The 279,787-nt window shown below is 40.9% G+C and overlaps 6 protein-coding genes across 12 annotated transcripts; 1 reads left to right on the top strand and 5 right to left on the bottom strand.

Annotated features, from left to right (window-relative positions):
• The first annotated feature begins 44,339 nt into the window (after positions 1–44,339).
• On the top strand, positions 44,340–51,249 carry cilp (cartilage intermediate layer protein, nucleotide pyrophosphohydrolase). Its single transcript, XM_080030460.1, has 9 exons — positions 44,340–44,401; positions 45,188–45,349; positions 46,228–46,281; positions 47,036–47,302; positions 47,436–47,618; positions 47,736–48,041; positions 48,207–48,315; positions 48,446–48,594; positions 48,763–51,249. Exons 2-9 carry the CDS (start codon positions 45,286–45,288, stop codon positions 51,108–51,110), a joined length of 3,480 nt encoding a protein of 1,159 aa, XP_079886586.1. The 5' UTR covers positions 44,340–44,401; positions 45,188–45,285; the 3' UTR covers positions 51,111–51,249.
• A 209-nt stretch (positions 51,250–51,458) lies between these two features.
• On the bottom strand, positions 51,459–56,215 carry eif3jb (eukaryotic translation initiation factor 3, subunit Jb). The gene is made up of 8 exons (XM_080030473.1): positions 56,171–56,215; positions 55,907–56,010; positions 54,222–54,273; positions 53,999–54,099; positions 53,787–53,883; positions 53,199–53,369; positions 53,017–53,090; positions 51,459–52,673 (listed from the first exon to the last, which is right to left on the bottom strand). The coding sequence occupies exons 1-8, from the start codon at positions 56,181–56,183 to the stop codon at positions 52,542–52,544; spliced, it is 744 nt and encodes a 247-aa protein (XP_079886599.1). The 5' UTR covers positions 56,184–56,215; the 3' UTR covers positions 51,459–52,541.
• A 23,633-nt stretch (positions 56,216–79,848) lies between these two features.
• Positions 79,849–91,642, bottom strand: ctdspl2b (CTD (carboxy-terminal domain, RNA polymerase II, polypeptide A) small phosphatase like 2b). The gene is made up of 13 exons (XM_080027916.1): positions 91,481–91,642; positions 88,537–88,730; positions 87,439–87,568; positions 87,201–87,350; positions 86,796–87,047; positions 86,578–86,674; positions 85,906–86,017; positions 85,698–85,784; positions 84,693–84,755; positions 84,501–84,580; positions 84,170–84,296; positions 83,417–83,512; positions 79,849–82,880 (listed from the first exon to the last, which is right to left on the bottom strand). The coding sequence occupies exons 2-13, from the start codon at positions 88,705–88,707 to the stop codon at positions 82,815–82,817; spliced, it is 1,431 nt and encodes a 476-aa protein (XP_079884042.1). The 5' UTR covers positions 88,708–88,730; positions 91,481–91,642; the 3' UTR covers positions 79,849–82,814.
• A 986-nt stretch (positions 91,643–92,628) lies between these two features.
• Positions 92,629–105,310, bottom strand: golm2 (golgi membrane protein 2). Of its 2 annotated transcripts, XM_080026473.1 has the most exons (10): positions 104,230–105,310; positions 101,253–101,307; positions 100,989–101,091; positions 98,897–98,987; positions 98,547–98,670; positions 98,220–98,303; positions 97,359–97,643; positions 96,618–96,755; positions 94,863–95,030; positions 92,629–93,714 (listed from the first exon to the last, which is right to left on the bottom strand). In XM_080026473.1, exons 1-10 carry the CDS (start codon positions 104,554–104,556, stop codon positions 93,638–93,640), a joined length of 1,452 nt encoding a protein of 483 aa, XP_079882599.1. In that variant the 5' UTR covers positions 104,557–105,310; the 3' UTR covers positions 92,629–93,637. The 2 variants fall into 2 exon arrangements, with proteins under 2 accessions (XP_079882599.1, XP_079882600.1); XM_080026474.1 differs by lacking the exon at positions 94,863–95,030.
• Positions 105,311–106,875: 1,565 nt separating this feature from the next.
• Positions 106,876–185,347, bottom strand: fam189a1 (family with sequence similarity 189 member A1; the record flags this gene model as incomplete). The annotated part of the gene is made up of 12 exons (XM_080033743.1): positions 106,876–107,076; positions 107,790–108,112; positions 108,467–108,538; positions 108,966–109,745; positions 110,145–110,223; positions 111,533–111,668; positions 113,102–113,262; positions 114,959–115,066; positions 123,901–124,032; positions 126,950–127,060; positions 153,947–154,003; positions 185,099–185,347. 12 exons carry the CDS (start codon positions 185,345–185,347, stop codon positions 106,876–106,878), a joined length of 2,409 nt encoding a protein of 802 aa, XP_079889869.1.
• Positions 185,348–189,370: 4,023 nt separating this feature from the next.
• tjp1a (tight junction protein 1a) lies at positions 189,371–256,970 on the bottom strand. 6 transcript variants are annotated; one of them, XM_080025680.1, is made up of 30 exons: positions 256,540–256,970; positions 231,056–231,112; positions 229,884–230,008; positions 229,556–229,658; positions 228,868–229,201; positions 227,884–227,990; positions 227,030–227,198; positions 226,205–226,340; positions 222,078–222,220; positions 221,362–221,467; positions 221,067–221,217; positions 219,479–219,587; positions 219,134–219,353; positions 217,290–217,474; positions 216,826–216,921; positions 215,935–215,961; positions 214,001–214,083; positions 213,458–213,668; positions 212,371–212,471; positions 211,520–211,873; positions 210,272–210,526; positions 208,183–209,040; positions 207,677–207,759; positions 207,297–207,476; positions 205,731–205,837; positions 205,298–205,557; positions 195,747–195,901; positions 195,423–195,643; positions 194,204–194,308; positions 189,371–191,139 (listed from the first exon to the last, which is right to left on the bottom strand). In XM_080025680.1, the coding sequence occupies exons 1-30, from the start codon at positions 256,561–256,563 to the stop codon at positions 191,045–191,047; spliced, it is 5,160 nt and encodes a 1,719-aa protein (XP_079881806.1). In that variant the 5' UTR covers positions 256,564–256,970; the 3' UTR covers positions 189,371–191,044. The 6 variants fall into 6 exon arrangements, with proteins under 6 accessions (XP_079881806.1, XP_079881808.1, XP_079881807.1 ...); XM_080025682.1 differs by having other exon boundaries at positions 194,225–194,308; XM_080025681.1 differs by having other exon boundaries at positions 227,884–227,987.
• Positions 256,971–279,787: the final 22,817 nt, after the last annotated feature.

Genomic DNA, 279,787 nt, shown 5'->3' with positions numbered 1-279,787 from the left:
GACTCCTGCTGCCTGCTTCTCACCTACCAATGATTCCACCTTCTTGCTCAAAGAAGACCTCAGCCTTCGTCCAGGGATTCGAAATGATTCTGTCTCAGGACTTTGTTTCAGTGATATCAACATTTTTTTTTATTAATTTTCTCTGGCCTTCATACAGGCACTAGACTTGGCTGTGTGAACCTTCCGATTCAACAAAAACCTACCTCAGCCGGAATGAATGTGTTACGGGAAGCTTTTAGGGACTTTACCTTCCCCTGTTGCTCACAATTACTTTACATGCGGAAGAACTGATTAGTTGGAAAAAAATTCAAGATCAGGTGCCGCACTACCTCAGATGTCAAGTATTGTCTCTTTCGCTCGCTTGTCGAGGCAAAAAGGGAGAAGAAAATAAAAAATTAGTATCCAACATAAAGCACTTCCAAATGCTGAAGTTAATGTTCTACCTCAAGATAACAATGTTAATGTTGTCGCTGTTGTTGTTGTTTGTCTGTGTATTGCATAATGAAAAACCCTCTTCCCCCCCTCTGTGAAATCCTTGCTTCCCTCTGGTGATGAATATGGTGTTTGTAGATACAATGTCAGTACCTCATGCAAGTTGACAGACTGATAACACTGTTATGTATGGAGTATGTATGAATTATTCGGTTGCATTATAAGCTTATTTTTTGCTTCTTATTTTTTGCTTTTATTTCAGTCAAAATATCATAATGATATGATAATTTGTTCTGTTAGTTCCCTCAGTAGAATGAATGAATTAGAGATGCACTGCAGCGCTGACATTACATTTGCAGGAACATTTATTGCTGAACAAGATGTGAAACATAATGTTTGATTGGACAAGATGTAAACTAATTCTAAAATTAGCACCCCGATTGAATTGTGTATGTGTGTGTGTGTGTGTGTACGTGCGTGTGTGCGTGCGTGCGTGTGTACACATGTTTATTTGATTGGAAGAAATCTTTTTAAAATGTCCCAAAAAAATTGTTGGTGAAATTGAAGGAATAGTTTGACATTTGGGAAATAAGCTTTGTTGTAGATGATGAATACATAGCCTAGCTTAACATGTACAATGCAGCACAATAACTGCTAAATTACGATTGCTTAGCTTGGCATAAAAACTTGAAACATATGGTAACAGTAAGCACTTCAAAAGCAGAATAATGAACACATATTTTGTGTTTCAACCATACAAAAAGTGGTTTGTAAAAATGACATATATTTAAAAGACAGATATCAATCCAAGCGAAGAAGGGTATTTCTCCAAATGTTTAACTGTTCCTTTGGTTCAGATTTTAGAAGCAGTGCATTTCTAACCTCATTCTGGGTATTTCATGCTGCAGTGCTTTTTTGTGATTTTATATCCATGTCACATTTATCTGCCTCCCCTTTTTGAACTAAGCAGTATAGGCCTTCCCTTTTAGATTCTCTCTCTCTCTTCCTAAAACCACAACTTGCTGCTCAGCCCTCTGCCTCCTGTAAACACCATAGATAGTATATAAAAGGTGAACACTGACTATAGATAGCATACCTTAACAAAGCTGGCTGCTGACGACCACAGACTGCTGGTAGAGAGAGATAGACGGTCGTTGGGCGGCTGTGCGATCACAGAGCTTCTCTCTCTGCCTCTCTGCTCTGTGGCATCACACACACACTGTACAGGACAAACTCTGATGCATTATGGTTACCTACCTCAACCCTGTTTTTGGCCTTTCACTCGCAGAGTACGAACAATGGAGTGCAGGAAAACACACAATTATAAATGTATACAGAATATATTGGAATGGTCGACCCATGCTGGACACAAACACACAAACTGAGGGAGAACTTATTTAATTGTATCTTGTGCACTTAGTATTAAAACGGTTCAAGCTTAGTTTTTAGTGGATGTGAATGTGTAACTTTGGTTATCTTAAGATTATTATTATTATTATTTTGTTTTTCACATCACTTAACTTTATATTTTTCTCACTGGAATGTCACATAGTGTCCTCTGTGAAACGTTTATCCGTGAATGTGTGAAGTAAACTGAGAAAGTAAAAGTCAGTGGTTAAAACTCCAACCCGCAGAAGTCAACATTGTTTGATTTATTTGCCCTATACATGAGTGCTACTAACTTGTGACCTACTACTTTAACTATACTGCATTCACGTGAAATCGCTCTGATAGTTTGTATGAGCGGGAAAAGGCATTGATGTCCGACTCCTACTACTCGTGAAGACTTTGTTCCATTTGTTTGCCATGCTTCCACTGCCTCACTTGATTGACCAGCTCACGGTACAGTCCGCAAAAACCTTTCTGATCTTTATCCATGTTATTTACATCTATGATGTTAAATCCATAAGGCTTCCACACAATATCTCTCAGATTGCTGGGTATAGACCGTTCAGCATGCTAGCTTTCTCCATTGTGTGTTAGCAAATAGTATAACATCCGTCTAGTTTACTGACAGGCAACATGGCAAACAATTGCTCCAATGGAGAGGGAATTTTGATTACAATTGATCCAACACATTTTTGATTGTAGGTATCAGCTTTTAGACAACAAAATGAGCTAATTTAGGCTTTTTAAATAATATGACTGAAAGGCTGGCATTGGGGCTAACATCTTGGGCTCATGCTCACACAAGTACAGTGTTTCAGTTTTTCACAATTTGCTGATGTGTGAAATCACCATTAGTTTCAAAGAAATTGGAAAATAGTCTTCAAAATGCATTTTTATTATCAAATATTTTGATCATCCACAACATTCCAACGGCGAGTTGTATGCGACCAGACAGCAGCGCGTCACCTCCCATGTTTGTTTGTTATGCAAATCCTCAGTATCTGATTTAAATGATCATCTTAGGTACTGTCATTTTATGCCTTTTTTTCAATGTATTTGTTTATGCTTATTTGCTGTATTTAATTGTACACTCTGGTCTTAGTATCATGTTACAAGTGTTGGAAAAACAAATAATGCGACTTGTCACACAATTGCAGAAGAAATTGTCCAACCTAAATGTCTCCTGGTTGTATATTTATTAACTACCAATTGGAGGGAAGCAAGTGGTATCCTTTTCTTACTTCCTTTCTCCTTCCATCCTTCCTTCCTTTGTCCCTCAGTGTAAATTAGGGTTAATCTCCTGCAGGAAATTGCCCACATCTCACCCGCTGATGTGACAGGTTTTAGTGCCATACTGTTCAACCTGATTCACAGGGAATGTGGAGCAGTAACGATCAGGTTTACGTGATAAGACTTTGATAGGGCAGGTTGTCGTATTGCTGTATAATATTAGAACTTATGTGATTTAAAGCTGTTCTCACTGACTGACTGCTGCTTTGGCTCCATCAGCAGCAGGGATCAGATGATTCCTTCACTGACACAGTTAGTGAAAGACGGGCATTTTGTCTTGTATATTTTACAGCCTTGGGAAGTGCTATATCACCAAACTCTGCTCCTGTCAGTTATCCAGTCTCCTTTTTTTATTTCATTCAAGAATCCTGACCTTTGGACAGGGAGAGTGTGTGCTCAGGGACTCTCTGATCCTCTTGTTATATGTGTGCCAGCGGGTCAAACTTGGCCTTCCGGACAAATTTCTCTCTTTGAAATTCTGCATCTTGCCCAGTTCGAACAGAATCTTTGTTGGTCATTAATTAATGTAAATAAGAGCAAGTGTTGGCCAGATAATGAACGTTTATCCGTGTCATTTGTCATCTTTTGGCCACTCTATTTGGATAGAAATACCACAGGAACATTTCTCAGAAAATAGTAAATCTGCCCAAGGGTCATGAAAACAAGAATGTGCTTTGGGAAGTCACATTGAGTTTTGATTTGTTAGACTCTTAAAAAGAGACAACTGATTACAATTAGTCAATCTATGTAATAATAGATTAATCACTTTAGTTGCTTTTCAAGCAAAATTGCCAAAAATGTACTGATTCAATATTGTAAATTGTGAGAATTTGCTGCTTTATCATATTTGATTATAAGCTGAATAGTGTTAGCCCGTGGGTTGGACTGACTAAAAAAGCTTATTAAAGAAGTTAGCTTGAGCTTTAGGAAATTATGTCAATTTAAAGTTTGGGGTTTATAGATCAAACGATGTATCGATAAACTGAGAAAATACAGTAATAGGCTGTATACATTGGTAGCATCTGTAATTCACTCAGGTATCCTACAAAGACAGCATCTCGAACTGGGCATGTGCAGGATTTTTTTCACGGTTATGGTGCCAGTATACGACTCTAAATGCTATGAGTCTACATCAGTCCGTGCAGGTTGCTCTTTTATTAAAGATCAAGTCAGAGGCTCAAGTTGGGCCTCGACTGGTTAGATTGACTGACCGTATAATGTCTGTTATGTAACAACATTGATGTAAGTCGGTGGTTGACGATGTTTGGGTAACCTGAAATGTTCTGACTGGTTTCTCCAAAAGTCCAAAATCCGATGCAACTAGCCTCCAACTGAATTAGCATTTACATGATGTCATATTGAACGTTGAGGCACCAAACCACCATCCGATATGATTGTGAATTGATTACCTTTCTGAAGCATTTACCTATGTGGTGTTCTGTTCTGAGACCCCTATGACTGTACATGTCAAATGATACTGAGTTAAGTCAAATGGTGATTTAATGTAATTGTACTTTTAATGTTTGAGATCAGTATTATATTTCATATACCTCTGTCAAGAAAGCAGATTGAATCCAATGTGTTTAAAGGCAGTAGGTGGAGAATAAAACCCCTACAGTAGATCTGCATGAGAAAATATACAAGTGTTAGTTAATCATTATTGGACTTGTGATGTTAGCACTGTGATATTTAGCCGAATAATGGCAAAATAATGTTGTGATCTCAATATGGTGCTATATCACATTGTCGGTCAATCTGTTTTGATGGCGTGCATTAGTGAAAATAGGTTGAGCGACCTTTTGCGTTGTCAAATCGAAACTATGTCTCACCCTCACTGATGCCTCATCCTCATCCTGTTCCCACCTGTCATCCTCACATGAGTGACTCGGGGTGAGGTCCTGTCAGTCCCGTTACACGTAGCCGCCATTTTCCTTCACAAACCATCTTTGCCTGAGGAGGAGATAGTCTGTTCTGTATTGATGATGTCAACACGATCTAAAAAAACGTTCGGTCAATCCCTAATTTGGCCACTGAAATCAGGAAAGCGCTCCTGAGGGGAATCTACTCTGCAGGTGATTGATCTCCGCACCTGTCCTATGAACTTAGCATTAAATGAAAGTCAATTATAGGATTCTCAGTTTTAAAAAGAAGGCCATTGTTGCTGCTTGCAGAGAACTGCATTGTAAAAACCTTCCTAGGGAGAGCACCACATACATACCAGCTTTGCTTTGCATTTATGTTTATCATTCAGGATTAGCTTCTGTCCTGCAGCACTTCGTCAACAGGTGAAAATGATTATGCCAATATTTGTTGCCATATACACCACCTAGGCGTCTGAATATCTGACCCGTTCTTGCCCCAAGTTGCTGGTTTGCATCAAGGATTTTAATCATTTGCACAATATACAAGATAAATGTGAGATTAGTTTTAATCGAACTATGTCGCCATCTCCACCAGTTAAGAGGTGAAATTGAAAATGTTCGATTTTGCACAAGGCTGTGTAGACATGTTTGTCTTGGAGTATAACTTTAATCTCCTTTACTGGATTTAAAGCCCCAGGAAACTGGGTTTCATAGTATTTCTGTATAACAATGAATATTTGAAACAATTAAAGTTAAAGTTTAACAATCCAAAACTTCAACCATCGTCAACCAGGCTCCACCATGGAAAATCATGCTGCTCCTATGTTGACTATACAGATCTATATATAAACGATGTACGGTATATCACACTGTACAGTCATCTTATCATCTTGAGCACAACAACAGGGTCCTGATGTGTTTCAATCAACATCAAACTATCTATAATACACTTCTATGGCTTTAGTCTTTCATTTTCCAGAGAAACATTTACTTCCTTTGACACTAAAAGAACGTATGTCTTCTTTTGCATTTCATGGTGCAAAGCTTGATAGAATATCCCACCGCAACAAAGGGCAGGGGACGGGAAAGTTTTTAACTGGTACAGTTAATTAAACAGGGTACCAATCTATTTATTCTATGCAGTTTTATTTATTTGTTCTACGTCCTGCAGGGTTCAAATGTGGTGCCAACCTGAAACCAAAAACCATATGCATTACCACACAAAACAAGCTTCATTTGTAGTTTTGCCGATTGTGACCATTTGGACAAAGAGAGCACACATATGTTAAGTCAGCCCATGATAACACATCTGTCTGTCAGCGTGTCTGTCCATCTTGTTGTATGTCTCACTGCCTCTGTCTGTTTTTACACTTAAATTCAGGTCAATATGAGATGTTTTGATAAAAGTTATCAGAGCATTGTCAGGGATCACTCACTACTGTATGTTTCCACAAAATTATGTTTCTACAACTCACTGTCGAGAAAGGTGTCACATTAATAAATCTGTAAACATATCCGCATATACAGTATGTACTATATGTGTGTGTGTGTGTGTGTGTGTGTGTGTGTGTGTGTGTGTACAAAGGCGAAATAGACCATTTTAGTGGTTTGTATTGTTTTAGGGTGCATTTTGCAAAACTGAAGAAAAAACAATAACAGTCATAATAAACTAGCTCTAGTAACAATAAATCCTGTAACTGTCTTTATTGTGTGTGTGTGTGTGTGTGTGTGTGTGTGTGTGTGTGACTTGTGCTTGATGGATAAAACAAGGCGTAATTTACAGCACAAATGTGTGTTTGCTTGCTTGCTTACTTCCTGTGGTCCACTGATATGCAGCAGATCAATCAGATGCAGGCTGCCTCTCCTCTCCCTCCCCACGTTAGCATCCTGTTCAACTGTTCAGCACATTAATTCAGGGCTCGCTGGCCAGACAAAGAAGTATTGAGCATGAGGCCCAGAGCTCCTGGTCGATGAGGGTTGGTGCCTGACTTCTAATCACTGTAAAACCCAATGCATGATTGAACTTGAAGACAAAGGGTGAAACCAATATGGATTAACCTCCTCCTCCTTCTTCGTCCCTCTCTGTCTCTCTTCCTATAAGGCATCGAAGAATTACCCCTAGTTTATTTAATGTAGTTTTAATTTAAGATTTTATGTTGCAGCATCACTTTTAAGTCCATCCGAGCAAGACACATGAGCAGTCAGATCATAAGCTAAACGTATTAAGAAGAGGACAAAAAGTAAGGGACAGATCAGAAATAAATGGACGAAGACGTGGAGGCCTGAACCTCTGCAAAGTCCATTCATTCCTGATAATGGACACCTTGGAGGGCATTATGCCCATTATACCATGGTCACCTACTAAAAAAAATAATAATTTAACCATTAATTTATATTTTCATGCGTTTTGCGGTCAAAATAGAACGTTCTAAACTAGCAACAACTCAGTTCCATTAGCAACACCCGAGAGCTTGACTACTAAGTGGAATAATCCTCCAATCATAATGGTAATTTGACGAATCCATCTCAACACAAGGTCAATTTAGACTCTGTTGTGGAGATGTGGATGATGTCACAGTATTCTTCAGAAAAGGATTTTGCCCAGTTGTCATTGAGGAAAATCATCATTTCCTGACTAGTTTTATTGGTTCATCTTTGAACTATCGTACATCCAGTTGATCAGCTTTCATGTGCAATGAATATCTGCCAACACTTAAGTTGTGATCCCTTTACATTTTACTTCCTGAAGCAGTTTACATAAGCCAATAGTCAAACTTAACCATTGGCTCTTGACAACCAGTCTGCTTGTTTTTAGCCTGGGATTCCTTTGTGAAGTGCTGCATTCACACATTACGGATCACATATGAATATATAAATCAATAGAAACTGTGGCCAAGCCAAAGCCAAGTTGTCAATTCCTTTGCAACTCTGCAATTCTGAAGAAGACATCCACATTTCAAATGTTGATCATAAGGATGAGTAAAGCATGTGTGCAGGACTTAAATGAATGCTTGGTTGTTGATCTCATCAAGCAGCTCCTTTATGGATATGCAGCAACGGTAATCGTTGACTTTCAGTATCTGTTCAGGACTGTGTTTCTGTTTAAGTTTGATGACGGTAGAAGGTTGTCTCTTGCCAATTTTGGTGTGAACATCAGATAAAAAGTGAGTTGTCTGTAATATGTCCCTTGGTTAACTGTTCTGCATATTTAGTTTTCTCTCCTTCGTTTGCAGAAACTATAACAGCAAGCAGCTTACTGTACACTGTGTGCATGGCTGCTGTCTGCACATACTATGATGTGTCATTATGTGTATTTGCATGGGAGAAGAGGTGTGTGTGCTGTGTGGAAGATTGGAGTGGCAGAGAGGGCAGCAAGCTTCTTCTTTATTTGCTGTTTTAATGGAGCGACAACAGCAGAGTAGTTTTCCATCAGCAGCTCCACTTTTCTTTTCCCCCTCGAGGACACACACACACACACACACACTCACCAGTGTCCAGACTGGCCGTGTAAAGCAGTGAAACTTTATACCCGGCTGGACCACCTCAACTGGGCCCCGGCTCCTTCTGACCTCACAGTATTTAAAGTGAGTTGGGGAAAGGGGACCTCAGTTTCCCAGGGAGAGCCCAGAGGAGGAGAAAGGGAGGTGTGGGGGGGGGGGGGGTACAGCTGTCTCCTTGCTTCTCACACCGCACGCCTTTTAGCGGCTCAAAGGGAGCAGCCGAGAAAGAGAGGGAGGCCAGAGGTCAACACCAGCCAACCTTCATACCGAGCCTACCTCTGATGTTCCCTGTTTTTCCCCCTTGTTTTTCCCTCTTTTTTTCCCTTTTTTTTTTACTGTTTCCAGATTTCCCAGCCGTAACACACTTCCCAGGTGACATCCCTCTTCTCACGTCGCAAATTATGAAACGGCTCCTGCTTTCCTTTGTTGTCCTCCCTGACACGCACTTCAACTAAGCGGGAGCAAAGTTGCTGAGGGTGTGTGTGTGTGTGTGTGTGTGTGTGTGTGTGTGTGTGTGTGTGTGTGTGTGTGTGTGTGTGTGTGTGCATGCGTGTGTTAGTTGCAAGTCTCAGTGGATACGGATTATTGCTATGCACAGTCAAAGATAAACTACTCACTCACAAGGAAAAGTTTAATGATGAAATCTAAGTTAAAGTAGCTTGAAATTGTAATCCTTTTCATTGTATCAAACCCATTTACAGTAGCAATTACTGTTTGTATTTGCATTTTGTTCTTGCATGACTGTAGTTTTTCCAGCATCACTAGCGGAGTCTACTTTCCCATCAGGATTCAGCTGTGTACCCACACTCAAGATATTCAAAGGGAACAATGCCTGTGCATACTGGAGGTAAAGAGTTAAACAAAAGGCGCCGCATGCCTGCATTTCATTTCATGTTGAAGACAAAATGCAATTAGTATACCTGCGTTCTTCTACATAATTGATGGTCTTTATGTAGTTTTATATAACAACATGATGGGCCATAAAGAAGTATAATAGGTGCTCTTCAGTTTGCTGACAAAGTAGCAAGGTGTTTTTACCACCCCAAGTGGCACTTGACTTTACCACCATTAAAAACACAGGTGGTTTACCAGTTCTAAAGTCCTAAAGATTATAACGAAGCAAAGTGTTGCTTATTTACACATCCAGCAGTTTTGGAGCAACATTTATTAATTTAAAGTCATGTTTCTGGACACCTGGTGAATGCATGGAGTAAATTCCCACTCTTTTTAGGTTTGCTTTGGTGCCCACCAACTCCTGTGATCAGCTGAAACACACTAAAACACTCCATAGAACTGCCATGAGTGGTGATCATTAGGGCGCTCGTGGTGTAGTGGTGTAGTGGTTAAAGCACAGCGAATCATGCCCAATTTCACCTCTGTCTCTCCAAAGCTGTATAATAAAGCATCAAAATGCCCCAAACAAATCTTTATTAAAAAATGTAAAAAAGAACAAGAAACTAGACCCCAAATGGTTTGACCACACCTTCCTTAGTAGCTTGCCATCGTTGGTGTAAATGAGAGGCACGCTGTTTGGTACCCTTCAGAAATGTTCAGTCTACATTTTGTAACATGTTTTGTATGACATGTGTATAAGTTACGAATATCTGGTGACCAAGCTGAACACTTGCCTGTTGTATAACATGTTGAGTGTTTGTGTGGGTGTGCTTGTGAGAAGACCAGCACAGTGGGAAAACACAATATCATTTCCGCCACTTCTCCGTTCCTTGTGTCTGTGGTTCCTGTTTAAGATGGAGTGTCATGTGGTGGAGGGTGACTGATGGAGAATGTGGGCATTAACATGCTGAGGCCACAGGAGACGTGGCACTGAAAGCATTAATGGAGTGACTGTTTCTGAGAAAAAAGGAGGGCTGATGTGATTGCGATGTGTGCCGAGGGAATAATTCTACAGGAGCCGTCCATTGCAGGCTGTGTAGCTGCCCTTAGAACACATTTATATGTATTTGAAAGATGAATTGGGTAGCCTTTGCAATGGCAGTGAGTGCAATGCTCACATACAGAGACATGCAGTCATCATCTATGACATAAGGCCCTCATGTCCCTCAAGTTTCTCCTCATTTATCACTCAAGCACACATGCATGCGCAGACCCAGTGTTTGAGCGAGCGCTTAACACGCACAACGCACCCAAGCGCCCTCAAGAAAGAAAAGGTGGGGAGAAGGAGTGTAGAGTCTGGGGGAGGGGGAATGGCAGAGAGATCACATCCCCTGTGTGCGCAACGGCAGTGATGTGAGGAGCAGGACAAAGAAAGGGTGGAGGATGGGACAAAGGGAGCAAGGGATAGAGAGGTGTCTTGGCTTTTGAGGAAAGAGCAGCTCAAAGGACGCTGCAGGTACAGCACCAAATAGTAGTAGGTGTGAGGATTTGAGACCACAAAGGGAGTCAAAGGTGGTGTGTGATTTGAAGTTTGAATTACAAAAAGGAATATATATATATATATACAATCTCACCTCTCCTAGTATCTACAGTATGTGTGCAGATATATGCATGGTTTTGAGATATTATGCCAAGATTTCTGCTGAGGGTGAGTGGACTTTTGATTGTGGTGCTCGCAAGACCGAACAAATTATTTGGATTTCCCTCGCCGTCATTTTTAACGAATTATTTCAGGACATTCCCTCAAGAAAGCCTACTTAATTTCATAGTCAAGGAAGGTGAGTGAAGATGGCTCAAAAGGGCCCCAGGAGAGCCTCCAAGCAATTGCGGATTTCACAGTGGGAGTGAGCACTCTCACTCTCAGAGTTTAAAGACAATACAATTTCCTTCTAAAAAGCAGTCCCTGTGAAAACTCTTCACACTGAGGTCTGTGGTTTATCCAGAGTAACAGCAACACTCTTTCTGGAGAGACACATTGCTGCTTCGTTTGCGGCATCGCTCCAATGATGGAAATCGTTTTTTTAGTGAAACATCTTGAAAACTGATGGATGGATTGCCATGGAATTTTGATTAGACCCTCGTTCCCTAAAGAGGTCCATCTCTCTTACTTCGGAGATATCCTGACTTTTCATCAAACTCAACCGTTGGGGAAAAAATTTGATTAATCAAAATACCACTCATTTAAGCGTCAACTCATTATTGTGTTTATTAGCAAATATTATAATTTAAACATCCTAAACTAACAGTGAAGACAGTAAATATTATACCTGCTTTACATTAGCATAAACAAAGATGCTAGCACGGCCTCAGTCTGTTTGTCTTGTTAAAATGTTACTTTTCAATGCTTCAAGCACCACAAACTAAATCTAAACGTAGGCTACCTCTATCATACTGGGGTGAATGCAGAAATCTCATAAAGACAGACCTAACAAGTCAAATATAAGCATAACTTCATGTTTAATTAGACACCACTTCAATATTTCCATAAAAAAGAAAGTGAACTGAGCAGAAATAGAAAGGAGAGGATAAAGTGAAGATATCTGGTTATCAAACCCACACTTTTGGTCATTTCCACATCTGCTCCCTCATTCATTCTGTATTCTTCTTTGCCTTTTTATTCCTCTCGCCCGAGGCCTGTCCCTCTCCATTAACCCCAGCCCTCACCTATCTCTAATACATCCCAGGAACAAACCCACTCAGGGACTTTGGTCTGCAAACAGGGTTTTGTTCCAACAAGAGGGTCAGGGCTTTGTTCCAACACTTGTATCTGGCCTTGAGGAAACGTTGTTTCATAACGAACGACATGAGAAAAGATGGTATTCATTGTCTTTTTGATTGACTCAAACATTTCTCGTATTGATTTTTCACGGTGTAATCACGCTGCTTTGTGCGAAGGTCGGCTTCCTGTTTCACTGCCCTGAACAGAGTGCAGTTGTAGCAGGCAGCGGGAAACAGCTAGTGCAGCAAAATATTCTTATCCATCAATGAAGGAAACATGGAAGAGTGGACCTCTCCGGCACCCCCTCCTCTCTCCTTTCTCTCCCCTCCTCTCTCTATCTGTTTAATCACACAGAGCCATATGGATGCACAGTGTGTTGTATTAATTAAACCCCAGGGCGTGGCCACACTCTGGGGACTGGAGTGACTCTAGCAGTTGCTATGCCGCAAGCAGAAATTTACCTCCCAGCATACACTGGGAGGATGGAGATACAGTAGGTGAGATGAGGAGATGGGTCACATGTATTTTCTGGTTGTAATGTTGCTACAAAGATCAAGACCTGTGTTTTTCACAAAGGCTCCAGCTCTGGCCCCAGGCCAGCTGAGCTGGCATGCACAGTGTTACTGGCTGTTGGCGGGGCATCGGAGCAGAAAGTCCAAAGTCTCACAAGACAGGAATTGAGCTCATGTTGACATGTCATGAGGAATGTCAATAGATGTGCATCTAATTCAAGTCAAAATTATCAAAGAGTCAATTTGTTTTTGAAGGATAATTATATCAACTTCACCTAATCAGATCATTCTCCCTGCAAGACGTGTATGGTTTTGTGTTTATACTTTTCTTGCTGTTTTCAGCAAAGATTGGACCATTTTATTGATTGCGAGATCACATTGTTCTGTATTTTTTGTTATTGCATTGAATCAAAACTAAGCTGCTGTTATCGCTATTTGAAATAATTAAATAATCTGTAACACTATTTTACGGCTCCAAAAGGTTCTAATAACTTCCTAAAGAGTGTATATGATAATGTTATCTCCAAGAAAGATTGTGATAAAAGAAGTTTAGGATTTATTTTTAATTTTTTTGTATGTGTACTTTACTTTACTTGATTTGAAAAATACACAAATATTTTAATTGAATGGTCCGTTCTCCCCAGTCTTCTTCTGAAACATCAGCATATTTTTGAATGGTCTACTAACTATGTCATTTTACATTTTACCATATGTACTACTAGTACTACTCATAATGTATCAGTATTTTGTCTTCAACAGTGAAAATGTAACAGATGATCTGCCTTGAAGTATTTGATTGACAGTGGTGTGTTATTGAAATGTAACATTGGGATTGTGTTTATCATTATCATTCACAATTACAAAATTTGACACCAAGTACATTTTCTGTCAACAAAACCAGAGCACTGTGAGATTTTGCAGCATTACACAAGGATAGGGGTGTTCAGTCACATTACATTAACCTGATCTCTAATTACTTGAATGCATGCTCTACCATGTACATCAAGTAATTAATAATAATGCCGCAAGAGAAGACTCTTAGCTCCTGAAGTGAAGAGGTTTGTGTTGAAATCTTTTTTTACCCTATGGATTATACAGAACTGGCTGCCTGAGCCAAACACTGGGGTATCAAGCAGACGAGAGTTGATATTGTGCGTGTGTGTGTGTGTGTGTGTGTGTGTGTGTGTGTGTGTGTGTGTGTGTGTGTGTGTGTGTGTGTGTGTGTGTGTGTATACATACTACATTTAAAGCCAACAGAGAGAGAGAGAGCTGTAGAAATGCAAACATATATACTGTACCAGAAACAAAAGGATGCCTAGTCTGTAGGTTGTTAAGCCTCATTCATCCATCCATCCCTCATAGGGCCCACTGCAGAGAACAGCACTAACAAGAAATCAAGGGAATAAAAGATTATCCAGCTATATGTGCATGTATAGGAAGAAAAGAAAGAGGGCTGGCAGCAGTGTCTGATTTGCTGAGCCGAGTCGAAAGACACAGCCCCTTGCTTCTTGTGTGGTGTTATTTGCCCAAACTCTTAAGTGTTGTGAATTCCTGTGAGTCTCACACGTCAATCCCCGCTGAGGGACTGCAGACCTGGGTGGGCATCAGGTCCAGTTGCTCTGCTTGGCGAGGTTGGGCCCGCTTGAGCTAAAGGGGCCAACATAGGGAGCAGGGGGGCCTAAATGGGGAGCTGGTGGGTGTGAGGTCGGCTTGAGGGGTCATGGGGAAAGGGGGACGATACGGGTCAGTGTTTGCCCAGCTGTCTCCCGGGCAGTCAAAAAGGAAGTTGCTGGATAAAGATGGTTGGCTTGTAAGAGAAAGGGCGTGACACCCTTTTCAGGAATTGTGTATATTGGGGGGCAAGGATGGCTGAACACAGTCAGGGTGGGAGTGATTTTAGTCTGCTGTTTTATAGTTTAACGACTGGGCACTTGGTGGCAGTGGAAACAAGCTGTAAACAAAACAAGAACAATACATTTAGTGGAATGAGTTGATCTCACTGGTGCAACATCCATCAGACATAAAAAATAATATTAATAAATACCATATTGTTTCAATTGGAGCCATGGCCACCTGAATGTCCAATATATACAGTAGTCTACACACTATGTTCAGCACAGTTCTGTCCCCATCGAAGTCTGACTCTTATAGCTGCTAATGATCCACAATGTTCACCAGCTCACTACTACCGTCTATCTGTGCTGGTTTCTCGGAAGCTTTTGAAAAGCGATGTTTTAGTGCAGAAACAATGATATGAGAGCATAGTGAGTGACACCAAACAGTAAAGTATAGGGCCATAAAACCAAAACAATGCCTTGAAAGATGCTATAAAGGTCAGCAGCCCTAAGGGAAATGTTGATTTTGGTTTTAATTATATGTTAATTAGCTAATGATTTGTCATTTTTGATTTATTTTACATTTATTTCATTTAATGTCGCATAATACTAATATTCTTTAAAGTATGGTAACCAACGTCAAAGATCCACTAACTTACTTAATCATTAACCTGTTCTCTAATTACTTGAATGCATGCTCTACCATGTACATCAAGTAATTAATAATAATGCCGCAAGAGAAGACTCTTAGCTCCTGAAGTGAAGAGGTTTGTGTTGAAATCTTTTTTTACCCTATGGATTATACAGAACTGGCTGCCACTAACTTACTTACTCACGTTTGGTTGCTGCTCTGTCTGAGGTGCCTAAAATGTGCTTGAAAAAGCAAACCATTGTGCTTAGATTATTTACATATAGTTCAAATGTGAGTCCCAACTCGAGCAGCAACAACATGGGGGCTACGCGATCAAGCTTATAATATCTGTTTATGTAGATGTCAACAGTTGTGCTGTCCCAAAGTGGGCAAAAAGAATTGTTTGAAGTGCTTTTCGTCCGAATCCAGTCTTCTCCGGTTCACCCTGAAGCTGCAGTTTCATGCACTGCAGCATGATACATTTTCTGGATGCCGTTTCAACTATTTATGGAGGTTGTAACCTGTGGTAATAAAATCTGAAGAAGCTGGTGGTTTGTTATTTTCTGGTCTCTTTGCTCAATGTGGTCACCTGTGTTCACTGCTCTGATATTCTCCTTCTGTCAAACATCTGTGGCCACTATAATCCTCTCAGAGTCACCCTCCATTATTCTCTCTCTCCCGCTCCTTCTCCCAGGACAATTTATGTTCTCAGCTTTATCTCTCTGACCAAATCCTGTGGAACAAGCCGGTGACATACACATCCTTAATCATGTATCAAACACAACCACATGTATTAAGTTATTTTGTATTTAGATCTTTTTTCACATCCTTTACTTTTTTTAGGAAAGATTAGTCAAATTCCAATATTTCACATCTATTTCTAAAGCATTACCTCAGTGATTCTTGAGAAGTGGGACAAAACATGGTGCAATGTTGAAAAAATAAAAACCTATGTTAAGGCAAATTAAATGTATGTACCCAACATATACTAAGCTACAGAGCTAAGCTTTGACACAGCCTCCCAGCTTTTGTCCTTTTTATCAGAATGGGCTTTTTACCGTGCCATTCCTTACTTTGTGTCAACACCGTCAGACACCAAAAACACTCAATCATTTTCCCTCAATTTATGCTAGACCCATGAGATGTATTGTGATCACAAGTATTCACTAAGACTGACAGAGGCCACTAAAAAAAAAATTCAAAATGTATATGAATATACACTTTTTATATTTTTTATTTTCCTCTATGTTCTTTAGTTGAACTGTGTAATATACTTTGTACTTTAGAAGTGAAAGCAATCAAGATGTGTTTCAAATTTCAAAACATATTCTCATGTTAGGTGATTGGTTAGATTTTCACATATGACCAACCATTCCTTAACAACTATGAAATATCCTTATGTATTGTTATCAAAATAATATAAATCTGACGTTGAGTTGAGTTGACACATATCTGACGGAGTTGACAAGTATCATGATGGAGTTGACAAGAATATCTTATGAATTTGACATATCGGACGGTGGTGACAAAAACCCAGATAACCATCAAATATGTAGAATAATCAACAACAGTGATTTTATAACAGCATATTATTGGTTGAGCGTTAATTATAATTATATTAAATATGGAAATAAAACATTTAATATAATTATAATAACTTAAAAACCACCCAAATATGATGCCTTCACATTGAATATCAACTCCGTCATTGGCCTGTCACCACCGTCAGAAAGGAAATCTGACGGAGTTGACATCTGAAGGTGTTGACATATTTAACATTTCTTAAACGAAAAAAAAAATTATTTATCTAGTAGCCATTTGGTTTTTCTGTTGATGTTAGGTGCTAGTATGAACTACTTCAGGAAAAGAAAATTATCAAAACATTTCAAATAACATCTTCAGAAATTGTAAGTCGGTGTTGACATATCATGGTTGTGACGCAGGACTTTCAAGATTTGGAATGTAAAATATTCTAAAACTAGAACACTTATCAGAGCCTGTCTGACTCTAATGTACTTTGCAGAGGTAGAATGTGACAAGAGGTCCTTCATAGTGACAGCTGCCCCTTAATGTGCCTGATTTTATTTCATTTTAATGGATTATCTGACGGTGTTGACAAAAAGTGTCCCACCACTTTGAAACCATATAAAACAGGAATGTGTTGAAGAAAAATATTTTTATTGATATGAGAGATTATTTAGTGTTGCCTTTGATGGAAAAAACACTTTTTAATCATTAAAGTACATTTTTAATAGGTGTTATTGCATATGAAAGATTGAAACCTTCTCTGTGGACACACTGTTTTGGACGTCGTGAGAAGATAACAAGTGTCATATATTTTACATAATAATGATACAATTAAATTTAAGGGGATTATTGTGCTCCAGACATTCTGTTCTTAATTCCTAATAACATTAAATATTTTAATTTTTTAAGATAACAGCTGTTACATATGCAAGACGGCCTTTTGTCCCGCTTCTCAAGAATCACTGACCTATTAATTCCCCTCTCGCCAATACTCTGAAAAACTTGAAGCTTTGAAAGAACGACAACATACCAACGTGAAGCTGCTGAGCATGTTTTATCTGCGGCAGAAACATATAAAAAATAAGGACTGGCCTGAGGGTACCACTTTAATCCCATTGCAGCACTGCAAGATTGTATCATGTGGAATGATTGCATTGCTCTCAAATTGCATCATCACAGAGGATGAAGGATAGTCGGCCTAATGGATGAACCCACTACTCCTGAACAGAACCCATTCTAGGGCATTTCATGTGATAAAGAGTCAGGTAAAGGGTGGAGAGATGTGTGAACTGTGGGGTCATGGGTGAAGGTTAGTCACTGTGGTTGCTGCTTTGTCTTATCAAATTAGTGGGCTAGTGGGAGGCAAGGTGAAGGTCAGGCTGGCCCCCTAGCCCAACCTTCAACCCCCCCCCTTTCCACCACCACCACCACTATGTTCCTTTGGTTAATGTCCTGCTTTACCATTGACAGTTCACTCAATAACCATTACTCTCAACTGGACATGAAGTGGGTGGACCCCGTTGGGCCACTAATCGCACGATCAATAGGTGACCATAAAATACCAGTGAGCTCACCAGAGGGATCTATTAGTATGAAGAGCATAACACTACTAACCGAATCACACTGCGTAATGATATCAAGAGAGGGCAGCAGTACAAGTACAACACATCATATTATTGGCCCCAATATGCTATGTTCTTTATGATCATTTTTGTAAGCAATTAAACACCTTTTAAATTGCCTTTTTGGCTGAGAATAATTTTTTTGCTCCATCTTATTATGGATGATTGCACCTGACTGGCCTTTGTCCAATCATTGTGGCTATTACAGAGGCGCTTTACAGTTCCCCTTCCTTTGTTGTCTCAGCCTATAGGCACAATGCTATTGGTCTGCATGCTTGATAATGTATGGATGAGGCACACACACACACACACACACACACACACACACACACACACACACACACACACAATGTGAAAACACAATGCACAGGAAAGAAAAGCATTGCCACCTGATGGTCAGATGTGGTCACTGCAGCAAAATTTCACCTCAAATATACACCATGATGAGTTAACATTTAGAAAAACAACGATTTACCAACATGAACCTTAAATTATTGTTTTATTAATGTATAATATGATGTAGGATGACACATTGTATTTTTCTTTGTCTGAAAACTGACTTGGTGGCAATCAAAAGATAAATTTCTTCATGGATAGCACATATAAAAAATTGGCTAAATACAAAACACATTTCCCAATATTGGTTCTTGTCACCTTTACCAAATGTGCCAGTCCAATTTTTTTACACACAGTATAGGTTAATATTTCATACGTTTCCAATAAACTGGGATTTAAACCTATGATGTAATATTGTTTTTTGTGAAAACAACATTGGTAGATAATCTTATGTTGATTTGATGAACTGGTTAGAAAAAAGCTGCTTGTTTTTACATCCAGCAAGTATGGAACAATGTTATCATGAATGTTAGTCCAGAAACTTGTCACATTTATCAATCAATCAATCAATCAAACAACTTTATTTATCCCAGAGGGCAATTCAGTTCAGCAGTCCTACACACACTAAGCAACACATAACAGACAATATACAGCGAATAAAAAACAATAAACAGGACACAGGATATGTCAGAGAGACACAATGGCTGGGCATGAGTAGGCCTGCACAGTTAAAAGAATAAAAAACAACATACATTTCATCATAAAAAAGGTTGCTTATAGATTGATTTTGTGATATCAGTGATTCTTGAGAAGTGGGACAAAACAGGGTGCAATGTTGAAAAAATACAAACCCTATGTTTAGGCAAATTACATTTATTTTCCTCTATGTTCTTTAGTTTAATATAATTTGTACTTTAAAATTAACAGCAATCAAGATGTGTTTCAAATTTCAAAACATATTCTCATGTTAGGTGATTGGTTAGATTTTCACATATGACCAACCATTCCTTAACAACTATGAAATATCCTTATGTATTGTTATCAAAATAATATAAATCTGACGTTGAGTTGAGTTGACACATATCTGACGGAGTTGACAAGTATCATGACGGAGTTGACAAGAATATCTTATGAATTTGACATATCGGACGGTGGTGACAAAAACCCAGATAACCATCAAATATGTAGAATAATCAACAACAGTGATTTTATAACAGCATATTATTGGTTGAGCGTTAATTCAGCTTTTGTCCTTTTTATCAAAATGGGCTTTTTACCTTGCCCTTCCTTACCAAAATGGTATTTTTAGCTTGCCATTCCTTATTTTGTGTCAACAATGTCAGACACCAATAACAAAATAATTTTCCCTCAATTTCTGCTAGACCCATGAGATGTATAGTCAGTGATCACAAATATTCACCAAGACTGACAGAGGCCACACAAAATAATTTCAAAATGTATATGAATATAAAAAATGTTGACATCTGACAGTGTTGACATATTTAAAGTGTCTTACTGTAAACAGAACAAATGGAGTTTTTCTAGTAGCCATTTGGTTTTTCTGTTGATGATAGGTGCTTGTATGAACTACTTCAGGAAAATAAAATGATTGAAACATTTCAAATAACTTCTTCAGAAATTGTAAGTCGGTGTTGTTGACGTCTCATGGTTGTGACGCAGGACCTTCAAGATTTGGAATGTAAAATATTCTAAAACTACAACACTTGTCAGAGCCTGTCTGACAATTTTGCTGATTTCCTTACATTTTAATGGATTGTCTGACGGTGGTGACAAAAAGTGTCCCACTAATTTGAAACCATATAAAACATGAATGTGTTGAAGAAAAACAGTTGTTATTGATATGAGAGATTATTTAGTGTTGCTTTTGATGAAAAAAACACTTTTTAATCATTAAAGTAAATTTTTAATAGGTGTTATTGCATATGAAAGATTGAAACCCTCTCTGTGGACATACTGTTTTGGACGTTTTGAAAAGATAACAAGTGTCATATATATATATATATATATATATATATATATATATATATATATATATATATATATATATATATATATTGACATAATGATCAAATTAAATTTAAGGGGATAATTATGCTCCAGACATTCTATTCTTAATCCCAAATAACATCTACAATTTTAAATATTTTTTATTTTTAAAGATAACAGCATTTACATATGGAATACAGCCTTTTGTCCCGGTTCTCAAGAATCACTGATATATTAAATCATTTCTACAAATTAAACAGCGGGGTCTGTGTGACAACTAGGCAGTAAAGCCACGCTCAACATAATGCAAGGCCACAACAACCACAAGTCTTCATAAACTTAATGATCTCTTCCTTGATATGGCAGTTTAGAGTTGTGGATCATCCTGCCAAACATTGTGTGTGTGTGTGTGTGTGTGTGTGTGTGTGTGTGTGTGTGTGTGTGTGTGTGTGTGTGTGTGTGTGTGTGTGTGTGTGTGTGTGTATTGAACCCCAGAAGAAGGTCGGCGGGGCGGTGATTGACTGTCTTGCTGAGTTTTGCTGACGAGGGTGCAGTTTCTTTACTATGTCAATACAAACAGACCTGTATCTCAATGACTAGACAAACACACACACACACACACACACACACACACACACACACACAAACACAGGGTCCAACTGCGTCAACCATAAACCCTCGCAGGGCAATCAGTCATCCAGTGCTGCATATTGCTGTGTACAGTATCCCAAGTAGCGATAAGGCTGTCAGAGAGACACGCGCTTTCTCCTTGCAGTACATACGTCTTTGTCACAACATTTAATGCCCCCTCCAGATTCCTCTTCTGCTTGCACTGTACAGCCTCTCAGCCGGGCTTTGAGGGGATCAGTTTGGATGTATGTGTCCAGAAAGCTCCTGCATCCAATCGATATCTAGGGATTTGTCAACACTCCCTGGACCAGCTGCCCAGCATCCCCCTGCCCCCATTCTGTATCCCCCTGCCTTAACCCCCATACCTGTACCCAGCAGACGCTTCCTCAGAGCTACACCATAATAAACCAACCCTGTGTTGTTATCGATTAGGTGCTAATGTGGTTTAGAACAATAGTCTAACATTGGCCTGGTCCGCCAAGGAAGGTATTATTTATCTCCCATGGAAGAGTGGCTAAAATGTCAGCATAATGAAGAGATTTAAATTTAAGATTTATTCAACGTTATTCTGGTAATTCACTTTGATCTAAATTCAGCAGATGTGGTAGAAAGTGAGGAAAAAAGGACACAGTACATGCTTGCTATGCTCCATAATAAAAATATGTTTTTTTGTTGGTGATTATTGAACAAACTTATTTAAACATCCTTTAGAGCAGTGTTTCTTTTCCTGACGCTGATAGAAAATGGGATGGGTATGGGATATAATACATTTATTTTTCAAAATGAGTAAATCATTAAGCATTTATAAAAATGTTGGGCCTCTGCCATCTCTGCCATGGAAAATAATCTAGTCAGAGGAGTTGAAACGGTTGAAAAATCCAAACTCTTGGTAAACAAAAACAATATACAAGGAGAAAACATTATTTAATGTAAAGTTACCAATACACACTGCACATAAATCCCATTCATACTCTTCAATGGGGTTATACAGTATGTGGCTTGGACTCACAAAGAGAGAAAAAAATAAAAAAAAACATGGACATGTAAGTTAAGTAATGAACACATATTTCTCTTGAATGTTTGTCTATTGACTTGTTTACATTGAGCAATATGTGAGCCATGATACCTGCCATCACCTTATAGCCCAGAAGTATAGAAGCAGGATATAAACATGATTATCCCTGCAGTCGCTGTACTGGTGGTGGTACGTCCACTCTGGATGATCTGTTGCCTTTTCCCGCTGTCTTGTCCCTTGGAGACCCCCCCCCCCCCCCCCTTCATTCCCCTTCGTTTCTACCTGTGGATGACGTTAAGGTCAATATGAGTATCACAGTATAACAAGAAACCCTTTTACCACTTGCACATATATTCACCTCCTCTCTGTCTCTCTCTCTCTGTTACACACACACACACACACACACACACACACACACACACACACACACACACACACACACACACACACACACACACCACACACACACACACACACACACACACACACACACACACACAGAGTTTATCAACAGGATCACACAAGATACTGCCTAAGTTCATCTGGTGCACTGAAAGAGTCAGCCACTGTGAGTAATTAAATGATGGCATGTACAAACATGTGTGCACGAATGCAATTCAGAATACAGTATTCCATTACAGTGTGTGTGTCTGTGTGTGTGTGTGTGTGTGTGTGTGTGTGTGTGTGTGTGTGTGTGTGTGCGCGCATGCGTGCATGTGTGTGTGTGTGTGTGTGTGTGCGTGTGTGTGTGTGTGTGCTTGCGTGCATGCGTTTTTCAATAACGAGCGTATGAATATGTTGAGTTGTGCTACAAAGAGCAACTGTTCCTCCTCTTACATCAGATACCATCACATTGAAGATTCTCCACTTCTATTCAACAATCATAACTCATTTCCATATACACACACATCTTGTGAATAATTCATTATGCATAAGATTGGCAGCGCTTATTAAATGGAGACGAAAAAGCAGGGAAATTCAAAGCTTTCTCCGGACGATTCCATTTGTGAATTTATCTGCGTGCATAATTGCATACGCTACAGCAAACGATGGAACAAAGAGCAGCAGATCCACATTCAAATGCCCAGAGCAACTTTTATGTTCCACCGAAAATGATGAATGATTTCAGACGCTTGACCGCAAATAATGTGATAGCAAACTGTAATTATTGTCTTCTCGTTAAGCACTCGTGTGTTTTCGCAGCTGCATATTTATGGAAAAGATTAATTTATCTCTGGAGGACGTTGTGTCTGCTCCCTTTCTTCTCACACTTCTGTTTTACTTCCCTTAACCTCATCATTGTTTGTTCTCCCTTCCTCCACTTCTCTTTTTTTCTGCTGCTTCTCGTTCCTCCTTCCCTCATCTCTCCTTGTCATCAAATGCAATTATAGAAAAAGCGTTGAAAATGTGGACGAAAAAAAGGACGGTAGCATTGAGTTGAATAGAGTGTTGGTTTCGTTTAGATCACATTACTGCTCCTCGGGGCTGAGCACAGTTGGATACCTACAGTATCACACACAGTCCTCCAGCCTCCCAGACTTAATATGAGGAATATGCTGATAACCCTCCAAGTGTTTTTCAAATTTGCATTTCAATATATGATGTGCCACATGTAGTTTCTGGTGAGATAATGCCTGTCAAGCACACGGCAATAACAGTGAATGAGGGGGACCTGTCCTCTGCTGGTGTTTCCACTCAGGGTCTGAATAGAGATACTAAACTGCTAGAGAGTAGATTCCACAGCTGGAGACACTTCCAAGGATTGTCTGCTTGCCGTACAGTATGTATGAGCATTCATCATTACCAAGTTTTTAAATAGACGTTAATACTTCACGGTCTGGATGGGCCTTGATTTGAATGTGCCTGAGGAGTGTGCCGGTGTAAGTTTTTTGTTGTTGTTGGTCGAGGTCAGTAAAAGATGGTGGCTTTGGCTGAATGTTGACAGAGTACAACATGTTTCGTATGTGTCAGGTGCTTCAAGTTGAATTTATGGTTATTCAAACAAGACCACAATTTGTCTAATGTTTTCTTTAACCAAGTGCTTTAAGAGTAAGCATAACTGGGGATGACTGGGGAAACACAAATCATGTCCTAGCTGTGTGAATGGGGAATACAAAAGAAAATGTTTTTTTAATGAAAATTCTGCAAAAATGTTGAGTACTGACCTTTTCATGATTTGGTGGATACTCTTCAATACCAATACCACTCCTAGGTGTGAATGTCAAATATCAAGCTATACAGTTAGCGGCATTACTGTTTACTTCACCTAATTATGTTCAGGTGGCATTATGTTTCCCAATATTTTGCTGCTACTATTCAGTAGTATATAATTCATAGGCGCCGGAGCCAAATGGAGAAACAGTGATTTAATGTGTACTATCCCTCTCAATTGATGAAGATGTGAGGAAAGCGCAACATTAAGAGGGAGATGTGGCCGCCTGGTTGTTATTGTCTGTCGAAGGTCTGCTGAAGGTCAGAGCATGGTTGAGCAACAGATCTGTTTTTGCCTCCATCTTTTCCCTGCCCCCACATTCAAAGTAAAGCCGTTCAGTCTCACGCGTCCCTGGCTGCCCAACGGACTAGCTGTCCCCTCCTGACTTCCATCAAATGGGCTGAGCTGCTGCCTATATGAACAGGACACCGCTCGGATCAATTCACCTTATGCCCTTCATCCCAACCACTCAGACGCTAATCAAAGAGGAGGAGGAGCCTGGCCATCTAGCACTGCACATACTGTATAATCTGCTATGATTTGACGAGGCGATCAAGCCCTCCCACCCAAGGGCCATTTATCAAATAAAAGGCATTGGAGAATTTAATTTGACTTCATGGAATGTGAAACACAAATATCGCAGTCCCCTTTTAATGAGGTGTCAGGGATTTATTCTTCAATGTATGCTGCTTTGATGGCGCATCTGGGACCAATTACACTGTCACTGTCACAGCCCGTCATTCATCATCATTTTTTTCCTGTCACGTCAAGATCACTCTTAGTCTCTTGGAGGATCTTGATCAAAATGGCTATCGTTTTCAATTTACGATCTCATATTTTTAGACCGAGATTTACTGAGCAATAAAACTTTATATAAAACTGAGAAAAAACCTGTATTCTCCCATATTAAATAGTCCCTGCTGTGTGTTTATAGTGTGAACAAAAAAATCTGTATTCCTTATGGTTCCTCCCAGGCAAAGCAAAGGTCATTCTGCGCAGTCTCTAAGGGAGTAAAGGAGGATCTTACAAACTGTGGCCTCTGACAATTGGAAATCCATCATGATTAATTGATCAGTACGGTCCAGGGGAATATAACCTTGTCGTAGAATCAATTGGCCCAGACCAGAGGAGGACAGGAATTGACCAAACTAATTTTGGCCCCTTTGACTGCCGAGTTGCAAATTCCAATTCAAATCAATTCGAAAAATTAAGAGCCAACAAAACAGAAGCAAAGGGAGCGGTGACAGATTAATTATGATCTGGGTTTCCATAACTGTGAGTAACGGCAGGTCAGTCAGGATCCTCATTAAGAAATCATTGATGGCCTGACACAGGCACCTGGGATGATGGAGCGACTTGTCCATCTGCACAGCCGCCAGGAAAACTCTTCTAATGTTCTTCACTGAGAGGAGGATCCATCTCAGGATGAACAGATGGCCTGAAGAACTGGGGCAAACACATTGGTGGAGAGAAAACGTGGGAAATGAAACGGAATCAAAGGCATATGAAAGAGATTGAAAAGAGAAATGGGGAATGAAATGAAAGAACGATAAAGAAAGGATACAGAAAAGGGACCGTAAGAAAATAGAACTCTCATACACACACATTCCAAAGAAATGTCAATGAGAGGGTCCAAATGTAAATAAAGGAAATAAAAGACAATGAAAGGATGGTAAAGTAAAAACTAAGAAATGGAAAAAGAATTATATTTTGTTTAAAAGAGTGGAAAGGAGAAAGGGAAGGAAATGAAAGACAAAGAAATAAATTAGAAAAAAAGGGAATGACACCAGAAAAGGAAGGGATTAAAAGGAAGAAAGAAAGTGAAATGTGAAACAAGGCAAAGCAAGTTTATCTATCTATATGGATGTCTGGGGTGAGTTTGTATTGTGTGTTGATAGTAATGTTTGTGTTTGCATATATTTGACAAACTTGAAGAAAAACATGAAATCAACTGTGGTTACTTCAGAACTGCACCTCCACAAATGTCCAAATCTAAAGAAGGACAGCGAATCATTTGAGATGAGATGTAACGGCAAAAGGAAACTTAACTGTAAAGAGATGCGGCTGAAAATACTTAAAGCAGAGGCACAAAGTCAAAGGATTCACTGCGGCTCTTCTCACAGCTGACGACCAATTTAATGAAGAAATATTATACTGCTTGACAGTCAAAAGACCTTCCTCAGAACAAGGTGAGGTCGAGGTGGGGAATAAAAAGGAATAGAAAGTTAATTTGTGCCATTTTATTTATGGAGCACATTTCATTATGACATTGTGACTCAACGAGCTTCACACTAAAACCAATACATTGACATACAAATTTGCACAGCTTGCCCACAAGCTTATAAAATGAAGATTAAGGGTATTTTGGTATATCACCTAATGACCTAACTAGACCCACTTGGACTGTCAAAAGGTCAGAAATGTTGAAAATTGCTATAAAGACTATCTAGCCATGACAGCTTGCATGAATTATGGGCTAAACGTTCAGTTATCCCTTTCCCTGAAGTGGTATCTGTGAGATTTAGTGGTATGCCAGAAGCCGTTCCTTTTCTTAGAGTTTTTTTGGGGGAAATAAATAACGTGGCAACACAACCTGATGGTGAATTGATGAAGAATCTGAAAAACTCTGAGGCTTATCAGTTGTCCCTTAGTAATAAAGTTGGCCACATTTTAATTATTGAGAAGTAGCCTACAGTGTATTTACCTTATATATTTACGAGCTGACATAGTAGTAGCAGACAACTCAGTTTTCTTTTGGTAATGGATGGAAACCGTAGCGTTATTGATAGGAATTGTGATTCTTGTTTAAGCCATACATGTATATTAGTTTGACTGCACCACTTGTCCCTGAACTTTGCATGCTAACTTACTCAGCGTTCCAATACCCATACCTTCATGTGATACATATACATTTCTGACATTTTTTTTTATGTTTTTATAAGCCACTTAAATTCAATAAAGCAGATAAATGGAAAAACTGCTTATGGCAAAATATGAGCACAAGTTCAATGTATATAACATAACTACTAACAATAATAGGACCACTGAAAGATTCATGTTGCATTTGTCTTTGTATACCTTTATACAAACAGCCATCCTGCTTTTGTCTGGCACTGATTTGAGAACCGTTGACCTCTACTCCAAACCATTTCATCAAATAGACAAACCGGTCTCTGAAGTCGGAATCAGCTTCAGTGAAAAGAGTTTTGTACGGACAAGGCGAGTGCATTGGCAGTTCGACGACAAGAACACAGGGAATGGGGAGCTTCTATGAATGTGATTTTTTTAAATGAGAGGAGAGGAGAGAATGGAGGTCAGAGGGGTGAGAGCGAGTGAGAATAGGGGGCTGTGGTTGGCTGAAGCCAATGTCCGTGCTGCGCTCAGGTGAGACTGGTGAATGCAGGGTGTTCAATCAGTCCTTATAGCGCCTGGAATATCCACAGGCACAAGGTCAAAATGAAAAGCTTGGAAAGTAATCTCCAAGATAATAGACTTCTGCACGGTCCAGAGGTGGATCAATGCGGGGCTGGATCGGGCAGCCCGTTTCCCTGCTTTATCTGCTGCAGATGGGGGCAACTTGCAACTCACCTCGTCCATTATCGAGACAAGCGCAGAGCAGTGCAGTCCAAGAGCTTCAATCTCTGTCTGTATGATATTACTGCCAGTCTGTACTTCATCCTTTTCTCTCTGCACTGCCTCTCTCTCTCTCTCTCTCTCTCTCTCTCTCTCTGTTGACAGATGGAAAGTGCATAGAAGAGGGTCACCCCACTCCCATATGAGAGTCCATTATCTCACACACTGAGGGAGGAAAAGACTTGAAGAGGTGGTTCACTGGCGATCCCATCCAAGGCAGGGAATTTCTCCCAGCTCCTAGTGAGGGGCAGGAGGGATGCCGGTTCGCCCCCACCCCCCCAAGAAAATGCAGGTCAAGAGTGTCAGACACAAAACACAACACAGCATTCACAGCAGTTCAGACACCTCCACAATGCCAGAGAGGAAAGAGAACTGTACTCTATTGTACCAGCAACTGTTCCAATGTTATGGAAATGCACGTTTAAAAAGGTGAATTGTGAGGTTTTTGTGTCGCCACTGGTGGAGCTTTGTTGTCCTCCCTGACACGCACTTCAACTAAGCGGGAGCAAAGTTGATGAGGGTGTGTGTGTGTGTGTGTGTGTGTGTGTGTGTGTGTGTGTGTGTGTGTGTGTGTGTGTGTGTGTGTGTGTGTGCGTGTGTGCGTGTGTGCGTGTGTGCGTGTGTGCGTGTGTGTGTGGGTATGCGTGTCTGTGTGTGTGTGTGTGTGTGTGTGTGTGTGTGTGTGTGTGTGTGTGTGTGTGTGTGTGATGATTGGTACAGCAGCATGGGTATCTGCTCGGAAATTGTGTGTCAGTGAATGTGTACAGACCTCGCTGTTTGTCCCCCTATCGGTATGCTGCCAATTGTCAGACTGGAAGCTGCTCTTTCAAATCAGCAACAAAAGGGTCTTTCCCAAATGTTCGCTCTCTGCAGATACACACTGGCTTTGCCTCTTGAATGAAGCAAAGCCAGTGGCGCAAAGACAAAGCGTGAATATACGAGGGGGAAACAAAAAAGGATTTATCAACTCATGTAAGCAGAACTATCTCAAGAGGTGTGAAGAAAGAGTGCGATCCAGAGAGAGGTTGAGGTGAGGGGGGTATGGTGAAGAAAGGGCACCACTGTAAGTAGAGAGGGGAAACGTTCCCATACATATAGCCGTTGTCGTTATTTCTCCCACCCCGGACTCTTATTATGGTTTGGAGAGGAGTTCTGTCTGCGTCCCTGTGTGGTCGCTGCTACACTGTGACCTAGTCCAGATGGCCTCTCTTCTTTCTCCTCTGTGTCTGCAACTGACTACTGGGAATGTGACAGACGAACAGCATAGCTAACGGCCCATAGGGAGGATAGTAAGACAGACAGACAGACAGACAGACAGACAGACAGACAGACGTACAGACGGACGGACAGACGGACAGACCAGCAAGATGTTTCAATTGAGCAGGTAGTAGAAACTGACACATTTACAGACGAGAGTTGAATTAGAGGGAAAACATGAATAAATGAAAGAAACCTAACGTATGTTTATGTTTTCATTTAGGGCAGTATGAGTGAACAGTTTGAGTGAATGAAAATTACAGTATGTTTAATTGGATGCTGGTGGCCTTCAAAAGCACCAGATCTAAACACCTTTGGGCAGTGGTGGTCTCTCTTTTTTTAAACGTGTCTGTTCTGTAGTAGGTTTATTGGGTTGTATTGTTTATAAGGTGAATTGCTGCTGATTTGCAACAAGTATCACTTCATGATCATTTCTGTGACTTTTTGGTTGTTGTTTTTATGTAAGCTTCAAACCATAAGAAACGGCTGAATGATTCTGATAGTGAGGGGAGCTCCACTGTTAAATGCTAAAGACATTGGTCAATTAGCTGAGTCAGTTTAAGGTATTAACACTTTGACAACGGCATAACAGTGCCATACAAACATTGAGCTTTCCAGGTCTTTCAGATGAAAAGTGTGGGCATTTAAATTCTTACATACAGGGATAATAATAAGCTAGAGAGTAAATAAGGCGGGTATGTATGCCATACTGGATGCATTTTCAAAGGACGGATTTTATGAATTTTCTACGAAGTAAATCACACTCATAAATGTGGGATGGCACATACAGGCGGGTGGTAAAACCTGAACAGATGCACATACATACAGGGCCCAAGGATTTGATGAATGGATGTTTTTTTTCGTCAGGAGAAGGTGTTAATCCCTCCATCAGATCTTTACAGTCTCATGCCAGAGAGCTGTGAATCTGTTTTGGCTTAGTAGTGCAACACTTTATTTAAGATATTCCTTTACTTTGCTATCTTTATACATGGGGATTAACACCCACCGCTGCACCACCACCTACTGTATAACTGCCCCTACTGCTGTTTGAAAGAATGTCACCCAGATCTTGTCAGGCCTGAAATGATCAAACTGACACAGAGAGCTTCATCATTACAGCCCCCTGACCGAATGACCGTGAACCGCTGCCTACCAGCTGCTCCTCTCCTCACACTTCTCAACTCCCAGTCTATCTAACCCCTTAACACCTCGGCCCTCCTGCAGACTAGACCCTCCCCTTCAAGTCCCCGCTTATCTATTATCACTGACAGACAGGCACCACACTTCACCTCACAGCCGTTAACAAGCTCCTTACATGTGAGATCTCCTCCTCAGTGCCTCAAACACCTACAGTGTGGTGTCGTCACTTTTTCACAGATATATATATATATATTTCTCATTTCATGAAAGAGATGTAATTTTTGGTCTGTATTCTTCCTCAGCCATGCTTCACTGTTCCCTCTCCATTCAGACATTTCAGCTGAGAGAAGACATGGAGGTGTAATGCTTAATGCTTTCACAATGTACGCCTTTTTAACCTGTAGTATTGTACAGTGTGTAGATATCCTCTCTTAGTGTGAGTGCACCTGGATAGATTTAAGTATGGCCATGATCATCATTTAACACCCTTATCTATGTGTTGTTGTTTTTTAAACAGGAGGATGGAGGTTCCTTAACATTAACACAGTATTTATTTAAACCCAAACCTTAATATTTCCCCAAGCCTTTACCAAGTCTTTTTGTGGCCAAACCTTAAAAGGATCATTCAGTTCTGATCTGCAGACTGATGCTGCACTGCAACAGCGGGAATTGGCATAGTAATACATGGTCGATCTAGAAACTTGAGAAATGCACAAATAAACTGCTGTCTGCCAGGGCAGTGCATATCAGTCCACAAATCAGCTGAGAAAAAATCCTAAATTTAGTATTCAACTTAACAGATGATTATTTTTCAAGGTAAGCATTTGTATAAAGTATGTGGCGGAAAACGTTTTTCTGCTGAGGTCCTCTGCAACAGTACAAGGTTGACTTCTGCTACAGCGACGTCTCCCCTAAACTCCTTAAAATGACTGCGCTGACCGCCATCTCCATAAGGTAACAGACTAACTGCATAAGAACCTCATACAACCCCACTTCAAAAATACTGATCCATCCCTTTAACCATTGTCATATTAGAAAGGATTTGTTAAGGCTTGAAAAGGTTCAAACAAATTATGTTTTCCTGCTGACAGGGACATCAGATCTGAAAACACTTCCAGGGGGCGCCTCGGTGGCTAACTGGCTGAGTGCGCAGCATTAAGGCTATGTCCTTGATGCAGCAGAACTGACTCCAGCCTGGGCCTTTCACTGCATGTCTTCCCCTTCCTCCTCTAGTACATATGGGGTTTGTTGGTTGCATACAATTGGGACACATTATTTTCTTATTGGACTCTGTCTTTCTTGCTTGTATACTTGGTTGTGCGCTCTCGGCTGCTCAGTCGATTTAACATAACCTTCGCTTTGCAGATGATTGTGGGTCAAAACAGCCACAAATACACGCTGGCTTGCGCACTTCAAAAATGCAACCGAATATAGTGGGACATCCGGGTATTATTGACATACTACTTTTGACATGCATGTATTTGGAAATCTTAAATCTTCATGGTGTACTAAATAGCATGGAAGTATGGGTATCCACTGTTTGATACAGCTGGTATAGTTCTTGTCACCACCACTGTACAAAAAGTGTTACTGTAAATACATGATGGCACATTGTGCTGCCCCTTCTCTCTGTTGTCTCTGTGCTCTGTACATTGCAGGATATATCTGCTGAAGGGACCTCACACCATCAGGCAAAAGCAGAGGACAATAATGAAAAACAAATCAGCCACATCCGCTATAAGTGGGTGATTAGGAAAAGCAAGATGGGACATTAAGTGTCCCTGCTGGGAGAAGAATTGCCCATTACCCGCTGATTTTCTTAAGCATGACTATTACTTATGGTATATAAAGACTCTATGCTACAGTGACCAGTTAATTACAACCATTAGCCAGGACAGGATGGAAAGCTCACACCTGGAGAAAACACACACACACACACACACACACACACACACACACACACAGGAACATACAATCAAGTTTGTCCTCACGTGAATGCATACATACAGGAGTAAACACTCCACATGTGTCTACACTTGGAAGTCGTTTTCCCAGTTCCCCCTGACCCGCACAGAGAGAATCTCACAGGCATTTTAGAAAAGAATGGTGGATTTGATACGCTGAAATAGTGAAAACGTTTTGATGAATGTTTAGGGAAACAATGCAGCATCTGATAACGTTTCCACTTATGGGTTATGCCAGGTTTGACCTTTAAAGTCGTCCGGGGTAACCTTTAAAAGCCATCATGAATCTGGGCTCATAGCGGAGCACCTGGCCAGCGGTGTGGATTCACTCAGGGCAACCTTTTGTTCCACGCACAGTTCCAGTTGTGCTCTGCTGGGAATAATTTTTTTTTTCTTTCTGACTTTCTTTTGTTTGAGCGATGGATTTAATGTGAACTCATATTTGTAATGTAATAGCTGTCGCTGTAACAGTGGGAGAGACGTGGATGGAATTCCACTGCCAAACAGTGACACCTATTGGCGAAATGACAGTTTCATGTTCCAATTTTGAATCATTTCGACAGGACCTGCCAGCTGAAAAATCACCTTGTTTCAGAATATCCTGCTGTTTGTTGTCTTAAAGTGTTAAACAACATCCTGACATATCTCTGTCCAATTTTTTTAAATGAATCAGTGAGTATGAACCTCTGTTAAAGCTCCTGCCTACATAAAGAGCAACCAAAAAAAGTTTATTATAAACCACCTTGTAAATATTTCTAAAGAACAGTATCAGGCATCCTATTGAATAATCAAATCCTCAAATGTGTCTAATTTATTCATCTGACATTCTGCCCTTACAATACATTTAACAAGGTTCACTTTCTCCCTGACCTTTTCAAAAAAGGTCAATTTGATCATTCCTTATGTTTTCACTTGTATAATAATAATTAAAACCTGACAGTGGAAACATCTTAACAAGTTTAAGTAAAAGTGATATCCATTTTCTTGTGTGGAGATCCAAACCATGGCCTCCACCAGAGAGCAGCAGTGCCATTTGAGGTAAGCTTGAACATGGCATTATGAGTTATATGCTGACAAAATCTAAATTCAACATAATGTGTGCTGTAGGTTTACATCTTCAAAGCGAGTAATACAGCAAGAGGGAGATTTCAACAAAATGTTTTTTACTTCATGAGGCAAGTATTGTGGTTCACACTGTACAGTATACCTAGCGTTGCTGATGTGGGTGAAAGAGTCGGATATGTGTACATGTTTGTCGGAACATTTGAGCCTGATGGCTTTCCCAGCTTCAGGCTTTCCTGGTTGCTTGGAAAACTTTTACTGTTTGTCTCTACACAGAAAGGATCTTGACGTTTTGAGTGAATTATGGACTGTACAAATGATAGGTAAAGAGACATGGATGAATTGATTTATTTTGTAACTGCTCATCGGACACAGATCAATCCTCTTCGAATAATAACAATTGGATAAACATTAGTGACTAATGGCCTAAAGACACAGAATGAATTTGATGTCAAAACAAAATCAAAAATTGTTTAATTAAGGTTAAACATTACAGAAGGTTGATATGTATGTCGATTTTCAAAGTTTACAAAATGAATGAACTTCTAGATATGTTATTGGATGACAACATGTTTTTGGATCTGGGTTTTTCATTTGGCCCAGGGACTCAGACGCGGAGAATGGATGAGTTGGGAAAAAAGGAGGCAGGAATGGGGCCACATCCTCTCTTGTCAAAAGTTTTATAACATTCTCTTACATGCCAATTATACAGTACTACAAATGATAGTAGTCAACTGTTTTCCAACACAGGCAGAAGGCCCTGAAAAAGGCACTCAAAATCTGAGTTTTGTCCACACGAAAAACATGTGGAAAATCCCTTGTTAGAATTGCTATTTTTGTCTGAATTTTAAAAAAACAGACACTATTATGTCCAGTAACCAAGACTGTTGTTCGGATTGCAACCAGATGTTGATACACTTTATCTCTGGAGCCTGATGTTTCACATTTGAGAGATTAGCCCTGCACTAGTATGTGACACTTTGACAATCGTTCATGTATGCTCAGACACATTAGCATGCCAATATTACAGCCTAAAAATTTCCAGAAGACCCTAATTTAAAGCCGGTTTCACATTGTAATTACAAGCAGTAAACTGTTTGACATTTTATCAGAGAGAAATATGTCCTCACCTCCACACAAAGAGGCTGAGCACCAGACTTAACCGTTACCATTCAACAAGACTTGTGCTAGGGGGATATCAGTTTTCCACTGTGACAGGAGGCTGCTTTGATAAGTGATGAATGTGATGAAGGAAGGAAGTCGACGAGCTCCTAGACAGTGATGTCATTCATTTAAAAAAACATCCTGATGCACAATCTCTCGGTCACTGAGGAGGCAGGGAGTTGTGTGCGGTACTACTAGCAACATACTCAAAACAGCTATGGTAGAATTTCTCCATCTGACAATTAGGGTGTATTCACACATGCCGTGTTTAGTTCGGTTGAAACGAACTCAGATGCACTTCTGCCTTCGGTGCGCATCTTTCAGGCAGGTGTGAATACAGCAATCGCACTCGGGTGCGGACCAAACAAACGCTCCGAGACCCAGCTGAAGAGGTAGTCTCGATGCGTTTCCAAACGCACTCTGCTGCAGTTCGTTTGTGGTGTGAATTTGTTCGGACTCGATCCGACCCAAATGCAGGAGGCACTGTGCCTTTTCTTTCTTTTCTTTTTTAATAAATAGCCGTCAGCTTCACATTATGGGAAAGTGTTGTTGTCACCATTATTAGGAAGATTAGTTGTGGTTTGACCGGGAGCCCAGAACAATATAAATGCTGAATGTGTTCAGCGATCAGATGAAGGAGAGGGGAGCGTCTCTCGCACAGTGCCAACAGGTTCACGCTGCGCAAGAAGTGTGTGTTTTTATTTTGCTTCCCATGTACGGGACCGTCAATACTATCCCCGTGTCAGTTTGGAGCTGAACTGCGCCGACCCAGCTGATACACAGCTTAATCAACTGAGTGTCAGCTTGAGCCTATTCTTCTCGCGTGACGCGCATCCAGCACCAAAAATACAGTAAAAATGATGTTTCACATCGTAGGCTACAAGCCACATAACGTGGCATTGACATAAGGCTACACATTATGACCATATGAAACAACAATAATTTGATGTTTTTCCTCTTTATTTATAGGTTAGATGTAGGCCCTTTTATTATTTTTAGCCCCATATTATATCAATGATATATATTTCGCAGTTTAAACTTCGTGCTTCCTGTTTCTCTCCACCCCAGAATGTCTGTCCAATGAATGAATGACCTCAGATCACGTGTGGTTTTGCTTCGTAATGCTGGTTCACTTGCAAAAGGGGCAATATGAAAGTGGACCACACCAAACAAAAAAAATCAAACCTCTATTTGGTCTGGACCAAAGCAAGTGCACTAGCGGACTTTCCCAGTGTGAATACACCCTTAATGTTGTATTTCATATCATATGTCCATAAAGTCATGTTTATAAAATGTAATTTCTTCTGGATTACCTTTTGGTGACTGAGCTCTGACACTTTTAGATTGTTTTCTCTTTCTGATAGAGTATTTAACACAGGCCATTTGAAAATTGTAGCCGATACTGATTTTTTGCATATTGTGGGCCTATAGTGTTGCTGATTGTGCTTTTCTGCTCTCCAGAAAAATAAGGTTTTTATCAGTAATATAATTCATGTTTCAATAAATAGTTTCTAGTTGTAATCCAACAAGTGATCGACCCTCAAAAAGACGTATATGATGTGTGATCTGATTGCTGTTTTAACCAATAAATACAATCAGAGCATTTTGCATTGTGCTGAAACCTTCCACCCAACGTCACTCTGGTGTTTCAACTTTTTTAAAGAACATTTTGACATGGTGTGTGGATGGGAAAGTTTGCTAGATATAAATGTCTAAAGTACACTTAAGGAGCAGGGTTTGATTTCAGTAAAGATCCCAGGAAAGGTCTGGCTCAGACTGGCTTCCTGCTCTGTTGTTCTTGGCTGAAACACTAACACACTGTTTTTTTCTCTGTTTTACAACCTGCATCAGTTTTCCTCATTATGCAATGCTGCTATCCTGTAAAAACTGCAGTTTTTCCATGCCATGATTTTTTTTTATTATCTTTGTGATTTCTGTTTTCACTGATGTAGCCTATGGAAAGCATTTTGAGCATGTATTGCATACTGACATGTCAGCTGAAAAGTGTTGAAAATAAAATGTTGGAAGACACCATTGGCTTCAGTAGGTGCTTTAGTGCTATGCCTGTGATGCTGTAGTGCTAAATGCTAATCAAATGCTTAAAGAAAATGCTTTTATAACACAGGCATAGTGTTTTCCGTGTTCAACAACTTAAGCATGTTAACAGCTAAGGGGTCAAATGTGCCCTATGTTCCCACAGCCCAATGGTCCTATGACCCTATGTTCCTGAAATTAGGTTAGGTAGGCGATTAGGTTCAAGAATCACAGCTGGGTGGATAGGGTTAGGGGACAGGGAGAGGAAAGAATAGGAGTGAGACCAACACACACACACACACACACACACACACACACACACACACAGACATACTGTACTATTATATAGTTAGATTACTTAGAAATGCTAATTATTACAAAGTACATACATATGCGGCTAATGGAGATGTTTTTAGTTTGGCAGGTATTCTGTTACAAACCTGATTATTGGAATTGTGGAAAATGTGACCTGATAGTGATGAAAAAGTTTAGAGAATATTGTCTGGGAACATTGATTTATCACATTTCACAGGAAATTATCCAACAGCTGTTCTTAAAACTTCATTAAAAGCCAAAAATGGTGGGGAAAGAGAAGCATTCAGTTGAGTCGCAGCACTTTGTTTTCTATCAGTCTGTATAGAAGTGCACGACAGTCTATCCATGAGATGTTGCGATATCTAATGTATGAGTGGGAACTTTAACCTGTTGGTGATATTAGGCCTACAATGACTGACCAACATTGCCATCCTTGTATAAATAACAGCTTGAGACAGCATACAAACTTAATTTGGCCACGGTAATAGCTGTCAACAAACAAGACAGAAAAAGTAATCCCTATACTGGAAAATATTTGGTTTTCCTATCATTGTTTTTCTGTTCCTCCTCCTGTAGAGCTTGCAGCCAAAGAGGCCACGGCAGGAACAGATCTGATGTGTTTTTGGTTAGGTCAGACAAAGACACACCTGGATTGACTTGAGGCTGCAGACAGTTTTGAGTCAGATTTTTTATTATTTTTCTCACAGCTCTCATTTTGAGATTTATTCTGTCTTTCTTGCCATGGTTCTCAACAATACATTCTGCCTATGAGTGAGTCATCTGTTTGGGGAATAGTTCCTTATGCAACATCTTCCTCTCTCCTCTCCTGTTAGGCTACAGCGAAATCAAACCAGGTTTTAAACGACTTGAACCCCATGAATACTCATGATTCTTGTTCCCTTTTCTCCCAGCTGTTGAGTTTCCTGTCTTTTATCTTGGGACAGAAAGCATGAATACATGATCATCTTCACATAAATGTTCTCCTTCATGATCCCGGACAAAGTCTGTAAAACGTCCTATTGTTATTTCATAAGAACCCTATCCTGTAAAAAGAAAACAAATGCAGTCAGAGTCCTCGATTGGCATGGACGTTTGTCTTCATTCATGCCTCTCAATTAATTGACAATAACAAGAGAATAAAATATTGCAATGAATCCCATGAAAAAAACAAATCAATCTGTGACTTCCCCAGCTGGTCTGTTAGTCTGGCACCGCCCACCTACCTACTTCCGCTCAATTTTCATTTAACTTCAGTAGTCAGTCTGGGGCTGCGGTATATTCATGCGTTCCTGCTAAGCCAGATTTTCGGCGGTCCAATCAGCGAACAGAGGGAGTGGCTGAGAACGATGACGTCGAGGTCGTGCGCCAGTTTCAGTTGTAGTCAGAGGAAGACCAGGAAGACAATGGATAAGGATATGAGAGAAGCTATTTAGTCTGTTGTGGCAACGCTGCTGAATATCGATAAATGAAAGCCGGAGCAAGAACAAGCTTTTCTGAGTTTTGTTGGTTCCCGGCCGTTCCCGGCGCATGACATACGTCACGTCCAAAAGCTATGCGATTGGTTGGCAGATCCAGAGTGGCACTGAGCAGATTCAATCATTTTAAACTTCCACAGACACCCATACCTTCTGTACAAATGAAATGAAGTACAATGGTCTGAAACCAGGCTACTGGTATGTGGCTCTCGCCTATTTCTTTTTACTGAGGACACACAGATTTCAAAAACAAATACATTTACAATTTTATTATCTAAAAAACAGCTGGGCACTTCAGTTATTTTATTTACTCCGAGTCCGACAGAAGTGAGTATAGTGCATTTGTTAAGGAATATTTTCAAGTAATGGCATTGGCGACAGCTTCCTCATAATATTTCTGTATTTCTCTACCTACTTAGATTAGAATAACTTAGAATAAAAATTGCCTGTGGCTCCTCATTACCTGCCACCTGCCTCTCATTCCTCATAATCATCCATTCAGTGTTTTTATTTAGACTAACAAATTGTTTCATCACCCTGTTGCAGTCTTTAATCAAGTAGACCCCATTTTAATTCTACTGTGTTGTTGAGTCTTCCTTTCCGTTTTGAGTTCGAACAAATACCAGAAACATACAAAAAACGAGAATATATTAGCTACAGTTTTAATTTTTATATTGAGCAATGGCTGTGGGGGAAAAGTCGGATTTGTGTTGTGTTTTTTTTATAGAGGTGTTTTATAATATATGCTAAGATGAGGTTCACTGATCTCTGATTTGTTTTGGAGACAAGAAGCAGGGATGTGATTTAATTAAATTTTTTAGGGTTGGAATAATGTGAAGTTGAGAAATTTTAAGAGGGAATGTTCTTTTTAAGTCAAATATCCTTCTCTTCCAGACCTTAAGTATACTGGGGTCTCTAGAGGTCTCCAAATCACTGTGCAGTAGGAAAATGGACGACCTCTCTGAGCACAAATCATCCATCCTCCAGGTCAGCCCCCACATGTTTCTAATCTAGCTCTTAATTCTGCATGTCTTCATGCTTTACTGGGCTGGAGCCGGCGAGGAAAAACATGAAGCGGGTGCTATAACCTTCACACGTGCTTTTCATAATGTGTCAGCAGAAAATAAAACACATGTCTGCACCCTCTGCTTGTATCCAGAATTCCATACAATATATTTACAGTTGTGTAAGGAGGAAAGTTTGCCCTTTGGCCATGTTCAGTTCTTATAATGGGTTCTTCTTACAGCGTACAGGCGTTCACTCTCTCCTACTTGTCTCTTGGGGCTGAGAATCCTCAAGCTGATCAAAAGACAACTGTCAGTAGAGCAGTGTTAACTTTATGCACAAATGCAAAATCTTGTTATACTTGTAAGGCGAAAACTGATTTTCCACCCCAATAGTCATTAGTTTCCATTAGTCATTTTTGGGGCCACAAGCATAAAGCAGAGTTCATGATCTCATTGTGGTTTAATCAAAGCTGAATCAATGTGATCGCCTATGAAAGAATGGGCTTTAAGCAATGTCTTATGTCTGCTATCAGATTCCTGGTGAAGCTGTCCTAATGTTTTTACTTTAATTCACAACCTAAATAAGTTGTAATGCACTAACTAGCTAAAGGATACTTCATGTTTCTTGTAGAGGCTTGTACAGACATCTCTGGTGAATCCCTGAGGTCAACGTGTTTAGGTACAACGGTTGTTGTGCCATAACATCCATTAAATACAGTGTTTAACCAGGAACATTTTAATCATCAGATGTCAGAGAACAGTCTTTAGCCTGTTTGTATTGCACACTTCCTCTGTGGTTTCATCCTAAGACTTTAAATAAGCACTTCTCTACCAGGCACAAAGGGCCCCACCTTTAATCTCCAGAAATAATTTCTCCATCGAGACGCAGACACAACCAATTTTATTTTATTGACTCTGACTGTGAGTAATGCAGCCAGTCTAATAATAATCCGTTCAAATCACAAACAAAACCATTTGATGAACTATGTTCTAAAAGAGCACACAAGGTCAACACAATGCAACGACAGTTATAAGCCATTGCAACCTCAATGTAAAAGATAGTCTACCACTCTTTTCTTTCCATGCAAAAATGTATTCCAAATTTTTGTTGTAACAAATAAGGCTTCAGCGGTCTGAGTTAGCCAAGTCAAATGGCTATCTTTTGAGTACACAAAGAGTAGCAGAAGAGATGGATTTCACAGTATAGGCTTTGAAAGATAATCACTTTGTGTGTGTTGTTTTAAAACTGACATTAAAAATGTTGAAGTTATATCCTTTGCCCTGTAGAGGTTGTGGAGCAGATAAGCTTAGGACAAACAGTACATCAGTGTATTGCTGACTGCTGGTTAAACGGAGTATAGACTCTGAGACCAGAGATGGACCAGGACAGAGAGGAGACAGAGGTTAGGCAGAGAGCACTTGGGGGGTTTGGTGTTGGTCCCTATAATGACTCTACCAGTGAAAGTATGCAGAGCAACTTCTGCTTCTGTCATTAGGGGCCCGGCATCACACAGAGGGAGAGAGCCCACACTGCTTCCTCTAGGTCAGTTCAGGGGGGACAAAAGTCATTCAGATTCATGGAAATAACCAGGACATTTAGACATCAGGATTGGATTGGACAAAAAACCTCAAGACAAGCAACCCAACACTGACTGAGCATTGATACTGATAATCTTGAGTGCAGCAGTGGAAGACGTACTCAGATGTTTTGCTTCAATAGCAAAGTGTAGAAATACTGTTGTAAGAAATGAAATGTCCTGCAATCAGTTGAAAAAAGTACAAAATAATTGGCACCAAAATATACCCAAAATTAACCAAAGTAAAAACATTCATTATGCATAATGACCATTTAAGTTTACAGTATATGGTATTGTTGAATCATAATTATTGATGCATTTAGCTTTTGATTATTTAGTTTTAACCTAATAGCACATCATCATTTATTTGTTTTATTTATTTATGTAACAAATTGAAAAGTACAATATTTGCCTTTGATCTAAAATGGATAGAGGAATAATGCAGCCTAAATGATAATTGAAGTTATTGAGTAAATGTTAGTTTCCTCCACTGGTTGAATGACTATAAATGTGTTTGGGGTTTAAGAAAGACAATAACCATTGAGCTTGACACATCATCAACGATGTCTGATTATTGATATAAAAAAGATAAGCTTAATTTTTTTCAAGTTAAAACTAATGTTGCTTACATCACTTGTTTGATTCTACCCAATTAGTGCATTTGGTTAAAGAATTGAACAAAAACCCTAAATCATTTGCAGGGATCTTTGTTGAACTGTTCTTATCCTCAGTGGCTCCAGCAGACGTGAGTTAGTGTAATGGGAACTGGTGGTGGTTGTAGTTCAGCATTGTTTGTTCTCCTCTGAACTATACCAATGTTTCGGGCTGTACAGCCCTCTCTCCTGGGACTGACTCCAGCTTGGTGATTGATGGTTTGTCAGGTCAGGATGTTGGCTTTATGTTGCTCTTTGCTCTGAGGCTACAACAGTAGAGTGGCGTGGAGCGGACAAAAAGAATCCTACATAGGCTATTTGTTATCATGAAAGAACCCAGTCCATGTGATTAGCATGTTTAAAAAAAACTATATACGTATATGAATATGTTTTTAACATTAAAGTATTTCACAGATACTGCAGGAGCTTGAGTGACAAAGAAGCCTATTGACACACAACCTACACTTCCTGCATGACATAAATCAGCTTTTTAATGCATGCAAAAAATAAAAAGGAAACAAATAAAAATAACTTGTCTCATTTTTTTTGTAATTCCACAGACTTTGCATGACATGATTTGTCTGATCTCTGATGGCATCGAGTTATAAAGTTGGCTGTCTTCTCTTCTGTTGCCCGGCGACCAAACTTTGTGTGTTTTTTAACATATAATTCTGTTTCATAATTATGCTTGATCTGGATAAATTATGCTTGATTTGTGTGTCCCTGTTCACACTTCCCTCTCCTCACACCATCATCAATCCGCCTCGGTCATGCTTGTTTACAAAGACATACATTCGTATTCAAGACATGAAAAGTGTCATGAAGGTGTCCTCCCTTGTAAATGTAAAAATATAAATGATAATAAATAAATTGAAGTACACCGCTTCAGAAAACTTGTGTTCACATTAAAATAACCTGACATCTGGAGTTGGTGCTACTACATGCTGTTGGAAAAAGTCTGATTTATATCGATAGCATTAGAATTTAAATCTGTTTTATTTGTGCAACAGTGTTTGGCAAACACTTGCACAATTCATTTAGTCTACCAGACGCTGACCATGTTGATGAAAACATTTGTAATCGCATGCCTGTTTTGACAAGCCTGTCAAATGTATAACAAAGTGTTTTTCCACCAGTTTTTCTTCATCTGTACTAAACAAAAACGGACAAATTGAGAACGCATGTGGCTTCACTAGCAGTGATTTCCCTGGATTTGGTCCTTTGTTAACTGCCCTCCTGATTTCACCACACTGACACCAAACCAAACGCAATAGGAATCGCAGTAATTGGTGAAAGGTAAACATGATGTAAAGGTTGGGCTCGTTGAACAGAATACATTTTCTTCTGAGAAGAACCCTGTGCAACGCAGTATCCATGCACCACAAGCACAATGTACTTTATGTGTCTAGTAGTTGACCTATACTTATGACTTATTGCCGCTGACACCAGTCATGTTGTCCCTTTACCTGGCCTGGCAAGTGGAAACAGCCCGGAAAGACTGAGTTGCAGGAATAAGTAATGTACTTCCCTTGCTGGGTGTTCTTTGCCTTGTAATTGACACGATGAGGTCAACTAATGAATGTTATGTGGAAAAACAGCCGATACAGTAGACTTTATAGGCTCTCTGACAGACATGACTGACACAAGTGCATTTTTAGAAGATGCTGCTACACACCTTCTGTCTGTCTGTGGAAAATTAAAAGCATAGGCAATTTTGTTACATCACATTGGTAAAACACTTGTTATAACGTCCAACATTTCCACCAAAAAATGTTAACTTAATTGTAATTGTGACTTTGCTGAGTTTCAAATCAGCGGTAGTAAGACTGGAGGACATTTTGAGCCTCGCCTTGTGTTCCTCATCGACATTTCAGAACATTTTGTCTATAGGTTAATCATAGCTGCAGAGTCTGGCTGAAATGTTTTATACTGTTTTGTTAATCAGAAGATAGAGAGGTTGTGTAAGATTTTTCCAAAGCTTTCTTCCACAACAGACAAACCTGTAGGGCATGATTTCTTTTCTCATAATTTTCTCCCATCATTCATTTACGTTTTAAATTACTAATGGAGGCTCATGTGAGTTACCACTGAGACCCCATAGTGAAAATGTATAGCCAGACACTGCTAGTAGACATTTACATAATGAGGCTCCGTGAGGTTTTGTGCGTTTGTGCTGCAAATCGGTGTCAAATATCCTCTGTGTGACTGCAGAGATTAAGAATGGCCTGTAATTGAGCAAATGTTTCCAGTCTCTCAACATAACATACTTAATGTTTCCCAAACGTGAGATTACAGGAAGACGATTCACAAAGAATCCAATACTGGACTGCCTTTTTCTTATGGAGCTATACACTCTGTGTGCAAAGTCATTTAAAGTACACACTGACTGCAAAAGAGAGGACAAATGCCCAGTGAGGGGCGATTTACTGGCACCCCAGCCCATGACTGCCCTCATTTAACACATATTACTATCCAATAACCATTGAGTGTCATGGTTGTACAATGAAGGTGATAAATGAAAAGGATTATAGTGTAATCAAAAGACACTGTGGCACGATGCCTCAGAGAGCAGGGAGGGGTTGCTGGAGGCAGAGAGGTATAAAACAGACGTTGAAGGAGTGAGTTGAAGCAGAGTGAGTTGAAGCAGAGTGAGGAACAGAAGAGGAGAGAGCAACGGAATTTCTGTTGGGAAATCTGAAACAGGGAGGTAAGAGAGAAATAGATCATTGATGGTCATGTTTAAATATGTTTAAATATCAATCTGCGAACCAAGTATGCTGAATTATAAGGGCAGAAAAAAACAATCTAAATGCAATTTAGGTAATACGTTTTAAGATTTGTATTTACAAAAAAGACTTGATTTCGGCAAGTGAGGTTGAGTCTGTGATTTTGATATTGTTGTCCTTTGTAATTTATGATATAGGACTACAATACAAGTCTTTACTTCAGCTTACTGTTCAGTAACATATCAGACAATGGCTTTTATTAACTGCACTCATCAATCGCATGTAACCTGTCTTGCCCAATCCTTAATAATGTTCTTAAAATGCGATCAATATACTTTCTGTTCTTTCAAATTGAGAGAAACAGTGACACATTATTCTGTCATGTACAAATTGTGTGTTTTTTTTATTGTTTAACTCAGATTGCTCAAATACAGCCAAGACGTGTGTGTGGGTGTTTGGATTGTGTTGCCAGTGTTTCGTCAGTGGATGTAGAAATGTTTGAGTGTTCCAGTGAAAAATGGTGATGGCTAACACAGATGTGAAATCTGAGTGGGGGGTTCTGTCCAGCCATATCTGTTTTCCCCAAAAAACACAGAGGATAGTTTATCCTTAAAGAAACATTTTGATTCTACAGTATGTATGAACTATTAAGTATTGATAGTATTTTAAGTATAAAACGGTCCAATTGTCTCATTCCTATAGGTAGTATGAGTTACTTGAAACATGGAACATTGTTTTTTGTTTCAAATCTTTCTTTCTCCTTCCAGTGAGGTTTTGCCCCTGGTCTTCTTTGGAGTTCCTGGTGTGAAACACGCATTAGGAGAGGTGAAAGTTCAAGAGTCAGACGTCGCAGCTGTGTGTCAGAATGTCACTGAGGCTTTATTTTCTCCTGCTGGGAATCACCGCAGCTACTGTTGTTACAGCTCAAGGTGAGTCGCTCACAAAGAATCAGTCTTGTCATTGGGACATTATGTGTTGAAAATCACTGCTCGGTCCCAACCAATGCAAACACATTTTAAATAACAGTCAAATGAGTGGACCGTTTAAAACGGACACATATTGCCATACAATGTTGGAGAAATGGTAAATACTGATGGAGGAAGGCTCATAATACTTTGCACTGAAATCCCAACATTACCACTGTACAGACAATAGGAATTGTATTTAGTATAATTTGGTTGTCTTTCCCAGACAAATGGACCTGTAGCTTTCTCATTAGTAGATTTATATTCAAATTAAACTAGTTTGTATGTGGGCAGTCAGTAAGACTTTTTATCCTGTATGTAAAAAACTGAGAAAGTTTGTAAGATAGCTGCAATGGAAATAGTTTTCAGATTTGTTAAGGTATAACTGCACCCTGATTTTATTACATATCAGTAAAATAATTAAATAAACCTCGATTTCACGGTAACACTTTACAATAAGTGCACATTAATGAACTGTTATTTAATGCATAGTTAATACTATTAACTATTAGTTAACGCTTATTAAGCATTAGTTAACGGTTAATGCTTGTTAAGCATACCAGATAGTAAATGCTTAGGTAATGCTTATTAAGCATTACCTAAGCATATATTATTGGTTAATAATTGATGAGGGAATGTTTAGTATGCATTTACTAAGCATTAACTAACAGTTAATTAATTTACCCTTATTGTAAAGTGTTACGATTTCACTAATTAAAAGTTTTCACAACCAGAACTCTCAGACACTTTATATTCAGGGTTATCAATATTTCAGATTTCTAATGGTTTAATTTCCTATAAAAGTTAAATATGACTAATTTACTTTGATTTGTCTCTTGTAGGATCATGGAGAAGAGACAACAAAGAGCCAAGCCCTGCTTCATACCACTCTGATGGTAATTTTTATGTCAAAATATTTACCAATATGTACAGTATGTCATAACTCCCTTTTCAGGTAGTTTGAGTCACATTCCTAACATGTTACAGGGATAGTTCACAATTTTTGAAGTGGGGCTGTATGAGGTTCAGGCATAGTCTTACTGTAGCCTTATGGAGTTGGTGATCATCAGTGCAGTTACCTCAAGGAGTTTGGGGGAGATGTCACTGTAGCAGAAGTCGGCCCTGTACTGTGGCAGACGAGATGAAAAACTTTTTCTCTCCATATATAAATGCTTACCTAAAACATAAATATCCCTTCAATTGTACACTAAACTGAGTTTCTCCCCCACGGTTTTAGTTTGCTAGAGTCGTTTATTTTTTGTAACTTGTGTCCCTTGAATAATCCGCAGTAGCTGTGAGTCAAGCAGCTGATTGGCGGAGTGATACAAAAATAAAAGGATGTCTGGCAGCAAACTTAATTTGTGTAAAAAAATCTCAGTTTACCGTACAAGTGGACAGATATTAGCTTTTAGGTTAGCATTTATATACAGTATGTGGAGAACAAAGTTTTTCTTCTGGCCCTGTCTGCAACAGTACAAGGCTGACTTCTGCTACAGCGACGTCTCCCCCAAACTCCTTATGGTGACACAATAACTATACCTAAGTACCCCATACAAAACTTTCTTCAAAAATACTGAACTATCCCTTTAAAGACAGAGTATTTTGAGCGGTTAGTGTGAGTTTGTATTCAAGTCATATTTGTTTGTCCAGACAATGATTGGACCACATGGTTCAATGTTGATCATCCCGGAGGCCGTGGAGACTACGAGCAGCTGGACGCCATTCGCTTCTACTACCGTGCCCGAGTGTGTGAGACTCCCCGTGCAATCGAAGCCAGGACAACTGAATGGGTTCCAGCACGTGAAACTGGGGAGGTGGTCCATGCAGATCCAACTGTGGGCTTCTGGTGCCTCAATGAGGAGCAGGGTCCTGGTCGCAACTGCTCCAACTATGCAGTCCGCTTCCTATGTCCCAAAGGTTCTATCTAGTAACACTTTTAATATGCATTTAGTTACTAAAAGTTGGACTCAATGTAAAAGGAAGACCATCATTGACAATTAATCTTTTCAAGGGATTATTTGACCGTAATTTTCATTCTCTTTTACACCAGAGAACATTGTGAAAATTGAGGGTACGACCTGGGGTCCGTGGTCAGATTGGAGCGAATGCCCTGCCCTCTGTGGTCAGGTTGGGGTCCAGTTGCGCACCAGGAACTGCCAATGGGACTCTATGCCTTGCAGTGGGCCTAAAGTGGAAGGGAAAGACTGCAATGGACCCAAGTGTCCCGAAACAGGTGAGCCAGCGCTGGCTTTGAAGGAGCAATCTACTGCATTGTGTTTGTATTTAGTCTCATCAACTATGGGACACATACCATTCATAAAATGGCTAACCTTGTTCAATTCTGATTTAGATTGCTCCTTGCAGTGTGTGATGGGGAAGGTGAATGCCTGGTGTGACACGTGCATGTGTGAAGAACACATCCTGCTGGGCTCCGTTCGAAGTGCTGGGGGTCTCACTGCTGAAGGGGCTACCATTCTTCGCACTGGCAGACTCCTTACCCTTTCCGACCACAATGGGCATTTCCGTATCCCTGGTATCTGCCCTGACGGCAACACCACCCTGACATTCATCCTGCAGGGTCACGCCAACCTTAGTGTTATTGTGCCCCACAGTGCTGAACATACCTCTGTCCTCAGTGTCCAGCTCAAAAGAACAGGTAAAGTAGATTAGATGTCAGTGGACTTACAACAAAGTATCTTTTTGCAGTTGACATTATATAGGAACCAAAAAGTCAATTTTGAGCTACAAATTATTAATGAGTTTGTCAACAATCTCAAGTGGAGCTATGAGGTAATATGTTAGCTCCAATTGTGATTGTCAGAGAAGCTCCATGTGTTGAGCAACCCCGAGAGCAAGGCCAGGAGGGAGGGACAAACTACTGCCTTTTGCTGCAAAGTGGCAGGATCTCCACAACCAGACAAGTACCAATGGTAGGAATTGTAACAGTGAAATTATAATCCACTAATTATACAGTCACATAGATGCGTCTAATGAATAAAAAAAATTAAAAAAGGTTTATTCAATGATTTTGCTTCTCTTTTCGTTGATGTGAACCAACAGGTTTCATAACAACAGTGTGCTGGAGAAGCAGTCGGAGAGCATCTTGGTCCTAAGAAATCTGAGTTCCGAGCAGGCTGGAGAGTACCACTGCAGAGCAAGTGGTCCAGCAGGGGCTATTAAGACCAAACCAGCTACACTCAAAGTCTTAGGTTTGTTCTCACTCAATTGAATACACATATTTTATATACCTACATTTGCATGAACAAACTTTGTGCGCATTGAGTAATATCAATGAGGTACATACTGTTTTGTACTTGAGCAAAATGGAAGTATGATCAAACTAAATCAACATATTGATTTCTACATCTATTACACAGATAGAGATGAGCCTTCATGTAATACAAAGCCAGAATCCCACCTCATTCGTCTTCCACACGATTGCTACCAAAACAGTACAGACTCCTTCTACTATGATGTGGGAAAGTGCCCTTCAAGTGCATGTGTTGGACAGCTGGACAATGGCATCAGATGCAAAGACAAAGTGACGTACTGCTGTGGTGTTCAAAAGATGGAGGAAAGGCAGCTAACATGCCAGGGCTACCAACTGCCCACAATGGTGGTGACTGAGTGTGGCTGCCAGAAATGTGTGGACACCAAGTCCATTGTGCACGGTAGGGCCATTGCTGCAGACAATGGTGAGCCAATGAGGTTTGGCCATGTCTTTATGAATGGAGTCAGAATCAGCCGGACAGGCTACAAAGGTACATTCTCCATTCAGGTTCCACCAGACACAGAGAGACTTGTCCTGACCTTTATGGACAACATGCAGAAATTTGTCAACACCACAAAGGTACTCCCATTTAACATCAAAGGGGGGGCTGTTTATCATGAAATCAAACTATTAAGAAAAAAAGCTCCTGTGACCATCAGCTCTACAGAAATGAACACCCTGGAGCTTGGAGAAGTAGAAGATCAGGAAGCAATGGTTCAAATCCAGATTCCTCCTAATTCCTTCTATACTGAGAAAGGGGAAGTCTTCCAGGGTAACGTAAATGCTAGTGTAACATTCCTTGACCCCAGAGACATCTCCACAGCTGCTGCAGCTCAAAGTGATCTAAACTTTGTAGGAGATGAAGGAGATACACTGCCACTGAGAACCTATGGGATGTTCTCTGTTGACTTTAGGAGTGAGGAAAACAATGAGCCCCTGAACGCAGGTGAAGTAAAGGTGTTCCTGGATTCTGCACAGGTGAAGATGTCTGAGCATCTCCATATTATGAAGCTGTGGTCACTGAACCCTGACACTGGCCTGTGGGAGGAGGAGGGCAGTCTGCAGGTGGAAAAGAAAAGAAGAGGCAAAAGGGAGGAGAGAACCTTTCTGATTGGTAACATGGAGATCAGAGAGAGACGTCTTTTTAACCTGGATGTCCCAGAAAACCGCAGGTGTTATGTGAAAGTGAGGGCCTTCCGTAGTGAGCGCTTTATGCCCAGTGAGCAGGTGCAGGGAGTTGTGGTTAGCCTTATAAACATGGAGCCCACAGCTGGCTACTCCACTAACCCACGTGCCTGGGGCCGTTTTGACAGTGTCATCACCGGCCCAAATGGTGCTTGTCTTCCTGCCTTCTGTGACGCACAAAAGGCTGATGCCTACACCGCCTACGTCATGGCAAACCTCGGAGGAGAGGAGCTGGAAGCTGTGGCTTCTTCTCCCAAACTCAATCCCAACCTTGTTGGAGTGCCCCAGCCTTACCTGGGAAAGATGAACTACAGGCGGTCTGACCATGAGGACCCAAGAGTAAAGAAGACTGCATTCAGCATTAATGTTGCAAAACCAAGTCCCAACACAGCTGAGGAAGGCAATGGACCAGTCTACACATTTGAGAAATTGAAAGAATGTGAGGAGGCCCCATTCAGTGCATCACACTTCCGTTTCTCAAGGGTAGAAGGAGACCGCTATGATTACAACACAGTGCCATTCAACGAAGATGACCCAATGAGCTGGACAGAGGACTACCTGAGCTGGTGGCCCAAGCCCATGGAATACCGGGCCTGCTACGTTAAAGTAAAACTCAGTGCCCCTCATGAGATCAATGTTCGTTCTCGCAACATGGGTGGTACCCACCCGAAGACAGTAGGCCAGCTGTACGGCCTTCGTGACACTCGCAGCATCCGTGACAGGGAGCCAACTGTTTCAGCTGTGTGTGTGGAGTTCAAGTGCAGTGGGATGCTGTATGATCAGGAACGTGTAGATCGTACGTTGGTAAAAGTGATTCCACAAGGAAGCTGTAAGAGAGATCATGTAAACGCAGAGCTTCAGGAGTATCTGGTCAACCACCTGCCCCTTGCCGTCAACAATGACACAAATGAGTTCACCATGTTAGCACCTCTTGACCCTCTAGGACATAATTATGGAATATATACTGTGACAGACCAGGATCCCCGCACAGCCAAAGAGATTGCACTTGGACGATGCTTTGACGGCACTTCTGATGGTACATCCCGTGTCATGAAAAGCAATGAGGGTATAGCACTGTCGTTCACCTGTGGGGATAAGGAGGCGACACAACAGAGTGTCTTCCAGACCCAGCAAGGTCCTCAAAGTCAGAGAGTAACAAGCGGAGAAGGCAGGCAAAACCGACGCCGGCAGAGAGCCAATGGTCCCAGCAGCAGTCGTAAACGTAGCACCAGAAATCCTACAGGAAGTCGTGTGAAGGCCACAAGCTAAACAATAACACTGAAGGTTGTCAAAAGCTCAGCATGGAGCCCAAATCACACCTGCAATAGAGATGGGATTGGATAGTGTGAACCTTGTTTGATAAAACATTTTTTTATCGATTTTTAACTAATGGAATATGTAACTAAACAAAGCTAGGCCAATTGCTTGCAACTTTGTCCCAAGGAATAATTGCATCAGCATCCTTTTTGCATTTCAACTGTACTGTGGTAAATATTGACTTGAAACTGTAAATAGAATATTTATTACATATGCGTTCAAATCATTAATCAGGGATGCCATGAAATAACATTAAAGTTTTTATTCATGTTGTAAACAGAAGCACACCTTGTCTTTTTGACCAGTGATTTATTAAATTAGATGCTTATAAAACACTGCAGATGCTATATCTTCCACATTGTATGTATCCGATTGTCCATGTAACATTGAAACCGGTCAATAGCTAGAAAAGATGAGAAATACACCCTTTTCCACTATCTGTAGCCCATATGAAGACATGGTGGGGTGAAGCCCAAAATCCCCCGCTCCTCATCACACTTGATACAAGCCTGCAGAAGCAATGATTAGGAGACCAGTCGTAGCAAATTAATCCACTTGCTGATCCACTTTCTCTGCATTAGTAAAAACCAAATTAGTATATTACATTTGTCATGCACAAAAAAACCTATATGTACTCTTTTCTCCATAAGTTCAAGGGTATTCCAGAGATGTATCAAGAGAATGGCTGTGAGGTTTTAAAGTCACATTTATTATACTTGTCTATCCCTTTTACCTTACATTGAATGTCATGTGTTCTCTGTAAAATTACAACTACTTACATTTTGCATCAGTCTCAAATCACAGACAATGCAACCTATTCAGAGATAAAATATGAATTATGTTCTGAATAATTATTCTGAATTTGGCAACCAAAGTTAATGATACTATATACTTTCCTGTGAGAGAACAATCCACAGGTAAGTGAGACCTATAATATAGACATGACATTCCGGTTAAAGAATTGCATAGAACCTTGTGTTTCTATGTCACTACACTTAAAACTGCAAAAATGCATCTGCTATTTTGACAGAACAACATTTAATAAAAAATGAGCCCTGCAAAATTCAACACAACAGCAGTTACAATGTATTCTCCATCGAAGCTGTGTTTTCCAACAGATACTACATGATTATGTGTGTGTGTGTGTGTGTATGTGAGTGAGGTGAGGCTGAATGAGACAAGAGAAAAGGCAATCCATATGTATGAACATAAAGAGTTGGTGAAACTGAATGCTCCCTGGTATAGTCCGTCTGGTCATTGAAGCAAAATGAAGGGGGCAACACATAGTTCAGATTTTCCAGGATGGCACTGGACAGCATGAAAAGGTACAGCTGCATTTCTGAGGGTTGAGAGGGAGAAAGGGCAGTGGGGACGGAGCCAGTGTCACATGAAGTCCTCATAGTCTTGGGCGTAGCCGCCATCAAATGCTGCATAGTCAAGATCATCTCGCATCTGTCCTTTTAAACCGCCTCCAGGTGTGACACCTTTCTTCTTCTTCTTTCCTTTGTTGTTTTGCTATAGAATGAAAATAAAAGCCACTTTAAACAATGTACAAATTTGACTACACATTTACAGCACAAGAGATTTCTAATTAGATTTAACATTTATGTTTTACCTGTGCAAAAAAATAAATTTTACATTTATTCAGCTGGAAAACTGGCATTCTAAATATTAAAAACTTGACTCAACAAATTATACAACCATCGATTCCGATTCAGTATAGAAACCATATTAATATTTACAAACAATTGAATGGACTGGGCGTAACCTAATGATTACTATAAACAGGACCCTCTTCTGTACATTAATTACAGCTCAGAATGTATCTATGAGAAACTACTAGCATGTAGTCACTTACTTTTTCTTGTTTCTGTTTTTCACTAAGTAGGGCTGACAGGGAATTACTGATTTTCTTCAGGTCCTCTACTTCCACTGTAAGAAAATGTGTAAATGCTTAAGCTTTCTGAATTAGAAGGAATTGATATAGTGAAATAATCAATATTGTTCAGTAAAAATGGCTGTAATAAATGCTGTACTTACATGAAATACAGAGTTCTCGAAACAATGACTCCAAGAAACTTGAATAGTGCACAGATTTTTCAGACTGGGATAGCTTTTCTTTCAGCAATTTTTCAAACTCTGTGAAGTCGTCCTTGGAAGATGGACACATGGCGTCAATTCCAGCAACACTGTTTGAAGTGCTGCTGACACCTGAAAAAAAGATTTAAAGTCAACAGGTTTCTTTTTAAAACATAAACAGTCACAAATGCAGAAGACCAACTTTTAAAATCTGACCACTGGTGTTGCTTAAGTTTATACCAAACAATCCAGCTAGAAGGGTTAAAAAGCAGGGCGGAATTTTAAGGTTGCTAAGATGACAGCAGTTATTCCACAACGCAATTGTAAAAACAAAAACTTTGTATGCATCTTGTTCACAATTGAAAATCAAACAAAAACAAATTTAAGTGATCCAATAAGAGTTTGTTATTTGTATACTATCAGTATGGTTCTCAGTAATCCAGTGTAAATTGGGATGTAAACTATAACCTGTAAAATACTGGAAATAGTGTGTATGATGGAAGAAGGCTAGATGTTATGCTTTGTATCTGAAATTTGATCTTGACATACCAAAAGCATCTTTTGCTAGCTCCAAGTCTGCTTCTTCCTGTAATTTCTTCACTCTTAACTTCTCAGCGAGTTGTTCTTCGGGAGTGAGATCCTCTTCCTTTAATAACAAGATGCCACAGAGTCAAAATGTTAACATTATTAGAGATGAAAGAAGGGACAAGAGTTTTTGTGAATTATTAAGCTAACTGTTCAGAGTTAAAAAGAAAACTCACTTCTTGTGCCTTATCCAGCAGCTCCTGCTGTTTCTTCTTTAGCCGGTTTTCTTTCTCTTTGATCTTCTCCATCAACTTCTTCTTTTCAGAAACCTTTGTCGCTGAAATAATATTGTCATGATGAAACATACAATTCTGAGGAAAAGACGACAACTTTGCCACTCATAAACATACTATCTAATGTATTATGATCTTGAGAAACATGTGGCAATTAAATACATACCTAATTTTGCAGCCTCCGCTTTCTTTTCATCTTCTTCATCATCCCAATTATCCTGCAAATAAAGTTGCCATTTAATTATTCAGGATACACAGGCCCATTGCAAGTGTTGGGGTTTGATCAAAGACAACAAGCTCAAACATGAAATTCAAGGTATGCCAAGCTGTCGGTGGTGTACATGTAACTGTTCAATCAGCTAAATCATATCCTTTCCTTTAATCAATCATTATAAAGCTCTCTGCCACCCACTTTTCTTATTTTTAGCATAAAATATTGAAATTGTAAATTAAATAAACTAACTCAACTTCACAGAGATACACACATTGGTACCTAATGAGCTTTGACAAGATGACAATCTGTAAATAAAACAATATCTCCTTCCTACAGCTTAATGCAAGTTAGATTTAAATACATTCAACGGACACTCAGAATATTAGGACACATTTATTTTAGTGCAGAAAAACAACATCAATTATATTGGCTTGGGCACAATTTAGAATAAAACATGACTTTTGTTCCATTGGTCACTCAGAAGTAAGATGATGTACTTATTTTAAATGTGTTATGACATTCAAGATTGTTTCAAGACATTCAATGACAATTAAACCTTATTTTTAAATTAATGTAAAGCCTTTCAAAACGTTGAGGATATGTACTAGGAATGCTTTCAATACAATCCACATGGGATAACGAATTCATTAATTGTGGGCAATAGCTAAGTAATTGTGTTAGTCCCTGGGATGCCACAAACAGTTAACCTGGCTAAATAATACCACCTTTTAAACTATGCATGGCAATAAATCATCCGTTTTTTTTTTGTTTTGGCACCATATGTTACAGTAAAAACGGGACAATTGAAGAGGCCTCTTCGAGAACTTTCCCTGGGTCTCAGGTTACTGGACAGTTAACATGTCAACATTCAGGCAATAACCACCTGCATTGTAGTGTCAACCTAGAACTAGTTCTGTAATGATCATGCCTCTTTGTAAAGTCTGAAAGTTCTAGACTTTGGTCTTGGCTGGGTTGAGTCATCAAACCCAGATGGTGATACATCTGATTGTGGCTAAAGTTTGTTAGCAAGCTAACGCTGCCGCATGTTGAACGAAACTCAACCAGAGAGGGGGAATTCAGGACAGGACACAAATGCTAATCCTCCTAATGATTTAATTCAACCACACTTCGGGGCAGCGACGAGATAAACCGTGTACATTAACAACCCATTACCCCAGTACTTATGCTGGCGAAGCTATCGTCGACGTTACCCAAGATTAAAACAATATTTTTTTAAACGCAAGCTGATATGGGAGCTAAGTGGCCCGTCAAGAGGTTAGCTTCATGCTACGTCATACAAGTAGCCCGGCTAACAGAGAATCACATAGCTAATCTCATCTTCCAAATAATAACAAACGACATTGGCGTCCATAAATTCAGTTTACACCCAAACCGTCAACTGACACGATAACAATCACTGTGGTAACGGTACTTAAAACCAAATAGTAACCTCAAGTAAGCTAGCTAAAGTGGAGTACTACATGCTGCCACATGAGTTAGCCGCCTGCTAGCACAATGCTAACGCAGGCTGGAGGTTAGGTTTGACAGGCAATCAGAAAAACTGCGTTAAGGAACGGCTGGCTTAACGTTAAACTGACACACTTGCTAAACAGGCGGTTTGTCATTTTGATTTTTACCTTGACGTCTTCCTCTTCATCTTCGCCTTCCCATTTATCCATCACTACCGCCGCCGCCGCCGCCACATTTTTAATCGGCTCCTCTTCCTCGAAGTTGTCAGCGTCTGTAACAAAGAAAACATGGTGGAATAAGTTAGGGCCAATACACATCTAATGAGGGAGAGTTTAATACTAATGTGAGTGTAAAGCTCGTAAAAAGAGAGACTGAGAGTAGGAGTAGCGGATGGATTAGAGATAGCGCTCCTTCCCTATTAAGTTTCTCACCCCAGTCCGCCATGTTGGCTGTGTTGGTTGTGTTTGACAGGCTTGCGTGCTGCAGCCGCCCGTTGACCACGTTCAGAAGCAGCACCCACCTTCTGGACGTCACTCCGTGGGCAGTGGGCTTATATTATGTCATGACTTTAGTCTATTTGGTCATGATTCCCCCGGACTTCATCAGGGAACATGACACAGTCTGGGGGCCAAGGCTGTTTTTATATTATTAAATAGTAAACAAGAGGAGGATATAGTCTATATTCACAATTAGCCTATGAGTCAATATTTTCATATTTAATTCAAAGTTATTACATAGCCTAGTAGCTATAAATCGATATTTATATAGCCTAGACCTACTGTAGGCTAGTAGCCTATAGTGTTTTTTTTTTTACTACAGTAGAACTTGATAACTAATGATTTACATATTTATTACATATAGCCTACATATCCCATTTCAAGATGTTTTTTTTAATTTTCATTACATTTTATTAACCATTCTCTCTATCTTTCTCACACTCATGCAGGCATTAGGCTACTATTTCTGTTTATTTAGGTAAAATATTTTTTTCTTTGCCTGCTTGTGTGTTCATCTTCACACCCTTTTAATTTCTAATTTTTTATGTTGCATTGTTGATGGGAGCCTGAGATTCAAGCATTTTATTGCTAACACCTGCTCCTGTAATCCTTTATGCATATGACTATTAAACAATCTGGAATCTCGAATTGCTATTGGAAAGTAGTCCAGTATATTTTTCTGTACTTGTCATTTGTCCACATTTGTTATGATACTTAAAAAATATAGATTAAACAAAACTTTACCACAGATGACGTATAAAACAGAGATAATAATATAATAATTGATACATACAATATACATAAAATGATAAAATAAGACATTCAGAGGCAGGCTGGTTTAGTTTGATAATTTAGGACCATGTTTATTGCACCAGAAAGTGTCCACCACAACACAAAACTCACAGCAAAAATAGACTGAAGTTGACCAATTACCATACATTAGGTCTTATAAAGCAATAAGTACCTGTTATCCAATCAAGATAACTCACAATAGATATATAAATGTATCAAACATTACATCTCTTAACTTTGACAAAAATATGATATATAACTTCACAAAAATATATAACTTTGTATATGTGCATCACAACTTGGGTTTTCTCCTAATAATAACTGTATGATAACTATTATTAAATATTTTAAGTGTTTTGAGTTGCTCTCTGGGTATGGCGGCGTCACATCCCTGAGAATAATGCATTGGGACAGGAAGGGATCATGTTGAGTGTTCTATGAATAAATAAATACGTGTAAGGAAGAAAATGGTTGGTTTTTTAAACTGGTTGGATAAAATGTCACACTGAACATTTTAATGAAACTATTCCTTTAATATGCTGAATGTGTCAAAGTGCAAAAAAAATAACTGACAATCTCATCAAATACGGAACACAGAAATCTTCAAGTGCTGCTTATTTCAAATAAGTATAGTATTGCATAGATACATAGAGATCCTCCTGGTTGTGTGGATGAAGGGGTTGTCTCATGATCCAGCAGGGGTGAGTGGGGTCATGTGCCAGGGCAGAGCAGGTCAGGGCAGGCCAGGAACATCAGCAGCATCAGCAGTCCAAGTATCAGACACATGGGACTGTGGCTCAGTGCCAACGCCAGTGATTTCCCTACAGGAGAACACAGTGAAACCAATACAAATGTAAAGCAATGTAAAATATAATCCCTGTGCATTATCTGTCGCTGTATATTGTAACACAAAACACTGTCAAACAATTTTCAGGGTGTTTTATTAAGAATCTCTGGAGCTGTTCAGTAGTAATATGCCAGCAGAAGGGCAACATTTCTGTTTTAGAACTGTTATGCTTTTTTAAATAATACAATAAAAAGAAGAATACTATCATTGGACGACAAGAGTTTCAAAGATGTATGCATGCTTAACCTCTGAAGTCTACAGGCCTGTCCTCCCATGGTGTCAGCACCATATCCAGCGCTGTCCTCTGAACACTGGACATAGCATAAAGCTGGTCCTCTGTTACTGCAGCAGCCTGCTCATAGGAAAACATGCTGATCTGTCTCTGGTGAAACACCACCTTGAGGAAGTGACAGAGGATCACATGGGGAGATGAGATTGAGAGTTGTCAAGATGAATATGCCAATATGGGCACAGATAATATGTTGGACTCCTGTTAAAGAACATAACACATAGCTCCAAAATCCAAATCATATAAGGATATTGAAAAACATGGAATGAAAATTAGATTGCTGTTTGATGCAGCGACTTACGGCAAACTGTTTAGGTGGTATCATTGAGATGGCCACAGGTGTGATTCCTGCAATTTGTTCTTCCACCAAAGCTGACATAGCCATGTCTGGGAGACCAGCTGTGAAAAAAAAAAATAATAATTGTTTAAATGAGTGCAAAGGGACATCTGACACCTGAGTTGTCCAAACTGTGCTTTCAGTAAAGGGAAGTAAATGCTGGAATGTATTCCACATCTCGAACAATGCCTCAAGGCAGACCCTAATTTTGAATCACTTTAAATCTGACATGTTGTACATTGATGTTCTCCTTTATACTCATGTATGTGTACATTTGTGTAAACAAGTATACATCGTAGGTGAACAAAAGATGTGTAATTTAGCATATTTGCTCACTCCTGTATGTTTATGTCTTGTATTTTTGATACTGCTATTAATTTATATGCTCAGTTCCTATCAAATAGGTAAAAAGGTGAATAAATAGTAAACGCAATATGAGTTAACAGTTGTGATCACAAAGTGCTTATTGATTCAACATATATTAAATTAAGCAAGATTGAAATAAGTGAGAATATACACTTCTTTCTTCCCCCATTCGTTCCATGTATTTAATACATTTTACTACAACTAGCTACAGAATGAAGACAACACTGTCATATTATTAGTGAATATATGGTTGAAGTATTAGAAAATGGTAGAAGCCATAGGATGAAGATAGTGAATGCACAATACCTGCCAGAACCCCGATCTCAATGAAGACATCAGTTCCCCATGAACTAATGGGTCCAAAAGCAAGGCTGTGGCTCAGCAGCCTGACCAGAGCCAGCAGCTGCTCCTCTGAGCAGGCCAGCCTCAGCTGACCCAGCCAGAGCACTGCCTTACTGCAGCCACCAGGGGGAGACACAGCACCAGGAGGGCAGCACGGAGGGGACAATTATAATGACGGAATATCAGTAGAGTCAAACATAAGGCTCCAACAGAAGTGCCTTTAAAGTGTCTGGTTTTTAATTGCTCACCTGAACTCTACAGCATTGAAAGAAATGATCTCCGTGGGTTTAGCTCCGCACACTATGTATCCCATTGCCACCAGCATGCTGGAGTCGAGATTGCTTAGACTCAGCTTGGTGGAGTTTATTATGGTGGTAAACAGTGCAGCCAGCTGCAATGAAAACAAGAACATGCTCTCTGAACATAGGCTCAGTGTATTACTTTTGGTACAACACCTCACACATAAGTAATGCAGTCTAATGCAAAAGCCATGCAATTCTTATTGGTCTAAATATGTCGAACACAATTCAATATAATCAAATTTAAAGTATCAGTCATTCATTTAATTACGGGACTGATTTCTGTTTGAATCAAATAGGTTTGAAGTGTCCGACACCTGCATTACAGGTGTCTAGCTATCTGCAACATCTGCCCATTCATTAGGATTATATGTTCTTATTGGTCATGGCATCATGCATATTATAAACACTGTGTGTGCAGTAAAGTAGATCTATGTGATCTAACTTAACTACTGCAGCCAAACTCAGCCAAACTCAGCCAAACCTGTCTGCTGCTCCAGGTCCTGACAGCACCCACAGCAGCGACGCTCCTTCGCTCAGTCAGTCGGAGGCTTTTCAGCTCCTCTAGTGACAGTTCTGTGGATATCCCACCCAGCTGAGAGATCACAGACTGGGAGAAAGACGAGGCGGGCCCGTATATCTTCATGTGGACACGTCATTCCAGAGGGACCCAAGTAGAGACAGAGCAGAGACACAAGATTAAGACCTGGACTGAGAAGGGAAGACCTCCCTGTATTACATCTGAATAAAAATGCAACTAAGTACACTACAAATGAATTAAGCTGCTCACCTGTTTGACTCTGTTGAGCACCTGGCTGCGTTGGTAGGATGCAAGGAACGGGTCATGACCCATCAGCTCCAGACAGTTGGTGAAGGCCGATGGAGACATGCTAGTCAGACTGTTAGGGGTCCAGGCAGAGGGAGCTGTTGTGTGGAGGATCTCACAGGTAGGAACCATTGGAGTCGCTGGCAAAGGAGACAGAAACACCATATATGACAAGGAGACATGCAGCATATGACTAGAACATTGACAACCTCTGTAACAAGTGAAACAATATTTTTCTTACACTTGTGTGATAATATCATACTAACAATAATGTTGACATGGTTGCTGTATATTAAATGAATAGTTTGACATTGGACATTGAGCATCTGCTGATTGGCAACCTCACAGTGGCTCCAGGAAGTGACTGACCCAATCAGGAAATAAATGGCACATTTTTGTAACAGTTTGGACAGAGCTAGCTAGCTGTTAACTGTCTTTTGGCAAAGCTAAACTTAACGGCTGCTGTCCGTAGACTTATACTTAACAAACAAATATGAGAGTTATATTGATGCTCTCATCTAACTCTCAGCATAAGCGTTTGGTTCTTAAAAGGTCAAAGCATCTCTTTAGAGAGTACCATCAGGGTTATTTGAGACAATTTTAGGAAGTGAAAAAGGATGCTCACGTGACAGAGGATTTATTTTGAGGAAGCCCAGGAAAAACTGAAGAACAAACTGCTGCTTCTCAAACAGTTTCCTCCTCTCGTTCTCGTCCAAACAGTGGATTCCCACATTCCCGCGTTCCCACTGACGCTGGCTCATATACAGCTTCTCTATACGCCCCACAGTCATCAGCGCCTTTGGGGACACAAACAACAACAACAACGACAACAACAGAGTAGATCAGACAATGAAAAACATTGAAACTCTTTTTTTTTTGCTTGCTTGTTTTTGTGTTTTTTTTATTTTTTGTGAATGTTTTGTTTTTGGGCTTGACACCATGCGGGAATGAATATTACAATATAACAAGGTATTACTGTTATTTGTATTTGTTTGAATAATAATGTATGTATGTAAATCCTTATGTTGGAAGCTTAAAAATATTCAATAGGAAAAATTATAAAAAAATAAAAATAAAAAATGCAACAAGAAAGCACATTATGGACAAGAAGGGACAAAGAAAGACACTGGTGGTTTACAGGAAAAGCTTGACTTCACCACTGGATCCTGACACCTGATGGAGACGTGACACCCGAGGGATTTATTTACAGCCTTTGCGTGCTTTAACCTGCCGTGGGCTCAAGTAACAATCCCAACACCTCACTGACGCCGAATGAATCTGTCACAGGAACAAGGTTTTACATTGTTCCTCCAACTGAGGAGCAAACTGTCCAATCTAAGCGGTGTTTTTTGAGGTAAAGATGTAATAACAAATAAAACCTCACCAGAGAAATCTCCTGAAGTTTGCTGTCGGGCAGAAAGAAGAGAAAGCGGTCCACCTGACTTAGTGTGGTCTGGTTCCAGCTCCTGACTGGGCTGTGAGCAAACAGAAAAAAAACATGCCATCATCATTTAACAGCGTTTCCTGATGTGTGAAAGATAGTATGCAATGTCATGTAAAACCTCAATTTCATTTTGATCAATTGTGAACTTCCATCTCAATCTTGAAAACACACACACACACACACACACACACACACACACACACACACACACACACACACACACACACACACACACACACACACACACACACACACACACACACACACACACACACACACACACACACACACACACACACACACACACACACACACACACACACACACACACACACACACACACACACACACACACACACACACACACACACACACACACACACACACACTTTTAGAACCTTACTGGATAAAAGGTAAAATTTGCCAATACCTCAGTTCTCATGCTGGCAAAATATGAAGTCAAATTCACAACAAAAAAAACATCCAACTGCAAACTGCAACGATGTAAAATAATTGTTGAGGTGTATAAAACTAAAGGAATTCATGCAAAATGACTGTATTTAGCTCTTATCAATAAGGACTGTTTATTTTTTTTTATTATTAGTATCATGTGTTTTAATTAATTATTTGATTCATGTATTGAATTCTTATGTTCTTGTTTTATATCTTTAAGTCTACAATTGAATGTTTCTATTTACTAATCAAGGCATGTGTCAAGGATCTGTAATGGCCTGGTTGTACTGCCTTGTTGTTTGTAATGTATTGTTTAAGAAATCATTTTAGAAAATCGAACTTTATTGCCCTCCCAACGATAAAACCACCCTGTTTTGAGTTGATCATGTTACCCGAAGGTGGCGGGTTCCTGCAGTATACGAGCCACTAGGTCCATCTTTCTGCTGCTGTAGCAAAGCCCCCGGAGAAAATCCAGGTTTTCGATGAAGAAGCCGCGGTCTAGCTGAATGAGAACCTCGTCCACCACAAACGGCGCCATAATGCCCAGTGAATTAACCTCGTCCTCAGTGAACACGCCTGTGTACATGCCCTGCAGAGAGAGTGTGCACATTACACGGATCACACTGAAAATACAACAAACAACTTCTAATACAATCTTCCTCAAAATATTGATTTTTTTCATCTTCTTCCAGTTTCTTTGCCTTTTTACTTTACCATTATGGCAAGGCAACACAGAATTGTCTCTACTGACCATCCTCTGCACCATTTTGTCCACTAGTAGCTCCTGTTTGGTTCTGGACAGCAGGAGAAAGTGCTTAGGGTCTTGAATAATCATCTTTCTTATATCATCCATCATTTCTGTGGAGAACTTCTTAATGGTGCTCACCCTGCAAGCGCACACACACACACACACACACACACACACACACAAACACACACACACACACACACACACACACACACACACACACACACACACACACACACACACACACACACACACACACACACACACACACACACACACACACACACACACACACACACACACACACACACACACACACACACACACACACACACACACACAAATTAATATTTTTTTCATAATAAAGTTAATAGTTCCTAAAATAACTATTCATAAACAGCTGTTAAATATATGCATATTATTTCTAAATGTAGAAGTAGTATTTTGTTGAACAAAAATATACTGTGGCTCCAGGGTGAAACTCACCACTCAACAATTTCTGGGGGTTATACATCTTATTTTTCTTTGTGTTATAGTGTAAACATGATAAGTACTAAAGGGATTCCAATATATTTTGTGCCAAGAAAGTACCCATAGAAAAGACATTTCATTCGTATGCACTCATAAGCAGAAGAAGAGTGATTAATACCAATGTCTGACTTACGGCATGGACAGAGCAATCTCTGCTCCAAGATCTTTAAGCAACTCAGAGAAGAACTCAAACTTATACAGGTCCTCGATCACACACTTTTTCTGTCCAGGAGAACAAAGACACATGAAATAGGAGATATTGCATATCTCTCTCAAGTATTATAGAAAACAATTAAAAAAAAATAACAAGTCAGATATCCAGAGGCAGTAGAATGGCATCAGTCAGGCGGGTAAGTTTACCAGTGAGGTGTGAAGAGGGCTGGGCTGCTGCCTGAGAAAGACCAGGATTCTTCTCACGGCAGCGGGCGAGGAATCAGCCCCAAATCGTTGCTGCAAGACCGTGCAGCTCACACCCTGACCCAATGTTCCCAGACTCCTGTTTACATATAAAGAGGCAAGTGCCAGTAGATGCACATGCTGTTATAAATGGATAAGATGAGATAATCTGCTGCCAATAGTATTCATACATTTTGGACTCGGACAAGAAATGAGTATTGATAGGAATATAGATTATAAACTTTTGCCCCAGAAAAAAGAAGTACTTACAGGAAATGTTGCTGGATTATGTTTGGGTGAGTATCAAGCACCTTTTTGAAAATGGCTTTAGCCTGGGGGGGGATGGAAGAAATGTTATGCGTTATGTAATTGTGGTAACACGACACGTAACACACACACAGGAAACGGGGCAATCTGATATGAAGATAGTTTTTGTCTGTGTTGTTTTGTATTCACATCCAAGTCAGTGCTGTCTTGGCTTTTTGCTTCTCCACTTAATAATTCAGCAATTAATCAAGACACTGTCATACATACCCTCTCATGACAAACAGAGGAAGCACAAAGAGATCATAACACAAAGTAAAAGTCGCGGGATCAGGGTTAGATGCGTTCATGCGAGTGACTTTGGCCTTTTCAAACACGGGGCAAAGCATTTGTGTCAATCTAATTTACGGTAGTTTAATGTCTCTGTTTATCTGTAATTTCAGGCTTTTCTTACATTTCTTACATCTCCAAATTGGACCAATAATGCTACATTACTGGCCTGTTTTGTAGGAAGCCATGTTTTTTTTTAGTTTGTTGAAAACTGCTTTAGTTGACCCCATGTGAACAAGCAAGGTTGTACTGTTTAACGCCATATGTCTGCAGTGCGTGCTGGTGCAGGACGGGGCTGTGTGACACCTGTTGTGTGTTCCAGGGTTTTGTGGATGCAGTGGTGATGTTGTTGACAAGCAGAGGAGTCCTGGGCAGGACACTGAGCAGGGGTGTTGCATAGAGCAAAGGCTCCACCTCATCCAACCAGCCCACCACCTCTGGGAAGCCCTGCTCAGAAAAGAGGGAGCAGACGTTATTAACAAATGAAGAAAAGACATGAGTTAATTACAACAGTATCAAGATATTGTTTGTTTTTTAAACATTAGTCTTTTCAATCTCAATGTCTAGCCTGCAATTTATTGTACGTTTAATATTACAATTTTCTTGATTTATTTTACTTGACCAACAATTTGATTAAAGCTTAAATTAATGCAATTTTCAAATTAAGATTCTTAAGTTCAATATAAGTGTCTCCTCGCTGCTAGTGTGTGCAAGAGTATGTGTGTGTGTGTGTGTGTGTGTGTGTGTGTATGTGTGTATGTGTGTGTGTGTGTGTGTGTGTGCGTGTGTGTGTGTGTGTGTGTGTGTGTGTGTGTGTGTGTGTGTGTGTGTGTGTGTGTTTGTGTGTAAGTGTGCATGTTGTACCCAGAGTTTGGTTGAAACTGCATTGGCTTGTGGTGGGCTGAGGCCTGCCGTGTTTCGGCCCATGGCTGGTAGGGACGACAGCAGCCTGTCAGAGGTGAGGGTCAACAAGCTCTCCGTCTTCATTCCCACAATGAGGGAGCCAAGCTCCTGCAGCTGGCCTGGGGTGGGCATCTGGGCAGAGGATGGAGGATGGTGTGAGGGTCAGGGAGCAAAAATGCAGAAAAAAATCTCTGTGCTTTGTGATGTGTTCAAAAATAACTCACTGTTTGACTTGAAGACAACTTGTCTACAACTATGGAAGCCTGAAAACATAGAGAAATGTCAAGAAATTAATTTAAAAAAAATTACCCCCCCTGGTAACTTTAGCTGGTACCTGCCTGGTATGTCATATATTTTGTACATCAATCTTGTTTATACTGGGTGAAATATTTAAACCAAAGAGGCTGCCTTCATCATCAATTCACCCTCTGTACTAGAATATGAAAACAATTCCATGGTACTGTATAAAAACACTTGGCCACACAACCTTTCTGTCACAATGGACCTGCCACACTGCAGTATCTGTAGGTCTGAAGAGGGTAATCCTCCTCATGACATATAAAAAGCATGTGACAGCTGTGAGGCAGAGGTGAAAGTGAAAGGCTCCAGTTCAGTGTATAAAGTAAAGCTCAGGTATTTGCCTCAGGAGCCTGCTCACCTCAGGGGTCAGCAGCACGCTGAAGACTCACTGCCTGTCAGCTGTTCCTCAGGCACCACCAGCTGCCAGGAAACCCATCCATGTACAACACATAGGGGCTTGTGCAGTAACAGAGACTGACTAAACCCCCCCAACCCCCCCCCCCCCCCATTTAACTCTCAAGGGAATTTTATTTTTCACAAACGTATCCACTCACTTGAAAAGTTGTCTGTTTCAAATGGCAATATATAGTTATATAGGTTATGGTTCCTACAACTTCCCCCTCTATGGTACAGGTTTAGCGCGCTCCTCTCTACCTGCTCAGGGCTGAATGAAACAGAATGGAGGTAAGGGAGGGCGGCCAGCAGTTGCTGCGTTGTGAGAGCCCGCAGGAAAGGTGCACCCAGCGAGGGCAGGAGGTGGGCCATCTCGGACAGCCGGTTGGAACTGAGCGAGGAGGGGACCTTTAAGTCTGCACTGTTCAGTAACAAACTGGAAACCTGGAAAAACAGTTCACAACAAGCACAGAGAAAGTTTATATTAGAATATAGCCGTTAAATCAAAAGCGCACATAGGAAAAACAATAAATAAGATCTCTTCTGTTTCGTACCAGGTGGCTGGGCAGACTGAAGCCGTAACGTGTGCAGTTCATAACAATTTCCCGGATGACACTGAAGACCTCAGTGCCTCTGTACACAAGGAGGTCCTCTGGGTCTGCTAGGCAAGCCATATTACCCAGCCTGAAAATACAAACACTGTTTAAAAAACATAGATGTGCGTTTTGTAAAATAAAAAAGAGAAGCAGAGGTATTTCCTGAAGACTAAATAATATATCATAAATTATATGTAAGATATTCAATAAAGTTAACTAGGGGAGAACGGGGTAAGTAGGCACACTTTTTACTCTACTGAGAATTGCTCATCACCTAAACATCTTTCAATAGTCATTCCTACATTAAGTTGAAGCTTAAGGTGTTGGCTTGAAATGTGTACCCCTCACTTTTTCTATCTTATTGTAATAAAGAAGAAATGAATCGTCAAAGACACCCTTACACATTGTGACAACCAACCCCATCAAGGGGTCAGTTGTCACACACTATGGGGTTGTTTGTCACAATGTTATCTTAATGGGAATAATCTTAAAAAGAAGACAAGAAAGCAGAACAAAATTTGAACGTGTAATTGCATTGTCAAGTTGACAAATAGGCATACATAACTTACTGTAGCCTTGGCAGCTGGTCTAGTTTGGGATGCACTGGGTTGTTTTGATTTTGTTGCCCTTTTTTCTTTTGCATGCTAGCTGCCTTTTCCTGCTCTATTCTCTCCTTCTCTGGGGTGTCAGTGAGGACACAGCTTGACAATTTATTTCGTTATTGTGTTCCTTTTCTGGCTGCAGCCTTTGGATAACATGATGTGACAACCAACCCCCCAAAAAATGTGACGACCAACCCCAACTTGAATTTCTTGCTAGCATCAAGGCCAACAACCATCGGACAACTAATTAGCTTGCTAACCACAATGTAAACTATAGTTTACCCTTCACACTTTTTATGGGTAACAAGTGTTTTGTTATAAACCCATTGTGTAAAAGCCTAGAAGAAAAATACTGAGGAGCTAAATATTTTCAATTTGACATGAAAAACACAAACAGTCCTCTCACCTCAAATTCAGCAGTCTAACTCCAAGGAAGACTATGTAGGTGACCTCTGACCCCAATTGTGGATATTTACATACCAAAATTTCACAGACAGCGCCTTCTGGTTCCGAGATATAACGATTGTGACAACCAACCCGTGTGACAATTTACCCCGTTCTCCCCTACTATTACAGGAGATTACATAGGCCTACTACATTATCTTTTAGTACCGAAGCTGGTTATCCAGATTTAGAAAAATCAGTCAAACTAAAAATTCATATGTTGTGACAGGTGTTATATTAGGTTACATGCACTTAGCCTAATGAACAGTTTACATGGACAGGAAAGGTTGCTGCAGGTGCCTCCATACAGTAACTTGCCAACCTGGTGAAATCCTGAGCAGTCAGGTTCCTGTAGGTTCCCATGAGGCTTTGAGCTATGAAGTCCTGCTTAAGGGGAGTGAGAGTGTTTCTCTGCAACACATCCAGCCCGTCCAACAGCTGCAGACAAACATGATGGCAGTTATACAGTATAGTCACAAACTGTCTGTCTGTATATGTGACATTAAATCATTCTTTTAAATGTGTTTATTAAATTACTACAACAAGTTCAATTTTGTTCACCATTCATCACAAAATATGACAGAATACCTCATTGAGCTATCTTCAAACTCTACGAAATCATGAACTTATTCAAAGGATTCATTTGAAAATGTGGGAAGTATAGTATGTCAATCATACTATTTATTGCAGAATAGAGTTAAATGATTAGCTTGATAAACACTTTCATTTCTGCACATGAAATATCAAGCTACACGCAGGCACTAATTAACATTTTTAGCAGACGGACATGAGAGTGGTACATTATATAACTGGTCAAGAAAGTGAGTAAGCGTACATTTCCCAAGATGATCTTTTAAATGCATAGTTGAGCACTAAAAGGTCAGTTACCTCTTTTATCTTCCGGACATTCATAATTCAAGTCTTTACTTATTGATCATTAGCTACAAGCGTATGACACACACTGGTGAAGACAGAGAAAGAAGAAGCTTTCTGTGCTTTCTTTTGACCAGCATCCATGTGACGAGTGTCTCTTTGCTGAGCCTTGGGGCTAATCGGGCTGACAAGAGCCCTGTTGGCTTCTCTGGTTTCCCTGCCAGGTGTCAGAGCTCAGAGGGCTGTTACCTGAGCAGGTGAGAGGTGTTGGAAGTTGTGGAAGGGCAGGTAGGTGATCAGGTTTCCAGTGTCCCTGATGAGTGACTGATGACCTGTGTTGATGTCCATTGGGGCTATAACATTGCTGTACCACAAGCCAAATACCCGCCTCTGGTCCAGAGACATGTGCTCCAAGTTTCTATTAATGGTCTCCTTCCTAGAAAAAAATAAAAAATAAAGTTTTCTTTCTAAACGTGTGTGATGTTTCTTTAAACCACTTTTTACTGACTATTGCAAAATATTGTAAGCATACCTGTTTTGAAATATTGCATTTAAGCAATTAAAAAATAGAGGTTGGTTTAAAATGAAGCATTTACTACTACAGGTACATCTGATGAAGGGCATATTTGACATTGTAGGAAATGCGAATTTTTATTTGCTTTCTGTTGAGAGTTAGATCTGAAGATTGATACAACTCCCTAGTATTATCTACATCTAGGGAGCAATTAGCTGGAAACAGTGAAACAGCCAGCCAGCCAGATTCTGCTAAAGGTAAATAAATATGTCAACCAGCAACTCATTAATTCACACACTTTATATCTTTGATTTAATCCTTACAACAACAAAATATGATATGTGTATGAATATGAAACATCCAGGCTAGCTGTTTTAATTTCCAGTCTTAATGCTAATCTATTCTAATGGCCTGCTGGCTCTAGCTACATCTTTACGATACAGTTGTCATAGAGGTATTGTCTAAAAATGTACTTATCAATTTCTGATTTAAAAAAGGAAGCTGATAAATGTGTATGTAGCCTTTAAAAGGCACTGTTTTGCCGTCATAAGGGGTTTTTGCTTCATATTTAGATTCTTCATACGTATAATTAGCATGGTTTACTTGAATTGTTCTTTGTCATAAGCATACAGACCAAAACAGAACTGGGATTGGTGTGTATCTGCACAGCTTTACAGAATATCTATCTATCTATCTATCTATCTATCTATCTATCTATCTATCTATCTATCTATCTATCTATCTATCTATCTATCTATCTATCTATCTATCTATCTATCTATCCATCTATCTATCTATCTATCTATCTATCTATCTATCTATCTATCTATCTATCTATCTATCTATCTATGTCTGTCTGTCTGTCTGTCTATCTAAGCAGAAGTACAGACTTTGTAGCAGTTCAGTTAATAAATAATTGTTGTTGAATCACACAGGTTGTAAACCTTTCCTGGATTGAAATCTAGTCTTTGAACTGGTTACTTTCTGAATGTATAATGCATGTTCCTGACACCTCGGGCTGCGATGACACATCACTTCACAGAAGGCTGACACCCGGGCTGTGTTCAATTGGAAGCCTATTGTATGTAGGACAGTGGGATTGCATGATTGTGTACAATTGATATAATGGTGGCTACATACTTTTGGCAGGTGTAAACCAAAGAAAAACTCAGTTACCACATTATCTGACATTCGTTAATATTACTAAGTAGGATTTTTTCATATAGGAGATTCTTAACTTTTCAAAGAATGTGAACATGTCCATCCAGTCCCATCCCAAAGTTGACTTGTTGTGCAAGTTTGTGGATTTGAACCACAAATTTTGCCAACATTTAAATTTTTTCAATAGCAAATAAAATACGAAACAATAAATATATATAATGTTGAGAATTGGAACATTAGGAATGACTCACATGCACAATGACAGCATTACTTACACATTGATGTTGTTCTGCAGTGAGGGCAAAGCAAGGATGTCAGCAGGAGTGGCTTCAGTCAGCAGGGGAGCCAGCTCAGGGAAGAGACTTCCATCTTTTACTAGCTGGTTCTGAAACAGCACTGACGCCATGGTGGACAGGTACTTATCGGGCAACTGTCGAACGGAACCAAATACCAGTTATATCCGTGTTTTAGATGGGTAAGGTAACTGGTTCAAATGCAATAAGTTATCCCTTAAAGAGGACCTATGATGCTTTTTGACTTTTATGACCTATAAACGTTGTTATGATGATTCATAGTCATGCTTTACCATACTAAATTATCAAATAATGACTTACATGCATTTCGACATATTCCCTGCTGACCGTCTGGGGTGTCTGTGCAGAGCACTAAACACTATTCTAGCCAGTCGAGAAGTCACGTCTTCAAAGCGGTCTACCCTTTCATAATTTGTGACGTCGCATAAAACTTTGTGACGTCACCACGCGGATGTTTCCATGTATGGTAATGCTGTCACTTCCCTGTTCGCGTCTGCCTCGCGCCCTTATAGGTCCATGCTCGCGCTTCCCGCCACTGAAAGTGTTCCGGAAGGAAGGTAACTAATCACAACGGAGTGGGGTTTGCAGGAGGGGGGAGGGGAGCGGAGATTGCCGAAGCACAGGCGGAGGTAGCCGAAGCACACACACTCAAGTGTTGACAGGACGTGCTGGATCGCCAAAATAAGAGAAAGAGCTTCCCGAAAATCTACATAGTTTTTTGTGATGTGATTCGTGTCAGGTTGCTCTATGGCAGTGTAAAACAAGAAATTAAGACCAAAAAAGTAGTATAATAGGTCCTCTTTAATGTAAAAATAGTGCTCATATGATCTTCAAGCCTAAAAACATATCTCCATCAGATCATATCCAGTCTATACTAATGGCTAATAATGCACTTAAACATGTTTCCTGTGTGATGTTCATGTTATTATTGACAATAATCTCAATTGGAAAAAGCACACTTCATACAGTATGTGTCCAATAAATTAGCAAAACATTTTGGGGTTTTACGGCGAGTAAGATCAATCTTGTGGCAAAAAAAACTTATGGATTTATATTATTACATAATTTATCCTTTTATATCGTATGGACATATTATATATGGGCAAGCATATAGAACTAGTGTTTATTAAATTTTTTTTGTTTTCATTATAAAATAAATTTGCCAGAATTGTCACTCACTCCAACTGGAATGCTCGTACAGGTCCTTAATTTCAAGGTTTGCAGTTGTTTAAAATATTTGATGTTTATACACTTCAGGTCGGTACTTTTGTATTTCGGTGTCTTAACAATCTACTTCCGGATCATTTTAGCAGCATGTTTGTAACGAGGTCTCAGATCCACTGTTCTCAGACCAGATCTGCAGATCTTCTTCATAGTCAGTTTTACAGAACCAGTCTCGGCCAGTTTTCAATAAAGGAGGTCCAGTTATTTGTTTTTCTGTCTCAATCCGCAGAGCCGACACTCAACTCTTTTATCGCTTTTAAAAAAAATCTTAAACATGATCTGCTCTCAAAAGCAAACAATAGTGTTTTAAACATATTGACTGTTTGTAAATTGCCTTCTTGTTTGCAAATTATTCCCTCCTCCTTATTCCAGATTCTTTAGACAACTTTAATCTGCTTGTATAATGCTTTTGTAATGTGTTTTTTTAACATTGTGCTGTCTTATGTGGATGTGTGATGGTGTGCTTATTCACCTGCAGCGTGCCCTTGTTTCTGCTATAGTACTGGAGGACCATTCTCACTGTGGTGACATGAGCTGCACTGAGCACTGACCTCAGGTTACTCAGCGGTATATTGAAGTACTCCTGGAAACATAAACACGTACAAACACAGACAATAAAGACATACAATAAACAATGCAAAGGTGTTTACGTAAACACATCTTATAGTGAACAAGCATACATTTTCCAATTAGCACTAAACACAAAGCTGAGGCCGATGGGAAATTCCTTCATATTGAACATGTTTTGGTTTGGTCATAAACCATAGTATTAATTGGGCCATATGAGGGGTTCATGGTAAAAAGTCAATGGATCACCAAAGTTATTAAAGTTCATCCTGAATGGGACATGAATGTATATGTATCAAAATCAATATTTGCTAGCTATCCATCCAATGGTTGTTGTAAAAAGTCTTTCAATGCCAAATGTCAACAACAGGGTGGCGCTATAGGGAAAGTCAGCGGAAGGATACACCATGTGTCAAAATGGAAATGGAAATGCATCCATTCAGTCTGAACCAAGACTTGAATCACCTTAATAACAAAGAACTCGTCATGGTTCGTCACGTCTCTTGCTCTCTGCATTAAGCTGGTTAGGACTCTCTACAGAAGGGAAGCACACACAAATACACAGGGTTGTGACACCGTTAAGAGAGATATTACTGGCCCCATTTAACCTGGGAGTCTGTGTTTACAAGTTACAGTAATTATCAAATTAAGTGTGAGCCAGTAGGGATTACACCCAAAGGAAGAGATTAATCATCACATATCAATGACAGGAGCGTAACAGTACACCAGCTGTACTATGCCGGCTGTACACTGGAGATCAACAGGGAAACACTGGCGCCAATGGTAACTAATGCCGGTTAATAATAAGATGAACTATAAAGTCAATAAGAATGTTCTACCCAAAATACAGACAGAGCCTATATGATTAAAAGATGAAGGAGAATCTTTACTCCCTCTATGCTCTAACTAATCTATGTAATACATTTAAAGAAAATGCTAATAACGTATTAAACTTACATCTTTAGTAATTATTGACCAACAGATTTCTGTTAAATCATACAACAGAACAAATAGTTGGAAATAAGGCCTGCAGTGGTGGAATGTCACGGCACATGTCATATACTCATCTCTGCTGTACTAAAGAAGACATTTTAAGGAACAGAAGGAACTGATTACATTGCATAATTACAAATACATTTATTTAATGGCTATATTCCACACAATATAACATGTGTTAATCATATGCATCATGTTGTTTATGTTTTCTTGTACATAATATATACGAGAAAACCTACACAAAAACAATACTTCTGAAAATCGGAATACGTTCGCCAACACTGATCGCAAGATACCTTTCATTTTAAACTATTACCGTACTGTGCAATCAAATTATACCTACCCCAAAGCACTGCAGCAAGACCCTCTTTTTATCAAAGTTGTTCTCCCTCTCGAGATAGCGAACCACGGCTGCTAACACATTCAGCCTTATGTTCTGTGTGACATGCAGCGAGGTGTTCTGGACCTCCTCTAGGGCCAACAGGATGACCACAGTGGTGCTGACTGCCTGCTCCAACACTGTGACCACAGGTGACGTCATCAGATGCTCCAGCTTGGTATTCAGACTCTGCACCCAGCAGTGCACAATGGTGTGTAGGGCCATATTTTGACTGGCCCCTGGTCGGCAGGCAGAGGTGAGCTCAGCTGAGCAGGTCCAGTTGAACTGCCTCGCCAAAGTTCTGGCCAGGCAGACATCAGGCTCTACAGTGGTGGTGGTGATGTTGTTGTTGGTAATAGTAGTGGTGGTATAGTTGGTGTAAGTGTTACACATGCTGCCCACCCACATGAGTGACGGCTCTTGGGACAGCAAGAAGAGAAGGCCATGATTTGGGCAGATAGAGGACACAAAATTGGCCTGGTCATGCTCCCAACAGAGAGTGAGGAGTGCTGCGTCTGGGAGAGATATGATCCAGCTGGAGTACTGGCACTGCTCAGCGGGGATGAATCCAGTTGGGCCTCCTCCTCCCTCTCCCCCTCCTTCACCAGGGGAAACACCTGGGTTTGAATGGTTGGCACAGTGCTGGATTAACCAGGTGTTGTCCTGATTCGCCAACAGGTTCTGGAGGACTGTGTCATTGGCACAGACTTTGGAGGTGAAGTTAAGTGGGTCGATCTCAGCGCAGAGTGCTAGCTCAGTCATGTCCACGATGACGGGACGGGTCCACTCAGAATACTTGCACACCTAAAGTATAGAAAATTGTGAATACAATCAGCAGAATACAAATTCTGTAAAATCATATTTAACTTCGTTTTTTTTTTCTGATAGTGTTGTCCATCTAGTGATTAATACTTTAATTTTTTTATGGTCCTATGACCGAAATATTTATTTTTTCTACAAAATGAGACTTGAAATGTGTCATGCATATAAGTTTATTACAAGTTCAAATCAGCACTCAACCACCTTACAAATCTAAAGTTAATTAATCAAAATGCAGTTAAGAATGCAAGATCACACATACACCCTTCATGAAAATGTAGAGGGATTTATTGACATATGGCAGCCTGACTTGGACGTTGTGGACCCGTCTGGTCTGACCTTTGCCCTGTAATATTGGAGATTAATGCAATGTGAATATACATGTCCATATGGTGGTGTATATGTTTGTTTGTTTTGTTTTTCGCATTATTTCTTTTTTATCTTGATTTTGATGTCTTGTCCCCTGATGTTTTTGTGTTTTGTTAAAGCAAGCAAAAAAAATTTAAAATGTGATTCTGTATATATATTCAGAACTTAATGTGATTATTGCCAGAACCTTCAATAAAAAAAACTAAGAAAATGAAAAAAAAAATGCAAGATCATCCTAATTTTCTAAATCAATTGCAACACATGTGCACAATCCCAAAGTTAATCTCAGGGAAATTGAGTTAGTTATAAGCACCTGAGCATAACTCGTCTGAAAAAAAATTATTCACCATTTTGTAAATAGGGTGGAAAATATCAGGTCCCAAATCCAGCCTGAACCTTGCATTCTTTCCATCTTCCATATCAATTCGGCTTTTTTGTTTTACCCAGTTTCACCCCATTACAAGGCTTTCAGGATACAGTCTCCCATATGAGTACATCCTCTATAAATCTTTAGATATAATTCCCTCTAAGCTGCTCAAGGACAACTTCTCCACAGTAAGCCCAATTATTCTCGCAATTTTTCTTTTGAGTTTTGGACCACATCATAGCAAAGAGACAGCACTTATTATGGCCACTAATGACCTTCTGCTAAATGCAGACAAAGGAGAATGCTCCATTTGAGTTATTTTAAAGCTTTTAGTAATGTCTGATATGTGCTTTGATTTATACTGTTTGTATTAATCTGTTATTTTATGTTTGTAATTCCTCTGTGCCTCTGGATACACAGATCCATTTCATACAGATAAAATACCCACCTGTGGTGGCATTGAAGTTCCGTCCATTCCCTCTTTGTCTGTGCAGACTGATGCCAGCCATTTGTTCAGAGGGTCTTGTAACAGATTTTCAAGCATAGGCGCCCTGCAGCAGACGTTCTTCTGGAAACCAGGCTTATCATGCTGCCAACAGAGGCCGACCACTGTATCGTCCACCTGCCGTTCTCCCCAAGAACTGTAGTCGCACCAGCCCGCGATGTCGAAGGCCTCCTGGGTCGGCTCGGGAAATGGGCTGAGAGACGCCCTGCAGTGACTCTCAAGCCAGGCGTTTGCCTCATTACGCAGCAGGCTGTTGAGAAAAGTAACGTTGGTGCAAACCTCTCTGGTAAAACCAATATGATCGAGTCGGATGCACTGTGACAAAACATCAGTGGTAATTTGCATCACATCATGCCACTCGGAGTAATGGCAGGCAACAGGCGTGAATGGATCCACGTCGGGGAATGTTGGTTGAAGAGGCACACTTGTGCAGTTGGGCAAGAATTGCACATTTTCAGGGTTGGAAAATAAAAGCATGAAGAAGCCGGTGTGTTCACAGATGAGTTGGGTCAGTCTGGGCCTGTCCAAGCTCATGCAGAACTCTAGTAGGGAAGGGTCCAGCAGGCCTGGTTGGCCGATCCACTGCTCATAGACGCAGAACTGACTCACCATGTACCCAAGGTCTGCAGTGGAGTTTGCACAGTATCCATACAACCAGCTGTTCCTCTGGTCTGAGAGCAGCTTCCTCATCAACGAGCCATTGTTACACACCTGCTGCACAAACTCCTCACGTACATTATCACTGCACAGCGAGACCAGACCGGCGTCCACCGCCTCGCTTCCTAACCAGGCGTTGTAGACACAGGCCAGCTGGTTGAGGCTGGAGGCTTCTCTGGCTACTCGCTGAGGTACATGATGAGGGGATGAAGGGGTGTCTGAAGGGGAGGGCTGTATGTGCTGAAGGCTACAGTCAGCCGACCTGCCGACGAGGGGAGACACCACTGCTTGAATAACATAACACATGTTGCTCCACATGTGCTCTATCTCATCAGGGCTGAGGGGGCTGATCGCCTGGCAGAAGGTGAGCACAGATGTAGAGTACGCCACCCTTGAACCAGAGAAGATGTCAGCGCAAATTGTGTCATTGAGCCGGGCCAGATTGTCGCGATCACACTTTAGCAGGATGTTGTGGTCGTTGACAGGGTCGTCTTTTGCCTCTGAGACGCTGCGTTGGAAGGGCACACTGGGAGGATTCTGGCACTCTGGCCCTGGATAGGTGCACAGAGGCTGTTCTGGAGGCAGGAAGATCTCCAGGAGGATGTCAATGACGGAGCTGCCAAAGGACCAGCTCACGTTGTGGTTTATTCCCCTAGGATTAAATCATTTTTACAGATTATTTCAACAGCATCATAATAAATTATCCTACAATGCATACAGACTTCACAAGAAACATGGAGTGAGATGATAAGTAATGGATACCTATGGAATTTCCTGAACACACAAAAGTTATGTTTATTCACATCATGTGTATGCTTGAGGTATCATGTATGTGAGTTTCCGTCCTGCCTTACCACATAATGAGCTGCTTGAGATCCCCTGGCAAACAAGTGGGAAAACAATTTAAATCAGCATAAAGAATTAGTTATACAGCGTTTACTAGTACAGTTTTCAAAATTACTATGGCACTAAACAACTGTTTTATATTTATGGAGAACAATGCTTTACCTTGGTCGCAGGTGTCTTTTCCCTCTAAAGATGGTATTCTAATTCCAAACTGTAAAGCTATTTTGATGTAGTCCATCGGTATTTGGAGGAAAGTTGCAAAGAATGTTGAGACATATGTCACAGCTACGTCCAGAAGGCCACTCACAGCACTTAACACATTGCGAGAAAGAGGGAGACTAGACAGTACATTTATAAACGTCTGCTGAAAACCATTGGACTCTGCCGGAGATGGTTGATCAGTCCTGAGGTAGGCCCTCAGGAAGCTGCTGCTCGACCCTCCGTCAGCATTCAGTGTAGGGCATGTCTGAGACCTCATCGCCGACACAAACACCAGCAGGGGCTGTGCTAGCTCCATAGACACAGTCTTTGTTAGTTCTGCCTGCAGTCCACAGTCCTGCCTCCCAGACAGAATACAAACTAAAGTCTGGGGAAGGTCCTCCAGGAATCTATCACTCAGCAGTGGTTGTAGGACACTGAGCAAGTTGGTCACAGTAGCATAATAGGGGTTCAGTGCAAAACCCTCTGCTGCCGAAGAGAAGTCGAAGCCCCGGGCATTGTCGTTTTCATCTGACAAGGAGTGGATTTGATTAATAAGCATCTGAATGCCTTCCTCCAATTTGGTGGCCTCACCGGGAGTCTGTCCAGTCTTCCTTTTTATTAACGTGGGCTGAGAATACACTTGTTTGACATCACATATGATCCCTGGAGATACAAGGAAGAAGAAAAGAAAAGAAAACAGGCAATTATGAATTTCTTTTAGTCGACTCCAACGTAACAAGCGTGAGAAACGTTATCACCGCTTTGCTGTCACAACATATCAAAAGATTGTGGGATGCTGATTTTGATTTTGAACCTTGATTCAAGTCATTCCCATTCAGTTTGAAATTTATTTTGGAGACATTTTTGTTTTGAATTACAGGCTTCATTGCCTACTCATGTGGGAACTATAGGCTACATGAAAGAGACGCATATAAATTGTAGCCTAACTATTCCAACAAGCAAGTATTTGTCATAATCAAGACTTAAAAACACGTTATTAACAGTTTATGCTTAGGCTACTCGATATTAGCTGTGCTTATTAAATCATTATTGACATAAAGCCAAGTGGAAAAGCATATGGCCCTACCACTTAGACAAATCATGCTCTGTGGTTTTGAACTAAGCCTTAATTCCTTATTTTGTAGCCTACTTACCAAATAGGATGCTCACGATGCAGGCTGCTGGCGTCGACAGCATTGTAAAATGTCCAGATATCAAAAGCAACCAGGCAACCACTGCAGCTAATAATAAGAATACTAAATCCACTTTGTTTTATCCTGTTAAGTAGAGATATTCAGAGCCGGGCTGAGAACACGCTTCATATTGGTTCACTGTATGCAGCCGGTCAGTCAAAAGACAAACACCAAAAATTCAAGAAGCTGCCGTTCATCTGTTCTCCTCCTCGTGGTGCTGATCCTCGTTACATGCCGCTGTGCTCAACAGACTGATGGCTCCTCACCTGCTTCGCGTCCACCTGCAAGTCGACACCTAGGCTACTTAGAAATCGCGTAATTAAGGCCACCGGTGAAGGGAAAAAAACTGGGTGCGAAATGAAGGCTGTGAAACGCAGAAGGGATTTCGGCAACAAACCCGGCAGCCGCTGCTGAATTATTAACGGCGTGTGTTGATTAACGTCGTGCGTGTGAAACCCGAGTCCTGTCCATGGTCTTGAGAGGAACCAGGAGACAGCAGACTGACTGCTGGAGGATTTACACCACGTCTGCTGCAAAGACAACTTCAAACCGGCTTACTATAAACTATAGGAACCTGACGCTGCTGTAGTGCATAAAGTCATGTGTAAACCAATTAATTATAACACTATCTTGACATGGTTTATTTTAATGTGGCTTCCTTCATTGTTTAAGATGCTTCCAAGTTACATAGGTAAGGGTGGCTTTTCTATTGGCCTATGTGACAAACGTAAATGTAGGCTATTTTTTTTTTAAATTAAACCCCCTTTAAAACTCCATTGAAATAGAAAATGTTATCTAATTTGAGAAAGTTAACTAAATCATTAATAATGGCAAATTGCAATGTAAACTACGAGTTACCATAACTGGCTGGAGAATAACGAAGCCTATAGTATAGGCCTACTGAAGATCACTGCCTACAAAAAGTCATAAGTAGCGTGTCCCTATTATTTTAGTCAAAGATTAGGAAACAGATTCATTGCTACAACTATTTCCCAGTATACATGTGTGAGCATAGTAACTGCATAAGTACACTATAAAACTCAGTTTCACCCAGGAATTGTTTACCATCTTGAGCTTCATCACAGTCGAGAGAAATAAAAACAAAGGGCATGCAAGAGGTTTAACTTTAAAACTTTGTTTCAGAAATTCAATGTAACTGTATATACACTTTACAATAGCATATAGCCATGACGGCCAACAAAGATGATTTTAAACATTTTTAAATACATCTTCAGCACAAATAGCAAGTCTTGCAATGGCTTTACGGATATTGAAAAAAGAAAATCATAAAACACAATTGCTCTTTTCTGCAGAAAAAGTGCCATGATTAGAATTTAATTCAGGACTTTCCCACAAAGCAAGCTGTATTCTCTACATGCTAAGTTTAACAGTTCAGTAACATTGCGCTAAACTAAACATACAGATATTTGTAAGAAAAAAAACACTCCATTTGAAGTAAAGTTAAATCTTCATTAATACATTTAAAAAGTAGATATGACATGCCTTTTGAAATCAAGAATACAAAAGATTTTTTTCCTTACTTTAAAGGATTTTTTTTTTTTAAACATGAAAGCTGCATGTATTGTACGACACTCGGTGTACAATAAACTGGTTAATGCACATAAAAAATGAGCTGGATGACAAGTATCAAATGCCTCCCACACCGACCCTTCAGAAACAAGCCCTGACTGATAATTCTACATCGTCACGGCCCGCTGAGGAAACGAGCACGGGTGGGCTACATCACACACACTCGAGGCGAAGCTTGCACACTAAAACGCTGGCAGTCGGGATGGTGAGGTCACGATAGGGGGAGAGTAGGGGAGGGGTCTACAGTCAGTTTCCTCTCCTTTGCACACTGTTCTTGCCTCCTCTACAACAAAGCGCTTCCTCCACAACCATTTGTTCAAATTGATGAGAGAGAACACAACAATGATTTCAGGAAAGACACTTGAGACCTCGCCCCATGTACAATTTACATTCATAGTCTGGACATGTGTACTCCTGACATTGCATCTCGAGTACACACACCGTTGTGCCCTGTAACAATTTTTCTTGAATACAATACAAACTCATTCTAATTTGTGGAGCACGACCAACTTCTGGTGGAAAAAATAAAAAAGGCAAAGACAGATAAAAACACTCTGAACAGAATCTGCGTTAAGGAGGCAGCAGGGATTGTTTGGGCAAATTTACTCATCGGGGGAAAGGAGGGGTACAACTGAGTGGAATCACAGTTCACAACACATACAGCACATGGAGAGAGACAAAAAGTTACGGGAAAGGGTGGGTGTCTCCAGGTTTCAGTATCTGCAGAGCTTTGAGGTCTGATTGTCTTTTCCATCTAATCATGTGTTTTTGTCTAATAATTTTTTGGGGTGGGGGAGCACTAGAGGAGGAACTATAAGAGGATTCATATGGCACTGTACAGGCAACCCAGGCACATCCAAAGGCCCAAGTTTGCTTGAAAATGAAATGCACTTTGATTAAAACCGAACAAGAACTGAAAAAAGTTCAACAATGCATGCCAAATTGTCAATTCGAGTAAACTCTTGAGGGGTTGGCCATTGACAGAACACAGCCTTGTATGACTGATGGGCATTTGAGCTTTACGTCTTCACCTCCCGCTTTAGGCTTGTAAGGAACCTAAAATACATCTATGTTACTGCCTTCCGTTAGTCTCACTTTAAAACAACAGTGGAGCAAAAAAGTCAGTTTGGCTAAAGTGTCCAGGCGGACATTGGGCAGATACACATTCATATAGTTACCATTCTTAAACAATGTTTTAAACTGCGCTAAAAAAATAAAAATCGAAAGAACAAACCGCTAACAAGTACAAAGTATGAAACAGACAGGTAGAGGAGCAGCCGACAAGGCTGACCGTTAAAACAGTATGTTGCTGGTGCCAGATATGGCTGGTAGAGGGTCTGGCCATAGATTTTCTACCATGGGTAGAGTTCATGACACACTGGCAGAGATGTGCTACATTAGTCATAATGCTACTGACATAGCCATCAAAGTACAACTAAAAGAAACAGAGATCTGATTTAGCCAGAATACTTGATTAAGAGTTCAAAGACAATAGTGATTATAGACAAATGACAAATCAAATACTATTATTAAGGAAAGGTTAACGCTGACACACATCACTTTGAAAATGAATGCCCTCAAACCTTAATGTCAGATTTACAGGTAAGGTGATTCTTAATCCTAACATTTAATTAAAGAGCCATGTTGTGTCCACAGTGAAGCCAACGCATTGATTTAAACCTCTATTTGTTAGAATGAGAACAAACTACAAGTCCTGGATTAATTCCTCCCTCCGTCATCCACTTTCTCCTAATAGGAATAAAGGCTTACAATAAAACTTACATGACCCCTTTTAAAATACCATATCTTACAAAAAGAAGTAAAACATTTTGAAACGCTATATTTTTTCCTCTTATTTTTTTTTAAACAATGACACACCAGTTTTACCAGAAAAAAACTGCAACCAACAATAGAAACTTGACTCAGCTACAGAGGAATGCATATGATTTTAAAAAGGCTACACATTTTAGGTTTGCCAAACACAAAATCAGTGTGTGTGTGTTTGTGGCTAGGAGTAAACAAACACACACATGCACAGATTGATTTACAGGCCAGTTGTTCTTGTTGAAAAAAGGTCTGTAGTCACAGAGTGTTTGTTACTCGTCAGTGTCAACAGCGTGAGCACCACGGTCGGGATGGAGTCCCTCTTTACCGCTAAACCAGCACCAAGACTTCAGAATTTAGTGTGGAGACGATATCCGGCTCCACAGCTGGAGAGAGTCAGTCAAAAAGAGGCGTTTATCTGGGCTTTGTTCATAGTGTGTGAAATTCCATCTATACATTTTAGATATTTAGAAAATGTCACCCAGATCTTTAAAAATGTTTTTCTTTAAAGTTTTTTTTAAAAAGCAATGTGTGTTTAAAAAAAAAGAAAAAATTAAAAAAGGCTAAAATTTTAACAGTAATGGCAATGTTGTAGTTTGTAATCCAAAGAGGGGCTTTTTACACGCGTGTTGTGTTCAGTCTTTTCTTGTCGTCCCGTTCTGAGACTGCGGTTGAGTTCAATCAGGGGGCAACAGGTCATGAAGCCGGAACCTCTCCCGAACGTGCGGCCGCACATCCTCATTCTGAGAAGAGGGGAGAACCACCACAGACGGGGAGAGAGTAGAGAATGAATTTGAGCACTTTTACTTAAACAATTACATACTTGCTTTGTTTAGGTCATTCTGTACTTCTTCTTTGTAAACTGCACACCTGTGGTGCAGGTAGTGTATCGCAAATATGAAAAAACTTCAGGAGGCATTTAGTGATGCATTTTGATTTTACTTAGACATCCAAGATGGACAAGTGCAAGCATAAGCAGTAGTGCGCCCACTTCTCATTCTGTTCTTAGAAAGTTTATTAACAGTTTTGTGTCGACTTAGCCAGTCAAAGAATGGAGTCATTATGGCCCTAGCCGTACCTGCACAAAGGGACAATATATTTGTCATACTCCTGGAAGGACTGGCATAGATGTCTGTATGCACTCTAACCCTACTTGTTGTGTTTTTTGCGTATTGTCTGTGCTTTTGTGTGTATTTTATATGGGCCCGAGTCTGGTATAAAGTGTATCTATCTGTTGGAATATATCCTATGATTGCTTTTGAAGAGTAGGACATCTTACCATCTCAACCAACTTCTCCAGGAAGGGCACAAGCTTCAACAGCTCATTGTCATTCTTGTCCATGAACCAGCTCTCTATGGGAATCCCATTGGACAACTGTAGGGAGTAAGAAAATGTAATTAAATAATGCTGTCATTTGTAATCACGAGTTAAAAGTCTTTGTATTGTGCCTTTGCTATGTAAAGAGAGAACTGAAATCAAAACTCCAAATCCTATTTTGAAAAAAAATCTCAAAATAATTAACATCAGGATTTTCCCACAAAGTATAATAGCAAAGCCGACTGAAATAACAAATGGCTCAACTTGTGTCAAAATAAATTACTAAACTAACGAATTACAGTATTAAGCTTCAGGGAAAAGTGCAGGTTGCAAAGATTAATCAACCATGTCATACATTAGCTTCATGGTAATTATTCAGAGTAGCACATGGTGATGTCAGAAAAATTAAAGAAAAAAATAGTGTGTGTTTTACAAAAGGACAGACAGGCTGAAAATGTGTTTGTCTTCATCACTTGAGCACACATTTGACCTAATATAAACTGCATTCGGTTGAAATTATATTAAACTTTGTTAGTAGCTGAACTTCTATAAAAGCTCCATGTGTTTTGCTTCTGTGACTTAACAGTCGCTCTTTTTAAAATTTTCTAAAACACAATTGTTTTAGTGGACTTTGGTGACTCAATACTGACGCTTGTCGGTATACACACACACACACACGCACGCACACAATCTCCAGTGCTATATTCTGTTCACCTGATATGCAAAGGCTTGTGGTGAATTGTCGATGATGATGGTCTTTGACAGGTCTCTGCCCAAGATGTTGAGGTCCTTGATGTAGTTTCCCTGGACACAGACACAATGCTCGCGGAACAGCCTGTGTCTACAGTTACAGAAATGAAAGAAGGAGGAGAGTAAAATCAATCAGTGACAGGTCAGAGCAATCAATAATTCAGAAAAACCACAACACTGACACCTCACTGCCAACACCAGTTCTGCACACACACACACGCCTTGAAATCTTGCAGGTTGGACTCAGCTCTTTTGTGGTGCATTAATGACCGAGAAACACAAAAGCACGTCGTACCTCACTAGTTGCTTTTTAGGATCCAAGATGTTGAGCAGTTTGTCTGCATAGACCTTTTTAGAGGCTGTGAAAAGGATGATCTAACAAAAAAAAGGGAGAAAATAAAAAAAGGTCAGGAGGAGTTTTCAAATCCGATGCGATTATTATCAAACAATTATTAAACATTAACAGCAGAAGCCAGGTTATATTTACCTCATAGATTTGAGACATGCGTTCCAGAAACTCTCTAAAGAACGGCCTCAGGCGCACATATACCTGCACATGACAACAAACCACTCGTAAGCAAATGTGTAATGCTCAACACTTACATGTTGACTGGATTTCATCACAATGAGAGAGTAGAAATGCTTGACAACTAGGGCTGTCAAATTAACGCGTTAATTTCGATTAATTAATCACAGAAAAATTAACGCGATTAAAAAAAATTAACGTAGATTAATCGCACTTCTATAGTGCCCTTTGACCCGGTGCAAAAGTGGTGCGGAGCTGCACCTGTAGCTTTTATATGTCCATGTTGCCGGGCCGGGCGCGCGGGTAAAAGGGAGAAATGTAAAGAGTGAAGCAGGGGAAAGGGGCCGACTCGAGGGCTCTATGGACGGTTTATGGGATGCTTCGGCAAATAAACATGAAGGTAGGAAGACATCTTACTTAATTCTCCGCAGTGTCCGTGCATTATTGATTTAGTGGGTGCAACAATGTAGGCTAGGTTCAAAACAGTAGGTCTATCTCTCAATCTTCCTCCAATTTTGTTTGCTAGCTGTCTCGCATTTAAACGAGTGTGTGTGTGTGTCAATATTTTTGCCTATGAGTAGGCTACGAAATGGTGGCAGTGCAGCGCTGTCTGTTGTGGGAGATGGAAAGTCGTCATTTATTCAGCTTGTTTTTTTGAGAAAATTCGGCGCTAGTTCATGTATAAAGCTGGCTGAGGGGAGGAGACAGAAGTTACAAGAAACGGAGAGCGAGCGAGAGAGAGAGAGAGAAACAAACAGTAGTAGGCTATACAGCTGTTTATAAACAGGTATAAAAGTGTCATATAAGTATGCGATTAATTTAGATTAATTAATCACATAGCCTGTAATTGATTAGATTAATTTTTTTAATCGCTTGACAGCCCTATTGACAACACATTTCTTAATGCAGGTAGGACTTTACCCCCCTCTAGTGGCATAAGGAAATAAACAGGACAGCATTGCCTACCTGGTAAATAACATCTTGGAAGAGCACAGGGAAGGTAAGTGCTGCATCTTCTAGCTCATTTAAACTGCAGTGAACCAACGTTTCATCCTGATGAACAGAGAAAAAAAACAAGGAAACCTTTCTCAATCTGATGACATATTTCAAAATATATAAATAAAAAAACAAAATCAATGAAAAGAATGCAAACTAATTGTGAACTATAACTGACCAGGTCTAGGACCAGAGAGAATTCAGGTGTGCTGCGTGTCTTCAGTGGCAAGGCTGGCTTACGGGTGAGCTGCTCTTCAGTCAGTGGAGGGACGTGTTTAATGAAGAAATACCTAAAGATCAAAACATCACATATACTTTGAGTAAGTAAAAATTCATTAAAAAACAATAGTCAAAGCAATTACAAATATAGATCAGCTAGTAATAACACTGTATTCAGTACAATGATTAACCAATCAGAACATCCCGATTTGCTGTTAACACAGGAACAAGAGGCAGTTGTCAATGACAACAGCCAGAAGGACAGCTAATTATACGCAAGTGTCCAAAACCATTTTTAACCAATATTTCTTTCCTGTACCAAGATACTGATTGGTACCGTCTCTCACTAAACCTGTGGCAATGGTACATATGGTCCAACAAGCAAACCAATGTTAAATTATAATAATATTATAAGCGAATGGTTTGGGGAGTGATTGATTTGCTTCGCAGCGGAGAACACACTCACAAATATCGCACAGTCATGTAAATGACATCGTGGGAAGCCAATATCGTCATCGTGATGAAAATTCGATATATTGTGCAGCCCTACCACTTCCTTTACAAATAGTTTTATTTTGGGTTAAACTCCGTTCAGTGGGGTCTGGCTTTAGGGACTTGGCAATTTACTTACGGGTCAAAGACTTCCCAGTCTTCCTCATACGTCGCCTCTTGTGGCACTGCGGCAGGAGGAGAGTCCACATACGTCATATCTGGACTTGAACCTGGAGCTTGGACCGCAAGAAGAACAAGATGAGAAACAGAAGGCCAAAATAGGTACTTCTTACATACATTAAAAGTTCATCGTGAAGTTAACCTCTTGATAATTCACTATCAGTATGCAATATCTACCTGTGAGGGGTGGAAGGTCAGGATCAGCCTCCAGCTCTCCCTCCACCACTGTGGGAGACACCTCTGGCATGTGTGGTGGAGGTCGCAGAGGTGGCAGCTGTGATACACTAGAGTAGAAGTTAGTGGGGGCACACACTTCCTGTGTGGAGGTGGCTGTGCTGGTGGGGCTTTCCACAGCTTGCTCCATTTCCAGCTGCTTGACTATCTCTTCAGCTTCCAATGCCTGGTCTGGTGAGTCTGAACCAGAAGAGGCTTAAAAAAAACAAATTCAAAAGAAATGTTTGAGCTAAGCATCAATCCTGACAATAAAAGACACACATTACCACCATGATATAAACAAAATGCACAACACACTCTGTAATATTGTGGTGAAATCCAAAACAGGCTACTTAGGGGTCTCCTTACCATTTTTAGCAGGTGAGAAGAAGTTAAAAACGGGGGAGAAGATGGTCCCAAGAAGAGTGGTTCTGGGAGGGCTGGCGCCCACATCAACCACTGTCGTCTCCTCCAGACTTCCATTGGGTTTCTCCTTACTCCTGTCATGATTGGTGGCCTCTGCAGAGTAAAAGAAACAGGGTTTTACAGAGTTAAAAGAGAGACCAGTGGGAAATAAAGACTAGTTGTTGAGTGGAGTGCCACTCACGTCCATTGAGGGAGCCTCTCCTGCCAGCCCTGCCGACAGTTTTGCGAGGGGTGTTGGCGTTAGGGGTAGAGGTGATCAGGTTGTTGTCCCCATCACAGTGGAGGCGTGTCTTCTTGGCTGGGCTCTCCTGCTGCACGAGTTTGGAATATTTGTAATTAACAGTCAAATATATTGTGGGAAAAAAATGGAAAAAGCAAAAACTCTGATGTTGGGCTCCCTCAGATGAAACAGACAACGGTTAGAGAAATGCAAAAAAGAAAAAGTAGGAAAACTTTTTAAGTCAACCAGTGGATGATTAAAAACTTTGACTGACCAAAGAAAACAATCTGTAAGTTAGCATCACTTTGTTAGTGCGCTTTGCTGCCATGTCTACAAATCAGCCAATTGGTACATGGCAATGGAACCAAGAGTTCTGTTTTTTCCACCGATTGCATCATAGCACTGAGATTCACTAGACAATGACATACATTGCACACTATGAACTGCCCCAAAATGTATTAAACATATTACAATCACAGTTTTTATTCCCAACTTCAATGGCATGAGTGAGTGACAATGAACATGAAGATCACTTAACAGTGTTTTTAACTCAGCTTCTTAAGGAGCAGGCAAAACAAAATAAAGACATTATCTTACAGCATGTTCTCCTAAATTAAAATGTAATAAGTAAATGCAAAGAGGACAATGAAGTAACAATATAATAAAGTATATTTCCAGACAAAACGCTTCTTAACCAAAGTTGCCTTTCCACTTGTTACTACCTCCTGTCCCTGCACACCAACTCTATGAGCCAGAAGCTAAAATTAGAAGCGAGTCCGAGTTCTCAGACAAGCTGCTGCATTCCACCAGTCATTTCTTGGGAAACATGACACTCTGCATCAAGAATCACTGTATTTAACCCACCGACCTGAAGAGCACAGTCCTGAACACAGTTTTTAAAGAACAGCGAGGTGTCAAAAAAGCTAGAAACCTCTGTTGACGAAACATACTGAGGAGGAGGAGAGGAGGAGGAGGAAAACTTCAGGAACAATATTTAAACGCAGCCATAAGTGGCACCATATTCATATTTGCACTGCACTCTTTGTATAGGTAGTTTACCTTGACAGCGTTTCCTCTGATGAACTTCTTGATAGTGGAGAACAATCCCCTGGCTTCGGTAGGTGCAGTGTCCTCTTCTACTTCTGAATGCCGCCGCTTGGTACGAGACGGGCGGCTGGCCAGACTGGGGATCGGCTGCTGCTGAGACGCCTTACGCATTCTCAGCCTCATCGTTTGAGCAGTCACATGTAAGGCTGTTGTAGAAAGTCAAGACACAAGGAAAGATGACGGAAAAGAAACGCGAGAGAGGAAATCATTTACAGTCAAGGAAACACATTTGATAAGACAATGGATAAGTCTGTGGGGTGTATCTGTCTGTTGTGGGGTGATACTGGTGCGTTTTCTGCCAACATCTGGATGCATTCAAGATCCCATTTCACTTACATCACAGTGGATCGCAGCAGCCACAGCTGGCTTTACTTCCATTTGTACAGTAACAAAAAAAAAAAAAAAAACATTGCCCAAGAGTCAGGGCCTGATTTTACTCTACACAACCCTCCCTATTATTAGCCATGACCATACATGATAAATGTTTCAGTAAAGAAAAGAAAATATAACTATATAAAAAACATTTTTTAAAGGACAAAGGTTTTGGCTGAATTTCAACTGAAAGTGTACTTATCTGAAGAAAACATACTTCATATTCTCTATAAAAGTTGAATGGTCTTAATAGGTCAGTGTTGTCCTTGCGAATGCACTGGAAAAACGAATAAAAAACTATTCTCAGTGAACATGAATCGTCAGACGTACGCTTACGTAAAAGCAACTGGCTTGAAATGTGTCTGGACATATCCACACCCTAGGGACCCTAGATGTACACTGTACATCTCACATACTGTTAATGTCCTCGGCTACATCTGCTTTAAATTTACACAGGGGTGTATCCAAGAACACAGCAGAGGTATACGATACGTACATGGTAACATGAGTGCAGGCCTGACCATGAATTAACATGAAAGTGAGTTTATGCGTCATAGACTCACTGATTTAACAATGCACACACCAAAACTGTTTTGATTTCAAGTAATTGGAAACCGTTAGCTACACATGAACGTCTATGGTGAAAGATTTGACTTGCGTTGAAAACGACAAAACAATTTCTCAATATTGCAATGATGATATGAATGAATTAAATGGAGAGCGAAACTTTACCCAAAACAATTAGGAAATAAATATCCAAACATGGACACTCACTGCACTTAATAAATAAAAGGTATATATAAAGTAACTATGGTGAGATTTTACTTCTGCAGTTCAGTGCTTTTGCTGCTGATGTTTTTTGTGAATCACTTTGAGTTGCCTTTGTGTACAAAATATGCTATTTTATAAAACTGCCTGCAAATTGAAATTATTCCTGACTTTGCGTTGAGTGATTTACTTTTGTAAGTCACATATGGACATTTTTACAGATTATTACCAGGATAACACTACTACATACTGCCCATTACTTGTACATAATGCAAGCACCACAGGATGTACAACTCGGCACGTTTTTCTTGTTGCTGAATAAAAATAAATAAAAATCAGGTGCCTTTTATAATTGTTGTGTCCTCAAACCTCGCCATGGCTCGCAAGGCTGCTGAGCAAAATCACAAATGCTAAACATCCACCTTTCAAAGCAGGAGTCCACTCACCAAGGATCATGCACATAGCTAGAGACGAGCAAGTGAGCGGGAAATAAGAACATGCATACACACTAGCCATGGGAGCACAGCGGAAAAACAAACGAGGCCCTGCAGACAACCCGTCCACTCTGCAACAATCACTACGAGGCTAAGGGAAGCTAAATGGCTAATGCATATCATCATAACTGATTACATGATTGTTTTAGGCAGGTGGCTGCTTCAGCTGTTCCCAAACAACGTTTGTAAAAAGTTACACCAATTAATCACGACTATGAAGCGTTGCCGCTAATAACGCAGCTTGCTAGATTGAGCTAACGCTACATGAACGATTTAGATAAGGTCGTGTGTTACAGGTGTGTTGAACATGTCTTTGTACAAGTAGTTTCTTTTAGCGGTGTCAGACTAAAGAAGTATCACATTTAAGTTAAACGTTAGACAACGATTGTTTTTCTGTATCAGAGTTTGCAAATGGAAACGTTAGCGTTTCACTCACCGTTAGCAAAAGATTGCATGGTGGTTGAGCAAAATAGCGTTAAAAGTATGAACTAAAGTGATAAAAACTTTAGTTAGCTAGTCGCCGTTACGTTTGCTGAGGGGTTTTACTTGAGTGTCTTCTCCATTTGAGAACAAATCGTTAACGTTTACGTTGTTTTTCAGTGAAACGCGTTTGACATCGTTAATCACAACAGATAGCTGACACTGTCAGGTTATTTAAATTATCCGATTAGCCAGTCAATGTAATCTTAGACGATCAATGCAGCTGATGTGATTAACTTAATAAATTGAGGTAAACGAACAGGTATGACTAAATCGCCATTGGAAGGAAATAATATGGAAAAGACGGTGTATGCTAATGTTAGCCAATAGCCATTGTAAACCAAGCAAAGTTGTGTTGAGGAATGCCGTTAGCCTCAATGAAAGCTAGCGTTGCAAAACTTAAACTTACATCGTTTAACAATCACTAGTCATACTTTTAATAAGATAGACGAATGGACTGGGTTTGAATAGTATTCTAGCGAGTATATTATGAGTGGCTTGGTTGGAATTAGTAGAACGAAGCTAAAAGAAATGTTAGCAAATACGCCGAGTCGACCAGGAATTAGCCAGATCCGGGGGGGAAGGCCGTGTTTTGGCTATGTGACTTAGCTTAGCACAGTTAGCTCAGCGTTAACCCTACCCAGTCTTATTGGGGGGGAAACTGCTTTCAAAATCAGATTAGGAAGGAAAATATGTTTCTTGTCGGGAACCAACATAACGTAAACCGCAAGACAAATTATGACAAATGCACAGGCAATATTTGGTTTACGCTGTCGACTTACTTGACTGTGATCCGCAATATCTGGAGATAACGACTCAAGACCGATTCACCATTACGACGGAGGCAGAAGTTGTTTTCGTGATCTTCTCTTGAATTTTTCCCACTGTGAATCTTCTTAAGGGCCGTCTCTGAAATGACACATCGTTGTTTTACTAGGCGCCATTTCCCGCCTCTGCTCAGTCTCTCCAAGGCAGATACCCGTATGGGACACAGACACACCCCCTTACCTCTCAAAAACACCAGCCTCAATCTGCAGCGAAAACTAACACTTGCCCTTTTTCTTCTCTCTGCTTTGATATGATAGGGGCTGATTCCTTTTACAAGCAAGAACTACCTGCAGGGTTCTTAATAAAGGCAATGAATAATTTCATAAAATTAAGGTACTAACCCATTCATGCATGCATTTCAACAAACTGTCAGGATATTTTCCTCTTTATGTATGAAAAAAGTACTCATTTTTTAATACACATTTTCCACGGTTCACTTTTTCAACTGAAGTCATGTGTTCGACAAATAAAATGTATGAAAAATTAAATACAAATATAATTTACAATTGTAATTCCCTGTGGTGATACCATCTAAATCAATGCATATGCAACAGCTTTTTAAGTAGGGGAACACTAGTGATGACTATGCATGAAAGGGTTCAAATGTCTCAAATCAATCTTTAAAAAGTCTTTAAAATGATATGACAGGGGGGGTTATATTGTATGTATATAAAAAATCTGACATTGCAATTTAAAAAACTGAATAATTAGTTGAATGATTTTTAAATTAATTACAAATGCCTCGCACAGTTCGGCATGGAGTGATCAAATATGGTCAAGTTGAGACGTGTAAGCAAATTACATACTAAAGAAACAGAAGTTATCCCTGAACCAAATTGATGGTTTACCCTTCAGTTTTGCTTATCCTAAAATTGGTCTTTATTTTCATTTAGAATGGCAATAAAAAAGTCTCCAATCTAACTTGGCTTTAACTGTAGGAACCCTGACACAACTTTCTTGCTGTATACGCTGAACATATTTTTTAATCCTTACTGAATAGAGAAGCAGAATAGTTTTAAGGTATAAAATTCCTGAGTAACCAACAACTACTACTACAAACTATCATTCATACATCGACTCTAAAAACACAATCGATATGACATGAAGCATCACCTTTTAATAAAATAAAATTACATTCAATGTGCCTTTCCATGAGAAATCTATTTTCCTGGCTGCACAAACAGAACCGATTTCATGTTCACAGATTTCCCTTAAGATGAGGAATTAGGTTTCCTCAGTACAAATGGTAACAGAGTAACTACATTATGTACAAGGGACCTCATTAATGGAAGCATGTGTACAGTGTGTCAGTTGGTTCCATATATTCTTGGTTAAACTTTGCACACTGACACTAACATCTCTCTAAGTATTGCTGAAGCATCATTATTTTGCTCAGTTTGATTATTAATACAAATATTTAAATGCATGCAATGGCATCATTTAAAAAATAACAAAGAACAGAATGAGGAGCACATTTAAGTGTCTGTCACAAAGAAAATAAATTGATTTAATAGGCCATAAGCAAAGTCCTTGGCATTTGTACCGCATTCCCACTCCTGTAAACAAATCTTCCACGTAAGAGTCCCAAAGTTATGTTAGAAAGGCAGAATGCCGAATTAGTCTCTTTGATAAACACCTGTAATGAAGCGTTTTTTCCCCTTCAAATCAAGCAAAAACAACCTGGAAAGAAAAGTTGTAAAAACAAAAACACAGTTTAATCTTGAAGATCAGATGTGAGTCAGCAGGACTGTTATGAACTGAGGCAGTTATCAAATAACAAAAACTCATCAGTCAGTGTACAGGATATCATCTCTACTGTCATAACTTACACCTATTAGCAAATCAACAGCAGCTCAGAATGATGCCATGATCAGAACGATGCCATGATCAGAACGATGCCATGATTTTTTCTTCTTTGTTTTATGTTACATTATTCAGCATTAATTTATTAGTTGCAATATCTGTTTTTGAAAAAGAATAGTCCATGACATTGAGGATGCACCCGAAAAAAAAATCATAACCATATCGATGAACGGTTCTGTCAAGAAAGACCTTGGTTGTAGATGAAGGTCTGAATATTTTTAATGAGTTACAGCCGTACGAGTTTCCGTTCAGAGAATGTCAATGGCTTGGTGTCTTTTCCCATAATCCACGGCCCGATCTCCCTGCATGTCTCGATCCTCATCATCTGGGGGAAAAGAGAGCAACACTAGCATGAGAGATTAGGACATAACACACATAATCACTGGATAAACACGATGTTTGTGCATGAAGTTATCTCAACTATGTCCTCACTTTCAATCCTACAACATCAATAGGTTGTTTACAATTGCTTTCGATGGACAGCCATTCAGTAAATGGCCACTTATGGCTCTGTTAGGAACGATCAAGGTTCATGTTTTTCATTGTTTTGGATGTATGTCTTCAGCACGCTGGATGTGAAATGACTCCAGACTTAAGTGCCGACTTTCACCTTTGAGGGCGTCCACCTTATGTGAACAGTGTAGGAAATAGAAATAGGAAAGATTGCATTTATTTACCATATCATTAGCCTCCCTGTTCGTCGTTATAATAACAAAGACATTCTAGATATGTATTTAAATCAGAGACTGTATACAGTTCAACATGTATAACAAATAGAAATGACAAATCACAGCCATACTTGGATCACTGAGCTAACATGACTGAAATCATATTTTTAAAGATGGATGAAAACATCAAATCATATTCTCTAAATGCAGTGTTGTTACTCTCTCATATCAAATATTACACTTCTAATTGAACAGACATTCAGTCATTCATGGCAGGAAACAATGACAGATGCATGCATTTCAATAATTCAAGGAGAGCACAAGACAACTTCACAAACACAGTGAGCTATATGTATCTACTGTGGTCTAGATGTGGGTCAGATGTTTGTTGGGCACAGACAGGTGGTATGGCTATAATGAAGCAGAGGCAGGAGAGAAAGTACTAGATGACAACTGAATTAATCTCACAGAACCGTAAGTTCCCTGGGTCGAGTTGTTTGCCAAGATTGTGTCAATGCAGTTACGAAATGCCTGACACAATTCAGTTAGTTGTCCTGAACTGCATGCATAGCAAGTCCTGCTTTGACCCTGGAGGAGGTGTTTTTTTTTGTCATAATTCTTAAGTCTCTAGAGTTATAGTTGATTAAAAGGACCAAACTCAGGGTGCTGTGAGCTGCTCTGTCGGGGACAAATGCATGGGAAGGGAGGGTGGGGGCAGCAGGACAGGGGTGGAGGGAGGGAGCAAGAGGGGAATGGTGGATAACACATCCAGACAGGCATTCCACTTCCCCAAGGCCTGGCTCACCTTGAACGTCTTCCTCCCCACCATCACCATCCTCTTCCTCATTGTAGGCCAGCTCGGCCTGCTTGTCGGCCTCATACTCACCCACGTTCCCATCGTCCCCATTGTAGTCCGCTAGCTTAGAGCCGTGTTGCGGATCTACTGGGGACTCGTTCTCATCAAAGAACCGGCCTGTAGGAGGCAGAGAAGGGGCCTCATCAGGAGAGGGAGGGAAGCGAAGGCACGAAAAGTTGTAGGAGTAGTAGACAGGGGAGGAACAGGTGAAATACTGCATAATGAATGCAAAGGAATGAGTGAGTCACATTCAGAGGATGGCAGAAGATGAGGTGGATGGCTACACGGTGGCAGGTTAGTAAGAAGACAAATGTTTCTGCTGAAGAGTAAAAAAAAAAGGCAATCACAGACTTGAAAGCAATGAGTCAAGTGGAAACAAATGAGGTTCCCTTGTGACCAGGGACTGTGTAAAAAGCCTGTCAAGCACTAATTGAGTTATTGGTTTAATCATCTGTGCAATCCAAATCGATCAAATACAATAGCACTGCTTTAAATCTTTTGTTTAGCTTTCGTGGGTGCTGCTGTGAGAAGTGTCAAAACAACTTAAGGGTAATTGTTTAAGGCTGTAGATACAAAAAGTGTGTGGTGTTCTAAGTTTCCAATCTAGCTACAAACTGATTTTAATGTTGGTCCTGACAGGATTGGGGTGGCGACTCGAGAATGAACAGAACCAGGAAGTGTCTTTGGGCTGCAAGTGTCTACTGAGCACTAGACAGTAGACACACTGCCAAAAGAACAGACATCTGGTGGGTGTCGGGTGTTCATTTGCCATATTAGGATGCAAGAATAGAGGGATCAGAGGGAGAAGATTAGCGAAGAGAAAACAACACGATGAATGTGTAAAAGCAACAGCGCTGGGGAGGATGAGATGCACGTGTGAAGGAGATGAAAGAAGAACAGAGGGAGAGAAAAAAGGCAGCAGAGCAGAAGCCAGGCAGCAGGAAAGGATCATCTGGGAGCCAGGTGTGTATCATTTGTCTCCTTCTCCACTGCAACTGAGTTCTCCCTCTACTCCCTGACAGTGCTCCTTACACCACTTACATTCAAACAGACACTCAGTTAGAAAGTCTAACTTGTCATGAATATGTAGAGGTAGACGTGCGGCCTGTTAGCAACGGGTATAAACTGCCCCCGGGGGCGTCACACCAACTTGTATTTCACTCTCTGTGTTGACACACATCAGAGAGCTAGGACGCAGCAGCTCAGCACAACGGCAAAGCTAACAAGAATAGGCATCATTATTATCATTATTTTTCACGTATAATGCTGTTTCTCCACCCTCCCTTTCAAAGTCAGTTAAATGAGCTCTATAGAGTTTAAGGGGAGGGGGATTTGTTTACATTTGCAGAGTCTGCATTTAGTTTACAAAACATATTTTCTCTACATGTAACTCTTAGTAATACTTATATCATCATAAATTAAAACAAATGGATTGTGAAGCAAGTAAGACTATTATATGTTTGTAAACAAAACTGTGGCTCTGCTGCTGTAAACAACAACAACAGTTAAGCAGTAACTTTTAAAAAGGTAGCTTCCTAACTTTACACAATGTTCCAGGGATCCAATTTCCCTGAGAGGAAAGAGAATAATACCTTGGAAAATGTTATCTTCTCTAAAACATCCAAAGTTGCATAGTGCACCTTTAAGTTAACAAAAAACAACATCACAGTATTCCCCTTTTCAGAGTGTCGAGGAGGAACTCACTTTGGCGATGGTGTACTGGCTCTGCTGCAACATGGTCTTTGGCGTGGTGAGGTTGGATTGGTTTGGGCACCTGGGCAGGGTTGGGGGGCAATTGAATCCCCTTCAAGTGTTCACTGTCCCCCTTGACATTATCAGGAGCTGCGAATAAGAAAATAAATATTGGTTCTCTTTTACGTCTGGGCAAAATCAAACATCATAGGGCCCAAAACTGTGTTTGTTACACCTCAGGAAATCTTTTGCAAACCACTTACTCGTCTGCTCTGACTAAATCACAGTAGCTTTTAGTTCCCAATAAAGCAATGCTTCAATGAAGCCTCTGAACCATAGTATATTAAAGCTCTGAACAAATGATCGCATGACTTGAATCTCAAAAAATTTGAATATCATGGAAAAGTCTGTTCAAAAAGGGAAACTTTCATCTATTCTAGATTCATTACACAAAGTGATATGACAGGCCTTACTTACTGTACTAATTTTGAATCTCAAATATTAGAATATCACATAAAACCAATTTGAAAAAAAATACTTATAATACAGGAATGCCAACCTTCTGAAAGGTATGTTTAATGTAGATTCATTTCACTTGATGTGTAATGATTCTAGAATGTATGAAAGTTAAGTTTAACATTTAAATTACAGAATTCTTTTAACTTTTCATTGATATTCAATTTTGTTGAGATTGACCTGTAAAGGTTCAACAGATAATACCTGTGTGTACCCGTTATGTGGTGCATTGTGTACCTGGAAGTTGTCTCTGCTGCTCTCCCAGCTCGTCCGCCTTGATGCCTGCCTTGTTGTCTTCTTCAAACACTACCGGTTTGTCTGGCTGTTTGACGATGCCTGGAGCTGCCCCTGCTGCTGCTCGGCCCTCCACTCTGTCCTGCTGGAGCCCCGGCTGGTCCAGAGACAGGGCCTGGGCCCCGGGGACATCGCCATCTGCCGCCCCAACACCGGGGCCAGCACCGGCTCCCACAACCACATCAAGGGCCTCATCGTGCTTCTGAGTGATGGCCGGTTTCTTCAAGGCTGTAGATAAATAGTGCGACAAAGTACAATAGAAAACCTTGGTGAATTATTGTGTATGAATCACCAAAAGGATAAAAACAGTAGCATTTGGAGCCACAACCCAAGAAAAGTATTTCTTGTTTATTCAAAAAAAAAATGTCCCATTGTTTACGGGAGTCGTCTTTTCTTATCCTATCACAGCGCTATTCACAGTATATGTTGTTGGAGATTGTGAGTCACTATAGTCATATCTGTAGTTTATGTTCGTTGGTGACTTTATTTCCCCCACATTTGGTTTCAATTGAATTGTTTGTACGTGTTGGGTTTAATTATTCAACTCGTGGCTGTTTGTAATCCCCTCTACATATTGCAGGTTAAAAATCATCAACGTCTCTGTATGAGTCCATATGTAAAACCAAATCTGTCTGTACACTGGCATCAAGATCATCTTTTTTTATTAGTTTAACTTCACCCTTTTGACCATACTCCCCTACAAATGAGTTGAAATGTCACAGCATATACATGTAAATAACTTCTAAATTATGTTCCTCATTAATTCAATCTGTAGAGAAAATAAATTGCTCTCAAATTGCTTACCAAACTGCACATCATCAATTTTTCCCACTTCGCTGTCTTCAATACCAGGCATGCCAGCATCACTGCCAGGCTTACCCATCTCTTCTGTAACACAGCAGGGGGAATGGTATGTCAGGTAGTGGATATTATAACGAGTTCCTTTGCACAGGAACTAACAGGAGTGTTATTACTGTATACATCAAACTTATACAAGATTTTTAATGAGCATTTGATGCATGTTTATTGTCTTCTTGCAATCAAACACTACATTTAGCCTGTAAGTACAATTCAATAAAGGTAAGAACAGTCAATTGTAACCTGTGGATGACACCGTTTTGTCCATTGTACCTTTTAAATCTGGACTGTCGTGGTGGCCAGCGGCCACCGTGTGGCGCTCTCCGACCATCTCCACACCAGGGGCTCCTTCAGCATGTTTGCCTGCCACTATACTTTTGTGGCCCTCTATTAGACTCTGAAGAATGATCAAAAGTTGAAAAAATAGCAATATGTTAAATGGAGAGAGGTACACATGGTTTAATGAATATGGGATGGGAGAGAACTACTGAGTTTGGCTGTGTACTATCAAATAAAAATCTGAAAGTTATGAATAAATGCTACAGTTCTGCTGGGTAAATGTGCCAGAGGGCAGGAAGATATCAGACACAACCTTTCACCATTTCCATTTTATCAATACTAACCTGTCTTAGCTTTGATGCTTCTTTTTCCAGGGTCTTCTTTGATTCTTCATACTCGTTCTTCAGTTGTGCAATCTGACGTCCACACTGTAAACTAGTCAATACATATTTCTTAGAAATGTCACCATATAATCAAGGATTTTTTTTTTAACTTTACTTTTACTTTTTGAAAGACTAAAACTGAGCTAGGTATTGTTTTTTTTTCCTCAGAAAAAACTTCACAACACCCAATATAAGTGAAATGTCACTGAGATAAGATCAGCCTTAAAGCGGCTACGAGTAACATTTAAATATCTTTTAAACAGCCTCATGTTTCCTCTGATAATCATAAATTATCTTTAACAGCAAACGAGACCATCAGTGCAAAGAAAGAAGTTTTTATATAGTTTTTATTACTGCTTTTGGTCTGGTCGCACACCCAGTCCGATTTTCGGTTCGCTCGTGCAGGCTCTATGGTCACATATCCGTATTGGTCGCAGATTTCAGTGTGGCGCTGCAACGCGATTTGAGAAGCCTATCCCTCCAGGTGAGGGAAGGGGAGCGGGAGCCTTGTTTGAGACAGTTATTTACCTTTTTTTTACTGTGTGCGCAATTATTAGGCAAGTTGTATTTTTGAGGATTCATTTTATTATTGAACAACTACAGTGCTCTCGGTCAATCCAAAATGTTAATGAACCTAAACCTGAATGTTTAAGAAAGTAAAAGTGAGGTTTTGTCTTTCTTACGAGAATATATATATGTGCACAATTATTAGGCAACTGTTAGTGTGCAGAATTATTATGTAACTAAATAAAAAAAAATTAATTTTACCATCTCACTTGTTTATTTTCATCTGTTAAAGTGAGAATATTAAAACTCAAAATGTACAAATAAAAATGTCCGACACGTCAAAAAAAACACCTTGATATAGAGTGTTGATCTCCTTAGGCCACACCCTCACTCATTACAAAAATACACATCACCTGGTATGCTTAAATCCAATAAGCACTTAGGGTTATACAGCTTGAAGTTGGGAAATATGCATAAAAATTATGATATGGCCAAAATCCTCACTTGCCTAATAATTGTGCACACAGTGTATACAGGTAAATCCCATTGAGACCGAAGACTTTTTTGCAAGGGAGACCTGTTTTCCTTTCCCACGTTACCATTCACACACACATTCATACATATGTGTCGATAGCAGGCTAACTATCGACAATCACACGAGGCAAGGTGGGTGAAGTGTCTTGCCCAAGGACACAACAACTATGACACAAGTGGCAGGGCGGGGATCGAACCTCCAACCCTTTGATCATTGGCCGACCCGCTCTACCAACTGAGCCACAGTCGCCCCAAAATTTGTCGTCATAATGACTGATAACGGGGCTGAACCATCAAAGAAAAAAAAGAGAATGCAATGAAGAAAAGCTAAAAGGGAGAGTGATACAGGCTACGGGCGGGACGAGGGCGTTGCCAAGCAACGTGTATACAATTTCAAGCGAAACTAGACTGCAGTGTTTACTCCTAAATGAATGAGCGGTTGGTACTAACACAAAGTTTGCTTTGCTTCACCATCACCAGATAACCATTATCTGAAATAGTCATTATTTACATCAACAACACAAACACATTACCTCATCGTGATCCATACTAACTGCCGTGTCTCGTTCATTCGCTTTCTGAGAGGACACGTAATCTTTCAGCTCCGTGAGAGAGAGTAGTTAGGTAACGCTGCTGCATCAACTCATTGCAATCAGGTGTGTGTAGCACTGACTGGCATTAGTTGATGTAGTGTCAAAACCACTCTCACGGAGCCGAAAAGAGTCCTCACACTTTCAACACACGGACATGCACTATATTGCGCCCTTCTCAGTTCACACTCGCACACCTGGCACAAGCTAGAAAACAGCTTTGCGACAGCGGGCGTCGTAAAAATACTACCGCTTTTGTCCAAAGGGGACGCCAACGTGCAATGTTACTCGTAGTGGCTTTAAGTAATGAAACAAAAAATATTAAAAAAAAAAAATCACATTTTGAGACATGTCACAGTCCCTTGAAGGGAAACCAAGCACAGTCATGAAGCCTGACAGGAAGTTGCAGTAGTTTAGCTTACCTCTCATACTCCAGTTTTTTTTCTAAGGTAGTGCTATTTTTCTTCACTTCTCTAAGCTGCTCCTCCTGTTTCATGACCTCTTCATTCAGCTCCCTTAGCTGCTCTGTTTGCAGTGACACAAACACAAACACACACAATTTTAATTTTAGAGAGCTTTAGTACTTTCTCTGTTGTCTGTTAAATTGAACTACTGTATAATGTTTGAGACAATTTGCCACATTGGGGAGAGTGCCCTCTGCTGGCCAGACAAGGATGTAGTCCTACCTTTCAGCCTCTGGATTTCTGTCATTTGAGCTGTGGCATCACCCTGCACCTTCATCTGCGCAGGAGAGACAAACAAAACAGGCTTAGGAATCGTATTCGCTGGGGGAACAGGTTTATCTTGTTTAGTGTAAAGACACGTCACACAGCACAAACAGATTGCACCCAGTGTGACATTATATTTAATCACTGTTAGGAGGATATGTTCCTGCTCATCAAAACCAGTATGGGATATTTGAACATTAACAAGAGGCCCGGTGGCCGATGATATGGTGATGAAGAAAGTGTTAGGGTTCAATCATACTGGTAAAATGAAGTATTTTCTTTAACTTAACTGAACAAGTGCCTTTGTAACATGCTAAAAAATACCAGAAGAAAAGTCAATAGCTCCTCTATAGCTGGTGTGTGGTCTTTTGATCAAGCAGATAGTACAGGTACAGTACTTTATAGCTCTGTAATTAAATATGCTGCCTGCAGCCCACACTGGGGATCAATAGTATTATTAAATGAAACAGTTGGCTGCTCTTTTTTTGTTTTTTTTAAATAAAAGCTCAGTTTCAGGCGGCGCTCGCAGTTGGACAAAGTAATGTTCTGTCAAAATACAGATGAAGACAGACACACTTCTCTCTAAGGGGGTAGTAGTAGCACAAAAACAAAGAGGAAGTACATTTATCCTAAGTGTGGACAGTTAAGTAGTCTGCATGAGGAGTTAAAGAGATATCAATGGATATAGTTTTTGAATTATAATAAACTAAGACTAAAGACATTGACGAAAGAGAGAAACAGGAAAAACAGAATACCGTATCGTCAGACAAGACAGAATGAGATGTTTCGACAACAACATGGCCAGACTGTTAACCTGTTTTTAACTGTTTCTTTATATGTCCATGCTGTTAACAGACCGTATGAATGAGGAACTATAAACAGCTTGCATCTTAAGGTTCAAAAACACTGTACTACTGTGTGAAAGCCAGTTATTTATATGCATTGCAGGCCTCTCACTGTATGTAGAACTTAACTCTGTTGACACAGGGTTGGGCTGTTGCAAGTGGAACAACTGTTATTCCGCACCTTCCTTTATCATGATTACGGAAGCAGGCATCCGGATACTTAAGTTACAACCAGGAAACAATTGAGCTTATAGGCTCGTCTTTGTTACACATAGTATCGCCTTAACAACCACAACAAGCCATTTAAACAAGCAGTTAAAATCTAGCTGCCAATAGTGATTTGTCAAAAAAATTAAGTTTGAAATAAGAACCTAAAATGGTCAGTAAAACATGGCAGTTTGTAGAAGGCTTTCTCTACAAAGACACCGTTTTGCCACATAAAATGGGATTTGGCTCTCAAACAGTGTGTGATGGGCAGCAGGAGAAAAGTTTCCGAAAGAGAATAATTTGAAAAATGTCCCCATTAGGCCGACAAATGACTCTAGTTGATTAATCCATCCATGACTATTTTTTATACAAATAAGTTTTCATTTATAGATAGTGCTGGAAGCAGTGATCTCTTGCTAGCCACTAAGTACCCTACTCCACACAAGAAGCTGGAGGGAAGTTGTATGTTTTTTGGTCAAGGACATCTTTGTAAATGTTGAGCAAAACAAGAAAGTGTTACTGGTGACCTTCCTCCCAGCTGATATCTCATAGTGTTTGCCTTGTCAAATGTGTTCTTTAGAGACAAAGCGATTCATTATGAAAGGGTATCTAGAGTCGGACATGAATTGTTAACAGTTCCTGACTGGCAAGTACCGAAATATTGATAAGCTCTTAGACTAACATTGCTGCTACCTTTACAAATGTTATGTTAATAATACACTTTAACATAGCTGACCTTTTTAAATTCCTAACCATCCTTTAATGAATATAAGGCTGCCAACATCAGGCGATAATTTTGAAAAACTGCATGTTAACATTTAGTGCTCTCTAGTCAAGACTTAACGCACATTTAAAGAAAATGCATTTCCTGCAGAAAATGCATTAAAAAAACCATAAAGGTTGAAAACATATTAAATTTAACTGAACCAGCAGACGGTTTTGACTTTATAAACCGTTAAAATATTTCTTGCTGAAAATGCAGAAATGTGATACGTCTGAGTGGCCTTGAAAGTGGAGTAGTGTGAAGAGGATTTGAAGATTACTCCCATTTGTTTTGATTGTAAAAATCGGTTGCAATAAGTGTGCGACTCTCAACTTCCTCAGGTCGGGTTAAAACTCAATATCGGCATCAATATTAGTCTGTTGTTGTTAACATAGGACACAGTGAGCTTCGGGTTTAAGCGCCACTAATGTTTAAGTTCCAAAATAATCCCATGGACAATGCCAGTCAAGCAGCCACAGCTTTGTTAGTGGATAGCAGAAGTTAGACACTCAAATCTTACACAATGAGACACAATCAGACAGGCATAGCATCCTCTTTTTCTGAGACGTCTTGTCTAATGTGTCCCAGTTGGATGGACATAGCAGTGTTTTTTACTATGATGCTGCTACACAACACAGAGAAAAACACAAGCTAAAACAATGAATGCCTCTCCATGAGAAAGGAACCACTCAGACTAGATGCAAAGTGAAGGATTTCTGAAGAACATTCTCCATGTGACTAGCGTGGGGACCTTACAAACTATTGTTATGTTGTGTGGTGATGGAAAACTGTTATGTTCTAGTTGCATTAGAGTTAGGTGATACTTCTAAGTGAATATAAATGAATAATGAACCTGCTTGGTCTTTAGGTCTTTTGTCACCATTACTGTTTGCTTCCCACCCCTAGATTCAATATTGCATGAGAGCGTTAACAAGTCATTCCCAAAATACACAATTCATAGATGTATTTTGTACTAAATTGTTTTTTTTATTTTTATTAAAAAAAACCGATTATGATACTTGACTGTGTTCAGATCAGCTTGCTTTACCCGAAAACAATTTTGTGAGAGGGCTTCTCCCAGTGTTTGAAAACTTGGTTACCTGTTTGTCCACACCATTACCTTTTCATCAGTGCACTTTCTGATGAGTGCCTCTCGGGCCTGCAGCTTGCCCTCCATGACGCTGTAGTCTCCATCCTTCTGGTCGATCTGCTTCCTGTGCGTGTCCACCTGCACCATCAGCTCCGAGTTCCGCTTCTCCACACGGCTCCGCGCCGCGTCAGTGCGCTTCAGGTGCGTCTGCACCTCCGCCAGCTCGTCCAGCAAGTGGCCGTGCTTGTTGGACACTGTCCAGTAGTTGAACGACAGGATGGCGATGATCACCATCAAAAAGATGAGGATGAAGGACGGGAGGCGGCCTCCGCGGCGGTTTGCACCAAACCCAACCATTTCAGAAACAAAGTGTTCTACGTTACTTCAGGCAGTAAGCGCAACCTACAGAGCTCAATGAGAGGATTCTCCCGCTACGAAACACATCCGTCTACGTGACATGCCGCGTTGTATGCGGCAACCGCTCGGAAATGCAAACACCACACAGATTGGCAGTCATGAATGTTGGAAGGCTTTTCACATGTCTACTGGTATTTTACTGCGCTCCCTCCTTCCGCACACTGGGCATCTTCTCTGCAAGTCCTCCAATGTCAGTAGGTTAGATGAAATACGCCCGCAGGGACGTGGCCTAGCTAAGCCGGCGACGTTAAACACAGCAGACGAGACGAGACGAGACGTGGACAGCGAAACAGCACCGTGGCAGCGACGAGAGAAAACACAAATCACACTGCTAGCTTTACAACGTTAGCCTCCTGCTACTGCTTTTTCAAGGCTCTATGGTAAGTCTAGTAGTAAAAGCATAGCCTGCACCGACGTGTGAAGCTCTTTTTTTGCTCATTTAATCACAGAATCACCGTCCGGGCAACACCACTGATGATTTTCTATCCCAACCTGACGTTAGCGCCGTCCAGCTAACCACTTCACACTAGCTAGTAACGGTAGGTGCGAAAACACACTGAACAAATAAGACACAAAAGAGTAACCTCTCCTCACGCGAAGGGCAGTTGATGTCCTTGTAATATAACAAACAAAATCCCATATAAATAACCAAGTACGCAAGCTTTGAATCACACTATGCCATTCGCTGTTTGATTTCTGCGCTGCGTAAAGCTAGCTTTAATCAGTCGGCACGACTTCCGCTCTCTGCTGACGAAGCGAAATTATATTTCAAAATAAAAGTACGAATTGATCTATGAGCAACACGAACAAAGCGTTGTATGCGTTCTTGGTGAAATTGGTCTAGCTTTGGTTGAAGCATGTGAACATTCAATTCTACAGTTGTTTTAATTGATAAATGAAAATCAGTGGTCACCCTGGCCGGTGAAAACAAAATATGAAAACATGTCGACTTAAATTTTGTGAGTAATGCCAAAAACCGGAAGCACATTGGTGACTCGGAGTACGCTTTACAGTTAAAAATAAATAAATAATATTTACACTCCTCCCTGAATTACGGTTAGTTGCCCAGCCAGTTGCATTGCATGCATTGTTTAACTGGAAAATCAAGTTTCTTCATGCCAAGAGGGAGCTATGTGTGCACAAATACATCAGATACATGCTTGCATTCTTTCCACCCCTACCTGTAAGTGGAATGTGGCTAAACCCTAGGCTAATTAAAACTGGCATTCTCTGTTATAAATGGATTTAGGCCTAATCTCAACATAGCCTACTTATTTAATATGACTCGCTCTGTCTTTGTAACTTTGATCTAGTCGCTTAAAGAATCGCTAGAAAGTCTATGAAATCCTAGACTTCCCCTGACATGAAGAACAGTGGTCACTGCCAACATGAACTAAAAGTAACACAAAATACAATAGGCTACCAATTACTTATATCAAAAAACATTACAATACAATATTTGTATCTTCACCTAGTATTCATAGGAAGGCTATTGATTTTTACGGTGTTTTTATTATTTTGGCTAGTCCCGATTGAGAGGACCTGTTACCTGTTAACGCTTGCAGTCTGACATTCACGGTGCAGAACCATTCATTGAAATGAGAAAACAAACCAAGAGATACAAACTCATTTTATTGTAACACTGATAAGAATTGTAACACAATGAGGTAAATTAAATAATCCACATCTGTGATGTTCTTGAACCAGCCACACCACAAAATATTCACCACCACCCTACCAGTAACAGTTCCACAAAGTCTGCAAACAACAGCTATTAATGCCCAGTCTGTTCAATTCAGAGTTGAATACAAACATATTTCTTTTGGTTTCTCATGACGACAAGAGGAATACTGATAACCCAATCTCCTTTGTTGTTCAGCCACAGACCCAAACTTACCAGCTTCTTATTTGTTATTTCTTTATATTTTTTTGAGAGATGAAACTCGGTAGAAAAGATCCCAGCAGGAGGGAGAAACATTCTTTTTGTTTTTCTGATGAGAAAGAAGCGCCACTACAGACACTGGCAGGCTCAGTACGAGAGTTTGCTACCATTCCCCGCTGGTGATGACTTGGCACGGTCTCACGGGGCACTATAGGGTATATGAAACCATTTCAGTTTGCCTGTGCTGCAAAAATAAATGATCTTCCAATGCTGGAGGAGTTATTAATTACTCTACAGACGTCCGCTGCACAGCAACACTTGCTGCCCCGAAATGCCCTCTCAAAAGTTTAAATCGGAGTCCTTGTTTGGGAGAGTGGTCAGAGAATAGTTTCTCTGCACTCAAGGCTTTGTTCAGAGGAGGGGGTGTCCAGTGGGTGGGTGGAGGCGCTGGTTGTTTGTGGGAGGTGTTTTGGACGGCGCATAGAAGGAGAGGAACTCAAAGCACCGCAGCTCTGGAGGTGAAGATCCTGCTGCTGGTCACGCTTCCTGGGACTGCCAGAAACACGCTGGGTCATCACCTGGGCAACACACAAAAATAAATAGCCAAGAATGAGACTTTGACCCTATGTTAAATTCTTATTAAGTTAAATGTTGCAATGAACATTATGTGAAAGTGCTTAGAGAACGATCACAGCTATATGACTCTGGAAGAAGATGAGGTTTTCCCATTAATGGCAGGGTTTGTTTGATTCCCTATAGCTCCTCCTAATGCAAGACACAGAAGTGTCTCCCTAATTGCACAGAAAGCATCTATCGTGTGTGAATGTGAAAGAGGGGCATATTGTAAAGCAGATTTGGCCATTCATTTAGAAAAGTGCTACGTAAATCTATTCGGAAAAATAATCAAATATCACTCGCTGTTGATGTTATGAATTACAAATATCTTCCACTGCTGCTACTGCAGTTTTGATGCTCCATTCAAAAGTGTCACAAGGCTACCAAGCAAATTTGTTTCCCATAAATAGATTTAGCTATACTGTGAATTGATTCAAGTCTAAAAAAACAGACAACATTTTCTGAGATGTCCGCCCTACCCCTTTTTGCCCTATTTGTTTTTCTGGTCTATAATAAGCAATACTGCCTCACAGGGCTTGCTAGCCTGAGATCTTCATCTAGTCTTGAATGCAGATGCTCAATAATAAACCAGAAGTAGGCCTGCCCTGCACCCTTCTGATGATTAGCATTGATTTGCATCATTGGACATGACACAGGGACTGTCTAATTCAGTTACCTGATCAATGACATTGGCACTATAAATGGCCTCTTCCATGTGTTTCTCATCCGACTTGATGACACACTTGATGTTGTTGACGACCTGCTGGACTTCAGGAGGTAAACTGCAGCTCGAATGCTCCAGGAACTTGGCCACCAATATTTTGGTGTCTTTGTACATCTTGAGGTCAGCCAGGGAGTGTGGGCGTTCGTGGGAGGAGTGTGTGTGCAGGCCTCGCGGTTTGAGGTGAAAGTCAACTTTCCTGCCCTCCTTTTGCTGCTTCCTGATAAATATGTGACCCGGTTTGGCCCCGACTGCGTCTGTTGAAGTGTCTGTCAGCTCTGTAGAAAAAACAGAGAAGATGTGTCGGAACACATTAAATCAATCGCATAGCACATTTTCATTATTATTTCAAGTTTCTAGATTTCTGACAATGCTTTTTTTCTTTTTCTTTTTAAGATAATCCAATAGGTCCAATGTGGATATGACAATTTAAAAAAATGACAATAACATTGTTTTGCAATGTAATGTAATATGTTTCAAACAAGTTTATTAAATTAGGTCACCATACTGCCAGATAGGCCTACAGGGACAGCTTAGTTTTTTGTTTCTTTTGTTTCACAAAAGAGGATGTGAATGCTGTTAAGCATGCAATGTTCCCCCGTGGCATGCATTCACATTTTCAATGATGGTACCTTGCTCTGGTGACGTGTGAGTTGAATTTTCACCAGCGGGGTTATTTGCAGAGGCGCAGCTTGAATTTTCTCCTGTAGAGGGAGACAAAAAAACTCAGTGGGGACGGTGGGGACCAACACAGAAGGTAGGCCTACTTGCTGTTGCCGCTTATTGCCAATTGAAGACTGTAGGGTGGCCACTTATGATAAGTTTCATTATCATGCACCTGCCGTTTATATCCTTGTTTGGATCGATTATTTGTTGTGCTTGTAAAATGTCAGAAAATAGCAGAAATAAAAGATTCCAATGTTTAGTTTTTAGTCAAAAACCATATATTACTCAAAAACCAAGTAAGTGTCCGTTTGCAATGATATAAAACAGAGAAGAATTAGCCTAAGCAAATGTTCTCATTGGTGAATCTGAAACAAAGACTTTTATTTGCTTAAACCAATAACTCAAAATTGCTGGGAGTGTTAAAGTAGTAGTAGAAGTCTTGTGTAACATTATTGCCGCACTCACCTACTGTTGTAGAGGAGCAGGAGATAGGGTCGCTGGTGGAGCGAACTATGCGTGCCAGTTTGCGGTACCTCCGGGCTGCTCGGAGCCCCCGAGGCTTCTCTGACGGCGAGGAGCCACTCTGGGCTGAGGTAGAGGGGGGCTGTTGTGATGTGGACGATGGTGACCAAACACTGAAGCAAAGCCTGGGGCCGCGTGGCCTGCTGGGAGGTGAAGGGGAGAGAGAATGAGGCAAAGGACTGATGGCTGAAGTCCCACCAGAGGAGGCCACAGAGGTGGGGGAGCAAGGCTGGGGCCCTGGCGGTGGCAGAGTGACGGGCAGTGTGAGCTTCCGGCTCATCATTCTGGCTTTAATGAGGGAGTGTGTCGACGCTTTAGGTGGATCCTCTGGTAACTGTTTGGCCGACGCCAGCTCGTCACACATGTGCATGGCGGCCCTGAGTTCCTCGCATGGATGTGTGTTATCGGCGGAGTCCTCCAGATTGCTGTAGTTCTCTGAGGACCAGTCCGGGGAGCGTTCCAGAGACTCCTGGGTGTGTACCGAGGACTCACTATATCCCGTGTCGCTGGGCCGGGCGTCGGTGTGAGGCCGGCCACGATGGCACCGCAAGGCGCCGCGCGTACAGAGCTCCAGGCTGGTGCAGCTTCCATGGATGGGGGCCGTGTGGGGCGTGCCATAGGGAGAGGAGTCAGAGCCCTGCACCTCCAGCGAGCACAAGTCCTCTGATGAGCAGGTCTGGTCGGCCACCTCGGACACCATCAGTGACGCGCTGTCCACCGATGCTGAAAATAGGAGTATCATTCGTCTGATGTCATTAGAAAAAGACATTTAACAATCATCTGCAGTATAATAATAATGGATTAGATTTATATTCCCAAAGGACTCAAAGCGCTTTACAGGGTTCCAGCTTCCACTCATTCACATACAGCAATACCGGTGGTGGTAAACTACAATAGACTGACGGAAGGGTGGCTGCCATACACCGCACCAACGGCTCCTAAGACCACCACCTCAAACATACAGCAGTCATTCACATTCACACGAGGCAAGGTGGGTGAAGTGTCTTGCCCAAGGACACAACAACCAGGTGGCCGGGCATCGAACCGCCAACCCTTGGATCATTGGCCAACTGAGCCACGGTCGCCCCACAATGTTCACTGCAGTGTTCCTGATGTCCTTACCCTGAGTGCTCAGCCCTGCAGTGGTGTTTCTCTCACACAGACTGGATTCGGTGGCCTGTTGCTCTATGCTGGTGGTGACCTATAAAGCAGAGATAATTAGTGGAGATGGAAAACACAACTGTAATGTTTGAATAAAATGCAGTGAAAGAAAATGTTTTTTAATTCAAGCTGGGTATTTTGCATATTGCATTAAAGCAGCTGTGTGGCACCTAACCTTCAACACCACCGTTTGGTCTGTAGAGGGCACTATAACACCACATCACACTAATAGAACTGAGGCGTACCAGTGGAGGAAGCTATCATGTAGAGTTAAAAAAGGAGCTTTAATTGGATTCACTAATGTGCTTTTAAAAAGTATATATATATATGAATTCACGTCATACAAGGGTTTGCTTTTACATTATACAGTTATTTTCAGCTGTGAACAATTAGATACAATGAAGTCTTAGATTGCTGAACAGTTTGACATGACAGTCGAGAAGAAGTCATTAGAAGCCTTTTCAGTCTCAAACAGCAGATCACATTGAGATTGAGTGCCTGACAAATTGGTGGGGTTGGTTAAATTCACCTTTATAATAATAATTAATAATTGATTGGATTTATATAGCGCTTTATTCCCTTAGGACTCAAAGCGCTTACAGGGTTCCAGGTTCAATTCGTTTACACACAGTCATACCGGTGGTGGTAAACTACGAGAGTAGCCACAGCTGCCCTGGGGCAGACTGACGGAAGTGTGGCTGCCATTCAGCGCCAACGGCCCCTCCGACCACCACCTCAAACATACAGCAATCATACACATTCACACAAGGCAAGGTGGGTGAAGTGTCTTGCCCAAGGACACAACAACCATGACACAGGTGGCCGGGCGGGGATTGAACCGCCAACCCTTGGATCGTTGGCCAACCCGCTTAACCACCTGAGCCACAGTCGTCATGCCTATATACATAGTGGTCAATAATATCGTATTATTCACATTTAAGACTTTACATTAACTTGAGCTTAACCTTTAAGCCCCTTGTTTTTTTAGTCTGCCTCATCAATATGTGTACAGTACTTTGGTGTATGGCCAAATACCTGTTAAATTCATGACATTCCCATCAGCCCTCAGCGCTACTTTGTGTTTGATGATATTGTGCAAACCTTAGCAGTTGCAAACATGCTAAATTGAGTTGTGAAACCTGCTAAACATTAGCATGGCTGCAGCCTCTGAGTCCTGTTACTGCTACTGTACATCATTAAAATGTAGCAATCTATGTTTAAGATCAAAGAATGTAACTGACCAATGGAGTGGCCCTGCTCTCTTTATGAACAAAGCAATGTGATGACCAAGGCCCATTTGACAGTGCAGACATATGGAGAAACAGTTGTTTTTAGCTGATCTTTCTCACCTGGCTTGCAGGGGTCTGCCCCACCACAGACTCATATGGAGGAGGCAGGTCAGTTGGGTACAGTGTTCCTGGGCTGTTGATGGGCACCCCATAGATGGCACTGAAGGGAGAATGGGGAAAGTCCAGGTGCAGGCCTCTGTCAGGGGCACAACAGCAGAGTTATAAATAAAGAAGAAAAAAAACCAATTCATATCTTGAATATCTGGGATACAAAGAGTGGAGAGTACACTGCCATTAACACAGTGCAGAGTGTTTAAATAAACTGGCACAGTGAGTCTGAATATACTATCAGAGTCCAGATTACAGTGTTTCAGTGTCTAATAAAAACATTAGGAAATAAAGGATGGAAAGTGTCCTCTCCAATCCGGACCACATATAGGGGCAGTGTATCACTCAATGTGCACCACCACTGTTTCATACGCTGCCAATTAAGAACAAGCAGCCATGCGCACAGTCATATATTTTAATTACAGCCCCATTCTCCTCTAAAGTGGTGGTGCATGAAATACAACCTAAGAGTTTCCACCAATCATCCCCAGGCATGATGATGTCATGACACATCCCTGGCCCTGGGCAGAGACACCATAAATGCGTCCTCTGCCTTGTTTATATTTATGGCATAATTGACAAACAGATGTGGCTTGCTGCCAAATGGATCCATCAGCAGCACTCTCTCTCTCTGGCAAAGACTGAGAAGATGGAGGGAGTGATGAGAGGAGGGTAAACCTCTCTTTCATGTGCCTGAAAGCCATATGAAGGGTGAAACTCTGAGCTGACCGTGGATGATAACACAACGTGATGGTCGCAGTCAGATAGTTAACAGACACATGTTGTCACTGCTATGATGAATTTGGATTTGTTTTTGGATGCAAGTGTTTTTTATTGGCATCTGTATATCGGCCATTCCAGGAGATGTGGTTTACGACAGTCTACATTGAATAAAAATGTATGTTGCTTCCCCTGAAAAACATCCATAATACTCTGGCATACCAGAAAAAAAAACATGTATTTGATCTCATCCTTTCAGCTCTTCCAGAAGTGAAACGTTTTGTTACTTTTCTTTTGGCCCCTTGTGGGGCTTTGTGCCTTCAAAAACGTCACTCATGTGCCTGAAAGCCATATGATCCATTTTTTAAAATAACTTTACAATCATTGCTGTCAAATTATAACAAGCTTTTATGTCAAACACAGACCGCAAGTGTCGGATTAATTCCAGGTGTCTGCGGAGGGGCAGAGAGAGTGTTGCGTGGAAAACTGTTCCAGGTTCCAAAACATGAAGCCCGACATATCTTAGATATACTCTACGTTTCAAACTGGAAACTTCAAGATATATTGTTGAGGTTGGACTTCCTCATGCAGATATGAATGCAATTCAAGGAGGGGGCACTCAGTCAAGTAAGGTATCCTGAACTATTGATTATTGCACAACATTTATTATAAACTCCCAAAAAGTTGCCAAGTATTTCAGAAGATACATTGGCCCCAGAGTTTAGGGAGCATGCAGCGCATCATGTTAGAAGAAAAAAATATAGATTTGTTGCTGAGCAGTAGTATTATTTTCTCTCTCACCTCTGTCCATCCATTGAGGGTGTGCAGGTGTATTCTGGGGGGTAGTATGGTGGAGGCGGAATGGGAGGAATGAACTCATCAAAGTCCAGTGTTTGGTGGAAGATGGTTCCATGGGGGGTCATACAGTCAGCGTTTAGGGCTCGCGTTCTGTGCGGCATAAACTGAAACACAGCATAAAAAACAACCGTCATCAGTCCTTCATTACACATTATGCTTTGTGGTTTATTCATTGTTTTGGACCATAACATATCCTGGGAGACATGTCTAAGCAAATGTGTCTATTGCAGTTATTATTCTACTGTATTTGCGTGTGTGCTGTTGGTCACTGAAAAAGCTTCAAGTATCTTTAAGTCAGGTGTCTCAACAGTAGTCCTGAAAGCTCTACACATTTACTTTGCTCACTCAGACTTCTAAGTGGGACACCATTCCGGTCCCAGCCAGCCGGCTTCTGCTTGTTTCTAATCCCCAGGCTGCCACTCTATTGACTTGGCTAAATTTACTAAGCTAAATAAAAGGTTAAAACCTCATGTGATAAATGGAAAATGAGGCCATTTTGAGAAACTCTGCGAGACCATTAGAGATAAAACACAGAGTATTTATGTCATACTGTTTGACTGATCTTATTCTATTTAAGCTTATCTTTCTTATTTGGTTTTACTCTTTTTAAAGTCCTATTTAATGTTCTTTATATTGTCTCTTTATATTGCCTTGTGTTTCTTTTTCATTATGTAAAGCACGTTGAATTGCCTTGTTGTTGAAAGTGCGGTACAAATCAACTTGCTTAGTCTCATGTTGTCTCTGTTAATGAAGAGGTTGTCCAGCTGCTGTGCATATCTGCTTTGTATTTGCCTTTATCAAATATTTAGTTTGATACTTTCAAACAGTATTGCAAGATATATATAGTTTCAGATAAACAGGAAATATGTTTAATTTATAAGAAAATGCATTTATATGTAGCCTAGGCTACAGGTCTCCATAGGTCTCTAGACAATAAAATGCTGTGAGAATGACATGTGCACAGCGTTGTCCGAAATTGGGCCACTGAAGCAGGGACTACTGTGAATTAATTCCTTATGTCAATGTGAGAATGAAGTTTCAGTCCCAGTTTTAATTGCTGCATAATTTAAAAAAACTTCTTGGCCTTTTGGCCTTCTTATCTGCGTCACAGAGTTAAGCCTGATTTATTCTAGTATAAAGCTGAAATCACTGCTGATTTCCTGCTTCTTCAAACCAAGCCCAGAGTACCAGATTTAACATCTAGATTTGTTTCAAAATGCAATACATTTACTGCATAGTTCATAAAATGCATAAAGGGTTTTTGTATCATATTACTGGAAAAGCTATTTCATATTTTGGAATCACATTGGTAGTGTCGCTCTGCCTTTCCAGTTGTTGATGTGTTTGGAGGCGTGAAATAAGTATTGATGGTGTGAAACACAAAGGGAGCTTGGCCATGCTAATTTCCCTCAAGACTGAAAGCATGTAGCTGCTACTAATAGTTCCATTGTTCCACCTTAAAGGACAAAGCAGGGTCACACTGAGGATGTTGCAACTTTGAAGAAAAAAATCCAAATAAGATGTTGATCTGTTTTTTATCGAATCATTCAGATGCAGCAGAACACTGATAGAGGTCCTGTTGCAATGGACCATCACTGTGTGTGTTTTACATGCACTTGTATTTACCGAGCAGGGAGGTTCAACCAAAAGCTCTCCATTATCTTCAAACGGATAACATCTTTTTCTGAGCAGCGTATATTTACCTTTGACTAATAAGAATGATCATTTTCTTCTTTAACTGCTCACTGGAAAGGAAACAAAGCCAGCTATTGTCATCGTCTGCTCTTCCATCACACTCACCATCTGCAGCACATCAGTTGAGACCATCTGCATGCAGCACATGGCCGTGGCCAGAGCACACACAATGGTGGAGATGACGTTCAGAGCACATACGCTGAACAGCAGCTCCTAAAGGAGAGTGGGGGGAAGAGGAGGAGACTGTTAGCGGAACAAGGGGACAAAAGAAGAGGAGGAAAAGAGTGACAGATAACAGAAAAGAGACAGGGTTGTAGGAGAGACGGAGAGGAGAGAGAGGAAGAGAGAAGGCAGTTAACATTATGGACCTATAGGGAGATATTCCATGAACAAAAAGGAGGTGACTGTGGAACAAGGAGGGGGGAAAACACAGGAAGGACTTAAGGTGTCAAAACAGCATTGACGTCACTAGTAAGGTAACCGAATTTAGAAGAGAAAAACACAGCAGGGCGGCACTGAAGTGAGAGAAAGACTTCTAAGAATATCTGGTTTTAGTGAGACAATCATAATGTTCCAAGAAGTGAGAGTCTAGTCTGCAGCGGAAACTTTCCGAGAATTAATTTTCAAAAGGTCAAATGCTGATAAACAGAAATATGGTGTCTAGTACTTGCCAGCCAAGCAAACACATTCAATAAGGGGGTAAAAAAACAAAGTCATAAACATCCAAGGTTGCGCACCACTGGCTAATACACATTTACACTCTGGCAATGCAGCAAAACAGCAAGGGGACATACCAGAATTGGACCTGTCAGCAGAAATAAATGTGCATGCTGGTGAAATACTAGCCCCTGCACCCTGATCAGAGAAATGTCCGTCTGACTGCAGTGCCATTATGCTGCTGTATGTGCTATTCTTCTAAAAAGGGAATACAATCATCATCTTCGAGTGGCTCCATTTTCAAACCGTATAATTTCTTTTCTATGTCCTAACAAATGAACCCGTAATAACTTTGCTTCACAAATTAATTTCCTGGAGAATAGAACAAGAGCAGTAATACCACCTGCCTGGAAATTGGCTCTGGGAATAGAAAACTAAGCATGAGAGAAGAGAGGACGATAGCAGCTTGCTTCATAATGAGAACAAAAACTAAATATCATTTGTATATCTGTATTGAAAAAGGTCTACTCTAGGCAGTCTGCTGTCCTCTTAGATGTGTGAATACAATCCCAATACATATGTCCTTTTATCTTATTTATTTATAAAGTGTACGATCTCCATCTGTCCCCAATACAGACACTTACACAATCACTGTGAAAATACAATTACCAGGACTGTTATTATCAAAGCGCGGAGGATGAGAGGAAGAAGAGGGGAGGCAGAGACAGGGGGTGGATGGGTGGCAAATACTTTCACTTTGGATCTTTTAATTCATATATCTCACGGCAAAGCAAGAGGAAATTATCCATCTCATACGTCTGCAACCAAAAACATACCGTACCCCCTCATAAATGCAAAATATATAATATTTTAGATTAGAATATATATTGTATAGTATAGATTCCTTAAAGACAATAACTTCAGTTCAATTAAAATGAACTCCCCACACCTCTACTTTTCCTTGTTGGACACATGCTCATGAATGAAGCTCCCCAGTTACCACACAAAGTATTTTTTACACACATTGTTCACCAGATTCAGGTAGCACATAATTGCCAGTGACATAACAAAACCCCTACTTGTGTTAGGCTTCTGATAATCTGCAGAGAGGACAGCTGTCTCCTTGACTGAGGTCTCCCAAGTCAGTGGTTTTGTTGTCAGTCTGTGGGTTTACTTGACTTTTTAAAGGAGGTTCAGACTAGGTAATAATAGCAAGCAGCAACTTCTTGCTAAATATCCCGTTCCTCACTTTTCTACCTTTTGAAGTCTGTGATATAAAATGGATCAAGTTGGCATCTGTAAAGATGATGAGTTGCCAGCCCTGCATCTGATTTTAAAACATGTTTGATATGCAGTGACTGGTTGCCAAAGATCAAGTCTGTCTAAGCTGGAAGTTAAAGCAGAGACGGGTTGGAGCCGGTGACGTTAAGGCTGTGCAGTACTAACTATCAAATACAACTAATATATTTTTGCCTGACAGTTTGTAGATTTTTTTGTGTGGGAGGAAATTCTGGAAGACCTGTGGATGGAGCTCAACATGACATTTTAAACATGGCAAATCACAGCCAGTCATTAAACAGTCCTGAAAGGAGATGGTAACTGTGTCTAGGTTAAATAGAATCACAGCAGTTTACATACTTAAATGGGTGACGTGATCAAAGCTAAAGATGGTCCAACAGAATTGTGACTTTTTTTGACTAGGATTTTCATTTCACTGACACTGTTGTCTCTTGATATGTGATCTGTGACCAGACACCAACTACACACATACTAGCCTCAAGCTCAGCGTAGCAAAGACACTGCACCCCACTTTTCTCCAGCAAACATGACGTTTTTGTTAATAGTCTTACTGCAGGTCATGGATGCAGATCTTCACTCTCTTTGGCATCCCCAAGCAGCATTTTACAGACACCCCAGCACTTCCCTCGGGCTGCTCCACAGTCGTTTCAGATGTGCAAGTTTAGACCGTTGGCAAAGCCCTTCAGAGATTTTCCAACTTACAGCAACAGAAAGCAGCAGATGGCGTTACTCTGTGGTGCTCTATCTCACAAAGAACTAAATGCACAGACATGACTCTCCACACGCAACACAAGTTCATCTCATATCTACAGAGGTTAAATTGTCCAATCATGATTAAAAATGCAATAATTTTGAACTGGAAAGATTCTGCTACGCTATCCAGATGGAGCACACCCAACCTGTACTCTTGGATAAACAACAACTCACTCAGTGACTCCTTATAAAAATAAATGCTGAGGTTTCTATATTGAGTTCTCCAATGGTGGGCAGCTGTGGAAAAGCGGGTAGGGCGGTCGTCTATGGAACTGCATGGTTGGTGGTTAAATCCCCCGTCTCCTGCCACCTGTCCAAGTGTCCCTGGACAGTGAACCCTGAATTGCTCCCGATGGTTTGATTGCACCCTGCTTTGTTGCTGCTGCCATCGGTGTGTGAGTGTGTGTGTGTAAATGAATGAGACAAAACAATGTTCCGCACTTAAAGTCTGAGAAAATCAGTAAAAAAAACGCTGTAAAAGGACTACATTTACCATTCCTGCATGACAAAGAAACTTGCAGAGAGACAAACACGAGACACGTGCAAGACATCTTGACGTCTTTAATGGTGACATATTTTGCTCAACATACAAATTGAGAATATGAGTACAGCCTTGCTTTATTATGGGCTGATCTGTCGTCAGTGTGTGCAGTCTTGGAAAAATCAGAGGCTCAGATTACCGTACACAGCAGTGCACGGAAACCAACCTGTGTGCAACTGTTCTGGTAGTTTATGACAGTAACTTTTCCTTAAACTTTTACGCGGCAACGTTAGACTGCATGCGCCTAGGAGGGCAAGATATATTTACGGCAGCTTGATCTGGGTTCATTTTTGTAATGGTATGCATCTATCATGCAGATGTGACACAAGGCATTTATTTGATTTCCCGAGACCACAATGTACATAATGACTAGGGCCCGACCGATATATCGGCCGGCCGATCATATCGGCCGATTTTCGCATATTTTTGCATATTTTTTTTCCCATATATAGGGGAGAGTGGCCTAAGTTGTGCAACTTTTCACTCAAAGTGACTTTAAAGTAAGGTCTTGACAGTAAAGTCTCCAACTCAAATATGTACATATATTTCAGGGTGTTCTTGGCAGCCTCATCAGTAAGGACAGCGGGGCATCAGAAGACATAAAAGCAAGGCTGGGAAAGGCTCAGGGTGCCTTCTCCCAACTCCGTTCCATCTGGAGATCAAAACAATACAGCCTTAAAACAAAGATGCTCATATACAACAGCAATGTAAAGTCTGTTCTTCTGTACGTGCAGAGAGCTGGAGAGTTGTCAAAACAGACATGAGGAGAATGGAAGTGTTCCATAATGGATGCCTCAGACGAATATGCCAGATCTTTTGGCCTAATAAGATCTCCAACATTGACCTTCACAAAAAAAACGGGAAGCCGGAGCATCACCAAGGAGATTACGCACAGACGCCTGAGATGGCTAGGACATGTGTTGAGGATGGAGCAGGACCGCATCACAAAAGTCGCCTTAAGATGGACACCAACAGGCAAAAGAAAACCTGGGAGGCCAAAAACCACCTGGCGCAGAACTGTAACAAAAGAGCTGGAACAGATGAACCTGTCATGGGGAGAGGCCCAACATGCTGCCAGGGACCGAATGCAATGGAGAGTGCTCATTGAAGCCTTATGTCCCATAGGGGACGAAGAGGAGTAAGTAAGTAATTTCAGGGTGTTGTGCAACCCTGGCAATAAAAACTTTGGATCTGGAATAAACTGTTGAAGAAATATAGCTTTCGGAAAAAAAGTTGTCTTGATGCACAACTTGCCCCCGGTGTGGTGTAAGTTGTGCGGTTGGAGAGAATACCATGGGGTGAATTGTGCCATTGCTATATATCTCATAAACTGTAATGCAAGACAAATCCATTAGACAATTACTTATTTAAGGTTTATTTAAAGTAAATAAAGTAAATAGTTGACAAAGATTGAAGGACAATTTTCTTAAACAAGGCCTAGCAGATCTAATGGTTTTACCTGCAAAGCTCACAATGACAAAGTCACCATCATCATCTTTCTGGCCATCTGAACTCTCATCAGTGGTGTCGTTAAGTGGAATTGAGATGTCACTCTCTTCTGAGCTACTATAGACAATCACTTTCTTTTGGTGACCAGCGTATACAGCCATGCCACTGGCACAACTCTCAGAAATGTACTTTGCACTAGTTGCTCCGTGCTTGTGGAACCAACTGCCACCTGACAAATGTGATTCCCCTACATTTCTGCCTTTAAATCAAGGCTCAAAACCCATATGTACACCCTGGTGTTTCCTCCCCATTAACTATCTTACCTCTGCACTACTATCTGTGTTTATGTGGATGTATGGGATTTACGTCTTTTATTTTGGTTATTGTTATTTTACCTTCATAGTTTACCTACTGAATGCACTATGTACAGCACTTTGGACAGTGCAAACTGTCATAAATGTGCTTTTATAAATACATTTTACTTACTTACTTACTTACTTACTTATAACTCACCCAGGCCCTTTGGCACAAATCACCCCATCCCCAGAATTTTGGATAATAAGCATGATGCAGCAGTTTAGGGCTGACATCGTGCTAACTGTATAGACTCAAAATGTAGCATACCAAAGCACTAAAACATGTGTCAAATGTTTTCAAACTTGTCTATAATTGTTCAGACACAATAATCAAAAAACCTTGATCATGGAAATTTTACTTTGAAAGGCAAAACACAGTTTTTTGAGCTTAAATGTGCTTATATCTTATTCCTTGTGTCTCCCTTCTTTACAGGATGAGTCAAATGGATAGCTCTTCTTAAATATGTGGTCACATTTCCAATTTCTTCCACGGTTTTCTAGAAACAAGGGGTGGAACAACTTCCAAAATGCACAACTTAGGCCACTCTCCCCTATATATTTTTTTCATGTGTGAAATGTATTGCTGCCCTGGAGGTAGCCTAAATGAATAGCATTAATGCTATAGCCTATTTACAGCAGACAGTTCCCCCTGCAACCTATAGCAGAGGCATTGGTCATTGCTTGACAGTTAATAATAATAATAATTGATAGAATTTATATGGTGCTTTTTTGGAGGTCAATACACTTTACATTATAGAGAATCATACATGTAGAAAAAGAAAACAAAATACAGAAAACATTTAAATAAGGTTTGAATTGAAGTCAGGTGTCATTATGCTTCCTTAAAGAGGTCGGGTTTGAGTTGATTTTTGAATTAGTTTATTGAATCTGAGATGCTGATGTTTGGGGGGAGGGAGTTCCAGAGGGTTGGGTGCAGTAAGATCAAATGCATAATGTCTGAATTTAGACATATTTGTTACACTTTATTTAATGTGTATTGCAATAAAGAAAAAGTTCCTGTACATATTTTCAACAGTAAAAGGTATATATATATATTTAAGGGTTCAAAAGAGTAAATTGTTTCAATATATATTTTGGGTATTATTATTTTTTTTTTAATCGGCCAATTTAATCGTAATTTTTCTGTTTTTCTGTGAAAATAATCGGCATCGGCACTCCAAAATCAATATCGGTCGGGCCCTAATAATGACTCCTGCCAGGGCAAAGAAATTGTCATAACACACAAACTGTTTAACATGCGTGCTCACTAGATATCTGACCTCTAGGTAATACCTTGCCCAGAGACAATTAGGTATAGCGTGTTACACAGCAAGGTTACACATCCGCCCCCTTACAGGAAAAACCACAAATGATCCCAAACACTCACTCCCACTGATAATGTATGGCCCCAGGCAGTGCAAGGAAAAGAAAAATGGGGTTGAAATGGAAAGTGTGTGCAAAGAGTGAATGGCACACATCAGCAGCGTGGTTGATAAAGCTGATTGCTCTTTTAAATACAAAACTTTTAAACAGAGAAGCGCTGCTGCTGAGAAATGAGGGAATAGGAAACTTAAGGTGGCCTAAGACTAACTTACTCCCCACATGCTGTGTATTTAAGTGATGGAGGAACTACATGGCAGCTGCATCATGAGTTCATTAGGATCAGCGACAGCCTAACAGCCATCGGAAATGGTTGAGAGCTCTGGAGATTCAGGCATTACTTACAGCTCCCCCTTAAGACATAACTCGCCCACATCTGAATACGTTGGCACTTAATAAAGGTTTATGGCACCAATTCCCATATTTCCTTTGATGAGCTATGATCAGAAATGATAAAATGTGCTTGATCTTTTCACTTTGCACAAGCATGCTTCATCCTTTGAGGTCTTTTATTTGGTTATCAATGTTTTATAATCAATCAGGGGCATAAAATAAATGGATATGATTGCCATCATCCAATAAAGGCACAGTAGCACATGCTGTATATCATTCCCGTGAACACTCTCCGTCACAATAATCTACTGAGATCATGAACCTCGCAAACCACGGCCAGCCCCAGCAAGATCCACACTGCATACTAAGTGGTCTGCCATCTTGGGGAAGAAGACAAATGCTGTTGCCATACTCCATACTCCACTTCCTTTCCAATAAATGTGTGACTGAACACTTACATTTATTTATAATTTAGCTTTTTTTTAGTGTCCCAACTAGTTTATGGTAGAGTATTACCAACTAGAAAATCCCGCGGAGATTTTGAAAGTACGGCCCTGCGCAGGCCGCCAATCCCCGCGTCGGCGGCGGCCCGCCCGTCGGCCGGGCCCGAAAGCTTCTACGAACCCCCGGTGTGCGGGGCGTGGCCTCTCAAACTTTCTTCAGTCGGGGCTTAATAACAGCGCCCCCTAGCGGAAATTAAAAAAACTGTCCGAGAGGCTATATTGTAGAGCACCATGAGCTGTACAAGTGTAATCAATTTCAAGGCAATCAGAGTCAGGTGACTTTTGTGGCGACCCCTATGGGTTAATCTCGATAAGCTTCGAGGGACATGCTACCACATGACTTCTGCACATACCCAGCAAGTTTGATGATGATAGGACCTATGGTTAAGGAGTTATGGCCAATTTATTAATAAGCCCCGCCCCTGCGTAAACGTTTTGGGCAATGGCGGCGAAAAAAATAATCATGGCTGACCCCTATTGTCCGAGAGGCTATATTGTAGAGCACCATGAGCTGTACATGTGTACAAAATTGCAAGTCAATCAGAGTCAGGGGGCATTTGTGGCGCCCCCTATGGGTTAATCTCGATAAGCTTCGAGGGACATGCTACCACATGACTTCTGCACATACCCAGGAAGTTTGATGATGATAGGACCTATGGTTAAGGAGTTATGGCCTATTTGTGGATAGGCCCCGCCCCTGCGTATACTTTTTGGTCAATGGCGGCCATGTTTTTCAAGTTGTCCTACTAATCTTTTACGGGTATGTTTATTGTAGTCCCCCGGGGCTTCACGAGAAATTTGGTGTAGATACAGTACAATTTCAGAAAGTTGTGGATAACACCCTGTTTTTCAGTTTATGCTAATTAGCCGAAAATATTTCCAGGTTGACTTTTATGGTCCAAGAGGCTTTTTTGTAGAGCACCCTAACATACACCTGTGTGAGAAATTTCAAGTCAATCGGAGTTACGGTGTGAGGGGCGTGGCCTCTCAAACTTTCTTCAGTCGGGGCTTAATAACAGCGCCCCCTAGCGGAAATTCAAAAAAACTGTATAATAGCACACCATTCGGGGTAGGGACGGACGTTCTGTGAAATTTTTGCGTTTCTAAGTGAAACGGTGTGGGAGGAGTAGCAGCTACGGGCCCTCAATACATTGAGGGCCCGTACTTAATTACCATGTACAGCTTAAGCCAAAGAGAATGCCATGTTTTGCAGGTATTTGGTCATAAATGAAAATATTAGACAAATGCTGTACTAAATTTGATCTCACGATTAAATGAAATTGGGCCTAAAAGCCAATTTTTACAGAGCGTTCCATCCAATAGGTGGGGCAATATTTCACTGAAAACACAAGTAAGCATCAGGGTGGCGCAAGAAGAAAAGTCAGTGGAATGGAATGCCTGTCCTAAATGCCATGGCAAACCATTGAATATCTTTGGCAAATGTCAGTCTGGACCAAAGTGGTGGGTCGACTGACTGACAGTACCGTCCACTCACTATAGAGCCGTTCAAGTCAAAGGCAAAAACTTGAAAAGTAACATCTGACCTACTAATCCAAAATCGCCTATTTCCCACAACTACATTTTGTTAAACGCAACAAGAAACATCTCCACACTTTTCTTTGAATTGGATAAACACACCACCAGTCAGTACATATGGTACACTATGTTGGTTGCATAGCTACCAGTAGAATTGCAAAAAACAGTCATTTGACTAATGTATCTAATTTCCCTGCAGTCTGAATACAGTCATATGGACACATGCTGGCTCCCACCCACCTTGAGACGTAGGCGTATGGTATTGCAATCCCTCAGCGGGTTCAGTTTCAGCGTCTCTCCCAGGTTGTTGCAGCTCGAACCCTGCTGCTGTAGCTCGCAGCACACGCACACTCCATCACTGTCAAAGTTGAGCTGGGGGTGAGGAGGGGAGAACACACATCCACACTCATGCATGCATGATACACACACACACACACACACACACACACACACACACACACACACACACACACACACACACACACACACACACACACACACACACACACACACACACACACACACACACACACAAAACATACACATGCACAGAGACATACACACACACACACACAGATCAGACTTGAGCTTGGTGATCTATTGTCCTTAAATGTGATGTGTTTCACATGAACTATATTTTTCAGGAAACACTACATAGACATGAGATGAGGAAGATCAACATTGTCTAACCAACGCAGAGAGAGGCCATGAGATATGAGGAACTTCCCAGGGAGGGATTGAGGTTGAGCACACACCTCTTCTATGTGTCCTAGATTGAGAGAAAGCAGGACATGAACCCAACAAGTGTGGGTTAATTACATTGGGGAGAGGAGATGAGGAACATAAACGTTTCAGCCAGGGCTTGGGGAGGGTCCCTGGGGGAGCTGTGTGAAGCTGTGAAGTTGGTTGACTCGGCTAGTCTAAATCGGCATAAGGAGAAAAGCTTCTTTATAATGTGGAAGAAGTCAGGTTAGCGTTATGGAAGTGTTCGGGTTAGTGGGTTGTGAGCCTCATGAATCACAAGGGGCTACTTCACTCAAAAAAACGATAGGAACCCCTGACACTATAAATTCAGCATTGAAATAAATTAGCTTAGCATCTCAATATGAAAATGTGAAGACCGTATGTTCTGTGTCCGACAAACTCTGATCACCAGCTGCAAGGAGAAAAAGCTTAATACAGGCATTTTGAAGTGTTATGAACGCCGCTCTTGAAAACGGGAAAGTGAAGAGGGCATGTGTAGGCTATTTATCTTGTGGAAACCACTTCAAAAACATATTTTGAAAGATTACGCTACAATTAAAGGGCAATTCCACCAATTTTACACAGATGTCTTATACTCAGCTTGTGAAAACAGTTATAATACAGTTTAATAATCTCTTTGGCTCTGGAGGACAGTTTTAGTACTCGAGACCCCTTTTTGCAGACCCTAACTGCTGGGGATATCTTTAAATTGCCTCTGCATTGTCTGATTTATTAGTTTTTATTTGTTTTGTTTTGATGCAAAACTTCCTGCTTCAAACACTACAAATAACCTGACTCATTCCTAATCCAAAGGTTTTATGACATGCAAACTATGATTTCATGACTTGGTCTTGGTTTAGGTGTTGACTGTACTCTACCTGAGTAGCTATTATCACATCTGACAAACCAACCATAATGATGTCATTAGGGGTTATCTTGTCTTTGGCTTTGAGACTAAAACATTTGTTACAGAAAGCCTGTGTTTTCAAACTGGGTTTATGAAGTTTGAAATACAGGGGTATTTTAAAGGAGGAATACACCATTGGTTGACATTTTGGAATCGAAGAGGGTGCAGCATTTTTGGAGAATATAGCAACTAATGCATAACAGATTCAATGGATGTGTAAATGGAAACTATTCATTATGAACTGTACCTCAAAAATATGTGAATTATGATTTTAAAAGTTGCCCAGCAGTACAATATGGGGGAGTTGAGAAAAGATAAACCTAACATAAATGTATTTGACGCATTTACCATTGTTATTTTATTACAATGTAAAACTGAAGCAGTTGTTTTATACTGCGCTCATGGTGGCTTACACTTTAAAGTACTTGCCTCAGAGGCACTCATAGTAAAGTGTTGCACTAGGTAGTGCAAAGGTGACAGAAATGTAAATAATGAATAAAAAGCTTGATGGTGAAGTCCAAACACTGATCTTTTCTAATGTCGGCACACCTGGCAATTTGAAGTCGGCGTGAATTTCAGATAGACTGTTTGAGTTACCATTGGAAGTACTACTGAATAATCATACTGGCCCCTTTAATGTTATGGAATCTATATGTTTGAATATTGCAAGTCAGGATTTTTTCAGTCTGTTTTTCTTTTGAGTCCCTCCCCTTACTTTATCGCAGTACTATACCACATCAACAGGCTGCTCTTTTAGAGTTGTTTATTCCTATTTTAGCAATGTTCAATCCTGGCAATGATGGATTTTTTAATCACAAGCCATTAGTCACTAACAGACGAATAGTTCAGTTTAGTTTTGAAGTTGACTCAGTTCAACAAGCTGTCGAGAACAGAAGCGCTGCCTGTCAGCCTGCCACTTTGGCACGCTTATGAATTTGAATGTGCAGTCACATGCAGACAACAATGAACACATGCCAATCACACACTGACTTTGTATAATTGGTTTAACAGTTGATAAAAACTGCAACAACAAAATTCAACAGCATGTCCTTCACATAAATCTGACATCCTACAGCGTCTGTTCTCATCTGATTCATTTTAACTAACCCTGAATCGTTTTAAACATAGACTGTTTTGAGTTTTATTTACAGGCATATGCATAGTCGCTACATGTTTCAGTCAGGATGTTATGCATACCAAATGTACGTTAGGCCACTCCTAAAAACGTGCTTTAGAAAGGTGTTAATTATAAAATGGAATTGATGGGATTCAACATGCTTTTGTTATTGTAGATGTGTTTCCGCTTTTTATGTCCACAGGTTTTCAAGCATACAAAAAACATCTACATTTAAAAAGGATGTCATTCTTCCGGGTATATAAGAATAATATTGATCGGGCACTCTGATTCTTCAAGATGTCAAGCCATGAACTGCAAAACACACACAAGCTGATCATATTGGATTTCATTGTACTTCAGGGATACTAATATCGCTGGAAAGAGTAAGTTGTCCTGATATCATCAAGATGGGTGTGATCAACAGCCAGATTAATTGACCCTTCAAGATATTATCGCCCGCGCTTTTTGGCATGTGACTTAAGTATAATGCTGGACAGTGCATGGGTTAGGGTTAGTCTCACCAGCTGACAGTATTCCAGGGAGTTGACCAGCTGTGCGTTCTGGCAGGAGAGGATGGAGCCCGCCAGGTTGAGCATCACACACACAGCCGAGAGCAGCATGAAGAACGTGATCTGTGACAGAAAGTGAGAAAAAAAAGACTTGTTGTCAAAATGTTGCTGCTGCATACTAAGACTGATTCAACACACTAAGATTCTTCAGATATCTGTAGTAACCAGAGTCACAGCGTACTACTTTGCTAATGAATTGTCACTCGAGGGGGATTTACAACAGAAGAAAGCCAAAGAGGAAATAAGCACTGATGTCAAAAGTGTTCAATAAACCGTTTCACCTCTACTACTACAGAGTCCCCCTGGAACTCTTTTTTTCCTCAGGGGCAAAGGCTTCTTTTTATTTCATAGCTGACAGATCCTGTGGATATCCCTCCAATTAGCAGAAATATGGCTACCGTTTCTGGTAGTTTAAATAAAAGGGTAAAGCGTAACGGAAAGAGTTTTAGAATAGACAACCAGCCGGGTCTTTTGAACAGTTTTTTTGTTGTTTTTGTGGAAGCATGACGAGTTTTACAAGCTCATAATTAGATATTTATATCCATTAAAAACAATGATAACAGTGATAGCCTATTTTCAGTGTTTGTATTTACAAAGGGAGAAAAAGAAACCTGGATGAGTGTTTGTGGAGGACATACTAAAGGGCACAAGCTTGACGGATATCAAGGTTGTTGAGAAAACAGATACACAGATGGAGAGGAGGAGGAGGGAGGACTGGGGGGAAGGGAAGGAACTGGAGGTGGCATGTAGTAAACAGATGGAGCGATAAGTTTAAGTGCTTTTCAGCATGGCAAAAGAAATTGAAAGATTGAGAGGCCGATTGATGAGCAAGAAAAATCCGAAGAGGAGAAAATACTGAGTGCAAATGCAGATAACAAACCTAAAAGAAAAGCAAAGAAAAAGGAAAGAGTCTGTCATTAAGAGACAGCGACGAAGGAGAAGAGGAGATGGATAGAGCAGGACTCTGTAGTCCCCATGGTGCATCCACAGTGATAATGTGTAGATCTGAATAATTAGCGTATCATTTGAATGTGATATCAGCTGTCTGGTTCTCTGGTTAATCCGCCACAGGAGAATGTCATCAAGCCTCTGGGACGAGCACACAGCTGTACAGTCATTTTCTATAGTGGCGTCAGTCAAAACTGCAGGTCCACATAAAACAATTACGGTATCTGCAACATGATAAAGTGAACCACCAAGATTTCCATTGACATTCATTGTTTGCCTTTATAGTTTTAGACAGGTGAAAGAAACCAATGTACTTCTGTACTATAAGCCCCAAAATGCAAAAGCCTGAGGTGCTTATTTCGGTGTACTGACCCAAGTAACCAACGATGGATGACATTTGCATGCACATTATCCAGAAATAGTCTGATCTGGCAAGATTGTACATGGAATTTAATTAACCTGGTTGCAATAGAGATTGATACAATGTTGTTTCAACCAAATAAAAATTCATAATTTTAATAAGAAACATTTAAACAGAAGTAAGCAAGGGACACTGGGCTTGACTTGATTTGTGGACATGAATGTATTGTGTAAAGGTTTATGTTATTACATTACTTTCTTGATTCTGAGTGACGACCTCCTGCTGTAAAACCCCCATTAATCAAAATTCTTTAGGAAATCCAGATTTCAATGGTCAGATAGTGTGGACAATGTTGTTCTTTCTCTATTTGAGGATATAGTACTTACTTGCAAAATCCCCAAAATACTTTTTTGTTTTGATACAAATATAAATGTAAAGAGTACAGCTTTAGCTTAATATAAAAACAGTGCATTGCCAAAATGAGTACTGTATATCACCTGTGTTATGTTGTGTCAAGTATACACATTTCCATTTGTAATCATCTGGGATGTGGGGAACATGGTAAATCGTTAGCTCACATGTATATATGTGTACTGTACAGCAATAACGTTTCTCACCCAAACTGATCTCCCTGTTACTGTTGAAAAAGCTGAAAGAGATGCCCATTTAGCGTTTCTCTTCATTCATAATAATGCCTGTTAAGATTTCAGAGAATTATTACTAGCACAAGGACGTCTTTACACTTCAAAATATTAAGACAAGGCTCAACTGCCAACATGGGTTTGTGTATGAGCAGATCTGAGTGTACATCTTTATGAAAATGAATCAAGTATTGCAGAGGAACACTGTAACCACTGGCCCTGATATCCAGAGAGACAACAGACTCTTATCAGAACATCCAGACTGGCTCATGTAGTATTGATTACCACATGTGCTACTATAGTAGACAGACAGTCATAATTAACATTGACGAGAGTGCTGTTCAGCAGAAGCAGAAAGTATCTTCATTGTTTCACTTGGGAGTGCAGGAGCGTTTAACTGGAATGATGCCATGACAACTACTGTTAGGATGAGCATATTATAATGCACAAACCAGTGACAGTAAAAGCTCCTTCCCTGACACACAGGCCATACGTTTTATTGTAATCAAACCTCTCCCGGTTCGCATTATTGCTGCGCCCTTAAACAAATTCCAGCTCCTCTTACCCTTTAATGTTAGCTACAACAAAAAAGCACAGCAGGAAACATCAAAGATGATGGCACAACCACCCTTCTGATTCAGACACACACACACTGACTAATTGTGTTTTTACAGAACAGTGCTGACTGAGGGACTGAAATAAATGGTGTGTGTGGCCCAAGTGTCACCTGTGCATCCGCCATGCATTCTCTGTGCTGAGCTGATTGTCACGCCTGGCCCCACACTAATGCCTTCTCATTACCATGTGGGATCACATTGCACCATTTAGCAGCTATTCATTAAATACTGCTGCGCTGCCCTTTGCGTGTCAAGGAGGAAAACACACACACACACACACACACACACATACACACAACCATACACACACACACACACACACACACACACACACAAAGCTACACACAGGACACTTGGGCGCTGTAACCTCTTTGAGGCCAGCACACCACAATACAATCACCATTCATCTCTATGACACTATAAAAGTGTAAGACCCGAGGTTCGGGTGTATCACGGTAATTCTCCATAACTGTCACAGAGGTGAAAATCATTTGGCATTAGCTTTATTTGCCTCTTCATATCCTCCATCCAGCTGCAGGAGTTTTTCACACTGAGAGAAAATGGATGATGTTTTGGATGGATCTTATATGTAGTTAAATGTTTTAGAGGTGGGATGTGTCACCTTTAGACAGAGCCAGGCTAGATGTTCTAATCTTTCTAATCCAAACGTTTTCTTTGGAAAGTGTCATTTCAATGGATTTGGTAAATGTCAATTCAACAAATAACACAATCTCTAATCATCAGCATTGACTCGATGTCATTGAAAATGAGGGTCACCCCTCAATTGATCTTTCAAGTATAAATAAAGGTTAAAATAAAATGAAAATTAAATTTATGTTCAATACATGTGTTCAAACAAACACATGACAAGTCTCAGGCAAAAATAGATGCTTGAATGCATGGCTATGATTCATAACATCACATCCTCCTGTTCTAATGCTCTCCCTGTCTGTCTGTACTGCCACCAACAACAACAATCCATTACCTCCATTTATTTGCAGGAAGCACAAATCAGAGATCTGATGAGCATCTCAGTGGGGAAATGGACTGATGCAGCAGACCATGAGAGGTCTTCATCTTGTTTCATTATAAACCAACTCATACGAAATACAAAGATATTTAATAGAAATAGGAAATTGGGGTAACATTAACCATCAGCGGACAATTTCAGCAGTTTTTTTAAGCAGAAATCTATGAATATTTCATTAGGACTGAAGCTTGAATATGCAAAAGAACTGCCATTTAGATGTGTTGTAGGTTATGACAAGATGTTATCCTGTGTATCTTCTATTCAATCTGTGCCTCATCTAGATGTTCAGGTTGTTTTTAACTGAAGCTGGAGCATAAAGCTAGAGGCATCGTTTGTGGTGTAAATCTGACTGAACAGTGCATGTGTTATTCGGTCTTCTAGTATTATTATGATGATATGCTGATATTTGTGCATGACACTTCACAGTGTGTGTTTGCAGAGAAACTGCCAAATACACATATCCATGCAGCGTTGACACACAGCATATTGTCAGTAAAATAATGTCTTGATGTCAGCATCTCAAACACAACTCAAAAACTCAGTAAAAAAAAGATGAATAAAAATAACCATGGGCATGTTTGAGTTTCACAGATTTTCTGCTTTTGCTTCATGGAATAAAGCATTTTAAACAATATAAAATGCACCTATGCACCTCTTCCTCACACACCTCACAGCCTCGATAGTGCATGTAGTGCACCTTTTAATGCATAGTATCCTTTTTTTCAGCACAAACTTTTGTCTGACTTATAATTTTGAAAATTTCACAAAGCATAACACTGCCGGGAGTACAAAATGCGAGGACGTTTAGTGATGATCACTCAAAATTTCACAATAAAAACATTCACCATCCATAAACACAAACACAGCAGAAAAATGAAACAAGTAAAACTAATAATGCAGTCTTTGCACAATGTAAAGTAATTTCACCGCAACAAATGACCGATTACAGATATACCAGTATCTACAGATACTGTGTAAATGAATGACTGCTTTGATCAGATGTGAATTGTACAAAAGGAGAATTGGATTAGCTGTTAGCATCAGTGACTGCTACACAAATTAGTATTTAGTCTACAGCAGCACTGCGACACAAGGCTGTTTATTTTCAATTACCCCTGAGCAACGAGTGTCTGAAGCAATGTTTTGTCGTTATTTCTGCCCAGCAGATCACAGATCCTTTGATTCAGTTCCCCCTCTGATACTGTCTTTCAATCCTCGGTCCCCATGCAGAACTCCGGAACATGCTTGGGCAAAAGACGAGGAGAGATCATTACCGAATATTGACTATGAGGAAAATAGTCATAGATTGGCCTTAGGAACTTCCAGATCTGGTAAATTGTTCTGCCACTTAAAGTCAAGTAAAATATGTTAAAATATACACAACCTGGGGATTAAGCCACGATCAGTAAAGAAAACAAGGTGCCTGTCCTACTGACTTTATAAACACATGATGGAAAGAAAATCCAGGGCTGCAACAGCTGGTCCTCATTGGCTCCCACTGCTAACCGAGGTAACTCTCTACCGTTGCGCTCCCTCCACCTAGGGCTGTGGGGTATATTTATCTATGCATGTGTGTGTGTGTGTGTGTGTGTGTGTGTGTGTGTGTGTGTGTGTGTGTGTGTTTACATCACGTCACCAGGATTAGCAGTGATCGGAGTTGAGTGACCCTGAGTTCATTGGCAGTGCAAATAAAGAGTGGAGGTGTTGATACTAACTCTCAGCAGCAGAACCCTAGGGACATCACACTAATCCAGACGTAACGACTTCCACAGACCCCTTAATGCAGTTGGGGACGTAGCATCACAGGAGAACAGATCACTCCTGATGAACTCCTCATTTGTGTTGAGAGTTTTGAGTCGCTTAAACTCCAAATCAAAGCATAAACACAGGTGAACAAAGCAGACAAATACTCTTGGTACTGTAAGGCGTTGTTAACACTGCACAGCAAACGGATCCCAGCAAGAAGATTACATTCTTGATGAAGGGTCATTTTATGAGCTGAGTTGATGTTTTTCCTAATAAACAGGATGTCGGACACATGATAAAGTCATAGCTATCACATTTTGATTTTCCCTACTGGCCATATCGAATGTTTTCTACGTAGCTGGGTAAGAGCAGAGCACCAGAAGAAAATGTTTGCAGTTGGTGACTGCAAGATAAAAAAAAAATAATAATAATAAAAAAACACATCTCCTATTGACTTTGAAGGCTTTGATGTGCAGTCATGTTGACAGCATGTCAGACTGCATCTCTGCATGATGTGATGGATTAGTTCCTGTAGTTAAGAAACATCATGTGGAAATTGCAGCCCAACAACACCTTTTATTGGCAGATGAGACGAGAGCCCTCCACATCCAAAGCTCTACACGCACATGGGGATAGATACAAGGTAGACAGACAGACTGGCGGTATAAAGACATATTACTGTAAGGCTGCAGGAGAGGTTCATCTCTGTGCTAGCGCTCGCACCTATCGATTAAGACCTGACCATGAAAGACAACCACACTACTGAGGGCCAGTAGCTGATTAGCCTCCACTTCATCACTTAATCAAGCACTGACCTCTAAAGAGCTAGAACAAGGAGGCCCTGCCTTCTAGTGCTGCTGCTGCTGCTGCCGTAATAAGACAGGGCTATAATGAACCTGGTCCCAGGAGACTCTCATAACACACAGAAGCACAGCCAGAAGATGCTGCCCACTTATTGGCGGTTTGTTTATAAAATCCAGGATGACTTCTCCATTAGTGAGTAATATGATGTAAAAAGCACATGGCAATACAGGCTGTGACTGTAAACAAACTATCAGGTCAGGTATAAAAGGGACATACTATAACATATATACATTGCCTTGCAAAAGTATTCATACCCCTTGAAATTGTCCACATTTTGTCACGTTACAACCACGTAAATGTATTTTATTTGGATTTCATGTGACAAACCAAGAATATGTGGCGCATCATTGTGAAGTGGGTTGAAAATGAAACGTGGTTTTACATTTTTTTTATAAATAAAAAACTTAAAAGTGTGGTGTGCAAAAGTCAATGCCTTGTATCTATCGCTGCAATTACAGCTGCAAATCTATTGGGGTATGTCTATACAAGCTTTGCACATCTAGAGAATGACATTTTCTGACTCTGACACAAAATCAGTGCATGTAGGTGAACTGTAATAACTCTGCGCTTTATTGCTAAGTCCTAACTTTAATTTGTCCGTTTGTGGTTCAATGTATCAATAACCACCTGAGCCAGTATTACATCTCTCTGCTAGTAGTAACAACACCAAGATATACAATAGCCTGCTGCTCTCTGTCTGTGACATGTATTGTGCTGTTGTGTAGCATATTTGGTCATTTCTACTTTTCAATATTCCTGAATATTGATTAAAGGGTCAGAGACCAACTGAGACCTGCTGTATTTCATTTGTGGGAAACATTTCCACACTTGCATACAGTTTTTGTTTTTCAGCTGTGTTTTGTCCTTCCCCACAAATATAGTGTATATAGGTATGTACATAGGCTATTATACCAAAAAACTTAAGAAATTAAATCCAAAATCAAACAAATCCTTTGCTTTGTTTTAGGCTGAAATGGAACATAATGTCTGCAGGAGAGCAACGTGACCTGAGCTGTGACTATTTTTCCTGGGGCCCTCCGATGCTGCGGCTGCCGGGATCATGTGCCTCCTGCTCCTATGAGCCATCAGATAAGGTTTTCTATCTAATTCATATTCTAATTAATATGGAGCCACACTTCCTGCTTCTCAGGGCCTTAGGGGAGGACGTCATTCATCAGGCATTATCTCCAAGCTGAAAGGTTCCAGTTCAACCAGCCAACCATGCTCTTTCTCTCGCTCCCTGCTCATCCCTTTGTCCGACCCTTTACCTGTCACTTCCTGTCATTTCTGCACATAATAAGGGCATGTGGAGGATATAAACGAGGAGTCAAAAATGGTGACTGTAGGGGTGTGCTTTTATATGCTGAGAGAGACAATATGATATGAAGGCAAGAGAGAGGAATCAAGAGGAACAATGGAGACAGCAGGATTCAATAAGCTTCCCAAATTGCCTATTGGGGGACATATTCTAGTCTATGCGGGAACAACGTGCACAGCTATATTTCGTATAGTTTCCTTTCATTCATATTCAATTCAGTTCTTTTGATGTCATTGCATGAGCAAAATGAAATACATTTCAACAGCTTGACTTTGATGCACAATAAAATAAACACAAAACAGAGTGAAAGGAGAGATGCACAGGAGATAGGCACAGGCAGTATTGTTGGAAAAGGTTGAAGAAATGTAAATTAATTTAGTATATATCTGTGGTTGTATCATCTTTGAATCTATACATTGGTTACCATCATCATTACATATCAAAAGTCCTCTCTGTAGTCCAAGTTACATCCACAAGAAGCACAATTTTCCTTTTGTCATTTGCAATAATCATTGTCACACCTTCATATACTCTTACAGTTCTAATTATCTCTTTTTGAGGAAAGTAAATTGTGTTCTTCCACTTGAAACGGCTAGAAAGCAAAAATATGCCAACACCATGTAGATTCTTAATGCTTCCTAAACCGTCTTAGAACTTCTTAAGTACCACGATGCTCCACAAATACTCCTTTAATAGATCCGTGAACTGAGGACACTACTGAAGAAAAAGAGAGCAAGAGACATGACATGAACTACTGAGAGGTGTGCACTTTGGACTAAATGACATTAAATGACATTAAATGTCATTTAGCAGACGCATTTATCCAACGTGATTTACGACAGGAGGTAGGCAGTTAGCATTAAGGGTCTTGCCTAAGGACCCTCACTGGATTTGCTCCACCCTGACGCAATCAAACCCTAGTGTGTTTGATTGTACGACATCTGATTCTCTTTCAAATGTTTTATTCAATTAAAAATCCCTGTTGATGGATAGAAATGTTAGGAGTCCTTGAATCTTCGTGTTTACAATAAGGTTGGTTATGGCTGTCAGAGAAAAATCGCACAGTGGTGTCCCATGTCAGAGTTGCAACTACACAATATACAGTATATAAATACTATATATACTGTATATATGAATGATATGCACGGCGTGAAGGCGCGGCCATCAAAAAATGAAATTACAGGAGGTATTGTAGCGGTGCAGCGAATTCTCACAATCAGTAAATACACATTGCCTGCAGCCGAGCCACTGGCACACTTCACACACTACAGTTAAACTAGTGGGAGGGGGATATCAGCAAGCTCCCCCTGGGTTTCAGATGCACAGCTATAAGCCTCTTTAATCACTCACTTCTTCCTTCTTTCAGCTTGTATTAGGCGTGTTGGTTGTTCAAACAAATATGCTCTGACTCTTCCTATCATTTCAATGCCTTCTTGGCAGATACACAGCATGTGAGAGGAGAGAGGAGGTGATATGAGGAGCAGTAGGAGACAGAGAGTGGCAGTGCTAATGCAAACTGACCAGAGGTGACAGGCAAACTGTGACCACAGGGAAACACTTCTGAGGCATGGGCGTGTGCAGACAAACACACACAAACACACACACACACACACACACACACACACACACACACACACACACACAAACACACAACCTTGTACTCTCCCTTTCAGCTTGCCTGCCTGGTGTATGAAGGAATAACAGTCTTTATTCAGGCTGGCAGCGAGGTGGCTTTAGAGAGGCCGCTCTTCAACAGTAGGGCTCGGGGTGATGCCTCCATGTTGGCAGACATCCACGCTGCTTGAGTGTCCCTGAGCAAGACCTGTCTGCTCTGTCCCGCAGGTTAATACAGGTCACAAATAGCTGCTGTTTAAGGTTAATTGTACAACTTTTACAGCTTCTCATTTGTCATTGGATGGGAAACCCTCTGTAATTACAATAACAGAATTTTACTCTTACCTGTCTACTTGAGAAATGTCCTTGTTTTTTTCTTTTACGCTTATTTTAAACTTGTTCATAGCAATGGTATTTGCTAAAGAGTTTTTATTACAACAGCTTTCATACAACGGCCAAAAGGTTTTACAGTATTTGTCAGGGAAAAGGAAACATAAGATTGAATTAAAATTTATATTTTCTGCTGCTTTTCTGACAGCTAATGATTAGTTGAGCTTCTTACTATTATAACATTTCTGTTACTAGAAACACCACTGAAGTGAGATAAAGATGAACATCCATCCACACTGAGCCAATATGAATTCATAAGATTTAACAAATGGATGCTGGAAAGATGCAAAATGATGTTGCATAGCAACAGGAAAATATTTTTTTCTTGGCCGGGGACCAAAGAAAATGTATCATAACAAAGCTGCTTTTCTTGTCTGCTCTGCCTTTGTCCCTGTGCCTACAGACACATCACAGCAGTGCCCCTATCCCATAGTACACATCTTCTTCTATCATTTTACTTTTTATTTTTCCTGAACCACTAAGAATTGTAACAGGAGCAGTGATAACTGAAGAAAATAAAGGAATGCTCATATTACTAAAAGAGCCTAGAATAGTCTTTCTTTCAGAAGCTTTGTGTGTGTGTTTTTTCAAGCCTCTTAAAGCTCATTGCTTTGATTGATCTGAAAGCATACTGTTTGTTTGATTCTCTCAGCAACTTTCATCAACCCCTCAATGCTGCTGTTGCCAACAACAATTTTAATAAACCCTTCGTATACTAACTTCCCACTACCGAATGTGGCTTCAAACCTGGTCAACCCGAATTGTTGGAATAACTGTCGACTGCAACTGAATCCTACTGTTGGTTTGTGTCTGCTGCATGTAAACCATTTGGGATATCTGTAATGGTCATTTATTCGTCAACCTGTTTGAATTATTTTCTTTCTTAAAAAGTTGTATCCAGCTTCATATGACCAATATTGTGCAAAAAGGTAAAAGACTGATGTTTTGATGAAACCTGCATGGTAAACCTTTTGTCATGATCCCGTTTGGGCTCCTTGGCCTTATATGTGTTTTCCCTTTTCACCTGTTTTCTGTGTGCTGAGCTAATTGCAGGGGTGGAGCCAGGTGTGCTGGAGTCAATCAACAACATTCACAGCTGCCTTCAATCCTCATCAACTGCTCTACTTATACCCGGGCCTACCTTCCAGACACTGCCAGATTGTAGCTTCTGTTCTCACACAGTCAGTTCACTCTCTCGCTCACCTGTTTTCAGCCATGCTCTGTTGCACGTTTTCCTGGTTAACCCTTGTTTCTCTGCCACAGTTCTCCCGGCCTGACTCCAGCCACCAGCTCCAGCCCTAGCTCTCCAGCACTACTCCTCGGACCCCTCCTGCCTGCCCGCTCTAGCCTGCTTCCACTCAGCCCCCTGGACTTGCCCCGTTGCTCTCTCCCTGGACCCCCATGCCAGCCAGTTTCCCTCCCCGGATCACGGTCCTAACACCCTGCTGGTTTTCTCCTGAAATAAATCTTCTTTTACTTACACTGTCTCTGCGCCTGTGTCCTCCAGACCCAACCGTAACACCTTTGTGAGTACACACAAAGGCAAGGCTAATTAAAAGTACTTATATGTGCCCCAACAATGTGATTCTTAAAGGTGCAATCGAGGCAATATCAAGGGTTATGCACATTTTCCATTTGCCCCTCAAAACTGCAAATAGTTTCCATATTAATTAAATTCAACTTCAACTACACATCACTTGAAAGAAACCAGCTCCGATTGGTGTGATAAGATACAGTGAGCGTTGGTTACCAAACACTTGCCAAGACTGAGCTTTCCTTTTCCCCCCATTTGTGTACACATCCCTGTGAGTCCAAACATTTCATCTCATAATACAGCATTTATCAAACTAGTCTCATCCCAGGGCTTCTCCTTCTCCCAGTCAGCTCTGTAAAAGTATCTCCAAAGAGCCGACGAGGAAAAATCTAACCATAAAATCCCACAGAGAAAATGTGAATGGGAGTAATCCCCTCCCAAAGCTCTTTCTGAGGGCTTTCCTCCCATTGGAAAGTAGTGCAACGTTTCACTTCTGTCTGTCTGACACACACTTCCTGTCTCTCCGTTTTCCTTTAGCAGCTTCTGACAGGTGGTCCTGTGGGGCCGATCCCAGTTGGCAGCAGGCTACATCTCCCACAAAAGCCTCTCCATTTGGGTCAAGTCAGAGAATAACAGGCCTCTAAGGTAGCCAGAGACAGAAGATACACACACACTCTCTCTCTCTCTCTCACACACACACACACACACACACACACACACACACACACACACACACACACACACACACACACACACACACACACACACACACACACACACACACACACACACACACACACACACACACACATTCAAACTCATGCACACACACAATGCAAACAGAGATGCCAATCTGAAATTGTGTGCATCAGCAAGCCTGAATTGTTCATGTCTGCATGTGTGAATGCATCATGGCATATTTTTTTGTGCTGTCTCCATGTCTCCATGGATGTACTGTATGTGTGCATGTGTTGTACATCTGTGGGTCTACACGGGCACTTACAGTTGTAATAAAACAGAACCTAGAGCAACAACAGAGTATCTCTTCGCAACATGAAGGCCTTTGGGGAAATATTACATCACATACAAAATGTAAGAAAAATAAAATGGGTGCTCAAATAGAGCTCTGCTTCACATATCGGAACAAAATATAAAAGTTTGCACATGTTATAGTGTGTTTGTATTTTTGTCCAATTCTGACTCGATGGCCATTTTGTTACTATGATTCATGTTTGTCGTTTCCTTCTTGTTTTTCTTTGGGGTGAGGACTTGCAAGAACATTGAAAAAACTATTACCATATGTCAGAAACTGTGAATGCTGGAATTGGTAAACACACCAATATACATCTGTTGGCGTGAATGTCTGGCTGTGCTTGACAGCATACAGCTAGCATAACATGGCTGTCAAATTTAAACCATATTTCTCAACTCATAACGGAGCAATTCACACCCGAATATGTTGATGCATGTTTTAAAGCCCACACAATAAGTTGAGATCCAAAACACAACACATTGTGCCAAGTCAGATGAGCCAAAGTAAAAGCTCAATGCACATCCACAAAGTCAATTGATCTAGTTTCTTCTTCCTGAAAACCACATTTGAAATGTTATACCTGGATTTCAAATCACACTTTATACATTATAAATATATACCTGTATGTTGCATCTCCTATTTCAGGAGATGTGTATGAGTTGCTTTGATATCGCTGTACACCTTAACTTGACAAAAGAATCAAAGGATTTCAGGATTGCTTGCAGGTTTTGCTTGACTACTTCACTCTTACCAGTCTCGTGGGAGCTCTGCTTTATTCATCACCAACAATTCATGGCAGATAAAAGCAAACTTCAGCTCTAATATTTATTCACAGAGTTATCACAGGTCATCGAAAGGCAGCGAGGATCGATGTTTTTAATCACAGTGTGCTGTAGCAGCGCTTAGTAAAATATCTTCCTTTATTTCTGTGTCTGCCTTGAGAGATATCTAAATGTTCCCTCTCCATCTGGCCTGCCGGGACAGCAGTATAATGTAGTCTGGTGCTCTCACACGCCGACTCGTGCAGGCGCACATTTATGAACACTGCAGACGTGTGCACACACTTCAATCAGCAAAGCAAACACGGTTACTCTCCAGTCTTCACCTACCTATTTTCCCTCCTCCACCTAAAATAATTAAATAATCCCAGGACGGACAAATCCCTGGGATTGTGCCAGCAATGCATACAAATATGACAGTATAGTTAGCTCTGCTAAAAAATTATACAACATAAAAAATGATTGACCTCATCTATTATCAGAAAAATTGAGTGAGGAGATTTATTATTTTTTTGTCCATTTATACCAAATGAATAAAGAGTGGGATGTTGCATTAAAAAAGGGAGCTCTGAAAGAATTTGAGCAACAATGAGGTTTGGAGTCAATCTTAATACACAAAGGATAAATAAAACATGAAATCTAATTTGTACATCAGTAATACCAAAAACAAGTATGCACATATGGAGGAGGGATGCAGGATGGAGCCGCAGTGTTAAACAGCATAAAGGTGTCGGCAGACTAATTGTGAGATGTGTTGAGTTATAATGGCCATTGGCCACACTGCATCTATGATTGGATGATATTTGTCGATGCTGGTTATGATCCACTGTGATTGTAAAGGGTGATTGAAGCAGCTGATTACACCAGTCAAACAACCCTTTACTCAATTGTATTCAGAGGCGAAGTATAAGATGAGTGGTCATGGCATATTTTAAGTCAAACGGGTGATTCTACAGGTAGCATGTCCTTTGCAATAAAGTCAAGAGGCCAAGCAGTATTAGTAGCAGTAATTAGAACATCTGCTTTGTTTGATATTTTCTTTGCAATTTTTTTATTAAAGAAAGAAACACAAGGCCATTGCATCTTACTGTGATAATGCACATCGACGGTAATATAACATCGATGTCTTTAAAAACATATGTATACTATTCCAGCCCTCACTTCATTTATGTGCTTCCTTCTGACAACAAAGGTCACATGTCTGTGAGAGGTTGTCTCCTGTACCTAGCCATAAAGTATTGGCTGAGTCTCCAGCAGCGGACCTGCCAGGGGCTTTGAAGCATAGTGCCCGGCCGCAGCATTATAAACTCACTCAGCTGTGAAATATGGCTGACAGGACTGTGTGCGCGCAAACCACAATTACGTCTCCACGTCCCTGACAAGTGACCACAGAGAGCACTACTTGTTCAGTCAACGGTGGAAAATAAACTGGTGCACCCTGCCTCTTATACGTCTATTTGACCAAAACACAATCCCTGCAATGTCACACACACTTCTGACCGTTTGCACCGGCACCAGTGTGACACCAGGGAGAGGAGAGTGGAGCCTATTTGTGCTGCTTAACAATGGCTGAAAGAAGAGCAGCGCAAGCATAACTTTGTGTGTGTACATGCTTCTGGTTTGAATGGCAGAGTTACTATTTTGGACTGACTGTTGCATCAGATCGGTCGATGAGGCTGGAGTTGATTTACTTACAGTAATAAAGGACACAATATTATCTTAGTTTGCCTTGTTAAATGGATCCCTCCACACCTTCCCTAAGCAATGCTGCAGGTTCTGGTCAGGACATGATGTTTTTACCTTGAGAAAAATAAATTGTCCATAAAGTTACCACAGTGGCATTCATATTTTTTATTCAGATTTAATTTTTCATGTTCACAATCAATTTATTCAATCAATCGAGAAACGTGCCAAGAGTTCTTAAATATAAACTTGATAGCTACATGATACGTGTGTTACAAAATACTAAGGCTAGGGCTGATACATGCCAGGCTTAACAGTGACTGTGTAAGTAACACTGTATACAGGCAGATAACTAGAGTTCCATCCATTCATTAATTTATACTTTTTTGTTTTTCTGGAAAGCAAGACCAACCGGCTGGGCCAGATTATGGTTGCTAAACTACCGAAAAGCTGTGACAAAATCTGTGAACTAAAGACAGCAGGTAAATGAAATGAATGAAATGTGAACCTATGAACCAGATGGTGCTGGATTCAGTGGTCTTCTGAGTGGACATGATTAGGCTTAGCATTTGATATGTGAGGTTGAAGGTTTTCTGCACTAGCACTTGGGCGCCTTATGTGAGCAAAAAAAATACAAGGCCGCAATAATAATGATCTTTTCATGAAATTCCCTCATCCCACAAGCTGAAAATAGAAATACGAAAAAACTGCAAACACATTTTCCCCACGTACATGTCAACATCCACTGCATTTATATGTACAGCATACACACTTACAACAAACAACAGCATAATAAATAATCCGCAGTGGTATCATTAAAATCAAAAGACGAGCCAACCGCTGAAGAGTAAAAGCTGCAGTTTCACATCATTGTGCTTACATTTCTTATTATCTATTCATGAATTAAAGATCTAGTAGTAGCCTCAAAGGGCAGTGTGGTGGAGGCTGTATGAATCAGGGCACATCAATTGCTTATTTTCCCAAACATCCGAGCAGGAGATATTTTTTTAAATAACCCCTGACATCATGTAGCTCATGTCTAACATGTCTGTTTACACAAAGCACCATGTCACAAAATTGTCTACGATATAGGCTTGGTTGTCACAGCAGATCAACCCGTCTGTGTACTGCTTTCATGAAAATATCCAACCGAAAAAGGGACATCAAAATGATTTAGGATTAAGGAGGAGTCAGACATTGTCTTGTCTGGGGCCAAAAAAAAGGGGGCCCAAAGCAATAACTTAACCTCTTATAGCTTTCGGCAGGCTCTGAAAAAAAAACACACACAAACCAAGTCCAATCCCTGCTGGCCACGGAGCCAGGAATGGAGGCTGCTAATGGGCTAATTTCACTCCTACTTAGAGGATTAATTCGACCATTTAAGTCTGTATGAAAAAATTGAACTGGATTGGAGAGACCCACTGGCTCTGCCATGTGCTGCTCTGATGCACAGACTTTTAATCGTCTCATTAATTGGATTAAAAAAAAGGTACAAATTGCTTTATTTTTGTTATTGTGGTGTCTGACTGAGGACTTAGTTTCCTCGTTGCAATCACTCAGTGTGCCATCTCTCTCTCTCTCCCTCTTTCATCAGCTACAGTAATATTTATGGCCTGTCAGGGTCACAGGCTGTCACAGAGAGCACCTCATAAACCCTTTCACCGATGTCCTGCTGGCCTATACTGCAGTTATGTGCTCGTAATGGAAAGTCTACATTTATGTGTGTGCTGTGATTTGTGTGCATCGTTAGCTACATGTTTGTAGATGTGGGGAGCATGGGTGTGTATGTGTATCTGCCTGTTTAGATTGTTAAAAAAAATAGTAGAGGAAAGCTGCTGCCCTCTTGACCATGCAGTGTGTGTGTGTGTGTGTGTGTGTGTGTGTGTGTGTGTGTGTGTGTGTGTGTGTGTGTGTGTGTGTGTGTGTGTGTGTGTGTGTGTGTGTGTGTGTGTGTGTCTGCATGTCAATGAATCAGGGTTGTAAATCAAACACACTCTTTCTGTTGCCAATCACATAAACAGACACACACGGGTCAACACTACCTGGGGGCCTATTGCATAAAACTAGGATAAGGGATTAACCTAGGATTTTTCGGTTATCCTGGCTTGCGTTAGCCATGATCCGGTTGCATAAAAGCGGAGGGACATAAGTTACCCTGGAGATTTATCCTTTACGTTTAGCCTGGTCCCGACCAGGCTAAACGTAAAGGATAAACTTATTCTGTTGCCTGACTGGCTCAGTCAGCTGTCACTCCGATCTGAAGGTGTTTAACAGTTATTCCATGATCTTCTGTGTAATGCTTAAGTTTCAATAACCTGTTTTAAAGTACCATATAAAAGACTGCATTGTCATTTAGTTAAATAGTTCTTTTTTATTATTTAACCTGAACCATTTATAATTAACTTAATTATAATTACATTAAGATGAAATTATATAAATTATAATAATTTATGTAATAGTCTGTTCATATTGCAGGCTATATTTATACAATTGATTATCAATGGTAGATGACGTTGCAAATGTGGGTCAAATAAATTCACTTTGTACTTATAACCATATCGAGGTGCATCTAAAACAAAATTAAATATCAATGAAAGTTTCCTTTTTTCTGTAATTTAATTCAAAAAGTGAAACTTAAATATGTTCTAGATTCATTACACATTAAGTGAAATTAATCTAGAATAAACATACTTTTCAGAAGGTCGACATTTCTGATTGGTTGTATGCAATATTCTAATATTTTGAGATACTGGATTTTTTATTCCATGATCAATCAATCATCCAAAAAGAAGGCCTGACATATTTCACTTTGTGTAATGACTCTATGAAAGTTTAACTTTTTGAATGGACTTTCCATGATATTCTATTTTTTAAATGCACCTGCAGACTGCTCACTGTCAACTATTTTATCATAAAACAATGCAGGGACATCAAGATTAGTTGGCAGAGATGACATCCCCTGTATAAAATGAACTGCCCCCTGACTTACGGTTTAAACTAGCAAGGCATTGTGGGAAAATGGGCCGTCTTTTACATTTTTACATCAGTAAATCTGTGTTCGATCTTTGGGTCTACTTCTGAAAGCTGTGGGCTGGCACTTAACAGAATGACTTACACCTGGCTTGACAAAGCGGCCCCTTTACATCCTGGATTGGCGTTTATGCAACTGACTAATCCAAAGTGCCCAGGCTAGACTTTGTCAAGGCTGGCTTTATCGATCATCCTGGATATCTTAATACCACTTTTATGCAATAGGCCCCTGGAACTGCTCACACACACCACACCTACTTTTTCTCCACAGTCAGTTATACCAACAATCTTCCAGTGTTTACTCCATCATTTATTCAAAAGATAAATATCCCATCCCATGTCATTTCAGGTTTACCCCCAAATCATTTTTCCAGGAAACAAACCACAACAAACAACATGCAGTTCAGTTGGTTGTGCATATTTTAGCCCATCAACTACAAACTGTTTAAAATCCTGTTGTGTTCAAGAAAGCTGAAAGTGTATTACATTCACAGGCTGCATTATTGGGAAATCGAACCAAAACACAAAGCAGTAAACAAATATAAAACATAACAGAATATATTGCAACACAGATGAGTGTTCTGTATTTCCATTTGTTACTTTATTGGACAAATGACAGGACACTTGGGAAGGAAATAGAAGGACACAACATGCAATAAAGGCGGTTAATAAAATAAACTGATACAAATGGTCGAAAGGCAGACAGGAAACTATAAGCACCAACCTTAAGGTGCAAACACACCAAACGCGTTGGGTGCGGTGGCGGCGTTGAAAAATCCTATTTTTGCATAGGGAACCATTGGTTTAGGCGCGATGATGCGTTAGCCGCGGTAAAGCGGTGCTTTGGGCGCAGTGCTTTGGGCGCGGTAGCCGCGTTACCAAAGCGTCACCGCACCATCGCACCAACGCGCGAGTTCAAAAAATTTCACTTTTAACGCTCCATCGCGTGACGTTTAGCCGCGTTGGACAATCAGCGGTGAGCTTAACCCGACGTAACGGACATCGGCACGGTGGGAGGACAACACAGAGGCTGAGAAACACAGAGGAGGAAATGTATTTGCGGCTGGCTGGTGATATGAAGCCGCTCGGGGTTGGGTTAGAAGACGTGGGGAAAGTGAGCCAGGAGAATGGGCTTCCTGTTTAATTCAGTGAATATGTGCGGCTGTGCTTTAGCCGATGAACCAAGTTAGCACCGGTCGGATAGCGTTAGTTAACTCACCCAGTTGTGTGCGGCCACCACCTCCATATAATGAACCCAAACATAACGGCTAAGTCCAGGGAACTTTCACAACGAGTACAGCCGCGAAGCACCGGTGTTTCTGCCTATATCTACGCTAGCCACGGTCCCATCACAGCCAGGTAGGGTAATGTAGGCTACTTGCCATTATTTTCTACTGCCCTGCACACAATGCTGCTGTAAATGTGTTTGGTATGGTGCTGCCTTGCTGTTTGTGTTCATTTCCGAGTGGCGTGAATCTGCAATGCTGTTTTAAGGCTATTTGTTCCGTTCAGATGCTGTTTATTTGTCTTTTGGCACAATTGTTGGCCGTGTTGTTGTTGTTTTTGTGTGGACATGATCGCTGTTGTGTCGGGTCGGGTCTGATCGCAGCCATGGTTGATTAGGGGAATAAATATATCGGGGGGGAGACTAGCTGCGTAGCGTTGGGCGCGTTGAACCATTTTTTGACACAAAATGACCAAGCGCCAGATCAGATGCGTTGGGCGCGATGGCCACCGCACCTAACCAGGGCTGGACTGGCCATCGGGCGTACCGATGGCCAGTCCAGCCCTGTTTTTTTTTTAATGGACCCTCGGCTGTGTGACTCGGCCCGGCCCGGCCAAGTCACACAGCCGAGGGCCGAGGTACCTTCCCTCTCGGGAGTGCCGTGGACATATAAATGTGCGTGCAGGCTGTCAACTTCACCTAAAAGTTAAATTAAACTTTGTCCCAGGCCATTACTCATTATGAATGGTTCTAGGCTGGGCCTGGCCCAAACACACACACAGCAGAGGGCCGCCCATTCAGAGGCTGCATTGAATTGTATTATCACGAATTCAACTTCTACTCGGTAATTATGAGCATCTGACGATGGTCAGTTACGTTCAGGGCCGTCGGACGGCGGATAGGCTTGGGGGGCCCAAGGCAGAGGGGGGCTGCACTCAAAAAGTAAAAACGTTTTTTTTTAATTTTTTAATTTTTTACTGGCTCAATATAGGCCCCTGATCTTTGAAGGCCCTGACACATGTTATTTAGGGGAGAAAAAAAACAGATATCAGGGGCCTTTCATTCGTCAGTAAATTTGTTATTTTTTAATTAACATTGTTCAGGGCTACGAAGATCAGGGGCCTATATTGGGCCATTAAAAAATACAAACGAAGGTAAAAAAAATCCCGAAGCTGACTGGATTTTTTTAAACATGTACATTTCTTCTTTCTGCTTTTTGGTCATTCTGTCTATAAATTATTCCAGAAAATAGTACTAAATAGCTTACATAGGAAATAGTTGATTTAGCCTTAGTTTTCTCCTCAAAGTGCACCAGATTGATGAATTTTACTTTAACATTTAAAAAAAAAATCTTCCCCGGACCCCCCTAGAAGGTCCAGGGTCCACGACACAGTCTCCCAAATTCCTGTGAGAAACACTGTGCGTGTGCATGTTTACTAAGAGTCATTAGACCAGGGGTTGTGTTCAAGTACGCGTAATGATTTGGTCATTCATCAATAGAAACATTGTGTTGTTATCTGGCTCAGAGAGGGACCAGTCACTCATACGTTTAACGTTTTGGACTATAGACAAACATAGCTTTTACATGTTTGTGTTGTAAGACCGCCTCTCAGAGGGCCCATCAGGACTTCCTGTATAGGGCCCCAGAATTTGGTGCAAGGCTCCTGCCTCCACATATCGTATAAATAATCATGGTGGGCTGCCATGGCCAAAAATGCCAGGGCCGATTTTTTGTCCCAGTCCAGCCCTGCACCCAACGCGTTTGGTGTGTTCGCACCTTTACAGAGTGCTTTGAAAAATAACTTTAGAAAATCATTATGTAACGGGTTCAGCATCAAAGGTAACACATTATTTTATGTTTAAGTAATATTTGACGAATATCAAAATAGTCGTAAAAAAAAGTCTACAAATTGACCAATTGTATGCTCAATGTTTAGTAATGTGGTAAAGTTTAATAAAGTACAATAGAGTATTGTATAGCGTAAAATTTTTAGATGCACATAATGTGTATAGTAGATACCGGTAGTAACTAAATCTGACAAATTTGCAGCATGAAGTAATTAGTTTCTCTCAAATGTAGTATTAAAGCGGCTACGAGTAACATTTAAATATCTTTTAAACAGCCTCATGTTTCCTCTCATAATCATAAATTACCTTTAACAGCAAACGAGACCATCAGTGCAAAGAAAGACGTTTTTATATAGTTTTTATTGCTGCATTTGATCTGGTCGTACACCCAGTCCGATTTTCGGTTCACGCGTGCATGCTCTATGGTCACATATCCGTATTGGTCACAGATTTCAGTGTGGCGCAGGAACGTGAATTGAGAAGCCTATCCCTCCTGGTGAGGGAAGGGGAGCGGGAGCCTTGTTTGAGACAGTTGTTTGTCGTCATAATGACTGATAACGGGGCTGAACCAAAAAAGAAAATGCAATGAAGCAAAGCTAAAAGGGAGAGTGATAGTCGGGCGGGAGGGCGTTGCCAAGCAACGTATACACAATTTCACGCAGCGAAACTAGACTGCAGTGTTTACTCCTAAATGAATGAGCGGTAGCCTACTAAAACAAAGTTTACTTTGCCTCACCAGCATCATCAGATGACCATTATTCATCGGAAATAGTCATTATTTACAACATAAACACATTACCTCATCATGATCCATACTAACTGCCATCTCTCGTTCATTCGCTTTGTGTGAGGACACGGGGACTCGTTCAGCTCCGTGAGAGGTGACAATGCATCAACTCATTGCAATCAGGTGTGTTTAGCACTTACTGGCATTAGTTGATGCTGTGTCACCCATAGACTCACGGAGCCGAAAAGAGTCCGGTGCCCTCACACTTTCAACACACGGACACGCACCATATTGCTTCCTGATTATTTGAATCCTGCACTCCCTGCACGAGCTACAAAACAGCTTCACGACAGCTGGCGTCGTAATAATACTACCGCTTTTGTTCAAAGGTGTCGCCAACGTGCCGACTTACTCGTAGTAGCTTTAAAGCGGCTACGAGGAACTTTTAAATATCTTTAAAACAGCCTCATTTTCCCTCTGATAATCATAAATTACCTTTAACAGCAAACGAGACCATCAGTGCAAAGAAAGCAGTTTTTATATAGTTTTAATTAATGCATTTGGTCTGGTCGCACACCCAGTCCGATTTTCGGCTTGCGCAAGCTCTATGGTCGCAGATTTCAGTGTAGCGCAGCGATGCGATTTGAGTTGCCTATCCCTCCAGGTAAGGGAAGGGGAGCCTTGTTTGAGACAGTTACTTGTCGTCATAATGGCTGATAACGTTGCAAAACCATCAAAGAAAAAAAGACAATTCAATGAAGAACAACTAAAAGCTAAAAGAGAGAGTGATAGACGGGCGGGAGGAAGGCGTTGCCAAGCTACGTGTAAACAATTTAACGGGAGTGAACTAGTCCTGCAGTGTTTACTACTCCTAAGTGAATGAACGGTACTAAAACAAAGTTTACTTTGCTTCATCATCATCAGATGACCATTATTCATCTGAAAAAGATGAATAATAAACACATTACCTCATCGTGATCCATACTAACTGCCGTCTCTCGTTCATTCGCTTTCTGTGAGGGCAGTGCACGGAAACTTTCAGCTCCGTGAGAGTGGTTAGTGACACTGCATCAACTCATTGCAATCAGGTGTGTGTGGCACTGACTGGCATTAATTGATGCAGTGTCACTAACCACTCTCACATAGCCGAAAATATTCCGTGCCCTCACACTTTTTTTTTTGTGCTACCAAACACATAAAAAACAACCTATGTGTTTGGTAGCACAAAAAAAAACCCTATGTGTTTGGCAGCACAAAAAAAAAAAATGTGTTGGGTAGCACAAAAAAAATACTTATTTAGTAGGTAACACACCAAAAAAAAACCCCTATGTGTTAGGTAGCACAAAAAAACCTATGTAGTAGGTAACACATATCTATGTAGTAGGTACTACAATTTTGTGTACCTTATTGTAAAGTGTTACCCTTTTCTCCTTAAAATAGTTGAATACATACAGAAAGAGTACACTGTAAGATACAATAAAATCAGCTTGTCATACAATGTCTTCATTGGTAGTTATAAGATCCTGTATGTACCTAGCATGGCGTAAGAAATATGGGAGGTGAGAGGACATGATGACAAGCTTTAATCTTTAGGAATCAGTCATGATTGTTCTTTTTGTCCCGAGTAGCAGCAGAGGGATGAGTTTACATTATACAGTATATCCATTGGATCAGTCCACAAACATGTTCCGGGTTAAACCTATCACTCACACTAACTCAGTAACTCCTGGCTCTGACTGCTGAAAGCTTCTTGTTTTAGACAGCAGTTCCCCAGTTCAAGAAGTGCTGGTCATGGCTGTTGTTTGCAATGATTCAAGTATTTTCCCTAGAGAGCCCATGGTGTTACCAGAGCTCAAAACATGCTTAGCTTGAAGCACTCTTGGGAACATACAGCAGTGTCTCATTTCAATTGAAAACAATGAGCAAAAGGAGGCCAGCAGCAAAGAGATTTTGCCAACAGGGAAGCAGCAGCTTCACTATTATCAGGGCATACACTATAGGGCATGACTTAGCGGGCATCGAAATAAACCTTTGCAGCTCAGCCGATTAATGCATTATAGTGAAAGCCAAGAGCAGCCGTGAACTTGAATTCATATCTTGATTCAATGTGGAATTAAAACCCCTTCAAGGTTTCAAAGAGTATAGTAAAGATAATATTTCCTCTGTTCCAATAGCGAAAAACAGCTGGTTGGCATGATGACGAGTGAACCACAGTAGCAGTGTAACAAGAAGCAAAAGCGACATCATCTTCAATCTTGGGTTCCGCAAATAAATACAGTTCTATATAAGCCGCGGGGAATAGATCGATCCAAAAAAACCCTGTCCTTCATTGAATAAGCTCGATAAAGTCACAGTCAATGCAAACATAGGCAGTGCAGCGCTGTGTGACATTCAGCTGCTCAGCCTTGCTCCAACACTGCACACTGCCACTAAAGGACAACTTCCACCCCTGTGGAAATACAGGAATGTAAAGTAGCTGCACATGTTAGATTCTCTCACTGCCCGACACCTCACAAGTGCACTGAACGTTTCTTCTTAAGGCTGCTGGTTCCTGTCAATTATTCAAATGTCTACAATGCTATTCCTGTCCAGAGAAGTATTATAGATCAGCACAGAGGAAGTATCACCAATATGGCTTAACAAATTCCAACCACTTGACTAGAAATGTGCTGTCCATGGCGTGCATACCGTACAAAGCATGGCACTTTAAAGATACATACAATTAAAGTTGTGACACCACCTATCAGAAATGAAGCAATTTTTTTTAATTCCTCTGGTAGAGCAAAGTGCTGCATCGCAACTGTAATCATTACAATTCAAGTAAATGCATACAATACAGACACCCACACAAAAAATAAAAAATAAATCAGCAACAATTGAGGCTCACTGAGACAAATACTGCATCCTGACTATGACTGTGTTGTTTCCCAACAGGGCAAACAAGGATACACTGCCCTCCAACTCTCTCTTTGTCTCTCTCCAAACACAATCCATCACAGTCACACACAGCAGAAGACTGCAGGTCGTCTTGTCTTCTGTCTGCCTCCGAGTGATACAGAGTAAATCTGCTGTGGGATTAATGCAGGAAACCTGACTGGATAAAACCCAAATATGTTTATAAGCTATTGCAGATAAAGTGGAAGAAGAGGATTTTAAACTAGAATATTTAGTCATTCCACTGAGCACGATATATCAATCTATTTCTTTGATGTGGGGTTTTTCTAACCCTGGCATGCAAACATCCAGTGTGGAACCACACGAACATTGCACTGTATGTCCTACACGCTGCCTTTGCTGCAATGTGTCAGAGCCAAAGATGTTGCACAAGCTTTCCTCTCTATTACTATGTATAACTCATGTCTGTCTCTGTTACACTTCAGTAAAAATGCAGAGAACTCGAAATGCTGCAAATTATTTTACATATCTCAAAATACAGAAAGATCATTGCGTTTTGAAGAAACTAATTAGCTCAATATTTACCAATTGTTTTATGGCTACAACTAATGTGATTCCAGGAAATCGTTTTTCAACAGGCCAAGAAGTAGTTCCACATATAATGCCCACAATATGTTGTTTTTTAGCTTCAGATTAAACACTACAAAGTTTCACTGTCAACTGCTGGCCCGGCATGCAAACTACAGCGTTTTAGGTTTGTTTTCGCAGATCCGTGTGCATGCAGATCGTATTCAAAACAATGTATTTTTTTTTAAAACATAGGGAAGCATTTTCCTATTTTAGCGAGTCAGTTGTCGTGTAAACTGAACCCAAGTGACTTTGTTCCTGTAGTTTCCAGGTCAGCAGCTGTGAAAACATACAACACAGGAGCATCAAAAGATCAGCCCGTTTCAAAATATAAAGACCAAATTAAGTCTGCTAAAAAAATAAAAAGTCCTTAATACTTCAAATATTTCAACACCGTTTTTTACCAATCACGATGCAGAGCATGACCACCACTGTCTGTTGGTGAAGCATTGCCAGGCCTGAAAGCGTCCAGCCAATGTATTAGTCAACTGCCAGTCAGTGCTGCAAGTCGAGGCCAGAATTCTAAAGGCTTGACTGTCAGCACAGAACATTGCATGCTATGCTTCAGTCTCAAAATCCATTCCATATATTAGCTTTTAGACCCATCTGAAGACAGGAAGCAGTGGTCACATACTGACCCCTCTGAATGCTAGCGGGCACAAACTATTCAAGTAAATTAGTCATGCTTTTTAAAGAAAGAGAGGTAAGAGGATTTTAATCTTTAACAGAGCACAACATGTGACCATTTTCTACCTGCATACACTCAATGATGGGATATCATCTGTGATCCCCTTGAGCCAAAATGATTCAGATCTCTTTCTTTGGTCTAAAATTACACAAAGGCAAAAGGTAAAGGAAATGGGAAGGAGAAAAAGGAATTGTGAGGTGCAGAGGATGCAGATATGTGCAGCAGGGTGATAAAACTAAAGGGAGCGAGACAAGTGATACGCAGAGAGGGGAGGGGTATACGACATGATATGGTAAGGGAGCAGAAATAAGATTATTTATGGCACTCAGGGAGCATGAAATAGAACTGGGCAAGGGCTTGTGCCGTTCCTTACTCTCTATACTTTAAAGGGCAAAAAAGACTGCAAGATATGTAGACAGAGATCAAAGTCTTCTGTCACAGGCAAAACATAATGCATCTTGAAGTATTTCTGTTGTGCAAAGGAGTGGAAAAAGAGGGATTTATGTTTTACACATGCACGTATGGGGAGTGTGGGTGACAACATGCACATGCATTTAATTGATTTAACATTTAAAGAATAAACAACATGGTCGACATGGAGGGTAAATCCTTATAAACTGTCTGTGCTAGAGCATGGATGTGATTGATCATGTGATCACAGAGTTGCTTTTAAAGATCACTGACTTGGTTGTGAGGACGAGTCAGTAGCTTCATAACTGTTACCTACAGTATATCTCATAATAGCACATCGTTTTTACTCCTGACTTGGCTTTTTCGGGGAATTCTTCATTATAAGCGCTAAGGGAGCATGTTTAAATAAAACCTGTGAACCTTAACTTTTAAATGTAAATTTTATTTCATGTTTCTGTCCTACACAGGCTTAGATATTAAGGTTTTGGTAGACTTGACAATTCATACTATTTTTTCAGAAAACCCTCAGGCATTAAGGACATGCATCCTAGATTGCAGTAGTCATCAATGGGTTGTTAAATCATGTTCACAGACAGCTTCAGTTCCAATAGCTGCTAATGTGTGACCAGCAGCAAGTTTTTTTTACTTTTCAGCACTCTGTCACATCCAATTAATAAACCAGGATGACAGCTTGGGGACTGTTTGTATTCATCCCAGGTGTTCCTATAGAGTAGGTAATGATGTTGTCTTATTGCTTGGCCATGAATTGTATTCTGGTGCAGTGTGTGTACTAATCTACATGTGGTGACCCTAACCGGGGAAGGAGCAAAGAATCTGTTTCAGTATGTTAATGTCGTCACATCTCCATCAAGCCCTTCAGCACAATAAAATACTCCCTATTGGGTATCGAAGCTTCTTTCAGAGTTGTAAGGACACTCACCACAAGAGAGAGCGGCCTCTTCCATGACACCACTCCGATCAGTCCAGAGAGCAACACCTGAGGGACAAAAAAAGAAGAAGATAGAAGAGGTGAATATTACTGACAACTATACGTGGAAACAAAGACAGAGATAATTCAGGTTTAGTATTATCTGGGGTTTATTTTTTGGACAGTACGTATCGTATATCCTATCGATAATAATAAGGTTGAAATCCCTGATGCTGTCGTGATCGGGGAAATTAGCTGATATCACTAAAATCAGTTTAAGAAAATTGCAAGAAACATCGATCAGTCACAATCGTACATATTTGTACATCTCTAGAGGTGAGGATAAGTGACTTTGTTGCAGTGTTTGGTACTTTGCACATTGGTTATTGGTTATTGCCTATTTTATCCTTTGAGCAATCAGGTATTATAAAATACATTTCAGGTGCAGGCCTCTTGACCTCCAGATGTGGTTAGGATGACGTTATCTGCCTGACCACTTGTTTCTCGCAACTCAACACTTCATTGTGGCGCTGTTGCAATGTTCCAAGATCTCAGCAATGACAATTGTATCAATACTGATTAAAATGATGGATAATACTATGAAAATAAAGGCAGGGAATCATGATGAAATTGTAATAAACCCCAAAGTCACAATGCAAAAGGAAACAAATACATTTAAATTGCATGTATTTATTGTATTTCTGTCACTTCTCCTCTGATGCACAAACAAATTTGGGATTCACTGCTTTGGTTTCTCTGGCAAGTAGGCTCTGATTTTTTAAAGATCATCTTCTACATGATGGCTTGAGTAAGACACAGATCATATGCCGCAGTTTGATATGGTTACAGAAGATTGAACACACTGAACTTGAAGTTGAAAATGGAACTTTTTTCTTTTTCACGGTTGGTTAGGATTTGAAAAGTTATTCTTCGGTGTGAACCCATCTTCTTCCAAGTGTGACTCACTCCTTACACAACCTGTTTAATTTGACTGCTGCCTGTGACTGAAAATAAATGTTCCTGGCCAATCTTCTATAGAACCAGTTTCCTAAGTTTATCGTGTAGCATATATAGTATAGTATAATGCGTTGATAATAAATTGTATTGACAGCATGGCTCTCAGGAATCCTTGGTGCTCCCAGTTTTTCCATTTACACTGATTTGGATTCAGATCTTGTGCTCAATCGGCCTATAGGACCAGTTACCCTGCAGCTTTACACTTTGGCAGACATGAAACAAATTCAAACTATCTGGACCCGTGTTGTCGTGTTGTCTGTTGGTCCCTCCCAATGTCCAGTTATTGATCTGTCGGTTTGATTCAAATCTAATCCTACCGTAAACTGTGCGTTTTTTGTCTTATGTAAGGATGTCACTCGGCAGATATAAAAATGTTTTTTATTTAACTTATATTTTAAAAAGCACCAGTTGATTTTCTCAGCAAGCTTCACACTGGGCGTGGTGTCGTTGCATCGTTACAGTGTGAGCTGCTGTATACTGAAGGTGTGAATTTTTGAGTATCATCGAAAAAATGTGTGCAAACAAAGGGCACTCATAGCCTCTGGTGCTCTTATTCCTTCATGGTCTTTCTCTGCCTTTCACCATTCTTCACCCTCCATTAAACACCAACATGCCCTTCCCCATTCCCTCCGTCTCGCTCTCCTCCTTTACTTCCCCTTCACTGGCTTTCTTGATATCTACTCTCCCTCTTCCATTTTTTTTGCCATTCTACGCTTTCCAATTTTCTCCCCGTATCACTCTCTCCATCTCTGTCATTCTGGCTCCTGCTCTGCTGTGCCCACACAGTGGTGGGATATTTCTGCACTTCTTCTCTCTACCCAGCACACCTAATTTCTCGTTTCACTTTGCCACTCACCTTGATACCCACAGGACCTAGCCAATGGGATGTCAATATTTCAATTGACTGGGTGCGCACACACACACACACACACACACACACACACACACACACACACACACACACACACACACACACACACACACACACACACACACACACACACACACACACTGCACTCTCCCCCTACAAGCTGGGTCTGTTTTTGCCGAAGCATCCCACATGTCTGAGGTATGAAATTCACTTGCAAATGTATATAAATGCTTACGACTATTGCTCATTAACTTCAAACCATGCATTTCATTTGCTGCCTTTTCATAAAATGTCCTTTGTTCTTTAGCCTGTTAAGCAGGGGAAGGACTACTTCAGTTTTACGTTCGCTAAATGGACACTATTTATAGATACAAGAATTAAGATACTGCATACAGCACAGTTCAACACAGCAGAACAGGTATGTCTCTAGTGCATTGTGGAAACAAGTCAGATGTGCAACAGGACAGAGCCACAGCTGCATTGAGTGGACACACACCTGACTGACTCTGTTTCTAAATCTCTACTAATATTCTCTCTACCGTGTCTGCTCTGTTCAAAGTGTGCCAGGCGCAGAGACAGAGGCTTGTGTCACTGCAGGTAACATTCACCCTCTACATACTGGCGACAGGCACTGCGACAAGGAGTACAGAGATGTGTCACTGTTACAAGCCTCTCTCTCTCTCTCTCTCTCTCTCTCTCTCTAAGATGCATGGTGTTGGGTAGGATGCAGGCTGATATACAATATGAATACCTTTTTCACATCTGGCAAAAAACTAGAAAGTTCACAACCTACAAAGTCAGTTGGTGCTGTAGTTCACGTGAGACTGTTAGCTCCGCTCACAACAAAGGACTTGGATCTGTATAATAAGCGATAAGTCGAGTAATACAATCTAAAGAGTTTTGGATCAAATATCTCAAATCCAATTAATTTGCCTTGCCTTTGTGTTATCCATTCAAGCGTTTTCTACCCCTTCATACCATCCTTCCTGTCGGTGTTCCCATTTATACAAGTATGAAGGACAATGTGTGTTCCTCTGTGTGTGTCTGTGGTGGTGTGTGTGTGTGTGTGTGTGGGGGGACAGGGGGGAGGGTATATGTGACAGAGGGAACCATGTGATGCTGGTTGTCAGTCAATAGAGGCTTTTACCGTTGGCTGCTCCCAGAACAGGATTAACATGCAATACTTAGCAGTATTAGTTGCTGAAACCTGGGCAGCAAACGTCCATATCAAGAAAAAGAAATGCTGAAGCGTCTTTCAATATGGCAGCTTATCACAAACCAATTACACAGCTCTGTAAGAGCAGAGCGAAGGATAAAAAAAACAGAAAGAGGAGCAGCCAGGACAACATAACTATGATATTAAAAGTCGGACAGTCGTTTTTTTTTGTACAGATGCACTGAACCTGATAATAAGATATATATAGGCTTGGCCAGTGGTTCCCAACCTTTTTTAACATTAACAATTTCTGGCGACCCCAGAGACATTTCTCTTTCTAGAATTAGTTTTTGAACATGTTTGTTATACCGTGTTGCAAATACAGAGTAGCCAGGATTAGTGCACAAATTGACAATTTTATTTTCTCTGATCAGGATGGCTGTATTCACAAGGCTGAAAATGAATAGGCCTACTGAGCAAACAATCTCTCTCATATAAGGAATTATGAAAGAAAAAACTACCGCAGCATCTTAAACTGGCCTCAAACTGTCTTTGCAGGGCCAGGCGGGCGAATAAATCTTTCCATTTTGTTTTACTACTCTGACTGCAAGTTTGTGTTTACAGGTTGAAGCGTATTCATTTTAAAGCTGGATAACAGATACGGATAGCTAATTTCTGATAGCTGTTAGTTGGCAACGCAAGATGCTCCGATCATTGAGCATATCAGCTTAAATGACACACAGCTGGTGGAAAACAACTTAATGTGACGGATGATATGATAAAGAGAGCATAAAATCTAAATTAATTACTTACAGACCAATAGGAAATGATGTTGAGTTTTTCTCTGGGTGTCTCTGATAGACACCCAGAGAAAAACTCAACACACATACACACTCACACACAGTTGAACTGACAAGTGTAAATGGAACGGGGAGATAAAAGGACGGCTTTGGCTTTTCACAGCTAGATTAGGAGTGGGTGTCATCGCCATGAAAGAATGCATTCCCCAATACTCTGACAGAGACAACCAACACACACACACACAGAGGTGACAGGTCATTTGAGGTCCACCACAAAGCAAACATTTCAAACGGATCAACGACTTACTGCAAAGTCAGAGTGAGAAAGAGGTTGAAGTCAAACTGCTTTATGAAAGAAAAAAGGCACGTGAGCTCTGCTGGATCCCGGATGGGAGAAACACAGTAAGCGATAAATCTATGAAGCTGCCGCAGCAAATTCCAGCCATACACACAGCACACAGGACACACACTCACAACCCCAGAACACAACTTCAGAACTACAACAAAACCTGGATCTTTCTACAGAAGAAAATGATAACATAGAGAAAATATTTTGATAATTGTTATGGAAATTGGTACAGACAAAGATGTTGATTATACAAATGAACACATTGTATTTTGCATGTGTTTATGAATGAGTGTGCTATTGTATTCTCATCCGGTGAGAACTAAAAGCCCAAATGAAGAGAAACAAGAGGGAACATTTGGTTTTCAAAACAGCACTCGGGATTGGCATTGTAAATTGAAAAGCTGTTTTGTGGATCTGGTGACTTAGGGGACATGACATATATATTCCTATATTTGCAGTTAGCCTGTGCGTGGCAATGTGCAGTGCGCTGCAGTGGTTTAGGTGTGTCATGATCAGTATCGAGGATTTAGGTAAAAGGTTTAGGTATCTTGGACTATTATTAACAAGTAACTGTAAAGCTGAGTTACTGTGGCTCTACTGAGAGCTGAACTGTAAAAGAAAGCTCTTTATGTCCTGTGCCATTTCTGCATTGACTGACAGGAATAAATTGGAGATTCAAGCATGTGTCTGATCTTAGTTTAAGTGAAGAAGTGAGGAGCTCAGTGATTTGAAAGGATCTTTACTGTATATCAAGGCACTTCTCCTTAACTTTGAGAGGAGAAACATATTGCACACACCTATCCTTGAATATATTCTGGGCACTATACCGACCGGGAGTAGACCCCGGGGCAGATTCAAGAGACAGTGGAGGCTTGTATCCCGGCTGGCCTCGGAGCTGTTAGAAAAACTCCCAGGGGAAAGTTCTGGGGGAACAGACGTCTGGGCTCTTCCCTGTTGGTAACCTTACCTTGATACTGATCAGAGAAAAGATGACATGAGGTCAAATCTGGTTTTTCAATTTTTTTTAATCTAAAAAAATAGTTTAAGGTTTCAAAGTTCATATTTCAAGGGGCTTTACAGTCTGTGCAGCATATGGCACTCTATTCTCAAGACCCTCTACGATATTAGTAACCCCCCCCCCCCGCCCCCGCCCTTAACAAATTATGAAAATACTTGAAGAAAAATCTTCAGTTAAATCAACAGAGAAAGCTTTCAGATGGAAATAGAATATAGCCTACCAAATTTAACAATATGGAAAATGAGTGACTGTATAAAAGTGAAGGTACATTTCCAGCATCAACAGCTTCTCTTCTGTTGTTTTTTCAGTGATATGTTTTATTGAATCACTTTCGTTTGTCATATCTTGTGTTGTGTCTTCTGATTAATCAATAACCAAAGGCAATGAATGAACAACCTCTTAAAGCCTAATATCCAGAGTGGGGGACTTCCATGATTACCCAGCTGACAGAGGAGCTGTTTATGACTCTTGTTTATTCAACTGTTTAGTAAAAAACAGGTTGTGAGAGTGAGCAACTTATGGATTCTACCTAAATCCCAGCCTTGACCTTATTCATATTCATTTATGCATGGCGCCAATCAAAGAAGCCATTACTGAGAGCGAGGCTTTAGAAAAACAGGCCGTTTCTCAAACATCATCGCTGCCAGGATGGATGGAGCCAGTGCGGTTGCCGTGGTAACCACAAACTGGCCTTTTGCCAGGATCCATAATGATTTCCCATCAGATGCTGTGTAGAGAGGAGCAGGGAGCCTCGCTGGTTCAGATTCCCCTCCACACGCACGCACGCACAAAAAACACACACACACACACACACACACCACTTTTACTCATACACTAAAACCCTGTCCTACATGGTAAAACTAGCCAAAATAAACAAACCTCTCCAACATACACACACACACACACACACACACACACACACACACACACACACACACACACACACACACACACACACACACACACACACACACACACTGTCTGAATTCCACTCAGTGAGTCTAACTCCTGCTCCTTATGTTGGTCAAGAGAAGAAAGTCTTTCCACAGAGTCAACGGTATCTCTCCCAGTTCCACTGCTCTCTGTTGCTCAGCACAGACTAATCTGATGTGCGTGAAAGTGTGTGCACATCCTCGTGTGTGTGCATGTGAGCATATGAGCAATGGAATTTCTGTAATTCTGCAAAATAAAGAAATAAAGCTGAGCAGAATATGTCTCAACATCCTGTCCTGTAACGAAATGAGGAGAAGCTGATGAAGCGAGCTGTCTACTGTGTGTGTGTGTGTGTGTGTGTGTGTGTGTGTGTGTGTGTGTGTGTGTGTGTGTGTGTGTGTGTGTGTACAACACTGCTCTTACACCTCCTGCCCAGTCAGTTTAGTTTTGTGTTTTGGTGGGTATTTTTTTAAAAAGCTTGTTGAAAACCATCAGCATCAGCTGACTCTGATCAGTCTTCAAACACACATCACTTTAATGAAAGGTGATTGTAAGTTTCTCTGTCAGCTCTATGTATATCTCAACAGCTTATAAATGGATTGCTGTGACATTTTGGAAAGACATTCATTGCCCCCCCCCCCCATCCCCCTTCATATGAATCCTAAAGACTTTGCTAATCCCCTGACTTTTTCTCTAGTGCCAGAGGTTGACATTTTTAATTTCATCAACTATGAATTGGATCACCATGGAATTTGGTGCAGATGCATGTCGCCCTTCATTCAGCGACATCTTCACATTAAAATTAAATATTTTTAAAACTTTACCTTCCACCTTTCTCCTGTTCTTCTCTGTTAATGCACATGCAAGTGTACTGGGGATGCCATGTCTTGCTTTTTTCCGCCTCTCATATCTCTGCTGTATAGGTATTTCATATGGAAATGATTTATGTCATTGCTGTCCCTGGTGAATCCTGCACAGCAGCTTAGATTCATTTAGAGCGGGACCTAAAAGAGTGTTATTATTTATTCTACAAATGCTCCTATATCCTCAAACATGAGTGCCTCTCCTAGAAACTGAAAGAAAATGTATTTTTTATTTTTTTAGGAATGAATGGTATGAATTAAGAATATCAATCAAAGTGTGCAAAAGTTTTGCTCTTGAACAAAATTAGCTGTTTTTTCCCCTGCGTTGATGCATTGGTTTTGTGAAGTCTGCAGTCCACAGATTTACAAAGGCTGATAATATTTTAATATCATCGCACCAGATAAATTCACAGGAGGAAAAAAAGAATTAGGCTCTGAATGGAGATAAGATCCCCTTGTGTTTCACCTTGAACAACATTTTTGTCTGTGTGTGTGTGTGTGTGTGTGTGTGTGTGTGTGTGTGTGTGTGTGTGTGTGTGTGTGTGTGTGTGTGTGTGTGTGTGTGTGTGTGTGTGTGTGTGTGTGCGTGTGTGTGTGTGCATATGTGCAAATGAAAGACAAATGAAGGTGAGCTATAGCATCAGGGGAACTGAACCACCACATTTCAGTTTTGAGTAACCTTTACATAACCGTTACTCGTCATGAATGAGTGTGTAATTGAAATGATCATATTAATAATAATAATAATAATAATAATAATAATAATAATAATAATAATAATAATAATAATAATAATAATAATAATAAGAATAAGAATAAGAATAAGAATAAGAATAAGAATAAGAATAAGAATAAGAATACACTTCATTTGTATACCAGGGAGAGCGACCATGAGGTGTTTGATGGCTGTGGCTTCACAGAGTCTCTGTGCTGCATCTCATCTAACTGAAGCTCCCGCTGACAGAGCTATCAGACATGTGCATGTAGCCTCCCTGCGTTTCCCGCTATTTCAGGAGCGTTCCTCTCGTTACACATCCCCCCTCTTTTTCTTCCCCTAACATCCGTTTCCTACAGTATTCCCTGCTCTCTCTCTCCACCTCTCTCTCCACCCACCACCTGCTCCTCCTTCCTGACCCCTCCCCCCATCTTGTATATACCATCACTTCGCTTTGGAGCTCAGCAGCAGCACCTCACCGACGTTGCCATGGAAACAGTGGAACAACAGCAGGTTTGGCTGCTGCTGCTGCCTGGGGGGCGTGGCATACCAGCCACACTACTGCTATACTTCCCTCTTACTCATGGATGTGTTGCAGTCCCTTCAGTGAATCCATGAATCCAGTCTTGATCACAGCTAAACAATGACATACCAGAGGAGAGAGCTATCCTAGGCCAGCGTTATCAGCAGTGGTGTAAAGGCCTAGGTCAACATGACACGAACGAATGATCACATGTTTATTTAATGGAACCTCGTAAATGTTGTATAAGAGCATTATCATACTCCAGTGCATGCCATGCAGAAGGCTCCTTTAACCACGCTCACTATCTTCCATCAGCAGCAGCATTATGGTCCACCTTGTCAGCAGGATTTAGCCACACTTTCATCTCTCCATCTCACCTGAGTCTGACAGAACAGTTTCTCTTATTTTGATCAATACAGATGTTGTCACAGGCTGAGTAGAGGGCTAACATTTCATGACAACGTGCATGACCAAAGGCGTTTGATGTGTGTAACAACAGGGCTTGCAGTGTCTTTTACATCAACAATACAGTGAGCCAGCCATGTTTACGCGGCTGTGAGTACAAGTACAATGCCACTTGTGTTGCAGCTGCTTGTCTATACCATAAGCACTAAGAGAGGCTAGTATCTCACGGCACCCACCTCACAAACACAAGTCCTTGCTTACTGATATGAGATTTACCCTGCTTGGTCGAACACAGTGTTCTTCCAGCAGAACGTTCATTTCAGACAAAGTTGCTGAAGCGAGAAAAAGGGAAAGCGGTGACCCTTGACCTGTTTCTGCTCATGCATCCCAAGAACACACCAGGTCTGATTATTCAAGACAGAAATGAGAGAGAGAGAGACAGACAGACAGACAGACAGACAGACAGAGAGAGAGAGAGAGAGAGGGACGAGAGGCTGCTCTGGGATTCTCTGGTTTCTCCTCTTGACTCGGATCACCAATTGACTCTCTGTAACTTGCACACGGGCCTGTCACACGCACAAACACACGCACAAGCACACAGACACATGCACGCACACACACACACACAGTTGGATTGACACTTTGCGTTTTACAAGAGGTTCTTTGATGCTGCAAAAAATTAATTTTGAGCATGAAAAAAATAGGACGAAAAAAACATCAATGCTTTCCTTTCAATTATCCTGATACGTTAGCACAGTGGGAAACCTACTGGCTGGCTGTGCAACCCGAGAGAAATTCAACACTTGACAGAATTTGTGTAATCTTCAGCTGTTAAGTCCTTACAGTAGAGTAAAACAACTATAAACAACTAGTTTACAAGTCAACAAGGGAGAGGTGTAAAGACTTTACCGCCTTCCTACAAAATACATTTCAATGATAGATAGATGGCAATATCCATCTTCCATCGTTATGGAATGGAGCATTGCTCAGCTGCGGAAATCTACAATCTATACCTCACTTTTAGTGGCAGTTATGAGACTCTTGTTATATCATAGAGCCGCTAAAAAGACCTCTCAAGGGTCACACAAAACTGTGTTATCTTTTCCATGCATTATTATAGGCTGCGATAATAGAAACATTTCTTTTACAGCCACCACTCACACACTGTAGCATGTAGCATGTGTGTGGGCGTGACAGTAAGACAGAAGATGGCACTGATTCATCTGAATTTTACACTTGGTAATCAAAACTTTGACAGTAAACTTCTGCACTTTGGGGCCTCAGCGGTCATAATTCAGGAATAAAATAAGGGGCTGTCAATTTCAGCAGCAAGCCAGCCGTAGACATCCATCCTGGATACGGCTGCAGTGACACCAATGGCTGAATCAGGCTTTCAGTCCTGTACTGACAGCATAATCTTGCCCTGCAGCCAACAGGATTCAAAAGGAAAGAGCGAGGGGGGGCGGGGAGAGTGTGTGTACTGTATGTGTGTTGAGTTTTGATTTGGTATATGTGTAAAATGCATTCTATCATAATAAGCCACAGTCTGGGCTAAGAGGCTGACCACCATAACAGTGTCTTGCTCTCGAGATCTGTTCTTCAAGGTCTTGGCCTCGGAATCAACCAAATGGGTACTGGGTCTTGTCTTGATTTGGACAAAAAAGAGGACATGGATATTGTTTCAAGACGAGTCAAGAACACAAATTCTTGAGCTATCACGTAATTGCCTGTGGATTGTCCGATTTTTGTTTCTTAATAGCGTGACTCAGATTGGATGTAAAACTTCCGGCTTCAATTGACATTTGTTTCTAATTTGTTAAAGGTTTGGCTCTTAACCCCAAGTAGTGTGGGACTCACACTGGACTGGTCCTGGTATTGTGTCAGTCTTTTCCAAAACAGATTGTGGAACCCGATTATCCTGGGTGATCCCAGCCGAGTCTGCCCGCCATTTGATTTCACTCAGCAGAGTAATCTGGCCCGACCCCTGTTTGGCACAGTTTACTTCCTCCCAAAGTTTCTTGCACCAATCACAAATGCCCAGGCGTACTAGAGGCAGGCTTAACGCGATGGCGGCAGTGAAGTGACATTGCTCATTGGTCTGATTGGTTGAAGGTGTATCCAATTGCGAACAGAGGCATTTTGATCTATGTCCGTTGATCCCGCCTCTTCACACTCGTGAAATTATAACGTCTATTCCAGACCCATGTTCAATCTTAAATAACACTGAGCTGGGGTCTGGCGATAGCCAGGCTAGAACCCGGTGACTTGACTGAAGATTTTGGCGTAATATTATCTGTTGTTGTCTCTGCCAGGCACAGTGAAGTCAAGAGGCCGGAACAGACTGTGGTACACCTCAATGTCTTGTTCTTAGAGCTCAGTGGCTCTCCCCTTCTTGTTCTTGACAACAAGGTCTTGGTCTTGTCTCAATCTCAATAAACAGTGGTTTTAGTCATATCTTTGTCTCAGTTTAGGTGATCTTGATTACTTATTATATTGGTCTGTCAGCTACTGTGGAAAAGTAACATACAGAAAGTCACATTGGACAGAATAAGTTCATACAATTAACAAAGGGAGACAGGATTAGCTGGCTTGAAATCCTCAGACAGGGACTTCTAATAACTTAAAGATTTAAAATGAAAATGTATTTTTTTAATCTCACTACGAGAAGTCATGTTTCTGCTGCAAGAAGACACTCACAGCAGTTTAGGGTAAAGCACAGTTCAGTATAAAAGAGGGGATTTTGTGCATAATCACAAGCTCAGTTTTTTTGATAGTCAAAATAAACACATTCCCGGGATTTAAAAACATGGATTCAGACTGTTTCCTATAGGATCTGAAAGAGTTTTACATCTTCTCTGAATTATGTATTCCCTTAACGAGACCGTCACTTGACTTCTGTTCTCACAGCGGGTAAGAAAGCTCTCTAAAAGCTCTTCACAAAATCAGGCAAAAAACACCAAACTGTCATTCACGGGGGAGTCGACTGAGCAACACTTTCAAGTCAAGAAGCAATTATCACAAAGAAAAGGCCTCTTGTGAATGATTACGGCCACAAGCTTCAATTCGGCGCCTTCCGATTTCTCAACCACAAACACATACTGTAAGCACAATAAGATAGATAGAACCGCAGAGATGACGCGTCTCAAGCTATAGCTGAACCAGATTTGTATTGAAATGAATTAATTCCTGTCACACTTAAAAAATTGGGTGGGTGAGTTTCAGATGCTTCTATTTTTGGGCACATATCCCCACACAAAGTGTAAACACTTCTAAACAGTGATGATTGTACCGAAGTGAGGCAGCTGGCATCCGTTGGTTTGTATAAACTATGATTAAAGCTACAGGCTTTACTGCCACTGTGACTGCATGTGCTTTAATCCATTAACGAGGCCTTTATGAGCACACGTGTGGAGTGTGTTGGTTACACTAAATTACAGGAAAGGGAACTGTAAACTCTGGGCAGAGTAAAATATCTTCAGGTGTCACCATAAGCCTCTAAAATTGCTTTTGCATGAGCCTGAGTCAATCTGCTGCTGTTTTTCTCCCTTTTTGTTTTGCTTTACAAAAGAGCAATTTTATAGTTGTTTGAATACTTCCAGTGTAGTCTTGTCTTATCTGCACAGAGCCCATGCCAGCTTGCCACTGGGTAATGATCTCACTTACACATCAGCAGAGCGCTGTTGGCCCTGGGGTGAGAGCAGTTCAAATGGTACGACCTTACAAAAGGTTTGAAGAGAGTGGAAGAGACAGGCAAGCGCACCCACAAGGAGTTTACTGTTCAACCTTGTCACCTACCCAGGAATAAAGCAAATACTGAGTGATTTAGAACTCCATCTTTTAAATATCAAACACTCACCCCCCCTCTAGGCTTTAAACGTGTATGTTTAAAAACTACACAGAAGCTTGCACATTCAGCCATATGTTTGTGAGTCATGTTAACTGAATGGAGATGACGGGAAGACATTTTCTTCAGACCTTGCTGTTGCATGGAGGATGTTTGCATACACAATAACATTGTGCGGGATTGGCTTCTGCCTCTGCAATTCAACACACAGCCCCAAAAAATAAAAAAGGTGAAGAGAGTCACAGTGAGGAGAATCCCTTACAACTGAGTAAATGGTCAAACAGCAACAACAGTAGAGAACTGAAAGACATAAGTATAAATAAGTTCCATTGTGATGCATGCAGCCTTTAAACAGTATATTTACAGTAGAGTTTTATTTGTTTTAGAGGAGAGACAGAGAGGACCAAGAACTCACAGCATGATTTGACAGGATGTGTTACTGTAAAGTTATGGAGGATTTGTGAGGGTGTTTGGTTTGATGGTTTTGTTTCTGGTTTTGTCCTAAAGATTATTATTATGATTTATTTTCTTGGTGAACGCAAAAAGACACAAGCTGATCCAAGTTTCGCCAGAGATTTATATGCCAATTCTGACCGAGGAGGTCTTGATAAGTTTCCCCCGGCTCATTAGCACAATACAAGTACGACAACGCCCAACAAAAGCATGCAATCGCGCCCATGAACACACATGTGCCTGCAGTGGTCAACACGGCACATTTGTTTCATCAAGGAAAGCATAAACAAATGAGAAAGGCTGACCCCCCCTCACCCCTCAACTGCTGAAGACTAGTGGGTGCTGAGAGCAATTATCACACAGAAAGACTGATTACACTCCGTGATTATGCTGCGTAACAGAGAAAAAGATTTGAACAAAAGTAAAGAGACCAACTGAAACCAGCAAATTCACATCGTTATTTTGTAACCATATGTGAGATCACTGCCTCTTTAATTATTCCTATATTCAATCCACTGCTATATGTGTTAGTGTGAATGAGTGTGAAAGATGGAAGGGCATTTTTCTCCATATCCTCCGAGATTGACTGGAATAACTTTTGCAAAAGGTCTCAGGCTTCAGAGATAAATACATTCAGCTACATCATATTGCTTTGTGAATGCCCTGGAGGCATAACACCTCTCCTGATTTATGGTTTTCTTCTCGTATGCAGCTGCAGGTGATGATGTACTAAATTTAAAAAAAAAAGCAGTTTGGCAAACTTTACTTCAACTGCTGCCGTTAGTTTTTTCTATTTGACAGATTACAGCCCGCTAATTAAAGTGTAATTATTCAATGTAGACGTTGTAGCTTGCGAGCGAAAGACTAGGCAAATCTTAGGTGGAAGGGTGTATCATACAGCTGTAATAATTTGTATGGTCTTAAAAAAAACATACTGGTTAACAGTTGTATACATTTTTGTGATCCTATGTCGAATCAAAACTGATGTCAGAGAAGGATTTAGACAATGTCCTGTCATCAGATCATAAACCATTAGTGAACAAAAATATAATGTTGTTCGTTATCCCCTTATTCACTGAATTCCCTTGGGCCCTCTGGTAAACTCCCAGTAAGTATTTCATTTGTACCACGTTCTTACAAATGATTTTCACTGTAATTTGCAGGCTGTAATCTAATCTGAGCTATTTACAGCTTTCTTTTCACAGTGGTGGAAAAAGATCTCTGTCCCAGGTAGTCAGTTAGATTAGCGGTTTGGTTTGTCGTTGATGCAGGGACGGGTGATGCATAGTGCGGACTCAGCATTTTATTCTACTGCGGGCTCTATGCAGTTATGCTTTGTTTGCCCCTCTTATTTTTAATTTCACGGCTGTGTGATTAACTTTCAAGGGCATTTCCCCCATCTAATTTCTTTGTTGTCTGCAAAAACACCTGAATACAGCATTATGGCATGGGTAAGGCACGTGTAGATGCCAGCCAATGCACACACTCTGCTTTCCAGAGTATTTCTTTCTGTTTTTCTCTGTTAACACCTCCTTACTAATAATGGACCTAAAAAGAAAAGAATGTGTCTTGAACCACACTGATGATAAAATGTATCCCACCTGATACGGAGCTGAGACTGAATAAGTGAGGGAAAAAGGAAAAAAGTATTCCCGCTGCTTTACATTTTTAAGTGCATGTTGCAACTGTCAGTCTCTGTAACAAATGAATGCACAAATGAGCCCTCTCACTTTCATACATATTAATAGGGATTTTCACAGACACACTTATCAACACAATATTAAAGTAATTGTTTATCAGTCAAGTCATGACGTTCCCTCTTTTTTAATCTGTGAAAACGTTCAGAAGATAAAAAACAATTAAAATGCATATGTTTATTCATGAATTATGTTTCATAGGGCACTCAGGGGTTCATACTGTAGACTCATCCAGAGGCATCCATTCAAACAGCCTCTCACAACACAGCACTGGGGCGAAAGGGCTAACACGAAACCTAAAACCCCCTCAATTTATCAAAGTGGTCCCACAAATCAATATAGATTACTTTGGGAGAAAGCATTGCTCATGTGGCAGTGCATTTCCATTACCACACAACAATATTGGCCTACTGGGAGCCTGTGGTAATTTTGTATATTGATCAAATCACAGGCAAAGATCAGATAATCGTGTCTTAGTTTAGGCAATAACTGTAAATAAGAAGAAATGGTGAAACCATCATCTCTGTATGGATAATGACACACACACACACGCACGCACGCACACACACACGCACACACACACACACACACACACACACACACACGATCACATCACTGTAGAGGTCAGACCAGACTCAGGTAACAAATTGTCAAATAATAAAGGGATTATCCCTGTAATCCAAATGGTGAACACCTCCACCACAGCAGTGGGTGTAACCTTGTCCGATGTCAGTGCAGCCGCAACAAGAAAACTTGCAGCTTCAAACCATCCATGTTATGCAGATAAGCCAAGCAAATACAAATTTAGGACTTAAAAGGGAATAGTTTGGAATACAAAATGCAGTGTAATATAACAACAATTTACTGTTAAGGTTTTCTGGGAAAGATTTAATACCTTCTGACATTGTTAGCCTAACTTTTCCCCCTGTTATCAGTCAGTTTGCAGGATGAGTGTACCCTAAAATTTCAAATTATTATAACTTCAACTTAATGAAAGTAATAAGTCAGTTTGTAGTTCGGAACGTCTTTTTTAACCTTACATTTTCTTCGTTGGCCAAACGGATCAAAATATTTCTAACTTGATTTTACAGCTTCTCCTGGCCTCTAAAGGTAAATCCAGTCGTATTCACAATCACATTATAGCCCATGGTTAAGACCAAGGAGGGCTCAATTCTCCAAAACCACTAGAAATCCTTGGCTGGAACCAGAGTCAATGCCAAATGAAGACAATCGATGCATCGAGCGAATCATGTTTGTTCAATTACACTCCTATGACTGCGGACGGGTAGAGAGAAAAGGGGTGGCATGTTTGCTTACTGTAATGGAGAGCCACATTTTAAATGTTGCTGCTGTAGAGAAACACACAGCTACAGGGAAATAGAAACTGCTGCTGTAGTGTTGGTGTGTGGATATGAGGACCGTCAGACCTTGGAAAGTGACACAGCAGGGAGTGGGAGACAGACACACACTGTGAGGGGTGGATGCTAATCATGGGAGTCCTGTCAACACGTTTTAGACTTTAGTATGCAAATGAGCTCGGGCACGGGGCCGAGCTCATTTGCATACTAAAGTCTAGAACGTTTGGCTAGTGTGACCACGCCATCCGTATTCCAGCACGGAACAGCCCCTTGGCCACGGCACACTTGGGAGAGGTGTGCCGTGGCCAAAGTACAGATGCTATGAGATGACACGTGTACAAGCAAGCGCACAGGCGGCGTTCCTGACGTGAATTTATTAAGGATGCATAGTCCGTTAACGTCCGCTGCCTTACTAGCCGGCACCAGAATTGCCCACCACTTGGACTTGTAGCTACATAAAATGTGTGAGAATTAATGTGTGTGTAGGCCTAGGTGTGGGCTAATAAAAGAGGGAGAGAGCTAAATAGGTGAGCACAGAAAGCAAAGCAAAAAGGTTTTCGTGTGCCGTGGCCAAGGGGCTGTTCCGTGCTGAAATACGGATGGCGTGGTCACACTAGCCAAACGTTCTAGACTTTAGTATGCAAATGAGCTCGGGCACGGGGCCGCGGCCCTAGTGTGAGTGGCCCCTCAGACTCTCCTGTTATTCAGCTCACTCATTAGCACACAGTTGCGCCACTCCCACTAAAAGTAGGACTATACTTACAATGGATGTGGCCTTAAAGAGTGAAACAGGTTGTTGTCAACAGTGGAAGACTGTCTCTTTTTTGCCTCTTTGTTTTGTTTGAACATGTAATAATAGGAAAAGGGTGATAAAGGATGCACTCAAATATGTTGTTCCAGGGGTTAAACTTGCCTCCTCTGACTAAGAGGGGGGGAGATATGGGACACACAAACAAGATCTTGGGCACAAGATGGAGGCTGAGGAAGACCCATCATGTCTCCTGGGTCAGTCCAGCCTGTCAATCAGTGTCATCTGCCATCTGTTCCCCTCCCATAGTGTCAATGAACAACACCAATCACGTTATTATTATACCACATTCACATTGGGAATTGTCAGAAAAAAAGCATTCATATAAAGTGTCAACAAATCCTTAGCAAAATGGCAAGGCAACTATCGCCAGAAGTTACATCTGATAAAATCCCATTTTGACTAATACAATGCAATCGTTCTCATTGAAAGGAACACGGACGTTTGTATCTGCTCTTTCTTATTAATGACCTGCTGCTGCACATATGTAACACAGCAAAAGTAATTCATTAAGACTATTAAAATGTTGTGACTACCATAAATAAAGTAAACCTAAAGTACATTTTTCATTTATAAATACAGCCCCCCACAGAGAGGTCATTTTTTATCCACCTTTTTAAAAAAAGGTACAAATTGGATCCAGTTCAGCCTGAACAAAGGGCACAGCTAATAACCTCAGCTAAGCTAGCTCATCGATCGATGGACCTGCAGAGTGCAAAACTGCAAAGACCAGCCTTCAGCGTTGTTGCTTCCAGGCTCATCCAACACAATTACACTCGTCCACTGCATGGTGATGGATTAAGTCTGTGCTGCAGCCCTACTGACTTGTTCTGGTTAATCTGTCCACACTCTCCCCAAGACAAGAGTGCTGGGTGTTTTCAGCAACAAGGACTGCAGTGCAGACGGAAGAGATGCCGCCAAACTGGGAAACAAACATGAGCAAAGCACAAAAAGGCAACATTCAAATGTTTTAGTTATAAACTTGTTTATTGGTGTGACTCACAAGAAAGGTAGTGTGTTGCTCCTGTAAGTACACTAGTCTAGCAACATACTTTCAAATACACAAAAGGTTCAACTCCACTGCATCTTTTTCTGACAGAGTGGCATTTTGATCAGAAGACTGCTGCCCTGTGGTGTTTGAAGCCCACAGGTTCTCTGTTGTTAACTCGACTGTTGACAGACGCCGGCTGCGTCACGCCCACATATACTCATCAAACATGCTTTGATGTACTTGCATGTGTTTGTGATCAAGCCACTCCCCCCAGCAAGACTTCCGATGTCAGACAAGACAATTCTGCAAAACCCCAGATGAACTTCAACGACAACGTTTTATCACCTAGAAATTTCTTATCAATTTGATCTGTTATTTGTTGATGACAACTTCAGTACAGAGAAGGCAGTGAAGGTGTACTGCTCCACTTTGGAAGTTGAAATTCAAGCCCCTCTTCCACTTTCTACATGAAGAGCCACACAAACGTTTATCAAGTTAATCCCATTTTAGATTCGACTGACATGCTTGCTCAATGACTATCAGCTCTTTTTCCTGTCACGGATGTAAATAAATAAATAAAGAATGTCACCTGTTAATCTTGCTAACCGGAATACTGGTAATCAGTACACATTTTTCTTAAACCTGAATATCAAATCAAGTGTTGTTTCTGAAACCCGGACACAAATAATCTCATTCTCATCAAAACTACTTCCAGCACTGGCACTCGAGAATGACTCTGGTGTAAACGTAAAATCCTGTCTCACCTTTTCACAAAATGTCACTCGGTTTGATCGTGTTGCTGGGGGCAACCGACAAGTCCCCCCTATGACTTCAGTGGTGATTAAGCCATATACAGGAGGAACAAGATACAAGACTGGGAACTGAGAAACAGAGTGAGTCATAGGGAGAGAGAAAAAAAAGCAAGCAGCTCCAGAGAGACGGCACAGAACACAGCCATGGCCTCACACTTATTATCCTGTCCAGTCTAACTGCTGTCCAGGAGCTGCAGAAAGAGCAAGAGCAGCCTGTAAGCAGGTTCTCGTTGGGGAGCTTTAATGCACATAAAAACGGGCTTATTAGTTGGAGTTCTCGAAATACATATATTTTTCCTCCAGTGCCAGCTAATGAGAGGGATACGGGAGCATGAGACAGGGCCAGATTCATTACTCCACACAGAAACCACTGCTGTAATTGACTTCAACCAAAACATTTCGCTCTCCCCTTCTTGTTCCGCTAATGGAAGTCACTCTTCTCTGAACCCTTTGTTGTTGTTCTATCGCAGCCTTGTCTGTCATTTTCAACCCTGACAAACCTTTCCGGCACTCTGATCTCTATGTGATACATGATGCAGCTCTCCCCCACTTTCCTCACCTCCCTCGAATGATGCCGACTGGCAATAAGCCCTCTCTGGCTGCCATAGTAACTAACCTTGACGAGTTCCTAATCAAAGTCAACATTGAACGAGAAAACGGCTTCTATTTTCACAGTCGTAGATCGCTTGTGTGGATCAAACGCTTTATTTTTTTCTCTGAGGACTACAGTGCATTGTGGGTTTCCTGTGGATGTAATGCAGCATGTGGTGGGAGGAAATGATTGTGTGAAGCTGGTGGCTCAAAGGATGTAATTATTCAACCAGTGATTTTGTTAGTGTGTTGGCCTTAAGGATAGTAGGATTAAAGATGTTATTGTTAATCCTGGTAAAAAAAAAAAATGATCGGACGCTCACTAGAGTTGTGAATTGATTTCCTCATTTATTTGGAATTGCCTTGCATCTTTCCAGTCATTTCTAAATCCTAATACTGTCACCATGGCTGAAGGCTCAGCTTGCCCATTGTATCCATATATGATATGGTTTCTTCATAAGGTTATGAGAGGAAAACACGCCTTTAACATTAACATATTTGTTGTTTCCATGACAGATGTGTGCATGCTCATGAAAAGTGAATCCTGACAGTGCAGAGAGCCAAGGGTGATTGCGCTCCTAGAGCCACAGCTGAAACATGGATCCTACAGAGATTCAACCTCCAGGGACAGGAAGAGGCAGCGAGTCGGATCAAAAGGAGTGTCGATTATGAGAGGCTGGGTGGGGGAGGAGGTAGCCAACCAATCTGAGAGGCCATGCCTAAAGAAACACAAGTCAGAGAGGAAGAGGAAGGAGCCCCAAATATCAACCTGAGGGAGCAGCTGATGGTCTGGGGTGTGGGTGCTTGCAAACACCCACTGACTCCCCTTCATCCCCTGCAGCTTGTAATCAGCGCCAATGTCCCTCTTCACTTTCTACACCTCTCTTTCCAATCTACTCCTAAATCCTCCTCTCCCTGCTTATCTTTTAAAACACATCTTTATAAACCAAGACACCAAAAAAAAGAAAAGGAATGTAAAATCTACTTGTGAATTTAGAGGGAAAAAATAAATAAAGTGCAGCCCAAGGACAGTTTGAAATAAATGGGCGTTTAGTATTCTTCCCTTTAGCTAGAAGCAGTGAGGAAAAGCAGATTCAGCAACCCCCCCCTCCCCGCCCGCCAACCTCCTCCATGTCTTTCCAATGCACCACAGCAAAGACAACAGACACAGAAAAAGGTGGATAGGAATTGCAGTACTGCAATCACTGTTGATTGCAAATAAAAAACACAGTCCACAGCAGGAGTCTCCGTGCCAAAAGAGAGAGCCAGCCAGAGGTGAAGTTAAGAGGCAGGATGACACAGAAGAACCTCAGCTGTGCAGAGAAAATAAGATCCCTCCTCTCGTCTTTTCTGAAAACGCTTATTAAACTCCCACTGAGGCTCATGTGTTAAAATGTCAGTTCAATCAGTCCTGAAACTTTGTTCTCTTCCCTTCCCTTCTTTCTATCTGTCGCACGCAGTCACACACACATTCACACACACACACACACACACACACACACACACACACACACACACACACACACACACACACACACACACACACACACACACACACGTATACAAGAAAAGTCCTTTGACATGAACTGTTCGGCTTGTCCCCCCGTTTCAAATCCCATCTGCAGTATATGCATCATTTTGTCCATTATAGGTGACAAATCTGATCACTGTCAGACGTTAAACGATTATGTGTGTGTGTGTGTGTGTGTGTGTGTGTGTGTGTGTGTGTTTGTGGATTTTTTACTGAACAGCCAATACTCACCCTGATCTAGTGACCTCTTGTACACCGCTAGCTGTTGTTAAAGGTTTGACCTCTGACCTTGAGAATTTGTCCTCAAGGCTGATCCATCAAAAGACCAACACTGTGTTCCAAATCGCATACTTTCTTTTTTCTAATTCTACATACTACAGCTGATCATGAAAATAATATAGTTAACTGGCAGTAGGCCTACAATTGGGATATACTTTTATATACTTCTAACTTTTTTACTTCATCATAACATCGCGCCTTGATCCTGCCTCTTGTTTATATATCTGCATTGCATCCCTGGTTGTTTTCATACGGAAATTGTATTTATAAATTAGTTTCAATATTTTTGTTTTCCCTTTCGGCCGAGTTTCACAGCAGCTCTCCCTATCAAAATGTTTATTTTGTGGTTTGTTTTTAAGTTACATTATTGTAACGTTTAAAAATCAAACAAAGTTTATGTAAGAACTAAAACGCCTCTCACAATTGTCCTTAGGCTAATAAATGTATCTTCCTTACCGCCTGACTAATCTTAACCCCCAGCAGCGCTTGGCTACTTTCTGAGGGATTGGGAGACAAACAGAGAGAGACGCGCCCCACACACATCCTGCGTCTACCTCTGGAGCGCGTCGCGTTACCTTACTGCTGCCTCTCTCGGACTTTTCTCGGACACACATGCAACGTCTCAGCAGCTGCTGCTGCAGCGCTGCTTCTAAAAGCCCTATCTTTCTACATAGAGTTTTCATAGATAATTCCCATTAAAAATGAAGTTCTTTCATGTCATCTATGATGCATATGATTTATATTGAGTCTGGACAGTAATCCGTGCGCCCCATTGCCATTTTTCTTCTTTTCTTTTGCCATATTTTCGCTTGTTGGAAGTTTTATTTTGAAGGGGACACACCAGGAAATGGTGAAACTACAGCGAAAGCTGCCAGTATGAAGTCAATGACTCTCAGCAGAGTATTTCAAAAATCACTTTACTGATTTATACGGGAGAGAGAGAGGGGGGTGTGGTCGGGGAAGAAGAAGGCCGTAGACACAGATAGAGCAACGGAAAACTGTTGCGCTCATCATGATCTTTTTTATTTCTTCACTATATTGGATCTCTATATGTGTCATTTATCCAAAAATGAAATGCCAGAACTAATTGAAAATTAGGTTTTAAATCCCTCGGATTTTGATTGCACAATTAAATCGTGAAATAAAGGGATTATTCGCGTATACGACTGAGGGATGTTTTATTTTGAAATAAACACACCGGGTAAACGTGTAACTAGAGTGAATGCTGCTGGTATGACTGTCAGCAGAGTATTTCTCTATCAGTTAAAGCACAGAGACGCGAGAGAGACGCGCTGCTCTCAGAAAAAAATAGGCGAGCCTCCTGAGGTGAAGGGGAGCGTCGCTGCAGACGTGCCTCCGACGCGCCTCAGCAGTGCGTCTGAGGTTGGATGTGTGCTCGCTCTACGTTGATTTCACAGTCTGTGACCAAAAGTCAGACGCAGACGCGAGGTAGACGCGCAGTAGAGGTAGGATGTGTGTGGGGCGCGAGAGAGAGAGACTTAAATAAATATATATATATATATACATATATATATATATATACATATATATATATATATATATATATATATATATATATATGTATACTGTATATACAGCCTGTCTCGATACGTCTATGTGGTCTGCATTCAAACAGATAAAGGAGGAGAAGGACATATACGACCCACCTTTGTGTCTACTGCGGCTCCATATGGCCAAATAAATACACCACGGCACACATTCACACCCCCTCTGACCTGCCCTCCCACATGTGTACACACATAAAAGCACCGTTCACCACAACACAGTTGCTAGTAATCACGTAACAAAGGGAGGCTCCAGTCAGCAGGCTTTCCCCATTGATGAGCTACAGAGAGCATGCAGGGAGGGACGACAGTCAGCTTTGTGCAAACCAGGAAGAAGATACCGCTTCTCAATAGCAGGTAGAGGACGGAAGTCAAACACATCAACAAAGCTCCCTCTGCCTGTCTGTCTGTCTGTCTGTCTGTCTGTCTGTCAATTCAGACCTTCACAATGTTGATGACCTGTTGCAGCACGCCACAGAGAAGCTCTTCTTTTTATTTTTTATCTGAAAGAAAAACATCTTTGCTCAGGAAGAAGCAGGGGAGGAGAAAGGCAGAGGATGTCTGTCACCTCTCTGGAAACTCAAACTCTCCATTCAGTCTAAATAAAAGATGAGTCTGCTCGATATAAAGCCTCTTCTTCCTGTCAGATTTCAACACAATAGCAGAACAAGTGTAAACACAGGTGTTGTACATTTTCCCAGCACCTGTGAAAACCGCCGATCTTATAAAAGAAACCGCAGAATAACGAAAGCTCATGACAGACGTTTGCCTCTGGTCACCTTCCTTCTCTCTTGTTACTCTATGCACTCTCCATCCCTCCCTCTCTCTCTCTCTCTCCCTCTCTCCCTCCCCGTGAGCTCAGTTCAAGCCTGTTTGGCCTTTTTTTCTATTCAACAGTGTGCAGGCAGACCTCCTGGCGGCCGGGTCGCGGCTGTTTGTAAAGAAGTGCAGCATCAAGCATTCTGTCAGACATGCAGGCCATACTAACACACAGCCACGCTACAAACAGACACAGCCAGAGGAACAGAGAGAAAGAGCATTCCTGAGAGAGATCTGTGATATACACACGCAAAAAATATATACCCTATACATCATGCATTCAAAATATAAAATGAATTCTCCCCCAAATACATGTCCCCCTCTTTCTCTTTTTCCCCAAATGAGTTTGCAGGGTCAGTTCAGGCCTGGGGAAAAGGTGTAGACATTTTTTTTTTTTTATAAATCCTGAAGCTTTCATCACACATCTACCGTCTCCACTCTGCAAACATTAAAATTATGCATAATGCGGTTTGTGTTTGATGTGCCTGCATTTGGGTGTCTGTGAATATAAAAGGGCCGGGTATGGTGAGTAGCAATGTGTGTGTGTGTGTACAGATATGTGCTTGATATTTATGTTTAAAGATCTCTTGTTTAAAGACATAGAAAAACACTTTGCATGGAATATTAAACTGTGTCTGATCCCCCCACCCCTCCATACATAGATAAATAAATAACTAGTTAACTATTCCTAAACATCCAGTCCTTCTCTCTTATTGAAATATCAAATACTGTATCTGGAAACAGCGTTACAGTTTCAAACTATGCACGAACATCATTCTGCACAGTGAAGGTCAGAGGGTCACAAGTGAAGTAAAAAAAACATATTTTTGAGTGATTCTCTCATTTTCAGACTTTGGTACCCATTAAAATGTAATGAACAACTTGCGGTGCATTAACAGCAGGGAATAAGACAGACCCACAGTTTACAGAAAACACTGAATGAACACATTAAACATATTGAAGTGTGAATATTCATAACTTCTGCAAGGTAATTCACGATGTGTCACCTTGTGTTCTGATGAACAATCATCAATGAAAATAACCCTGAGCTGCGTTTCTTGACACATAACCATAGATAGTATATAAAACACAATAACTAGTGTCAGTCTTACATTTTTGTCTAATCTTCCAAAGAAAAAAAATACCCCAACATTTTTATTTTACTTTGCACTGTACCGATGAATGCTTTGTCGACCAGGCGTAGTTCAATTCCAGTTGTTCAGCTAGGTTGCTTCTTTGCTTCATTAGGTAACATGTAGCGAAGACTGAGGGGAAGGAGGGGGGAACAGGCGTGAAACAAAGGGAATCTTATAACATGGCACACACCGTGTCCTGTCTCTGCTGTTGAACACTGATAATAAAATAATCCAAAAGTATCACAGTGGATGGAGGTGCAAGATGAGGCAGAAAGTGTAGATGCCTCTTCAGCGTGTATCGGCATGAAGTGAAGTTGACAACTGGAAATATTAGGGTCTCTTCGGAACACTCTGTACTGTTTGTGTGTGTGTGTGTGTGTGTGTGTGTGTGTGTGTGTTGAAGTGATATCAAGGACAAACTGTTCTCTCCACCAATGTGGTGCTCACTGGTATATCACTGGAGTGGGGGCCAGATGCACTGGAGGGTCCTCAGAGTAATAGCAGCAGGCTGAGAGCCTTCTTACTTATTCTGGAAAGGTGCAGGAGGAAAAGTGAATTACAACTGAGCAACACCTCGGAACCCCTCCCCCCCCCAGTGCTAAAGACTCAATGACGTCATCACAACGCATGCCCGCTCTAAAACACAAGAGTGAGCTCACTGCAGACATATCAGAAAACCACTGAAAGGTTGAGTAAAAAAAATTTAAGTAAACATCAGTCTTGAAGATTGATGGAATACATCTAATTATAGTTGATCAATATGAGATTTAAGACAGGCGGGTCCAGCAGTGAGTGGTCTGGTCTGAGAGCATGTGTGCTGACCACACTCTCCATTTAATCTGAGCTGACAAGATGAGTAAAGTGGCTGAGCAGTCACGTCCTCTATTGACAGCTGGAAATAAATGGCTGCATCAAAACCAAACAACAACACCAACATAAAAGGGACCAAATGCACCTTTGTGTTGAGTCTCAGAATATAGGCTAGTCTCTGTCACACTGTTTGCAGCAGGATGGTCATCAAATCATAAATATATTGTTGCTGCTGTACTAATAGAGTTGGGACTCTGATATCACATCACAAAGAAAAGCCTTCTTTATTGGGTGTCATCATGATCAAGATTTTGAAACAAAAGAGAAGCTGTCCGAGTTCCAACAGACTGCTGTTCAGGTTGAGGAATCCGGCATTCTTACATGTTTGGTAGCTCAAATAAATATGATGTAAATTCAATCAGAGCGTCTTCCGTGTCTGGAATTGCATGTATTCTTGAGTCTATAAGGTAAAAATAATATAAGAGGATAAGATAATCTTGTTTGACTTGTGAAATGGGGGACTTAAAGAACATTTTGATTTTGTCTGTACTATACTAGGTACTTGTACTATATTAACTTGGTTAAATATAATTGCATTACTAAAAAGACTAAGATACAAATGTCATTGACTAAGACTAGACTTAAATGTCATCAGTTTTTGTTGACTAAGACTAGATGAAAATAGTCACAGATAATTCTGACTAAGAGAAGACTAAAATGCTCAGACTTTTAGTTCGACTGAAACTTGACTAGACTAAAAGGAGTTTAAACGTGACTAAGACTAATAAAAACTATAATGACAGTTTGTCACAAAGACTAGACTAAAACTAAACTTAAAATAGGCCACCAAAAACAACACTAGTGTCATGTGAGGGGAGGATACCTCTGAGCTTTTATCACAGCCTTTCATGGGTTCTGTAAAGGCTGGTATTTTTGGTTTCGAGAAGCTACTGAAGAACAAGTAATATATAAACCTGACTAATGTTACTTGGTTGAAGTGCAAATCTCAGTGATATCTAAAATTTCTGGGCTTACTTCATGACTAAATATCAAAGTAAGAGATGGGTGAAATGATCCTTAATCTGCATCTTATTGAGTATTCAAATGTTATACAATGATTCCCAACTGCTGGCTATTCATGCACTAGCCTACGTGGATAGAAAGTCTATTCGTCAACAGGTTTTTTTTCCAACACACGTTGCAGACTAGACTTTCAAATACGGGTGTACACGTGTGCGTCTGTGTGCGCTCATATCATAAGACCTGTTGCCAGGATACTACCTAAGCCTAATAAGCAAATTAATTAATAGTGATTTACACTCCCTTGCTGCATAAAAGCAGAATCAGTTTACAGTTGTACAGGTACTTTGTCATGAACAAAAAAATATCAATCTGTACTATAAATCATGTATAAAATGATGTGTCCATGCAACCAGAGGGTACTGAGATGTTTCACAGGACAAATTCAAACATTGACCTCCTGGTTGCTCTAGAAGAAACAAGTATGGAGAAATCATCCCCGAAGAAGATACGTTTATTTCACAAATTGTCGAGGTAATTCATCACTAGTAAAAGCAGAACAAGGTATAAAGACACCTGACCAACCTATAGAAGAACAGATTGGGATAGTTCACTCTTTCAGCTTTACTCCAATGGGGACCTTTGCAGTCCCTTCACACACACACACACACACTTTGGCTTAGATAACTATTGGGGTCTTTACATATAGACTTAAATGTATTCCTGGAGACTTAACCATAACGCTAACAAGTACTTGCCTAACTCTCTTACCTTAACCACTGACCCATTTGTATTTATTTGACAGGGGCAGTCCATATTAATAAACAGTTTTGTAAATATACCAGATTTATACAGAAGGCTAGTTTCCACCAGCAGTCCCTGGCCAGATGTAACAATGGCTCTCTAAAAAAGCCATGAATCCACCTTTTACCAATAGGGTCACCGCTTTTGTCCCCAAAGGCACAAGCCCTACCCAATCAACTGGTCTTAGGAGTAGTGTGTGTCCCCAAAAGTGACATAAGACAGAAACACATTAACAAACAAAGACATTGAGAGCCTTCCAGGACACAAAACCACCATACTAAACGCATTGGACCCCTATGTTTAAACACACACACACACACACACACACACACACACACACAGACACACACACACACACACACACACACACACACACACACACACACACACACACACACACACACACACACGCACACTTAAGTGCAGATTTAGCAGACGTGTGGTTCTGAAAAGGTGGCAGAGAGAGCAATCTCATGAAAGAACACCAAGCATACCATCTTAAGCCGTCTTTGTTATGGCACAGTGTGGAGATGTGGGATGTTGGAGTGTTAACTTTTAGAGAGACTGTACACAAAATATGCATGCATCTTCTACCACACAACAGGGAGAGCACACACACACACACACACACACACACACACACACACACACACACACACACACACACACACACACACACACACACACACAGTAAATCCTCTATTTGAGTAAGCCTACAAGAGCAGGGAAATGATGCCTGCAATAACTCCTGACATATTCACATAATTTCGAGTGCGGTTATTCTCAGCGACGGCAGAATAAGAGGCGGTTTGTGTGTGTGTGTGTGTGTGTGTGTGTGTGTGTGTGTGTTTTTGGACACTTGGATCAGTTCCGAGTTTAATTCGTGGAGACTGAACGCGAGGTGAACAGTAATTTGTTCTGCATGTCAGCTGCTGACAGCTGCGACAGCCCCTTTGGCTCACTCACTCACGTAGCCTCATCTATTGGCCAAACCCAGCAGGGCCGGGCGTGATTCATCTCGGACAGGTAAACCCTCCATGCCTCATGCAGCCTGTGGCCGAGGAGTCCGCAGCAATCACCGTTGGACCTATGCGTCATCTTTTGTCACCAAATTAACATCTCCAGGGAAGTGACTGCGGCTAGTCGCTTGTACACTGAGCTAAGAGAATTACAGCGTGTGGAGTGTAGAGATGATAACTAGATGTGGTTTTGGCATGAGAAAGAGAACGATGTGTGTAGGTTTGGGCAACTGTGTGTGTGTGTGTGTGTGTGTGTGTGTGTGTGTGTGTGTGTGTGTGTGTGTGTGTGTGTGTGTGTGTGTGTGTGTGTGTGTGTGGAGTTACATTTCATGTGCTATGGACCAAAAGTGTCCTTTTGGAGTCTCCAGCTGGTATTTTAGGAAACGGCTAGACATTCCCTTGGAAAAAACAGTGTAAAAAATTAATTTTCAATGGGTTATTGATCAAATTTGAACTGTGATTATGAAAAGCTTCAGGCAGTTGGACACTTGTTTTGTTTTAAAAATTTAAAAACAAATTGACTCTGCTTTTGTCCAACATCTAGATTTTGGGGCTTTGCAGATATGCAAATTTACGCATCATTAGTAAGATATTGATGATTTTTCATATTTATTCAAGCTTTTTGGAAAATACTGTAATACAAAAAGTTGTTGTTTTAATGTCAGTAATCAACTTGCAAAGTTTCATAATGATATCTATAAGTTTAAAAAATTCCCTATTAGCCCATCCCCATTCACTTAAACAGTGGTTCTGATTTGCTCTATGTCGGCCCCCTGTAGCTTTCCAGCAGCTAGTTGACCAGGTTGTCCACCCAGGTTGGGATCCTGGAAGGTCCTGGATATCATTTCTGGTGAACAACCTTTTACAACGCTCCATGTCTGTTTTTCCAAAAAAAGGGGTTTTGCCCCCTAGGTATAACCCAAATAAGATCTCTACTTCCACACATTCTGGCCCACAACCACAAAGACTATTAACTGCTTACGCACACATTGAGCAGGAGAGAAATAACTATTTTCCTCTGCCAAATTTAGGAAGAGATCGGCTTTACAGCTTCTTAAAAGCTACACAGGGTAAATAAACTGGCCTTATGAGCCTAAATTACAGAGCAGAGCTGCAAAGAGCCTCTCGTCCCACCTAACTGAGGCGCTTTTAATTTGTTGATTTATCCTAGTTTTACACAGCCAGACCAAACAAGATTTACCCGGATTCCAACTTGAATGCACTTTGCAGTAACCACAGGTGCTGTATTTTCTGCTACTTGACATTTTAGACCAAATGCAAAACCTGACTCCAGGTTAAAATGCCTCGACTCTTATTTAACAGTGTCGTTTTCTTTACAGTTTAAAGCTCTTAACCTTAGAAAGAGTGACTTTTACTGTCTGAGTGCTCTCCAGATGGAGAGCTGGTCTCAATGACATTTTCTAGGTTTTGACACCACAGTGGCCAATGGTAGCTATTTGTTTACAGCAGGTGACTAAGACTAAGTTGCTGCACTAATCCTCTGCTCATTAGAACATCTCATGAAAGTCAAACACAGTTTAAAGACTGAACATTTAACCAGATGTCAAAGTCTAAGATTAACACTCAGTTATGTTACCATTATTTATAGAAACAGGCAGATTTAATGTTCTCCCCGAAGTAAAGGGCTTTGTTTGTTAAGTGATTTAGGAGAGATTAAAGATGAAGACTATTTCACAGTTTATTGCTCATTATATGAACATTTATGGGCTACCATCTGCCCATCTCTGCATGATGATTATGATAAAAACTAATAATGTAAAAGTAATGTGCTTGTCTCCTACTGCTGTACGTTTGGTGTTTTATGACTGACAGATCATGTGGCCCGGGGCTTGTTTGTGCACACTGACACATTGAAGAATATAACCAACAAAATATTGCGCAGAGATAACAGGAGGTATAGGAGCAGCACAGCAGGCTGACAGACAGACCGGAAACAAAGTCTGTCAAATCAGCTTGACGCGCTGATCAAGAATGTGCATTGACCTTTGCCCTTTGACCCCTGTGGTTACCTACTTTTCCCCTGTAACTATACACTCCCACAGATAAAGACACTAACAAATGTCTTCTCTGTGTGTGTGTGTGTGTGTGTGTGTGTGTGTGTGTGTCACACACACACACACACACACACACACACACACACACACACACACACACACACACACACACACACACACACACACACACACACACACACACACACACACGGCCCTTGTGCCACAGACCTCCCCTCACCCCTGCCCACTACCTCTATAATTAATGGACTCCGGCAAGAAAATCGGGGGAAGTGTGCATTCATAAATATTTACAGAAACCACCATGAACATTTCAAATGAAGAAAAAACACAACATCTCAGCGACAATTATGACAAACATGTCCCCCTGCGCACACACAGGAAGGAGCACAGTGTAGTACTTTAAATATCATCCTCGTTGACACACTGTGTGTGTGTGTGTGTGTGTGTGTGTGTGTGTGTGTGTGTGTGTGTGTGTGTGTGTGTGTGTGTGTGTTGTATCACAGATTACCATGGAGGCTCTGCATCCTCACAACTAATTGCCTATTGGCTCTGTCCTCCAAAACTAACCTACTTTCTTATTATTATGCCAATGGCAGCCAATTAGTCTAGTTCTCTACCTGGTACTAAAAACAAGGTCTCTTTTGAAAAAAAAATCATTAAGTAGGCCTAGAGTTACAATTTCTCTTAAATACCGAGTCCATTACAGTGACCATATCAATATATTTATAATCCCTATAGCTTCAGCCATGATAGGTGATACATACTGTATTAGGCTGCTGTCTGTATATGGATGATAAATGATGTAAAAAAAAAAAAAAAATCCATCACGTTGCAATGCTACTACTAGTTTCTCAATGACTTCATGCTTTCAGGACCAAGCTATTACACCGTTCATTGCACCAGACACAAGCAAGCAGAATCGTAATAACTGTTGTACTCACAGAGAAACCTGCCCAGAAGGGACAGGAGTGGCGGACTCTGGGTGACGTGGTGAGAGCCAGAGCCGCGAAGCTGACGGCCAGGATGAGACCCCCCAGCACCATCTGAGAGACTCCCAGCGCCAGCATGATCCGAGTCCGAGTCCGGTACTCCCTCAGTCGGGAAAGGCTGCGGGACAGCGACGCCGGGCTTAGGGACCCCGGGCCGCCCATGCCGCTACCGCCGCGGGACATCAGCGCGTTCACCGGCATTGTCACTGAAGAAGGCTATAGGCTATGAGCGACCAACAAGCACACAGTAGAAGCGGCAATTAAAGTAAAATATAACATCAACAAAACAGCACTGTGTGGTTATGTTTCAGCCTGCAGCGCGAAGGGGAGAAGTGGTGCAAATCCAGTTCAGTTTCCGATGTGGATGGTTTCCATCAGTTAAGAAGATGCTCGGAGGAGTCGCTCCAATTAGCTATAAAGATGCGCAGCGATGGATGCGAGAAAGGAGAAAGGTGAGAAAAGAGCGGAAAGGACGAGGCACCAGCTGTTCACCGTTTAACAAACAGATTAGTAAATAGGAATATATTCAGATTAAGCCTCTAGATGGTTCTGCGACTGCTAAGGGGTAAAGAGCCCGTTCCTCAAAAGTCCAATCGCGAAAAAGGCAAAAGAAAAAAAAAAAAAAACGCATCATCCTCCTGTCACCCAGCTTTGCACCATTGTCATGCTGCCATGCTCGCCTCTGCGTGCTCTCTCCAACAACTCAGAGGGAGAGATGTGAAAACCTGGAAAATACGAGTGTAAAAAAAGAAAAGAAAAAAATGCTGCACTCCTTGTAGATGAAACGTTTAAATGGTTAACATCTCGCTTTTTGGTCAGTGAATATCCGCAGTTGTGAAAGAGCAGCGTCTCCCTTCTCCTTATTCTGTCAGGCACCAGCAGCCAAGGAGTTTTTTTTTTCACAGACGACAGCAGATCTCACGGCCAGCAGCAGGACAGGAGATGCACACTGCGTATTGGAGATGTGCCACTCTGCGCGTTACATGCATGGCGGCGAGCTGCGCGGAACCTGTTTTACTACGAGAGTGAAGGAGAGGGGAGAGGAGGGTGTGCGCGCGTTACTATCAGACATACAGCAAAGAAAAGCAGAGAAAAGCCTGCACGTGATTCGGTGGAAACGTGGTGGGGGTCTGATCTCTATAGGCGCAAATAATATAGGTTTATTTTTTTTTTGTAGACAAGAGCGGCCTATTATATGTGGGATGTTTTGAGTTGCATAAAAAAAGATGCAGCTGAACTTTCATCATGATAAGGATTTTTAGCGGACTACAAATGTCAGTTTTATGTTCAGGTGGGTTTACGTGTCTCCTCTGTTCTTTGTCATGTAAAGGCGACATGTCCTGGCAGGTAGGAAAGTTCTGCGACACACCTGGAGGGGGTCTAACAAATTAGACTGGCTGCACATAATGGAATAATTAGTGATCATTAGAACATGTTCTGACAGCATTGGGTTAGTCTGTCTAGGACAGTGTTCCCCCAACCCGTTTGGTTTGTTATCCCCTTTAATCATCACTGGTTGTTTGTGGACATCAATGAAGAGCAGGAGCTTCATTTAAAGCAGGGGTTCTCAAACTTTTGATAGCTGAGGGCCAATTTAGGAACCCAACATTGGACCGAGGGCCGCCGAAGGAAAAAAATATATAAAACTGAAATAATTTCAATGGCCAGCGTCTTTGCGTCTTTACAGTTTACATGTATTGGTCAGCATCCAATACTGTGTAATAAACACATTTAAAGTAATAAATGAAGGGCTAGTTCTCATTTCAACATTGGGGAACACACATTAAAAGTAGGGGTCTGGGGGTTGTCCCCCAGAAAAATTTGAGGTTCGAACACTTCATTTTGGTTAATTTTTATGCAGTAATTTGTGTCTTCTGTATTTATTTATGGTGGAAATGTTAAGGAAAAGACAACTCGCTCCCATTGACACACATCTAATGGAATATAAATCAAGGCACTGAGGCATTCTGTATTGCATTCAAATATTTATTCTACTTTATTGTTCAAAACTTTCTACACATTGAAAACGTATCACCTTTTGGAGTGTTTTTTTGTAGGACTCACTACTCATGATGCAGCAGCAGTGTTAACTATTATGACACTATACATTGGAAATAAACAGGGTGGGCTATCAGCAGTCAACTAGGCAGATAGTTCCATGGCTATCAGCAGCTAGCTAACGTTAGTTTGTTAGCTAAACTTTAGGCAAAAGAGTTAGAAACCAGATAATGTTAGCATCCATCCTTAGACACTTGACCTAATCTAATTCACCTTGAATGTGAGAAAGTGCATCGTATTGGGCTTGACAAGCTCACTATCTAACAACTTACATTGGGACCACTACACTGCCTGCTGCACTGCGGGAGGCTGACCAGCCGTCTGCAACGAGAGGCAGAGGCCAGCCGAACTTCGCAAGTTTAATAAGTGGGGAATGAATACAAACAATTAGGAGGGATATTTAAGTGTTTCGACCCCTGTACTGTTTTTACTGTTACGGGGGACGCATCCCCTCCGTGCGTTCCAATAAAAAAAAAAAAATAATAAAAAATATGATAATTTTTTTTTTTTTTTTAATAATTCATAATTCAATGCGGGCCGGGGCCGCACTTTGAGAACCACTGATGTAAAGGCTCGATAAGGTATGCAGTATTTCCCAACATAATAGTTAAACAGTAAAGGGTAAATTAAACAGATTGTAATACTCATTTTAATCATCTGTGAACCCTCAGAGTTTATCTTCGAACCTCTGAGCTTGAGGTAAGGTGATTGTCTCAGTCATAATTTAAAAAATAAAAGCCCTTACTTTCCCAAATAGGCATTGAATGGTCACCAGAGCCGGCCCGAGGCATAAGCGAACTAAGCGGCCGCTTAGGGCCCCCGACTGCCTGGGGGGCCCCCTAAAAAAAAAAAAAAAAAAAATGTTTTTTTTTTTTTTTTTTTAGTTTGTGTGTTTGATATTAACATCATATTATGCAAATGTGAGTTATCATACAAAAAAAGGAATAAAATGTTTTGGTCTAGATAATTAATAGCCTAAAAATGTAATCAGTTCATCTGGGAGGAAATCCGTTATTATGTGATTATGTCACGTTCACATCCATGCACAGTGTGTATTGAGTTTATTTAAAAACAATTGGAAATGGGGCTGCCCTCAGTTGCCCATGCACTGTGTATAGTCTATAGCCTATTTCAGCTTGTCTGTGGAAAAAAAGATACAGTAGCTGGACAACATAGTTCTTCTGCTTCATTCCTCACACTGCATTTAAATGCATTCATTATATTACAGAGAAATATGTCCCGTAAAAGAAAAAGAGCTCCAAGCCCAACCCAGAGGACCCTCCATAATATTTTATTTTATATTAATATTTTTATGGAAAATCCATGTGTCCTTCTTCAATAGCTTCTAATTCATCTGACCCAGTGTCTCCAAATTATTTGTTCACACAAAATTTCTCAGATTTAGCCTCTTAATTTTCCTCTCAAAGTGCACCAGATTCATGCATTTCACTTTAAAAAGGTTAAAAAAATCTCCCGGGGGGGCATACCCCCGGACCCCCCTAGGAGGGTCTGAATCTCGGCTGTCTAATATTTTCGCACAGCCGCACAGTGGAGGCACTAGCGGAAAACACTGGGTGTGTGAATGTTATTTAACACAGATCTATAGTTTCAGCAGCGCTAACATTGGAGAGGGGCCCCCTAATCATATTTCGCTTAGGGCCCCCTGAAGGCTTGGGCCGGCTCTGATGGTCACTTACCTCTTTAAGAAAAAAACATTTTTAGAGGAATACTTTATTGGCTTATTAGACAGTATAAAAGCAAAAGTTAAAGTCCTGAAGGTCAATAAAAAGATTATACTTTTGCATCATCAAAGTGTTTCTAACATCACGCAGACCAATAGCTATGTGATGGGAATAAAGTTCATAAGAGAAAAATCGTAAGTATTAAGATGATTTCCCTGTTGACCGTCAGTCATTAAAATTGAGTATCTCTGACCTTCTTCATCAGACTCGTTCAGAGCTCAACTGCGCCACCTACCTGTAAAACTTGAACAGATATAGAGCCGATCATGGCGCTCCACCTGTGAAAGCTCTTCAAAAGTGAGAACATCGATTGAGTATTTTAAGAAAATAAAATGACAAACTCAAAGTCAATAAAGCATTATCAGCCACATAAAACACAGCTCACTTTGTAAGAAAAAAAAATTCCATAGAGACACACTTTACTTTAAAAATGATTTTATTTATTAATACAGTGGTATACTTAAAATTGTGTTGCAGAAGAGAGAAGAAAAAAAAGTCAGCCACACGTGAAGAGCTAATATCCAATTAAAGCCGTGTTATGTCTAAAAATAAAAATTGGTACTGGTGTGCCATACATACTATATTGTCTATTAGTACAAAAATACATTTAAGGGCACACAATACAGCATCCAGTATCACAAATAAGTGAGGGGGACACTTTGAGAGCACACCCTTTTCAAAAACATGTTTTAAATGCATTTTAGCCCAAGCACATTCCTGATCCTGGAGCCATGTGTTTGTGTTTGACTGTAACATGGTGTGAATATATTGTTAGAAAAGGTACAATGTATTATTGTTAGGTTACAAGTTCCAAAGGCTCGAGGGCTTAACCAGAATACAAAGATCACCGCATTCAATTTTCTTCCACTTTTTTAAAACATGTTTTTTCTAAGTTTTATACAAAAAAGAAAGACATACAAAAAGGTAATTTACAAACAAAAGAAACAAGGCAATATGCTAGCTTTATTTACAGCTGCTTCTTTTACGTTGTTTTTCTTTTATTATTATGTAATGCATAGCAGATAGAAGAGCATACCTTTTGTTATACTTTATCAACTGTTATTGTGTGCTAAACCCAAGTTCATTTATACAGTGGGTTCACAAAATAATGGCAAAACAAATGACATTATACCATGATTTTTTTCATAAGTTATTTTTCTTTCTTAATGAAAAGTGAATAATCTGCAGATAAGGCATCACTGCTTATTTGTGTGTGAGTGCAAGAGTGCACAGAGAGAGAAAAGAAGAAGAAGAGCAGGGAGAGAGAAAGAGAAATAGAGAGAAAGAGAGAGCAAGAGAGAGAGCAAGAGATGGGAGGAAGGAACTGATGAGGCTACTGGACCTGAGTAAAAAACATGCATAGATCTCCCTCAGGCTGGAAGGAGGGATGTGGTACGCTACAAGTTATTACTGCAGGAAGAAAAGGAAGAATTAAAAAGGAAGAACGTCTTTGAAAAGTGTGCTGCTTGGGTTCATATCCAGCTGGTGTTTTGCAAACTCCTTCAATAAACAAATACCTGCAAACCAGTTCAATCTTACTTCACGTCCGTCTCAAACCTTCATTAAAGTTCCCTCCATGTGGAAACAACGTGGACAAACATACATACATACATCTTCTTAATTGAGTCACCTGAACTGGAAAAAACAAGATCTTGACTGGTGGTCCAATTCATTAGTAAAATCTTCTCTATACTACTATATATACTGTATGCATATATAGCATAAATACACAGACAGATTTTTTTGAAGCATGCCTCAAAAGCCATCCATTCCATCTAAAGTCATGTAGAGAAATTACATTAAACGTTTGCCTTAACAGTATATAGCGTCAATCCTCAGTGGCATTGGGGCATGCATTATTGGTTTCACACCAAAAACTTCAAAAATGGGGGAAAGAGTTCAAAGGGACAGCCTGTGTTAACATGATCATCAGTGTCTTGCCTTCATCCATGGGTGCAGTAAACAGCACTGAGTGGGTCTTCTTCATACTCCGTTGTGTACGTATGTTTGGAGTGCGTGTGTGTGTGTTTGTATATCCACTTCTTTTCATCTCCCATGGTTCCAAATTCAGTAACATCACACCTTTCTGGTCCGTTCTTTAAAAGTGGTCGATGAGCACAGAAACACAGTTGGCTCCCACCAGGTAGTTGGGGTCTCCGGGGATAGACTTGTTCTGCCAGCTTTTTGGGTCACCTAATGACAGACAGATGGGGAGAGGGGGAGATCAGCAGTTTCTTATGTAAAAGTCAAGCTGCAATGTATTTCATAAGCTTCTTCACAACACAGCTCAACAAATGCATCAATTCCTCTAAATGCAGGACTTGATTGTTTCCATCATCTATGTAAGCCTCGTTAAGTTTTATCACATGGTTTTTTTATGGCCTATATCCAAGCACGGTAACCGTAGAGACAAGTAAAAGCAATTTCATATTTTTATTGAATGTCCGCAGGCCCCTTGTTGACTGCAAATGAAAACCCCATTGACTGTGGGGCTAGAGGGTAACTGCAATTACAAACATATACAGGTCCGTGCCAAGAGGGAAAGTTCCAGTGATCAATCAGAGTAAGCATAGCAGGCTCGGCAGACTTAACTGTACATGTGGCACAATATAAATGCAGCCTCCTGTCAATCTTTAAACTGTCTATCTTGTGCTAAGCTCTTTGTGATGTGGGAGAGAAACATTAAACAATAAGCACAGGGTTACCTTCTGTTCAGGTAGGCAACACTTAAAGGGGGGGGGGGGGAAGTACCACATACATAACAAACTTTTACTTTTTTAAGTGTTAGCCTAAATAGTAGCTTCACATTATTAGACTCATTTCCTTCCATTCTTTTTTGGTTGGCTGGCTGTTGGCGGGTATTATCAATTAACCATGGCAGCTGTGGCTCAGCAGGTTATCACAGGGTGGGTGGTTCCAACCCCAGTAAATCTTGTAGAATACATTTTTCAACTAAAATATATATTTTTTTTGTCCAGCCTCCCGACGGTTTTCCTCCCAAATCGACCCAACTACCAATACCAGCCTTCAAATTCTTCGCTTTAATCATCATGACCCTCACCATCACACTGTATGTCAGTGAGTGAACTTATTTTAGCCTTGTCCCCAATAAAAGCCTTCTTTTTAAAGTCATTAATGTAACACACGATAAACAGACTGGAACAGTTAGAAGAAGAAATAAGGCAGTGTGCCGAAAGTAACCTTTACAGCTATCCTATGGCTGACAGTAGCGATATTTTTTTTTATTATTGATTCATCTGCTAATTATTCTATTGATTAATTTATAATATGTAACACAACAATGATGGAAAGCAGAAAAATCCACATTCAAAAAAGTTCATATCAATCAGATTTGCACCATACATCAATGATCAGTTATCCAAATAGTTGCGTAGTGACAAACTAATTGATCAATCCACTAAATGTTTCAGCTCTTCATGAAATTGCAGCTCGTTCTTCCAAGCTTTTTGAAAAATTGTGTTTTTTAGCAAAATGTCCATTTACTGGAAATAGTTTGTTTCTTTGTGGAAGCTCCTAAAGATTTCCAATAAACTAATAACAAAACCAAATCAAACTAATGGTCAAGCCCTAGACTGTCTATTAGATGAAATACCGTATTACATACGGTATTTCATGTGTATGTCCAACATTTCAATAGTTTTAATGTGATTTTCAAATCAAACTGCATTATACCAGAATTCAGTTCCTATACAGAACCAAACTGTATCACGGTGGATCTGATTTCAGCCTTTAAGTTAACACACTTAGAAGATAACACAGAGCACATAGACGAGCCAATACTATGCTGACAGTTGTTTAGGAGGAGGGAGAAGAGGAAGAAGAAGCAGGGAAGCAAAGTGCGAAGGAAAGCACAGAGGGGGGAGTTGGGCCAGAGAGTGGCCTTGCTTTACAATAAAAGGATTAAAAACGCAGCAACATAATCCTACCCACAATTCAGCAGGACAATGGGGTGAGTTCACATCTCATTCAGCCCTCCAAGTCTCATCCTTAGAATGAGGCTAATTAACAGCTAATCCTGACCACTGCAAAAACTAATACCAGGGTTTTGAAAGCACCAGTGTGAGAAGGACAGTATTAAGAAAAAGGGAAAAAAATAAAGTAGTTACATTCTTCAGTTTTCCAACTACTATATGAGCTAATTGTAATTCTCAAACATTAGCTTGTTTGCCTAGTTGCATGATAGATTAAATGATGACCAACTGAAAGTATTTTTTTTGTAAATTCTGATACGTTTCAATACAATAGAACTAAAATATAAACGTAAATATTGCTCTCACAAACAGTTTTCTGTTTTGTGGTTTTTACTCAGGCTTCTTTTTTTAGGATGGTGACTCTTTACAATATTTTTTTTTTACTGTATCACATCTAAAAAGATATTATAATTTAGTTTTCTGGACTATCAGACCAAAGGTTACTAATGTAGTTTAAATTATCTGAATGGATTCGTTGAGTCATCATTGAGATGTGTGAATGGTTTATCTATCAGTGTACATCTACTCCACCATCTTTTTGCCACCTGAAGGTTCCTTTGAAAAGAGGGAAGCTACATTTAGAGAGCTATATTTTCACATGGTAACAAGATGTGTTTGTGGAACTTTTCATTGTTTTGCAGGAACATGACAGGTAAAATTGGCTATGACAGTATCCCACTTTCCAGACGTTCTATAAAAACTGTTCTTCAGGTCAGGATTTGGGTGGCTATGTGAGAAAAAAATCAAATCAAATCTGTGGAGAGCAGCATGCATTAGAATTCTACTCGATGAAATGAAATTATTGTACAGCCAAGCAATGTGAATGTTAAATTAAAATCAGAGACATGCGTTATGGTGATTTTTAGAGGTGAAAACCAAGAGAGAAAAACTGCAATTTCAGCATGTGAAAATAATGAGGAGAAACTTTGATCTGAACACCAGATTGAAAAAAAACAAAAAAAAAACAGTGATACAGTGAATGTGAAATTGATTGGGTGAGTTTACTAGAGCAAATAATGAAAATGAACCATAATTATGAAAAAAAGACAGGTTTTCTCCCTAGATTGATTCTCAAACATGGTAAAAGTGACCAATTCTTTTTTTGATTTTATTTTTAAAAAGAGAACCAAAACTAGGGGTAAAAACTGATTAAACAGTGACCCACAACCCTCAAATTGTCACACAGCCAGCCCAAACGACCCCGAAGAACAGAGAGCACAGCATACCCGACGAGGAGTCGGAGGATTTTAGAGCAAAAGACCAACCATCAGGGGTCATAGACGCACAGTGAGGTAAGCGCAGCTCCACTGGCTTCAAAAACTTGAGGCCATGAGGTCCACACATCACCAGAGGGCTGAGCAGAGTCTCTCCTGGAAAAACAAAGGACATATGAGGTTATACACTCAAGTCAGGACAATTAAAAGTAACCATTTTGAATCATTGTGTTGTTCCATGCTACAAATGTATACATGAATTTGCAGATAGGTAGAGGAAGGTGAGTAGGTATTAGCTGATTTTGGCAATAAGTGTTCTAGATTACAATTGCTTAGTATGCATTTAAGAAAGAAGTGGCAGATTGCCACAACAGTCTGATCAGGATTTCTATACAATTTGTAACATTTGTATCCCACTGTCCAGTAAATAATTATTTCAACCTGCAATAACTGAAGTTTGGCCACTAGGAGGCAATGGAAACTAGTTTTAACTACAACATAGACATCATCACTTTTTAAGTTGATATGGTGGCCCAAGCAAACAGTTGCTTACTAAGACAACAAGCATTTCTAAATCATGTGGAGTCGTGTAGGTGGCCATCTAGTGAATTTAAGTCAAATGTTCTCCTTTTCTTCCTCTTTTAACCATTTTTGATTCAAATATCTGGCTCTCTAGTTGCTAAATGCTCCACACTGTTTAGCAGCTGGTCTCTAACTTTGTCTGCTGTTTAGTTGGCTGAGCAGGTAGTGTACAGTTGGTTCATCATAGCCTCCTGCTTCTGAAAACCACAATATGAGAACTGAGAGTAAAGTGTGTAAACCATGAAGTGGCAGCTAGAGAGCAAAACATTGGGCTGAAACTCTCTACAGGACTAATGTGAAAATACAAAAACACAAATAATGGACTATTTTAAGCTGTCAACAAAAAGCATCTAAAAATTAAGTTAAGTTACTTTATCAGTAAATGGTTACATTGAAATGTGTCTTTCCGCATATCACCTCTCAAGTTACCACACTTCGGAGAGGGTCATAGCGCAGGGTCAGCCGTAGTACAGCGCCGCTGGGGCAGTTTTGGGTTAAGTGTCTTGCTCAAGGACACAATGGTAGAGATGGTGGGCACTGTATACGTAATACGAGCCACTAACACCCTCCTGTCCGGTGCCGGGGATCAAACCAGCGACCTCATGGTTACTGGTCGGCCACCTTTCCTCTAGGCCATCTTACCACCCCCTAGATGTGAATGACTGAAACCCCTTGACCCCTATGTTACCTTTCTCCTTGTCGAGTGGCGGCAGGATGCTGTTGTCTCTGCAGACCTTGAAGTAGATCTCCTGCTCCACTCCGTCAGGGATGGCCCCCTGTGGGATAATGATGCTGACGCCCGTCTCTATGGAGCTCAGGACGCCACCGTTAGCGTTGAAGATTCCTCGAGCCGTCGCGACCACAGTGTGGCCCTCGTCTTCATCCTCGTCATCATCCAGTGCGCTGGGGCTGGGAGACACGATTAATTTTTACCGTCACACTCTCACGTTATTACAATTACTTACCTTTGATTTTTTTAAATCTCTTAGTCAGCTTGAAGTGGTTACCGTACCTCACAGGGATGGCCTTGGGCACAGCGTTGATGTTGTTGTGCTGGTGTTTGGAGCGGTGGTCCATGGTGCGTGTGAAAGTGTCCAGGCCACTATCATGGTCTGCGTTGTGGGGCTGAGGGCTTATCTGAGTCTTCACTGGGCTGGAGCTCCGGCCCTGTTCCAAACACAGAAAAAAGAGGTTAACTGTTAAATATAGCAATCAATACAAAAATTCTTGATTCCGATAGAAAGATGTGGATTGACTTTCAGTTTCTTAACATTATAAACTATAATATTTTTACGATGTGTATGTGTAAATCAGGCAGTTTTTTCAATCATGTAACGCAGGGGTTTTCAAAGTGTGAGAGAGTGAGCCCCCCCTCAGAGAAAAAATTTCAGCTGAGCCCCCCCTCCAAAAAAAATGTCTAAATCCCTGTATGTTTTGAACGATCTTTTAATTATACTACACATTTTAAACATCTTATTTAATATTTAACACATTTTAAACATCTCTTTTCATATTTTTGAAACATTGTTAACATATTTTTGAAACATTGTTAACATATTTTTGAAACATTGTTAACATATTTGTAACATCTCTGTTCATATTTTACACAAACATCTCTATTCATATTTTAGTTTTTTTTAAACATTCTTTAACATCTTTGTATGTTTTTAAACACATTTTAACATTTTTAAGCATGTTATTGCTATGCTTTTTCAAATACATTTGAACACCTTAATCTGTGTACTGCCAGTTTAGAAAGATTTGTGTTCTGCCGGTTTTTCTAGCAAAATAAACTTGTGTTGCCACCTTTAATGCCAGAGACACGGATTTCTACATTAAAAATCACTATAGATCAGCGCACAGCAGTTACGTTTGTATTAGGCCTACTGTTTCTGCCGTGCTGGAGCGGAGAAGGACCGGAGATGCAGCCGGTTTGAACAGTTAACTAACTGTTCAAACAATAAGAAGTCTTCGGCTTCACAATAAAAGCATTTCACTGGCTTCACATTAATAGCATACACTGGACAAACGTGAGTTGACTTTTATTTTGAAGTAAACAGGTAGCTACGTAACTAGCTGGTAGTGGTAACTGCCGGCACAGCACCTTCACAGCTCTGCAGCGCTGCAGTCACTAAAGGCCGAATTCCACCGGCTGCATCTCCGGTCCTTCTCCGCTCCAGCACGGCAGAAACAGTAGGCCTAATACAATTAAGAGCAGTCAGTGGGTGAGTTTCCACCACCTCCGCTGCACCGTCTCTCTGCTCCGCTGCTGCTCCAGCTCTCCGGTGAAATACGCACTGCTTCTATTTCTGCCGGATGCCGGAGCTCACAGCATCAATTTAGCACAGAACATATCGAGATAGACAGGAACACAGGCGCCGACAAAATAATAAAACCTCCGGTTAATTTTCAAAATAAGACACTCGGTGTTCACTGCAGGTGACATTCTCAAAACAGAGCAGTGGCGGCTCCTGACAATAATCTCAGGGGGGGCAATTGTTGCCATGATGGGTAAAATGACCCAAAATGAACCTAAATCAGATAGCTAATATGACAATGTCATATTGCATTTACCAGTTTGTTTTTCCTGTTCATCTGGCATAACCACTCTGGCAACATTAGACAAGCATTGTACTGTACAGTATTTTTGGACATTAAGTTAGTTAATTTTTTGAATAAAATTAATTTAGCTCTAAAATGATTATCCGGCTGTGGCCATCAGGCGGCTGATGCGGGGCTGCACTGTAGAGAGGAATAAACGAATATCATCCTCTACCCGCAGCCTTGACCGGTACTTGCTTTTAATCATGGTTAATAGTCCAGGCAAAATAGCATTTTACGACAGACAAATTGTAAAAGAATTTTTTTCAGCTCAGATCATTTCTATGAGGTGTCCAGAACAACATACTAAAAGTCCTAAGAAATCCTAGTTGAGGAAATATGTTTAATTCTCATCAATCCGAGGTGTGTGCTACGGTGGCGCTGAGCATTCACCAAATAAAAAAAAGTTTCAGAGCAGGATCTCGTAATTACGAGATAATATCTCGTAATTACGAGATAAGGATCTCGTAATTACGAGATAAGGATCTCGTAATTACGAGATACGTATCTCGTAATTACGAGATAAGGATCTCGTAATTACGAGATAAAGATCTCGTAATTACGAGATAAGGATCTCGTAATTACGAGATAAGGATCACCCTCTCATTCATCAATAACGATGTCTGTGTGTGTGTGTGTGTGTGTGTGTGTGCGTGTGTGTGTGTGTTTGTGTGCAGACGTGGTGAACCTAGCCATAGGAAAACGTAGGCAATAGCCTTGGTTTCCGGACTACAATGGGCCCCATAATCAATACAATTATTTTAAATATTTGTTTACTGTTCATTCATTAATCAGCGATCGCATTGGGAAATGAGGGACACACTTTCACTTTGTATATGCAGTTTGTTCATTATGAGCCACCGGAGCCACCGTACTGTGTTGCCTCATCCAATCAGAATGCCCGGTGGGCTAGTTCACTTTTACCTCCTGTTTGTTACTGTATCGGAACGCAGTTTTATTGAATGCTTTGATTAAATGCAGTCGTTAAACTCGGTGTAATCCATGACTCATACAAACACATAAGAACTTTCTACAAGGAGGGCATGACAATGAGTATAGCCATGTCAACTTTGTGCAGATATGCAGTCACTGGGACTATTCAGGAGAAAAGCCCAGTCGGACCTCAGCAGCTGATCACGGGCGTAAAGCCGAAAGTGTGTCCCTCAGTAGCCTACCCGATGCGATCGCTGATTAATGAATGAACAGTAGCCTAAACAAATATTTAAAATAAGTTTATTGATTATGGGGCCCATTGTAGTCCGGAAACCAAGGCTATTGCCTACGTTTTCCTATGGCTAGGTTCACCTCGTCTGCACACAAACACACACACAGACATCGTTATTGATGAATGAGAGGGCGATCCTTATCTCGTAATTACGAGATCCTTATCTCGTAATTACGAGATAATTATCTCGTAATTACGAGATCCTTATCTCGTAATTACGAGATATTATCTCGTAATTACGAGATATTATCTCGTAATTACGAGATATTATCTCGTAATTACGAGATCCTGCAGTGAAACTTTTTTTTATTTGGTGAATGCTCAGCGCCACCGTAGTGTGCCAATAAGGCGAGACACCAATAAATCCCAATAGGGCTATTTTTTTCCTTGAGTCCTATCAAAATGAAACTTTACACAATGAAAGTATCCATGATAATTAAAAAATTGTGTATTACAAGTTTCTTTGAAAATTAATTGTAATATGCAAATGAGCTATACACTAATCGAACATGCCCAAAATCAACCCAAATAGGCTTAATTGTTTCCTTTACTCCTACCACAATAAAACTTTACATAGTAAAAGTATACTAGAAAAGTAACTTTTTTTGTATTACAAGTTTATTTTTAAATGCATTTGAATATGCACATGAGCTCCACACTTATTGAATATCCAATCATCCTACTGCCAATGGGTGATGGCAATACTGCTTTTAGACTGGCCTCAAACCTGAAAAACTGCCTGGCTTACCTGCCAGGGGTATAACAGGTGCCTCTCATGAATTAGATTACTCCTCCCCTAGCTAGTGTAATTTTTTACTTTTTTCAGTGCCATTCCCTTTCCTATGCCAAATAGACGAGACTGAAATGGAATGGATAAAGAGGAGATTGTCACACCCCTTGGGACCAAGTAACTCCTTTGTCTACTTTATGCACCATACAGTGCTGCTTGAAAGTATGTGAACCCCTTGAGCCTTTATGAATTTTATTTATCAATACCAGTATTTTTAAATTAAATAACAGATTTTTGTTTATCAATTCAACATTTTTATTTTCCAGAAATCAATTGTTAAAACAGATTAAAAAAGATTATTTGCCAACTTTTGTATGTGCAAAAGTTTGTGAACCCTGAGCTGCATTGGTTAACAATTTAACCAATGCAGCTCAGCCAATGCAGCTCAGGGTTATGTTTACCTGCTCAATAGCAGGTAAACATAATCAGGTGGGCCAAATTGAGTGATGAAATGGACCAATGTAATGAGAGATCTTTAGGGAAGAAATTGGGTGGCACTAGATAAAACAGAGATCAAACCAGGTCAGTGTAGGCCCACCAAAGTGAACCCATACAGATCAGACTTGCCACAGATCAGACTTGCAACAAGAGTACTATCAAGTCTGTGTCATCACCTATTGAGACTGTGTCTTTTGTTCTGACAGAGGCAATGGCAGTTTGGACAATGAGCACATCTGCATCAGCTTTGCATGGTTTGTGAAACACCATTTTTTGTCTTACAAGTTTCTTTGAAAATGAATTTTAATATACAAATGAGCTATACACTTATCAAATATAGGCTATCCGCATAGGCTTAATTTGAACCTTTACTCCTACCACATTAAAACTTTACACAATGAAAGTCTACATGAAAAGTAAAACATTTGTATTAGAAGTTAACCTATAATGGTCAAGGCTTTCCAGAAGGGGTTGGTCGAACGTCAGAACAGGGGTCACATCATGCTGCAGAGCTTGAGTTGCCACAAACCTCAATGTTGAGTATATGCAGGATTCATCACTGGGATCAAGATCAATCATTGGAAGGAATGTTACTGAAGCTCTCCCAGGGTGTTCATCTAGAAGATGCAGGATCTGCATCATACCAGACCACGATGGCCTTTGAGAGTGAAGGAGTAGGGATGTCTTCCAGAAAACATCCAGCTGTAATGTTTTGTTATCTGCTGGCAACAGAGCCAGTGGCTGATACTCAATAGGTTCACGTATGGGAGGAATCATAAAGTACTGAATGTGTATGCGACCAACCGCAGCAATATCTGCAGCAGTCACTTGGATCTTTAAAGGAAAAAATTAAGCCTATGCGGATATATTTTGGGTAGCCTATATTTGATAAGTGTATAGCTCATTTGCATATTAAAATACATTTTCAAAGAAACTTGTAAGATAAAAATGGTATATCACAAACCATGCAAAGCACGATGCAGATGTGCTCATTGTCCAAACTGCCATTGCCTCTGCCAGAACAAAAGACACAGTCTCAGTAGGTGATGACACAGACCTGTTAGTACTCTTGTTGCATCATGCTGATCTGAATGCACACGAGCTGTTTATGGCACAAGAACCAAAGAAAGCAACAAAAATAAGACGGATATGGTGCATAAAGTAGACAAAGGAGTTACTTGGTCCCAAGGTGCGTGACAATCTCCTCTTTCTCCATGCCATTTCAGGCTGTGATTCTACATCTGGCATAGGAAAGGGAATGGCACTAGCCTGTAAATCCAGACCTGCCACTAGGCGCTGGCAAATTAAATGTGCTGCGCCTGTTGGTCTGGGCACTCTCCATTGAAGCTCATTAAATATGTCAAGAAATCCTGAGCTACATTTCAATTGGTTCTATCTGATATGGGCGGGCCAGAGCCCTATGTATGGTGCTCTGGGGCGGACGTAAACGGATGACGACAGTGCGCCGTCGAAGCCGTGATAGTAAACATCAAAGATGGCTGCGGATATGTTGTTTGAGTTTGAGATGGCTTTGGCCTCGACCCTTAACGATTTGGAAGACGGCACTCAAATCTTTCATTAGCAAGTAAGTGGAATGTTCGGTTTTGCAGACGACCACGGCAAAAGTAAAATTTAACAGTTAATCCCACTGTTCGCTGAATGAACGGGGCTTAATACGTCACATTGTTCATTGCTCTGATTGGTTGTAGTGCTATCAAATTGCGTGCAGTGGCATTTGAAGAGACAAATCTAATTCATGAGAGGCACCTGTTTCATTTTCAAAGAAACTTGTAATACAAAATGTTTTCATTTTCATGGATACTTTCATTGTGTAAAGTTTCATTTTGATAGAACTAAAGGAAAAAAATAGCCCTATTGGGATTTATTGGTGTCTCGCCTTATTGGCACACACCTCGGATTGATGAGAATTAAACATATTTCCTCAACTAGGATTTCTTAGGACTTTTAGTATGTTGTTCTGGACACCTCATAGAAATTATCTGAGCTGAAAAAAATTCTTTTACAATTTGTCGGTTTTTTGGCCCAAAAATGGGTTACTTTGCCTGGCCTATAATGCGGAAAAACCGCATTCACACATGTGGATGTGAAGGGGAGGAGTAACTGCAGTTACATGTATCGCCTTTTTGTACAGGTGTGGGAACTCAGTCTCCACAGACAGCCAAAAGTCTGCAAGTGACACTTCACTCATCTTTTGCTTCAAGTCAATATTAGAGTTGAGCTCAACAAGGGCCTCTTCCTCTTGCATGGTCAGTCTATCACAGGGTAGTCTGGCATGACCACTTCCGCCAGCGTCTATTCGCTTGCGTCGAAAAGCAACGCAGCCCTGACGCAGCCCCCTCCTTTTCCGGTTGCTGGCTTTCCCCTATTGTGATCCCCCTCAAATTCGGAAACAATTCGCTCACAGTCAACCCGTGTGTTTATGTGCAGCGCTCTCTCTCTCTCACACACACACACACACAGGGTGTGAGAAGTCACATTACTGTAGACAGAAATAAAGTGTGGCTATACTTCGGGATAATAATATTGGCGGCGGCGGTCCGGGACGCAGCCTAGCTTAGCCTAGCTGTCCAACTTCATTGTACAACTACCCCCGGGCAGAAATACCCTCATAAACTCTGGAAAATGAAGCGTGGGGGTTTGAATTGAGCACCGGACCTTATAACCAGCAAGATTAAGATCCGCCGTTCCCTTTCTTTGGTGAGGGACTAAGCAGCGGTGTTTTAGCGACGGGGAAAGATTCCAACGGCTTCCACTATACCTAGCAATTCTTACGGCTACTTGCTGCAGTTGGTGTAGCGCTCACAACGTCAAAACCCTGTTCTGCCTGTAAACAGACGGACTACGGCTCTGACTACAGCGATAGGAGGTGGTGACATAAGTTCTCGAATGCTAAAAATTCTACTCGACCGCCGTAGCCGTCCTCTCAACCGCCGATGATAATGTTACCAGAGATAACACTACGTGGCTAGTTAACTCCGGTTAAGTTATCCCGTGAGCTCCTCGGGGGCTAAAGTGTATGGTGTCTTGACATGCTGGTTAGAAAGCAACACACTATGTATATTCCTTTTGTCTTTAATAGTTTTTGTGTGGCGTTTGCGGGTTTAGCCATTTCTCTGACAGTCTCTGGACGTGAAGACGTTCCATCAAAATAAGTCCCCCCCCCGGCACTATTTTGCAGGACACCGCTGCTGCTTCCCGGGGTTAGCCCCGCCCTAGATGATTGTGATTGGTTTAAACAAATACAAACAGGCTAGTCCAGTTTCCCCCGGTTTCCCCACCCGAATAGACGGCTCTAAACAGAGTGCTTCCAGACCATACTACGTGCTGTAGTTTGGTCTGGCTTTGCGAGACTAATCACAGGGTGACGCTGGGAAAGACAATGGATTTCTCACCCACTGATTTGCCAAGGTCTCTTCTCCAAAATACTCTCCAAACTGCTCACACAGCCCCTCCAAATGCGCAATGATCACCTGTTGTACAGTTCCCAGTTGAAGCCCTGCCTTCTCCACAACATCTTCCAAGGTCGGGAACATTTCCACCGAGCCCCGTTTAACACGACCACACCACAGGTCCAACTTTTTTCTAAATGCAGAAACTCGGTCGTGTGCCAGAAATACACTGCATTCTTTGCCCTGCAGAGAGGTGTTCAATGCGTTGATGCGTTCTAAAATATCCGAAAGATACGCCAACATTGCAACCCACTTCATGTCCTCCATATGTTGCAGTAGTGGAGAGCTGATTTCTGAAAGAAAAAGGCGCACTTCCTCGCGCAAATCACAAAGGCGGGTGAGGACCTTGCCCCGGGACAGCCAACGGACCTCGGAGTGGAACAGCAGCTGTCGGAAATGAGCGCCCATCTCACTGCAGAGGATGGAAAAAAGCCGAGAATTCATGGCGCATGATTTAATTAGGTTGACAATTTTTACTGCCTCATCCAGGACTGCGCGCAGCTCTTCTGGCATCTTCTTGGTCGCCAGGGCCTGGCGATGGATGATACAGTGGCTCCAAACAGCGGCCGGGGCAACCGCTTGCACTTTCTTCACCAGGCCACTGTGTCGGCCTGTCATTGCCCTTGCCCCATCGGTGCATATTCCACAACAACGGCTCCAATCAATATGACTCTCCTGCATGAATTCATTCAAAGCCTTGAATAGTTCTTCTGCTGTAGTGCGAGTGAGCAGAAGACGACAAAATAAAAACTCCTCATGGACACTGAGCTCTTTAATATAGCGCACATACACCATTAATTGAGCACAGTTAGCGACGTCAGTAGATTCATCAAGCTGAATGGAGAAGAACGGGCTCTCACGAACACCGTTGAGCACCTGTTCTGTAACGTCAGATGCCATGTCTGAGATGCGGCGCTGGACGGTGTTGTCAGATAGCGGGATGGCATTTAGCTTTGCGGCAGCAGCTTCTCCCAGCATCACGGAACACATGTCTTTGGCAGCAGGTAAGATTAATGTTTCTCCGATGTTGTGGGGTTTACCTGCCTTAGCTATGCGTAACGCCACCTGATATGATGCTTCAGTTGCCTTGTCATTTACATTGCTAAATGCCTGGATTACTTTCTTCTGTGTCCGCAGTTCATCTAGCTTCTTGTCAAAAAACTCCCGGGGCTTGGACACCAGACTTGGGTGCTTGGTCTCAATATGACGCCGAAGACGACATGGTCTCATACCGTCATTAGCTAGCACCTCTGTGCAGACAACACACTGTGGCAGCGGAGCATCTTCAGATCCAGTCCATGAAAATCCAAAGTTTAAATATTCATGGTCATACTTTCTTCTTTTTTTGCTTGGCCCAGCAGTCTCTGTCTCCTTACTCACTGTAGCTTTAGATACTAAAAAACGATCCATTTTGCTGAAGTTAGCTAACCATATTGTTAACTGTTAGTTTATTTAGCTAACAATTTGTTATGTTTTAGTTACTTTTTCTCTCAATTCGCAACCCTCCTGAAGAACTCTGGCGCCCCCCAGGGGAGGCACGCCCAAGAGTTTGAAAACCACTGACTTAGACCACAATGTTGTATTCCTTTTTTTGTATGATAACTTACATTTGTTTAATATGATTTTAATATCAAAAACACAAACTCAAAAAAAAAAAAAAAAATCTTTTCACATATTTATCTGCGCCCCCCCTGCCATAACTCCGCGCGCCCCACAGTTTGAAAACCGCTGATGTAACGTACAACTTAGGTATTATCCCTTATGCAAACTGAGTAGTATGGAACTAAAAGGTGTCTCAAACAAATGAAAGGAGAGGCTTGAATTAGCGAACTGAATGTAGGGTAATCTTTGATTAGCACTTACCACATTTTAAATGCATTATTGAAATATTCTCTTTTGTTTCACATTAGCAAAAAAGAAAAGAAAAAAGAAACGTGCATTTGAAATTTAACTTTTTCCAAACCCATGTTATCCATTATTTATTTGACCCTCTTTAGAGATCAGTTATAAAATGACTGCTTTCCAAAACATCTGCTTACCTTTGGAGCAATTTCCACCTTGTCATTGGGCAGAAGGTTGTGGTTGAATTTAGGACTGTCAAACATGCGCGCAAAAGGCTTGGCAGAAGTGGTGTAGGGCTTGGGTGTGTAGCGGTTGTAGCCGGATGTGGGTGGGAGCACCGAGCTGGTGACTGTTTTTGGAGGCTGTTCACTGGTGCCGTTAACTGGAGACTTCTCGGGGAAACTCTTGTGAGGCAGGAAGTTGGTGTGGACAGTGTCCTCTCGGCCAGGAGGCTTAGCTGTGGGAAGAGCAAAGAGGGTCAGCCAAATAGCTTTATAGTGTACAGTTGCAGGGTTCATGTATGTTTTTATTTGTATGAAATAATGTACATTGTGGCATACACAGCAGTCAGTGTATGTATTTCTTCCACTTGTTATCTTTTATTTTGATAGTGAAGAGTCATTTTTTTACCTTCAGGTCCAGGTTTTGGCAGTGTGGCTGGTGGCAGAGCAGGCGTCACCTGAGGAACTGGTTCATATTTTTTCTCCACTGGACTAGGCTTCTCCACTGACTCTGTCCTGTATCGCAAAAAAAAAAAAAAAAAACGAAAGCCAGCAATTTTAGAATCACAGTAGAAATGACCAAGACATAAATACAAAAATCATAAAGTATGTAAAAGAAAAACTAAAAAAATAATAATACATTTATATATAACCGTACTTTCCGTACTATATGCCGCACTGGACAATAAGCCGCAGGTGTTATAATGTTTAATTACCATATGTAAGAGTTCGTGCACAGAGGGGATTGTCGGGAAAGAGATGGCTGCTTGAGGAAGCTCCCACATTTCAACAAACAAGTTGCATATTTGCATAACGTACGTAAGTGTTACCATTTTGGGCAATAGTAGCTATTAGGGATGGGCACGAGTGTTTTCGCTACTCGTGTGATCGCTTGCATTCCTCGAGGATCAATCGATTCCCCGTTAAACTTTTTTCTATTTTTAGGACGCAACGCATCTGTCTACAGAACAACGGTTGACCGCAATAAAGCGCTCAATGCTTATGTCAAACAGTCACAGTTGCCATATGATATTAAGGATTTATTTTCCACAAGTTTAAAACACATTTTCCTAACTGAAAGTAATTAAATAAGCGGGCCACAATTTAAACCGATCGAGTAGGTCTGCGGTGGAGAGAGAAAAAAGAGAGAGAAAAAAAGCATGGGCTGCAGTTGGCTAACATTCAAAATAGACATTTTAAATAAGAAGGGCAGCAAATACAATACAATTATTGTCCTACAATTTAAACACATAGATAGGCTAAATAACTCACCAAAGCAGTAGAAGTAGTAGGCTAGTATATCCAACCGCGTATGCTCACTCCTGTCCGTGACTAATTACCACGACTAATTCCTCGTTAACGGAACGTTACACCGTCGGCTTTTGAATCTCAATCCTATATTCCATAATAAAGGCTTCTTATCGTTTGCTCGAATGTGCCCGAAGTCAGCCTGGCTTCTTTACGTGCCTTTCCAAGTTTTCCAGCACCGCATTCAGCTCCGCGGTGCTGTGGAGACCACGCACTGGCTGCGCTGCACGGAGGTGGCAGTTATTTGCGGTTTCTGTTTGACACAACGCTTAGTTTATTTAACTTGGATCAAAATATTTAATTTTGTTAAACTTTACATCCGTTTTGTGCCGTTTTGTACACGTATATAACATTTTAAAATAGGGGCGGCCCGCCGGCTGGCCTAAAGGCTACAAACACTAAAAAAAACAAAAAACGATTTTCCTCATCCACCAATCGAGATCATTTGAAACGAGGAGTACTCGAGTACTCGATTACTAACGCCCATCCCCAGCAGCTACAGAATATATACTGTGCTGTGTAATAACAGGGTCGAAAAACGGGGAAAAAGTCGCGGCTTGTAGGCCGAAAAGTACGGTATATAGTCGAAGAGGAATAATCAACATAACACAAAACATAAAAAATTTAATTCAGAATGCTTGGGAAGGTGGATGGGGTTTACAATCACCTGGGGTAGTTGTGGGTGTTTTGTGCTTGTGGCTGCGCCTTGTTGGGACCGGCTTGGATCTGGTCAAAGTAAGACAGCTGTTTCCTGTAGTAGTCCTCGTCCTCATCAGGGTTGTAATGGTTGGAACGCACAATGTCATCATCAGCTACCTGGGACTGAGGCATCTGAGGCTCTGGGGCTCTGTGATGAACACAATCAAAACCGGGTTCAATACAAGCCAGAGCAGGAGAACCAAGAGTTCAGAATGTGATCAAAGTGCTTGAGCAAAATGGTCAATGAATGTGAAAGATTTTAACAATTGCATTTTCCAATACTGCTTTTTTTTTTTTTTTTTTTTTTTTTTTTTTTTTTAAATCAGTGTGAGTGAAGCACAGGCTTACCTAAAGGTCTTCTCTTGATCCAGGTTGCTCAGAGAATTTGCTTTAGGGATTACTCCACCGGTTTTCAAAGGTATGTCGGGCGCCTAATGTAGAAAAAAATGAATTAACTTTATCAGTATGCAAATTTTTTGTTGTTGTTGAAATGTTCACTTCTAATGTGCTAATGTAAGGGGTTCAAACACAACATTTCATCAAAGAACATAAGTAACTACTTAAAGTGGCTATGATAAACTTTTTTTATTTTTTATTCTACCGGCTCCTTTGGACAAAAGCGGTAGTGTTTTTACCAAAAACAGCTGTTGTTCCTGGGTGAGCGTACCCGGGAAAAGGCATTAAGAAAAACTTCATAAAAATAATGTTCTTTGCCCTGGTTGTCTCGTTTGGCGTTACATGTAATTCATGATCATCAGAGGAAAAATCAGTCTGATTAAAAAATATCAAAAAGTTCCTCGTAGCCATTTTAATCACATTACGTAATATATCTAGCAAAGCTCAAACAAATTTACCCTGTTCCCGGACGAATCCCCTGCATCTCTGGCTCTATCCACCGACACAGAGCGCTTGTTTTCAAACATCTTGACCCTGTTCAGGACCGACTGATGGCGCAGGGCGGGCTCGTCCTCCCCGGGCTCATTCCTGCCAGTGGCGGGCTGTGGAGCATCTACCAGGGAGGGGGGTGAGGAGGGGACTTCAGCTTTGGGTGGTGGTGGTGTGGGGCTGCCTTCAGAGTTCACAGCAGGAGCGGAGTCATACTGCTGAGGAGGAGGTTTGTAGCTCTTCTGTTGCGGTCCTGGTCCCTGGTTGTATGCAGAGCCCTGGGCAGAAGCAGCAGCAGGGTCCGGGGAGCGGGCAGCAGCAGCTGAGGGGTAAGGATCCTGGTCATAGTGCATGTCATGCCCCTGAGCGCTGTGATGTGGAGGATCATCGTAACGGACCGGCGCCAGCGTGGGTTTACCGTAGCGAGGCCGTCCGTCAAAGCCCTGCTGAGGCGGGGGCTCGTCATAGCGCAGAGGAGGGGTGTACTGGGGCTCAGGCTCGTCACTGTATGGCAGACGGGGGTCGTAGTCCTGGGAGTTGGCAGTAGAGCTGTAGGGGTTCCACTGTTGCTGCTGGTCGTAGTGAGGCACACTGTTCTCGTAGGGCGGGTTAGAGTCATAGTTTCGCTGGTACTTTGGTTCCGGGTAACCACCTCCACCGCTGCTGACTCCACTGCTGCTGACATCATAGCGACTGGGTGGGTGGTCGTAATCTCTGTATGGCTGCTGCTCAGGGTGATAGCCCTGCGGAGGGTTGTAAGCCACAGGCTTCATGCTGTGACCAATTCTCCCAGTGTTGTCTGTGCTGTATGGATCCTTGTGAAACATCTACCAAACAAAGACAATAAATAAAGAGGATGTTAAAAACTGCATGGGATACACAGGCATAATGCACAGATATAAAATATGTGATATGAAAAGTGGGCATACAACAATCAGTTAAAAAGGTCAGAGAAGGAGTATTAAAACAAGCCCATGAAATGAATCGTAGAAGAGGAAACAAGAAGGAAAAGACCTGAAATAGAGAAACTGAGAGGAAGGGGTTACTGGTCAGATAATATAGCAGATTAAACAGAAATCGCAACACAGCCAAACACTCATAGCATCTTAAAAACATCACAATTTACCACTGCAACTCCAAATTAAAACAAAGAAAAACAAAGTTTTTTGAAGAAAAAAAAAATACAACAAAACAATGGGATGCATTGTTTTTTTTTGCCTGAACTGACCAAATCCTATGTAGGAATGAAACATAAAACTACTGATAGCAACTCTATTAATAGTTTAACTAATAATTTGCCTTCACAAGGGAAAATGTCACCCACTGTCTTGGTGCAATTATAAAATCAACTAAAACACCCACACTATTCAACGTTACAAGCACATACGCATTGTACCAAAAAAAAACATATTCAAAATCCTGATATTTGAGAAGTAACCATTAATTATCCATTAAAAGATGGAAAACATTTGTGTTTAGGTGGTGTTTGTAACTGGCCACGTTTTAAAAGGTAGGACAGAACAGATAATACGGTTGGAAAATTAATGGCAACTTTTACAAAGAAAACAATCCATTCAATCTGCATTAATAAATACAGCACAGACGGATCTACCTCTAGTGGTTAACAGAGAATGAGGCAAACATGTTGCAGCCATGCAAAGAGGATAAGCAACAGTGAGAGCCAAAGGATTTCAACTGCTCCTCTATATGTGACATGTACGCATATCAGCGCAGCCATAACCTCCAAGCCCACTGTTGTTTACCGGCATTTGATCGCACTCTTGGCACGTGCACAGACATACACTCTTGCACGCACAATAATGACCACACACACACACACACACACACACACACACACACACACACATATCTCTGTCTCTTCTGGGGCAACACTGTGGCAGCTGACATGCAGGGCGGAAGGAGAGAGAGAGAGAGAGAGAAGCGTGGCAGCAGGTAGGTAGGTAGACAGGCAGCAGCAGTACAGGAGGTCAGCCAGGTCAGACCCGGGCCGGGCCGGGTCACGGAGCTCTCCACAGAGACGGTCAGATGATTGGATACCTTTGGTTCTGGACTGGCAGGTCCGGTAGACTGTGGTGGTTCTGGTGTGAGGCTCTGAGGGGCTAGCTCTGGGGTGGGCCTCCTCAGCGAGCCAGCAGCCTCCGGGTTGGGGCTTGGCTGGCTGTGGGGAGCAGCGGGAGCCTCGTCAGGGCTCACACCCCCTACAGTTTCTACAGTAACGTCGACAGCAGGGTGCACTGTCTCAGGCTGCTGCTGCTGCTGGGGGAGGCTAGGGACGGCAGCGGCTTCTGCTTTCTGTGAAGTGGTTCAGAAATGTTTAATAACACGCGCTGACACACTGTGCTACGGTGCAGTGCTAACAAAGTGCTGCCTACCACCTTTACAGCCCTCTACAAAACGGTCTGCTCCTTACTTGTGTGCCTATATAAAAGCTTACACACCGGATTTCAGCCAATCACACGCTTCCTCCAACATTTAACAATAGCTGTATATTTGACCAATAGCACGTGAGATGTTAGGAATTAGCAGCAGGACAAGTTTTTCGTTGTTAGAGCACACTAAGTTGATTTTAATTCTACGGTTACAATACAGTAGTTTTTTTTTCTCGCTCCCCTTTTATGTTCAATAACACATCATGAGACGACAATCGTTTGGATTTGGGAATCACAAAGGCCAATCGGGTTTGGATAAATACATTTCACAGGTACACTGGATTAACACTGGTATTTCCAACATGCACATAATAATACTGTATTGTGTTGTAGCTTCACAGTCCCAATCACAGGTTAAACAAAAGGTAAGAAGTGCACATAGGTGAGTACTGGTACAGACACTTTTTGACAAACATAAGTTTCTTTTCCCAGTGACATCAGCAACAGTCACACCAATAAGACAGCTTGTGGTAATACAGAGTACAAGAGTAACAGTAAATCTTCACCCCTTTCAAAAATAAAAAACACACGCTCACATATATCAATCCACTAACACAGAAAGGCAAATAGATAAAATAAATATATCATATAATAAATGAATAATAAATATAGATGTATATATGTTATATATAATATATTTATATTTGTTCGATAAATACCTGACCACAAAAGGTTTCACCACTTTTGCCACTGTATATATTGCTTGGTAACAGTAAAGATTAGTAGACAGTAGAATAACTGCGAAAAAAAAAAGAAAAAAAGAAGTGCCACTTCAATAGCGCCTCCAGAAAACCCTTCTAACGCACACCACGTCCTCCAGACAACAGGGAAGACGGGCGGCTCTCAGAAACGCTACCTGCTGGGGCCCCGGTGCCTTGAATCCGGCCGGGTCGATGCGGTTGAGGGGGTCGGGCTGCGCTGTGTGTGGTGGGTAGACAGCGTAGCCGGGGGGATCCTGGATGACGGGCGGCTCTTCACGCACGGGCTCAGAGGAGCGGGTGATGGCGGGCTCTGCCGGGGGACCCACGTCGTCGTTCAGTGTCTCGTCCAGCTCCTGGTCAGTGTAGGCGCCGCCCTCCGTGTCCGTGTCCTCGTAGTCGGAGGTGTGGCGGCTGTCGGTGCTGTACATGGAATACTCACTGCCTGGCGCAGACAGGTAGGACAGACGGTCGTCATGGATGTCCAGGTCGTCCTCCGCCGCCCCGTCAGCCTGGGGAACACACACAAAGGTAAGGGGGGAGAGAGAGAGAGAGAGAGCTGGTGAGAAAAATGTTTAATTACAGTCTACATGGTTGTGTGAGTGTGTGTGTGTGTGTGTGTGTGTGTGTGTGTGAGTGAGAGAGAGAGTGTGAGTGTGTGTTAGGGGTGTAACAATACACGTATTAGTACCGAACCGGTTATTGGAGAACTTGCAGCAGTATCCTTTTTGATATTTAAAAAAAATAAATTCTAAACATTTTATTTGTAAGTTTCATTTAATTTGAAACACTTGCTGGGTCGCTGACAGCTAACAAATGTCCAACTGTTATTGTTTAACTAATTAAACTCATGTTCCTTATTGCAAAGATATATATTTTTTTTTTTGCTTTTTTTCATCGAACCAAACAGTGATTCCAAAACCGAGGTACGTACCGGACCTTGACTTTTGAGTACCGTTACACCCCTAGTGTGTGTGTGTGTGTGTGTGTGTGTGTGTGTGTGTCTTACCTTGCCCTCCGAAACCCACACCAGCTGGTTCTGCTGCTGCTGTATCGTCTCTTTCAGTGCTCCAAACCAACCATCATTCATGTTGTTTAAGTTAATGGTCGCTAAATACACAAAGAGGGAAGAGAATGAAAAACATCTCCTCCAGACTAGTAACAATCATTCCATTAGCTATTAAGTACAACCATGGCACCAAAGAATATTCCTTGAAATAGGCAATCAAACCCAGAAATGACATGCAACTTTAATATGGTTGGCATCAGCGCCTGTAAAATACTCCCAAGTAATAGCTTTACTTTCTCTTCCAAATTGCATAGGTTCCTACCCAATTAACATATTTTAGGCTGCTCAAGTGCAAATAAAGCGGGTTCAAAATGGTAAAGGCATATCGATTCGACCACAATCACAACAGAGTAGGAGGAGATACTAAATGCTGAATTTGGGAACTCCTGTCACTCAATCTCAATGAGAAGATAACAAGTCATCATGGAAGAATTTGGCAGGAAACAATCTGTTGTCTTGTGTGTTTTGGATAACTTCCCACAATGCTCGATACGGGCCGGATTCCAAATATTCAAACACTTCAGCTTTTCATTTTTCAAAATCATTGCAAGGCTTGATTTAGCAAGGCTTGATTTTGTGAATAACTTTAGAAGAATACAATCCAATGAATTAAGGTCTAGGGGTACGGGTGCTTCTCTTCAACTGTTTAACATGAGACTATTTTGTTTGTGTGTGCTGCAAAGACTGAATAATCTTCATGCTCTCTGTGACCTCTCAAATATCTAACCCTGAAGTATGGCCACACACCACATGACTTTCACAGGAGGAGTTCCTGCTGAGAAAGGGGGCCCCCAGAGTGCTCTTGTGTGACGGTCAGTGCTGAGCAAGCTATTGTAAAGAAGTTTGACAGAACAGGGACAGTCATAACAAGCGCAGCGGAGCCAAAGCCCTCAACACTGTGTCACTCAATTGTCAAACTACTTGAAAACTGAAAGGGGCTTTTGCTGGAGTCTCTCCCCATTCTCCTCCCTCGTCTTGGAGCCCCCCCACCATCAATCTATCCCTCCCTCCCTCCTGCTGTACTCACTGGTGAAGAGGTGGTGGTTGTTCTTCCTTAGTTTCAGGGCTCGTTCATAAAGCTTCCTGGCGCTCTTCCTAGACTCGGGGCAGAGACGGGTCCTCATGGTCTTGACCCCCTGCTTGGTGTCTGGGTTGAGGAACACCACGATTGGATACCACTGAGCGTAGTTCAGACGGTCCACTGCATTAGGGGTGATGTCCAGCACTGCATGCTTGTCCTACACACACACACATAAAAAGAAAACAAAAATGGGTTATAAATGTGAAAATTTTCCTTCTGTTTACTTCAGTTTATTGTTTTCTTTCTTTTTACAGAGATCGGGTTATCAGTCTGGATTAGTTTATCAAGTGAACTTTCCACAGTAAAATTCACTTCTTTGTTGATGTTTATGCTAATAGCACACCAGTGTAGAGTAGAGTACACCAGAGGGCAGCAGTGAGATGTACATGACTTTGAGGCTTGCTGCCATCTTTTCATTACCATAACAAATTTGTCAGTAGATGATTGTATCTTTACCTTTTGTTAGTTAATGTGAATAGAACCTCTCACCCGGTCAATGATCTGTTTAATGGTGTGCAGGCGAATGATGCCGGAGTTTTTCGTGTCGGTTCCTGCATCCCTGGGTTCATTCTCTACAGAAGACAAACAGACAGTTACTGCTCCGCATCAACACAAGAGAAAAAACAACAACAACAACAATAAACACAGGCTGTGCCCCAATTAGAGATCCTTGTAGCGTGCAGTTGTCGACTCCCATAAATAGAGCTGGTAAATACAGAAAAAATAATCTCCATACAGGAGAGGACAAGTGTACGTTTATGAAACCAGCTAGATAAAAAACAAATTAGGACAGCAGCCATTTCATGCAATAGTGGTTAGGTATTTAGGGGGATAGGTTTAGGGAAATTAAATGTGGTGTATTATGAATGTGTTGCGTGCAACTGCATGTAACAGAATAGATCATGGTGCAGGAAAAATGTGAGAAACGTTGACATGAAATATGCACATACAAGAGCATGAGGGTCATTTGGGATTAATGTGAATTCAGTGTCATTGTAAGCCTTGAGGATTTAAGCAAGGATGTGTGGAGGGGTTTATGATTTGTATAAAGATAAGCAATGGTTTCCTGCCTAGACACACAAGGTTCAAAAGAAGGCATTTATTTAACCAGGATGTTTAGTTTCGTACTGACTAAAAGACATCACGGGGTGAGGCTTCACTTCTAGCATTCTATTCCATCTATGATCTACAACATCTGCTCTTCAACACATGTTTGAAAACAGCGGATAAATGTAGCCATGCAACAAGTCAATATTCAAGCGTATGGGGCATTGTTAAACATTGAATGTTTGGATTCGGTTCTGTCCCTGTCAATAATAAGAATGTGGGGCCAAACACTTCAATCACTGCATTTTGAAAAGGTTACACACACACACACACACACACACAGACACACACCATAATACTGTATAATATACAATAAGCGCTATGCTTTCGTAGCATCATGGGTGGTTTAATTATAGTCTGAACTGTGAGCCATTAAATTACCAATTTTGCTCAACTTTCATACAGAAACACCTGATATCTAAATATTTGGTGACAATTTGGCCATATTCCTGTGTGTGTGAAAGCACAGTGTAGTGAGATTTGGTTTAGGATGCGAACACAGATATATGGTTAATACAAATCAACATTCCTAGTCTCTTCTGCATAGTTTTATTATTCCCTTATGATTTTGTTGAAAATCAACTTATTCTACATCAGTTATCATGGCATATAAACTGCAGAGCTCCACATGCTGCCTTGCTGTTGCCTTTCCACATGATTCTAAAAAGGGGAACACCACTAAATTGAATTATATCATTTCTGTATCCATTAAAGAATACTGTTCATATATCAGTATTCACTAATCTCATGCAATATCATAATGACACACAGTTGCTTAAACAATTAAATTCCGTTAAAAAAAGGTGTAGAAGAAATACAGAAAAATGTGTCAAATGTAAACCACGATGCTCATAAATGTAGACATCTTCCTGAACCAGTATCTATATGCATCATACGTATTATCCAAACTAATGAAGCAGAGCTTGTTAAAAATGATTTAATAATTATATTTTCATTAATAACAGCAATATTTTCTTTGCCGGTCCTATGCAATTTCAGTCAGGAATTCAAGTCAAATATAAAGGGGTGAATTGATAAAATGAGTCTGCAATTGTTAACTAGCCGTGTGCTGCAAGTATGATATTGCACCTGTGACTGTTTCATTTTACAAGTCTGTCTGTGTGCCATGTTGATATGCACTAGACAATTGTTATTGCAAATTGCAATGAAAATGTGAAATTCCCAAATTAAGTGCTATTCCCCTATGCATATTGTTTAAACGACTATAGGTCAGCTAGACACCAAAGATCAGTTTACAGATTATCTGCCAATCATTTAATCAAATAAAACAGATAAAAGTTGATGCACTGACATACTTTCCCCTCCTTGTTGTTGTTGTGTTTCTGAAAAGAAAATACAGTTACACAAACATCACTGGAGTTGTGCAAATAACATTAAGGAATGGAATGACTTTTTATGCGAGTGTCTACTAAATATTTGTGTGGTTTTGCAATTTCATGAAGTAAGAGGCAGAGGCAAGAGAAGCAAAGATCTGCTTGGAGAAGAGTGAAGGGTGTTTGTTGTATTTATACAATGTTTCAGTTGAATTACTTTGCCATCCTCTCATTCTGATCAGTGAGCATAACTATTTACTGCCAAATAAACAAGGTTCAATTCAGACGTGTAGAGCTATGTTTGGATTTAAAAAATGGAGGACACATAACAGAAGTATTGAACCAACAGTGAGTTGAACCAGGACTCTAGACAGAGACTAAATCGGTAGCATATGCACTTGTGGGAGTGTGCAAGTTTACCATTTTCCGTTTACCTAGTCGCATTTGTGCGGGTGCATGGTCATTACTGTTTTGGTAAGGTAACACTGGAACAGGATGCAGATAAAAGTTGTCCTTGTTACTTTACTAGCCTCCCCTTTTTCACTGGCCCAAACCAAACAAACGGGCTGGTTTTTGTGTGCAATAGGAATGGTTTCACCCAGCATTTAGACACGGGCCACAACCAGACCATGTGCTTGTGCGACCAACTGAGAACGTTGGTAGCACCAGTGCTACTAGTAAAAAAAAAGTTAGTCTAGTGCCCTGTGAATTTATTAGATTCTGACCGCTACTGTCAAAATCTGATCGATGCTGATAAATTTAACAGTCTTCTTTAGCCATATGTGATGTGTAAATGTGTAAAATAATCTGGTCTTCTTTCAATGCAGGACACACAGTAGGACACTACACAAAGATGGGTACTTTGTTACTCACTTGCTAGTTCAAAAATGTCTGGCTCCTCTCTGGCCAGTTTCTCTCTGCCCGTGTCTGCTATCGGCCCAAAGATAACCACAGGCCTTAGGAACCCAGCTGGACCAGAACATTAGGAGGAGATTACCAAAGGTTAAGATTATGCAACACTTATAAACACAACACTAAATCAGATCATAATTTTTTACCAACGTCATATGTCTAACATTAGTAATAATTAAAGGCTAGATAGATAATAGAAGCAAACTGTACTCCAAATATCTGTGTGAATTGTAGCTTAAACTATGTGACTGTACCAATAAATAACTCTGCAAAGCTTATACGACTGCACCAGAATGCAGTACCGCAGTAAAAGATTAGCTCAAACTCACAAGGTCTTAACAATTTAAGTATAAGGACGTTTGTGAGGCTCCAGTTGATTTCTGTTGTCACATAGTCCTTTCATAAGGTTGGTTTGCTGCTCTTACCTTCCCTCAGCACCACCCTCTCATAGGCAGGGAACTTGGTCTGAACCGGCTGGGCCGACAGGTCCTCCCTGCTCTTCCGCAAATTCCTCTTGGAGCTTCGCAACCCTCGGAATCTCCAGAAGTCAGCTCTGTCGCCCCCTGGTGTTTTGGGGAGGGTGTACTGCACACTGGATAGCTGCTCAGCTCTGGACCCAGAAGAGATCAAAAGGTCAGCTGTCAGGACTTCAGTCAAATCTACTACTATCAAATCATTCAGCAGGTGGTAGGATGGCCCAGAGGGCAAGAGGAGCCGACCAGTAATCATGAGGTCGCTGGTTCGATCCCCGGCACCAGACAGGAGGGTGTTATTTGTAAAAAATATGTGGCTTGTATTACATGTACGTTGCCCATCATCTCTACCATTGTGTCCTTGAGCAAGGCACTTAAACCCAAACTGCTCCATGGCTCTGTACTATGGCTGACCCTGCGTTCTGACCCCCTCCAAAGTGTGATAACTTAAGAGGGGATATGCGAAAAGACAAATTTTAATGTAGCAATTGACTAATAAAGTAACTTAACTTACTAGCGTTAAAGAGAAAAACTATTGTTACTGCAATACTTTTTTACAGAATTGAGGTGTAACTGGGTGTCAAACTGTTTACAGAGTACTCGCTATTACTGATTGAGGACATGCTTATGTTGTTCAAGTCATTTTACATAGCCACTCTAATACAGCTGAGGCTTGTACAATCAAATGTATAGCTCGATTCCCGAAGGTAATGACTACATATGGAATAAAGTATCTATTGATCTATATTTACAAACTATGAATTTACAATAAAAGGCCTGTTTCCAAAAGTTAATGTAGTTCAATCATTGCATAACAGTCAATACATTTTTTTACATGGAAAATGACTCGGGGGGGGGGGGGGGGGGGGGGGGGGCGAGTAAGGCAATGGGCCTAGGGGAGGATTATTTGAATGATAATCCCCTTCTTCCTTTGATGTATGTTAACAAATATTATTGAACGCTGACTTTGATTTTACGGTTTTATTTTTACAAAGACAATCCAGGGAGGTGGGTTTTATAACTTGGCCGAGAACCTGAAATATATTTCACAATGGTTAATGAATGTGATAAAAATGAATGCAGCATGTGGAAAACAATGTCTGTTCTGTCAGCATGACGGTGAAGAATCACTGTGTAAACTCTGCCTGAGGCTGGGGGAAGGCTGTATAGAGACAGGCCTAGATAAAACAATGCTCTAGGGCTAGATGGTGATCTGTACTACATATCCCCAGTCACACTGGTCGCTCAAAGTCCTCATAAACCTAGACCAGTTGATCCTTATAAAACCATAGACAGGATGTGTCCAAAAGGCCTCACTTCACAAACACAACCAGTTAAAACAGACTATGAAACAGAGATACATAGAAAAACAGTAAACATACAGTAGATTAAAGGAGCTATGAGGAACTTTTAAGTATTTCTGAAACAGTCCAATTTTTCCTCTGATGATCACAAATGACATGTAACAGCAAATGAGACCATCAGTGCAAAGAATGCTATTTTTATATAGTTGTTCTTAATGCCTTTGTCATGGGTATGCTCACCCAGGAACTCCAGCTGGCGTAGTAAAAACACTGACGCTTTTGTCCAAAAGGGGTGCAAGAATTAACACAGACTGAAAGTTCATCGTATCACTTTTAAATAAATCAGTAAAAGGAAATTATAAGTCCTTCCTAGCTACTCCCAGCTTAATCACAATGCTTCTATCCCTTTGCCTCCACCCTTGCCCATTCATGAAGTGCCAGGAGGACGAGTTGCACAAGTAGTAAAAAGGCGTGGCTTCAAACGTCTTTTACCTGTTCTTGTTGGGGATGATGCCCCTTTCCACTTCCTGATGGTTCTTGCCAATACGGATGGCGAGCCAGGAGCCTAGTTTGCCGTTGTAGAGCGTGTCTACTACACGGAAGACCTCGCCCTTGTTAAAGCTCAGCCCATACGGTGACTCTTTTTCATATTCAAAATGTGTACGGATGTAGAAGGAGTCGCCCACATCCGATTCAACTATCCTACGATACACTAGAAGAAAAAAAGAAGAAAAAAAGGAAATTAATTAAAGCAACGTTTTAAATGGGCTGTTTTTTTTTTAAAGTCTGATGGATTTTTAGACTACGAACACAGTCATTTATAATTCAACAACTCACCATCCTTCTTCTTCTGAGCCAGAATAGTCACTTCTTCCCCTCTCGGGAGATCCAGCAAAAACAGCACGGCCTCCTCCCGGATGATGTTAGCAAAATCCACATTGTTCACCTACAGAAGAACAACAGAAGACATAGAATAAATCAACTACAGTTAAGCTGAAGGGACTAGTGTACTATCATATTAAAAAAATATCTATCAATTGTTATTTTTAGGCCGAATTGACCTTAATGTGATTTCAAATCATCAACGTTTAGTGCTTAATATTGTTGAACGCTTCCGGATTTAAACTTTCTCTGCACCTGTTTTTAAACTTCAAAACAATGTCTTTCTACAAAACACATGTCTTGTAGCCAACACATGGATAACATAAGAAAAGTTGCTCAACAGAAGTAGGGCTAGTATGTACTCCCCCTACAATTGCACCCCCTCCTTCTCATCTCCTGCTGCTGTCCCTAACACAATAAGCTGCTGTTTATTGACTCGGCTCGAGGGTGCAGCAAGGGAACCAGAACACATGGACTGAATCACTGAACCTCAGAAAGAAAGCCTTTATCCTTCCCAGAAAACAGGAGGGCCTGACGTCTTTATCTGCACTAGCACACTGTGACCTAAGGGAAGCCATCTAGGGATGGAAAACAATGTCCTGGAAGTCTCTAAGATGTGTTTGTTCAGTGGCGGGAACACACACACACACGCACACACGCACACACACACAAAAAAAGATCTAAACAGAGGAGTGGGAGGAACACAAGACACAGTAGATTCACAAAGAGAAGTAGAAAAAGGTAATGGACATCTTTGTTTATCAGATAAACCCAGTCAGTGCATGTTAATGTCAAGGAGGGGGGAAACAAACTGAGGGGGTAAATAATATGCAGCCTGTTCTGCACAGTGCACTATGTCACAGTTTCACACAGTACTAAACATAGCAGGTGTAATTCTTGGCTGCTGTATAATCACGTCAGAAGGGATCCAACGCTGACATCAAGAGGGCTTTCCATCATCATCCCACCAACAATGTTACTCTAGTGTTTAGTGAAACAGACAGTCAACTGTTCCGAGGTCAGAGTGCATGAACAACCTCCATTGTGTCTTCACACTGGAAACAAGGGGAGTTTTGACACGAGGCTGAGTCCAGAATGACTCACAGACTGACAGATACATTGCACTGTTTACCCAAGATCTCTTTTCCACAGAAATAAAAAGCATTGCGGCTATGGGATTACATAGTTGAACAACTGATTATTTACTGCTGTTTTTAATGGTGACAATAACACCTGATTAATTTTTAGACCTGCTGTCTAATAAGTTTGAATCCAACACAAGCAACACAACAAATGATCTTTCCTTCCGAGCCACTGAACTTCTTCTGCCTTTTTCGATATTCTCCCTCTCTGAAATATTTGTCATGTACATGCAGAGGTCGAAAAACTGGTGAAGCATATACAGTACAGTTCATGGCCAACAAAACTGGGATCCTCTTTATCCCTCAACAATATTTAAAAAAAAATAAAAAAATAATAAAAAAAAATATGGTAGCGTCATAGAAAAAACAACGGTTGGTGAAGTGATGGGAGTGCATCTTACCCTGAGAATCTGGTCTCCTTCCTCTAGCCCCTCCTTGGCAGCAGGACTGTCTTCCAAAACTCCGGCCACAAAGATGCCCACGTCGTTCCCTCCCGCCAAGCGCAGGCCCACACTCTCTCCCTTCTTGAACTTGACCAGCTTCATACTGGGCCTGCAGGAGAACACAAGTAGATTAGCAACAAACCATGGTTTATAAAGACAATCATTCTAGAGACACACATCAGTCAGCTATGCAAGCAAGCAGGCAAGATTTCAAGTATATAACAGATGGGCTAATATCTTGTAGGACAGTTACCTGAGGATGCTTTCGTCATGGGCAGCGCTGGGTACAGGGGCGTCTGAGGGACTAACAGGCAGGTCCACGTCAGGCTGACCAGGCTGTGCATAAACTGGCTTTGGTTCTGCACACAAATACAAAACAAAGTACGTTGAAGAAAAAACAGTCACTGCCGTGCCAAGGACACCAGTACTCCTTGCTGTATTCAGTTTAGTTAGAAAATCTAGCCATGTCCTCATGGGTAACAGTAAACCCAATAGTACAAGTGAAATCATCAACCTTAAAATCGATGAACATTGTTTTGCAATATTATGCACACTTATCTACAACTTTGAGTTTGTAGAAAAGTGCTATTTAAGAATCATCTATTATTTATCAATTTAGTCATTCTTTGTGAAGACTGAGAAAGCTGTGTGAAAATATCATTTGCAGTTAACGATAACGTCCAATGATGTGTTGATTAGACAGTACACTAAAAATCTAATTATAGATTGTGCGCTTCAAACAGTAACAGGGGAGTTTAGTGTAAAGGGGTTTATGAACACTGCCAGTCTGAACTCAAAGTTTAAAAAAAAACTCTTTAAAATGGCTCTAATTTTAATACTTTTTTTTTAATACTGGCAAAGTTGACTTCACTACAGCGGTTTGCAGACTGAGACCTGATAGTGGTAAGAAGCTGAGACAAACATGAGGAGACAACAGTAACCCCTATAGCTCTAAGGAGCTTTCTGTACCAGGCAGCGGAGGTAACAGTTTGTCATCTCTGGAGCTGGCCGGGTCACTGGCCTGTGACAAGACACCGTCATCAGAGCTTTTGATCGGGGTGGACATGGTCCCTGCTTTGGACACGCTCGTCACGTCATCTCGACTCCGATGGCTGAAATAAAACAACAACCAAACACATGGGAATTTAGTATGAGTGGACCCCTCGAAATGGCCCGCAACAATCTATGGGGATTTCTGTATGTGTTTAAGAATGACCTCATGTATACTGTAAGTGTTTATATAGGTTTGTCCTATGGCCGACATCGCCAGGAAGACCCAGACACTAACATGAACCCAAGAGGAAATAGCATTGACCATGGATTACGCGATAAGGGCACATGGAATACGCATGCACGAGAAGACAATAACCAATTAAAAGAAGGATGTTCGGCTCTGTCAAGAAGATCATGCAAAGTAGCACCAGTTTACAGTTGTTAAGAATGGTTTCCTTTCTTTCTCTTTTTTACTGTGTGGTGTATGCAGTATGTCAAAAGGCAACCCATATTCCCAACCAGAAAGTGATATTAACTTTAATTGGAAGAGACATAAATGTTTTATTTTCCAAACTACATTCTTCTTCTCAAAGATAGATGTACACTCCCTTTTTTGTTGCTTTTAACCATTCAGTAACCCTTCCAGCAAAAGCACACACAGACGGGGAAAGACAAATCTGACCAGGTCTCCCAATATAAACTCTTTAGATAGGATACTTTAGGTCCAAGTTCCTGTTTAACCGGGATACAATATACAAGAGGAAAACTGTGTGAGAGTGTTTGTGTGTGTGAATTTGTGAGGGGGGAGAGGGAGAGGGAGAGAGAGCGAGAGAGACTAGAAGGCTAACAGTAAAAATGGCTCTGCTGCCTAAAACAATGGTTGAATTCCAATCTGGTCACATGACTGCCTGCTGGCACAGTACTTGAGCTGCATTCAGAAGCTTTTCCAGAAGAATGTGAAGGTGCAGGCTGTGCCACTGCACAGTCTTTCATTTTTGCTTGTGCAGTATAAAAATATACAGTCATCCATATTCCTACAATAAAAACACATATGCAATTTTTTTTTATATAAACATCCATTTCCATACAATGACAATGATGTTTGATACTTGCGGTTGGTAAGCTACAATGATACTTGCGGTTGGTAAGCTGTGCAGTGACTGAACACAATATTTTCCACAACAGACAAGGCATTTTCTATGTGCTTGAATTTGTCCAGGAGCTTTTATTTCACATCCATGTTAATACATTAATCAGATCTGTTCAATTTCACCTGTCAGCAGAATCAGCATCAGAGCAGAGAACTGTATGGGGGTTTGTTGTGGAGGGAGAAGGGTAAATGAGAGCTGCTGCAGCCCCAGGATGAATAACAGATTTGTAACGGGAGAGAGAAAGTGAGAGACAGAACGTGTGAGTGTGTGTTGAATGAATGAGAGTAAGAGTGTGAGAGAGAAGGACAAGAGAGAAAGAGAGAAAAAAGAGAAAGAGCCCAGGACAGAGAGAGAGAGAGAGAGAGTGTTGTGGCCTAAATCTGCTCTTCCATGCTGCAGAATGGTGCTGAAAAAAAGCTTCACACTGCCAAACGCTATTTGACAGAAGTCTTTGTTCAATCCCTTCGCAGACACCTTCTTACAGTACGGGTACAGGAAAAAGAGAGCAAATTGACAATTTCCATATTTTCATATCCATCTGCAAACATCAAAATATTTGCAGATGAACAAAATCCTAATATTATTTTTGCAACAAAAAAAAGCTCCAAACGCACCATTTTAACTTTTGCATTTAAACAATGTTACACAATTAAACATATTAAGAAAAACAAAAACATATTTTAAACCAAAAAGGAATTACTCACATAAATGTGTCTGCAAGTTGAACCATGATGCTTATCAAATTCCTTGAAAGACAATTTACAGGGAGAGCCTTTTGCCTACAAACAAAGTTTACTCATGCTCACTGAGATGCTGATCTGTTTGTATTCAAATACATGAGAGCAGTGTCATGCCCTAGGCAGAGGAATGCATCTAAGCCCGACAGCCAATCAGGTTAAACGAACCATCTGGCTTGGGGCAAAGCACTGTGGGAAGTATGTCAAATTCCCTTTTCCACTTCTAAATTAGGAGATGGTAAAAACATTCCCTCATGTCTGTCTAGTGACAGTCAGTCTTTGATTTCCTCAATTACTACTTAAACCACAACCACAAAAGAAGCAGCGGCAACTTCTCTTGTTAAATGAAATGTTCTTCCAATACGAGATTAAACAAATCTACAAAGTGTGCAATGGCACACCACAATAACAATGACTTGATTGTATTACTTCTGGATGGACATATATTTGGTACACAAAGGGAAAGAGTAACAAAAGTATTAAAGTGATAAATGCAAAAACATATTGGGCTGTTAGTGTTACCAGAGTAATGCATTCACTTACATTGGAAGTAATCTGTGCAACAGTGAACCTGCCCTCATCCTGCATTGAAACAAGTTTGATTACTACACAGTCCGACACAATGTGCTAGATTGGTTAAAATGGCAGGTTACTCTAGTCATATGAAAATGACTGACTAGCAGCTAGGAAGCCAGGACGCTAAACTAGCAGCAGCATACAGAACTAGCTACAACAACTGTTATATTATGTTATGTTAAGTGTGTGGTCTATGCAAAACAAGCAACGCAAGTCATATTGAAATAAGGTTACTGGTTTTTTAGGTAAATCTGAGATTGTACATCTGTGCTTTAGTGATACAGTTTGTTCTTTTGAGCAAGAGTTTTTAATAAACAGCAGTTTTCATATAGTCCGACCTCCATGTCATCAAGGCCACAGAAGTCTGGAAAAAAACTGCAATTGTTTGATATGCAGTCACTTTGAAAATGACAGCCTCCTGAAATAGCACTCCTGGTCTGTTTTTAAGATGGCTACAAACCTATTCTCAGGAGCAAGTGTTTTTTTTTGGAGAGTGACAGCCCACTGTGTTGACACACTAAAGCTGTTTTAAACAAGATGAAATGGAGGTCTGGTTGTACAAGACTATGACAGCTCAATCTAGAACAAGTGATTGAAGGCAGACAGTATCCGGGGCCCTGATTCACAGCATCAAACAGCGCCATTTACTGTGATCAGAAACCAGCAACACACTTTGTGTCCCTTCTCATGGCAGCCAATGACAGTGTTAACATGGGTTTGTTTCTGGCAAAGCCTGGTTCACTCCTGTGACCCCTGTTTTAACAAATGGGTTCATCTTTCACCACCCACGCTCAGTATCTTGTTTTTACCTGATAAGCTTACAATTCTCTAGCTCCACACTGACAGACAGCAACTACAGTTTCAATTGCATGTCTTCATCTAGCTCTACTCTGCCATCTATCTACATGCTAGTCATCTACAAGAAGCTACGCAACCTCTAAACTACGAGAAAGAAGCTACTTCAACCTCTAAACTACGAGAAAGAAGCTACTTCAACCTCTAAACTACGAGAAAGAAGCTACTTCAACCTCTATACTACGAGAAAGATAACTTACTGGAATCTCCAACTTGCGATATAAAAGGGGAAGACAAAGAGACAGTATGGAAATGAAAATCAATTAAAAGAAACATCATAATGTCACAGTATATACACACAATTTCCATTAAATTGCATTTCATTCATTTAAGCATTGATGTACATGAGTAATCCAACATGAAAAAATGTGTTAAAATATATAGAAAATATATTTAAAAACTGTGCACGATTTCAGTGAGCGACTCTAAAAAACTATAAAACTGAGACGGTCCTGTTCAGTTTGAAGGTTATTCTTTGTACAGAAAAAAGCTTAAAAAGATATTTAAAAAAAATACCAAGAGGCGAGTGATCAATCCCTCCCACGGCAATTCATTATTGGAACCCAGTGATGGCTCCAGAGGGGAATGTGATGGTTTATGCATGCAATGTCTTTAAGATATTGATTTATGCATTAGTGGCGCAAGGCCCTTACTCAGCACCTACTAACCTGTAGGCGTACACATGATGAGTGAAGATGGAAGTGTTGGGATTATGTATGTATGAGTGTGGCACGCTGCGACAGCTGTGTGTACACGTGTGTGTGTGTGTGTGTACTTTGCTTACCTGCCGTTGCTGATCTGTCGAGGTGATTGACGGAGAGGGTCCGATGGTTCGGGCCTGTCCGGGGAGCGTGATCTACTACCTCTTCCGTGGGATCGATTGGAATGCTCGGAGGTTAGCGAATGTATTTCTGAAATGTCTGAGGAATTTGAAATTAAAAAAATATATGCATCAGCATTTTATCAATGACGTAAATCAAGACAGAGGTAAAAGGTGCAGTGTGTAATATCTGACTATTTAACATCATCTAGTGGTGAAAGTTTAAGAATGCCATGCTCCCCAGGTAACCCCATCGCTTACGAATAATAACAGAAGCTACAGTGGCCTTCAAAGACAAGAATCTAGTTACTAAAGATGGAATCATCCACCAGTGCCTCAAGTCTTTCCACAATATCAAGTGATGAAGATATATTTAGTTATTTATTCTATAGCACTGTATTTTGGTCTTCCAACAGGTGCATTTCCCCAGGACACCCACTTTAAAAAATGCATATGGCCGTTAAGTTTTTCCATTCTGCGCTGTTGTAGAATCCTAGCAGTGCAAAATGGCGGCCTCCATGGTGGCAAGCCCCGCTCTTATGTAGATATAAAAGGCTTATTCTAAAGGAAATATTTTTTTAAGCGATTATATACTAATTAAAACATACTTAACATATTACATTTCTACCAAGTCTGTTCTGAAAAATGACAAAACATTCTACACACTGCACCTTGAAAATAAGAAAAACATAATTATTGCAAATACCTTCTTGTAAAATATAAACACACGTTGAGCTAATGTACATGGTAAATGCTAGCTACAAGGCAAAGCTACGTGTGTTGTCTTACCATCTCTGTCAGAGTTATTGGCTGATGGGATGCTGTCATCCATGTCAGGAATGTTGAGCAGCGTGGCTCGCTCGTCTCTCTGCACCACCATCTTTAACTTGCCCTTTGACCTCTCAATCAGCTTCTTGGCATCTATCAGTGATAGGTTCTCTGTGACTGTGCCATTAATCTGCCAGGGGAAGAAGAGTGGGTCAGCACAAGAACTGAATAGACACCATTTGAAACTATGCCATCATCAACTATGGCAAATGAACAACAATTATGTCTTAAATAGAAGAAGTAGAGGAGGCTGTAAACAAGTTTCAAAATGTAAACTATAATTATGAGTCTCCAGAAGTTGTATTGTATCACATATATTGTATACAGAAAAAGCATTTAGCATTTCTATTCAAATATTTATGTTCTATTCGTCTTTGTCATCACATTTCAACTACGAAAATGTCTGGGCCTCCCTTTCCGAACAATTGATACACTAAATTGGATTTGGGACGCGTCTCCTTACTGTGAAGGAGGATCTTTTTTTCCCGCCTCAAAGATTGAGGGGATAAAAATTCAAAGGAATAATGGAATGTGTGGTATTCCTGCTGGTGCGTGTCACTGCATACTAATTAACTGGGACCTCGCTCTCTGAGCCACTTTCTACACAAGACTAGTCAGAGTTTTCAGGGAAAAAGCAAACCTGATACTCTCTTTCTTTCACCATCCAACTCTTGTTAACGTAGTTATATAAAAGCATTTCTTTAAAACATTTGTCTCTCTTACGGTTATTCTAATAATCAATTTAATAGTTTTTTTTCTGTGTTTCACATGTCTTACTCATGGGCCTCCACACACACTACTCTCTTTTCTCTCACCTTAAGTACAACATCTCCCTCTTGGATGTTTCCATCTCTGGCAGCAAGGCTCTCCGGAGAGATGTCTTTCACAAAGATGTGGCTGGCCAACCGCAGTCCGTATTCTGCTTTCAGAGTGGATACACAAAGTCACATTAGCGGGAACATTAAATATATTGACTGATCTTTACTGTGAGAAGAACCAGTAAAGTTGAGAAAGTCCTGAATGTGTTAAAGGTGCTCCGAGGAACATTCAGTCTGTGTTAATTCTTGCACCCCCTTTGACAAAAGCGGTAGGTATTTTTACTACGCTGGCTGTTGTTCCTGAGTGAGCAAAGGCATTAAGAAAAACGATAGAAAAATAGTATTCTTTACACTGATGTTCTCGTTTGCGGTTACATGTAATTCATGATCATCAGGAGGAAAAATTTGACCGTTACGGAAATATTTTAAAAGTTCCTCGTAGCACCTTTAAAGGTTCAGTAAGCTGAATGGTCAGTTTAGCTAACTTCCTATCAGTGACTGCAGTTAGCAGTCCCCTCCCTTGTCCCTACGTCACCACATTAATGCACTGCGGTCTTCAAGCAGTGAGTTATCTAGCATCATCTCAGATCCATAAGTGTGATATAACATGATAAAACCCATCAAAACAGACATTGGGAAGGATTTTTGCACCGCCATTGTTGGCGCATACACATTCACCCATCTGTCGCTCTGCACGTGCACCGGCAGTGAGACGGGTGCCGGTTTGTAGCGTTCTCTCTTCTGATTGGTTATCAGTAGTGGGATCCCGAAAAGTTTATTTGCTGATTACATGCAGAGCGAGTGACCGAGAGATCCGCTTCATGAAACGTGCACACTATATAAGTGATCACTGTACGAAATTAGAGCGATTTAACACGTATATTAACATAAAAAAATTGCTTACTTACACCTTTAAGTAATAACAATATGCACGGTCAAACTTTTTAGAAGTGCTTTGGGCATCGTGTTTGTTTGGCCTACCTTCATTTTTGCGTGACTTGACCAGGGTGACCTTGGCGGGCCTGGGCTGAGCAGAGGAGGACTGTGATCGGCTGACGGAGCGCGGTGAGACGCTCCTCTCGCGCGAGGCACTGTGTTCCCGCTTGCCGCTGCTGCTGCGCTCACGACGCCTGCCAGTGTCTGTGCCCCCGCTGGCCCCCTCATAGGCACTGGGACCTCCACCACCTCCACGCCCACTGTGGTGCTCGTAGCCCTCCTCTTCCTCATCACTGTCCTCTTCCTCGTGCTCCGACATCGTCTCCCTGTCCCCTGGCCGCGAGACGGGCAGCTGCACTTTCCTTTTCCGACGAATAGTCTTTGGGAATAGACAGGATTTTCAGTGTTAAAGAGAGGCATTTATTATAGGGGGCTAAGGCTAAAACATGACAGTGTCATTAAAGGTGCACTATGTAACTTTGAGTGTGTCAGAGAAGTGAACATTTTTCTAAGGTATATTCTCATAACTGAACGAACCTTTTCTCACAGGAAAATATGTTTCGTAAACTAACTAAGCCTCCTCAGAAACTGCATAGTGCACCTTTAAAGTTGCAGGAAACATTCTGTAAGACAGTGATTAGACTTGAGCCGATGCCCAGTCATGCTCTGTACCATCATGGGTCACTGTGACTGGAATAATCTAAACACAAATTATCTTCAGTGTTAAACTTACTATCTTTGCATTTTTGCCACTTTTCCGGAGCTGCTGCACGGCGTAGGCATGTTCTACATTGTCCATAGAGACCGCGTTGACCATCACCACTCGATCATTTTCTCTGAAACCATCACACAACAAAAATAAACATCAGCAAAGTAGAGACTGTAGAGATCTATGTGAATCTATCCAATTCATACAAGGATGGTGGACATTGTCTTAGAGAGAGACAGAGCTAACTTTAGCTAACTCTGGGGTCAACAATTATTTCTTGAGTAAATATTTACATACAGAAAAAGATTATTTAGACACAAACAATGGATGACAACAACGTTCAGATACTTACTGAAGCAGATTCTCCGCAGGACCTCCTTTAAGCACATCAGATATCACAATGGACGTCTCCCCACTCTGGAAGTGAGGGTTGTCTCGTCCGCCTGAGATGGCAATGCCAAAGCCAAAACCTGGGGCCTAGACACACAGAAACACACACACAACACTGAGTGGCTTGAGCAGAAGATACATTAGACCTGGCCTTAGCTTGGGTGTAAATAAAAAGCAGCCTTATATGCTATCTGTATGCTAATAACCAGTAAAGCTGTTATTTAAGTGAAATAGTATGTGCAGTGAAAGAGGGCTTTAAAAGACCGGTAAATAAACTGTAGATGAGAATAAAATTGTGCATTTGCAAGTTGTTTAGATAATTTTATTTTTCTCGGGAGGTTTTGAGGACTGCTGTATTTTACGCAAAAGCCAGCGCCATGGGAGCAAGTGATGTAAAAGGCAAATCTTACAACCCACAACAACACTAGAGAGAGCCGACAGAGACTGAGAACCGCAGGCCACACTGGGCTGCTCCTTCAGCCTCAATAAAGCCGCTACTAATTAGATTACAGCAAGCAGGCCAGTCTAGACAGGTGCTCTGTGCAATCCCATGGCACAACAGCACCAACTAACTACAGTTTACTGTCACAAAGCAAAAGTGCATTCAGAATTTCAACGTGAAAGACAACGCGTTTATTAATGTATCAGCTATCTCTGGTGGGAATATGGCTTTTTGAATTGAAATCGTTTGATTGATCTGATAAGTGTGCCCATCAGTTGTGTATAATCTATCATGATATACGTGTGACTTTTCCGCAGGACAACAAGTACACATGGAGTAAACGTCTTCTCATCCCTTGGATCCCTGGATAAGTTGTGTGTGTTAAGGAGAAAGAGTGTGTCGCCCAACAGGAAGGAAGTGAAATGAAGTAGTAAGGAAGTGGATGCTGATTTCTGTCTTCCTTTGCCTTGTTTCCTGCCATCTGGAATCCCTGACTATTGTTTCAGTGTCACACATCCTGCTGCTGCAGCTGGCCCAGTGCACAGAGCCAGAGATGTAATGGCAAGAGGAACAAGAAGAAAAGTGAAGACCACAGAAGAAGACATACAACAACAGTAGGGGAGTAGGATTCCAGACAAGTAGCAAGAGAAGAAAGGGGAGAGTAGTGTGATTAAAGAGTTGTAAACACTTACCCTGTGAAGTGTCACTGTGTGCTGTTCCCATATGACCGTTTCCTCCATCGCTGCACTCTGCAACACAAGAGGGAAAGGATCAGTATCTTGAGACCAATGTATTATTAGGTACATATATGTATTATCCAAATGCTCTAAATCCATCCACAAATAATCATGCAACAAATACAGTCTTTGTGGAGCTCATAATGTTCCATTGGTGTTCATTTGGAGCCTGTAAGGTTTTGAGATAGCTCTATGGTCATTTTTAGGCAAAAGTTAGGGGTGGTATTATATTGCAATGCCTTATATTAAATCGTCTCGTGCGTTCCTTTTCACATACATGAAAGTAAGAGACTAACATCTGTTAACTCAACACTTCTCTTAGAAGTTGTAAAGAAAAAAAAATAAGCAAGTGCTCACCAAAATGCATCGTGTGACTTTGCATGACAAAACTGTATGTGTATTTCTTACTTGTCTTAACTCGCTTGGAAGGCGTTTCATAATTTCAAAACAGGTCCGAACATGATTCAACCAATGAGAGCCATAGACAATATTTACGTGTGCCTCGTGAAAGACCTCCTTAAATTACACACACACAAAATGTCACCGACTGTGCAAACATTCTGCAAACAAAACATTCATTATACAAAGCTTTCAATGACACCGAAGGGCCGAAAAACTACACGCACACACATAGTGTTTCCGTATCCTGCTCAGTTTCAGTTAACAAGACAGTTGTTTGGCTACCAGCAAGCAAGGTAGACTTGATTTCTCATTTGCATAGCTAGGTCCTGGAGTGCTCAAACTCTACATGTGTAAAGATTATGAATGACAGCAGCAACGTGAGTAAACAGCCTGGCAGACTGAGGTTCAGAAGGCCGACTGAACACTCCTATACTATTCCAGGCTGGGTCACCTGGGGGAGCTGAAGCAAATGAAGGGATTTGAGCTGCTCCAATGACCGCCACACTGGATTAAACTGATGCTGAGGGGGGCATCTTTTTGCTTTCACTCATTACTTCATGCAGGTTTCACTTTATGCACCACGACTCTTCTTTTAGTATTAGGTTCTCTTTTTTTATTTTGTTTATTTGTCTTCCAGCCTGTCAGTATTGTACTTTGATTTACCATAAGTAGGTTCTAGGGGTGTACATCGCTAGTGGTTTCATCAGGATACGTTATTTGATCGATTCATTTGGACAACAATATGATATTAGGCAATATCACACAGTATGCCATGATAAGACTTGGATTAGATTTAGTGGCCTGCGATCGATATGAGTGGATATTATGCCCATTTAACACAATCTGTTGTTACATTAAACTAACGAAAAACAAACACTAAAATATGATTTTACCATTTTATTGCCGAGCTCTTTTAGATATTTAAATGAATAAAAGCATATTTATGAAAGTCGGCCAGGCCTTATGCATAGATGTTTGGGCGAGTTGCATCAATGCAATTTAATATTTGGCCAATCAAATACATCGATCTATATCGATTTTTCGTAACTTACACCCCTAACTGGTTTCCCACGAGAAGCACTGAGGATTGTTATAGTGTGTTACTACTATCAGACAGTCCTCTATTTGTAACTCCCAGAGTGCTTTGCTACCCTCAGTTTTAAATTACAGCTTTACTCTGTTTCCCTCCAGCTGATGAAGCATCACTGCTGTCCAGTCAGTGTGCCTGGCTGCAGGGCTGTCCGTGGCAGAGTGCTGAGCACAGTCCAATGTGACAGACAGACAGACAGACAGGGGGGAAGTAAAATACATAAACACCAGCACACACGTGGCAGCATGATGCTCCACTACGATCACTCCTATTATCAGCTTTCTAAAATAACAGGCCATGTCGCCTGTCCACCCTTTCATCGTGATAATCTGTCTCCCTCACCCTTCAATCATCACCTAATCCTCAAAGCATCTCCCTCATCATAGTCCTACACATTATCATGATCATAACTGTCATCACCTTCCTTAACCATACAGTTCACAGGAGGTTCACACCGCAATATATACTGCCAGTGATCATTCAGGACACAGACCAAGAGCATGCTGATGATGAGCCTGTTTGTGGTGTGTATTGACCCACAATACTCTAGGTTTGTTCGGGAAAAGACACGACGAATGGAACACAGATTTCTCAGATTTCTTAAATTTGTTTACAAATGATTAAAAAAATAACCATAAAAATAAAGAGTTTTATGACTTTTGAAACAAGTTATGAAAAAAACAGTAATGGCTAGCTGTTTTTCAGTATTTCATTCATTCATTTGAATAATTGTCAAAGCAAAAATGTCAAACATTTCCTGCTTCCGTTTTCTTTAAGTGGGATCTGTTGCTGTATTCCGTTATCTTCACAGACAATAAACTACACAAACTATATTTGGGAATACAAACAAGAAGCAATATACAAATGTAATATCAATACCAGAGTATCGAGCTCTCTTGTAAAACCCAGAAGTGTGGAGGTAGAGCCGTCCAACATGTGGAATCCCATTCACTGTTTTTTCACAGTTCACTTTTGGTCTGAATCCCACAATTAAGTTTTGGGGTCTCTGGCCAAGTAGACACACCAACATATGATGCACTTACTATAGGTCTTCTCACATTTGTTAATCTAGCAGTGACTGTGTGTTTATAGCAGTGTTTTTTCCTTTCAGTCCTGTTGGCTTGAACCTCAAAAAATATACACATTTAACCCTTTGACCCTGATTTCCATGGCCGCTCTGTGTGGATGTTATTTATGTCCATAATTGGCAGAGAAAGCTTGGGTGTTCCCCTGCTCTATCTGTGCCCCCCTCTCCTGTCTGCCCCTTACGACTCCCACAGTAACGCCACTATTGTGTGAAGGGACCTGACCCATTTAAAAGCACGGCTCCCCCTGACATTCCCAAACACATCCATTCCTCCAAAGCGTTTTGTGATATATTCATCCATCCGTTCATCCATTCATTCATCCAACAGTTCCAGGCAGACAGAGGGGGGCTACTCCATGAGAAACAACAAGTAATGCTGGGCCCATGTGACCAGGCGGTCAGGCAGGCAGGTGGCCTTGTCCTTGAACTGTGGGCTGCACAGATAGGCAGGGAGGAGGAGAACAAGGCTGTGCTATGCTTATAGAACGTACATATATTACCAATGGACAGGTACATAAAACTGAAGGGGATGACATATTAAATGACGTGTTCCTTTTTATCTATTTCTATAACTCACACATGAACAACACTGCTAACCATTGAACTACCTCTGTCTTGAAAAGCAAGCGTAGAGTGAAAAAAAAATACTTGTGTAAATCCTATTTTGCTCCACCAAATCTAAGCCGTCTAAAAACAGTGAAGTCTTACACACCCACATCTCTGTACACACCCACACACACTGACCGTAAGTCTTGGGAGGGCTTACAGAGTGTGTGAGTGTATGAGCCATGAGGGCGTAGCCATGCTGCCCTGAGTAAGAGGTCTTAAGGTCAAGCGTGTGAGTCATATCAATAACAGATTGATAGCCTGACTTCAATTTAATTTCAGTGGGTTGTATTAAAGAAAGAGTGATTTTTTTTTGTCAAAATTAATATTATTAATATATTGTGCATACTGCTGCATGGGAGTCGACTTCCCATCACATTCAAAGGGCTGAAAATGATTGTAATTTTGTGACTTGGAAGACATGACTGAGGTCTGATAATAATTTACAAACACATCTGGTAAACTGGTGACAGCCAAGATGGTTGAGGAGACAAACTGTCTCTAAGAGTATTTACTCCACTGGGAATAAGGATCCATCTCTCTCCGATGAGATTATTACAGTAATTACTCATGGCAATGCCAAGTGATGATTTACAGGATGGCTGATTAAGTGTGAGGTATAAGCACTGCAGGCTAGAAAACAGACAGAGCCCAAGTCTTTACATTGACTGAGATATGAGAAATTTAAAAAACTATTAATTTTAACCGAGTTAATATCAACATCTAATTGAAATGGTATGAGGGTGAGACAGGCAGATGTAGTCTCATCTTTTATAAAACAAAAAAAAAATATTTGTGGAAATACCAGCTGCAGCTCCACATCCAATCAGTATTTGATTATCTCCTGTATTTTGATAATGGTTACAGGAACATTGTAGATCATGCAAAAAACAAAGATCACAGAGCACATACTGGCCAAAACAAACATGGACACAAGTGTGTCTCATTTTCTGGAATACAATAATAATATAAAGTTCTGATGGAAACAAAGGATGGGGTTTATCTTTGAAGTCACAGAGTTGTGTGGAACAATGGTGTGCTTGATGTTGCACAAACTGACGGCAGCCTAGTGTATTTTTACATCCATATTAGTCAGGCTTGAGCCATGGCCAGCAAGGCCCAGGGCTGGGAAACAAAGAGCAGCCACCAATCACACATACGTGTTCTCTCTCTCTCTCTCTCTCACACACACACACACACACACACACACACACTCTACAGGGCATCTTTGTTCAGGCCGAGGCCCTGCCTGGCCCCATAACACACAGTCAAGTACAGCTGATAACAACTTGCTGAGGCTCTTCAAAGGCAAAGTCTAATACAGTTATTTGGGGCATACTGATGGACTGCCTGGAAAAATTAGTGATGACACAGACAATAATAAACTGCTGCAGAAAGCTAGGATAAATAGTGTCAGGTCTGGCATGCAAGTGTTCAACACATACCGGTACCGATAAGTCTCTATAGTCAGTGCACACACAAATAGTAAGTGCACACTATCAACTTATTAAGAATCAGTTTGCTATCATTCAGCAAGCAAAATGAAAAGAGACGGGCATCACTGAACTTTTGGGAAACGGAAGCAATGGGCCAGAAACTGCCATAAACAGGTGGACCTGAGTCACACATACCAAGGTCCGGCGCATTGACTTAAGCAAAGAGACTAGTACCATAAAAACTACTTGAGAAGGAACTTGCCAAAGCAGCAGGTGACAGTCAGGTCATCTAATGAGTAATGTTGTGAGCAGAGAGGAGGGTTTAGAAGAAGCACAGACATTAGTTCTTTATCAGTGCTACACAAGTGAAACCGTTGTCCAGGAGTCAGACCAGGAGCCTATTACTCACCGCCTCCCTTCATCCAACTTCCCTTCATCCTGACCACAGGAATGCTTCATACAGTCGGGGCGTATCAAAAAACACAGTCTTAAGATGCAGTTTTTTTGGACAGAAAAACACTTAAAAATGTGGGAGAAGAAAAAAGGTGAGGGCTGACATTCCAGTCTTTGAGAGAGAGAGAACAATTGATCATTGAGGTATGGAGAGAAATACTGACTGAGCAATGGGGATAAGCAGCACCAAGTGTCTAGATGACAAAGCGTATAAGGTAGAAATGGTGACAAAGCTTTAGGTCAGTGTGCCTGCTCTTCTCTGATAGCGCCCAAGGCAGGATGTAAGCAAGAGCAGCCGCAGCACCCACAGGAAAACACTCCACTTCCTGTTTGCAGGAAAACGCTGCAGCTTCCAGAGAAATCCCCGTGCACACTGAAAATCCCTCCTCTGCTCAGTTTACCAGCCACCACTTAAAAGGTAGTCCTACTCCACGTATAGAAAGGCAAGCGGTCCATTCAGGTTTTTATTCAAATATGGCAACACGGTCAAAGGTCTTGAGTTCCTTTCCTTCATGACTTTCAGGTACTACTGTAAACACACACACACACACACACACACACACACACACACAACGGGAACTACAAATAGGCCTATGTAAAAAGGTAGACAAATTTTGCCTTAAATCACACAAATAAATACAGGGCCATGTTATTATTGTGTACCTCAGAGAGGGAAAAAACAGTCACAGAAGTTGGGTAGGAGCATTTATTAAAGGACGAGGAAAAGGTGAGGCTAACAATTAAGGATCAACATTTAGATTGGCACCTCCAATGAAACCACCACACTGTTGTGCCAGCAGCTCTCCCCGTCACTGGGGCAATTGTATCCATAGTAACCGTATCTCCCCTCTTAATGGACCCAAAGGAAAGAGTGGGGCAGCAGTTCACTTGAATAACACATAATTAGACACACACACACACACACACACACACACACACACACACACACACACACACACACACACACACACACACACACACACACACACACACACACACACACACACACACACACACACACACACACACACACACACACACACACACACACACACACACACACACACACACACACACACACACGGCACTCAACAGCAAACACATGCATCATCATAGCCACCGATGTATACTTTTACATTCTGTCTTAGAGATCAGTGCATACTAGGCTGCCTATGAAGTGCAAATGGTGCACTTTTTTTAAATGATATATATAATATATATATAACTACTGGCACATTCAGTATGACAAAGACACATTCAGCAAAAGCCATTTTTAGGGCAGGTTGTTACTGTGATGGGGAGGGCTGCAAGTGTGCAGATGAGGGCAAGTAGCCAATAGGCAGATGACGATGATGATGATGATGATGATGCAGAGCCTCAGACAGTAATGATGTACTACTGTGCTGACATGCTCAAATCTGCTTGAGTTAATTAGTCTCAAACAGCAGCTCTTCTATATCACACAGCTACCAGAGAACACCCCTCCATCAGGACCAACATAACATAAACACAAACACACACCTCTGACTGAAAACTATGTGACACACAGTCACTGCTAGAATAGTGAGGGTAGGAATAAAATACAAAACCTATAATCCAGGCTTTTGGATTAAAACGTTAATCTGAGCCATGCTTCTCGCTGAAGTCTACTGCTGCTGTCTCATGAAAGCAAACAGTGAAATGGATAGAAAGATGGATAGATGGATGGATGGACAGACGAATAGCAAGATGCAGAACTGAGAACACAGATATACATGTCATGAATACAGACTCCAAAGACAAGTCAGATGCCACTGACAATTCCAGGTATCTTTTATTTTTAACAGGGTTGACGAAGGAGCCCATTGATTTAATGTAAGACAACAGGTGGACTATTATTAAGTTGCATATATTGATAAGTTGTTTTGTATTTTAATATAAAGTGTAAAATCCATTTCATAAGCGAATGCTTTTGCACTTTTATAAAGTGCAGCAGGCTCTGTTTATGTTAACGGACCAGAGTGCAGCTCTAAAGAGGAGCTGATGTGCAGTGGGTTGTTCACTGCTATCCACTGACCCAGACACGCAGCTAGGCTAGACCAGCATCTAATATGTATATCTTATCCAGCAGCAAAGTCATCGGAGCTCAAACACACCAATGGTATTCTGCCTAGAGAGACATGCAGAGTGTTGAGGTCACAGAGGCCAGTGGTCACTTCTGGTGGGATTCTGACTGCACTCTTTACACTTTCCTTCTTGTTGGTATAAATTCAAGTAGTGGGTTACTTTCTATTAGGGCTGGGCGATATGGACCAAATCTTATATCACGATATAGGTAATTGTATATCACGATATGGATATATATCACAATATAGTATTTTTCCTTTAAATTCAATGGATTACAATAACCGTACTGAACTTTAATCACATTAGATTATTTTCATCTTTTGCTTGGAACTTAAATTTCCATACAAAAGAAAAACTGGTGCAAAATACCACACCAGTCTGGCTTTAGTCAGTCAGCGCAAAATAAAAGTTACAGCATCAACATTTTCCAATTGATAGTAGCCTACATCAAAATAATGAAAGACTTGAATTTTCCTGCAGTATTTGCTCATCTTCATTTAAAAAAGCTGTCAAAATTAACTAGTGAGCAAATGTCTGGTAATACTTTAACTCCAGCTTCAACACAAATAATATTTTCAAGTTTGACATGTTTTAAAGTTACATAAAAGCAGCCTTGCTGGTTGTCTCCAACAATAACAGCACGGGGGTGAAGCCCCGAGTAGGCTAAAGATGTCATTATTAGCCAGCTAGCTCACGAGAGCTAACCCATGTAGTTTGCGGCTTAAAACAAGCCAACTCTGCGTCACGGCAACAGCACGCTGAAGCAGCAAGCAAGTTTCCTTTGCCCGATGACATTTTTGACTGTTAAAACCAGCTGCTCTGCCACCGTGACACGTCGGAGTTGGTTTGTTAAATGTAGTCATGGCGCACCGGAGCAGATGAGGCTTCTTCTGTTGCGGGTAGAGAAGCTGTTTTGCAGCCCAGAACTCTGCTGCAGAGCCCCCGTGTGGCACGGCGGTGTAACTGCAGTGTAACTATAGGGACTCAGACGGACAGCTGCCTCCCGCTCCATCTATGCTCCCGCCACATGAACTTTTTTTCTCCGCGATATAAACGGTATGCCCAAATCTCTCCCGGTAGACACTTTCATATCGTCCACGATATGATATCGTCATATCGCCCAGCCCTACTTTCTATCATACTTCAAACTATCAAATAAGCTCCATGACAGCAGGTAGAGGTGGGTGTGCTAAAGGGCCAAGGCAGAACTGCTGCACAATCACATTAACAAATATCAATCCATGAAAAGTTTCTACTTACTGCTATAAGTCACCTTGCAAATCTATTAATGGTATCCTTAAAAAAGTGCAGGGTTCGACATAACGTATAGCCCGATGGCCCGGGGCCAGTAAAATCATATGAAGGGCAAGTTGATTGGCCAGTCACTGTCCCGCCCGGGCCAGTGACTGGCCAATCACAGTTCAGTATCTTTTTGTAGACTACATCATGGTTCATTGAAATGCGCGTTGAGAGTCGGAATGAAAGCAGTGTTTATTTAAGACTCAATATAATAAACCTAAAATAAAATATATTTTTTAATGAAAGGCCAGTGGACAACCGATGCGTGGGCGTTTTGACAGGCGGAGCAACAAGCGGGTGCACTCTCGCTCCGTTGGCAGAGCTGCCTACCGTCCGCCTGCGAGTCGACAAATTAATCGACTTGCTTTGCCCCCTTTCTTTCTTCCCACAGCAGAGGTTGAGGTGCAGAAAATGATAACTGCGCTTTTCCTTTATCTGCCGCCGTAATGTTACAGTATTTTCATCCAAGCCCCAATGGTAATACAAATGAGAGGCGTTATTTAAACGCTGTGAATGCGTCTCCGGTGATTGTGTCGGTTGTAGACAGAAACGAACGGAGGGACTCCGCTCACTGTACAGTTCCTATAGTCGCGCAGTTTGGCACTGTGTTTTCAGGCTCGAGACATTCAATCAGATCGCGGAAGTCTTTCCCATTGAAATCGCTAACGGGGAGAATATCCCCGGTTATTATTTTAGCCACAAACCACAGTTCATCTGCGCGGCGGCTCACTCGCTGGCGAGATCACACGGTGAAACGCTGCTGTGATCGGACGAAGGCATTGTGTGTTTCTAAGGTGATTTAACGTCATAGTCTTAGACGAGCTTTTAACTTATGCTGCATATTTTGCACTGCATTGTTTTTTTATCAATAGTTTGAAAAAATGGTCCCACACCGGACTCTTATGTGAAGCTGACACTTCATGGAGAAGTGACACTCCTGCAGCGCGCTCACGACCAGACGTGAACTCACATACACGGTGAAATCTCCCATTAAAAAAAACGGCATAACCCACTGATTTTCGGATTTCTATTGGAAAACTGGTCATTCGGTCGACACATTCACGTCCCTAATGCATAGAGAAAGTAATAAAAACAGCCTACCACACCACAAAGAATGATCAGACATTCATCTCTTATTTTTTTTTATGTTTGAACATGACTTCTGCAGGTGAACTATTCATTAAACTGCCCAAATTCAAGAATAAAAACAACCATCAAACTACTGGACTTTAAAATACTGGCCGACTCTTTCAACATACTTTTAGTTGTAGGCTTCTAATTCAATATGTTTGCCTGGTTTTATATGATGTGTATGAGCAATATCAACATTTCATATAATTAACTAAAAGAAAAATAACCAAATCTAAAGGGAATATCTATACTGTTACAGTATAGATATTCCCTTTAGATCTGGTTATCTTTCTTTATTTTTCTAATACAGGTATTATAATTATTGACACTAAATTATGAAGAAAAAAAAAGTGTGTGCAGGGCCAGTGAAAATATACAAGGGGCCAGTAAAACTCGGATCCACTGGCCCGACGGGCCAGCAGGAAAAAAAAGTTATGTTGAACCCTGAGGTGCACTATGCAGTTTCAGGGTTGAGGGATCTGTTTACATTTGTAGAGTCTGCAGTTAATTCACAAAACATAATGACTCTACATGTCATTCTTAGTATTTAACAATTATATCATCATCATAAAACAAAACAAAATGTTTGAGGCACCTGGAACCAAACATATATCTAAAATATGTTTGTAAACACAACTGTGGGCCTTGCTGCTGTGACAAGCAACATTGATATAGTAACTTGTCAGGTAGCTTTTTTTAACTTCAAACAGTGTTCCAGGAATCCAATTTTCCTGAGAGGAAAGTTAGTTTATTCAGTTTTGAGAATATATCTTAGAAAATGTTCACTTCTTTGACACACCCAAAGTTACATAGTGCACCTTTTCAATTCAATAACCTGAAACAGGATCCCACTGGTCGGGGTCCTCATTGATAAGAAAGTCTAGGAGGAAAAGCGCTTCTTGAGGAGAGCCTGACTGATATATCTAACAAGCTTTTAATACCTTCTCTCATATACTTGTATCGGTAGAACACATTGTGGGCTGATATGAGGGAGTGCATATGACGGGGGAAAGCACTGAAAGCTACAAGGACATCTATGTGATAGACTTTTGTTTTTCTTATTTGTTTATGGTTGACTGTATCTAGGCATGGGCGCGCACACACACACACACACACACACACACACACACACACACACACACACACACTCACGCTTTGTTTTTGTGTCTATGGAAACCAAGCTGTAAAAGCCAAGGCATTGGGAATGATAACCAGATCCAGCACTCAAGCCTTTGGATTGAACCAATGAGCTTACACACAACTATCAGTATTCCCACCCTACGCCTCCTATCCCACACATACACCCACTGGACAGGAATGTGCAGATAAGCAGACAAGCCCAAGTTTCTCACTCTGCTTCTGTCTCATTCCAAACGCTTTCCCTCACCTTTTCCTCGCTTCACACTGGGGATCTTTTTATTTGGTCTCACTTACAATGGCAAGCAACACAACAACTGAATATGTGATAATATCAGTGACTTGACAAGGGCATATTAATAATCAGAGAAACAAAATACACACGTATCAGTGACTGTGAAGAGAAGATTAATGGTCTGGCAATTATAATAACAGTTATTACTGTTCATGTGGCTTATACAAATTTCAGTGTTGGCACAGTGTTATTATCTATCTATGATTAACTAAGCTATGCTAAGCTATGATTAAATCGATTAACTAGCCACACAGAAATCTCACCAGAAGTGTAACCAAGCAATAACCCAAAACCTTTGTTCAAAAAAATAATAATCTGAATCAGGTTTCAACATAGCCAGAGTTACGTTTAACCGTGAAGGCAAATGAAAAAAAGGCTACACCACCATTGATGTTTTTATGCAACATACTATAAACTAAGTGAGCGAAAAAGAGGTGGTTAAAAGACAAAAGACAAGCAGCGCAGGGTTTATAGGGTGTAGAAGTGTACGTGTTGTAATGCTGAGAAACCAAAGCACTGGTATTCTTGGGGTTTGTTAATGTTGCTTTCCCACAAGGTTGGGTTTGACAAGGGTGAAACTCACTGTACTACATGGGCAAACAGGTATGTGCAGTGCATACACAAATACACACATGAACACAGACACAAACATAAACACATGCATGAAGACACACTAAACAAAATTAGCTTGTACCAGCAAGGAAAAATTTAGAAAGTCCGCCACAATGTAACAGTTAAGACTGACACGATTAGAGTGATAAGAGCAGCAGCACTGGAATGTTGCAACATGAACTTGGAGCAGGCAGTTGGAATATTTGACACAGAAGTAAACAACATAATGCCTTTCAAATTTCAAGTTGCACAATATGTTTCTCTAACTACGCAACTGTGTGCCACAACTCACAGTCTGCAGATTCACATGGTGCCATAAAACAAGAGGCCAAGCCCACTCAATTGCATTCCCGAGCCTTCTGAGGACTTTGCTACAATAGGCATGTTGTGGGGCAGAATCTATAGTGAATTAATGAGTTACTGTTGGAGAGGCCATTTTCCCAGCACTGAACTAGCAACACAATTACCATTACCCCCAAGAGATGAAAGATTCGGAGGGGGTGCATGCATTCTTTAACGAGATGCACAAGCACAGAAAGATAATACACAATAGGGCTGCACGATATTGCCCAAAATGATTATCACGATTATTTTGGTCAATATTGATATCACGATATTTTACCACGATTATTCAGTAATTGTAGTGAGTAAAATATTTTTATTGGATTGTCACGTAAACATAACAGCGCTTTCATATCCATGTGATCGGCTATGCAATATTACTGATAATGTACATATATTTGCATAAATATAATAAATATTTACCTGAAGTCAATGCATTTCCACAAAGAAAATATAAATCAAAATATTGCACCAAAACTTTACTCAAAATCAAATCAACAGAGCACTGCTTTAACTTTTCCTTGTGCTACATTTCTGTTGAATAACACATCTTTGTTTCCTCACCTGACCTCATTGCATCTCCTAAAAGCAAAAATATAAAATATTTTACTCCATTCATTGTACCTGCATGATGGATGTGTATAAAACTTGATTTTGAACTAAATAAAATTGTGCCCACAATGTATAACTAAAATAAGTATATTATGAGCTGCGCCCTGTCAAAATAAATCACAACCTATATGGCTCTACTATGTCGGAATTTAATTTGAAAGGACGGAGACGGGAAGTGGCAGGTAACACTCAGCAACACGTTAGTTAAATGTTGCTGCCTCTCATGCCTTTACTCCCAACGCGAGGTTTCATCTTCGCTTCAGGTCGTGTGTACGCTGAGGCACTGACTGTATGGAGTTATTAGCAACCCTGGGAGCTTGTCTAATAACTGGAATAGTCATTGCAAACCCACTAGGTTCTTATGTAATAAAAACATAGTTCAATACGCCAGCAAATAGGAACGACCAAGGATACGAACTAGCAACGGTGGAATAGTCTACTCGCCCAGCTAGACTGCTTCAGCTGACTGAAGGCTCCGGCTCAGCTGTTAGCCACAGAGCTACTGTTTTGCTAACACAACTCAAGACTCGCACACTGTACAAACAGTAATCGGCCAACATGCTTAACCAGAGCTCCATCTAGCTAACAAAGCATTATTCCCCAAAATCTATAACAATTCACGGAGAAAATGACTGCCGAACATTTACATGGCGGGCTGCAGCCTGAAGCAAAACGTACTCACGTCGTCTTGCTGGAGTCCTGTCGGACATTAACCATGACTCCTGTGTTCCCTGCTCTCCTGATACATGCAAAGACGTGTTGAAAAAGTATTCCATTGTTTTCTGAACGAGTAGCCCTGTTTGTGGACGTCTATCCATCAAAACTATGACGTAGGTCCTTAGGTGACCCGTTCGCTATACATTATACTCTTGACAGCGGTCTGTCTGGCTGGATAACAGACCTGGCAAAGTGTCATGTAATAATGGGTTATAAATCCGGTCCCACACAAAAAAAGAGACTAACAAGGGGATGTATGTGATTTCACAAGCGCAGATGTCTGCTCTCGCTCGCGCGATAAGCAGCAGCTTGCTTCTTCGCGCGGCTCTTGGAGTGCTTTCTGTCTATGCGGGCAGAACATTGTTCACACTTTGGGGGCGGTGCCACTGGACTTTGATTGACAGCTCTCGGGGAACCTGGGGTTGCCAGGTTGGAGCATGAACAGGCACATGATCAGCGAGTGGTTTGGGGAGGGATTGATTTGCTTCGCAGCTGAGCACACATTTAAAATATCGCACATTCATGTACACGTCATCGTGGGAAGCCAATATCGTCATCGCGATGAAAATTCGATATATTGTGCAGCCCTAATACACAACTGACTCGTAATGATATTGGAAATAGGTCTCCTCAGCCTCCTTTCCAGAGAGCAAACCTTGCAGCCGCTGATGCACCTAATAGGCTAATTATAATTTGCAAAGTACTAATGTTGCAAATATCAATATAATGAAGTCTTTTCTTGTTATTCAATCGGTATTGTAAATATACAGTAAGTGAGTGGATAATATCATTATGTGGTTTTTAAGTGGCTGGCAAATGTAGGCTACAGGAATAATGCAAACACCGTATACCATTCAGATATGATCAGCCATCCAGTCTGATTTTAGTTTGATAGGTCGGTTCAGATTCGGTTATCTCAGACTGTCACTGTTTTTCTGACTGCTGAGCTCCTGGAAAGCTCCAAAGTCAGAAAGCGTTGACAACAACCTGAAACCAAAAGCTGTCATTTCATCATTGGCTTAACGCTAGAGTTGATCATTTTTTCACTGTAATAATTGGCAAAACTGTCATAATAGCCATTCAGCTATATGTAGGTGAAGTGGTCTGAACAGATTTTTTCACTTTGCTCCCCCCTGCCTCTGTGTGCTGCCCCCAAAAATTGCCACCGCTCATGTTAATTTTAACCAATCAGAGCGAGGCTCAGATTCTCCGTTCTTATTGGCTGTGGGACTGTCCGTTCACTTGGCAACGACGTTGATGCGTCAGTTGTGTGAGCGTTCACGACCCTAGCAGTCTGACACTACTTTTTGGCCCTACTACAGCGGACAGCGAATAGCAATGTCTTCACCAACAAACTATCTATACTATACTATCTATGCAACAAACCCTCAATTTACCATTCCCCGGATACCAACAACTAACACGGTGGGAGGACAGTGTGTACACAGAGACTGAGAAACACCGAGTAGGAAATGTATTTGAGGGCGGCTGTTGCTGTATGAAGCTGCTCGGGGTTAGAAGACGTGTGGAAAGTGAGCCAGGAGAATGGGCTTCCTGGTTAATTCAGTGAATATGTGCGGCTGTGCTTTAGCCGATAAACCAAGTTAGCACCGGTCGGATAGCATTAGTTAGCTCACCCGGTTGTGTGCAGCCATCACCTCCATATAATGAACCGAAACATAGCGGCTAAGTCCGGGGAACTTTCACGAAAAGTACAGCGAAGCACCGGTGTTTATCTACGCCAGCCACGGTCCCGTCACAGCCAGGTAGGGTAATGTAGGCTACTTGCCTTTATTTTGTACTGCCGTGCACACAATGCTGCTCTAAGCATGTGTGTTTGGTATGGTGCTCCCTTGCTGTTTGTGTGAATCTGCAATGCTGTTTTAAGGCTATTTGTTCCGTTCAGTTGCTGTTAATTTGTCTTTTGGCACAATTGTTGGCCGTGTTGTTGTTTTTGTGCGGACATGATCGCTGTTGTATCGGGGGTGGGACACTAGCTGCGTAGGTGCGTTGGGCGCTTTGAACCATTTTTGACACAAAATGATGAAGCGCCAGATTAGGAGCAACATGAACGCGCATAGCTGTCGTTCGGAGGGAGGAGCTACAGCAGGTAGAACGTTGGGAAAACAGCCATTGGAATCCCAACGGCTGAAACTCTCAACAGCAGCTTTAAGCAGTACTGCATATTTTGGTTTTAATACAGTGATTGAGTCATTTGCTGATTGTCTTCTATGCTTGAAAAAATTACATAAAACGTGGTCGATACAAAATGTGGAAAAACTTTATTAAAAAAATAAATAAATGGACAAAATCCTAATTTTTTATGTATATGGTTGGCTTAAAACACAATAATACACGATAATAAAATCACTGAGTATATTTCCTTGTGTTCTGTATCAGGCTAGAAGAGTTGTCGTCCAAGCAAGGTGCAGTGTACATTACCAGGTTTATTTAAAAAAAATAATAATAAGTAAACTGAGGTGCAAAAGCAGAAAACAGCATGTTTAAGATGCGTTAGCGTAATATCTTACTTTTACTTACTGCAATGAAACCATGTTAAAAAAAATGAAGAAAGACATTTAACAAACAAGAGACCAGTTACGGATTAGACGTTTAGAGAAAACAACAAAGTATATTATATATTTTATCTAAAGGCAGTGGGACAGGGATATCTGCACATGTGCATTTAGACCGGATTTATTTTTAGCCAGCAATGTGGTGCTATTTTTAGACAAGAAGATAAGAGTAGAAATTCAAAGCCGATTTAGTCTTAAAAAGGTATCTCAGAAGCAAATCCCCTTGTCAAAAGTCTGACTCCTGGGAAATGTACACAAATACACTCACTCACTGCTAGGTGATGATTGGTCCTTAGATCATCATAAGGCAGCGACAACGTTTCCCAAAGGCTGATGACTCAGTTTCCCAGGCAAAAAGGACAGTGACTGTTAAACTCCCCAAACTGCCTCAGATAAGGCAAATGAAAACACACACAGTGTGTGTGTGTGTGTGTGTGTGTGTGTGTGTGTGTGTGTAAGGGCATGTAGGGCAACAAGCCTTGGGATGAATCTGTTCCAGCCTCTTACTCTCTTCCCTGACCAGCTGAGCCAAGGCTGCCACATGCCACATTATCTTGTCCCTTCCCCTCTCTCACCGTCTCTCTCCTGCTCTCCCTCTGTCTAACACACACACACACACACACACACACACACACACACACACACACACACACACACACACACACACACACACACACACACACACACACACACACACACACACACACACACACACACACACACACACACACACACACACACACACACACACACACACACACACACACACACACACACACACACACACACACACACACACACACACACAACACCCTGTGTCAAATCCCCCGTGCCTGCAGTGGGAATGATAAATCCCTGCAGAGACCTGCCAGAAAGGATGCAGGGGCCGGGCTATAGCTTGGAGTGTCCTAGCTTTGTCCGGCTGGATGATTGGGAAAAAGGGGACAGAGCAAGACTCAGGGTCATGACATCTCCATCCATTTCAATAAGAAACATTAACAGGTGAGCCAATTCAGCCAAAAGTGGTGGATCATTGTATTCCAACACGCAAACACAAATGTAGAAGAATTATAATGGAGGGCCTTACCCACTTCCCAGGTTGTTTTTTTTGGAGCTCCATGATAGTATTCAACGTGCACACTAGAGAAAGGTGTTACAGGTTTCCTGGCCAGTCTTTCCCCCTTCTCAGGTGTTTTTAGTTCTGCGACAACACTACATATTTCACAGAGATTTAAAGTCCACTTCAAATCTGATTGAAAACCGTCAGATTTGAAATTTGACCAACAAATAAACATTTGGGTGGAAGCATGAATTTCTGCGTCACCAAACCCTCAAAAAAAAAAAGAGTTGAGAAATATAACAGTTCAGAACCACACCCATGTTATTCCAGAAAGAGAGTGAAACCATGTGGGGCAAACATGTGGTGTGCTCATCCAATAACGTGTAGGAAGGAAGGGGACATGTGGATGGACTGTTAGTCATCTGTTGTGAAGCCTTCTTTGAATAACGGGCTCCTTTTATCTGCAAGACCACAATGAGTGATATAAAACTTGTGGATTATTTATTCTGCAAGACTACTGCTCATCTCGTCTTCGACCCACACCCAGGCAAGGGAATTTTACTCCACCCTCTGCTGCCGTTGCATTTGAATGAAATGGATACAGATATTATTAACCTGCTTTACAACATGAATCAGCCAACAAGCTCTAGTACTGCCATTATAGGAGAGGCACTCTTTTGAAGATCTGCCATGTGACTCAGATTAAAACCAGTGCATATCTCCGTCCCATTCTTTCCGTTTTCCATTTGACCCGTCCGAACAACCCCTCCTCCTCACATCACCTCCTCCTCCCTCCTCTTGTATTCTCTCTAAGCAGGTCAGATGTCCTTGATAAACGCCTGCAGCACTACAGAGTCTGCTGGCATTGAAACAAAACAAACAGGTGCTTTCTCGCAATGTTTTTATTTTATTTTTATATATATACCCGTATAAAAAGGTGACGCTTGATCAACAAGGAGCTCACTTTGATTATCATAACCGGTCGACTCGCCAACAGAAATTGGGACTCCTTCCATGTAGGGGTTTAGTATATTAAACCTGGGCATCTGGACATAATAAAGCTACCTTCATGTGTGTGTTATTATTACTTATTATGAACATTGGTTTCCGAACAAATAATATACATGAACACAAAGTTTTGTATTCAGATCCAGATAGGACACAGCCGGGTACAAGCTAGCCAAAAAAATCTGAAGGCCAGCTGAGCCAACAGGCCCCCAGGCTGCTAGCTTCAATATATGAGCAACTACTGTAGTAGCCCTCTCATCTTATACACAGAGACCACAGCCAACACCTGCTCTCCTAGAGCTGGGCCTGGCGAGGTTTTGAATCAAGGGCTTACAATCAAAATACTTTTTCTGTGAGTGCTAGCAGGTATAACTGAGTTTTTGTATAAGTGTGTCCAGTAACTGCTTTCAACAGTGACCCAGACTTTACCTTATCGCCCTTTACCATTTGCTGTTCTCAAAATGACCTTGACTGTGCCCAAGAACATTCCCTGTGACATGATCAACACCAGTTTTTATACCGTTCTTCAGTTCTTGTTTTTTACATCTTAACTGCATTCCTGACCATCTAACTCTTACAGGAGGAATTTCTCCCAAACCCAATATAACCTTTTTGCATCTGAATAACAGAATGCCATGCGTAAGGGTCTGTGCCGACTGACTGTCCAGGCAAAGCCTAATATATTAAAAATTGAGAATGTGTCCGTGGTTTCAGATATCTATTTAAGTATAAAAAGAAAAAAAAATGTCCATGTCAGCTGTCCACGTCAGTTATGGGCCATATCAGGCCCTTCTTGAGGCACTGAAACAGTATTTTTTCCTTCTTCAAAGATTTATACGTTACACTTATGTGTTAAATTGTAGGCTTGTGATGTGACAGCCGAGTGTATCAACAGAAGATTGGATAAATGGTTTATAAACTGATGGTGCAACTCCTCGTCACAGATGCCAGACATGAGCAAATCCATCTACTTAATTTATCACTTGCAACATCAGCACTGATTCTCAACAACGGGAGACACAGAACAAAAACACCACCAGGACTCTTCTCCTCTCCCTAGCACTCTCGGTCCTCTAATTACATTTCCCTCCCTCACTGATGTAAATGGAGATGTGTGTGTAATCATCAAAGCAAAATAGAGGATGTTCTTGGCCCGCTGTGCAACTCTAATTAATACAACCTCCTTCACCCAAATGCATTTACCACTTATTTCAGTCCGTCTCCTCAAATCAAACTCCAAAAGGCTGGAGGGACTGCTGATGTTTTGAATTACATTTCTCTGTTTTATGCTGCATTCACAAAAGTAAGCAGGGGTGGCTGAAGGCCAAACACAAAGAATGAGGCCAGCATTTAGAGTTAATGATGCAAAATCTTCAGTGGATGAATGTGCTTTTCAACCAGATGGATAACAGTAAATTAAATAAAAACAACAACAATGTATTAAGTGATCAACATTTTCTTAAATGACACCTATTATAAATGTGATACAGTACAGTGATTATAACCATTGCTTAATAAGTTAAATATGTGACCAAATACATTTTAATTTGTGTGTCATCAGCCAACCAGTGTATCTTCTGTCCCCATGAGGCTCAGTCCTCTTCACAGCAGGCCCGGGTTCCAATCCAGAACGTGGTCGTTCTCTGCACGTCATTCCCCTTTCTGCCCTATTTCATCTCTGTTTCTCTGCACTATCAATAAAGCACTAAAATGCCAAAAAAAGGCTAAATGTTGCTGACGAGCCCAGTTGTTTCTTGAACTGAGTAAATAAAACCTTCTTTCGGGGCTGTGATTCTCAAGCCTGGAACCACAATCATTTTTAAACTTAGCTCTTTTCTCATCTGTCCTGGGGCCGTATTCACAAACATTTTAAGGCTAAGAGTAGGTCCTAACGTGCTGATTTAGGAGTAACTCTCAAAAATAAGGGGCGTTTCACTCCTAATTTTAGGACTCCTAACTTTTTAAGATAAGTGTAATTCACAAAGCATTTTAGCGCTAAAACTAGCTCCTAAATCTATAAAAAGCTATGAGTCCTCGAGAGGACTCCTAAGTCACTAAGAGTAAATCACAGACAACCATTTGATGGTGTTTGAGAGATTTAATGCTAGTGAGCTTTATAAAAGGTACCTTTAATAGCTGTAAGGGTTTAATGATCTTAGTAAAGCTATATTTAGAAAGTATAGACACATTTATATTTATTATATTGTTATAAAAAAATATTTATTAAGTTAATTTTCCTCCAGTTGCTTTGGGTTTATGATGCACTGAAAGTTACTGTTGGTGTCATGTTTGGGTTTAATTTCCTACTAGAGTAGGCCTATATGTGGCGCTTCGCAGCATCTCCTCCGTTCCACAGATCCGCTACTGTATAGTTGCGCGTCTCGCCTTTTTCCTTCCGCATGTACTTTACGATTTTGCCGGCTGTTGTTTCTAAATTGTGAATTTCCTGGTTTGCCGCTGTCTGACTATTGCTGCATAGTCCGCCATTGAGAGAAATACAGTGGCCCTCATTTATCAATTTTGCGTGGAAACTGGTGCAGATTCTGGCGCAAATACCTCCCTACGCCAGGTATCGCGTGGGATTTATCAAACAGGCGTATCTCGCCAATCTCAGCGTACGCCAGGCCATATATTGATAAATGCGGCGGATGGAAACGAGTGTATCACGCCCCTATATTTTCTCAGTTTAGAGGCCTCGCCCAGAGGTTTTACGACATGGATATGCGCAATACGGCACTTCCCTGAAGTAGAAATTGACAGAATAACAGCGAAAGTAGAAAAAAAAGAGTTTCATTTCGGAGCATTAGCCTACAAGCAGCATCAAAGAACGACAGAAGGCAGCAGTTAGGAAGGAAATAACTGCTGCGGTCAACAGCGTTGGTGTTGACTCAAAATCGCCACTAAAAAAAGCGTGTTGCTGTTCTGAAATGCAACCAACTGGGGGTGCGGGGCTGCGGGCATAATATAAGTGGTGGAGGAGAAAAAGACGCACCAACTGTCCGATAATGGTCCCCATAAAATAAATACACGTCTGCAGAGATTTGAATGATTAGAATGTATTGGCCCTTTTAGATAGCACTATTCAAAAGGGTTTTAAAAACTAAAAATAACACATTTTGCGTTTGTATGACAGCATGCGCTTGGCACGAGTGGTCAGCCCGGCCGTCAGCTGCACAAGCCGACCCGGCAGCGATCAGCTGTGAGAGCGCCCACCGTCCTGCTCCACCAGCAGATAGGAACAACGTGCCGGTTAACGGTGGAAATTAATCGCTCGCTTAAGCCATCAATGACACATTAAAAGAGGAACTAACATCTACAAAGTGCGTCAAATAAATAAAATGTTAAGCTGAATGTTGTGCCGTGTATTTTTTTGTATCATAAAGAGCAGTGTAGGCCTACTACATATTTAATACTTAGGCTAACATTTTGAATGAATGCAGCCCCCGTGCCTCAGTGTCCCCCCAGCTGCTCCAGACGGAGATAACTGCCGCAGTCCCATGCAGCGCTCCTAAGTGGCCGGTGTGTGCACTATTGAATCAGTGCTCCTACTCAGTTGCGCACCATAAGCTGCACAATTTTAAGTGATTAATATCTTTATTTCGGTCTGAGCAAACACTGCATTTGTATTATCTTCTTAGAATTGTCCAACAAAGTCATCGGCTACCCGGCACAGCCTGCACTGCGAGTCCATGCTGTTTACAAAATTGCGTACACGAGCTGAGAGCTGGCGTGGGATTTGAGCGTATCCTACACTCACGTCCATATTGATAAATGCCGAGATTTGCGTGGAAATGTACGTACACCCATTTTTCTGGTCTACGCAAAATTGATAAATGAGGGCCAGTGAGAGTGCATGGCGTGCAGCTGTTCAATGAGGATATTTTTCCGATTCAAATCATTGTAAAATTTAAAATTAAGACCTATGTGGCGCTATTGTGGGTTAATTGTGAACAAATGTGTGGAAAACCCTGCATTATCTTGGTTTCATGTTAAATCAGTGTCACTTGTCATTAATTGTATATAAAAACTCTTTACTTTAATACAGCGACACGATATGAATATCTCCCACAGTGTTTCCATCATAAATTCACTCTTAGCTCTCATTCCCTCTCAGCCAATCACTGTGGGCATAGAAGGTATGAACATGACATCATCCATAGCAACAGGGTCAACACCACCCTCTAGTCTTAGCTAAGGAGTCCCTCCCATTCCTTAGTAAAAGTTGGTCTTATCAGCTTTGTGAATAGGTTTTAAGAAATTACTCCTTACTAAGAACTTTTAGTGCTCCTTAGGAGTACTCTTAGCGCTAAGATAAAATGTTTTGTGAATACGGCCCCAGAACAGGAACTTTGAAACCAAACCGAAAGATCTTTCCCTTTCCGTCTTCATAGAAACACATCCTCCTTAAAAGCAATCATCATAAATTGTTATTCTGTGTAGTATAGGTCTATCATGACAAACTGTTCATCGTTATTGCTTTTGCCAAAGTTGTGACAATTGAGTGAATGTTAAATACTCATTGACACATTACTAACCTAATGACACACTTTAAGAAGCCAGTATTGCACAATACTAGCATTATTGACCTCTGAAACCGCAAATGAACACACCCACAGATGTAACTCTTTTCCTGAAAGACTGCACCGTGACATTTTATTGCAGTTTATCATTAACTGGAGCTTCATGTGTGACTAACACTGGTGTTATTACAGTAGCTCACAACTCATCAGCTGGCGGTTATTAGGTGGATATAGAGCTATGAACTGCAGAGAAGAATTATGCAATAGAAGGAAAGTTGTATATCACATTACATTTAATATAATTTACAAACATCGGTTACTACATATAGTTGGCTTATAGCCTGTCTTACTATGAGCAACTTTCGATGCTTAACATCGCTACTGACTTTATTCAGGGCAGTGACCCCTGAAAAGAAGTCACTGGGTCTGTCTTTTTTAATAGCTCCATGAGCTTGACTAGATGTTTAGGGTTGGACAAGATGGAAAGACAGCACAGCCTAGAAGACCATATATGTTAGGATAGCTTTTTACATAAGAGTACCCCCCCCCCCCCCCCCCCCCAATGAAAACATGAGTGCAGTAGTCGTTGAATGAAAATAAAATATTCACTCAAATCTTGTTTAAAAATACTAGAATTGGATTTTTTTTTTAACTTTTTCTTGGAATCTTTAATATCGGCAACATCATTCTGTAAAACGATAACATAATAAAAGTTTACAATTCCAGTTACAGACAAGAAATGATAACAGAGTTATTGCCCGGCTCTAAAAATAACAGGTTAGCTTGGAACCTTGCGTCATGTTTCTGCTTGTCGAAAGAATAATTCAAAGACATCTTAAATGAAAATGTTTGCCAATTTAATTGATGCATGCTAGTTGAAAAGGGGTTAGCTTGGAAAGTCAGTAAGACTTCTGTTCCACCTTTAAGTTTAGCAAACTGATATTATGGCCTTCCTATCAGTAGGAAAGGCATGGGTTTATAGACGTCAATTCATCACCCGGACGACATGACTGAAACTTCAGAATTCAGTTTTTGCCCTTATCATAAGTTAGCAAAGCATGTCTCCACTAATCATAACCAGCACGTCTGCCTGTCAGAAGTCAGGCAACATGACCTCATCCACTCTAACAATCTTGTTTTTACTTTCACCCAACTGACAACAGCTTTATCTGGTGTCATGTGTTTGTTTTATCACAGCTGCATTTAATCTGACATTGTAACAAAACTATCATGCAGTGTCATTTTAAATCAAACACATTGCAGGAAAGCTTTTACTCTGAAACAGCCAACAGGAAACGTAGTCTTGAATTACTACTCAGTTACCTCATAGCATTACTGAAAACTATGTCGCTCCAAGGAAATGCATTCATAACACTGTCAACGAGTGCTCACTTTCAACTCAGTTGAAAAAAGTAACAGAATGAAAGAGAGCACACTGGAATTACTAATAAGCACATGAAACAGTGTTGGCTCACTATCAACTGCAAGCATAATACAGTAGTAGTAAGTTGTTGTATGTAAAGGTGTGGCCAAGGCCATCATAACGTCACCTGCTGACATGACGGAGCTGGTTTCGTCTAACTGGAACGACCGACCAAACCTGATGCTCTCACCGCCTCCATTACACAAACATAGCAAATTCCTCACTTGTCAGACTGACTAGAAAAAAATTTAAATTAATTCCCTCAGAGGACAGAAAAGGCTATTGAATATCCTGGGTGTAAATAGTAGGTCTAATTTAAATGATTGACCCAATTCAATTCTGTTTTCCTATCACTAAATTCATGTTGTTGTTTTGGGAACAACATTGCAAACACATGGTGCATGTGTGTGTAAAACATAAAGCTTACAAACTGCTGAAAGCCTACACTTCAACACCTGAGCAAGTTTTTTTGTTTTTTTGGTTTAAATCTGCGATACACATGCTTTATTATTGAGGACTTTAGATCCTTAATATATTGTATACAACTAGCAGAAAAAGAACCCCACAATGCTTAACAGATATTCAACCAGCTGATGAATGGACAGCCTTTACAAACAGCTTATACATTGCTGCAGGTGAAAACAGCTATATTGAGCTAGTGGTTCTCTGAAATGGGCTTCAGGGACCTTACCAGAGTGAAGGGATGCCCAAAAAATGGTAAATAGTTTATTTTAGTGATGGTTCATTCAAGTCATTACAATAAGACTGTTTACAAAGATCACAATTAGCCTACATGTGGCTCTTTCTACCTCCTTACTATAACAACCATAATAACATTATGAAGGTTTCAAAAGTCGTTATATAAAACAAAACATAACCTAAAACACGTATAATTCTCAAAATAAGCTTTCATAGGGCAAATTTCATCAAATGTAGTTTGTGTTCTACTATATTCTGGGGTCTCTGATGAGTTGAATAAAACAAGGGAGGGGGATCCTGCTGCCCCAGAGGCTCAGTTCATTTATAGCTCCATGGGGGGATTTCCTGCCACTGTTTTAGTTAGCCAAACTATTCAGACTGGGACCCTAGATATCAACAGGTTGCAGAGCTAAGTGAGACCTAGCCTACTATGAGCACAGCCGTGGGACAGTCCAACAACAGATACACAGGCATAGCAAGTCAGATTGTTTTAAACTAGCAGAGCAGAAACAGCGTGGCTGGTTGTAAGGCAATGCCGCTATAGATTTCAGAATTACCCCGAAGGAAAACATACTCGCACACAAAACACCAACAACACCATCGGGCATAGCCTACTATGTAAGCCTACTACTACCCACAACACAATAGTCTACAAAAGTTAGCCAGTGTATAGCCACAACACAAAAAATAGCCGACCCACTTTCCTGTTTGATACAATAATAGCTTTTAAGTTTCTCACAAACACACACAGAACACTCAGGCCAGCAGCATGATGTTTGAACAAAACACTTAAGCTAACACTTGAATTGAATCCGTTCAGGTACCCACCTTATTCGTCGCTTTGGAGGACATTTTACTCTGCTATTCCGCTTCAAAGAGTGGCAGGTTTAAAGTTGTTGGTATCTTTGTTTTGATAATCACTTGGGGCGAGTGCGCTAATATCCTTCCCGTTGAATTGTTTAGCCCAGCTGCCGCCACGCCGGGCTACGTTGTTATTTTATTTTATCCGGGACGACGGGAAACATGTCACGAAAAGCCGTGCGTAAAGTCCAAAGTTCATTATCTTATCTTCGTTGCCTGAACCGCAAACGTTAGTCCAGGCAGGTATCGAGTCATGGAAGAAACTCGAGTTGGAAAAGAGAGGGAAAAAAAGCAAACAAAAACCACCTTGCTTTGACGTTTTCGTGGCTAACCTCAGGATGAAAAGTTAGGAAGAGTATGCATCACTCGGACGGTGCACGGCAATGGCAGCAGGCTGTGTAAACCTCTCCCTGCTCTGGGCTCCGTGAGCAACGGCCGTGTCGTGTCTGTGTGGAGCGGACCAACTCCCGCAATGAGGGGGGCATGGCTCAGAAAAAAACGGGGGCAGTGTCCATTTACTGCGAAAAGTCCCAAATAATTACTATTTCATTATGGTCTAGACGTAATTATGTAACACTAATAATTATTTTTGTTCATCCATGTTTTGTGTCTATATTTATCGAGGCTAAAAATATCCCCACCCCTGTTAACCCGTGGAATAAACAGTCCGGGATACAATAAGGAGAAGCGACGCTGCTGTCCCTGCTGATGCTGAATGCTCACACTCACTGTGTGTGCAGATGGTGAATGCCATGTTAGTATGTTACACAAGGGCAGTAATCTTTAAAATATCAAGTTTGTGGAGGAAAACACACATCCTATATTCTATTTTATTATGTAAAAAAAATAAGCTATGATGCTCCAGTGTAAAATGGGCAACACAAAGCCTTCTCAGAACAAAACAGCAGATCATGTGAGGAGAATATTTCAAAAGTTAATTGCTCAACAAAAAAAAATCCTTTCTTTACTGTTTCGGTTTTTTCAGTTTTTAATTTTTTTTTTAGGTAGTTTTAGGGTGGTGAATCTGGTAGATTAGAGAAATAAATCAATAAACTAAACATAACACCCTAAGTTGAAAGTGTTTTCTCAGCGCAGAAATCGGCAGTGTTTTGTGGTTGATAATTCACTCACAGGAAACCACAAAAGCTATTTACCAAGGTTCCTATGACTTCCCAGACCAGATTCCACCCACAGGATGCAACAAATCTCAGTGCGTGTAGGCTATTGTTTCACAGTTTACTTCTGTTTCCAGGGAACAGTACTACAATGCAATATCAAAGCTTTTGCCAGAGGAGAAACAGTACATCATGAATCTGTTTGACATTATGAAAAGTTTCAATCTTCACTGTTACAGTTTATGTGATTGTGTGCTGCATGTTAACACAGGGACACACCCTATCTTTTCCAAACAAAATGAGCAATCACATTCCCTCAATCTAACTCCTCAAATGGTCACTTCCTCTGAGGAAAGGCTTGGCGGGGCAGCGTAGGTGGTCTTAGGGGTTAATACCCACCAGACGTAATCCTACAAGGCTAAAATACCGCCGGTTGCAAGAAGCAGACATGTCTTGAGGGTTGCAAGCAGAGGATGACCTTAAGAAAAGTCAGGTCACGCAGAGAGAAATGACTCAAAGACAGATAAACAACTCTAAAACATGCAGCCATGCCTCAGCCAGGAAGAGACACACTTATTTATCAAGTCTGTCTGAAGAACACACACTGAATGGAAGTTGGAACATACCATTTTCACAACACAAGTTCACCAACATATTGTGTCAAAAAAAACTCAGCTGGACAAATGCATATATACAAACAGACACAGCAATTTTAAACATGCCCCAAGGATGACACGTACTAGTATCGATGCAAGTCGCTCGCTCCTTCTGAAGCTCCTCAAACGCTTGTCAGGATCGATAAGCGCCGAAAGCAGGATGTTCAACATGATCACAAAATGGCAATTAAAAATAACCAAACGTGAGCAGCTACAATATACACTGCTGACTCTTTCACCCTGCCACTCGTCGCTCACTCTCATCCACACCTGACCTGTGATGGTACCTCAGATGTTCTGTCAGAGAGGAGTGAAACATTAGTGACACTCCAATTTGATCAAAGCTATCTTTGTCCTCTATATGTTTGCATGCACTCTCTCTCCCTTTTTTTCTCTCTCTCTCACACACAAACACACACAGCTCTTACGGGCGGCGGGCAGCTTAAAAAGCTCAGGTGCGCTCATGGAAGAGCAGGCACATGGAAAACAAAAGACGAACATGCAGACCCACATTTGGTTGAAGCGCATCACAAGGTTCACTCAACCCAGCTTCTCCTGCAGCGAAAAGGCTAATGTAGAGTGAAATAGCATAATGTGCACATCCTGAAAATTGAAAGCTGGCTGTTGATGCGCATAGACGCGTTCACGTAAGCAAACATACAATTACATGATGATTCAAGAATAAAGAAGAATGCGAGTTTTTAAATTTGAAGCATTTGTTTTGCATTGGTGAAAGTCCTTAAGCATCTGTCCTGAGTTAGGTGTCAGTGAGGGGGCTGTGTGATCCCTCCTATGCCCCGTTGACTCTGGGCCGCCCTGCAGGTCCAGCAAAGGCGTTTTGTTTCTACCTACTAATCAAAACCGTCTGGAGACTGAAGCTCTCTCTCTATCCTTGTCAAATGATTGTAAACCAGGTGAACAATGGCAACGCTGAGAAGACATACATCTGGAGGTGTTACATTTTTAAGCATAAAGAGGTTAACAATGATTAACATAGATTTATTTTGTAGGATAAAACAAAACAATTACAATTATAAGTCTGGTCTACCATGAAACCACCACAACCAACAACAATGTAGTCCTTCTCAACACATTCTGACTTCCCTACCAATGTGTTCCCACTCAAGACGTGTTCAAATGGGTAGCAAGCAAATCTAGTATTATTACTATTATATTATCCCAAGAACAGCTGGATACTGTATTTTCAAGCTATTCAAATAAAAGTCAATAGCCATTTCGAGCAGCAGATTACTACAAATGTGGTGTACAATGAGTTATTTTAGCAGAAGAAAAGGGTCAGTGAGAATGACATAAAATAAACTCAACCACAGTTCCAAACATTTTATATCTAAACTACATAGATGTTGTGATGTAGACATGTGTCTTCTACCTCTACTATGTGCTGTAACACAAATTGCCTCTCTGAAGAAATTTTCAATTTCAATTTTGGTTTAATTTTTAAACCATCATAGCTGGAGCTTTGGCCAAAAAATACCTGGAGGTAGGATCAGTTAATTCAACTGGATTTCTATTCTAGGAACTTTCTCTAACATATTGTTCACTAATCTACTCAGTAAAGGCCACAACGGTCAGTATACAAATGTGACATCCCTACTTAAGAGGCCAACTGTTTGTGACCAGATTAGTATCATATGACAGGATTAGCAGGCATCTCTCAAATTCACCCTACCTTCAGGTCAACATTGTGCAGGCTTTTGTGGAAACGAACAGTAAACAGAAATCTGGTTTTGGGATTTCAAAGAAAAAGTACTTTACATGTGATAAGCCACAGGCATGGTTAAAGGTTCAAAGTCAGATGTATTCATACATAAATACATAATGAAATCAATATCTGTAAAATAAAACCAACATAAAAATAATTCCATTATAATTGTGAAAAAACAAGTTAAAAAAAGTTTTACTTCCCCATATCAGTTTACATAATCACCTGAACAAACTCACTGCTGATTTTCACCAGAAAGGTCTTTTCACAAGGAGTGTACACATATCATTAGAGTAACGCTAACTCATATAGCCCCTAAACACTGTTACCTGCTGCCAGTCATGCAGTCCTTTTCGTCCACATTCCCTTCCCAACAGTACTCAGTAAGCACACCTGTTTCCAGCACCGATGTACAGGTTAACCGTTGTCTTTGTTTAAGCCAAGAACTGAAGCATGTTAAACCCATTGGCTGATTTAAAAAGGAGATTAATAAAGGTTAAAAAATAAGACAAGTATTCAGTCACGCTAGCTGCAAATGAGGACGTCACATAGGCTGCAGTGTTTCGAGCTAAATGCTAACTTCTGCATGCTAACTTGCTCACAATTACACTGCGAACGTGCTGAAGCTAAGCAGGTATGTTTACCGTGTTCACTATATAAGTTTAGATTTTTAGCCTACTTACATTTGTCTATTAGCATTAAACACAAACTAGTAAAGTATAGGAGAAATAAAAATGTTGATGGTGCAGTAAGAAAGGTAATCACAGCTATCACAATTCAACCTGAGGGCAAAATAAAAAACGTATTTCTAATGGCAATCCATTAGATAGCATTGTAGATATTTAATCTTAACTCACAATAATCAACCTCATGGTGGTGCTAGAGGAAGAGTCATGTATTAGTTTTAAGAATTTTGTCAGGGAACCAAAAATATCTGTATAGATTTCCATAGCAATCCATCTAAAATGTCAACTTGCTGGTGTTGCTAGAGGTCAAAGTCAAAGTCAAAGTTTTTTATTGTCAGTTCTGATATATGCAAGACATACAGTATATCAGAATCAAAATAGCGTTTATCACTGGCCCACGGTGCAATAGGAACGATACAAAATATAGAGTAGAATAAGATTAACAATATTAACATTATATCAATTCTAAATACTAAGTAGTGCAAAGGATTTTTTTGTACAACATAAAACAGTATGTATAAAATAGAATAGAAAGTAAAAGGTAAAGACAGGCATGATTAAAGCCAGGGAGATTGAGTGTCTAGGGACCATGAATCTCTAAATAAAAATCCATGGCCACCCATGGAATAGTTGTTGAGATTTTTCAGTCTGGACTAAAGTGGTGGACCGACCGACGGGCAGATCAACATTGCTATCGCTAGAGCCATGCTGCTACTAGCATCGCAATTGGCTAATACCAATCACCTATTCTCAAGTCAACACACTCTAGCATGCTTTTGTGAACTAGAAAGATTAAAGGGGTAGTTCAGGATTTTAGACATAGGGCCTTATTCCCAAGTTAGCCTTGGTGTTCTTTATCAGTGGAGACAGTTTTCAACACATTTAATTCAGTCCTTCTAGTTGCAGAGTGCGCTCGTGCTAAGCTAGCGCACGGCATCGGGGGGATACCTAGCCTGCTACTAAAACAGTCTTACCCACTCCACAGTACACCCGAGGCCAATCAATTATAACGCCAGACTATCGATGTAAATGTCTGTGTTGATAGAATAATTTTAGAAATAAAACCAACCTCGCATATTGCATTTTGAGGGACTTTATTCCTTGTAGGCTGCGGCAGCGGCGGACTAATACCTAGGTTACAGGCTCTATAATAGTGTGTTTACCTGCTGCTGTCTTACAGACGCAGAGTACAGTGCACAAAGGAGTTGTATTAGCCTATGCAATAAACAAGATATGGCCACGTTTGGAGGACTTAGCAATGCGTCTGCTTTTGAAGATGATTATGAGGAATTTGTTGTATCCAACGAACCGTACCTGTACGAGCCGGAATACACTGATGAAGAATTGAGAGGGATGCTCAAAGGGCAGAAAGAGAAAGAGCGTCTGTAGAGACAGCCCCCGCAGGAGCTGCAGCAGAGAACCGGGACAGAATGACGGTAGACTGGTGGCAGTGCAGTTTCAGTTTCTGTCCCACGCTGCTCTGTTTACTTTCTGCTGTAGTGATTCGGTTACACAGCAAAGTAAAAGTCCGCTGCTGCTAAGAAAGTAGTCCCTCAAAATGCGATAATTCATGCGATGCGAGGTTGGTTTTATTTCTAAAATTATTCTATCAACACAGACATTTACATCGATAGTCTGGCGTTATAATTGATTGGCCTCGGGTGTACTGTGGAGTGGGTAAGACTGTTTTAGTAGCAGGCTAGGTATCCCCCCGATGCCATGCGCTAGCTTAGCACGAGCGCACTCTGCAACTAGAAGGACTGAATTAAATGTGTTGAAAACTGTCTCCACTGATAAAGAACACCAAGGCTAACTTGGGAATAAGGCCCTATGTCTAAAATCCTGAACTACCCCTTTAAGAGCATTAGATATTTTGCTATCACAAAGGAGCTGCACTTATTTTCAAGCATATCAGAGGATATCGCCTTCTGAAGTAGAACTTTGAGTATTGCACAGAGCTGAAAGCTGCATGAAAATAAGAAAAGATTTTCACACAGTTTAAAGTAGTGTCTTATTGATGGCAATGACCATCGTGCCATTTTCAGTTATTTTCTTCGCTGACTTTCATTCACAACTGCAACAACAAAAAATAAGCTTGTATAAGAATAGTCTGAAGTGTTGTTATTTTTGGAGTCACACTTTCGTAAAAGCTTTTGTAGCTCTACATTTACCATGGTGGGTCTTAAATCACTGAGAGTGAACCAAGCTGCTTTTGATCTTCTGGGAACATTTACTCCAAGAGGGTGCCTGTGATCAACCAACTGAACAAATCTCCTGTTTTTCCTCTCTCTATGCCTCTCTCTATGCTAACAGACAAGGATTGCTGAGCCTTTTCTTAGCCAGCGAACAGCGAATGTGCTGCTCTGAACCTGTCTGAACTCCAGTCTCCATCTCAGCGGTAACTCAAATAGAGAAATGGCCCAGGTTCGCAGAGAACCACAGCAGGTCTACTTGAAATTCCACCACGTTCCTTCTCGTATTATTATTTCTCAGAAAAGAATGGAGAAAGAAAAACAGGCCGTTCTGATTTTCCTCCCTCAAACACACCTGAACACTGAATGCTGAGTCTCTGAGACCCACACCCACTAACAATCAATATGGTGTATACATCTGTTAAGGAAAAATAAACCATTACATCATGCTTTCCATCCACGTGACGGCCCCATTGTTTGCTGCAGAATGAGCTGGTAAATTAAAAATATTGCAAATCCCAAGGTACAATCCACAAGGCACTTATTGTAGTGTGTGTGCGTATGTGTGTGTGTGTGTGTGTGTCATGCCTGTAAATAATTCAACCTTTTCCCTTCATTGTTGCGATAGCGTAGCAAACAATGCAAATGTAACTTAAAAAAAACATTCTGCCACTTGCCTGGTCTGATTCGTTAAGAAAGATAAATGTATTGCAATGCGTCTGTGCCGTGCCAGTGTGACCTCCAACTCAAGACACAGAGATAAAGTACAAACTGTTCTACAAAGTTTCATATCGAACTTTATGCATAATTCCCCCCGCAATATGATAATGGTCCAATCTGTAAGACTGATAACAAATTCCAGCAACCTTGGACAAAATGGATAGAAATTCATAATCATAAATAATGCACCTTGGAATCGCCATAAAATAAATACTTTTTTTATAGAAAGACGGGAAAAAGCCGTCGTCTTCACAGAGATGTGTTAAATAGCCCAGTCTGCACTTGGAAACATCTTGCTGGCGTGCTATAAGATTTTTCAACCTGCCGAGTTGACTTACTGCACATGTAGACAGTTCAGCAGACAGTTCAGCAATGTGGGAAAAGACACACAATAAGTAAAGAAAACTTAAATTTAAATTTAAAAGGATGTATCAATGAGTTTCAAATATGTTCACATTACATTTAATTTCAGCGTTGCTTTTGAGACAACCATAATGATGTTCAGTATGTAATCTACCAGGATTTCTCTTTTGCAATTCAAGCAAGTCAGCAGATAGATCGATAGATCAATAGATATAAAGATGGATGAATAGATTAAGAAATAAGACAGATTTAGAGAAATTAAATCAATCATGTGACTTAATCATCACAGCAGATATGAGAAATTGCACCTGATCATGTTTAGTGGAGCTATGAGGTGTAAACAGAGCTGTGTACTGTAGTCACATGTTCAGGTCAGCTGTTCTCCAGAGGCACTGCAATGACAGCAACACAAAATGTGGACCGCACCTGCTACAACTCAGAAAAACAAACAAACAACTGAACATAGACACTTGTGGCTGAGACCCATTATCAACCACACATTAGCCACAATAACACTGCACTGTTTCTTCTCCCAGCTTTATGTGTGACCACAGGCAGAGTAAGGTAGAGTGTAATAAAAGCAGCAGCTACTGTCTGGCGAGCTTACAGTAAAGGTCCAAATGATGCTAGAGTAACAGAGTGCAGGAACACACACTCTATACAAGCCCGGCCGCTGATGAATCCATAAAGCTTTTCTTCAAAATCATCATGAATCACAAAACCTTGCTCTGTAATCCATAGTTGTGGGCAGACATGCAAATGGTGTGCAGTCAGACAGTCTAAGGGCAATGACATGTGTTTCATTGTTTCTGCATGTCTGTATCATATACATAAAGCATAACTGTCCTGCACGAAAACAATGAAAACCACATTCTAACTGTATTGTATGATAAAGAGACCCGATTAAACCAGGGAAGGCATCATAGACACCTCCATTATGTGCAAGTGCTAATATGTCTGTGTCTGGGCCATGTGTGAGAGGCCAAGCAGCATGGTGTAAATTGACAGCTTAATGAATAGGCAATGCACACAAGCCATCCAAAGCTGCCCTATTTAAATCGAGAGGCAGAATTATGTCGCCAACAGCTGTGGCTGCAAGTTCCAGTTTCGACAGCGAGCAGCAATAAAATGCCATTTGACACATAACTGTAAGTGACATGTAAAAGGAAGGGTAAAGATTTACAAGTCTAATACGGGCAGCAACTGCAAATTTGACTTCTGCAGCACAATTAACTTCTGTCATAGCGATGATTGATTTCACAGCTGCCCCCGCAGTGCACCACCATATCTCAACCAACCACTTCAGTTTGAAGCAGGTCTCACTTTGAAAAGCTCACTGTCAAAACAATACTGAAAAAGTAACATTGTGCTATTTTAATTTTGTTTAAAAGTTAATGAGTAACTTAAACATTTTTTTTTAAAAGCAGCGATTGATAGTCTTTAGTCAAAACCCGCAATGTGTATGTGTGTTGTCAGGAGTGGTCAAGTGTCCTATTATGCACCTGTAACCACATCCAACAGTGACGTTATGGTGCACTTACATACCCTGAAGTACACTTCTACATCAATGCAGCAAGGTGGGAAGTTACTGGTGGGTGTTAAAAAACAGGCTAGTAAAATGGTAGTTGGCGAGTAGTCGGTTTGAATGGATGAGTAGTTTTACCAATATGCCTTGTTTTGGTACAAATTTGATTAGTTGGTGATTATTACTGTTGTCTTTGTTTCTTGCTTTTCAATACAACATCAATGATGCACGTTTATCTGTATCATTGCATAATCGCAGTTGTTCCTTTCCTGTTAAACTACTGGACAGTTTTAAACTTTGGAACCTTATATTGGAAGACACAATGATCAAACCATGACAAAACCTATATTTTAGGATTGGGCATTTTGATGAACAAAGGAAAAAAACTTCTTGCTCCTTTCTTGTGGGCTTTTTCATGTTTGGGGGGTTGACACTCTGTCTACATTAACATAAAAAAATCAAGTGGGATCAACATTTTCAAATGTCCTATATTGAGCTGAGAGCACAGAGAACATTATGTGTTTTCAGGTATTCAGTTGTTTCTCTGACTAAGAAAAGTCTAATTCTACCTTGCACTACTTGTGTATGAGGGTTCACTTTTTGCAGTATGTGTAAATATTTTCAAATGTGATGGAGCAACTGGATGTCTCAGGAAATGTCTCTGTGAAAAAGGAGTCCGTTCATTGAAACCGTTTTTCAATTGTCTTCCAGTATGTTCTGCCCTTGTACCAAATCAAAGCTACAGTATATCCAAAATGGACATAACAAACCAACACGTTAAGAGTGTAGTTTTCTCACAAGACAAGATGTGTTAAGTTGTAACATATTAGAAATAACCAACCAAAATAAAATACTTTTTGTAAAGCTTGAGATAAATGTTATCTTTTTGTAGCACAATGTTGAACTCAGGTAGAGATAGCTGAAAATGTCTAGTTACAAATAGAATAATAAGAACCCGTGTTAGAATGCATTGTTGTAAACAGAACATTATCCGATATCGAAATGAAACAGAAAACATTGCCTGCGCAGGATTAGGGGTAGTAGGTCTATGAAAAAAAGGTGTAGATGTAGAAATGAGAATAGCGGCGAAATAACAGCACAGAGGTCAAGCAGTCCACAGAGCAGAGAAAAGGAAATGAGAGAACGGAGGAAGATTAGAGCGGATTAAAAGAAAGAGAAATAGGAAAAGAAAAAGGGCAGAAAGAGAGGGCTAAAGGGATTACAGGAGGAAGAAAGTAAGAGGAGAGGAGAAAAGAGGAGGCAGGAAGAGGGAGAATGGAGTCATTTAAAAAGTAGGGAGTTGATAAGAAGAGAGCAGAGATAACGAGGGGTGAAAGTTACGAATAAAGTGAAGAAAAGGAGACAAAGGACGACAGAGGGGAGAGGCGAGAACACAAAGAGGGAATGAGCTAAACTACAGTGTATTGTATCACAGAGTTGCGACGAATGAGAGAATGTTTCGAGACCAGTGAACTCTCCTCCCTACTCCTCGTCAACCCCCCACCCCCCCTCCCCTCAGTCAGTGACTCTTCCCATGGTACGGCCTGTTACTGCTGAATTCCAACAGTATGAAGCTGCTCTCACTGCTGGGCAAAGGAGTGGAAACAGCGGGAGCTTTCATGGAAACAGGCACACAGGCTCCACGCTCCCCCCCAGGAGAGGTTCAACAGTTCAGGCCGAGAAGTGCTTGTCGCACAAAAGCTACTTAAATGCTGTTAAATCGATTAAATGAACTACGGGAGCAAAGCAGTGGTTACTTGCTGTGCAGCAAAACATCATGTAATGGTTCGGGGATAATGAGGGGAAATGGATTTTGGGTGGTTAGCATTGACAGATCACAAAAGAGATTAGACAGGGGCCAAAGCTGCGCCACTTCCCAATGGGGTAAAGTAGATACAGAGAGGGGGCACCATTTAGGCCGAGTCCTTGTCGCAGTAGCCCGGGTCCGACTTTGGCCAGGGCCCTTTGCTACATGTCGCCTCCCCCCTTATCTCTTTCCATTTGGAAAGAGATAAGGGGGGAGTCAGCGACTATGCAGAACACTTGTTGTCCAAATCAGTGAATATCTCCTCACAATCGCTACCTGTCCGTATTGTGTGTGCTGAAAACAAAAACTAGTCTAGGCTCTGTAAACTGGTTTGTTAACAGACTAGCAATATACCCGTTTACAGACCCTAGGCAGTGTATTAACACAGATTTTTTTACCGCAAAAAAACAGTGTGGACAGGTAGGAAGGATTGTGAGGAGATATTCACTGGTTTTGACAAAAAGGTATTTTGACAACATTCATTCTCCAGAATTGCTGACTCCACCTTTAATGCAAAATATCTATAAAATAAAGTAGATGGAGAGAGTGCAAGCAGCTGTGGAAAATATGGAGATGTGTGTGTGTGTGTGTGTGTGTGTGTGTTTGTTTGATAATCATTCTGACCTGTAATAACTAACATTTTAATATATCAACACACATTATCTCCCCCTCCCCATCCCCCTTCTGTGTTACAAAAAAAGATGTGTGTGAGCGATGACTCCACTGAGTCTGGCTGCTCCATATTAACTTCACCCCCCCCTCCCCCCTGTATATGACATCATATGCTCATGCTCCTCCCATTAAAAAACACCACCCGACGAGAAGAGACTATGATGCCGTGCTTGTTGTAGATAGAACAGTTGGGGAAGGAGAGAAAAGCATGGAGACACGGCAGCCACGGGGGCCGCTTCAAGCCCGCTGGTGATGAGATGCAATGGGACCCGGCCGACCCCGGCTGAAGCCCCGGCCAGTGTGTTGGCTGACTAATCCTCTAGCCAGTCCAGTGCCAGGATCCAGACTCATCAGCTTTGGTGTTCTCGTTGTCAGACTCATTTTTTATAACGTCCCGCTGGTCAATTCTAACCCACTAATGCCCAACACAACGACCCCCTAATGCCAAGTGCTTACAGAGTGCTGTTTTAGCACATTTGTCGCCTGAAAAGAAAGAAAGGCCCACAAGGCAGTGCGCTGGCTCCCCCCTGCTCAAAGGGACCCAGCCATGATGAACTCAGCAGAAAAAGGGAGCAAACGTAAAAGCCAGTCTAAGCCACCTCTCCCCAGAGCGTGGGCACTGTGGGGGCCTGAGCCAGGTCACACTGAGCTGGGAGCATGGGCAGGGATTTACAGTGCCCTATTCTGTAGCATGTAGACAGTTCCTGTGAGCTCAATACGCACAGAGAGATTGAATGTGCACGTCCGGAGCTTTTGTTCTGAATGCCTGCAGGGAGATGCATAGGTGTGGGTTTGATTTTATTGTTGGTATAGGGACTCAATGGTGAATGTATATATGCTGTAAACTACCACCAAAGTTTAAAGTAGGTGTATACAACAGTATAAGATCCAAAGATATTCTGTTAATTTTCACAAATGAAAAGTGGCAAACCCTCACAATTTAGAAAGCTGGAACCAGATATTTGACTGTTTTGGAATTTTGGCTGGAGAACTGACTGAATGATTAATCCACTAATCGTTTCAGGCCAAAACATAGTACAAGCAAATGGTTTCAAACAAAATATAAAGAAACACAGATAACTGAAATTGGTATGACTTACAATGAGTTAGCGCTCCTTCCCTTCCCCCCACACTTCGTTAATCATCCACTCACTGCACGTTGAGATTCTTAACAGAAAAACAACTATTACATTTAACAGGCTGCACTGTTTGGATTAACTATAACTATCATATCCTGACTCAATCCACTCAATGTCAGAAACAAAGAGAAGTTGTATATCATTAATCAATCCACAAAGAGGATGAAATAAAAAGAATGGGTGAACTTGAGATGCTCCTTTCGTTACTATAGGCAATAGTATATAAAGGTGGCATCACCAGTAAATGCCAACAGGATCTCCTGGGTTCATATTCAGCATTGATAAGCACGGAACCATATTGAATTTTCATGTCGTGATTATATACTGGCCAAAATAAATGGTATTCATGATAATCCTGATAATTCTCATCAAAATATTCTTAAAACTGTCAAGTGGCTCTTAAACATACTGTACTTTACCTTAAATTTGGTTAGGAAATACATATTTGTATTGCATCACATACAGTATAGGACATATTTTTCTTAAAATGTTTCTTCATTTTTTTTTTGGGAATAGAATAGGCAAGCCTTCAGCTATTGTGTATTGTGACATGTTTAGGATTTAAGAAAGACATCTTTTTCAAGTCACTCAGATTCTCCAGATAATGGAAATTCACCACAATAAACATATTTGAGTTTCTTTCATTACATTTGCAATAAAATGAAATATCCTCCCATTCCGGGCTGCTATGGTAGTTGTATGCCTCTCTCTTGTCCCTAAAATAAAAATAAATAATAATTAAACCTAGTAAATCACCTGCATAATAAAGTCTACAAAGACAATTGAAATCACAAAAAGAAATAATGCAGCCCGAGTATATTGAATGTGCCTTTGCTGCTCCACCAATAGGGAACAGAGTTTTTTTTATCTGCCTCTGTTTGCCTACAGCTCCTCACCTGGGGCCCCACAGTTGAACCAGAGCCACTGGCCTAACCATGTGACATGTACAGTAAACAGAGCATATGGAAGCAACACTGCTGGGAAAACAATACCAGGGAACACAGAGTTTGAAAAAAATACAACACTAAAATGCTGCGCTGCTTTTCTACTAAATGTTTACACTAGGCAGTCAAGGCTGTTTAATATTCTGCCATCATGTATAGTGTAGATTTTACAAACTGCTAGGTCGAGCCAAAGCCAACCACACAGGGCTGGCACATTCAGATATGACTACAGGTATCACAGCAATGTGAAAAAACGTCCCGGGTTTCCTGCAGTTGAGGATAGGCAGTGGCTAGTAGCGAGTATGTGCTAGGAATAAAATGTGAAACTTATGCGAAATATTGTGAACTTGTTACGTGTGGATTTTCATATAGAGAGAAACAAAACAGACGACTTATGTTCATGGTTGGATATTTCTTCAATCCTTAGTGAAACCCAAGTAAAAAATGTAAAACTAAACATATTTGAAGTTTAATTTAATTTAACTTCTAAGAAAACAATGTTAATAAAAGTCAAAGTTATATGAAGGTACACAATGGCCTTTAAATTGTGATTCCAGGACTGTTTTGGCCTTGGTTTTTCAGAGACAAAATAAATAAAAAAAAGTTGTAATAAGCATAATGGGCCCACCTCGTGTGCAACTAATGGAAGATGCATATCTTTAATTACAGAGTGTAACAGAGGGAACATTATGCAGACCACAGCTACAAGGCTGTGATTAGCTGTGTTGTCACGCTGTTAGTCAGTGCGTTATGTGCAAGAGCAGCAGTCCCACAGGGAAGGTCAGACTGCATGACACACTCGGCAGGACAACAGCATTTTATACCAGAATGTATCTGAATCACGGCGCTTAACCCTGGACCTAAAAATAGATCTACATTGTTTATTCTTAACATCTTATTGTACTTCTTTATCTACAATTTGTTATATGAAAACAAGTACACTTCATTTGTGTTGATCCTATGTTCAGCCAAATGTAATGGTAATCCACTTTGAAGAAAATGATCACTGTAGATAATATTCAGGTGTACTTGACAACGTGTTATGTGGTAAGCCCTGTCTCAAATCTAACACAGGGATAGTAGGAGGATGAAAATAATCCCCTTTGTATTTTTATACGGGCTACCAGACATTATGCATGGGGCAAGATTATATGGATTTCAAGCTAAAATCCCGTCATTTGAAACTCACTCTGAAACCCTAAACAGTAGGCATTATATAGAGGCTTTACAGGACTGAACTTAGACCAACTGGACATTATGCATTATCTTTATGCTGAACGATTATTTTTCTTGCATTAAAAAAAAACAATATATATATATATATATAGATATATCTATCTATATATATAGATATAGATATATATAGATATAGATATATATATATAGATATATATCTATATAGATATATATCTATATAGATATATATATATATATATATATATATATATATATATATATATATATATATATATATATATATATATATATAGAGATATATATATAGATATATATATATATCTATATATATATATAGAGAGATATATATATATATCTATATATCTATAGATATATATATATATATATATATATATATATATATATATATATATATATATATATATATATATATATATATATATAGTATATCTATAAATATCTATATTTTGTCAGAATATTCTTTATATACTTTGATTCAGATAAAAAAAATTGCGTGCGCCCTATTCTATTTAGGAACAGTGGGCAGCGACAGTTCAGAGACCTGTAGGGAAAAGTATAAATCCTAATATGCATGTCTTTGGGGCGGAAGGAATCGAGTACATTTGCAAGAAAACCATCCAAGCATATTGAAGCTAGGCTATCTTCTTGGTGTGATTCAACTCTGCTAACCAAAGCACTGTGCCAGCAACGATTTGGAGAGACACACAACGCTGTTGGTGGTCTGAAGGCATTTTCAAAATTACACAAATAATTTATAAGACTTACAATTTACGAAGGTTTTCATTGTGTTCTCTTTTCATCAGCCACTTTGAAAACATTTTGGGTTTCTCTGTCACCGGCCTGGATTTATTTTCTTCACTTTCATTGCATAGTGCATTCATTAGTATTTATAAGGTCAAAACTACTGTTGTTTCCTCTGTAATTAATTTAGCGCCATAACCAAATCACATATCACAGATGAAGCAAATAACTTGAAAAAAAATAAAAAACTTTGCACGAACACACTGCATTAAAGTTACTTGACACAGTTCAAACTAAAGCCATATAGAGCACAGTCCTCTTTTGTAGTACTTCAGCGCAAAAATGAAAGAGATAAATAAATACATCATCTACCTTCAAAGAACATCTCCTTTTATCTTTGTCCAAACATGTCAAGCTGACCAGCATGAACTAAACGCATTCAAATCAACAATAGCAGATATTATGCCAAACTGGCAAAATGAAACTCACTCTGCTAAACTAACAAAAAAGAAAAAAAGGGTCTTTGATTGGCACTGTGCTCATATCATCAAACCATCTCTCACGTTCACTCACCACACATGCGTGCATATGCCTGCAAAGGGTCTGACTCCAGCTATGGTTAACCCAGAGGGATGCTTCTGCCCGTGTGTGTGTCCCTCCTCATGCACGAGCAGCATGCGAGTCAGTGTGTCCGCCTGAGTGAGAACGGGCTGATCCTCCACCGCCACACACACTGTGGACTGAGAGCAGAGCCAACCTGGTGTGACATCTGTGAAGGCCGTGAGATAATCTACATGACACCTCCACGGATAGGAGTGGAGATATTGATTCAAAAAGTGGCAGCTCTAAAATTAGATGCCTGTGCGTTCTGATTGGGCCTCCGTGGCACAAGGAGTTTAGGGGCAGAACTGTGTGGAGGTGATCAAAGATGTGATGGTGGAAAGAACCTTACAACTCCAGCAGTCCCGATTAAAGTCGACCCTTACAACACTGTGGCCCTCTGGCCTGACCTCCTGTTCCCTTCCTCCCTCCATGCTCTCTTCCTCTGATAACAGAGACATTCCTCAGCTCGCTCCCTGCCTTGCCGCAGGCCTCTCCCTTAATTCCAGTGGAGTGTGTGGAATGTTGGACTGGAGAGCCGAGCAGCCAGGCGGCTGAAGGCGAACAGACGAGAGGAAATGAACAACATTAATAAACTCAGGTCTGTTATGGCTCCTGGTGCTCCAAGCACCTGGATGCCCACAGCAGGACGGGCCGACACATAGGCATGCAAACAGCACATGCATACACACACGCACGCACGGTAGCACACACACACGCACGGTAGCACACACACACACACACACGGAGAACATCTGCCATACAATGTGCAAATCTGGAGCAAGCCTGTCCATATGTAGCTCTGTAGTTGGATTAACTATGTAAGTGAATCAGAGGTCTGGATTACAGGAAATGATGGGATCTTTTTTATATGCAGATCAGACACGATTGGATCAATGTACTGCTTAGGATGACAACAGTTGAATGTCGAAGAACTAGCTCAGAAGTTTTATTTGTTTAACATAGTAAAATAATGTTTAGGAATGTCTTCTTTCTGTTAATATGATCTGTCTCATGATGTACACCATGGTTCCCACCATTCTAGATACACAACCTGAAGTGTGAAGCTCTACTCTGACTCCAGGACTGCTCTGATCTGTAGCATAAGCCGCTTAAATGGAAAATCAGCAAAATTAGCAAATTCCATGAAGTCAGGTCAGTTTGCCATGGACAAACTCAAAGGTGTGTGTGTGTGAGCGCACGCGTGCATGAGAGGGAGAATGAGAAACAGACACACAGGCACAGAGCAGAGGGAAAAATAAAGCTGCGAAAGAGCCAGGTGAGCAGAGAGCACATGGGTGAATAAAAGGAGAAGATAAAACCATGAGAAGATCAAAGCGATTCGGCAAATTCTATAAACTCAAAAATAGAAGAAGAAAAAAGATAACAACACGGACAGTCAGAGGCCATGAGTTATGTTCATCGAAAAAAAGATGAAGGGCAAAACATATCAGAAAGAGTGATGTACTGCACTGCAGCAGAGTCCGACTGGGGAGCATAAATCTCCAGCACTCCTCCGTGCTTCTGGAAATCAATTCTTTCCATTGGTTGCCGTTTTATTTATGGGTCACCATTAGGGATAAACCATCAGTGGCCATGATGACTGACTTGCTGTTTCGGGAGAGGTGGAGCCTGGAAAGGGGCATGAGAGGTGCCACCAATACATCCAGCTGCCTCCCTTGGGGAATTAAAGGAGCAACGACGTTTATCGTGGCACGCTTAAATATAAAACTGCTGCAACCTGGGCTGGGCTATCAATCACCAAAAAATTGACAATTTCTAAGATGAAAATGTCTTCATGGTGTAAAAGTGTTTTATAATTTCAATTTTCAATCAAGTTTCGTGATTTGTTACAGAGGGAGTGTTAAGCAATGAGATGTTTCTCTCCTCTAACACAGTTTTTGCTCCTGACAAAACCAATGACTCTCAGTGTGTATATTATGTGTGTGTGTGTGTGTGTGTGTGTGTGTGTGTGTGTGTGTGTGTGTGTGTGTGTGTTTATGGTGTTTCCCACATGCATGAATGTGTGTGGGTCTGTCTCCCTGACAAGAATGCAGCTCCCTCACACGAAGGCCCGGAGAAGAGACAATCAAAAGCGACACACGTCACCAGAGTTGTCACGTTATACTGTGACCTCACCAAACACCGCAACCTCATCCTTCCACCTTCTCCAGCACCCACTTCCAAACCGTTTGTCTGCTCCGCCACACTGTCTCTCTACCCTGCCTTAGCTGGCCCACCTTGCTTGGCTCCTTGTTCCTCGCCTGTCTGTCTGCCAACCTGCTTCATAAACAGACTAAGGAGGCCAGGTCCGCTTTATTAAAAGAAAACAAGCTGGAGAAATAACCAAGGGATGCAGGGATATGATGAGACAGGCAGTTAATCCGCTGGCAACATCACTGAGGCTCTCTTGGGGAGCTTCCACTGCACAACCAGCCAGAAACATATATCCTCAATATATACAGTATTATCATATATCATATTGAGGGTGCATCACTGAGCAAGGAGTCCTACATTGGCCATTGGTGGAAGAAGCTAGGAGGAATTGCTAAAGTAAACCAATGAAGAAGAGGAAGGCCATAGGACAGAATACAGCAAAATATAAAGGGAGTGATGGAGTATTGTTTTCGTCCATGTCTAAGAGCTTTTTGGCAGGCTCGTAGACAAGGCACTGACCCATGGATGACAAAAATCCCTATCACCTGACTGATCAGTCATCCCCCGCTGCTCTCCCCTCACTTGATTCTTAATGAAATCTCCCCAGCTAAGACTCTCCACACCTCCTCATAAACATGAGCAGACGTGCTGGGGAGTTCATATCTTATCCCCTTGTCTGTTTTATCAAGAAGAAACAAGAACAAAGCTTCAGCACACGTTGTACTCATTGTCCACGCAGCCTTCTCCATGGCCGCTCCCTGCAAAAACATCTCTTACACTATCCTTTCCAAGAGGTCACTCTGGATGTTTGGCTCCGACAGCAGTGTCCAAAATTAAACCAACCCCAGCTGTGTATTTTAATGCTAAAAAAAAATTCTACCTCCCTCACATCAGTCAGGAGATAAGATATGGTGTTGAAACATTGGCCAATAACACTAATAAAGTGCAGATGAATCTCCCTATCGCTCCTCTTTCTCCCTCTATCTCTTTTTCTTTTTCACTCGCTGCCTCTCTGATGCTACACAGATCTGCCAGTCTGCACGGCCACAAGATCCCCAGTGGGCTTTTCTGGTATGTCGATTTCAGTTAATTACATTTTTCTGGCACTGCCCATGAAGTCACAGAGGGAGCCACAATAGCAAGAGGAGTCTGCAAGAAGATCCGTCACAATTTGTTTTTACTTAAAGTCAGTGCAATATACAAATTGAGACCACAAATGAAATTCCTAGTTGTTTAGGGTGTATGGTAGTAATACACAATACATATGGTAAATGCATGTAGGCTATATTCTGCTTTAATCAAAAGTGCAATGAACAGGCTTTGGGGTTAAGTGTCTTGCCCGAGGGTTATAGTGGACAACCTGCTTCACCCCCTGAGCCGCCAAGTACATTTTTGCAGGGCTTGTCTCATGCTCTATGGATGATTTACATTTGACAAAAAGTCTGCATGAGCCTATGTGATGCTCCGTTCATCTTTTCTTACCATCTGTGTTCTTGTGCCTCTTTCCACATCTGAACCTCAGTCCACAGACAACTGCTTGGAAATGGTTGCAAAACATATGCAACACATAATGTAAAACTATGTTAAGACAGATGTCTAACATATAAAATACATCCACTCATTTTGAAGTGGTAAAGCATCCTCTCCCATTCAGACATTTAAAATGGAGACCAGTGCCACGGAGGTCAGTGGTCCTCTCCTTGACAGAGATAAGGCCGTTAGTGGTGAAACTCTGCCCTCTGCAGGATCAAAGCTCTCATTGACCTGTTTTCCTGACAAGGTTTGGCCGGAGACGGTGCTTCTCCTAACTCTTTTCCTGGAACATAAGAACCATTAGTGGCCACATAGGGGTACTGCATGATAGTGTAAGACAAAGAGTAAATAGTATTGTGTTGCATCTTATACATAGTAGTTATATAAACAAGGAACGGGGCTGGCAGATGGAGTTTTCCCAAGGCCTGGAGTAACTTACTTGAAATATAAAGTGAAAGGGATTATAACAATGTTAAAATGCCAAGGATTGAGCTTAACATTGGTTTGTAACGTAACTGGTCAACTTTGCCACTTCTGTATGCTAAACTGCGAGTGCAGAACTGCAACTTCTTATTTAACATGTATGCGCTGAACATATTTGATTAATGGTTTATAACTATACTCTATAATATAGCCGTGAGCAGATGTGTGTGTTTATTACTGTACATATCACAAACTACAACTCCAAGAGACTGGTGTATAAACGGATAATGAATGAAAATATAGTAAAACACAGTTGAGAGTACAGATAAGAGATAAGGTTTGTACCATAAGAAACACTTAAAATGTCCTAATATCAGTTTATAACTACATTATAATGTGTTATCATAAAACATGTATTATTACATGTTTATACACTGCTTCCAAATGCTAAAAAATTTTATACTGAAGTTCTTAAATGTAAAATAATCTAAAGCAATGATTCGAACAGCTTCACGCTTGCTTAAACACATGACATGTCTAAAAAATCTGCAGCTGCTATACAGCTAGATGTGACATTTAACCCCAGAGGTCACCGAGTCCCTGTGCGTGGAAGTCAATCAGAAAAGAACGCTGACTCATTTTCCCCACAAAAAAGAAACACACACACACACACACACACACACACACACACACACACACACACACACACACACACACACACACACACACACACACACACACACACACACACACACACACACACACACACACACACACACACACACACACACACACACACACACACACACACACACACACACACACACACACACAGGCGATACTTGTTGGATTAGAGGGCTCTTTGACCAGGATATTGAGGATAAGTCCCCAGCAAAATGATGAATGGTTCATTTTCTGTAATCCCAGTTAGCATTATCACAAGAAAGTGTACCTTCGCTCTCTATACTGTTTTTGTTGCCATACCAACAATATATATAAGTGCAGGCATCCCAGTTGAGGTCAAAACTTTATCAGATGCATGTCAGTGTAATCAGACATGCTGGAGATCAATAGCAAAGTCCAGTTATGAATGGAAGACTCAGACTGCAATCATTCATAAAAGAAGGAAAACTAAACAGCTGAGCTTTTCATGAAATAATGAAAAAACCTAAAAAGAGTAGCAGTAGCACAGGCCATCTCAGTCTTATTTATTGGACATGGATGGAGGGGCCATCAAAACTGTAAGCAGAGTACATCCCTCAGCAGGTAGACTCCTGAAATAGCAACCTTGATCCTAATGGTGCACAGCACAGCCCCTGGCTCTTGACAAATCCATCCTGAGAGCCCCCTGTCCCTGAGCAAGAAGTCCTCCTGAGGCACACACACACACACACACACACACACACACACACACACACACACACACACACACACACACACACACACAGAATGGCTGACAGACAGACAGTTTTGTTTTTCCCCCTCAGTTTTTCACTTGCTTTACTCCTCTCTGAAAACTGACACCACACACACACCGAACAAACACCCACACACACACCCCGTCGGCTCTGATTAACCCATTTCCTCTTGTTTTGTTTTTCCTTCCCTCAGTTTATCACTTGCTTTACTCCTCTCTGCAGACTAACGCCACAAAGGCAGGTCGCAGGTTGGCATGGTGACATCTCACTTTACAAAGTTTCACATTTCTCGTGGTCAATTTAGTTCCAGGGAAACATTAAAGTCAAACGTGAAATGAGAGCCCCTTGAGGTGCCTGCATGTAAGAGAGAGAGAGAGAGAGAGAGAGAGAGAGAGAGAGAGAGAGAGAGAGAGAGAGAGAGAGAGAGAGAGAGAGAGAGAGAGAGAGAGGTGTTTCTGTAAACCAGCTTCGTAATGGAGGAGGCTGACATTGTTGAAAGAGGGCAACAAGGACACACACAGGTGAGAAAATGAAGCACAGGGACAGTGGTGATGCAATAGTCTGCACCTCCAACGACGGGACAAAGACATCAGTTAGCGGGAGGTATGCCTTGTTTAAAACTGTTCACATCGTGACATTTATTGTGTGCCAAAGATGACTGTCAAAATACTGTCATTTCAAAAGTAAAATACAACAGGGAGAGAGGGGATTATACTGTAAGTCAATCATCAAGCTCTCAGTGGCAGAATAGATTATATTCATATCCTCTTTCTAACAGGACCATATCAAAGAGTAGCTTCATCATAAATAAATAAAAACTTGAAGTTTCCCAAAAAATCCTGGAGTCTTGCCTCTTTGATAGAAATATGATCACTATAATGCTCCATTAGACAGTGTGGAGGAGTGATGAGCAGAACATTGGAAATACCAAAATCACTTCGTATTTTGGCCGTCCAAGGATTTCTATTCCAAGGTTTGTATTCTATTATCTGGACCTTGAGATACATAACTTCATTTTGTGTTTTTTCTTTTCATCAGTTAATGATCATACACTATATTTGTCTTGGGTGTTGGAGGTTTGATTGCTTTATTCATTTTAATTTGTTGCCGGTGGTGTCAGTATTAAGATGAAGTTATTTTCAATATTGTGAATGTAATGGTTGGTATATTGCAATATTTTTCCAATAAATCTAATGCTTGAAGTGTGTTGCACGAGTCTAATATGAATAATGAATGGACCAACGTTTAACAGTCATCTTACATCAGACATAATACGAGTCATCTTTCACAATCATGACCCTCCTCTCATTGACAATCTTGAGTGTTATTAAATTAAGGCAACTAAAGTACTGCAGCTTAATAGTAACATATATGACTATAATAACAAGGTGGCTAAGAAAACCGATGGATGAATATTAAATACAGGCTAAGCATCAATGGAAGAGCTGAATATAAGCTCAAGCAAACAACAGATTCAATCCAATAAAAAAAAATAAAAAAATAAACCTTTTGACATAACCACCCACTACAACCGGTGCCCTCTCAACATGAAAATAAAAGCTGCCGGTTCACATTACGTTCCC

Source organism: Ammodytes marinus, assembly GCF_949987685.1.
Source record: "Ammodytes marinus genome assembly, chromosome: 1".
Taxonomy (NCBI): Eukaryota; Metazoa; Chordata; class Actinopteri; order Uranoscopiformes; family Ammodytidae; genus Ammodytes; species Ammodytes marinus.
The sequence above is the reverse complement of the archived record's forward strand: the minus strand, read 5'-3'. Positions and strand labels throughout refer to the sequence as shown.

What these genes read in the sequence shown, in the direction of transcription:
- cilp (XM_080030460.1), top strand. Translation starts at nt 45,286, where the DNA reads ATGTCACTGAGGCTTTATTTTCTCCTGCTGGGAATCACCGCAGCTACT. An exon ending in TACTGTTGTTACAGCTCAAG is followed by an intron (nt 45,350 to 46,227) that starts GTGAGTCGCTCA and finishes TGTCTCTTGTAG; the next exon opens with GATCATGGAGAAGAGACAAC. An exon ending in CAACCAGACAAGTACCAATG is followed by an intron (nt 48,316 to 48,445) that starts GTAGGAATTGTA and finishes GTGAACCAACAG; the next exon opens with GTTTCATAACAACAGTGTGC.
- eif3jb (XM_080030473.1), bottom strand. An exon ending in TCGAGAACTCTGTATTTCAT is followed by an intron (nt 53,091 to 53,198) that starts GTAAGTACAGCA and finishes ATTTTCTTACAG; the next exon opens with TGGAAGTAGAGGACCTGAAG. An exon ending in AAAAACAGAAACAAGAAAAA is followed by an intron (nt 52,674 to 53,016) that starts GTAAGTGACTAC and finishes TTCATTCTATAG; the next exon opens with CAAAACAACAAAGGAAAGAA.
- ctdspl2b (XM_080027916.1), bottom strand. Translation starts at nt 88,707, where the DNA reads ATGAGGCTGAGAATGCGTAAGGCGTCTCAGCAGCAGCCGATCCCCAGT. An exon ending in TCAGAGGAAACGCTGTCAAG is followed by an intron (nt 87,569 to 88,536) that starts GTAAACTACCTA and finishes AAACTCGTGCAG; the next exon opens with CAGGAGAGCCCAGCCAAGAA. An exon ending in GAGAGGCTCCCTCAATGGAC is followed by an intron (nt 87,351 to 87,438) that starts GTGAGTGGCACT and finishes TTTACTCTGCAG; the next exon opens with AGGCCACCAATCATGACAGG.
- golm2 (XM_080026473.1), bottom strand. Translation starts at nt 104,556, where the DNA reads ATGGTTGGGTTTGGTGCAAACCGCCGCGGAGGCCGCCTCCCGTCCTTC. An exon ending in AATTGATGATGTGCAGTTTG is followed by an intron (nt 97,644 to 98,219) that starts GTAAGCAATTTG and finishes ATTTATCTACAG; the next exon opens with CCTTGAAGAAACCGGCCATC. An exon ending in GCCAGTACACCATCGCCAAA is followed by an intron (nt 95,031 to 96,617) that starts GTGAGTTCCTCC and finishes TGCCTCCTACAG; the next exon opens with GCCGGTTCTTTGATGAGAAC.
- tjp1a (XM_080025680.1), bottom strand. Translation starts at nt 256,563, where the DNA reads ATGTCCTCCAAAGCGACGAATAAG. An exon ending in CTGCCAGTCCAGAACCAAAG is followed by an intron (nt 209,041 to 210,271) that starts GTATCCAATCAT and finishes TTTGTTTGGTAG; the next exon opens with ATGTTTCACAAGGATCCATA. An exon ending in TGCGTCTATGACCCCTGATG is followed by an intron (nt 191,140 to 194,203) that starts GTTGGTCTTTTG and finishes GTCTGTCATTAG; the next exon opens with GTGACCCAAAAAGCTGGCAG.